This window comes from Eulemur rufifrons, chromosome 29 (assembly GCF_041146395.1).
Source record: "Eulemur rufifrons isolate Redbay chromosome 29, OSU_ERuf_1, whole genome shotgun sequence".
Taxonomy (NCBI): Eukaryota; Metazoa; Chordata; class Mammalia; order Primates; family Lemuridae; genus Eulemur; species Eulemur rufifrons.
The window spans coordinates 23,691,604-23,979,961 of record NC_091011.1 but is presented as its reverse complement, the minus strand read 5'-3'; the positions used below and the strand labels follow the sequence as shown (position 1 = coordinate 23,979,961).

General features: G+C 42.1%; 3 protein-coding genes and 1 non-coding gene across 4 annotated transcripts; 1 reads left to right on the top strand and 3 right to left on the bottom strand.

Annotated features, from left to right (window-relative positions):
• Nucleotides 1–37,559: 37,559 nt before the first annotated feature.
• LOC138377667 (U6 spliceosomal RNA) lies at nucleotides 37,560–37,667 on the bottom strand. The gene has a single exon (XR_011231833.1). It is a non-coding gene; the product is annotated as a U6 spliceosomal RNA (small nuclear RNA).
• Nucleotides 37,668–99,333: 61,666 nt separating this feature from the next.
• On the top strand, nucleotides 99,334–189,564 carry WIPF3 (WAS/WASL interacting protein family member 3). The gene is made up of 9 exons (XM_069461238.1): nucleotides 99,334–99,378; nucleotides 123,977–124,123; nucleotides 163,206–163,338; nucleotides 166,334–166,465; nucleotides 172,211–172,969; nucleotides 174,156–174,305; nucleotides 175,275–175,376; nucleotides 185,429–185,505; nucleotides 187,301–189,564. Exons 2-9 carry the CDS (start codon nucleotides 124,034–124,036, stop codon nucleotides 187,322–187,324), a joined length of 1,467 nt encoding a protein of 488 aa, XP_069317339.1. The 5' UTR covers nucleotides 99,334–99,378; nucleotides 123,977–124,033; the 3' UTR covers nucleotides 187,325–189,564.
• Nucleotides 189,565–195,003: 5,439 nt separating this feature from the next.
• Nucleotides 195,004–257,586, bottom strand: SCRN1 (secernin 1). The gene is made up of 9 exons (XM_069461856.1): nucleotides 257,435–257,586; nucleotides 234,651–234,810; nucleotides 222,750–222,931; nucleotides 214,919–215,121; nucleotides 211,190–211,384; nucleotides 208,834–208,999; nucleotides 198,530–198,710; nucleotides 196,273–196,432; nucleotides 195,004–195,835 (listed from the first exon to the last, which is right to left on the bottom strand). Exons 2-8 carry the CDS (start codon nucleotides 234,807–234,809, stop codon nucleotides 196,274–196,276), a joined length of 1,245 nt encoding a protein of 414 aa, XP_069317957.1. The 5' UTR covers nucleotide 234,810; nucleotides 257,435–257,586; the 3' UTR covers nucleotides 195,004–195,835; nucleotide 196,273.
• A 20,134-nt stretch (nucleotides 257,587–277,720) lies between these two features.
• Nucleotides 277,721–287,669, bottom strand: FKBP14 (FKBP prolyl isomerase 14). Its single transcript, XM_069462229.1, has 5 exons — nucleotides 287,629–287,669; nucleotides 286,967–287,187; nucleotides 283,863–284,014; nucleotides 280,443–280,570; nucleotides 277,721–277,879 (listed from the first exon to the last, which is right to left on the bottom strand). The coding sequence occupies exons 2-5, from the start codon at nucleotides 287,161–287,163 to the stop codon at nucleotides 277,721–277,723; spliced, it is 636 nt and encodes a 211-aa protein (XP_069318330.1). The 5' UTR covers nucleotides 287,164–287,187; nucleotides 287,629–287,669.
• Between the last annotated feature and the right edge of the window lie 689 nt (nucleotides 287,670–288,358).

The window sequence follows — 288,358 nt, the reverse complement described above, 5'->3', positions numbered from 1 at the left end:
TAAACAACAGAAATATCTTTTCTCACAGTTCTATAGGCTAAAATTGCAAGATCAAGGTGCCCTCAGGGCTGATTTCTGGGGAGGCCTCTCTTTCTGGCTTGCATTTGGTTTTCTTCTCACTGTGTCTTCGCATGGCCTTTCCTCTGTGCTGCGTGTGCTCAGAGAGAGATCTCCGATGTCTCTTCCTCTTCTTTTGAGGACACTGGTCCTATCTAATCAAGGCCCCGCTTTTATAACCTCATTTAACCTTTATTATCTCCTCATTGGCCCTATACATATCCACGCTACCTTGCCTAGTAGGTGAGAAATAGTCACACCTGCCACCAAACAGGATGGAATACAGTCACATTGGGAGATAAAGCTTCAACTATGAACTCTGGGATAATATTTTACAATTCAATCCATAACACCAAATCTAGACTTCAAGTGGCCTTGTCAGCTTCCACCCTTTTTTGTGACCCTACCTCTAACTTGAGACAAATCTGGGCTAGCCTGCTGGAGGACAGAGACCATGGAGCCAAGATGTGCTGTCCCTCTGAGACCATCTCAGACCAGCTGGCCACCAACCAACCTGGCTGCTAACTGAAGTTGTATGAGAGAGTCTAAATAATACTAGAACCACCCAGCTGAACTCAGGACAAATTGGTGACCTTCATAATTGTGCACAAAATTAATTGGTGGTATTTTAAGCCACTAGATTTGGAGGGGGAGTTGTTAGGCAGTAAAATCTGATTTGGCAAGTGTTACTTTTCTTTCTGTTTTGTGGATGAGAAATGGAATTGCAAAGAAATTAAGTGATCCATCAAGGTTTTATGGCCAGTGAGTCCTAAAAAGCTGAGTCTCCTGAATTCAAATCCTTTGTTTTCTTCATTATCCTTGGCTTCTACTCCAAGAAAGATGGACTCAGTGTCTGAAAACACAAATACATTGAAATGGGGCAACTTATGATGCAGCTTTCCTGGAAATCAGCTCCTAATGGGCTGGATTTTAGAGTGAATGAGTGTGTGTGAGTGTGCTGGGGTGTGTGTGTGTGTGTGTGTGTGTGTGTTTACCTGTATTTCCTCTGAAGAGTATAGGCCCAGAGTTTACTGGGCTCTTTGACGCCAAGTGCAGGAAGGTCACCACTGAGTCTTGTCAAGCAATACATGTTTGTTTATGCACACCCTTGTGAGCAGTGAATAACTGTATTGACTGTAATGGATTTGGGCCCTGCATGTTTATGCCAGCCTGATGGGGACAGCGTCAAGATTGGGGGGGTGGGGTGCAGGGCGAGGTGGAACATGTGCTTCAATATGCTCCTTAGCTACGGAACTCAGAGAGAGTGTTTCTCACTTTTTCCACGATATGTTGAAGGCTGCTGCAGAAGCTGAGGGCAGGAACAGAGCAGGGCTGCAGGAAGCACTCACTGTTGAAGGTGATGGATATTTGAGAAGAGTGACAGACAGGACAGTGAAGGGGAAGCTTGAGTCCTGGGGCCTCCAGAGGACTTCCCTAGTACTCCAGACCATGGGGCTCTCAGACACATAACCCCAGGCTCCTACTGCAAAATCTTTGGTTTATTTCCAATATTATGCTCTTTAAGACAATGCTATAGAGAATAATTTGAACATAGATTTTGTATCCCATAAATTTCTCCATAAAATAAAATCCAAGAAGTATGCATGCTGCATCAAAGAATATAGACTTCATATTTTTTTATAGATGTTGTCAAATTGCCTCTGTAAGGGTTGTACCCATTGATACTTCATGAGCAGTGTATGAAAGAGCTGTTTCCCCACAACCTTGCCAAGAGAGTCTTATCAAACTTTAGGATTTTAACTACTGAGTGGCAATGGTATATATCTCAAAGTAGTTTGGGTTTGCATTTCTCTTATTATGGGTGAGCTTCAGCATCTCTTGGAATATTTAATATCTATGTCTTTTTATGTGAACTCTCTGTTCATATTCTTTGAATTTTTTTATGGTGTCATTGGTTTAATTGTTCTTTAATCATGAGACATATGTTAGTCTTGTTTCTCCAAATAGATTGCTTTTAATCACATTTATATGATGACATTATTAAATTATTGTATTCTTGAACTTTCTTGTGTTATGAGGGTTTTTTTGGTGTTTTAGGTTTTTTTTTTTTTTTTTGGTTCTTTGGGGTTTTTCTAAGGATTTATTGTGAATCTCCAACCAGATGGTCAGCTCCCTAAGTATAGGGGCAATGAATAGCATTTACTTCTTACTTGTTCTATAGAATAGCGTGACGTTAGGTAATAGTTCACCACCAATAACTATTTGGCTTACTGAATGAGTTAGGACAGAAGAACTGAATTCTATCTGGAGGTGGGAATCTCATCCATAGTGGATTAAACATTGCCTCCCCCCCCAAAAAAGGGGCCTAACCCCCAGAACCTGTGAATATGACTTTATTTGGGAAAAGAGCTTTTGCAGCTGTAATAAAGTTAAGAATCTTATATCGTCCTGGATTATCACAGTGGGCCCCGGATAACTATTGACATATACACAGTCAACAAACTGCCGCTGTGAGAGACACAAAGAGGGAAGAGGAGAAGGCCACATGAAGAGAAAGGCAAAGACTAGAGTTAGGCAGCCTTCGCCCAAGGGATGCCTGGAGCCACCAGAAGCTGGGAGAGGCAAGGAAGGACTCTCCCCGGGAGCCTACAGAGGCAGTGTGGCCCTGCCAACCCATTGAGTCCAGGCTTTTGGCCTCCAGAACTGTGAGAATGAATTTGTGTTAAGTCACCCGGTTTGTGCTCATTTGTTTTGGCAGCCACGGGAAACTACTCCATCATCCTTCGCTCCTGTGGTCCCCTCTCTGTCACATTCAGTGAATACCTGTCACCCTGCCGACTGGCTGTGCGGGGGAAGAGGAGGAGGATGGAGACACACAGCACAGGAGAAGAGTGGGTTGGGGTAGCAGGGGACAATGTCAATGAGAAGAAAAGAGAAAAACAAAGGAAAGGGAGAAAGAAAAAAAGAACCAAAAAGAGGGAGAGGAGGTGAGGAGGGCTGGCACCTGCTCAGACCCTTTGTCCTCATCTGTCCCCACACGGCCTCTCTCCCCGCTCTCCCTCAACCCCTCCCAGTCTCGCACAGTTGCTGCCCTAAGCAAACCCATTTTCGTGCTGTTCAGATTTTCTGTCCCATCCCACGTTTCTGGTTTCCAATCTGCAGGCACCAGAGAGAGGGGAAGAAGCCGGAGCAGAGGCACGTGCTCCCCTAGAAAGCTCCACTCCACCTTCCCTCAGTCACCCTAAAGAGAGGCCCTCCACCCAGGCGGTTCGCCCGTGCAGGGTCTCCAGGCCCAGGCAGGCTCCACACACTTAAGACGCCTCGAGCATCCACTTGGAACGCTTCTGCGGTCACGTCACGCCACACTGTCTGCCACCTGCAACACGAATGAGTTAAGACCCAGACTTGCCAAGTGTGCCCTTGGATGTGATCATTTTTGCTGTTGTATCTTCTGGGTTTGGGGGGAGGGCTTAGGCGTCTCTGTGCTGCCTCTGGTGGTCGCTGGCGGGAATGCTCCCCGGAAGGACCACCAAGGCCGCTGGAGCAATGGCGGTGGGTGGTCTGTTTACATCTGTGAACGTTTATGGGACCCAAGTCCTCTGCCTGTTGACCTCATCATTGTTCGCAAATTCTCCACCTATTTTTTGCAAATCTCCGTGTTTTTCCCTAGGCATTTTGATTATTTTTTACAGAGAGAAGAGTTTTTAGCATTTTTAGAATCTCCCATTTTGTCATCACTCGTTATTTTCAAAAATTATTTTTAAATTAACGTATGATAAGATCCCTTCGGGTGTACAGTTCTGTTGGTTTTGACAAATTCATAGAGTGGTGTAGCAATCACCCCACTCAGGATGCAAAACAATCTCCTCTCTCCAACAAATTCCCCGACGCTGCCCCTCTGTAGTCCAGTCCTCCCCCCTTAAATCCTAGTAACCGCTGGTAGTATTTCTATCCCTGAAGTGGTGTTTCTGCCAGAATGCCGTATAAATGGAATCATACAATCTGTAACTTTTGGGGCCTTGCTTCTTCCGCTTGTCATAATGCATTGGTTGGCATAGCACATCCACGTTGTCAAGAGTGTCAATAGTTTGTTTCTTTTTATTGTTGAGTAGTATTTCATTTAAGGTATTTACCACTATTTGTTTATCCATTTGTCCAATGAATGAATTTGGGTTGTTTCCAGGTTTTTTTCAATAATGAATAATGCTGCTATAATGATTTGAATACAGGTTTTTGTGTAAACCTGACATTTCATTTCTCTAAGGTAAATACATACGACAAGTGTCTGTTTACATGTTTTAAGAAACTGCCAAATTGTTTTCCAGAGTGGCTTTACCATTTTGCATTCCCACCAGTAGTGTATGAGAGTTCTTTGTCAGTACTTGATGTTGTTACTTTTTGTTTTTGTATTAACCATTTTAAAAGATATGTAAAGGTATCTCATTGTAGCTTAAATTTGCATTTCCCTAGGTACCAATAATGTTAGTATCTTTTTGTGTTCTTATTTACTATCCTTATATGTTCCTTGCTATAATGTCCAGATCTTTTGCCCATATTTTTAGAGTTTTTTTTCTTGTTGTTGAGTTTTAAAAGTCTTTATATGTTCTGGATATAACTCTTTTGTCAGATATATGATTTGCAGATATTTAGTCTTTAGCTTGCCTTTCATTTTCTTCACAGAGCAAAAGTTTTTAATTTTTGTTAATTCAAATTTAGCAAATTTTTCCTTTTATGTTCTGGACTTTTATGTCATATCTAAGAACTCTGCAAAACCCAAGATCATGAAGATTTTCTCTTACGCTTTCTTCCAAAATTCCCTTTTTTGTTTTTTGTTGTTTTTGTTGGTTGCTTCTTTTTCAGACAGGGTCTTGCTCTGTTGCCTGGGCTAGAGAGCAGTGTTGTCATCATAGCTCACTGCAACCTCAAACTCCTGAGCTTAAGTGATACTCCTGCCTTGGCCTCCTGAGTAGCTGGGACTACATGTGTGTGCCACCATGCCTGGCTAATTTTGTATTGTTTGTAGAGGCAAGGTCTCACTACGTTGCTCAGGCTGGTCTCCAACTCCTGGTCTCAAGTGATCCTCCCACCTTGGCTTCCCAAAGTGGTAGGATTGAAGGCATGAGCCATCATGCCCAACAACTTCTTCCAAAAGTTTTAACATTTTATATTTTACCTTTATATCTGTGCAGCATTTTAAGTTAATTTTGTATATAGTATAAACTATGCATTGACATTCTTTTTTTCATATGTATATTCATTTGTTCTAGCACAATTTGTTGAAAATCCTATGCTTCCTCCATGAATTGTCTTTGCACCTTTGTTAAAAGATAAACTGGACATATGTGTGGGTTTACTTCCAGACTCTATTCTGTTTGTTGATCTATGTGTCTGTCATTTTACAGATATCACACTGTCTGGATCACCGTGACTTTATAATAAGTCTTAAAACGAGGCAGGGTGAATCTCCCAACTTTGTCTTTCTTTTTCAAAATTATTTTGTCTACTCTATTTTCTTGGATCTTCCATACAAATTTTAGAATCATGTTGTCAATAACTAAAAAGAATTCTGCTGGGATTTTTATTGGGATTTTATTAAAGCTATAGATCAATTTGGGTAGAATTAACATCTTAACAATAGTTAGTCTTCCGGTACATGAATACAATGTTTCTATTTAGTTCTTCTTTGAGTTCCTTCATCAGTATTTTAGCATGCAGTTCTGTAAATATTTTCTTATATTTATACGTGAGTATTTCATCTCTTGGAGCTGTTTGTAAATGGTACGTTTTAATTTTAACTTCCAATTTTTCATGGATAGTATATAGAAATATGATTCGTTTTTTAATATTGACCTCGTAGCCTGTGACTTTGTTAAACTCGCTTTTTAGTTATATTAGTTATGGAAGGGTTTTTTTTAAATACATTCTTTGAGCTTTCTATGTAGAAAACCATATTATCTGCAAATAGTGACAGTTTTATTACTTCTTTGCCAATCTCTCTATCTTTTATTTCTTTTCTTTTTCTTATTGCATCGACTAGGACTTGCTGATGCTCTTAAACAGAAGTGATGAGAATCTTGTTCCAATCTTGAACCCTGTCCCAATCTTAAAGCAAAAGCATCCGGTCTTCACCGTTGTGTATGATTCAGCTGTAAGTTTTAGTAGATGCCTTTTATCATGTTAAGAAAGTTCCCTTCTGTTCCTAGTTTGTTGAGCATTTTTAGCATGAATGCATATTGAATTTGTCAAAGATTTTTCTGCATCTATTGATATGATCATGTGTTTTTTCAATGTAACCCATGTTGACTAATTTTCGAATGTTGAGCAAGCCTTGCATTCTTGGGATAAACCCCATTTGCTCATGCTCGCCTCTTCCTAAGCTCCTTCCAGGCCTGCTCCCAAAGCCCCTTTGGGAAATACTGACCTATTCCAACTCCTTTCTTTTAGGTTCAGTGACCTGAACTGTTAATAATTTGTCCAGGATCAGGCAGTTATTAGCACAGCTGAATTAGAACCGTATCCTGACATTGCACTATAGAAGTTTTGGCTGCTCACAAAAGTCAGACCTGAGGACGGAGCTTGGGATTAGAGAAGATAGTGTCATGATCAGATATGTACCCACACACTGCTGCTATGCAGATGAAGGATGGCAGAGGGCAAGACCACTGGTAACAAAGCAAGTTAGTAAACTTGTAGTCATTTGACAAGAAATGATGATAGCCTGACCCTAGGGGAGTGACATTGGAAATGGATCAAATGTGGTTGGATTCAAGTGACATTTAGGATGTGAACTCGGTAGACCTTGATGTTAATTAAAATGTGTGGGTGAAGGAGGTGGAGGGAGATACCCAAAGAAGAGATATTGAGAGAACACAGATCTTCAAGATCCATGTCTTTGGAGAAAAGTCTACCCAAAGGTTCGAGAAGCAGTGTAGTGCAGTGATTAATAGCAAGAAATCTGGAGCCAGACCAAGACCACTGGTCTCAAATCCTGGCTGTGTGACCTTGAACAGGTTATCAATCCCCTTCAGTTTTGGTTTCCTCATGTGTAAACCAAAGGTCGCTGTTGAATATCCAACAGCGACCTAACACTCAGTACATCAAAACTAAATTTTCTCTTTTCCCTCACCCCAAAATATGTTCCTCCTCCTCAGATCCCAACTTCCTTAAATGCCAACCCCGTCTCCCCAGGAACCCAAACCAAACACTTGGCAAATACCTTTCTCCCTCCACCTCCTTCACCCACACGTTTTAATTAACATCAAGGTCTACCGAGTTCACATCCCAAATATCACTTAAATCCAACCACATTTGATCCATTTCCAGTGTCACTCCCCTGGGGTCAGGCTATCATCATTTCTCGTCAAATGATTACAAGTTTACTAACTTGCTTTGTTGCCAGTGGTCTTGCCCCCTGCCATCCTTCATCTACATAGCAGCAGTGTGTGGGCTTTCCAAGGTACATATCTGACCATGACACTATCCTCTCTAATCCCAAGCTCAGTCCTAGGTGTGACTTCCCCTTTTCCTCCCAAGCTGTGTCTCATTACCATGTTGCATGCTCTGTTCCCACCACATTGAAAAGTGGTGAGTCCTTTAAAGTGTCATACTATTTCTGCCCTCTAAATGTTTCTTCATGCTCCCTGCTTTTCTGAGAATACTCTTGCCCTTTGTATGGCCACCTCATCCTTTTAGGACTGTTTTGATATGAATTCATCCAGGAAGTCTTTTGTAATACACACCTTGTCTTCCTGCCCCAAACATCCCTTCAATGTGCTTCTTCTATAGTTCCCTATACCTCTCCCATCACAGCCTCATGACATTATAGAACTACTGATTTGTCTACACCTCTCCACTAGCCTTCAGCTCCATGAGATCAGGTACTATGTGGTATCTATTCACTACCATATCTCAGATGCCTAGCACATACTGGGCACCTAATCGGTGCCTACCAAGTGAGCTATTGTCATCATCATTATCATCATTATTACAATAGAATAAATTCATGGTTTACGTAGAATGCTGAGTATGATACCTGGTTGAAAATAATAAATAGTAGTTTTTATTATTTAATATTTTTCCTCATTTTCTTCATCAAAATTTAATATTTCTAGGCAGGTAATACAACTCAAAAGGAAACACAGCTACTTCTCTTTGATCTCTTATCATCATAAAATAACAAATTTAACTAAAGGAAAAATATAAAATACTTCGCATCCATGTGTATACATGGACTTCCTAGTGATATTTTCTCACCAAATTCTCTGATGTTCTTCTTGACGAGGAGTAAAAGAAATTATTGGATGTTATTCTTGTACTCTGTTGACTCATTATAGTTAAGGTCAAAGATTACTCTATGTATTTAAAATTTTCTTTCTGTGTGCAATCATTTAACTTCAACCACACCTTAACAACCCTAAGAATAGATACGTTCTAGTTGATGAATACCTTGTAATAGAGATTCTTATCTTTCTTAACTTTCTAATTTATGTTTGAACACAATATTAAATGGAAAGGTCTCATTGTAAGAATGGCTTTCTCTTCTATTAAGTTTGGAAAAGCAAGTTAATTACGATTGAGTTTTAAGATAATACAAGATCACACTAAGTGATTCTTGATTTAAAACCTTGACTTTCCGAAGCAGAAAAAATCAGCTAAATTGTTTAGCAAAATCTTATTTTCTTTAGACTAATTCTAGAAATATCCCTAAGACAAATAATTTCCTTTCTTTGGAGGATAAAAACTTGAAAGAAATATTAATTTTCCTTCTGTTTAGGTAGGTCTCAGGAGGAATTGTAGGTTTTGGATTCACAGTGAACTTCATAGTGCTTTGTTCCCAATTAGCAGCACTAAATGACAAAAATAAGTCATAAAAAGCACTATTTCTATAGAAAACTCATTTATTTTATTTCACAAGAAAAATGGCATATTAAATATTAAGAAAAAAATTTTTATTTATTTGATTACATGAAGATTACACAGATATGTGGTCTTGTTCTTCCATACCTGGCATTCTAGGTGATTAAAGTGTTTTTATTGTGAAATCGTAACTTCTGTATTTCAAGACTCCTAGGAAATATTACTTATTAAATACACATATTTATAAGAATGTCCCAAATTAATAAACTATAAGTTAAGAAAAGTCAGAATGTACAGAACAGATCACTTAGAGACAGAAATTATTTTTTATTACCAAAAAACTTTAACTTACAAAAAGATTCACCAAAAATATTCCTGAATTTGGAATTACCATAGTGTTTGTAGGTGCAGAGAATATATGAGGGAGAAGGCCCCAAAATGAGGATAATGAGGCCCCAAATTGTAGATAAATTTATAAGTAAACAAAAATGGTTCGCCATTATAATGTAAGCTAATGGGAAAATATGATTTGCTTTAACAAACATTGATTTATATAGGAAATGGTATGAAATCTAATAAAAGGAATTACATAATTCTTTACATAGCAGATTACATGTCAGGAAGATTTTTCCCTCCCCAAAAAACAAAACTTAGGACAAAATAGAAACAGATATGAGATGATTTTAGCTAAATTCAAAACATAGAAATGTCACAATGTTAATTAAGCTAGTAGTTTATTTTTACCTTATCTTGCTTCACAAAGGGTGTTGAAGAGCTTATAAAACTCACAAAAACAATAAAATAAATATTTAGGCACCCAGGGCAAAAGAAATCATAGCCTTACAGTAAGCTACTTAATAAATACTTTTTGGTTTCATTCGATAGTTGATTACTGAAAGAAAAAAAAAAGGCTATAACCTCCAGGACAGACATGCGGGGAGGAACCAGGGGTAACTGCTTGGGGAAGGCCAGGTTTTATGATCTCTATAAAAACAATTCTAGAATAAATTTTTTAAATGATGCCAATTAACCCAGGTCACACACAATTCCTCATATAGTTGGTAAAATATAAATTAGCTCTATATCTTTGAGTTAAATAGAAAAACATTTCTCTTTGGTGCTGACCCTTCTATTATTTTAAAAAATGTTGAACATATTTTTAAAGAATATAATTTGATGCACTATCAAATTATTAACCTACTTTAAGCATAAAATTATTATCAAATTCAAGGCACTCAATACCTTGGTTTGGCTGAAGGACAGAGACCATGTCTTGTTGACTGTGTGCCTGTAACATAACAGGCCCTCAATGATATTTGTTGAAAGAATGAATTAATAGATTACTAATACCTGTGATCTCTGAGAATGACATAGAGAAAAACTAACATATTTTTCAGCCAAACAGCATTGGAGGGGACTATTGTCAGATCCAATATGATGTGTTAAGTCCTTTTATGCATTTTACTGGGTATAAAGCATATTATTAATAGAAGTCTTTCTGATGTCAGGATGATCAAGGAAACCTCAATATTATCCTAGGTAATTCAGCTAGAAGCCTAGAGTCTAGAAATTTTTTCACCTATAAAAGACTCTCTAAAGAATACTTTATCCAACCTCAACCTTTACAGTAAGAAAATCCAGGCCTACTTGAGTCATTTGCCTGTTTGACATAGTTAATTAACATCATAGATGAAAATAATATTTTGTTTCCCAGTCCAGGACTCTTTCCACAACACATGCTGCTTTTCATAAAATAATTCAATTATGGAGATAATCAAATAAGAAATGAAAACTTTGTCTTATTTTTTTATTGCTTCTTTTAAGTTGATGTCTTTCCCGGATTCAAGATGTGTTGAAACTATGGATCTGGGCAAACATGGAGAACAGGAGGATGCCAGGAAGCTGCTGGAACTGCTGCAGCAAGATAAATGAAACTGATGAGGTCTTGTTCCACACACATGGTAGCAGGGAGGGGAGTGCACTTGGGAGGATTCAGGTTCAGCCTAGCAAGGTAGCATTTGTCTTCAGGAGGGTCTGGCTCCGTCAGTTTGAGCTGATGTTTAAGGGTATTTGTTGTTTATAGGTACACGGCCAAAGAGATTTGGACAGAATATTACGTTCAAAAGTCTATTTACTAACTAGATAACAAATTCTTGGACAGATTTCTGGAGTGAAATGTTGCTGGAATGTAATCATATTCCAAGTAAATGTTTTGCAGTGACATTCATAAATTATAGCCTACATACTCCCACTCTTCTAAGAATTAGTTAAGTAACATTATCATGTTAGTGCAATCAAATTATTGCTGATCAAAAATATTGCTAGTGAAATAAAAGATCAGTTATAGGCCCTGTAAGCCCTAATTAAGAAAAATGTACTTTACTGAATGATAATAGCTTTCTCCAGGTATCATTTATCACTGATTAATCTAGAATTAAGTTTTCATGGCCTCAGTGAATTAGGATAAGTTATTGCATGAATACACACACATATATATGCATGCTCATACTATACATATAAACATACAATTGATTCTTGTTATTCACAGTAGTTATGTTCTATAAAGTCCCAGAATTAGTAAATACTGAACCATTGCTTCCAGGGTCAATAGAAGGTTAGGTTCCTATGTGCCTCTTGTCTTAACACTTTTATCAACTGATGAATACATAACTGTTTTATGCGTGTTTCTGTTTAAAGACACTTCAATATGTATTGTTGATTTATTAACATTGAATTCATGGCCAATAGCACTAACTATAACATATGCCTGAATGAAGCTGGTCTAACATAAGTATTTTCTCCATAAGGTACATCACAGCGTTCCTGCTCTTAGGAACACTAGATAGAACTTCAGCACTCTGCTTGGGAACTATTTTAAACAACAAAATCACAACAAAAGTACACAAATGGGAGTAATGTGGCACTAAATAGACTAGGTCAAGGACACTTGTTTATAGTGTGAGAGCTGAAACAAGAAGGCAGATTGTTGCTTGGGGACCTGCATGCATGTGAGATGAGAGATGGCTCTGCACGTGTTTGTGGATGACTCCCAAAGTGTCATATGGATTTGGAATAAATTTTAACGAGTAAGCAAATTTGTAAATATGGAATCCCCGAATAATGAGGGTCAGTTGAACACGTACTATATGCATACATGTATGTGCGTACACATTCATGTGAGCATTTCTCTGATAACCAAATATGTTAAGGCCAGTGTTGACAACAGTCGTGACTATTTGTAGCCAGTAGTGTCACTTTTAAAATGTAACAAGAGCAGGTTATCCCTACCTAGCAGGTTGAATCTTTAGGTACCCCTGCATTTTGGGGGTGGGTAGACAGCTATGAAGTGCCCATTCTTCCTACTCCTGCAGATTCTTAGAACGGCACCATTCCTTGAGTCCCTCAAAGACCACCCTAGTTCTTTTTGACATGCTTGAAATGAGAAAACGCTAAGGTTCCTATTTTTGAAAGTAGAAGGAAATCTGAAACTCAAAATCCTTCTCTATCTTTCCAGAGTTGGGAAGAATGCAAGACTACAGCCGTGCCCTTGTCAGCGGCTGGCCTTGGCTTTTCGTATCATTTGGCACGAATCCATGGGAAGAGGGAGGGGTACAAAGACTTTAGATCTACTTGCTGCCTAGCTCTATTTATTTTCTGAGTGATCTTCATCTTAAAATGAGAACAATAATGTTTATCTCACAGTGTTGTCATGAAAAGTAAGAATAATGTTTGTTAAGTTCTTTGTATTTTATTCTCATTCTCATTCTCATTAATAGGAGCAATAACAATCATACCTATACTTATAGATAATATAGATAATATATCAAATTCAGCCCCAAAAGGGATTCAAGGGTAATCTTACAAAATAAACACCTCCCACAGTCACACTAGATTTTGGTCTGTTGATCTGAAAATACAGCATAGCTGTCACGTGTCTCTGTAGAATCTTTCTGATGCGCTTGAGCCTTTGGCAGGACATACAGTACTCGCTTCAGCACCTCGTGTGCTAATCACTCCAGGATGCCAAAGCCATCAGCTGTTCCAGGAGCATGAATTGCTGCCCCGCCCTCGGCAGAGCTCTGGCGGTCAAGGTCCACGTAAACGGCTCTACAGAAGAGCAGATCTTAGCTGAAGGCCAAGGGAAGGAGTGCTCAGTGCTCCTTCCATGCCCCACTCAGTCCTTCACTCTTCGTGGTTTGCTCGACCTCCTGCATCCATATCCCCACCTCCCAGCTACTGATGCCTCATCTGCTGCTGCTAAAGCATAAAGAGTAAAACATTTTGAGGCTGAGGAGCTGTGATAGGAAAAGAAGGTTGTCTGAAAAAAGGCAGAAATCAGAACAGAAATACACATAATAGACATGTGTTAGCATATAATATATATGCTAATGTGCTGACATGTTTATATATTTATATATATATGGGGGGATGAAACAATTATCAGAAAATAAAAGATTAAAATTACTACAAGTCACATTTTCCTACACAAAAATGGGAGGGATCCACAAACAAAATCAGCAGCAGCCTTGCATGACAACGAGCTTCCTACCACCTGAGGTGATCGGGAAAGGCCAGGTGACAACTTGCCGGGTCTGCAGTGGTGAGGGTTGGTTCATTCCCTCTTTGCATCATTCATCTGTCACAGGGCATCAGTGGTGTGGCGGTCACTGAAGAAGCACTGTGGTCTCTGCTTTTGAGGAGCTCATTGTCTAGAGGCATTACTTAGATGATTTCTTAAGAGACTTCTAGTATCTTCCAACTCAGGGATTCTATCATTCTATATCTCTACATTCAGGGCTGACATTTAGCAGAAATGCACTGATAAGACCTATTGGCTGTTAAAATACTAAAATATTTCCATAAGGGTTTGTAAACAGCCAGTGTGAACCCTCTTGTGTGCCCTACCCACCAGGATCCAGCAACTAAAGAGATAACATCTGTCCCAGGAGGGGTCTCTAGGACCTATCTCCATCTTAACAGCCAGAGTCCTTCCAATTAGTTGGATCCTATGTTTTACCAATTGCTACATAGTTTTACTGTCAGTCATCCCCACATCGGTGCCTCTCAAACTTGTTAGACTTTGTGCAAAGTCTCCAGCTCATTTAGCCCATCTACTCCCACCCTGTTTGGGAAAGGAATTCAGTGAAAACAATGGAGTGTTTCATATAAACTAACGGCAGGGGAAAAACTCATGCATATATCCATGTACTCCAACAATACAGGATTAGAGGATTCTTACATGAAACACAACACAGCGTCTCAAAAATCTAGTTATTGGACTATGACAGGCCCCAAATACTACTGATTAAAAATATTCACTACTCTCCACTGTTAACTAAACTTCCTACAACAAACTAAACCTTGAAGTTAAACTTACAGTAATATAATATTTTTTTTTAATTTTTTTATTTTTTTATTATTTTTTTTTTTTAGACTAGTCAAGTGCAGTAGTGAGGAGGGGGGAAAGTAGTAGAACAAGGAGTTCAATCTGCTACTGACTGTGAACAATCAAGTGAGATAACTCACTACCTTCGGACCAGCCTTACAGTAATATAATATTAAAAAGCGAAAAACTTCAATCGAGAATTACAATCTCCTCAAGATAGCAGGATGCTCACAAAAGAATCCTCTCCCAAATTGCTGGAATCCCAAGTATCTACATGTCCACATTCACGATAGAAGCTTTTCACCACTGCAAGCATTGTGTGCTGGTGACTTTTACAGAGGACTGAATGAGAGTACTCAGTAAACTCTAGAGTAGGAGGAAGAAAAAAACACTCTGTTTTTAGCACTGTTTGCTTTTTAGCCTCCTTACTTTAGGGAGGTAACTGCAGAATTCTTCTTAAGAAGAGATTTTCTTCTTAATGGGAAAACATTTTAATGGGTGTTCTTAATCTAGGCAGAAGTGGTTTGGACAGAGCAGGACTAACAGTTCTTTACGTGAAAAAAAGTTACCTTCCTGGGAGAGAGATACACATTTGTTGTGCTGAGGGTCCCGGGGTTCCCCTGGCTGCCTAAGAGGCAGGATTGGAGGCTGAGCAGTGGAGACTCAGCGAGGAGCAGAGACGGGAAAGAGGCTCTGGCTGGCAGGGAGCAGACCCCGGCAGCTTGCAGAAAGGCCTGGGGAGGGAGACAATGGTTGTGATGATCACATACCCATAATGATGCCCTGCCTGCCACTGGCTTTCCTTTCCTGCGCTGAAAAGCCCCACACAAGCCTCCAATCTTCAGTCAAGTCTCTTAGGCCAACAGCCCAGCTTAGCGATCCTTGGGGACGTAGGAAGGGCTGAAGAGTGAGGTCTTCAGCTTGCACAGTGATAGCAAGATCGTCAAAGGTAACCAAGGGGAAGTTGGAGCCGCTGAGCAAAATTAAAGGGGCTGGGAAACAACCAGAAGCTCTTGTGAAGACCGTCTGAGAAGGCTGCGGTGCTTGACTTGGATTGGAAAAGCTGGAAAATGTGGGGAAACTTGGGTTACCCTAAAAACAGTCCAATTTGACTTATAAATACCCAATTGTACTAAACTTAATTTATTTAGGTTACCTGTTGCACATGATTAAAGTCTCACATAAACATGAAAGTCTTTTGAAGATGTCTTCCACAAGTACCAAAACCCAAACCAAAGGACTTGAATTTGTTTTTATTGCTCAGTGGCCATCAGAGGACCTTTGTGGTCCCCAGTACAGCCTGGACCACATTTGGACTATATGTGGATGACAAGTTGCCTTCCTTCTATTCGCCTTCTCATTTTACAGACAGGTCCCCCCACACTTAAGGAGCCACTGGGATAATATATTTCAGGTCCTGACCACCAGGGCCCTCAAAGAACAGAACAGGACAAGTGTTAGACATCAGCCAGAACTACAAAACCACAGCATTTTTGTTCTTTCTGATCACGTGAGTAAATATGCTCCATAGTAATTTTAGAAAATATTAATTTTATAAAGAAAGTTTTAAAAGTGACCTATAATTTCATCTCCCAAAGTCACACTAATATATTTGTGCATTTTCCTCCAGGCATTTTTCTGTGTGTCTAAAAAAAATTAAAAAAAAAACCCAACAGTATGACATATTATATATAATTTTATATTCTGTTTTTCTTTCACTTACCGTATAATGAATGCTTCCATCATTAAAAATATTTTGAAAATATAATTTATAATGACTACATAGCCAGTGGCTATGAAACTTATTAAACATATATGTTATTTCTAAGTTTTTAGTGCTATAAATATGCCCACAAGAGAAATAGACCAATGACATGAATCAGGAGCTCAGAATTTGAAGTGCAAATGTCCTACAAACAAAAAAATACCAAAATGTGGCCGGGCGCGGTGGCTCACGCCTATAATCCTAGCACTCTGGGAGGCCAAGGCGGGTGGATCGCTCAAGGTCAGGAGTTCGAGACCAGCCTGAGCAAGAGCGAGACCCCGTCTCTACTAAAAATAGAAAGAAATTATCTGGCCAACTTAAATATATATAGAAAAAATTAGCCGGGCATGGTGGCGCATGCCTGTAGTCCCAGCTACTCGGGAGGCTGAGGCGGTAGGATCGCTTAAGCCCAGGAGTTTGAGGTTGCTGTGAGCTAGGCTGACGCCACGGCACTCACTCTAGCCCTGGCAACAAAGCGAGACTCTGTCTCAAAAAAAAAAAAAAAAAAAAAAAAAAATACCAAAATGTATTAGTATTGAAGAAGTGCAAATTAAACGATAAAAATCATTATTTTTTGACTAATCATAATTTACAATGATAACAATGGCATTAGGCTTGACTTGAGTTGGCTCTTAATATTTATGGTAAATAGGCTCTTACTACTCGAGAATGACCAACAAAGTTGACAGGATCTGAGATGCAGGGGCCTCCGTGGTCATTTGGTATAATGCCTTCATTTTCACAGAGGAAAATGGGGCCAGAGAAGTTGTGGAGCATCTATTTAATAGCTGTGAACTGTGCCCCCGCGGTCGCTGAAGGAGGCCCTGTTTGCATGCTTGCTGCCATCTCCAGCTTGAATGTTCTTCATGTATGACATCCTTTTACCCAATCACTGAGATTGAACTTTTCCACCCAGAAAAGGCAACTTTTCAAAGAAGGGTATGAAAGTAGCTTTGTAAGATTTTCTGTAAGTCTTTTTCCAACCTTCCTTTGTGTCCCAGTCTTGGGCTTGATATGAAGTCTCTCTTGTTTTCTTAATTAATAAGGTCTCTATTCATCATCTCATGTTTAATTAGTGTGCATAGAGTTGCTGAGAAATAAAATACTCTTGTTAGTTCAACTTTTAAAACTGTTTTCACAGCTTTCTCTCTTTTGAATTGTTTTCCCTTCATTCCCTATTAGATCCCTAAAGAACCAGCTTACAAATTGTGGATTAAGGATTTGCCTTAAACCTTTTGAGGAATAAGATGGGATGCTTTTCTCCTCAGGGACAGGCCCCGGACGGCCGTGTGCTCAGCAGGTGGGCACGCTGAGCTCCTTCTCAGACAGCCATGCTCACACCCCAGGCTTCCTTTGTGATAAAGGCTTGGATCCAAGGCTACAATGGAGAGGGCTGAGGGCTGTTTCAACAAAACAGAACAAACACCTGTGTAACAGCATGAACTAGATGCCAAATCCCTGCCTTGGTCTTTGGCTTTCATCCACAGTTAAATCGGCAGCTATTCCTTATTAAAATTAAAATAAATTCTCCATGGGTGTAAACTCTATTTAATGTACACCTTTCTTTGTACTCTCAAATGGTGTGTGGACAGGAGTGATGGGATTATTCCTTTGAACTTTCTTCCTGCAAATAGAACAGCATCTGGAGATTCCTTAAGCAGCCATGGATTACATTTCATGTATCATCTAATCACTGCACACACTTAACTTACTTTTGTGTGGTGGAATTTGAGAAACCATTACCTGTTAATTTTACAAAAATCATTATTTTCACTTATAAGTTATGAAAACTTTAAAATACCTGATGATCCCTCATGTTGGCAAGGACAGGGGAAAATAAACAGTGTCAAAACTAGATAGAAGTGTAAATAAATATACTCTCATTAAAAGGCAACATGGCAATTGCAGCGTTGTTTATAATGTAGAAAACCGAAACAGCCCAGATGTCCATTCATAGGGGATTTGATAGATGATGGTAAATTAGTATAAAGGAATATCATGTAGTCTTTAGAAAGAATGAGATAGATTATATGCATGCTAAGTAGAAATATGTCCAGAATGTGTTGATATATTACAAAGTTAAAAATTAAAAGGATAATGCAAGTACTTTGTACTCTACACACACGTACTCCATTTAGTGTGGGGGACTGATTAGCTGCTGGCAATGGGAGCTCTGGCTGAGTCAGCTGGTTATACAAGCTGTTACCAGCCCTGCCTTTAGGGAGCTGCGATTCTTACATTCTACATTTCCGTGCTCCTTAAATTCCATGAAATAATGCATGAGTCCAGCTGTAGTTATGTCATTATAGGTCTATTCTTCCACGCTAAGGTATTGTTTACAGTGCCCTTCGTAATGTCAAAGAATTTCCACAATCACTAATTGCCTGTTAATCTTTATCGTCTGTTTCCACTGCCATCTCATTAGAGTACCTTGAATGTTCATAACACTTTTATTGGAACATCCAGCATGATTCTCTTTTTTTATTTCTTTGGGCCAGGTGAAGCACAGTCATCTGTAAATCCTTTGCTAGTCAATAGAGGGTTAAACTTTTCTGCCAGAATTAAAAATAAATAGCTGAAAGATAAGCCCTGGGAGCCTAAATGACATGAGGAGCTTTCATTGACTAAAAGTGGTTGCAGTCAGGAGCATGAATCCTCATTGGAGAGTATACAGTTGGATCTGCTCTGCTGGTCTCGTGGTCTGAGAGTGCAGAACAATACAAAGTGTGGGGGAGACATATCATGGTATATTGTAATGGATTTATGTATATTTAAGATAATATTTGAGAGACAAATAATGTTATTTCAAATCATCCTTAAGGTAGATTAAATGAGATATGTTTCTGTAATCCCATTGTTGGAAAAAAACTATTACATTAGTAATACTATGAATATATGAAAAGAAAACTATTTAGAGAAAAATACCAATCAATCAACAATAGTTATGTCTAGAATATGGGACTATGAGATAATTTTGCTTTTTACATTTGATATTTGACGTACTATTTAAATGTTTTATAGTGAGCACGATTACTTTTGAAAGCACTATAAAAGCAATAATGATTTTGTAAAATATTCTCATAAATAACTTTATATAAATCTTTGTGACCATGGGAAATCTTTATTTCCCATGACAGACTCCTAAGAATATGCTTTTGTGTCCAAAGATATGCAATCTTTAAGGCTCTTGATACATGGAGCTGTGTTGTTTTCCAAGAGGTTGACCAATTTATACTTCTATAAAGCAGTTATTCATTCACCCAGCAAATATTTATGTGCCTGCTACTCTGTCTAAAGCTGGAGTTACCATGGCACGCAATCCAGACGTGATCTCTGCCCTCATAGGTAATATAAGTGTTAATCAAATTGATAAGTCACTTAAAGACTGAGATACATGCTGTGAAGGAAAGTAAAGGGTGCTCCGAGAGCCCACTGGTGGACAAGATGGGGAGAGGGAGTGGAGAGCACCCCAGGAAGAGGCATCAGGCTCTGCAGCAGCCCAGAGTGGGAAGGAGGAGAGTGCACTGCAGACTGGCAGGGCCCTCCTTGGGGTTAGCACGCAACGTGTGCATGGACGGTGGCGTAGGATGAGAGGCAGCCAGGTCCAGATCAAGTCTATTTAAGGTTTGAGGATATGCTAGTTTGGATTATCGCTCAGCAAATGTTCATTCCCCTGGTCTTCCACTATGAGATGCACTATTCTTTCCTGACCCTTTGATGTTGGGTTTGGTCCTGTGACCATTTGCTTTGGCCAGTAGATATTGACAGATGTGACACACCGAAAAGACTTGGAAATGTGCCTGTGAGGTGGAGCGTAGATTCAGGAAGTCTCTGTGAAAAGAACAAACCCCAGGTGGCTGGTTGGTCCCAAAAGAATGAGAGACATGTGGAATGTAGCCGCCCCTGCCAACCTGCTGACATACGGCAGCAGACCACTCAGCCGCCCTGCAGTTCTATAAGCCGGTGCTATCTCAGTCAGTTTTGGAATAGTTTGTTATGTATAATAACTGACTGATACAGAGTCTTAATTTCACATTTAGTAGGAAATTGAAGAAATGTTTTATGCAGAGAAGTCATCAGATCAGATATGTTTTCTAAAAGACCTCTGGCTGCTGGGTCAAGCGTAGATTAGAGGGGTGCAAGAGTGTTATGCTGCATAAGTAAGGAGGCTATTGCTGTGTTCCAGATGAAAGGTCATGGTAATAATCCCAATAATAGTATGGTGTGTGCTACGTGCCAGGCACTGTCCTAAGGCTGTACTTGCACCTCCTCATTTAATCTCACAACAATTCTATGCAATTTATTGATAAGTGAACTAGGGCACAGAGATTACATACCTTGCCCAAGGTCACCCAGCTTGTAAATGGTTGAGCCAAAATTCAAAGCCGGGTCATGTTAGTCCAGAATCCCTGCTATTAACCAGTAAATTCTATTGCCTCCTGATATGGCCGAGAGTGATGGCAATTAAAATGGGGGAAAGTGGGCAGATTTGAGTTAATTTTAGGAGGTTATATCAATAGGATTGATGATAGATTGACTATAGAAGGTGAGAGAGAAGAGAACATAAATAAGGTCTTCAAGGCCATTCAGGAAAGAATGACTTTCTGGCTAATGCAACTGGATGAGTAGTAGTGCCATTAACTGAGCTGGAAAAGGACCACATTGGGGGGAAAATCGTAAATTCAGTTTTGGGTATTTTGAAAGTGAATGTCTTTGACACATCTAAATGGAGATATCAAATATGCTGTTGGATATATAAGTCTGGAGCTCAGAGAAGAGAAAATTTAGAAACTTAGGACTCATTAGCATCATACAGGTGGTCACTGATATCATGAGCATATCATGGAGAGAATTTAAAGTCAGAAGAAAAAAGAACCCAAGAGCATAGGAGGGTACCCTTTACACAGCACCCTCACCAGTGTTATTGTAGCTTTATTATGCATTGTTATCTTGGGTACACCAAGTTCCTCCACGTTACTCTTCTATCATTGTTGTTTTTGTCCTTAGCTAGTCTCAAATTTTAATATTCCAAATTTTAATGTTTAATAAAATATTAAATTTAATATTTAATATTTTTCTGACATATGGAAATTTTACAAAGTCCCTAAAACAAATGAACTTTAGGAATCTTTGAGATTTTATTAAAACTATGAATTAATTTGGTAAGGATGGTCAACTCTATGTAGCATTTTTCATAGAGGTCCCAAATAATTATTATTAGAATTAATCAAAGGCTGTAAAAGATGTATTATTCTTTTGCTAACAAAATATATTTTCATTATATTTTCTAATAAGTTATTTATATACGAGATGCCATTTGTATATAAATATCTTTACTCAAGTATCTTAATAATTACAGGAATTCTAAAAGTATTCTCTTGTTTTTATGCATATTGTAATATCTGTCCTCAAAAGATGAAATATTTTTTCTTCCCTTCCAATATTAGTTTCATAGCTTATTGCATTGGCCAAAGTCTCCAGAAATAGGTTAAATAATAGTGATAGTTGGCATTTTGTCTTAGTTTGGGCTGCTATAACAAATTATAATGGACTTGGTGGCTTAAACAACATTTATTTCTTACAGTTCTATAAGCTGTGAAGTCCAAGATGTACTGGCAGATCTGGTGTCTGGTGCGGGCTGCTCTCTGGTTTGTAGGTGGCTGTCTTCTTGCTGTGCCTTCACAAGGGCCAGAAAACAAAAATATCTGTCTCATATTTGTTCTTATAAGGATAATAATTCCATTCATGAGGGTTCTACCTTCATAAACTAATTTTCTCCCAAAGTCACCATTTCTTAATATCATCACATTTGGGGCGAGGCATTCAACATGTGAATTTTAGAGGTCACAAATATTCAGTGTATAACAGCATTCTTGTCTTAGTTCTAATTTTAGTAAAATCTTCTCAAGTGTTTCTCCCTAAAATATGAGTTTGCATTACACACACACACACACACACACACACACTTATGTCAGAATAATATCTTTTCTGTATCCATGAAGGAAAAAAGTTGTTACAGAACAATCAATCAGATTCATCAGAGTTTTACTTCTGCTGCACTAAATATCAGGAAACAATAGGGTAATTACTAGGCTTTTGAGGTTATGAGTTTTAAAAAATGTCTATCCAGATGAGGTGTCATTGATATGTAAAAGCAATAGATATGCAAGAATTCAGAAAATGTCTCATCTGAAACAGTTACTTGAAAATGATCCTCCGTGAGGAAAGTCACAATTCAAAACTCAAGAATAGGAACTCTTATTATCAAGAGATTAGTGGTGACCAATGAAACCTATGAAATATATAGTTGAATCTAAATAATCATTGTAAAAATTGGTTATAAACAAACATAAAGGCTCAAATCAATTTTTCATAAAGAATATCTATAATTAAAAGATAATTTATTAGCAATACTCTGGGTCCAAAATACCAGATTATATGAACAAATAAAACATGAGGGAGAAGAAGACATGATGAAATACAAGGTTACCAAATGGCTTGTCTTAATTGAGTCAGTGTCTAAAACACCATTTCAGTATGGAACTAGTAAATTCAAAAACTATGAATTAAATAATATTGCTAAAACTACTAGAATTTTAAAATGCTAAGTTAGACCTTCAAAAACCAAAATATAGTTCATATAGTAAAACACTTACTTAAAGAGTAAAGAAGGGGGAAGGAGCGGTGGCTCACACTCATAATCCTAGCACTTTGGGAGGCTGAGGTGGGAAGATCACTTGAGGCTGGGAGGTAGGGCTGTTTTGGTCATTGATTTTCCAATCAAAATGCTTGAGGAATTTTTTTATCCTTGTATTAGAGAAACAGAATGAATAGGATGTATGTGTGTTTATGTATCTGGAAAGAGAGATTGATTTTAAGGCATTGGTTTACATGACCGTGGCAGTTGGCAAGTCCAAAATCACACAGTGGGTGGGCTGGCAGCCGGGAGACCCAGGGAAGAGCTGTAGTTCGAGTCCAAAAGCAGTCTGCTGGCAAAATTCTCTCTTTTTGGGTGGAGGTTGGTCTTTTTTCCTTCAGGCCTTCAACAGACTGGGGAAAGCCTCAACACGGATGGAGGGTCATCTGCTTCACTCCAAGTCCCATTCAAAAAATACCTTCTCAGAAACATCTGTGAAGTTTGCCCAAAGATCCATCCAGGTGCTGTGACCTAGCCAAGTTCACACATAAAATGAACCACCACAATCCTTATAACTCAAAACATCTGTCATTATGTTCCTAGCTTTGGCTTTGTATTCAAAATAAGTGCTTCCTATCCATATATGTAGAAAACTTGTCACATCAGAGAAGTGTTTTTTCAAATATGTTAAATCACTGTTTCTGTCCTGGCTTCCATGCCATTCTTTCTTTTTCTCTTCATTCTCGAAGAGCATCTCACACTTACTCCTTCCATTACTGTTTTGATTTTCCATCTTTTTAATTCTGCTCAATGCTGCCTTATAGAGAAATTTAATTTCTTTATTACAACTTTTTAAAAATGTAATCCTTTCTTATCCCAACCAATTGAGCCTTTTTTTTTTTCAAAATATTTTCTTTTATTTTGTGATTATGCCCATCTTAATTTTGGGGTTACCATGCACATTGTTTCAGAATTATGGAGATAGTAGATAACAGATTTTTAAGAATTGTTATTGGTTTAATTTATTCATTTTATAAAATAAAAATCTGGAACCCTAATGTGTTCCCCAAATTTCGGGGAGACATTTTACTGGCCTATGAAACACAAAATATGATAACCATTCTTTAAAATGTATTAATTTTTCAAATTAACAATTAATGGTGTATAATGTGATGTGTGGAAGAAACCTCAGTGTCCATCAATGGATGAATGGATACAGAAAATGTGATATATATAAACAATGGAACCCTATACAGCCTTAAAAGAAATTCTGTCATTTGTAACAATATGGATGTAACTGGAGGACATTATGCTAAGTGAAATAAGCCAGACACAGAAACACAAAGACTGTATGATCTCACTGATAGTTAGAATCTAAAAAAGCTGATCTCATAGGAACAGAGAGTAGAAAGGTGGTTACCAGAGGCTGGGTGGGGCGAGGGGAGGGGTGGGAAAAGGGGAGATGTTGATGAAAAGGTCCAAAGTTTCAGTTAGACTGGAGGAGTAAGTTTGAATGATCTATTGCATTGCACGGTGCATGGTGACCACAGTTAATAACAATGTATTACATACAGTTGTCCCCCTCATCCTCGGGGGATACTTTCCAAGACCCCCAGTTCAAGAAAGGTGTCAGGTGGATGCTTGAAACACAGATAGTACAGAACCCTACATACGCTATGTTTTTTCCTAAACATACATATCTATGATAAAGTTTAAGAATTAGGCACAGTAAGAGATTAACAGCAATAACTACTAATAAAATAGAACAACTGTAACAATATACTGTAATAAGAGCTATGCGAATGTGGTCTCTCTTTGTCTTTTTTTCAAAACATCTTAGTCATACTGTACTGACCCTTCTGGTGATGATGTGAGATGGTACAATGCTTACGTGATGAAATGAGGTGAGCTGAATGACGCAGGCACTGTGACGTAGCGGGAGGCTACTGCTGACCTGCTGTTACATCAGAAGTAGCATCGTCTGCTTGGGGTGAACCTGGACCATGGGGCCATGAGGATGTCAATGGCTGGATGTCAGGAGCAGACAATGTTGATGACTAACTGGCGGGTCGTGTCCACAGCGAGGATACTCTGGACAAAGGGAAGACTCACGTCCGAGCAGCGCCAGGATGGCGTGAGGTTTCGTCACACTACTCAGAACGGCACACAATTTAAAATGTATGACTTGTTTATTTCTGGAATATTTCATTTAATATTTTTGAACCATGGTTGACCAGAGGTCACTGAAACCTCAGAAAGCAAAACCACGGATAAGGGGAGACTACTGTATTTCTGCTACAAATAGATTTTTAACATTCTTATCACCAGAGAAAACGATAAACTAGTGAAGTGATGGATGTGTTAATTATCTGGATTGAATATTTCTATTAATACGATATATAGAGAGATTGAAACATCACATTGTCCCCAAATGAGCCTTTATCTTTTCATTTCCTATCATTGTCTTCACATTTCGGCCCATTCACTTAGCATGTCTTTCTACACCTCTCTCACAGGAACTCTGTCCAGCAGTTTTCTGGAATTTTCTCCCATTTCTTATAAATTATTTTCAAAGCCAAGCTGTTCCACAGACTTGTTGGAAATTTGTTCACTTTCCTTATATTGCAATGTGTTTTCACAAGCCCCATTTTTTATGTTCATTTATCTCTGAATTGTGAGACATCTACTCAGATCAAATCTTTACCTAAGGTCAGGTGTACAGAGGAACTCTGGCCCTGTGAGTGCCACTTTGGCTGCTGGTCGATGTTCATAGCAGCTGCTCAATTTCTCAGTCCGTGTATATATTTTTCCTGTGCAGCTCTGCTGGGTCTGGGGCTACCTGGCCTTGTCCTGACTCTTGCTGTTCATCTCATAAAGTAATAGCTGTGCACTAGAGAGACAGTTGCCCCACTTTCTCTCTGGTGAATTTGGTAAAGACTTTGCTTGTCTGAGTTGGAGGGCAACGAGCAGGGATGTGACTTAAAGTGTTTTCCTGCTTCATTTTAGACTGTTTGCCGTTTGCTGTTTCAGATTACACTGATTCACAGGCCTCACAGTTAGCACATATGCTAGCCAGCCAGTAACATGCAATGCTGGACGAGCAGGCTTAGATTTTGGTCATTTTCTATGTTTTAATGGATAACGGAGCAAGACTGCATCAGGGATACTTCACTTAATAGAATGGGTTCCAGCTCTCTCCAGGAGAACCAAAGAGATGCCATATCGCCATTATTTCTAATAGCTGAGTAATATTCCATGGTATACATATACCACATTTTGCTAATCCATTCATGAATTGATGGGCATTTGGGTTGTTTCCACATCTTTGCGATTGTGAATTGTGCTGCTATAAACATTCGGGTGCAGGTGTCTTTTTTATAGAATGACTTTTGTTCTTCTGGGTAGATGCCCAATAATGGGATTGCTGGATCGAATGGTAGGCCTACTTGAACCCAAGAATGGAAAAATAAGCACCACATGTACTCACCAGCAAACTGGTTTCCCTGAGTGCACATTTGGGAATAACACCAATTGGGTATCGGACAGAGGTCGGGGCTGGGGGGAAGGGATGGGTGTATACCTACTTGATGAGTGCGATGCGCACTGCCTGGGGAATGGACACGCTTGAAGTTCTGACTGGGGGGATGGGGTGGGGGGGAGGGGAGGGGTGCACACCTACATGATGAGTGTAATGTGCACTGTCTAGGGAATGGACACAATTGAAGCTCAGACTCGGGGGGGATGGGGAGGCATGGGAAATGTATATAGCCTGATCTTTTGTACCCCCATAATGAGCTGAAAAACAAACAAAAAATAAAAAATAAAAAAAAAGACTGCATCAGGGACTTCCAGGCATTTAAGATCAACAGCTCTTTTCCTTTGTTTTGAAAGAATATTATAATCTAATTATTTTCTGTCTGTCCCAGACCCCACCAGAGGTTTAAGAGTGCCTTGGCATCTATGGATTTGGCAGTCACAGATTTAATATTAGTCGTTTCTGCTTTTCTTTGATTATTCCAATGGTACCTAATGCATAGAAGGCTGTCATTGTACTGGGGCACAAATTTTAATTGTGAGGTGCCAGGCTGATGTGGGGGAGCAAGTAGCACAGCCATCGAGCAAAGTGGGTGACTGTCCAGCACTCACATCCCCCTGTGACATTGTTGTCTGCTACTTGCCGATACATATCCAGCATTTCAGCTGAAATGACTTTTTAATTATATGTCTTCGTGGGAAAAAATCAGCCACTAAGTGAGAGAGAAAATTGTAATGATAGTTGAAATGACCTGTGACATGAAGTATGCAAAAAGGAATGTGAGAAGGAAACATGATCCATGAGAAAAGCAGGATCACGCATTAATGTCTCTGTATGTGCACAATTAGGTTTTAGAGAAAATCTTAGGCTAGGCCTGGTAAACACCAAGGGCCCACTGCACTGTGCTGCAAAAATCAGTTAAGTTCTTGCTCAGTTAGTTTAGGTGGAGGTTATGGGAGCTGTAAATATTTAGATTCATTTCCATTATTGAGGAACTAAGGCTGCAGAAAATTAGCCTGTAAAATTAGTAGTTTTTACCACGACTTCTCTTGGTTACCCATTTAGGGAGCTCTTGCTAAATGCTGGGTAAGTATTGAGCATATTATATACATTATATCATTTAATCCTCAAAATAAATCCACCAGCTTTGTATTATTATCTCCAGTTACAGATAAAGAAACAAAGTCTCAAATAAGTATCTCTCTGAGGTCACCCAGCCAGTACGTAGGAGGGTGGGAATTTGAGCTATTCTAACCAGGACACCTCAGGGCCTCCCTCTAACACACTAAATGGGCCTCTTTAAACTATATTTCTACTTACTTATGGAAAAAATATGTAACAGGGATTCTATTTTATCTCTGGGTCCAATAGGACTTGAATAAAATGTGGTGCTTCTTAAGAACAAGGTCAAGGTTGAGGTGGGAGGATCACTTGAAACCAGGAGATTGAGATCAGCCTCAGTAACAGAGAGAGACTCTGTCTCTAAAAAATTAAAAAAAAAAAAAAAAAATTAGCTGTGCATTGTGGCTCATACTCCCAGCTACTCCAGAGCCTGAGGCAGGAGGATCGCTTGAGCCCAGGAGTTTGAGGCTGCAGTGAGCTATGATCACACCACTGCACTCCAGCCTGGGCAACAGAGTAGGACTCCATCTGTAAAAAAAAAAAAAAAAAATAGTAAGGTAAAGTTTGTCCTGTTAAGGCTCAACTTCGCAACAAACCCACAGAATTAACTAGGCAACAATGAATGGCTGGGAATAAGCACTGTTCCTGTGTGCTCAGTATCATACACAGAGCAAAGTCCTTTATGTTACCTACTCCATTAGAGAACTGCACCCAACCGTTGGCTCTCAAGACAGATATTTAAAATTATAGAGCTGAGAGCAAATTTAGAGCATCAGACAGCCGCTTCCTGTTATGAATGAGAAAACTCAGGGACAGAAACATCAAGGAGCATCTCCAAGGCATGGCAGTTAGGCTTAGTTAGATTGCTAGTGAGAGAGCTAAGACTAGAATTCAGGACTCCTGGCTCACAACGAGGGTTTACCCTGCAATACCACATTAATAGCTATGAAAAGTAGTCTTTTGCTTTGTTCTACCTCTGACATTTTCATAAAATCTGCATCTCAAATTCACAACTAAATGCTTAATCCTCTTTGCTTGAGTGAGCAAGCTTCTACCAGGGCTAGTTTCCGATCTTACAAAACGGCAGGTGTAAACTAATATAAATTGCTTGCACTATTTAAAACGAGATTATTTGCAGAAGAAAAAGAAATTTATTATAAAGCTCTGAAAAGAAGCACACGCCTATAGCACACAGGGTGAGTCAGAGGGTGTGGTGAGGGAACAGCAACAGAAAACTGATAATCACTCAACAAGCCAAACAAAGCAAATGCTGCAGAATCTCCATTCTTCTTGCTCAGGGACAAAGGCTAAGAAGGGATCTGGTGCTTTTTCGAGGCTGGTATTTCATCTCCCGCAAGGAAGAGATCAGAAGCAGAAGAAGTAAATGCGCAGTGCTGAGAGCATAGCGTTTGCACTCGGCTGCCTTGCCCTGCCCTCCACCCTCCCGGCCCTCCTCTGAGTTAGGCCTGGGCTGTGTCTGGCCTGTATCACTGCAGAAGCCTCGGAAATGGCCTGCCTGCCAGGTCACTGAATGCAGCCAGGAATCTGTCACATTAATGCTGATTTGACAGGTCAAGCCAGGCAGCAATATTTCTCTGTATCTTACAGGCAAAGTCCAAGCTCCTTAGCTGCACCCAAGATCTGCAGCAATGCGAGCCTCTGCCTGGCCTGCTGGTCTACCATTTTCCTATCCATGACTCCTCATTCTACTCATGGGTCTTCTCGGTCTGCCCAGGTGTGCATAATACATTCCCACTGTTGCTCTATCTGAAATTCCCATCCCTTGCTTCCCCTCTTCTCCATGTTTCTATCCCTTTCCTGAACCTTCAGACCCAGCTTGACACCCTCCATGAAGTTTTCCTTGAGTATCCCAGCAACAATGCCAGCGACGCTGTCCTGGGGCTGCTGCCACTGGTGGAGGTGGGTGAGACTCATAGACAGGCACAAGCTACATGTTTCCTTGTGGATTATCTCATTAAGTCTACACAACAATCCTGTGTGGTAGGTGTTGATACCTTGGAGGCAAGTAATGGAAACCCAGACTCAAAGTGAATTAACACATGAAAAAGTTACTTTTTCACTGAAATAAAAAGTCTAAGGAAAGACATGGCTCCAATGATGCACCAGGAACAAGTCTTTCTTCATCTCTTGGTTCAGCTTCTACAGAGTGGCTCCTTTCTATGGCTCAGGAGGAGGCGTGGAAACTTCAGACTGTCATCTCTCACACCCAGGCAATGCAAGGTAGTGAGACTCTTTCCCAGACTTCTTAGCCAACTTCTCATTCTATCCCCATGGTTATGAATAGGTCGTTTGGCCATCTCTGAGTCAATCACTGTGACCAGGGGAATGGGATTGGTGATTGGTTTTGCCCGGTTTCATGTGTCCTCAAAGCACCCAAGCCAGGGCTGGGTGCAGTGGCTCACACCTGTAATCCCAGCACTTTGGGAGGCCAAGATGGGAGGATCACTTGAGGCCAGGAGTTCGAGACCAGCCTGGGCAACATAGTTACACCCCATCTCTACAAAAACCAGAAAACTTAGCCAGGCACAGTGGCACACATCTGTAGTCCTAGCTGCTCAGGCTGAGGCAGGAGGATCGCTTGAGCCCAGAAGTTGGAGGTTGCAGTGAACTATGATCCACCACTGTACTCTAGTCCAGGCAACACAGTGAGACCCTTTCTTAAAACAAAACAAAACAAAACAAAAAAAACAAAAAGCACCCAGGCCAAAGTAGGTGAATAAATGGTTCTGTAATGGTAGATAGAATTGCTGGAAAGCCAAAAACCACAAGTCATGTAGGAGTCCATGAAACATTTCGACAGTGAAGGAATTTCTGCACACTAAAAATAAAATGGGCCCTGCTTATTTAGACAGCATGGGGAACATCTTTAATAATAAGTTTGAATGAGAGAGCCAACTGGAGGTTGGCCACCAGCAAGGATTTTGCAGATCTGTCTTCAGTTGGACTGGAAGAGGAAACATGAACTCCATTTCCAAGTCAACTCTCAAAGCATTGTCTAAAACCTTCTAAAACAGGATATTTTACTGTGGGAACTAATGCAAAAATGGACTTACAATTTGGTCTCTTTCTTCAAAGGATTCTCTGACTAGCAATCTGAGTGGAATCTTTTTTATTAGTTCCAATCTACTCTGATATGGTGGTATCAGAGTCCTGCTGAGTGAATCTCTTCACGTAGAGCCAGGGTGATTACAAAGCATATTTGCGTGCCTTGGGCTTTGCTGGTGACCCTTGCCATGAGTGGCAGTTCTTCCTTCTTGTGTGTGCTTGAGCTTCCCTCACTCGGCACTTTTGTAGTTCTTGGGTTGGTTTTTGCCCTTCAAAATCAATAGTACATTGACCTGTACAAGAAAGCACACAAGTTACTTCATGGGTTCGTGGCCTAGTATATTCACTCAGCCTCTCTTTGAAATATTGCAGAAATGTAAAATCATTTTTCTATATCATCATTGTAACACTAACAACAGCACTGTGTCAGGCACTGGACTAAGCCCTTTATATTATTTTTCTTATCTTTTCTCTATAGGTGCTCTCTGAGCTATGTACTTAACTTGGCTCCTCCTAGCAGATGGAGGAGCTGAGGTTTGGAGAGATTGTGACAGTTACCCAAGGCCACCAGACCAAGATCCAAACCCAGAGTGTCTGCCTTCTGGCTCCTTAACAAACATTCTAAAAGCTGTGTTACTGACATCTAAGCAGGCTTTCAAGCCAGCGAATGTGCACTAAAACAGTAACATCAATGGAATGGTGAGGGTAATGGGAAGGAAGAGGCACTCTGATTATTCATGCACTGGCACAGTGAGGCATTCTTGCCCCCAATCTCAGGAGAATACGGTACTTCATACTTTCAGACTGAGTTAACTGCAGATACTTAGATGCTTGTACGGGTATCGCATTCTCAAAGTGGCAAGGTCATGGAAGCCTGGCTCCTTTTCAGTCTTTGCCTTCTGCGGCCCATGCAGTGGAGGCCTAACCTCCCCTCCGCTCTCCCACCCCCAGCACAGAGGAGGTGAAGTCTGCAGATGTTGGCATAAAAGGCAGGAATGTTTATTTCTTACTTTCAGTGGCCACTGCCTCTTCTCCCTGTACCCACCTGCAGCCCCCAATTCAGACCACCAAGTGGAGGGGGTGTAAGTAAAGATACCAGAGCTTGTCCCAGCTGGGCCTATGTTTCATGGAGAAACAAGGTAGCATCAGAAAAGACCCTCAGAGTCATCTGGGAGACCCTCTTGCTCGGTGCAGGACCTGCCCCTCACCCGGCATCCTAACAGGTAGTGGTAACCTTGACCTGCATCCTCCCAGGGGCAGACAGTTCACTATCTCGAAGAATTAATCTGAAACATAAAAAATGTTTCATGTCCCATGACTGGCTTCTGCCTCAGAATGATCGGATTAAAAAACAACGAGGACGGGTAACGTTCCTCACTCCAGATTTGTTAGTGACCCCAGGCTGTGCCCTCACTTACCCTACCCTGCCACGCAGGGCGGGCATCGCGGACAGATAAAAGGTAACCGGGTGTGGTTTGTTTATCCCAGGCATTCACAGGCCGGGCAGCTGGTACATTAGCCTGCTCTGGGGACACAGCCCTCAAGGCCTCTTAGTTTACACAGAAAAAGACCGTCTCTCTTTCGGCTTCTCAGCATGTGAAACGGAAATCAATCCTTCCTTTTTCTACTGGACTATTGACACGCTTCCCCTTCCCTCCCCCGTCTCGCTCTTATTCTGCCCTCGCCGCCCACCGCTCTCTCTCCCCTCAGGGACCTTTCCCTGCTGCTCCTCTTTTGCTCTCCGTGTCTCTCTTCCCTCTTTGTACCTGTCTCTGTCCAAGGACGAGATTCCACACTAATTAGCCTGCAGGTCTAGCTGGAACGTGTGCCTTGGTGACAGAGCAACGGCAGTTCCAATGATTCGTTCCAAAGTGACTGGAGTGGAGTCCACAGACTGGATCCCCAGCGCTTGGGAAGCGTTGAAGAGACACGGAATAGTGGTAAATCCCGGGGTGCTCCCAGACGCATGGAAGCATCTGGACGGATGGAGGATTCACCAAATTAGTGCCACCTAGTGGTTTGCTAGAGTAAGGTCCGCAGCTCAGGCCAGCAGCAGCCGCAGCAAGGGGAAGGTGATGCTCTTCTCCCACGGCGCACGGCCCCTGTGCCCTGCGAGATGCTGTGTCATTGTCGTGTTTAACCCTCACATATTATAATCTCTCTGAGTGAGGCGCCCAGGGATCAAGGAGGGTTTGCGGTTGGGATTCTGACGCTCACGTGTCTGACTCTAAAGCTAGTGATCTTTCCACAGCACACACCGGGGAAACTAGAAAGCTACATAGATGCAGTTTCCACAATTTGGACACCAGAATCTAGTAGGGGCAATATTTAATTTTTCATGAATTTGAGTAGACGCTAAGATGTTCAGAAAGGATATCAGAGGAAGATTTCACAAATTTAAGATTGTACAGGCTTTCCATTTCCATAGTTAAAATCAACAGAATTCATAAAATCCACTTCTGTTTATAATGAAAATGGAGTCTCCCTCATTCTTCATTTTTCAAGTGGAAATAAGTGTCAGCATTTCCGGTTTTAGAATTGTGTTAAGCTCTTTTTGTCATCAACAATGAAAAGAAAATACCACCTCCAACCTCATGGATTTTGGGACTTATTAAGTTCAATTAAATGTCAACATTTACCATTAAATAACCAATCAAAAAAAGAGATAGGCTGCTTTTGATGAAATAGCATTAAAATATATTAAATTGAAACAGCAGAAGTCTCTCATGTTAATCCACACAACCCAAACTACAAGCCCTCTCAGAAGCCCCGGAATCAGATGTCGTGGGGGAGTGCAGCAGTCTTTGAACTACACGTGACATTCGTTGGTCCGTAGGGCTGGTCTGTGTACAAGAAAGAGGTTGAGAATCGACACTGTAAACTTTCTAGTTGCCATCGTGACTCTCTGTGAGTGTGGGGAGAAACAGCCTTCTGTGCAGCAGCCTGCGCGGCCCTGGGAGACGCAGAAATGGTTCTTTCTCCCACCCAGCATCACGGCAGCCCTGCTGGGCCCTCCAGTGCATGTTTATAACTGCCCCCTTTCCTAGCAGAGGGCAAGAGAGCTCTTCCTCACTGTGCTGGTGTCAATGGTGTGGAGCCCAGGACCCAGCGCGTGGCTTTACTCGGAAAGGAGATTCGTCTGTTGGTCGTGTGAAAAATGCCTTGCAGAGGGACTTCTCTGGGGCTCTCCTTGTCCGGGACTCCTTACCTGAGTGAAGAGAAGGGCCACTTCTCTCTTACCCAAGCAGAAAACATGTTGGTATGTAATAAAATGGAGGTGACTGGTAACTTCCTTTTTCTAAATCCCAGAGAGATTCAGTCCTGATTTGATAATGATCCCATAATGCCTCATCAACTATGATACTTGAAATGAAGCTCTCCTTTTCTCACTATAAGAGTATGAGAGAGAGAGAGAGAGAGAGAGAGAGAGAAATTGAGAGAGAAAGATTAATAGAAAGAGAAAGAAACAGGGAGACAGAAGCAGAGATGAGGAAAAATCCAAATACAATAATCCAGGGGACTCTTGAGGTCCAAATAATGTCTTGTGCAGAAGGAGTGTAAAGTAAATGTCTTGCACCTCCTCCAATCTTCTAGGCAGCGATTGCTGTGTCCGTGTTGACAATTCACTGAGATGGGCTCATCTACTTGGACACCTGGCGCACCAGCAGCTGATTGGGAAGCCTTTGAGCAGCTCTTGGGTAAAGCCTCCATGTAAGGAAGCAGCAGAGTGAGAAAGAGAAAGAAGGGAAGAGGGACTAGAGAGAGGTGGGGGAGATGGGGAGAATGGAGAGGGAAAGAGCAGGAGAGTGGTAGGTTGGGGAAAGAAAAAAGGAAGGGGAAATCAGAGAAAAAGAAAGGAAGCTGTATAAGAGAAAGTGAGGAAGGGAAAGAGAGTGGAAAGCTAGGGATTGCTGAGAAAGAAGATGAAAGGAAAAGAAGCAAAGAAAACCAAGAAGTCCATGCCATCCATCTCTTGCCAGCCATCTCCCAGAGCAGTCATGAAGAGGAAGAGACCCTCTCCCGGAGTACACTGGCCTGCAGCAGCCACTGGCAGGGCCCTGGTGCCCTGGTTGCATGGTAATGACGTCGTGGTGGCTGGGAGTCTCTGCTCTGGATGGCTGGGCTGCTTTCTGGTTTCATGTCCCTGCCACTGGGGGCCGCTGGGAGCAGTCATGTTGCCTGGCACCAGCTGTCATGGCTTTCGCTTACTCTCTCTGCATCTGACACGCCCTCCTAGGCTACAGGATGGACGGTCTGAGGGAAGGCGGGGAAAATCCCTAGGGAAGGCAGGCGCGAGAGTTGGGTTTCCAGCTAAACTGTCAATGTCGTGAGAGCCTCGGTGGGAGTGTTGGATGTCTAGCCCTTGGGAGGACAGCAAAGGGGGGAAACACAATGGCGAGGCTGACAAAGAGAAGTTTCTGAGCTTTGCCATCTCTGTGTCTCCGTTTTCTTCCAATCAATAAGAACTCTTTTCCCCTTGTCTTTGCTTTGTCAAAATTGAGGACAGACGCTGCTCCATGGTGATTTATGTGGAAACAAGAACTTTTTTCTTCTTTCTTCCCACCCCTCACCCTGCCAATAATTTACAAGAAAGTTTGTCTCATGCCTTTTAAAAATTTGTTAGAAACCCAAAGTTGACTGTGAATCAGAGAAAACAAAAGACATTAAAAAGAACAGAGGTTAAAAAAAAAAGAGACAGAGATTTTGTAAAGGGTCCGAAGACACAGAGCACATTTTAGGTACCAGCTTTAGCCACATAGATGGCTCTGTCTCTTTTGTGCACTAAATCTCAAGCAACTGTCTCATCAGAATCCTAAAATTTTCAATCTGGAAATATCCTCAGAGATCACCTATTCATCTTAAGCTTTTCATTTTCAGGCTATTAAAAATGAGGCCAGTGAATTAAATCCCTTGTCCCAGACTGAGTAGCTTTTCCATGATGTTGGCAATCGTGGGACACTCCTTGAGTTGCAGGGGCCCAGGCGGCTGAATGGGTCAGTGTGGCAGTGACAATGGGGTTGAATTCCTGCAGAGACCACTTTCTGCATTTGATACAGGTGAAAGGAAGAAGGGAGGGGATGGTCTATTCACATGGGCTTTTTTTACTTAATAGCAGAACAGTATGGGAATCAGCCTGCACTTTCTGAGTTCCGCCATATTATTTTACCCAATGCTGTGTCAGGTGCAAAAAGGAAAGAGGTGATAACCTGTAGTTTGTAGGTTCCTCGTGGCAAAGAAGACACTAGCACCACTTTCCCCAACCTTTCATCATTTCACCTTGGGCTAGTTGCCTAACATTTCTGGCCTCAGTTTCCCCATGTGTAAATTGAGGCCTTTGGAATTCCTATGTGATCAGTACTTCTTTGAATTGACATTACTCCAGGACAGAGCACTGTAATTGTTACATAAATATGAAACATTTAATCTTGATGCCAGCTCCTTTTAATAGACAATGTTGTGAGGCCTGCTTTCATTTCCTGTGATCAATGCAAGCCTGTTGAATGAAGGAATTAATGAATTTTAAAATTCCTAAGGCCAAGTCATTCCAGATTGCACTCTATTGTTTGTTTTTGGTGACCTTGAATAGAACTCATATTCTGCTTTTAGTGTTTTCTCACAGAAAAATTTGGTATATGACAAAAATTCTTCCAAAATGGAAAGTGGGTAGAGATCAGTCACCCTTTACTGGCTCCTGTCACTCAGGGAGTAAAAGCCAAAGTCATGACAATGGCCTAGAAGGCCACATGGGATCTGCAATGCCCCCACCCTGACCCCACGTTTTCCCCTCCACTCTTCCTTCCACTCACCCTGCTCAAGTCACTCTGGCTCCTGGCTCTTCCTTGGACACATCAGGCAGGCTTCCACCCCAGGGCCTTTGCACTTGCTGTCCCCTCAACCAGGAGTTCTGCTTTCCATTTGCTCTTCTCCTTCCCCTTCCAATGCCACCATCTCAGTAATGCCTCCCAGGAACATCAGAGTTACAATGGCTCTGCCTTACTCCTGCCCCCAGCACTTTGTCTGTAACTGTAGACCTCATCTCCATCTGATATGCTATATAATTTACTCATTTATTTTGTGAATTGTCTGTCCCTTCCTCCACTGGAATGTAAGTTCCATGAGGGCAGAGAATTTTGTCTATATTTTTTACTGCCATTTCCGTAGCACCCAGGACAGTAGACACTCAACACATTTGTTAAATTAATAAATCTTGTAATTATATACTGCTTTATTTTTCACTGAAATCCTTTGAGAATCAGGTAAAGGAAGAAAGAAAAAAGAAAGGGAAGAAGGAAGGAAGGGAGGGAGGAAAGAAGGAAGGATCATACTTATTAAATAGTTTCTTGGTGCTAGTTTTAAGTACTTTACATGTGTTCATTCATTTCCTCCTTAAGACAGTGTGTGAATTAATGTCTGTGATTTCCTTCTCCTTGGTGCTTTCCTCTGCACACTGGTGGCCTCTGGGCCTTTTCTCTTCTGTAACTGTACTCACTTCTAGGGGATCTTATCCAGTCTTGTGGCCTCAAATGCCATCTACACCCTGATGGTTACCAGATGTATCTCAAACTTAACGTGTCTAAATCAAACCCTTGAACTGTACCCCCACCTCTAAATTGTCTCCCTCTCGGAGAAGGGAACTCAAGGTGCTACTCAAAAGTCACCTTCCCTGATCATCCTCTTTAAAATAGCTCTTTCCCAGTCATTCTCTTTCCTCCTATTTAACTTAAAAAATTTTTATTCTTAGCACTTATCATCCCAATATACGAGGTCTATCTGGAAAGTATCCAGCCACGTGATATGAAAAATAGAGATATTTATTGAAGATGATACAAGATACAAGAAACATTGTACATAGGACAATGACACCTCAGTCCCCTTCAAAGTAGGCACCTTGGGAACTCACACAGTTCTCCCAGCATCTCTTAACCTCACCTGTACACGTTCAACATTCTCAGGTGCTCTGCTTGTTGCAGGCCTTCCAGAATGTGGACCACTTTCAACAGATCCTTGACCATCTTTGAAGCGATTGTGCCACACTTTTATTTGTGCTGCATTCATTGCATTGTCACCAAAAGCCTTCTCAATCATCCGAATAACTTCCACGGAGCAATGTTCAAGCTTAATGCAAAACTTGATGCAGACTCGTTGCTCTACTCATTCATTCATTTTTGTTTGTTTGTTTGTTTTTTATTTTTATTAATTTGTGTGTCATCCTTGCACAGGGGCCATGCTAATCTTCTCTGTATTGTTCCAATTTTAGTACATGTGCTGCCGAAGCGAGCACTGCTCAGTCGTTTCGAATGCGATGGTTACACGGTATGCACGTTCACTCAATGGCATCTAGCGCCCCACTGACTAGTACAGTGACATTGTCATCGTTCACTCATGCACATCCCAGTCCACTCTCCTTGGCTGCCAGGTTACCTCGATGTCGTGCAAACTGTTCTCGTTATAGTAATGATGGCTGGATACTTTCCGGACAGCCCTTGTCCCAGAATATAACTGTTATTTGTCTCCTGTCCCAGAATATAACTGTTGTGAGATCAGAAATTTTTTGTGTTTTTTGGTTTTTTGGTTTTTTTTTGAGACAGAGTCTCACTCTGTTGCCTGGGCTAGAGTGAATGTCGTGGCGTCAGCCTAGCTCACAGCAACCTCAAACTCTTGGGCTTAAGAGATCCTCCTGCCTCAGCCTCCCCAGTAGCTGAGACTACAGGCATGCGCCACCGCGCCACCACGCCTGGCTAATTTTTTCTATATGTATGTTTTAGTTGGCCAGATAATTTTTTTCTAACTTTAGTAGAGACTGGGGTCTCGCTCTTACTCAGGCTGGTCTCGAACTCCTGACCTCGAGGGATCCACCTGCCTCGGCCTCCCAGAGTGCTAGGATTACAGGCATGAGCCACTGCCGCCCAGCCCAGAATTTTGTGTTTTATGCACTGTTGTATCCCAGTGCCAACCGAGTGCTGGAACATAGAAGATGCTCCATAAATATCTGTTAAATGAGTGAACACTCAATTACAGGTGGGAAAACTGAGGCAAGGAGAGGCTAATTATCTTACCTACAGGTGATAAATACTCAAGGCTTTCTCCTCTGTCAGAGCATTTCTAATATGAGATCTCGTTTGTTCTTCTCAGCAAGTCTGAGTCAAGGGGGACAGTCTTAACCCCATACAATAGATTAGGAAACTACGGCCCAGAGTTTTAAGATTATTATCCTGAAAGTAAATCCTAGGCTGTTCCACAAGTCTAAATTCCTCTTGTGTGCTTTTTTCACCTTCTTCAGTCCCTAAACATGTTTTTTAGATCTTGTATGTTTAAAATTACATTCTCAAACCACCCCTTTCGGGTGTCAAAGATGAAGTTGCATGGGTCCCATACATTTGTGCCGTCAGAGGAGCCAGGTCAGTGTGTGTCCTTTGTGCCTTAAATAACTGAAATCCCTTCTCCCTGTCCCGGGATTCTTTAGGCTTCAGGGAATGAACAGATATTACTGGTGGAGAACTCCTTGGTAATGTTAGCACTTGCCTAGTGAAAGCAAAAACTGTTATTCAAAATGACATTCTAAGGCCAGGCGCGGTGGCTCACGCCTGTAATCCCAGCACTCTGGGAGGCCGAGGCGGGTGGATCACTCGAGGTCAGGAGTTCGAGAGCAGCCTGAGCAAGAGCGAGACCCCGTCTCTACTAAAAAGATAAAAAGAAATTATATGGACAGCTAAAAATATATAGAAAAAATTAGCCAGGCATGGTGGTGCATTCCTGTAGTCCCAGCTACTCGGGAGGCTGAAGCAGAAGGTTTGCTTGAGCCTAGGAGTCTGAGGTTGCTGTGATCTAGGCTGACACCAGGGCACTCACTCTAGCCAGGGCAACAAAGTGACACTCTGTCTCAAAAAAAAAAAAAAAAGACATTCTAAGATTCCTTTCAGGTTAGTAAGTTCACGATCTATTTGCTGTTCATTTATTCATTCTATGAAATGTTTATTATGTCTACCAAGTGGGTGAGCAACATCACAGTTTGCCCAGGAATGGGGATCTTCCCTGAAATGTAAGACTTCTAGTGCTAAAAACCCAAAAAGATTCAGACAAACCAGAATGAGTTGATCATTCTAATAGGTTGGGGTTTTTTGTTGGTGGTGGTGGTGGTTTTTTTTTTTTTGGCTTTTTGGGTTTTTTTTAAAGCTAGTGTATCAGGCCAAATAATGGCCTCCAAAATGTCCACATTTTCATCCCTGAAACCTAAACCTCAAACCATTACCTGATATGGCAAAAGAGCCTTTGCAGATGTGGTTAAATGAAGAATCCTGAGATGGGGAGATTATCCTGCATTATCCTGGGCTCAGTGATCACAGGGGCCTTAGGGTCGAAGACAGAGAGGCACTGTGATGAAGGAAGCAGGGAGCAGGGAGGCAGTGTGGCCGTAGAGCACAGGTTGGAGTGATGGGTTTTAAAGATGGAGGACGAGGCCACAGGCCAAGGAATGTGGGCAGCCTCTGGAAGCTGGGAAAGGCAAGGAAACAGATTCTCCCCTGCTGCCTCCAAAAGGAATGCAGTCCTGCCAACACCCTGATTTTAGACTTCTGACCTCTAGAAATCTAAGAAAATTCGTGATGTTAGCTAGCAACATCACATTTCATCTCTCTGCCTCTTTTTCCACCATCATTTCTCTCTTACCACAGCTGGGAAAGGTCCTTTGCTTTTAAGGAAGGATTCATGGGATCAGATTGGGCCCACCAAATAATCCAGGATTATCTCCCTTATTTGAAGGGCAGCTGATTAGCTATTTTAAGTCCATCCTCACACTTAATCCCTTTTGCCAGGTAATGTAACATAGTCACAGGTCTTGGCAATTAGAATGTAGACATCTTTGGGGGGGCCATTTTTACTACTGTGCCCAGCAATCCTAAGCAAGTGCTATTGACCCAAGCAAAATGAAGATTTATGTTCAGATGAAAACACACCTGTGAACATTTATAACATCTTTATGTGTTATTGTCAAAAGCTGGATACAACCCAATTGTAAATTTGTTGGTGAAGAGATTAAAAAAAAAAAAACTAGTACATCTATACAGGGAATACTACTTAGCTAAAAATGAATGAACTAGTGACACAAGCAGCAACATAGATGGCTCTGAATGCATTATGCTGAGTGACAGAAGCCAGACTCCAAAGGCTATGACACGTGTGACTCCATTTATATGACATCCCGAATGAGACAAGACGATATAGACAACACATAGATCAGTGGTTTCCAGGGCTAGGGATTGGGGTGGGGAGGGTGACTGCAAAGGGACTTGAGGGAACATGTAGGGATGATGGAAACGTTCTATGCATTGATTGTGTTATGGGTTCATGACTGTATGGGTTTGTGCAAACTGCATAGTAACTGGGGTAAATTTTACTCTATGTAAATTAAACCTCTATAACACTGAGTTTTAAAAGGTGGGCAGTTGTGGGAGAGGAAGAAGCTATGGTTGAAAGGTGTTGTTAATATTTTGAAAAAGTTTGCTCCTATTTTACTCCAGTGGTGGTGTCTGTTGTTCTGGAGAGAGACACATCCACCAGGTGATGTGTCCTCGATTATGTGGCAGGAGGTAGGTGTGATCAGGGATGCATTATGATTTTCATGGGCCCCTTCCTCCATTAAAAAAAATTAAACATTATATTTTATGGCTTTGTGGATATAACCTTTTTCTTCTGATTTAAAAAAAAAAATCAAAACTTTTTTGTAGGCCCCTAAAAGTGTCATGAACCCGAGGCACCGTGCCTAGCAGAAGAGTTGGCCCTGCGTGTGACCCAAGCCAACTGGAAGGGAAAATCAGGCTAATTGTTTCCTACAGTGAATGACCAGGAGCAGGAATTATGCATTCAGTTTCCAGTGCTGTCATTGATTTTCCAATAGTTTCAAATAAGCTAGCTAACCCCTCTGGGTCTCAGTTCACCAATTCGTGAAGAAGGAATAAAAATTCAACACTTGAAACCTGTTTTTAGGGTCATAAATATTAAACATTCATTCAGCAAATATTTGCTCTGTACCAGGCATGGTTGGTAGATGGGAAAATCCAAGGTAACTCCCACACAGTCCCTAACCTGAATTCCCTTGAAAGAATACTGCATCATTAAAAATGTACAAAATAGGAGATTCTTGAAAAAGCACTTGCTTTTCCTTTGTCTTTTTTCATAATTGATCCTTCAAACATTGATTGTTCTGCATGTATGTATAATATATCACACACACACACACACATACACATATCTCTCCAGGGAGTGGCTTGTAACCACAAGCATTTAATTACAAATATAAATTCTGGAGAAACCATGCATTTCTGGTGGGAGATTTCTATCAACAATTCAGGAGTGATTTCCTACAATGTTACATGTCCATAACGTGTTTATGAATGGTCTCTGGAAGTCAAGGTGTGCCACTTTTAAATTTTCTTTCACTCCACCCTTGGAGAACTGAATTGATGGTGGCGGTGGTAGGAATACAGTATGGCGCGATTAACAGAAAACCCTCCACCAAGCGATGTCTCCCCTGCTGGCCTCCTACCCGTGCCTGATGGATGACTGGGAACCATTCTTTTTTTTTTCCAGCTTATTATGGGGGTACACATGTTTAGGTTACATATATTGCCTTTGCCGCACCCAAGTCAGAGCTTCAAGTGTGTCCATCCCCCAGACGGTGCGCACCGCAGCCATTAGGTGTGTATATACCCATCCTCTTCTCCCCCCTCCCACCTGCCCAACACCCAGTGAACGTTACTAGTACGTTCACATAAGTATTGATCAGTTAATACCAGTTTGATGGTGAGTACATGTGGTGCTTGTTTTTCCATTCTTGTGATACTGGGAACCATTCTTTAGGTTACATGTTGGCTTTTCCCTACAAGAGCTCTTTAAATGTTCAAATACTCTCTCCACCTACATCAGATGGTTTTCCACAGGAGCAATGTCTGAGCATCGGGTAGAGACAGACAGGACTGAAAGAGTACGTGAAAGGAATCCTTGAGAAAACCACTCCTCTCCCCCACTACCGCTTCAATTTTACCCTGATCTGGAGATAAATTCCTTGTTAGTCCGTCAATAAATATTTATTCCGTAGCTCCTGCGCTGAGGGCCTGGGTTGTGAGGGGAAGTGTCTCTGTCAATGTCAATTAAAACTCTGTTGTCTTAATGTCACCAATAACAAACTACCTCAGATGTCACCCATACTGTGCTGCCCTATTCTTAGAAACAAGCTATGTGTGCACTTCTTTCCCCATCACTTTTTGTGATTTTGCTCTGGCAACTGAGGATTCAGAAGAGCTTTGAATAGCACAGCTCATTTTCCCAAATAGGCAAGACCTTAAATAGCACCCATAGTTGACTCTTTCGTTATCTTAATTTTCTATTTAATTGTGTTTCCTTGGATGATGGATCCTTTTTTAAACTAATAACTTTAATATATACATCACATTTTAAAATTATTGCTTTTTTCTGCCCACGAGTTCCTCCCTCCTTGACTCCTAGAGGTGAAAGAGAATGTTGCTGATGCCACTTCTGAAGGTTTTATAGCATGGTGTTCATCACACCGACGGTAGAGTTTAAAACTTTAATGTTTAAAAAAATTTAAAATAAAATTTCTCATCAAAAGAGTTTTATAACCTTAACAACTACAAGAATACACATTTAGCTCGTTCTCCTTAACCGAATAGCTCTTTCTATTTCTCTGTGGGCTTTCAGAGCGTCAGGTCTGTGCCTAGTTTTTACTTCTGTAACCGGAGCCTCCCAGGCCACACCAACCCGGGCAGACAATCAGATGGGTGTGGCTCAGTCTCACAATAGCAGTCCTCATGTCCCTGACTTCCCTGGCAGAATCACGAGACACCCCAGCCCTTCTCCCTAAATCTGTTTGGTCTCCGAGATGGTTCTGGGCAAGGCAGGCCTGTTGATGGGCTGCCAGAGGTCTCTTTTCTAGGGCTGGTGGCACCATTATTTATTCTCCCAGTCTGATAACCGTGCAGGGGAGCAGACAGTGGTACTGGCGGCTGCTCTTGAGGGGCTCCTTGTCTGTTGAATGAGACCCACATCCAGAGAGATGAGTGCAGCCCCGTGTGGCAAGGGCTCTACTGCACACCGGAATGAGGCAATTATGTGAGCTTGGGGGAGGGGGAGACAGTGGCCTGGGGGTTGCTGGAAGATTGAACAGAGGCCATGAGGCCACTCGGTAGACCCTAGTCAAAGGGACAGACAGGGAAAGGTCACTCCAGTCCAGTCGTTCTTAACCCTGGTTGACCATTAAAACCACCTGGGGAGTTTTCTTAAAAAATACCAATGAAGCCCCAATTTCCAGAGTCTCTGATTTAATTGGCCTGGGTTGGGGCCCAGACAAGGAGATTTAAAAATGTTCCTCAGGGAGGGATAGAATGAAGCCTGTGGTGCTGGATTAGAGTTGAATTTGTTTATTTTAATATAAGCATATACATGTATGTATACACACACACACATAGAAAATAGAGAAATATAGATGTGTATGTGTTCGTGAGTCAATGTGCACATATTTCTTAGTTCTGTTCTGTGAGAAGGCCAAGAAGCAGTGGCACCCCAGGCGTCAGGAGTACACCTGACACCCAGGTCTTAGCGTCTAAACATCACACTCCAATGACAGGAGCGAGGCTCCCTGGGGAGAGGACAAATTCTAAGGCCTGAAGCAAGGAACACACAGCATGAATCCAGAGCATCTTTGCAGTACCAGAAAGTAAGTGTATTAAAAGAAGGTGGCCTGGGGAACGAAGGGAGCATGTTCGACAGACATGGGGGCCAGCCTCAAAGAGCCCCCAGGGGCCAAAGCCGGGGCAGTGTGAGCAACAAACCCACAGCATAACATAAATACCCATGTGTTTATACCCACATAGATACATGATTGGATAAGTACATAAAGGGGGGAGAAGGGAAAACTCTTCCATATAGAAAGAATCCCAGTGCATGAACATAGAAGAAATGAAGGAAATAGAAAATCACCTGAGAACAGCAGAGAAATAGTTGTTGTAGACAAGATCCATGGATGAATATTAAAATTCGTGGGCAAAACTTTGAAGAAAAACAGGATGTTTGCATAGCCTCAAAGTATTTCCCTCAAAATATTTTTAGTTATTGTGGTTGTTTTAACACAAGTCACAGTTTATATATATACACATATAACTTCCTCCAAAAAGTGAGGCTTAATTCTCTTCCCCTTGAATATGGGCTGGACTTAGCGAATAGCTAAAATGTATGGAAAGGGAAAAACAGTAACTTTACAGTGGAAAAACCTGGCACACATCACCTTGACCAAGGGATGAAGGTTGATACTACCAGTGACGAGTCCGGTGGCTATCACATGCCCCCGGTATGATGCAGCAAGAAGGGCACATAGCCTCAGGGGTACTCTTCCCCAAAATCCAAAACCCCAACTTAATCATAAGAAAATATTGGGCAAACTCTAGGGACATTCTACACAATATCTGACTAGCACTCTTTAAAAGTGTCAAGATCCTGAAAAACCAGGAAAGACCGAGATCTTTTCATAGATTAGAGAAGGCTGAGGAGATATGACAAGTAAGTGCAATATGATTTCTTATTTGGGATCTTTGAACAAAGGACATTGGTGGGAAAACATGAAATCCAAATGAAGTCTGTAGTTTAGTTACTAAAGTGCCATTGTCTATTTCTTAGTTTGCTGTTTTTGTTGTTTGTTTGTTTTTGAGACAAGTTTTGCTCTGTCCCCCAGGCTGGAGTGCAGTGGCTAGATCATAGCTCACTGCAGCCTCCGACTTCTGGGCTCAAGCGATCCTCCCACCTCAGCCTCCCCAGTATCTGGGACTACAGGTGGGCACTATCATGCCCAGCTAATTTTTGTTTTTTAGAGTTAGGATCTCACTATATCACCCAGGCTGGTCTCGAACTCCTGGCCTTAAGTGATCCTCCTGCCTCCACCTCCCAAAGTGCTGGGATTACAAGTGTGAGCCACCATGCCCAGCCAATTTCTTGGTTTTCATAAATGTACCATGGTTAGGTAAAATGTTAACATTAGGGGAAGCTGGTGAAGAATATACAGGAACTCTATGTATTATCTTTACAACTCTTCTGTAAATCTAAAATCATTTCAAAATTTAAAATATAAATAAGTAAAAAACTTTAAATATTCACCAGCTTATTCTAATGAACCACCAAGGTCAAGAAGCCCTGTTCTAGGTCAAGGCAGAAAAGTGAGCTGAGTCACAAAGTGATAAAATACCAACAGCCATCTAAGGGAAATGAGGAGAAGTTTGCTATGGTAACATCTTTCTGTAGTGAACACAATAAGGGATGGCAGAAAATGAGAGAAGAGAAGCAGTTGGATCAGATTATAAATAAATAATCTTTTATACTATGCAGGATAAGAGCTTGGTCCTACATTGTTGGCCTTGGGAGGTAATTATAATTTTTTAAGCAGGGTGTAATTGGATCTCATATTTGGTACTAGTTTTCAAGTAATTCTACTGTCACTTAAATGCTTTACAGCAATAGCAATCACTTAAAAATATGTTGCAAATTTATTTTTGAAGGATGTGTATTTATGTGTGGATGCCATGAGAAAAATATTTTGAAAAATGTCCGTGTGCTTTTCTTTGTGCATTTCTGCATTATGTCACATTCTTCCTAGTTAGGTATCCCGGGCAGAGACTGGGAAGAGTTAGGATTGTAACAGGAGAAATGCAGCAGAAAAGTAAGAGCTAAAGATAAGCTTCCAACATGCAAAGTAGGATTTTGCAGGAAGTAATTTGCAGGCAAGGCTGAGCCAAGCCATAGACCGTGAAGTCTATCGTAAGGTAACTCCAGACTAGAACGGAAGAAACAAGACAAGCTCAGCCCTCTGGCCCCAGGAGTGACCTTTTAATAGCTAATGTTTTAAAATTTTCCAAAAGCAGATCTTTAATAGAGGTGTAATCTTCCTGCAAGTCTTCAGGACAATGTTCTTGGGGAGAGATATGGGCAGGATTATGCCCTACGTGCTCAGGTTGCCTGGAAAGGATGGACTGAAATCACAAAAACTCAGCTTCCCAAAGGCACAAGACTCCCTTTCCTCTGGCAGCTTGAATCTTGTTTTTTCAAAGGTTGCCAGGAGCTTAGAGTTGACAGGATCACGCAGACCTTTGCACAGCTGGTGTGTGTGCTCGGCGTGTTTGGTGCCTACAGTCTGAGAGATTACTAGCTACAAACAAGGTTGTCATCATATTTGCACCCTTAGAAAATAGATTAGCAGGGGACAGAGACTCTTTCCTGAAAGCTGGGTTCTCTGTCCAGCTGTATTGCCTGGTCCTGTCTACTTGTTGAATATATCCATCAATGGAAAACTAGCTAAATGAATTTTGGAACAAATATACAAGAGAATACCATGGGCTGGGCGCGGTGGCTCATGCCTATAATCCTAGTACTTGGGAGGCCGAGTTGGGAGGATTTCTTGAGCTCAGGAGTTCGAGACCAGCCTGAGCAAGAGTAAGACTCCATCTCTACTAAAAATAGAAAAACTAGCCGGACATGGTAGCATGGGCCTGTAGTGCCAACTATTCCTCGGGAGGCTGAGACAGGAGGATTGCTTGAGCCCAGGAGTTTGAGGTTGCTGTGAGCTACGATGACACCACTGCACTCTACCCAGGGTGACAGAGTGAGACTCTGTCTCAAAAAAAAAAAGAATACTATGCAATCATTACAAATGAAGAAGATGTATAATTTTGACTTTGAAAAATATCAACAAATATCTTGAATGAAAGGAAATTAGTTAAAATTTGGCACACATATCCTCTAGTTCATGAAAATAATATGTAAATTTGTGCATGAGAGTGTGTGTCTACGTATATGCACAGAGAACTATTAATATATGGAAGGCTATTCATTAATATCTTTTATCTCTGAGAGATGGTGTTTTGACTCATTCTTTGTCCTTTGGCTTTTCTGTGTTGCTTTTTTAAAAATTTAAATTTTACATTCTATTTTTATCATCAGAAAAATAAAGAACTATTTGCCTTTTGAAATATTTATAACGCTTCTGAAAGCTCATTGCACTGTGAACATTTCTCATATTACTAATTATAATTTCAAATAACTACTAACATTTTGAAAATCAAATTTAAAAATAATTAAATTAAAAATAAATCTAATATTAAAGATCACATTTTGATATGGCTGTACTATGATTTCTATAAGATTTTTCTAGGGTTGGGCATTTGGATCATTTCAAACTTTTGATAAATTAATGAATATTTTGATATATAAATCCTTAAATTTCTGACTGGTTCATTAGGCCATAGGGAAAAATTTACTAAAGTAAAATAAATTTTAACAAATATGGCCAAATTGTTCTCCCTAATGATTAGAGGGTCTTTATCTAGTTATATCTGTATATTAACTTTTAAAAAAAACTCATTGCCATTTGATAATTTAAAAGAAACAATCTTGTTTTTGATAGATTTTTTTAGTTCCTGGGGAGGCTGGACATTTTAATGTTATTTGCTATTTTCATAAAATATTAAACGTATGAATTCTCTTTTCCTGGCCTTGTTAATTTTAATTTAAATTGAGAGAATGGAATTGTTGTTAACTTATATGAAATATTTCTATAATAAGGACATGAGCTTACTATAATAACTGTGTAAATATTTACTCATTTTGATATCTTTATTTTCATTTTTTGTCATGGTTTTTCAAAATATATACAGAATACATGTTTTATGTGGTCAAATCTATTACAAATTTTTCTTTGTAAGATTTTTTTCCCCTTGATTTTTATGCCCAAAAGTCATTCTCCCATCCCAAACTCAGACAGCTACTTATTCTTCTTTATTTTATAGCTTAATCACTTATATCAATTCTTTAGTTCGTCTGAAATGTGTGTTGATATGTGATATGGGATACGCATCTAAATTATTTTTTTCCAGATGGCTACCTACCTATTAAGGTACTAAATTTTTACACATACTAAGGTCCACTGCCTAATTGTTGGACCAGTTAGAGAGTTCTTTCTTCCAGAATAATCTGAAGCAGTGTATAGTTCACTGCTTGTGAGAAGCAGCATTTAGAATAACTAAAAGCTCTGGCAACTGTTACTCCCCTCATCATTCCCAGTTTTGCACCTGTGTTGCCTTCCCGTTCCATTCCTGGCTGCGGTGAGGAATCTTGCCCTCCTGCAAGTGCATTGCAGGACTCGACGTTGCAGCCCCTGAGTAGAAGTAGAAAGACAGGCTTGATTTGGAGTGCAGTGACCATGCTGCCTCTTAGAACTGTCCCCGTACGATAGAGAGGTAACCGACAGTTGCTCGGTAGTGAAGGCTCCAAATCTCTGGAGCCTCAGGATACTCGGAAACCTTCTTCTTCGATCTGGATCATGGGCCTCTTAGACACTTAGGTTAATAAAACTTCTCCTGGCATGTGACAGATGGTTGACTAATGTGTTTAATCCCTGGGCAGTTGCAACCAATTTCATGAATGGCTTCCATGAATAGTTTTAGAAAAGTGTGCATGTTCAGGAGCAGGGTAGCAAATCAGGTATCTCTCTGCCTAGCAGCCCTCTTAACCCAGATGTCTAGCAATTAATTATTTTCATACTTAAATTATTTGTTTCCTTTGAATCAACTTTATAGAGAGGACCTTATCCTCGCTGACCCAATGATTATGCAATAAATTTGTAATGTACATAAAATATCCTACAGTGCTTTGCTTCACTATTCATAAATTAGGATGCTTTAACCTTGCATTCTCTGCCTAAAAGATAAGTACATTTTAATCCTTGAAGCCATTGTAAATGCATTTAAAGCTAATTATATCAATGGGGGGGGAAGAGAAGAGTTTCCAAATTCTAAATGATAATATGCTTTATTTCCTGTGGCCCTCTCTTACCCTAAATAACTCTTCAACATATACTTTCCAAAAAACTTATCTTTTTGTGAAAAAATGTGTGTCTTGGTTAATGCAGGTCTAATTCTTCATATACCTTCAGTAGCTGTATCCCATTCCAGAATATGTTGCCAAAAATAACCCGTAGCCAGGTGGCAGTATTATCTCAGCAGGGTCTCCTACGCTTTACAGCTACTTTCATTCTGAATGTAGTGCAATTTCTCCTCAGTGAATTAATCTTTTGATGGAATTTCTTCAGCACTATTTGGCAAAATAACCCCACTCAGATCTAACTTACCCTCTGCAAGTGATTAGAGATAAGTATGTTTTAGTGCATTCCTGAATATTCGACTCTGATGTGCTCTTTAGTCACAAATAAACAGCTGAATCAACCTGCCCTTGGGGCTGTTGAGTCCAGATTTTAAACTACCCACGTAATTGTGTGGCACCTGATTCATCTGACTGTGCAGTGACTCAAATCTGCCTTCTTTGGGGCAGAAAATGTAAAAGGCTATTCTGACATCTCAGAGCAGTGGTGTTTTTCCTCCTTCTTACCACCAAATGTTGAGAAACTTACCTGAGTTGGAAAAGCTGCGTCAGCTACTCCCTCTGGCAATAACATTCCATCCTCCATGGCTCCTCATTAGTGATCAATTTGGTCTTTTTTCCTACTCTCACTCAGGATGCATCCTCATGACTCCATCCACCCCATCCAGTGCGCACGTCACCGCCTCTGCTCCTGAGCCTGGCTGTGTGTCACTATTCTAGTCCAGCCCAATCAGGCACTGCTAATGAGGCCAGACAGGATAACAACAGACGTGCTTGAAGGCCACAAGGCATGTCAGAGCTAGATTTGGATTCATTTTTTTTTAAATAGAGATTATGCTTCTTTTCTATTATTTAGGAAAGAAAGAACACTTGAAGTGCTTCTCAAACAAAGAGTGTACTCTAGTGTTGGCATTAAAAGTAAAATCCATAAAAAGCTATAAAGCTAGACTTGTGTAATTTTCATTTTCTTGATCGAAGGGGAGCATTAGAACCTGTTGTTCTGGTTGGGCATAACCAGAATGCCTAGCTGTTTTTCCAGTTAGCACAGACATATTCTCATGAATATCTTAGAGCAGTTCTGCTTGAAGTATGGTCTACAAATTGGTGTTGGTCCAAGATGAGATAAGTACAGACCTTGATACCCAGTGTTGGTAAGGATGTGGAGCAGCTAGAACTCTCACACATTGCAGATGGGAAAGTAAAATGGTACGGCCACTTTGGAAAACAGTATGGCAGATTCTATCAAAGTTAAGAAATTTTATACACTTACCATACAACCCAACAATCCTACTTCAAGGTAGTTACTCAAGAGAAACAATAACATATGTCCATACAAAGACTTTTATGTAGCAGCATTGTTTACGATAGCCAAAAACTGTAATAGAAACAACCCAAATTTCTATCAACTGGTAAGTGAATAAACAAATGGTGGTATATTCATATTTTGGAATGTTATACAGCAAGAAAGAAGAATGTAATAATATATATAACCACATGAACTACTATCAAAGACATCATTTTAGGTGAGGAAGTCAAACACAAAAGACTACATACTGTGTGATTCTACTTATGTGCAATTCTACCAAAGGTAAAACTCCAGTGACAAAAAGCAGATTATTGATTATTTGGGGCTGGGGTCAGGGTGGAGGGGATCTATTGCAAAGGAACAAAAAGGAACTTTTTAGGATAATGACACCATTCTATATCTTATGTTGGTGGAGGTTAAATGACTGCATGCAACCACCAAAATTCATTAAATAGTACACTTAAAGTAAGTGAATTTTGTTGTATATATATTACATCTCAATAAAACTAAGAAAAGAAAAAAAGGAAGGAAGGGTGGGGAAGGAGAAAAGGCCAAGAATAGGAAATCTTTCTGAAAGTAAATGAGATCATTTGAAGGAAGGAAATAAAATGTCACTGAGTCCCCGAAGAAGACAGTTATGAATCATGATCAATAAGCCTAAAGTGGAAGTATTTTTATTTGATGTCATTCACAATGAGTTCCAAGAGTCCTTGTAACACAAGAGCAGTGGTACAAGACTAACACATCTCAGTTGCCACATCATGTCAGACACTGTGAGTCACGGAGCATTGTTAGACCCAGGGTATATCCGAATCTTGGCAAGAATGTGCTACATACACTTTCAGAGCAAGACTTCAGTGTGTGATCCACTTTCTTCAAAAACAAAATGTCATTCTCACTATAACATTTATTTTGTATTTTTCTTTTTAACCAGCACCTCAGAGATTAGCATCAACAGCTTAATGTTTACATCAATGAATCAAGGCTGTTTCCATAGCAACACCTCTAATTCTCTGGAACTGCAATTTTATGTCAATTTAGTATTAATGGAAGACGAAACAAAAGCAAGCAGACAGAACGGAGAAAGCATAGTGCCTGAGAATGACTCACAGAACAAGGAGGAAGAGGAGTGAACCTGTTACTTGCAAGGGTTTCAGTGCTCCATGGGCCATGATGTTATTTAACACCTTATGCTTAGGTTGGTAATAATGGTTTCATGGGACCATATAGTCTTTGAGCTAGAATAGACCTTAAAAGTAATCTGGAACTCCTTATTTTAAAGCCCCAGAAATGGAAAGGGATTTAATGAAGGTCATTTTGCTGGTAAGGGGCAGGGCCACAGCCAGAACACAGAATACAGAATTGAAGCTCTTTTTGCTCACATTATCATGTTGTCTCTTTCATCTGTTAGCTCCGGTAACTGAGGCTCAGCTAAACACTTTTTTCTGAAAATCCATTGTGCTGAATACCAAGACTTTCTCCTCTTGGTCTACCAACAAGGAAGCTGAGACCATCAATTGTGGCTAAGCCGGACCAATGCCTATAACTGAGAAGTAAAATTACAAGCCACACAGCAAGCATGTATCAGTCAGGGTTCAATTGCAGAAAGCAGACACCACCCTAGGGATTTCATGCAGAATGGAATTTAATATAGGGAATTAGGTATTTACCAACTTGACCAAAGGACTGGGCTGTAGGCTATGTTTCCAGGAATGATACCCAGAACACTGCAAAATTGACCCACCAGAGAAGCCACTACAAGTGTTCCACCAGGGAGGTGGGAAATCAAGAGATTGCCACCAGAACTATTGAGTCCAAGAACATGCCAGTGCAGACAAGATCCAGTATTAAGTAGTGGGTATCTAGGAGTCACTGGCGCCACAGCAAATGCCCCTTGCCACCCACAAATCTGGAGACTGGACACTGAACCACTTCTGGACAGTGTGGGGAACTCCATCCTGTGGCTATATCTGACATCAGAAAATAGCCAGCAAAGCAACAGGAGGGTGCTTCAACCTCATTTCCACCTTCTAGTTTCCAATTAAGGCATTCAATTAGCAGGACCTAATTTGCACCTAGAACCTTACCTTCAGGGAAGTGTAAAAGTGTAAGTTTGTTTTTGTTAAAGCTTTCTAATTTCTTCCATACTGGAAGTGACACTAAAATTAGGGGGCAATGAATACCGGGCATCAGTTGACTAAACTCAGGTGAGGGAATTCACATGGATATAATCCAGTGAGTCAGTGGATATGAGTATAAACTCACAACAATTTGAAGCACTGCATTGAGAAGGAGAAGAATACTTTAAGTGGTAAGAGTAGAGTGAAAGCACATCCTGACATCCTACCAGTGGGATAGAACATAAGGGGATGTAGCCCCGTTAGAGAGCTTTTGGCAGAATGGATTTAAAATGTTTTAAACCCATTTAAATATGCTTTAAAAAGCCCATATAGTCTATGACTCAGCCATTCTTTGTATCTTCTTCTAACTCAGAGAAATAACTGCACACGTGCACAAGGAGGCACGTATAAGGATGTTGATTTCAGGTTGCTTGCAATGGCAAAAAAGTTTAGAGGTATCGTAATGCTCATCGCTAGCATAATGGTGGAATAAACTATGGAAAAACCTTACTACGGAATTCAAAAAAGAATAAGTTGATACGTACTGTCACTGAAGGATCTCCATGACATACTGTAGAATGAAAATAGTTTCCGTGTATATGATACGATGCTATTTACAGCTAAAAAGAGAGAACAACTCACAAAACAATTAACAAAGTTCCATGAGTACATAATTCCATATCAGAGTGATTGTGAGGCAACCCCACAATTATTCTGTGAATAATTTACAGAAGAAATGGTTAGCACCAACTCCTAGGTTCTTGAACCCCTCAGACAGAGCTAGGATAAAAAAGAGGTCAAGAGAGGGTTCGTGAGATTTCTTTGGGAGAGATTGCCAGGGGAAGGGAAATGCCTGTTATCCACACTCGGGTGTAACGAGAAGGGCTTCAGTGGAAAACCTGGCATACAGCCCCTATAGTTAAGGAGGGGGACAGAGGAGATGAGGGTCTCACTCATGCCCAGGGAATCTAAAGGGAGGAAATGGCCAACTAAGAGCTTCCTGTGGAGCCAAAGAGTGCTACTGCACTGAGCAAAGCCACTTCTCCGTGGGGAAGGATTTCCCTTGGGCTGGGAGGGCCACTAGGAGAGACAGCCACTGAGGTCCTGCCAGAGTGGGCCCACTGGCACAGGTGAGGGACTCAGTAGCAGGAGTGTACGTTGGTTGGACTCCTGGGAGCCACAGTTGGAGATGGCATCCAGGGGACCAAACACGTTGCATGCAGCAGAGGGGCAGCATCCGCAGAGTTGAGACGGTCCAAACCCAGGTATATATTATTAATAGTTTCCTAGCGCTGCCCTAAGAAAGTACCACAAACTGGGTGGCATAAAACAAGAAATTTGTCTCACAATTCTAGAGGCTGGAGGTCCAAAAACAAGGTGTCAGCAGGACCATGTTTCCTCCAAAGTCCTTAGGGAATCATCATTGAAAAATCTTTCCTTGCCTCTTTCTAACTTCTGATGAACCTAGTGCTCCTTGGCTTGCGGTAGACTAACTCCAATCTCTGCCTTTGTCTTCGCATGGACTTCTTTCTCCTTGTGTCTCCTCTGTGTTTTCAAATTCCTTTCCTTGCAAGGACACCAGTCATTGAATTTAGGGTCCATCCTAATCCAGTATGACCTCTTCTTAATATGATTACATCTGCAAAGATCTTATTTCCAAATAAAGTTACATTCACAAGTACTGGGGTTAGGACTTCAACGTACCTTTTGGGAGAACAGAATTTAATCCACAGTACAAGGAAAGCGACTAAACCCAGGGAGAGCAAGCTTTAAAACCGCCCACCATGAGAGCCCAAGGCCACCCAATAGTTGTGAGCTGTCTAATTCCCTCATCTCTCTGCCTCTCTCCCGCCTTGGCCTTGGGAAGCAAAGCTTGGCAAGGAGGAGGAGGAGCCATGGGCCAGGAGCAGGACAGATGTGTGGTCACTCAATACAAGCTTTAGTGGAAAAAAGAAGTTCTACCTTTAAATGAGCACCAAAGTGTTGATTAATATTTTGGACTGGACATTCTAAAAAACCTCTTGTTTTGGAAACTTTCAAGTATACAAAAATAGAGAGAATAGAATAATGAATTCCCTGTGTACCCACTGCCCAGCTTCAACAGTTATCAATCTCTTTTTATCTACACCTTCACCTATTCCTCCTTCCTGATTATTTTGAAGCATATCCCAGATATTATATAATCCAGAGATATTTCATCCAGAGTTATTTCAACATGTCTCTCCAAAAGATCAAAACTCCTTTTAAAAATAAAACATAACCACAATATTATTATTGTACCCTCAAAATTAAAAATAATTCCTTAATGTCATAAAATAGCTACTGAATGTTCAAATTTCCCTGTTTGACGTATAAAAATTATCATATACTATTTTTGTTCACCTGAGGATCCAAAAAGAACTATCTACACATTGCAATTAGTTGCTCGCTCTCCCTTCCTTCCTTTCTTTCTTTCTGTCTGTCTCTCTGTCTGTCTTACAGAGTCTCACTCTGTCACCCGGGCTAGAGTACCATGGCGTAAGCCTAGCTCACAGCAACCTCAAGCTCTCTGGCTCAAATGATCCTCCTGCCTCAGCCTCCCAAGTAGCTGGGACTACAGGTGTGTGCCGTCACACTCAGCTAATTTTTTTTTTCTATTTTTAGTAGAGATGGGGTCTCCCTCTTGGTCAGGCTGGTCTTGAGCTCCTGACCTCAACAAATCCTCCCACCTTGGCCTCCCAGAGTGCTAGGATTGCAGGCATGAGCCAATTAGTTGCTATTTCTTCTAAGTCACTTTTAATCAGCAGGTTCCTCTTTCCTCTCATTCTTTTTTTTTTTTTTTTTTTCCTCCTCTCCATTTTTTTGTAAAGAAACTGGGTCTTTGTCCTATGGTATTTCCCATGGTCTAGATATTGCTGATTCCACCCCTATGGTGTTATTTAACATGTTCCCTTATCCTCTCCCTTGTATTTTCTGTAAATTGGATGTTAGATCTGGAACAGCGGTTCTCAAAGGTAGCCCATTGAAATCATCTGGGGAAGTCTCAAAAATCCTGAAATCCAGGCAAATGCCGGACTAATTACATCAGAGACTCAGGGGTGAAGCAGAGGCATCCGAATTTTTTAAACCTTCTCAGATGATCCCAGTTTGCAACCAACATTGCAAACCACTGATCCAGAGTTTTGATTATATTTAATTTCAGGTTTTTCCTCTCTGGCACAGGAGGGTTTGCATGTACTTTTAAGTTTCCAAACCGACCCTTTATTTTACACAAAGGGAATGTAGAAACGTCCCTCACCTAAGACTGATCAGAGAGCCTTGAGAACGGCCCTGTTTTCCACCTAGTAGCAAGAGATGATTAACCCCCTGGACAAATTCTAAAGAGACGATGGGAGGAAAAATAAAGTGTGTTTGATCATGTCACAAATTGTCCTTGATAAATGAGCCAGTAACACATAATGGACAGAAAAATATCTAGAAGGGTACACACACTGGGAAGTGACCGTATTTGGTGTGGCAGCAGCAGTGTCTGTGTGTCCACATGTGCGGCCATGAGGAATTTTAGCTTTATCTCCAATGTTTAAATTTCAGATTGAGAATACAATTATGTATTAATTATGTAAGCAAAGTTAAAGGAAGAAAAAATGGTGGTTTGTAACATCAGAATTTCATATTTATCTATTATAAAAGTATTATATAGTCATCGTAGAAAATTTGAAAATTATGGGGAGAAAAAATCACCTATAAATTCCCCGTTCAAAGATAACCATTATTAACATTTGGCATATTTATCCCCAGACTTATTTTTGTGTGGTTTTTTTTTCTTTTTTTTTTTTTTTTTTTTTGAGACAGAGTCTCACTTTGTTGCCCGGGCTAGAGTGAGTGCCGTGGCGTTAGCCTAGCTCACAGCAACCTCAAACTTCTGGGCTCAAGCGATCCTACTGCCTCAGCCTCCCGAGTAGCTGGGACTATAGGCACGCGCCACCATGCCCGGCTAATTTTTTCTATATATATTTTTAGTTGTCCATATAATTTCTTTCTATTTTTAGTAGAGACGGGGTCTCGCTCTTGCTCAGGCTGGCCTCGAACTCCTGACCCTGAGCGATCCACCCACCTCGGCCTCCCAGAGTGCTAGGATTACAGGCGTGAGCCACCGCGCCCGGCCGTGTTTTTAAAAATAATTTTTTATGGACAAAACTTCTTCTCTTGATTTTGTTTTAATCTTTCTCTTGCTGGCCTGGTCATAGCCACTAGATGCTCATATAGTAATATTTGTCCTCTGCTCATGAAACTTCAATAATATCCCACAATAATTATTTTATTACTATCTTATAACATTTATCCTAAGTGCTTTATCAGCTATAATTCTCACAAAAGCTCGATGAAGTGAGTTCTTTTATTGTTCCCATTTTACAGATGAGGGAACAGGTTTGGAGAAGATGATTAACTCACCCAAGGATGTCCAATCCCCTTTTCCTGGCTAGTTGCTGGGATGAGGCTGGCCAAGGGAATGTCTCCCCACTGAGGCTACAAGTATTTCAGAATCCTGAGCCCTGTAAAGTCCTGAGTTGAACAGTGAGCCAAGAGAGACACATTAGGGAAGGACAACAGCTCAAAAGCTGATACTGGAAACCACAAACAGAGCCAGAGAAACTGCCATCCACGGACATGAAAGCAGGGATGAATGCATGGACAGGAAGGAAGTTTCTAGGCTAACACCTGGGACAGCGGTGTCACTCCTGTCTGTATTTAGTATGCCCAGGTGGGCCAGGAATCAGTGGGCCAGTCAGGAGCTGGGACTAATCCATTTCAGTATACTGCTCAGCACAGAGTGCCAAATAAATGCATCCCTCATTTCCCCGAGTCATTGCTGCCAAACAGTTGTTGTAGAACGGTTCTTGGTCTGTCCTTCCGCCCCTCCCTTCCTGCTTTCCCCAGGAATAGCAAGCAGAGCTGGTTGGAAAGGTCAGCACCTTTTCCTGGGTGCTCTGAAGTAAACAAAACCACTTCCTCCCGCCCACTCTGATGAGCTATTTGTGGTGGGGTAATCATGACCTCTTACCCATGGATTTGTGCATCTAAAAGGGATTTACTTTATTTACCTAAGAGTTTGGGAGAAATGCTCCTAATTGCATACTTCATCATTATCCAATGTTTCTGTTTCTCAGTTATATTTGTATTACAGTTACCATTTAAAGAATAAAACCAAATTAAAAGATGTAGCATCATGGCTTTCTGGAAAACAGAAAAAAATATTAAGGATATTTGAAGAGGCAAAGGTGCTACTGATTTATTTTTTATTACAGGCAGCAATCAAATAGCTAAGAGATTTTGGAGGTGTTTTCCTTGGTACTGCCAGACAAAAGATCTGTTTTGCACAAGTGGCAGCAGAGGGCGCTCTTCATACAGATTGGTTTCTAGCCTCACTTTTTTTTCTCAAAGGAAAACACGTTAAAATGCCTGTGTATGTGAGTGGGAATGTAAATTAGTACAGCCACTATGGGAAACAGTATAGAGATTTCTCAAAGAACTAAGAATAGAACTGCCATACAATCTAGCGATCCCACTACTGGGTACCGGAAAGGCAAAATTTGCATGTTCTCACTCACACATGGGAGCTAAAAAAGTTGATCTCATAGAGGTAGAGAGTAGAACGGGAGATACCAGACGATGGTGAGGGTAGGTGGCAGGAGGGATGAAGAGAGGTTGGCTAGTGGGTACAAACATACAGTTATTAATAGACAGAAAGAATAAGTTCTAATGTTTGACAGCAACTCTGATAGGGAGACTATAGCTAACAACAATGTATTGTATATTTCAAAGTAGCTAGAGGAGAAAACTTGAAATGTTCCCAAAACACAGAAATGATAAATGCTCAAGGTGATGGACACCCCAAATACCCTGACTTAATCATGACACATTCTATGCATGCAAAAAAATATTACATGGACCCCATAAATTTGTAAAATATTATGTATCAATCAAAAAATTAAAAATTAAATGCCTCTGTGTGTATATATATACACACATCTACATATATACACACACACGTTTTGGGGTCCTTGTAAAAAAATAGATGGTAGATAGATGATAGATAGATAGATATAGAGAAAGGTGTAGGTATAGATATGTAGATTACTTTTATGGCTCTGCCCTGATCCATTAATACTGAAACTGTGTGTGATTATGTCGACTTGAATAACTACCACTTTTTTCTCCTTAAGCATGTTAACTTCCTGTGTCACCATGGAAACTTTCAATTTTGTGCTCAGAAAGTTGGAGCTTTCAAGTTCTGCCCTTCCACTCACCAGTTTATGTGCTTCCTCTTGGAGTCCTGTCTGCAGGCCCCAGCCACTTCTGAAGCATGTCCAGGAGAGGGAGGTAAAGGCAGCTCCTCCTGGAATGGCTTCCATTATGCTCCCGGCTGTGGCCGGGCTGCAACGGCTCCCACACTCCCTCCGCCTTGCTTTGTCCTTTGCCTCCCCTCCCCTCCCACGCCTCTACTCCTCCAAGCCTGTCTGCACTCTTCCATGCTTCCGTTGTTCTCCTCCACCTCCAGGGGCCACCTGTGATAGCCAACCTCCAGGATGACCCCACAGTCCCCACCTCCTTGTATATACACCCTTGTGCAGAGCCCTCCTGCACTGAGCAGGGCCGACCTGTCACCACCAGGTCTGATGGGAAGGACAGTGTGTGACTTCCCAAGTCAAGGTCACAAAAGACATGTCCCTTCCACTTTGCTCTCTCGTGGATCACTAAGCCAGCTGTCATGTTGTGAGGATGCTCAAGTAGTCCTGTGGAGGGAGGGTCCATAGTGACAGGAACTGAATGAGCCACCGAGGAAGCACATTCTCCAGCCTTCAGATAAATCCTTCAGATGACTGCCACCCTAGCCACCCTCTTCACTACAACCTCATGAGTACCTCTGAGATGGAACCACCCAGCTGCTAAGTTGCTTCTGACTTCCTGACCCACAGAAACTGAGAGATAATAAATATTTATTGCTTTAAGACACTAAGTTTGGGGTCATTGTCTGTGCAGCAATAGAAGCTAACAATCCTTTCGTCATGCCTGACAATACTGTTAACGCTGCCGTCTTTGCGGTTTCACATCCCCGTGGTTAAAGCTCTCCAATGGCTCATCATTAATTTCAGGATAAAAATCCAAATCACTTGCCACATGATCTGGCTCCCACATGCCTCCCAGCCTCCCCTGACCCACTCTGCCTTGCCTCCCCCTACTGCCCCAGCTACTCTGAAACACAGGCCATACCCCTAGATATGGACCCACGGATACAGACGGATAAAATTGCCACATTTTTCACAAGATGCCCTGTGAAATTTGAATTTCATATAAATAATGAATAATATGTGTGGTTATATAATATTTGGGACATACTTATACTAAAAATATTGCATGACACACACTTATTCATAAAAGCTCTTCATTGTTTTATCTGAAATTCAGATTTCACAGGGCATCCTGTACTTTTCCTTGCTAAATCTGGCAGCTCTGCAGATGTGAGCTGCTTGCTCTCAGCTCCCGCTCAGCCCCCACGGGATTGCTGCATCTCCCCCCCACTAACTCCCTGTCCTGCAAGGCTCAGCCCAGACATCAGTGCCCCTAGAAAGCCTACGCTGACGTCCCCCCACCGTACACACCTAGGATGGGGCCCACGTGCCCGCTGCAGGCTCCCACCCGACCTTGTCACACCTCTCTCTACCACACACATTGCAACTGGTCGTTTGCCTGTCTCCAATGAGACTCTGGACTTCTCTAAGTCAGGCACTGTGTTACCCATGTAGCTTCAGTGCCAAAAACATAATATAAGCACGGTTTACAATGACCGAAGATTTTACTCTCAGCTAGTTACTATTCTAAGATGTTTTGCATATATCAACTCTGGATTTTTATATCAAGCCAAAGGAGGTACTATTAATATCCCATTTTTACTGGTGAGGATTCTGAGTCATGAGGGGTTATGCGACTTCCCCAGTGTCATTCAACAATGGCAGGGAGGTTGGGGTTCATACCCAAGAGTCTAACTCCAGAACCCCCCTCTGATGGTGAGCTAAAGACATCACCTCTCTATAGGGTGTGATGAGTGTTTGTTGAATGCATGTAAGAACTAATTATCTAGCTAAGTTCCTCCAAACTGGATAATTGACTTCAAACAGAGACCTCTGTCTCTACCCCTCCTACCTCTCTCTCCAGCCACTCCTACCTAGCACAAAGCACAGTGCTTTCCTCACTGGCAAATACCAGAGAATTATTATGGTTTGTTTTTCCCTCTTCAAATTCTGACCACAGATTCAGGGTAACACTGTGTATCACACTTCTCTAGAAAATAATGGTTACAGCATATGCCTTAGAAATAAAAGCCAAGAGAGCACCATGGTTAACAGCATGAGTTCTAGAGTAAAGCTCCCTGGGTTCAGATCTCAACCCTCTGCTGCTTAGTGGCTGAGTGGCTTTGGATGGGGCTCCGAGGCATGGATTCTTCATGTGAGAAATGGAGATGATAGTTTTTAATTTTAGGGTGTGTTGAGGATTAAATGAGATTAAAGACAAACACACTAGCACAGCACCTGGAGCATAGTGTGTACTCAATAAATGTCAGCTGTTACCATTGCGATTCTCTTCCCACTCTAATTCTCATTCCACTCAGCCCAATGCAGGTGCATGTGGGCCTGGCATCCCCATGAATTTTTGTGACTTCCTCAGCCTCCTTCCCCTCTGCAAAATTTCAGAGTGGGGTTAGAGAGGTGTCCTTTGGAGTGTCAAGGCCCAGCCTTAGAAATCTAAATTAAGAAAGCAAAATCAAGGGAGGAAGACCACCCTGCAGCCCAGAGAGCAACTAGGAAGAAGCAAGAGCAGCCCCACTGTCGCTCACTTCCTGCCCTGCCCTGCAGAGCCGGGTGTCTGGAACCGCCTCAGACTCATCAGACTAGCAGATCAGAAGCTGCTAGGCTTGCAGGGAGCTACCTCGGGAGAAGACATGGTACCTCCCAGGAGACAACGCACACTCACTCTCAGGGTCTGCAGCCACAAAATCCTGCACATCTCAATGGCACCTGCCTGAAGGAACGTTCTTTCCACCATACGTGGCCAGAAATACACGAGAACCTCTGGATCTTCAGGGGTGGTCTCCCAGCCTAACCTGATCATAGGGGCGCCCATGATGAACCTGAAAGCTAACGTTTCTGAGCACGCCAGGTACAGTGCTAAGTGCTCTGCACTCGTCACCTCACGTAATCCCTACAACAGAACTGTAAGGTTTGGTAACATCATCGTCCCTGTTGTACAGATAAGGAAACTAAGTAATTGGCCCAAGTCATTAAACTAGTAAGGGAAGAACTCAATTTTAAATTCTGTGCAGTGATACGGAAGTAGACCCTTCAGCTCCCCTATCCCATGGCCCCAGGCTTCTGCTATGGGCCAAGTTGGGTGCTTTTAGTGGATGCTAATGATACGATATATTTACTGTAGTCGGTCTCAACTCCAGCTTCTCTTAAGATCATCTGGGAAGCTGATTCACCAGGCCCTCCCTAGACAAAATGAATTAAACTTTATGGAAGGTATTAGGTTGGTGCAAAAGTAATTGCAGTTCTGGACCGTGAATTTTAAATCATTATAACTAGGCTCAAACATATCTTTATTAATCAAAATAGGAACCATTACAAGCAACACATTGTTGCCAATGAGAAATAAGTTTATCTATTCCTGTAGCATAAAAATCCATGCTTCGGGATTCAAGGAACTCTTGGAAAGCATTTTCTGCATCCTGCTTGTTATGGAAGCATTTTCTCTGCAAAAAGTTGCCAAAAGGCTTGAAGAAATGGCAGTTGGTTGGCCAGAGGTCAAGTGAATATTGCAGATGAGGCAAAACTTCGTAGCCCAATTCGTTCAAGTTTTGAAGCATTGGTTGTGTGATGTGCGCTCGGGCATTGTCGTGGAGAAGAATTGGGCCCCCTCTGCTGATCAATGCTGGCTGCAGGCATTGCAGTTTTCAGTCCATCTCATCGATTTGCTGAGCATACTTCTCAGATGGAATGGTTTCACCCAGATTCAGAAAGTTGTAGTGGATCAGACAGCAGCAGACCACCAAACAGTGACCATGACCTTTTCTTGGTGCAAGTTTGGCTTTGGGAAGTGCTCTGGAGCTTCTTCTCGGTCCAACCACGGAGGTGGTCATAGGCAGTTGTTATATAAAATCCACTTTTCATTGCATAAAATCCACTTTTCATCGCACCTCACAATCTGATTGAGAACTGGTTCATTGTTGCATACAATAAGAGAACATAACACTTCAAAACCGTGATTTTCAGTCAGCTCAGGAAGCACCCATTTATCGAGCTTTTTCACCTTTCCAATTTGCTTCAAATGCCGAATGACCATGGAACGGTCTTGAGTTCTTCAGCAACTTATCATGTAGTTGTAAGAGGATCAGCTTCCATGATTGCTCTCAACTGATTGTTGTCAACTTCCGATGGCGGGTCACTGCACTCCCCATCTTCAAGGCTCTGTCACCTTTGCAAAACTTCTTGAACCGTCACTGCACTGTACATTCGTTAACAGTTTCTGGGCCAAATGTGTTGTTGATGTTGCGAGTTGTATCCACTGCTTTATGACCCATTTTGAACTCTAAGAACATTGCTCAAATTTGTTTTTGTCTAACATCATTTCCACAGTCTAACATAAATATAAAATAAACAGCAAGTAATAAGTCGTTAGCAAAAAAAATAAAGCGAGAAATGCACATTAAAATAATGTGTAACATAACCCCATTTACTTAAGAATGTGTGCCAAGATCAAACAGCAAATTTCAACAATACTAAAACCGCAATTGCTTTTGCACCAACCTAATAGAACCAAAGCATTGGCTGTTTTGTAAGGTTTCTCTAGATGACAATGGCCTGCCAGAGTGGAGAACCACTCCCCCTGGAGCCATTCTCAGTGGAAATAGTAAACTTTAAGGAGAAATTCCTAAGATCCTCATATCAGAAATCTATTCAGAATAATCTCTGCTCCTCCCTTTCCAAGGGGCAATCTCTAAACAAGCTATGGAGATAAGGATACCTCATGGAAGATTTCAGAACTTTCCTTTATTCACGTATAATACATACATTGAGGGATCAGCTTACTTTAATGTAGAGGTAAGTGCTTCTTTCAGGCCCGTAAGAAAAATCTGTCCCTAAATGCCTACGCAGCACTGGCATGAACCTGAGCGTGAGCACCTCCTTCACGTTTGCACCCTAGACACCACCCTTGACTCACCCTAGTCCCAAACCTGGGAGAAGGTCTTCACATGCTACCATTCTGTAAAGTCTAAGACAAATAGGAAAAGATTAAGTGATTCACACCAATGTATAATAATAATAATAATAATCTGTATTTACATAGATATAACTTTTACCTGTTAGGGTTCTTCGGTTGCAAGCAGCAGAAACCAACTCTAGCTAAAGTGAGCAAATAAATTATTGGAAACATGGAGTGGGTCACAGGAGCCAAAAAAACCAGTGGACTCAGAAAAGACAGGAACCAGGGTGCCTATAAGGTGAGGGATGCAGAACCTTAGAGATGTTGCCTTCTACCCTACTGCAAAAATTCAAATCCATCATAAGAGGTCCTGTTTGGCTCATATACTGCTCCTTGGCACTATGACTGACTGTTCCAACAACACTATATCCAATAGCAAAACTGGGACGCTTTAACAGAAGGAGAGGGAAACAAATGCTGGGCTGGCAAAACCAGTAGTCTAGGACTGTGCCATTGCAAGATGTGTTTGCATATATAAACAATACCCTGTGAGGTGTCTGATGCAGGGCATCTGAATTCCAGGTCCTGAATTATGTCCTGATTGCCACTTTCTTACCATTAGTCGTAAGTGCTTTGTAAATTTAAAAAGCTCCATGCCTACATAGTTTATAATTATAATCCTCTTCTTGAAAAACATGGGCTTGCAAATCAAACCATCCACCTGGAGTTGCCATATTTAGTGAATAAAAATACAGGACACTTTCAGATAAACAGTGATTAATTTTTTTGTTGTTTATCTGAATTTCAAATTTAACCAGGTGACTTGTATTTTATCTGGTACCACTACACCATCCCACTATGAGCGCAAGTGTCAGTAGACTTCCTAAATGGTAGGGTGGCAGGAGCTCTGACTAGCCCTCTCCAGGGCGCTCAGAAGCCCTGTCTGGTGCCGTCTAGGGTTCGGGATGCTGAGAGGCCTGCTTCTGGTGAAGTCACATCTGCCAAGCCAAACTTAAAGTAGGTTTCCTAGCAACATAACCACACAGGATGCCTGCAAATTAGAGGTCTGTGCTCAAATAAATTTAGGAAACTCATCATTCTCTTTAACTCCAATCATTTCCATCCCAGTTTATAGATTATTCTGGTCCAGCATTTTGGTTCTGTCTTGTTTTATTATTTATATAATAATATTCTTATATATAATATACTATATGTAATATATGCGTTAATATAACATTATACTTCTGTGTAATATTATCTGTATAATAAATATATTTCACATTACTGCTTTAGGCAGTAAAACTCTGTTTAGATTTACCACCTTTTAAAATCAATTTCTTTGCTCACTGTTCATTCTTGCATCTCAGACCTTCCTTCTGGAGTCAGTTTTTATCTTCCAAAAAGACATCCTTTTAGTGAAAAGGAAATAAACTTTCTTTTAGAGGAAGTCTGTTGGGGGAAAACTATCAGTTTTTGTTTGTCTTAAAACGTCTTTTTTTATTTCTCACTCTTTCTTGCAAGACAGTTGATCGAGCAAACAATTCTACATCAATAGCTACTCTGTGCTAGCATCCCACCCTACATTCCACTGTTTCCCAGCTTTGGTGTTGTGCTTGAGAAGTCTGCTGTCATGCTCTCAGTCTAGCTGGCATTCTCTGTACTTAATCTATCTTTTGTCTCTGACAAGATAAAAATCTTTTCTTTGTCTTCATAGTTTCCTTAAAATAGGCTTAGACATAAATTTATTTTTATTAATTATGCTTAGGATTCATTGTGATTCCTGAATCTATAGATTTGTATCTTTGATAAATTCCAGACTATTTTTTGCTACTATCTATTCATATATAATCTCTTTATTTCTCTTTATTTTCTCCCTCTGGAATTCCTCTTGGACATAGTAACATCTGCACATCTACCCTTTCTTTTTAAATTTTCTATAGTTCTGTCTGTCTGTGCTCCAATCTGGATAATTTCTTCAGATTTATCTTTTAATTTACAAATTCTATTTTTAGGAATGTCTTATCTGCTATTTAATCTAAACATTGAATTTTAATTTTCTTGTTTCTAGAAATTCTATTTGTTTCTTTTAAAAATATTCCTTCTCTTTTTAAAAAAGTATCTTATTCCCTGCTCATGTTTTTTATTTCCTGTTTTCTTTCTTTAAATAATTTTAATATTTTATTTCATATTTTGTAGGCAACAATTATAATATCTGAAATTCTTGGTGATAAAATTCTGATGTTAATTGTTTCTGCAAATCCATGATAGTTTGTTTCCTCAAGTGTTTTGTAGTTTTGAATTTTGAACTCACATCCAAGGGGTTTTATATGTGCAAATACTGAAAGGCTTGGGTGGAAAATGAGTCCCTCGAGAAAGAATTTGCGTTTGCTTTTTCCAGGCACCCTACAGCATCACAACTGAAAGTGTATCAAGTTAATTTCTTGCCTTGTGGTTTCTCAGATGATAAAAGTAGTCTATCATGAAATACAATGGGAGACTTTTTCCCACATAGATCAATGTAGAAATATTTCCTCATCATCTCTCTTTTCTGTGAATGAATCTTTTTCTAGTTGCCCCTTTCACCGGACAGAGCAGCCATTTGAGGATCCAAGCTTAATGCAAAGGTCTCAGTTCCTACCTCTGTCTCTTACGCAGCTACTAAAATTCAGAGTGCTGGGTTTCTATGATTGGAAAACACAATCAGTTCAGATGTGGCTTCATCACTAGCTTACTGGCCTCCTTTCCTGTCTCCTTTGTTTTCCCTCTGAAGATTTCCCTAATTATGCTCAATTGTGCATATGAAATTTTATATTTTATCCAGAATTTCTGGGTGTTTTGTGAAGAGAAGGATTTTTTTTTTTTTAAGGATGCCTGGTTCACAATGTTACTGGAAAATGGAGTCCCAGACAACATTCTGTAGCTCATTCTTAGAGATTCACATTGCATAGCAGCACGTTGTGAGGTTCTGAAGTCGGTAAACCTCTAAAGTCTTATTTAAGTCAGTATTTCTTGAGCTTTTTTTTTTTTTTACCCAGAATCCCTTTGTTCAAATAATATCTATCTTTAAGAGCTAGTAATTCTTGCCACATTCTTTAGGAAATGCTAGCCCAGTGATTTAAAGAGTGATAATAAGTGACAGAATCTGGCTGCTAATAGAGGTCATTCTTGATAAACTTGGGGAATTGCCAAGGCAAATTTTGCAAACTAATTGTCCTTGCTTTCCTGAGGGATGTGGGGATTTTTTTGTTTTTGTTTTTGGGTTTTACCGTTGTTGTTTGCGGTGGTGGTAGGCGGTCCTATGTGGATTCCAGAAACACTGTGTATTTTACCTCTCTTGGCCAGCACACAGGACTAATGTTATCTCTCTTCCCTCAAGGAAGGAAATGAAGTGCGTTCCATCCCAGCCCTTGTTTTCCTACCCAAAAGTTTCCATGGTTTTATTCTGGGTGCTAAAACTTTCCAAACCCAGTGTCATGCAGTAAATTTGGTAGAACAGTCTTATAAAATCTTTTCTGCCATTTTTGAATAAGGGAAACTTATATTTATTTTTAGACCATAACTCACATCTGCTTTTTCTGACGGCTTTGGAACAATCAGCATTGAAATAGAACTTCACATAGAACTGCTCCTGGTTGAGGAACAGAAGCCAAGCTAGCTCTCCAAAAGTTGAAAAAGTTTAAATAAGCTGCCCAAACAGAATATAATCCTACAAGATATTCAATTGAGTCATGGTGAATTAATATGGACATGTCATAAAATTCTTTCACTTTGGAGCACAGATATTCCATGTGCTCCTGGAACAAGATTTTTCTACATCGTAGAATTGCATAGTTAGGGAAATTATTTCTATGAATATTGTCAGATACTAAGGGAGTAGGGCATTGCTGTGGAACTTATAATGATGCGATGTTAAAATCAAAATTTATATAGGAAACAAATAGGAAAAGCCATATTTCTCTAGGAAATGTTTTTATTACTTGGCTGGTTACAATAAAAAATTTATCTAAAAACCTGGGGATCCACTAAAGGTCTCTTTCAGCCCTAAAGTCTGCCTTTAAGTTTTCTTCACTGTACTGAGGCTACAGATTTACTAGACAAGCTTCTAGAAAAACATAATCTATCGCAAAGAACAGCCAATAAACAGCCAATGAATTAATCAGTTAATGTATATTAAACACCTACTCTGTGCAAGGGATTTAAAGAGGCAATGGTCTCTTCCCTTGAAAAGTTTCCAGTGCAATCTGGGAAATCAAATAGGTACATGGAAAAGCTAGAAACAGGACATCTCCTTTTTCAAAGGTGTCAGCAAGACACCCCTGATAAAGCCTCTCTGAACTTCCAGTTAAAATGCTTATGCAAATGCAGAAAAAGATGAAATCTCATGACACGAGAAAAAACAAAGCTTTCCAGAATATGATTCTCTAATCACTAAAAATAATAGTGAAGCTACATTTAGAAAAGCACTTCTTTGTCTTCTTACACTTCACAGCATGAGACAGCAAATCCAGCCCACCTGAAACAAGATATTCCTCCTCTGCTCAAAGTATCAGAGACACAGGATCAAGAACCCCATGAGAACTAGGCAGCTCTCTCTATTGGGTGCATATTGCCTTTGAGATTGGTGAGAGTACCATTCCTATTTCCCCTACTATACCACCACTGTCTTTAAATGCATTTGACATTGCAATTCCAAAAACAAGACAAAACAAACAAACAAACAGAAACCACCACCAAAAAAAAAAACGGCAGAAAAAATAGGGAAGACTGATGCTGGTTCATGATATCCCGGGAAGTGTAATGTCCAGTAGCCGTGGGATGACCAGGACGAATCAGTTGTTGATGCAGGAGAATTGTATATTTTGTGTACTCCATTAGAGAACCAGGCAATGAAGGTAGGGGGATTTCTCCTCAGAACAGAAAAAAGATATAAAAGATATGTGTATGCTCAATTCTGAGATTTCGGCAGAGAATGTTTGAAGATGGGTAGAAGGAAGAAAATGTGGTCTGTAAATGTAAAGTAAAGGGAAGTGTACTGTGGCAAGGTAGATGAAAGCAAATACCGAGCATCCAAATGATATGAGTCATGGCACAGGGGTTCTTAGGGGAAACTTACATGATCACCCAGAAAAGGCACCAGTTTCCAGCCTCCCCATCCATGCTTTCATTACCCCATGGAGAGAGGCAATGTCGCTTATGGTTTAGAGGAGGGACTCTGCCTTTCTACTCCTCCATCTTCCTATAGTGCAAATATGAGAACAGCCTTGAAGGTAAAGAATAAACTATGGGGACACAGCTGCCGAGCAGGTTGAACGTGCAGGCAGCCCTGCAGGGAGTTAACTGCAAACTCAGGCTCTCGGCACCTGGCAAACCTGTGGAAAGTTAGGTTCAGACTGCTGAAGGAAGGGTCGCCCAGTCCCAGGGGAAACTGAGTCAGCCCAGGCCGGGGCTTCCGACTACCAGCCTGAGCTTTTGGACTCATCCAACAGGTAGCCCTGCTTGCCCCGCTCCAAGAACCCACCCTGTGATCCTGGATCCATGAAATATAAGCCTGCCCATTGTGGGTAGAAACGTGAACTTTTCAGTGGGGTTTTTAGCATTTGTTGACACCACCAAAGGAGACATTAGTTTCATAAGCAGGGAGAACACAGATAAAAGCTCTTTGTGAAGACCAGTAAGACCTTCCAGAATGCTTAGTCGTGGGTTCCAGGTCAATCCAAGAGAAAAAAAAAAATCCCAAGGATCAGTTTGAGGAGGGCCTAGAACCATTTCTCTGGCAGTACCACACATCTGGCTAGATTTGACCAAAGATATTAAAATAGAAGCAACGGACGGTGTTGGCCACTATGTGTACATATGCTAATCAGTAAGTAATCCAGAACTAGTGGCTATTCAAGAGTCAAAGCTAGTCTCTTTAACAGTAAGAGGCATAACTGTCTTATTTGCAGTATCTCCCTAGGGTGACTGGAAGATGTTGTGTCATGCCGTTGGGAGGAAAGTGTGGGTAAAGTGGTTAAAATTGTGTTCTTGTCCTCCCCAGGGAATTCCCGACATTGGTACTGGAGGCTAAATGTTGCTGCTGTGATCAGGGCTTGGGTCATTGTGAAAGGTCATGTCAGGGAACTAGCGTTACGTCCATGGAGGAGGCTGGGAGGGCCTGTCTACCTCACAGAGAAACCAGGCCTGGGGTCACAGAGTGCCAATCTGAGTCTGGTTCAAGGTGACCCTCTGTGTCAAGTTGTCAGTGACATCTTCTGCAGGAAATATTGTTGTATAGGGCCAAGGTAAGCGGTTGTACCATTGCTGGGTATTATAGGAGCTACTCCTATACCGTTGTCTGAGACAGTGGAATATTAGTAAAATCCCTGCCTCCAGTTCAAGTTAGGTGAGACACTGAGACAGGTTTATGCAATAGGCCATTGCCTGAAATCCCACAGCAGGCTGTTCCTTGTTCCCTATCTGTATCTGCAATGGGATGGATGAAAAATGATTCACCCTTTGAGCCCACCCACAGCCAGTCCTACTCTGGGTTGATCCAGCCCATCTCAGCAAAAGCTCTGTGGGGCAGGGGATCATGATTCTGCCACCAAAGGCTACCAGGCTACCTTCACAGAACAAGGAGGGTCACCACAGAGCAGCAGGGACCTGCTACATAGGCCTAATGCCACAACCGTGTCTCCATCACAGAAGAAGAACACGCAGGAAGCATAGAAAAGCCAACACAGAAAACAAGTCAGAGCTGCCTGCCTTGTGGCAATTACCATGAGATGACTCTATAGGGGCAGAAATCATCCAAATTTACATCCATGAAACTGTTCCCAACTCAGGCAACCTAACCCTCCCTGCCACCTATTGGAGTTCAGGTGGGGGTGAAAAAAGAAGGAAAGTGATTAGACACTAGCATCCTAACATGTCCAACGAACTCTTCGCACCTGCCCTGCCCCCTGTACCCAGCTCCTGTGAAGTTTATCCACCAGCTGTGGATTATGCCGAATTCATCTCAAGCTCCCACATGGGGGATCCTGACGGCCTTGGGCATGCTCTCATGATATGGGTTTGCTGTCTCCCTCTCTCAGGTTAAGAGCATACAGCCCACTAAAGCCTTAACTGCTGCCTGTGTTGTGTGCCAGGATTTCTTGCTCATATACCTGGTATTACAGGCTTTGGGAGTATCAGGATTTTTCCATGTGTCAGATGAATTTCTCATTAGTTACCATAATCCTTCATAGTGGTTTCGTGACCCTGCTGGCTTTGAACATGGATTCAGCAGGTTACCATGGATATGAGAACCACTTGAGTCTGGTAGATTTTTCACCCAAACATCTTACTTAGGATGTGATCTCTTCTTATGGACATATGCGTAGATCAAAGTCATGGCTGAGTTGTGTTTGCTACCATATGACATCTCATATATTGGTGCCCTTACTAATTCAGTCCTGAGTGACATAGTGGCCTGATTATACAGCAAGGCATCTAAGAACAATTCATAAGCCTATGCAGAGGTATATTTCTGTCAATCTCAGGACAGAAGGCTCTATTGCTAGGAGCATCACTTGAAATCCCACCCATTTTCCAGAGCAACCAATACAGCACTCTAGAGGACTTGTCCACCTTGGAGATAGGCTGTACTATTGGTGAACAAGCCTTCTTAGCAGGAGCTAAATCTTGCATTTGAGGCTCCCACTCAGTCAGCAACTCCAATAACCCATCAGGTGGGACCTTCCAAACAGCTCACAAATTTGGCTGAGGACTTGAGGAACAGCTTTGACCTTAATTGGATGTACCATTTCCATTTCATAATAGAATTTTCTTGGCATTTTCCTACCTCAAAGGTCTCTGGTTCAGAGAGAATGAAATGGGCTGTCAGATCAGAGTGTCACATTTTTTCTTTAGTGAGACAATCTGTCCCTGTAAGAGCTTGAAAGCAGGGTTGAAATATTCAGCAATGGAGGGAAGTCTCAAAGTGCAAAGATTTAAAGACCAAAAAATACTAACTGAATCTCATTGCCAAAAATTCCAATAATCTATGAGAGCAATGCTATCGTTTGCATATGTCCCCGAAAAAGCATGTGTTGGAAACTTAATCTCTAATGCAACAATGTTACAATGTGTGGCCTAATGGGAGGTGATTAAGCCACAAGGGCTCTGCCCTCATGAATAGATTAATACTGTTATCATAAAAATGGGTTTCATATTGCAGGAATGGATTTGTTATAAAAGTGAAAATTCTGTCCCCTTTTCTCTGTCTCCCTTGACCTCTCTCACCCTCTCACCTTCTATGTGATGATGCAGCATAAGGCCCTCACCAGATGTTGGCCCCCTGATCTTGGATTCCCCAGCCTCCACAACCGTAAGCCAACAAATTTCTCTTCTTTATAAATGACCCAGTCTCAGGTATTCTGTTACAGCAGCACAGAATGAACTAAGACATTTAGTTGTGAATACACATAACTTCTCAGGGTCTAAAGGGGCTAAAGGGCCCAAGAACAGAAATCATGTCCATGCTCCCTAGACAGATTCCTGGGCCTCTTACTGCAGGGAGTGCTATTTAAATCTGCCTGGCTGCCTGGTGAAGTGTCACAGGTGCTTTAATAAAATGTCTACATGTGATGTACTGTACCCAGAAAGGCAAACCAGGTGTCAGGGGTCTTTCTTTGTAGCTTATAGCTGTAAGGTTAGCAAGAGCATCTTTGTGGAATATCTCTTTGGGCTGCTACCCAAGTACCCCTCAGAATAGACATTTGGGAAATGAGGTTGTGGACTTTCTTCTGACTCAGGGCCCAGGTGACTGTGAACAGCAATGTCTGGCCAGCATGCAGTACAGTAAAAGCAGCTTTCTTAGTTTGAGGCATGATTAAGATGTCATAAATTTCATAGAACACTTAGATCCTAATGAGCTGTTCACGTTGTGCTAGGGATTGAGACCCCATTTCTAGGGAGCTCAAAAACCCCTGCAACAGAGCAGTGAAGATGTACTACATGCCCTGGTAAGTAAAAGCAAAGTGCTCTTGGTCTACTTCCTAAAGAAACATGAATAAGAGGTAATAGCAGCCCTAGAGTGGCATACCAAGTGTAGACAGTAGCTGCGATCAGTTCAATAACTATTATATAACCACCTCTTAATTTAGTCCTTGTTATCCACAGTCAGGCATCAAGCCCAGTCCCCACCTTCAGCCTTTTTGACCAGCCAAACTGGACTATCCAACTGGCATATAGTGGGCATTTAATCTTTGCTTACATTTATCCTCTCCTGGTATGTGATTCTCACTCAACTACACAATCCTTTCTAGCACAGGAAATACAGATAATCCCAGGAGTATAAGCAATTGTAGTGGCTACAGCAAAGGTTACAATGTGGGTGCTCAGCTAGCATCAGCGCCCCTTCATGGGCTGATATTCAAGAACCTCCATTCCAATTACGCACTCTGACAAGGAACAAGTATAGTCCAATCAAATAGGCAAACACCCACAGAAATTGTGACCCGGGGCTCTCAACTAAAAGTAATATGAGTCCTGAATCCTGACAGAGGGGTTCATTCACCACAGCTTAAGCCTTGAAATCTTTCTGAGGCAGTTGGGAAACAGGATATACCCCTAGCCCTCTTTGAGTTTGAGTGTGACAAATTATGTGTAGACAGACTCTTTGGAGCTCGAATTCAGCTTCAGAAGACAGCAACAAAAGCTGAGGCACAATACCTCTGTGATGACTGATTTTATGTGTTAATTCAACTGGGCTAGGGATGCCCAGATAGCTGGTAGAACATTTCTGGGTGTGTCTGTGAGGGTGTTTCCAGAAGAAATTAGCATTTGAATCTGTAGACTGAGTAAAGAAGGTAAGAGTTCTCCCTCACCAATATAGGTGGGCATTATCCAATCCATTGAGGGCTTGAATAGAACAAAAAGGCAGAGAAAAGGCAACTTTGCTTTCTGTTTGAGAGGGACATTCATCTTCTGCCTTCAGATGTTAATGGTCCTGGTTCTTGGGCCTTTGGACTCACTGGAGCTTGTACCATTTGCTCCCCTGGTTCTCAGGCCTTCAGCATTTTTTTTTTCGGGGGTGGGTGGTGGGGGTCAGTGTCTCACTCTGTCACCTAAGCTGGACTACAATGGCATGATCATAGCTCACTGCAGCCTCAAACTCCTAGCCTCAGGAGATCCTCCTACCCCAGCCTCCCAAGTGGCTAGGACTACAGGCACACACCACTCAGCTAATTTTTTTAAATTTTTTCATAGAGACGGAGTCTTGCTATGCTGCCCAGGCTGGTCTCAAATTCCTGGCCTCAAGCAACCCTCCTGCCTTCAGGTTTTGACTATAACTATACCATCACCTTTCTTGGGCCTCCAATTTGCAAACAAATTGTGGGACTTCTCAGCCTCCATAATCTTGTGAGCCAATCCCTCATAATAAATCTCTTCCTATACATCTATATATAGCCTATTAATCGATTCTGTTTCCCTGGACAGCACTGGCTAATATAATCTCTTTTTGTCTCTGTTTTTACCATCATGGATTAAAAATAATATGAATAAAATTAAAAATTGATCTGCCATTTTGAGGTGTCTTATTTCTACATTCCATTTTAAAGTGGGGTATTTATTGCCTAAAAATACTATTGTACCTTTAAGTACTCCTAGGTCACAGGATTAAAGATAGGGCCATTATATGGTGACCTCAATAAATATTTTGAATGAATTGATAGATGCTCAACTATTCATAAGATAAACATCTCCTATGCCTTTTTTGGAAAAAAATTATTTGAAGACATAGTCTAATCAAATCAGAGATTAATAAAAATTAGCCTAGTGAGAATGGGAAAACTATAGTTCAAAAGGAATCTTCTCTTATTCAGTTTTCACCCCAACTTCAGGAATCCCATTGAGTTATGTATTTCTAGATGGAACCTGCAGTCTCGGGACAAAGTCTGACCTTGTGTTACTTTGATTAATTAGACATCTCATTCCTTTCTTCCTTTCCTCCTTTCCCAGTGTAAGGATACATGTTTCTCAAACCATAGTCTCCACCCAACAAGTTAGATGGAATGTCTTGACTTGTTTGATGACTATTTCAAACAATAACTGCTATTGTTCTTCCAGAACTTGCTAACAATGGCTAAGTTTTCACTCTATTGGAGCACTATGCCAGAAGAAACACTTAACAAAAAGTCTTTTTTCCCCCTTTATAAAAGCAGAATTACATAGAACAACATAATAGACATTTTATGCCTGAGCAACTTGAATAATAATATTTTGCATCTTCAAAACTTACTTTAAATGATTATAAAGAGTCTTTTAAATTGGGAAAATTTAATAAATGACCCAGGGGCAGATATTACCTTTCAATTGATCTTTCTTCATAGCATCAGGATCTGTTAATATTTCTAGGTTAACTAGAGTTTAAAATACATATAATATGATCTTGACAATATGATCTTGAGTATGTAAAAATGCATGGGGAAAAGACTACAAGGAAATATATCAAAATGTATGGAGCAATTATTTCTAGATATTGGGAATCTGGAAAGAGATTTGAGTTCTCTTTTTTCTACTTTTCTATATTTTCAAATGAGCATTTTTTTATAATCATTAAAAATAGATGCCATTTTTATAAAAATCAGAACATACAATTTATATATGTCCATATTATTAACTAGGTGAAAAAGAAACGTATAAAGAGAAAAATAGCTGGAAGGAAGATATCAGAATTTAATGGTTTCTGAGTGGTTTAATTTCTATTTTCTGGCTTTTCATATTTTCCAAGTTTTCTATAATGAGAAAAGCATATATTAATTTTTAATGTAAAAATCACTCTATTTTCTTAAATAAATGGTAAATGATTAATATAAGGCAGTAAATGCAAAAAAACCCCAACACAACAGTTCCAATAGTAAGCAAGACTATTGGATTATTGGAGGAAGTTCACTGTGGGCCACGTGTTAGAAATAGCCTCATGGGAGATAGAGCTTTTGCCGGGTGTAAAGTATGGGCAGGTGTGACTGGGCAAAGAGGAAAGGTAGGGCAGTCCCAGGACAGGAAAGTGGAGGGAGAACATTGCCACTGGAGCTGAGAGCTCAGTCGGGGTAGTGACGGAGGATAAGCATAAAGCTGGGCTCCACTCAACTGTGGGCGGCTGTGGGTCTCCAGTACCCTGAGTTCATTCTGCAAGCAAAACATTGTCAGTGTATGCCATAAACACCCAAAGCAGCCCAGGAGATGATCTGCAATTACATTCAGATAGTTATTGCCATCAGCCATGGCTCAGTTCCAAAGTCAAGGAGATTTCGGTTGGTGCCATTCCCTTTCACTTTTTGACCTGTATCCCTCCTCTTTCTGCCTTCTCTGTGATACTCTTCCTTTCTGCTTTAAGCCCTCAACTTCTTGACTTCCTGGCTCCACTCAAATCCGCCCCCTTCCCTGTAGTAAGTTCCGTGCTCTGCAAAACCATCCCACATTCTTCATCCCATCCACCCCCATCCAAGAATAGTTGCTCTTCCCATAATGTTGTTGATGGCAGACAGGAAATTACCTCATTATAGTAATGCATAATAAAGGAGAAAATAGTTATAAGTTTAACATTTACTTTCAAGGGATAGTCACATTTTAAAAGAGGTGCTTGTTAACCCATCATGCTTACAACAATGAGGGAGGAAGGGAGGGAAATTTTTTTAGTTACCAGCCTTAGACTCAAACTAATACAGCCACCAGTTTAAGTTCCCACGGCCAACAACTTTGGAAATGTTGATCCTTTTAAATTCTTGTAAAATTCAAAACTGAAAGCTGTAGGAAGCAGGATCCAAGTGATCCTCCGAGTCCAGGCCAATGCCTGGGTGGGCTGATGCCAACCCACGTTTTTCTCCTCTTCTTACACAGCTGGTCTGCCCAGGTGAGCAGTGGTTTGACAAAGAAACGCCTGCAGTCTCAGGGCCCAGCCAGAGCCGGGACTTCCTTTGACCCCTGGAGTCGGGTCACATACTTTCCTGCTTACCCGACTGCCCACCTGTTCAGTGCACACTTGACCTGATCCTGTGCCCAGGGCAGGGAGGAAGGAGGAGGAAGAGGAGATATGTGTGGGACAGCACTCTGGGAGCTGGAGCGGGTGGCAGGGTGACATGTGGAACAGATGCAAGGGCTGGTTATTATTAGTGCCCTTGGTAAACAGGAGAGCTGCTTACACAGGGATGAAATCAGCTGTTTTTGTACTGGAGCAGGTTCCAACAGTGAGTGCCTCCACTCTCCTCCCAGCTTGATCTGACTCTCTGAAACTTGGAAACCACTAACCCTGCTTCTAGTTTCTCCATCCTCAGTCTACTTACTGTAGCCAGATATAGTAATAGTAATAATAATAATAAAATAACTGTTGGAACTAACCATTCCAGGAACAGTTCTAAGACCTCATGTATTGTAAATTCTATTTTCCTTACAACCGACCTCTCTTGGAGGTGCTGTTGTTATCATTGTTTTACAGATGAGGATCCTGAAGCCCAAAGAGTTGAAGTCACTTGCCTAAAATCACCCAGCTCACAAGTGGCAGGGCTGGGATTTGAACCTGTGTACTATTCCTACCTGCTCTGATCCACCAGCCTCAGTAAACTTTGCTTTCACTACATGTATAGGAACCCTGGATCCATAATTCACATAGAACAGAGTCCAAACTCCCCAGTCTGGAAGTAAAGACTTTCACACTCTGACCTCATTCTACATATCCAACCTAGTCTCCGACTTCTTTGACACCTGAAATCACCCCATGGTCAATGGAGCTGTTCGATCTCCTCTGAACTTGCATGTGCACCCACTGTCCATGCACGTTCGGCCCTTTGTCACCTACCCCTTCTCCTTCTGTCTTCCAGCTCATTGGAGCACCTGACTTCCCCATCCTATCTCTTGTGATTGGGACAAAGCGTTAAATAAGAAGGCTTACCTACAAAAGACAATTCCGATGTAATCACTTACTCTATCTTCTCCTTGCTTCTGACTGGGTATGGTCTCCCACATTTAGAAACGATTACCTGGCCCCACCAGGCTGGGGAGGTTTCTGGCCCTTTCTCCAGGAGCTAAAATGGTAACACTCTACATCTATTTTAGTAAAATACATTATAGTTCTTTTAAAATGAATGATGCCTTTAACTTTAAGATACTCTGGACAGATAAATCAATAAAACCTCCAGAGTTTGACTGAACCAGTCCTACCCCCACAAAAACCTTTATTTTTACCTGTCAATGTCTGTCCAATCATTTCGGTTTCTGGTTTCTTCTACTAATGTCTCACTGTATATTAGCAGCCCCTGTGCCACCTGCCTGGGTGACTCCTGGTTCAGTGAGTCTCGGATTTAAATGTACATATGGATCACTTGGAGACTGTAATTTAAGACGTCTGGGTGGGACCCAAGATTCTGCATTTCAAACAAACTGCCAGGTGATGCCAATGCTGCTAGTCCCTGGACCAAACTTTGAGCAAATGCAACATCATGTCTAACTTGGTGCAGCCGACGCCAGCTCCTTTTCCCTTTTCCAGTTGGTGCACACTTATGGGGCTGCCCTCAAGACAGGTCCCCTCCTAGATCATCTGATATACCTATGGAAACCCTCTGATTTGCAAACAGTCTGCACTCACAGTTGCACCTGCTTTCTCCTTCTGCTGGTTCACATCTTCCTCTTACATCCTCTCCCTCCTTCCCTCCCCCTCCCTCTCCCTCTGACCCATAACAGCTTCGGTTGTTCAGCAGAGTTCTTCTCACGGAGCTCCCCGTTAAACAAATGCAGCATGTGGTTCTTGCTACCTAGAGATTCTGTAATTATGATAATAATGTCTACACACAATTTTTAACCAATCTGAAGGCTGCTCACTGTTGTGGGATGTGTGCACCACAAGGAGAGGAAACACGTGGGAAGAGGATCAGAAAAAAGCTCAGAAGAACATTCTGTACTTTATGTTTTATTTACAAGGGGCCTTAATTATTTATTATGAGCATCATTATTCTTCCCTATAATCATAAGAGAAAAGAAAGCATATTATTGAAGTCAAGGGATGTTAACAGAGCCCCAGAAGAAGCCCCTAGGGACTGGCCAACAGCAGGAGTGGGACTGCCACACTGATGAAGACTGAGGAGCTGGGACAGTATTGAACACTCCCCCTGCCTCCAGCTGGACTGCCCACGCCTGGCAGCCAGCAGGCCACCTCAGGGGTCCCCCTTCACCACCGTCCAACACTGCGACTCTGAAGCTTTTTTATTTCATTGAACCTTTTGATAATCTGAATCTGAGAAGAGGTAGGGCTTCTGTGCGCACAATAGCACTAGAAAATACCATCTCCTTAAAGTTTCAGGGTTCACAGTTTTCCCAAAGGCACAGAAAACAGACCCTAGATTAAAAACTACTACATACAAAAGAAGCATGAAAGAGTAATGCACAAGAAATTGTCTAGAAATGAGAGGTAGAATGTCTGGTGCAAACGACATTCAGTATAAAGTTGGGCGGTCTGGATTCACACCCTAGATCTGCCATGACTAGGATGTGAATTGGGCATCTTACTTACCCTCTGTGAAGCAATGATACCCACCTCATGGGCTTGCAGCATGGATTACATGGGGCGAAGTACATGAAGATACCTACCAGGAAGTCGGCATGCAATCAATGTTAGAGGAATGTGTCAATCTGCTTTGAGATACAGCCTGGGCTTCTAAAGGTGATGATTCCTTCTCAGAATAAGAGATAGCTACATTGTCTCAGTCCAAATAAGAGAAGTCTTGTCCTCCTCGCCTCATAGCTGCTGGCCACTGGAGAGCAGGGTCACTGCCTCACTCAACAGGACCCAGGTGGGCCAGGACAGATCAGCACACCTTCTCCAACCCCCCAGAAAAAATGCACTTGTGGTTAGACCATCCTCTGATGCCTACAGCAGCTGAAGAAGCCCGAGGAGCCGGAGAGATTTGCTTACAAGCACTATTTGAAATCCTTGGTGAAAGTGCAACCTAAGGACAATTGTATTTCTACATTAAAAGGCCTCTAAAAATACTTCAAATTGGAAGGTCAAGGCTTCAAAGACCATAATGACTGGCTGTTTATCTCCATTACCCTCTGCTTCTGGTCCTTCTGTGAACACGTTCTAACCTCAAACTGCGGGTGGAAATGCAGGGAGGAGGCTGCCTGTGCATTAGCGTGAGCCTTGGAACTTGCCTAGAGTGCTTCAGAAGCTCTGCCAAGATGAAATAAATAGCATAGAGCCTCCCTTCAAATCTCAACTTGAAAATGACACTGTAAATTCTTGAGTTAAAAGATTCCAGAATGTTTTAAATCATTTGACAGGTTTTACTAGAAAGAGAAGTTGTGATGAGTAAATGAGAAAAATTTATTTGAGGCAGATTGTAGACTTAAGTGTGAAAGCAAAACCAACCAAGCTTCTCTAGAAGAAAATAGAGGAGATATCTTGATGGCTGTTTTGGTCTGTTGGTGCCTCTATAACAAAATACTGCAGACTCATTTATAAGAACTGAAATTTATTTCTCACAGTTTTGGAAGCTGAGTCCAAGATCAAGGCACCAGCAGGTTTGGTGTCTGGTAAGGGCTCAAGTTGGGGCTTTGTTGTGGCATCTTCCTGAGGGGACGAATACTGTGTCCTTACATGGTGGAATGGACAGAAAGGCAAGACGGTGAACTCCCTCCATCAAATCCTTTCATAAAGACACTTGATCCCATCCCCCATGACTGAATCACCCCCTAAAGACTACATCTCTTAATTTTGTTGCATTGGGAATTGCGTTTCAACATGAATTTAGAGGGGACAAAAACATTCAAACCATATCAATGAACTTAGGGGAAGCAAAGATTTCTTAAACAGACCATAAAAAGCGGTAACCATAAAAGAAAAAACTTGACAAAAATTTCTTTTTAGTACTAAGAACTTTCTGTCCATCCAAAGACACCATTAAGAAAGTTAAAGGGAAAACTCTAGGGTGGGAGAAGATATTTGCTACACAAATATCTTATAAAGAACTCCCATCCCTTAGTGATAAAAGACTCCTAAAAATTAATTTTTAAAAGACAAAGACAAACTTTGAAGTCATCAAAAGACATAAACAGTCACTTCACAAAAGAAGATAGCCAAATGGCCAATGTGTGCATAAAGAGAGGTGTTCAATATCATTAGTCACCAGGGAAGTGAAAATAAAATCATGGTGACATACCACTACTCACCCACCAGAATGGCTCAAATGAAAAAGATGGGAAGTACCAGGTGTGGGAGACAAGGTAGAGCAATTGGAACCCCTATATCCTGCTGATGGGAGTGTAAATTCTTTTGAACATCTTCATGGGTGCTCCCCATGAAGATAAAGAGTCCTGAGACAGAAGAAGGCACCTAATAGGTGTTACAGCCTAAATGGTTTTGTCCCTCCAAAGTTCATATGTTGAAATCCTAACCCTAATATAATAGTATTAGGAAGTGGGGTTACTTTAAGAGGCAGGTCATGAGAGTGAGCCCTCATGAATGGGATTAGTACCCTTATAAGAAGAGACCCAAGGGAGATGATTTGTCTCTTGCCTTTGTGAGAACACAGCCACCTGCAAACCAGGAAGAGGGCCCTCCCCAGACATTGAATTGGCCAGCACCTTGATGTTGGACTTCACAGCCCCCAGAATTGTGAGAAATAAATGTTTGTTGTTTAAGCCATCCAGTCTATGGTATTGTGTTATAGTGACTTGAACTGACTAGGACAAAGGGGATTTTTAAAAAGTAAGCTATGTTTGGGGAGTTGGCTATCAAATCTCTCTTACACTTGAGCCCACCCTTGGCTACTGGTTGGTGCCCTTGAAGACTCCAGCTTGCCTTTGCACAGTCCTTCTGTTTTTGTTACAGGTTTCTTTCTTTCCCTTGAGATTAGATCTGGATCTGGACCCATCCATCTGATTCGACCCCCACTCCCCTTCAATTTCCAACAACCTTTTTTACTTCATGGGGGCGAACAAAGAAATAGACAAGGGGGCTAATGGGCTTACTTCCTATTGCTGCAAAATGCATGCTAAGCAGCCCCTTCTCGTGTTGCCATGGGTTTCTTTGTCAAAAGGTACTCAGGATTACTATAGCCTGAAATGTAGTCTTTCACTATAATTATTCTTTCTTAAGCATGAATACTCATGATTATCATCTTATTTAGTAAATTATCCTTGATCCTTTTTCACAGCCATCGTTGGTTATTCTGTTGTGCTCCTGGTATCTGATTCTGCCTCCCCCTCCTGACACCCAGCCTGCTGTGGCCTTTACAACCTACCACTGCTCACAGTTCCAGGCATTCCTCGTTCAGCCAATGGCATCATTTGCCAAGGACAACTTGGGAATATTGGATCACAGCCTTCTTTCACAGCCTGTGAGTATGTTCTACACTTGGAGTTAGAGATGTAGTTTTAGAAAATAAATTTTTAAATAGAGACTGATCTCAATTTTCCTTAGATTTCATGCCATAGTACACTAAAGTTTGTGTGGATTATTTTCCTGAGTGGAGCTTCATATTTGGAGTCCTAAATGCTTCCACTTATTTAATTCAAGCAATTGAAGGAAGGATAGATTTGTATGCAAGACCCTTTCTAGGAAATTTATCAGTAACTTTTTTTAATCTCATAAACCCAGAATTATATTGGTGGGCTCTCCTTTTGTGGCAGACACCACTTACTGTCTATCAGTACTCATTTCCCCCTACCAGCACCTCCCTCCTTCTCTGAATGCAGCACCCTAGTTTTGCTCCAGGGAATACTAGGCAGTGTATCTACTCCTGGGACAGCAATCTCATCCCTGTTGGCCTGTGACTAGTCTAGGGATGGCCATGTGACCCGGTTCTCCCACTAAGATGACACAGACATCTAGTAGGTGGAGCTGCAGGGAAAGAGGCTGCCTTCCTGATTGGAAGGAGCAGGTCTGCTTGGCATGGCCCTTTTCCCTCTTGCCTTTACTTTTCTCTTTTCCTCCTTGTTCTGGCCTGGAACACAAATGTGCTACTAGAGATATAGTAGCCAGCATGTCACCCAAAGGGAATGACCAAGAGAAATGCAGAAACATCAGTACTAATGTTGTCGAGCTGTTCAATCAACATCAGGTAATGGCCTACTCCAGACTTCTTGTTATGCAAGAAAAATAAACCTTTAATAGCTTAAGCCTCTCTGGTTGATCTTTGGTTACTTGCGGCCAAAGGCATTCCTACCAGATGTGCTCCGCTGTCATCGTGAAGTCAAGAGGAAATAATACATACTGAGCAGCCAGGAATTGGGCTGTCTTGTACATGCCAGCTCCTTGGCTCCTCAGACAGCCCTGTGAAGTAGCTCTTAGCATCTCTGTTTACAGATGAGGACAGCGAGTTCAAAAGAACTAAGGAAAAGGTAGACCCAGGGTGAAACCCAGGCCTGTCTGACTCTACTGTCCAAACTCTTGCTAGTCCACCACTCTGTCAGGTAGAGAAGAAGGAAATGTGCCCTATTTTGGCTAAAATTTGAGCCTTCAAGTAGGTTGAAGTATGAGCATTTAGTTTGTTTTTATTATTATTATCATTATCATTATTATTATTTCAGGCAATGATATAGTGAAAAAAAAATGGAAAGAATTACAGCTAGAGAGTTACTAGAGAATGACCCTAACGACTTCAAATGGGGAATCAGAAAAGCTTCTTCGAGGAGGTAATAATTGAACAGAGTCCTGAATGATAAGGATGAGCCAGCCATGCAATCTGGGGGAAGTGCTCCAGACAGTGGAACAGCACATGCAAAGCCCCTGAGATGCACACAAAGCTGATGTGTGGCTGGGAGTTGGGCATAATGAACGGGGGGTAAGAGATGAAATCAGACAGGCAGGAAAGTCAGATGGTGTGGGGTCTTGTGGGCTGTGGAGGAGAGTTTGGAAGGCATTGGAGGTTTTTATGTAGACAGGTGACTTGATCTGATTTACCTTTGCAAAAGACCGCTTTGCAGCTGTGTGGAGAAGGGACTGGACAGAGGTCAAGAGTGGAGACAGGAAGACCAGCTGGGAGGCTGCTACAGTGACCAGGCAAGAAAGGATGGTGGCTCAGCCATGAGGGAAATAGTGGCAGTGGGAAAAGTGGTGGGATGGGGGTAAATTGTGAAGGCAGAACTAACAGGGCTTGATTTGGATTCCTTGTGGGAGTCAAGGAAAAGAGGAGTCAAAGGTCATCCCTGAGCAGCCGGTGGGCTGGTGGCACCACTTGCTAGGGGGCAGGCACTGTGAATGGGGGTGGGGCTTGAGGACCAAGAGCTCCCTTTTGGACATGTTATCTATGTTTGAGGTGCTTGTGAAACACCCCAGTGGAGATGCTGAGTGGGCAATTGTATAACAACAATTAATTGGGCACCTGCTACACACAAGGGTCCTCATAAATGTCACTGTGCTTCACACTCAGCCTTAGGAAATAAATAGGTATTGTTACTGTCATCAACCCCAGAAATCCAGATAAAGAAAAGGAGACTTGCCCAAAGGTTGAGTTACTTGCCCAAAATCCCACTGCCTGTAAGTGGCAACCAGAGCATGAACCCAGGGTTTAAGATTCTAAGACCCATGTTATCAGATTTTTTTTCCTGGCCCCACCCAGCAAGGGTTCCCTGGAGAATGCTTTCAAAACCCTTTCTGAGGCTATTGTGCAAATCTGAGGCAGAAGTGGGCCTGCGTTTTAGGGGTGGTGCTTCCTCAGGCCAGGCCACTAAGCTTCTTTAGGGCTCATTGCCTGGACAACCTCAATCCTTTCTTAAGGGGAAAGGGCAGAGATTTTTCATGGGCTAATGAGATTTTTACCTTCTTTTAAGTTCATTAAACCTGAAAAGCTTTTCATTTTAGAGCAAAGATTGATTCTTTCCCATCACTTCTCTGAGAAATTTTTAAAAACTCCACATAGAAAATCTTCTCAAATGCTCCCATGAAGGAGAGAGAGACCGAGCTGTTCACTTTCTAGGCTGGAGAAAGAGCAGCTGCCAACAGGAGTGCATTAAGTCTCCTGTCTGTGGTAATTTAGCCTGTAACGATTTCTCTAAAAGCTCCTGGAAACCTGTGTGGTGGAAAATGGTGAATCTTGTCATTACTCAAACCGAAAATGAACTGTGATTCCATCTTCCAAGGGCAGCCAAGCAGCAACAGCAGCAAAATAAAGATGGATTTCAGAGCTGGGAGCCTCAGCAAAGGGCTTCGAGGGGAAGATAATAAGACAACCAGGAAGAAAGAGGAAGGTCAGACATTTTGTCTTCTTGCGTCCTTACACAAGATGGTGCCAGCAAGTTCTTGTGAACTTAGGGGGCCGTTAAAGGATACCAGGACACGCTTTATATCCGGATAGTGTGGTGGATGTCCCAGGAGGGCTGGTAAACACCAAATTGGGCAGCATTTGAAGCTCAGTCTCTAAGGAACATTTTCTTTTTCCAATTCCTATGCGGACACAATCCAGATTTCCATCCCTCTGCCTCTGTCTTTCCCCCAGTTTTTCTCCCAGATAATTTCAAAGAGAAAAAATCTGGCTCCTCCAACAGAATGCAATGAGTTAATGCTGTGAGCTTGAACAGTGCTTTGTTTTGCTTTTGCTTCTCTCAATCTTGTCTTTGGAGTTATATGAAACCCAACATTATCCAAGGGCTGTTTTGCTCATCAAGCTTTGAACTTGGTGCAGTTGAGGGACAATTTCAATAATGTGTGAGATTCATTTGTGCTGGAATCCCCAGATGCTGCCCAATGGCCAATCCTGAAGACTTTGGATTTCTCCAAGATTCTTTCCTTTCTCCTGCCCAATTTCCTTGAGAGGAGAGATAAAGGCTCAGAGGGAGGGATACTGTGGGTTTTACCCCGCCCAGAGACTTGCACAGTTCCCTGCACACATCAATATTTAATGAATGAGTGAATTTCTGGGAAGTTATTACAAAATATGGTTATTTTATTTTAAAACATAACAGAGATATAATTATATTCCAATTTCAAAATGTAAATATTAGCATATGCATAAGGAAAACAATCTAGAAAAATATATACCAAATTTTTAACATCTGACACAACATGATTAAAGAAAATGAATGAAAATAAAACACATCATAGCATTTTGTGCTTCAAGTGGAGCCAAAGAAACCTATTTTAAATCTCAGATCCTCCATTGTCCATGGCATGATTTTGAACAAGTTGCTTATCCACCTTGTATCTCATTTTTGTCACTTGAAAAATGGGGATAATTATAATAGTTTGTACTTCATAGTATTGCTATGCTGATTAAATGAGATAATGTATATATAGTGCCTAGCACACAAATAGCTACTTTTACTATGGTTATCATTCTTAGCATTTCACCCCATTCACATTTCTTTGAGCTAAAGAACCACACCATGATCTGCCTTCATCAGCAGATATAATGAAGAGCTGACTGCATTTGCAAAAATCAGTAGCATTATACACATGAAATGTAAGAACTAGAACTTTGGTTTCTCCATACTCTCTTAACCCACAAAAAAGAGGCAAGGGAACTCCTGAGACCAAAGTTATATGGAAGGAGAAAGAAGGCAATTGCCTGCAACCCTTCTGGCATGTGTCACTGGCAGGTCGAAGGATGGCACAAATGCCTTTTGTTGTGGGTCTCAGTCCCTGTCTATTTATTTTCTGGCTTACTTATATCTTTGGGTAGGGAGAGAAAAAAACCTGTCTACATTTTACCTACCAAGTACACTATAGGCATTGACTGTTAAATCATTGCTCACTGACTTCCAGAGCCAAATCAAGAGAGTGCAGTAAACAAGATTTAATTTCATTATTTTTTTAATAGCCTGGAAAGTTCACTGGAGACATATCAGCACTGGGACAACAGGCCCCACAGAGGATAGAGGAGAGCGTGAGAAACTAAAAATTGTAGGATTACAAGTAAATCTGCATAGGGAATAGTAAGATATCATTCTTTTGGTCAGATCCCAGAATTTCCACCATCAGGTTTACTACATGGCTGTGGGAAGTTAGAAGAGCCTTCTCTGGAAAATCTCAATAGACTTACAGAAAAAATATCTTTAAATGCTGACTTTAGGGGATTATCTGGTAAAAGGCTGCCTCTTTCCTGACCCCCTTCAGAGGAGCTACCAATCAACAAGGCCCATCCATGGACATGGAGCTTCCCACTGGGGAAGGGACTTCTTCATCAGAATTTGACAATGAGAGATCACCTGGTATTTGAGGAAAGCCTCTTATATGAAAAATAGAAACACAAGCAAACAATAAAAAGGAACTTGGAGACACAGAAACAATGCTGGAACTAGAAGAAAACTTCCCCTCCAAAAAAAAAAAAACAGAGGTAAGAGAAGATATTGCATGCATGAAACTAGAGCAATCACAGAACAAAACAGAACTCTGGAAAATTATAAAAATTAAAGCCAAAACAAAAAAGAAAATTTTAAGTAAAATCCCATGAAAGTTCCACAAAAAGCAAATAAGAGAAAACAATATTAAAATTAGAGTAGCAGTCTAGGAGGTTTGTATCAGATAAGCTTAGGTTTGGCTACCAATAACAGAAACCCTAAAATAATAGTGTCTTAAATACACAAGGGCTTATTCTCTCTTAAATGGAGGTAAGCGAGCTAAGGTTGGCATGGCAGCTCCAGAGAGACTCCTTCTATCTTTTTGCTCTGCCTTTTTAGCATGTGGCTTATAGCTTCAAATTCATAGCTGCTGAAGCTCTGGCCATCATGTCTGCATTCCAGCATGAGGAAAGAGGAAGCCTAGAAGGACAGAGGGAACTCCACTCAGCTAAGTCAGATCCAAAAGCAGTTTTCCAAGAAATCCTGTACCAACACCTCCACTTATATCTTACTGGCCAGAACTTAGCTATTTGCTCTCATCTAACTGCAAAGGAGTCTGGGAAATGTACTCTTTTATCTGGGTACTTTACCACAGCCAACCATCAAGTGTTTTCCTATTATGGTTGAAGGGAGGGATGTTAAGTATTCAGGTAAGCAATTGGCAGTGTTTAACACAGGTCTTATTTTTGATTAAAAGGAAGTCTACAAAGGGGTAAACAGAGAAAATGGATAGGAAGAAATTACTGAAAATTAATATAGGGAAATTATGTTTCCAGACTGATGGACTGCAAGTACCAAGCATAATGAATGAGAAAGGATCCCACCAAGGCCCATCCTTATAAGATTTCAGATTGCTGGACATAAAGAGAAGATCCAAGGTTAAGTTCACAGAGGATCAGGGCTAAGAATGGCAATGAACTTCCCAACAGCACCACTGAGAGTTAGAAGATGGTGGAACAGTACAGTCAAAATTCTGAGGACATGATTTTCATCCTAGAGTTCTATACCTGAAAAATGAATAATCAAGTGTGTGGAGAATCTCAGCTATTGAAGAATGTGCTTGGAAAGAAACCAAGAAAGATGAGAATGTGGAATCCATGAAGCAGGAGAGCACTATCGTGGATTTTTAAAAAATCAATTTTTTGAAATGAAAGCAAGCATGTTGTTCTTTCACTAAATTATCTGAACTACTTCAGTGGCATCTTTTATTGGAATTAGAAAAATAAAATATCAAATGAAATGAATTAATGATCTGGATTAATTTTATCTTTTCTTATCTATTCAATACCTCTACAACTAATCCAATGGATTCTAGAAATCAAGGTCTCTATGTTCAAGGTTTATCTATCTCAGTATCAGCACCTACAAGAAATGCCATTTTATCTCAAGAAGGCAGACACTGCTCATGTGAGCACACACAGACACAGACACACAGGTTGCATTTCTGTCCGTGTTTCGCTAATTCAATTTGAAGGCTTTCGAACAAAAGATCCACTGGAATGGTTTATTAAGCACCACGTTGCTAAATTCCTGGGTCTTTAGAAACCCCGTTTAACTGTTGATGAATAAAAAAAGCCAAAATGCATTAATGAGATAAATTGAAGAGGGAAAGAATCTGTCAAACTGAATCAGAGAAGGAGACAGCTAACATAATATTCCTCCCAAGGTAAGTATTATTTGAAAACTCATAATGTAAGTTTGTCACTAAGAAATCCAGCAACTCAAAGAAGCATTTCACTAGGCTGACAAAGACAGGACAACATGTACAGCACTGTGTTATTTTACATGCGCCAAAGTACCCAGGTGTTCCCTTTTATTCTTTCTCTCTCTGAAAGAGGAGTTGATTGAAGAGCCCCAGGAAGCTTCCCTCTCCTTTAGACAGTAACTGAAAGACAGTTAATGGGCCTCAAAGTGTGGAGACAGAAGCAAGCAAAACAAGAGGCAAATCAGGCCTTTCTCCTTGGTCCCAGAGCTAAGCTGGGGGTCAGCTCTGATATAGAGGAAGAGCAGGGAAGGTTGAGTCTGCCATAACTGGGCTCCATGCCCGTCTGCTCTTTGCTTGCTTGTGATTTGACCCCAAGTGAAATGTTGTTCTATTTTACAGATGCAGACTTTCCGTTCATTAGTGGGTGCTAGCCCTCAATCTCACTACAAATAAACACTAGATTTTGAAATCAAGGTGCCCTCAAGAGTAACGTCACTTCCGGGTTGAATCATCAAATGAGGAGTGAACCACAACAAAGCTTCAGATTCCTGGGTCCCTGCATTCTTACTACTCGACTATGTAATGACAACGAGATTTGCTCATGATGTAATGTTAAGTGTAAAGAGCAGAACATGTGGGTTAAGTGGGCATTTTGACAACATGGCTTCTCCTTTGGCATGTTTAATTGTGAGGTTTAACAGACATCCTTGCAGTTTAAGATGACACTTTTAAAATAAATTCTCTCCTAATGATGACTTGAGCCCTGCCACTCAATGGGAGAATCAGCAGAACCTGTAGGATCTTATTTGGAATTGACATTCTCTATTGTAATTTTGTTCCTGTTTATTTTAAATTTTCTTTTTGTTTCACTGGAAAGGAAAGATGATGCTCAGTTTTAAACGTTAAAAGTGTACAAGTTGCTTTGTTACAATAAAACTAAATGTGTACACACACACACACACACACACACAAAAAAAAAAAGAGCAGAACATGTATGTATCCATATGTTATATAGATGAGCGTGTGTGTCTTTCAGAGACATGCATTAAAATGTTATCTGTGGTTATCTGTGCTGTAGAATAATTATGGGTGATTTGTAAATTTTCTTCTTCGTAACTTTCAGTATTTTCCAAATTCTCTCTATAGGGAGCCAAGGAATATATATTCTTTTATCATTAAAAGCAAAATGAAACAAATCTTGAATACAACTTTTTTTCTGGTTAAAGCAAAAGCAGGTATGTCCTCTGCCTGCCTGGGGAGAGAGGAAAAAGGAGTAGGAAAGGAGTTTGTTGATGGGGTTGCCACTGTGTGGTCATTTGCCCACACCTAGAAGATCACACTGAGTTCTCATCTCCAAGGCAGTACAGGGTGGTGGCTGGGAGCAGAGGCCAGAGGGTGACACTCATTGTTATTGTGAGAATGAAGTGAGTTGACACAAATGCTTAGAACAGTGCTTGCACATAGGTAGGAAATGCTTAGTAAATATTAGCTATTGTTATTTATTAATATGACTCTGAGATTTTGGGTTCGACCCCCATCCCTCCACTTCCTTTCCTCTCCAATTTTGTTTATTGTCCTAAAGGAACTTCCAAGCATATTTTGACCTGTTCACGTCTTCTACGTTACAAAGCAGATTTGGCTGTGTGGAGGTATACTGGGAATTACACCCTGAAATTCCTATGCATTTTTTCTGGGCTGGATCACATGGCTTTTGGTATAGTAATCTGGCTTCAAGGCTGGCGTTTCATTTTTGAGCAAGCTTTTCCAGGGCCATTCCTCCCCCTGTCTTCACTAAGTGCTTCCTGACTATTTCGCTTGAATAGCCAAGAAGAAGGATTAATACGTTAAGCTGATTAAGGTGTACTTTGATTTACGATCACCTCTTTTCAAGTGTTTTCAAGATGCAGTCCTTTATTCTTACTAAGCTAAAGAAAGCTGCCAGGCAATACCGTTAGACGAGCGTGCTGTTCTTTTTTTCTACATGACACAGTATCTTCCTTCAGCCTTACATTGTCTTCAGTCAAGAAATACCAGCATTGAAAAGGAAGGAAGGAAGGAGGGAAGGAAGGGAGGGAGGGAGGGAAGGAAGGAGAATGAAAACAAATCTCTTTAATGACAGGGAAACATAACTAATCTTATATTTGAACTTGCTACCTCACAGATGTAGAAAGAGGAGGACAAAAGTTTCTCTTTCTGAGAACTGACTGACCAAGGCATGGCTATGTCACCTGGTTGACTGACCTTTTAGACAGAGGAGCTGTCACCATCCCTTCTTGCCAATAAGTGGCAATTTAACACCATGTCACATGCCATCCTTTGTTATCTTACTGTGCAGAACTCCAAGACTTTCAAGAACAGTCAGCTCTTGACCATGCTTGTAAACAGTGTGTCTCGTTCAGAGAGTGAGAGCATAGATAGCCTACAATGGCAGAAAATTTTAAAGTGTGTCTATTTAGTCTTGCGCAACTTTTTTGTTTTCACATTTGAAATGTGTATGGCTGTTCAGAAGTTTGCCCCACCATAAAAACAGAACAAAATAAAGCTACAAAGTAGAAATCTGACTCAGGACTGCTCAGAAACTGTCCGCTTTCTTATTCTATCATTCCGTGCCAAAGGGCCCCAGGACTTCACACCATGAGGTTAGTTGCCTCCATTCTCAACAAGAGAGAAAGAAAGTATCCCTTTTTGCTGACTTGTCACTGCTAAGCTGTGGTCTGCCTGTGCAGAATTTTCCTTGGACAGGTGAAAAAAAGAGGGCTAGATATTAACTTATTAATCAATTCAAGATTTATTAAGTGCAGACATTATGTGACACCTAGTGTGGGAGGTGCTGGTGGTACTGGGATGATGACACCATTTCTGCCCTTACGGATACAGACAGACAGTCTGACACCGGGCTCTGTGTGCTGAAGTGCAACAGGGCAAGAGGATGTTAACTATTCGGAAGAGGTGCCCTGGTCTGCCATCAGGGCTCCGAAAGCTTTCTCAGAATAGGCGAGGGTTGATACTGAAGGATGAGGAGATGTTCTCCAGGAAATAAGGAGGGAAAAGCTATTCTAAGATAAGGCTTGGGGGAAGGCAGATTCAGGAGAGCACAGGGTGAATCCGAGAGGCTCCAAGTCCTCCAGGACAGCTGGAGTACAGTGATGTATCAGGGAGGCAGAGACAGAAGATGAGACGGGGGCCAGTCTTGGAGGTCTTTATAGACAACACTAAATTATTTAGGCTTTATCCCGGGATCAAAAGAGAGTCAGTGAAGGATTTTAAGCAGGCAAGGTTAGATGATTAAAATTTCATCTCTGTGGCCCTTAATAGTAAAACGAAGTGCTTTCAATTTTATGAATTTCATGGAATTCACTTCTGGGTATTCTGATAACGACTCTGGGGCACAGCAGAAACTATTGGTCCCATTTTGCAGAGGAAAGAGCTAAGATTTTGAGGGTCTAACAAGCTACTGCAATAAGGAAAATCACACAGCTAGCTGACAGCAGCTTGAATCCACATCTTTTGTCTCCAAGACCCAGGCTTTTTATACTACTTTGTGTTATTTACTTAGAAGGATCAAAGGTCTTGAAAACTTTAAAACATTGTTCAGCAAATCCCTCCTCAGTTTCTCAAAGAACAGATTTAAGAAGGTATTTCAGAGAATTCCTTGCTCCATTTACAATTCTGCTTTCCTAAATCTCGTAACCTTTTTCTCTACTGGCTCTTTTCCCTTAACCTACAACATGTTGGGTCTGTACTTTCTCTTGACTCCTTCTCCCCTTCCAGATATGACCCTGTCTCTCTGCTTCTTTTCTTGGTCAAGTTTTTGAAAAACTAGTACACACTCAAATGTGGTCTGCACTTCCTCAGCCCCTTTTCACTTATCAACCCACTACCACTAGGCTTCTCCTTGCCATGGCACTGAACTCGCAAATAATAGGGTCACTGATGACCTCCCGTTGCCACATTTTTTGGAATGTGACCCCTATGCAGCATGACACTGCTGGCCACTTCTCTCCCATTGCTTTCTGTGGCCTCAGTCTCTCCTGGCTCTTTCCTCTCTCTCTTGCCCTTCTCTGCCACCTGACTTGTGGATTGGTTCCTCTTTCTCTACCTGTTCAGTAAAGCCCTGTGTCCTCCACAGGCCTCGGCTGTCCTCTCTTCTCATTCCACGATTGAGGAAAGTGGATCTCAACCTTTTTGTGTTTGCAGCAGATTTTGGAGCAGAAGAAATTTTGGAGGCAGACTGATAGGCTTAAATTGCATCCACAGATATATTGAACTGTCTCCTTGGATGCCTTTTGGCACAGTGTTGCTGTTTGAATAGAACTTCCTGCTCTTTTTTATGTACTGTGTGTGTGAAGTCAAGTTTCTCAACTCAGGAGCCTGTACAGCCCCAGCCTGACGTTAAGTGATGGAATGTCATTTGACGCCCCCTAACTTTAACTTATGGCAAGCGGGAGCTTCCTCTCTGTGCAGAGACTTGCACAGAGGCTCAGGTCCACGTTCTACCTGACAGGCATGCCCAGCCTCGGTTACAGTGCACGGGTGAGCAGCCTTCATAGAGGATGGGAACCACCGCCCTGGACTCTTATACTCCTCTAAGTTTTTATCTTTTTTTAAATTATTATGGCACAATATATATAACATAAAATTTAATCTTTAAACCACGTTTAAGTGTACTATTCAGTGGCATTAAGTACATTCATAATGTTGTGTCACCATCACCATTATCTAGCTCCAGAAGATTTTTATCCCCCCAGTAGGAACCCTGTACCCATTAGGGCCTCACTCCCCACTCCTCTGTCTCTAGCCCCTGGCAACCACAACCTGTTTTCTGTCTCCATGGATTTGCCTAGTCTGTATATTTGATATAAATAGAATCATATGATATGTGGCCTTTTGTGTCTGTCTTCCTTCACTTAGCATAATGTTTTCAAGGTTCATCCATGTGCATGTATCAGTATTTCATTTCTTTTTATTGTTGAATAATATTCCATTGTATGGATAGATCATATTTTGTTTATCCAGTCATCTGTTGATGAAAGTTTGGATTATTTCCATCGTTTGGCTATTATGAATAGTGCTACTATGAACATTCATGTACAAGTTTTTGTTTGAACACCTGTATTCAATTCTTTTGGGTACATGCCTAGAAATAGAATTTCTGGGTTATACAGTAATGCCATGTTTAACTCTTTGAAAGTTGCCAAACTGCTTTCCACATCAGCTGCACCATTTTATTTTATTTTATTTATTTTTTTTTTTTGAGACAGAGTCTCACTCTGTTGCGCAGGCTAGAGTGAGTGCCGTGGCATCAGCCTAGCTCACAGCAACCTCAAACTCCTGAGCTCGAGCGATCCTCCTGTCTCAGCCTCCCGAGTAGCTGGGACTACAGGCATGCACCACCATGCCCGGCTAATTTTTTCTATATATATTTTTAGCTATCCATATAATTTCTTTCTATTTTTAGTAGAGATGGGGTCTCGCTCTTGCTCAGGCTGGTCTCGAACTCCTGAGCTCAAACGATCTGCCCACCTCGGCCTCCCAGAGTGCTAGGATTACAGGCGTGAGCCACCGCGCCCGGCCAGCTGCACCATTTTATATTCTCACCAGCAATGTATGAGGGTTCCAACCTGTTCACATCATCACCAACACTTACTGTTTTTTGATTTTTTAAAGTATGGCCCTACTATTGGGTGTGAAGTAGTAAGTATGTCACTGTGGCTCTAAGGCTTGATCTTTGTTTTAAATGCTAACTATTTACATTAAAACTATACTCCTAAGTATTTTCCCAAGACAAATAAAAACATTTATGTACAAAAGGTCTTGTACACAAATATTCAAAGCAGCTTTATTTGCAATATCCAAAAACTGGAAACAACCCAAATGTCCATCAAATGGATAAACAAATACTGGCATATCCATACAATAACATACTAATCAGCGATAAAAAGGGGCAAACTACAAATAATTCACAGATGAATCTCAAATACATTATGGTGAGTGAAAGAAGTCAAAACAAAATAGTTCACCATGGATGATTCTAGTATACAAAGCTCTACAAAAGACAAAATTAATCTACAGTGACAGATCTGTGTTTGCTTGGGGCTGGGGCTAGGGCGGCTGCAAAGGGACATGAGGGAACTTTATAGAGTGATGGAAATAGTCTGTATCTTGATAAAGCTGATGGTACATCAGAGTATACATTTTGGCAGCATTTATTAAACTGTTCACTTAAGAGTACATTTTATTGTATGAAATTATTCCTCAGTAAAGTTGATATCGAAAGTTTAAAAGAAAATCTCACAAATGCTCAAATATATATTAATAGCTCAAGGCTCCAATCCCAATTTGTTCATTTCTTTCACAACTCAACAAATGTGAATTGGGTCCCTATTAAGTGCTGTGAGATAAGGACACAAAGGTGACAGAGATGGTTCCTGAGGTCATGGATACTATAGTCTGGTCTGGGGAACAGACGTTAAATCATGAAACAGATAACGTCATGATGACACCTGTAATATATGCTACAAAAGAAAGCTACATGAGGTTTCGAGAGCTTATAATTGAAGAAGTTGACCTAGTCAAGTCCAGGCAAGTGATGACTGAGTTTATTAATAGTTAAGATCTGAAAAATGAAGAGGAGCTCATTCTTGGGGTGTTATCTAGAAAGAGAGAAGAGCATGCTCAAAGGGTCTGTGACAAGAGGGAACACTGCCTGTTGCACGATCTGAAATCAGACCAACATGGCTGGAGTGCAGAGATCGAGGGGTAGGGCTGAGAAAGATGTGCTGGAGAGTGGCTCAGGTTAAACGTGAGCCTTCAGACGAAGGATCTTGGTTATTATCATCAGAGCAAAGGGAAGTCACTGAACTACAGATAACAGGAGTTGATAAGATCAGCTTTGGATTTCAGTACAATTTCTCTTGCCACATTGCAGAGAATGGTTTGGAAGATAGAAGTAGCATGTTAGCAAGGGACCGACAAAGAGGGCACTGAGTAAGTCCTGGAAAGAGTGATGGGCTCTGTTCTCAAGTGGTGATGGTGCAGATGTGCAAAACTGGATGGATTCAGCAGTGAAGTCAACCTTAGGGAGGGCTGATGTAGGAAAAGAAACAAAGGAAGTTCCTGAGTGGCCCAACTAGATGGCTGGGGGCGTGGACAATACTGAGGGTGGGTCAGGGTTAGAAGGAAGACCATGAGTTTCAGACACGTGGAGTCTGAGGCACCTGGACCACCCAGCTCTTTCAGACTTTCTTTTCCCTGAAATGCCTTTCCTCCCCCAGTTTCTGACAGGAGAAACTCCTGTTATTCCATGGACACCCAGCTCAGGTCTCACTGTCTCCCTCCTTCCCCACATCAGAGAGAGTTCATCATTTTTTCTCTCATGTTAGCTCTCTATCCGGGACAAGCTCCTCTATTCCACTACCCTATTTACAAGTTTGTGTTCTCTACAAAGCTGTTAGCTCCCTGGGGGCAAGGCTGTGAATTCATCTTTGCATCCTGGACACCAGTGCAGTATCACCATATAATAGCTGATCTAGAAATATTTGAGGAACTGAAGTGAATACACATATAAAACATTTTAGGATTTCTATAGTGCCTTGCTCTTGAAAAGCTCAAGAAGTTATAGACAGATATAAATACATGTTTGCAAGTAGAAGGTGTGAAAGGTGAGCCACTGAAGGCATTTGGTGAGCAGTGGAAGGAGAAGAGGAGATTTTTGCCCTTTACCAGGTCACCGTATCAGTTAGGAATGCATTTGGCTCCGAGGTTGGAAAACCCAATCTCAGTGGCTAAAAGAAATGTGGTCTATTTTTCTCACGTAAGAAATAGTCCAGAGGTGGACAGTTGCTGGCTTTGATTCCAGCACCCAGCAATACCATGCTGACTCTCTATTTTCCAGTCTGTAGTCCTGATTATATTGACCTTTTGACCTCAGAGTCATTGGCTTTTGGTTGCAATCTGGTCGTAGCAGCACTAGGCATCTCATTGGCGTTCAAGGCATAAAGAGAGTGGGAAATGGAAGGTCAGAGCCAGCAAAAGACTTTCTGGGAGTCCCTCAGCCAAACCCCTCTTTCAACTCATTGGCCAAAACTGGATCAATGACTTCCTTAGCTGTAAGAAAGGCTGGAAAATCAGGAATGGGATTGCCATGGTAGTCTTGTATCAGTTATGATCCTGGGTTCTGTTAATAGGGAAGAAGGGGAATGGTTGAGCCATTGGGAAGATGACTCACAGTGTCTGCCTCTGAACAAGTATCATCCACCAGGAACAGCTAGTGCCTTCGTGAAGTTAATTCATCCTGGTGGAGCTAGGTGGGAATGAATCTTTCTCTAATGTCCACAGAAACAAGATGCTAATGGCAGAAAGACTGCATATGGATACTCATTGTCACCTATATGTTACGCCTCTTAAAGCTTTCAGCCCCAAATGTCCCCACTTTCCAAACAGACTCCTCACTAACTACCTCTCCATCCCTCCAACCAGGCATTTTTAAAAACAAAGTATTTGATCCAATCCAGCACCTACCTCTCTTAAGACAAATAACAGCCTTTCCATCCAACTAGCTCATGCTTGGGCTACTCAGCAGAAGACCTCATGGGAACTCTCAAGGCCCATGGCAATGTCTTCTCTGCTAGTTTATCTTTTCTTCCCTTCTGAATTAGAACACGAGTGGTTATGTATTTAAGCATTAGGAGTCCAGACAAGAAGAGTGTCTGGGTAATGTTTCAGATTTTTGGTTGTTTTTTTGTTTTTCAGTAGCAATCACTCATGTAAAATGATTTATGAGTTTTAGGTTGGAGCACAGTTGTTTAGGTTTCATGCCCATGATCATTTATAATAGTTCTAATAGAGAAAAGGGCAGGAGGAACACAGGACAAACAGGTGAAAAGCAAATACCTCATTGGCTTCCACTGGCTGCACATAGACCCTTCTTCACTTAAATCAAAAGAGAAAACCATGCTCTTGACAACACAGGAGTGAAAGACATCATGAGTGCACTATTAATCCTTGCTATCAATATAAACATAAGTCTACACAGTCTACACATTGCCCTGCTATTACATGAACGTGAGAGAGACACCAGCTAAGGGCTGCTTGGGGAACCTACGTTGACAGCAGGTGCTACAGAATCTGAACCTGGAGACAGGTTGCAGTCCACGTGTGAGATCTTCCCTGCTGGCATTAGCTGCTCCTTGGCTTGTGTTCCCGGCACTCCATGTAAGCCTCAGCAGAGCGCCGAGTGCAGGTCTCTCCTCCACTCTCATCCAGCAGCTCCTTTAGAGCCCGAGCCCCTGCTTCCCTCACCAGCACGCCCTGAGGGCCTTGCAGCGTGTCTTGCTCAAAATACATACTCAAACATTGAAGACCAAGTGACCCATCCATGAGCACCCCTTAGTTCCCCCATCAGCAGCCATGCTCAGGACATCGGAGACACAGAATCCTCACGGAATGATCACTGAGCCTAGAGCAGTACATCCAGCCTCAGACACAACTTTCTGCATCCTCCAAGGGCCTGAACGTGAAGTGTGATGAGATTTGGTGGCCACATCAAGCTTTTACTGCTCCTCGAGCCTGTTTTCAATCGCAGTCTGCTTTCTCTTCCGTTCTGCTCCACCTGGGACAATCTACCTCCCCACGTCACCCGTCACCCGGATAATTCACGCTCCCCCTTCGGTTCTCCTCGTGGACATCAGCTCAAGGAGCCCTCACTGATGTGGGCCCCAGAGTCTGGATCAGGGCCCCTCTATGTGCGCTGGCTCTGGAGACCTCTGACCCTTCTCTTGGTGCGTTGTAATTGCCCATTGATTGGTTTCCCTTTCTAGACTGTGAACTCCTTGGAGGCAAGAGGCCACCGTGTTCCCTTTTTTTGTCCCCATCGCTGATGACGCTACCTGGCGTTTAGTAAGGCCTCAAAAAAATTCTGGAATAAATTCAAGGAGTGGTGTGTCCCCAGAGTGGCGGTGCTGGGCCATGTGGTCGCCTAGCACAACAGTCCTTATGTGGGCAGTTCCAGCCTTAGGCCCCACTCTGCTCTCCTCGCAGCTTAGACTTGGGACTCTGTACCTGGGAGGCGCCCCCCACGGCTGGGACCCGCCTCCCGGGTCCCAGGAGACCCCGCCCGCCGGGGCCGAGTCCCCGCGCGCGCGGGGCGGCGGCGGCTCCCAGGCAGAAGCCGGCGAGCAGGTGGGGGCGGCGGCCCCGCCTCCGCGTCCCGGCAGCACCAGAGCCGGCGGCCGGGGAGCGGGCCGGGCGCACGGAGCGCAGCGCTGAGGGCATCGCGGCCGCGGCGGCGGCGCCTGGAGCACCGGCGCTGCGGGACCGAGCCCGGAGCCGGGAGGTGGCGACGGCGGCGGGGACGTCGGCCGGAGCTCGAGTCCGGTCCAGTCTGCAGCACGGCCAGTGGCAGGTAGCGGCTCCGCGCGCGTGTCCGGGTCGGTGCCCGAGGGTGGGGGGAACTGGCGGTGTCGCGGCAGCCGCTCGGGCCGGTCCCGGGGCGGAGTGGCGCGGGAGGGAGCAGGGATACTGCGCTCGTGCCTGGGCCGGGGGACACCCCCACCTTCGGGCTGCAGCCCCAGGCCCGGGTCAGCATCGAGGGACTGCGCTGTGTTCGCGCACCCCACCCGCTCCCTGTCGCGCCGCCCGGGCCGGGCCAGAACGGGACCGCGGAGGGAACGAGGTCACTGTGAGGTTGCCTGGCGACTTCCCCGGACCCGACTCTCCCGTCAGCAGCCCCTGCCGCCAAGGCCGCCTCGATCTGGTCCTTCTCAAAGCTCTCTCTTCTTCTCTTCCCGGTTTCACCCCCAGAACAAAAGGCTGGGGTCTCGCTGGGGAAAGGGCTGTCGGGGGAAAGGCTGGGGCGGCGTAAAGAACAACTAGGAAATTACAGAGCTGGAGGTGGCTTTAGGGATACAGAAGAGCCCCTACTGAGGGAGCCAACTCCAGAGATGTAAAGTGACTTGTCCAAGGTCACACAGCTGGTGGCAGAGCGCAGATCTCCAAACTACTCTCCCCGAGCTCACCTCCAAGCCCCTGGGGTCCGTAGTCGGACTGTGCTCCAGCAGGTTACATCTGGCCACAGATGGGCTTTAAAGTCCTTTGCAGGAGTCGGGGAGAAGGTGGCAGAGTCCATTCCAACCCTCTCCCCCCTCCCCGCCCCGCCCACGCACACCCCCAAGGTGGCCGGGGGAGCAAGGTTGGGGGAGGAGGCACCGGGCCGCTCCGGATCTCAGGGGGAGCCAGGCCCGGGTGGGCAGGCAGGCACTGGCTCGCAGGAACAGCGCCTTCTGAGGGTGGCGTGCCAGCCGCGTGGGTGTGTGGGCGGGCGCGGGGGCGGCATGGGGACCCAGTGTGCGACGCTCTTTGGAAAGAAGTTTTGCGAAGCAAGGCCGGGAGAGCTGTTCCAGGAGCACTGGGGCAGACTGGCAGCATCCCTGCCACTCAGGGAGCTTTCTGACCGGCTGGCTGCATTTGGGAGCAAAGTTACTGTGTGTGTGGCAGGAAGTTAGGCTGTCACTTTGCCTCTGTGCCTCCGGTCCTTGGCTCTAAATGAGAGCCTTGTTTGGCATGACCTGTGTGATGCAGAAATCTTGTGCCCCTCCGCCTCCTCCTTTCCAGAATCTTTTGTCACTTCAGAGGGAGGACTGGGAGTGCATTTCTTGTGGTCAGCATTAGTAGTTATCACTGGAACCACAATCTTCCCTTAAATTTGTTTTTAACTTTACGATGGCGAAAGAAGTCAGAGGGGGGGTTGCCTTTGGCCCTTGCTTTGACCAGCACAGGACATGAGGGAGGCTTCTGGGCGCTGAGTGTGCTTCCCACATTGCCCTATGTGGTGGCCACACAGGTGTACACATATAAAAATTTATGAAGTTAAAACCTTGAGACTTGTGCACTTGATTTTTGTTTTACCTCAATAAAAAAGTAAAGAGAAATTTAATGCTAAAATCCACTCCCTGTGGTAGCACACAGATTGCTGCAGTTTTCCAGCTAATGTTTTTCAGAGATACATTTAAAAACCACAAAAACCAAATCAGAGAAACAAGGGGTGAGGAAAGGGACAAGGGAAGCAAAGGAAAGTTAAGAAATAACGGGAAATGAAACATGCACTGTAGACACCTTTACATGCGTCACCTTATTTGATTCACTGTGATTCTTTAAGGAAGGTGTTGTTATTGTGCCTTTTTCACAGATGAGAAAACAAAAAGCCATAGGGGTTAAATGATTTACTCAGGGAAACCAAGGGTAAAAATCTGTACACGGAGTTCAAATTCTATATGTGCAACCGTCAACAGGCAAGTTTTGGCCACCTGAATCAGGGCAGAACTATCAGGGTGACAGGGACTTGTAGGCTGGCTTCCTGCCATGCCACCTTTTTGTTCCTTTTAGGAGTCTCTGTTTTCATGTAATTGTGAGTGTGACATTGTGTCACAGATTGCTGTTAGCCAGCAGCAGAAGGAATGGAGGAAGTGTGTGTGTGTCTGAGAACACACAGTCTCAGGAACAGGAGCAAGCCAGCTGGTCCGGCCTGGCAACACTCTTTATTGTTCAGATACCATATAGTACAGGTTGTGGGTTTGCAGTTACTCCAACACACACACACACACACACAATAAATAATACAACCTGGAAAAGATCCGAGAAACCAAAACATGATTGCCAATAGAGGAGAACATGTAGAACTTTCACCAGGGAGGCACAGTGAATTTTCCTACATTCTAGAACTTATAAATATATGTTTATTAATGCTAAAATTTTTTTTTAAAAAGACCTACAAAAATAACTCAGCAGAAGGAAGGAAATGTGTTTTCTAGCAAATGTGTTATAAATATATATTAACTTTGGTGCAGAAATATTTGAAACTTTAGGGTACAATCACATTACATCGAGAAAGAAATCCTGAGAAATTTATCCTAGTGTGTGAGCTTCTACTAATTTTTATACTTCTGCTTAAACTTCAGAACTTAGAGAAGTAGAAGAAACATGTCTGTTTTACTTGCCAGTTTCAGTTGCAGAGTTGAACGTTTGTCTCATTCTTGGAGTTACAAAGTTTTGGTGTGAGGGACCCAGGGTAAGTGGAGCAGCTGTAGAGGTATCTCTGGGCTCGTCTCAGCCGAGTGCCATCGAGCGTGATTATGCATCACAAAGTTATCTTTAGGCAAGTTGTGCCTTGTCACAGAAGTGTTTCTGCCATCTGGCTGCTGGAATATTTAGAAAGGCATTGTAATGTTTGACTGACTTTGCTGACAGCAGAACAAAACAAACTTCGAGAGGGAACTATTCAGTATGAGTTAGGGTTGGTGAGAAAATGATTAATTATTTCTTACTTAGCCACTGCACAAAACTGAAGAGACGTGTGGCTCCCCAGCTGATGCTGAGCAGGTGCAGCACATGTGTTTTCTCACTGGCTTCAGTGGATAACTCGCTTGAAACTCCCCCTTTGCAATTCCAGTTGGGTCTGTCTTAGACCTGTTCAAGTGGGAACCCGACCGTAATGCAGTAGGGAATTGTGTAGTGAGCTGCGGTGTTCAAGAGCAAGAAGAGAAAGTGAAGCAGAGCAAGTGTGATGTGTGCCAGGCACTGTGAAGGAAGGTTTCCAAGTGCATCCCAGGGGATTGTTCATCCTGTGTGGGCAGTGTATTCCAGCAAGACACTGCATCTGGGATGATGGCATCCAGGAGAGAGTGACAGGCCTGCCTATATACTGTAAGTTAGAGGTTGTGCATCCATGTGAGTGCATGTGTGTGTCACAGCAAGGCACCCAGGCTGCCATCTATCTTCGTTAAGAGCTATTGGCTAGCCAGGCTGGGGGTAGGCTGAGACTTCCTATAAGATAGGAAATCACAACAGCCCTGTGAGGGACCTGATTCTTCTTACTGCCATTATCAAATGGAACACAGAGGACAAGGACTAAACTGCTCTCAGAATGATCATGTGATGCCCTGCTCTGGTCTCCTGTTAGTCCTCTCATAACCTCGAGGTGCCCTCAACCTACCTGACTCTTCCTTATTGCACCTGAGTTCCTGGAGGGCAGGTACTATGTCCACTTCATCTCTGTTCCCAGCATCTGCACCATGCCTAGCACTTGATGGGTATTTTCTAAAGATTGTTGAATGAATGAATGTGTCAGTGAATGAATGAATATCTTGAATAATGTTCCAAGATCAAAAGCCAATTATTTTTGGATTACTTAATCTGTGGTTTTGACTTTCACTGTCTCATTCCTCTCTGTCGATATAGATCATCACCATGATTGCATGGACGAGATTCAAAATAGGTATCTCCTTTAGGGCTCAGCCTATAAAATCAGAAAGCTGCTGCTTCTTTAAGAAATTAAATATTATTTCTTCTTTTGTATAACTTATGTAATTCAGAATACCTGGGTTTGAATCTTGTATTTGTCATTTATTTGCTGTGTGATTGATCTTGGGCAAATTATTTACCCTCTCTGTGCAATGGTTTTCTCACCTGTAAAATGGGAATAGTAATATTATTCATCTCATATTTAGGGTACACAAGATAGGTTTAGTACTTAGGACAGTGCCTCATTCATAGCAATGTTCAATAAATTAGCCATTATTTTCATTATTATGATCTGATGTTTTTAAAATTGTTTGCCTTAAATGTTGCCTGTTCCATAAACTGTTTGAAGAGTTTATAAAAATGGGTAGCAAACAACATAAAATTAATATATAATGAAACTAGGGTAAAGGAAACACACACAGATTAAAAAGTAAGGTAAAATTAGTGATAATTTAAAGAACCAGAATATGTCATAAGGTGTGGGTAGTTTCTAGAGATGAGAGAGTAAAAATTTGTCCGAGCTTCCCAGCAGCCAGAACAAAAAGGAAAACACAAATAGTTAGTTACCTGACCCAGAGCAACCATGAGATAAAAACAGATCAGTTACACAGCTTTTCCTGGTCCTGAAACCTGGGATAACTTTCCCCTGGCAGGTCTTCAAAGCAGTCACTGTTGCCATAGAGATCTAAGTCTTCAACATCGTCCCTGCCATAAAGACAATGGAAGTTTTGTGGCAGAAGACAAAAATAAGTGTTTCCTAGAACTTCACTGACTGCAGTTCCGGAGACATGATCCCAGAGCACAGCCCAGTAAAAGATCTTCTATGCATGGCCAGACACTGTGGTTCAGGGACACGCTATATTCTTAGCTATGCTTACTGTGTGCCTGGGAGAGTAGAATGCTTCTCCCTTCCGGAGATTACAATTCTTGTGAGAGTCAGGTGAACAATCCCACCTTTAAGAACATGGGTTCTGTCTGAACCCATTTAAATGAGCCAGATCAGTTTACCTCATCCAGGAAAAGTTGGAAGGGTGTCACTGTGCACATATACTCATTATAATAAATGATTGTGTAGTCGTGAATTTTCTTAACACTGGTAGTCCATCATTTCCTTTTGACTGCAAATTTTATCACCCATTTAGAAAAAGAAAAATCCAGTGCTAGCAAAAATAAATGATATTTTATTTTTAAACATTCTTTATGATTGAAATAATGACGATCGTGTCTTTTTAGTCTTCCGCCCCCGGTTTTTACATATGTCCAAACATGACTCGCATCAGTTAGGACTACATTCAGCTGCCAAAGCAAACAAAACTAAAACAGCACACAGATCCGAATCTGGCTTAAACAGATATAAGTTTATTTGTCTTATGGTACTAGACTCCCAGGAAAAGCAGTCCCGGGATGGTGCAGGAGCTCAAACAATGCTGTGAGAGACCAGCCTCTGTCCCTCTACCTGCTTCATGGCCTGTAGGGCTTCATCCTAAATCTAGTGGCCTCGTGATCACAATGTGGCTGCTGTGTCTCGGGGCTTACATCTGCAGCCTAGGCAAGAAGAAAAGGAAGGTGCAAATACTCAGAGTGATAAAACCCCTTCTATGAGGGAGGTTTTGCCTTTTTATTCAGAACACGATGCCCTCCCTAGGACTCTTACCTACATCCCATTGGCCAGAACTGTGTAACAGGTTCTCTTTAAATGTATGGGAGTCTGAGAAATCAAATATTTTTAGCTGGGCAAATTGCACCCCCATATCTCCAATTAGGGGTTCTGCTATGAGGAAGAAGAGGGAATGGTTACTGAGTAGGCAGCTAGCAGTTATCAGCCACCTGACTGACTTCCATTATTAGCCATGTCCCTTCCTTAATTAGAAATTCCAGAAGGTGACTCAGTAATTTTAAATGTTTTCTAGATCTTCATGGAATTAGCGTCAGAGAACGAAACACACCCAGCTGCCTTTGTAAAAATTCCTAAACTGCTATTGCCAGCCCTGCGTCTCTGAATTTCAGATCTGAATTTCCGTTTGCCAAAAGCACCTCAAACTCAATATGACTCTAATTAAACTCCCTTCTCCCTGCCCATTCACCACCTCCCCCACGCTCTCCTGCTTCCCCTTATTTAACACTAAATTGTCTTAAACACTAAGAAGCTTTAGGGTTATCCTGGGCTCTTCCTTCTCCCCAGTCCCAGATACCCAATCTCATTTCCTCCCTGGCTCGATCCCATTGCTGCTCCTCTAACTCAAATGAATACCCATCCTCGCTCCTGCGGGTCCCCAAATTGGTCTACCTGTTTGCTCTTTCTTCTCCCTACAATTCATTTTCAACACATGACTTCCAGGGTGCTGTATTTAAAACACACATGTCTAACAACATCTTTCCTCTCTTTAAAAGCCTACAAAAGTCTCCAGAGCCCACTCCCGACAGCCTGGCCCTGTGAGCAACATGCCACATCCTCCATTCACTCACTGGGGACCAAGCTCTGCTCGCACCAGCCCCTCCCCCTTGTCATGGAAGGCCTAGCTCAGAGGTTGTCACCTCTTCTGCTGTTTACTTGTCTATAACACATGGAACAATTAATTACCTTTGCATTTATGTTCCAAGCCACTTTATATTTCTGTTGACATTTTTTGTCTGGACTCTCCTTCACCTGATATTAATAATGCTGCACAAGTTTTTTTTTTTTTAAATAATGCCTTTATTGAGATATAATTCACATCTCATAAAATTCACCTTTTTAAAGTCCACAATTTCAGTGGTTTTTAGAATATTAACAGCCATGCAACCATCACCATTACTTATTTCCAGACATTTTCGTCCTTCCAAAAAGAAACCCATTAGCAGTCACTTCCCATCCCCCTGCCTACACCCCTGACTATCCCTAGTCTCCTTTTTTATTTCTATGGATTTACATATTCTGGACATGTCATATAAATGGAATCTTACAATATGAGACATTTTGTGTCTGACTTCTTTTATGTAGCATGATATTGTCAAGGTTCATCCATAGTGCAGCATGAATCACTACTTCATCCCTTTTTTTAATTTATATAATAGTTCAGCAAACTTCATTCCTTTTTATTGCTGAATAATATTCCATTATGTGGTGATACTGTGTTTTGTTTACGGATGGACCTTTGGATTATTTCCACATTTTATTTATTGTGAATAATGCCGCTGTGAACAGTTATGTGGAAGTTTCTATGTGAATATGTTTGTACTTCTCTTGAGTAGATACCTAGGAGAGGAATTGCTGGATCTTATGGTAATTGTGTTTAACAATTCTGGGAACTGCCAATCTTTTACAAAGTGGCTGCACTGGTTTACATTCCACCAGCAATGTATGAGGATTCTGCTCCAGTTTTTTGTGTCTTTCTTGGGTATTGTTTTCATTCTTTTATTTTCAACTTTTATGCATCATTTTGTTTTAGCAGTGTTTCTCTTAAAGAAGATATAGGTGATTTTTTAAAAAAGAATTTGAGTAGCTCTTTTAGTAAAGGCATTTAATAATCTGTTTACAGTTATTGTGATTACTCATACATTGGAACTTATTTTGTGTTTTTTTATTTACCCTATGCTTTATTATTAACTGCTTTTTCTTTCCTTTTTTGCCTTTTCCTAGAAAAGTGCCTGGCACAGAGTAACCGTCAACAATAAGTGTTAGCTGTTCTTATAAGTTATCATTTGTGGGCAGGAACCATGTATCTGTAGATTTATTTACTCATCAAATACTTACTGATTACCTGCTATTCATATTGACAGTTTTGCTCCATGGCTAGCATAGTGCCTAACAGATAGATGAAGCTCAGTAAATATTTTCTGCGTTGCATAGACGATACAGACACTGATGTGTTTGTCAAGGGCTGGGGAGAATGGTGGTAAGTGCACAGGCGTGGGATCATACTCACTTGGGTTCGAACTGGTTTTGTCACATCCCAGCTATTTGATCTTGGGGTGATTACATCTTTGAGCCTTCATTTCCTCAACTGTGAAATGGGGATGATAGCATCTGTTGTGCACAGTTGTTTAGGGAAGGGGTGAAAGATCATTACATAAGTAACAATCAGAATTGCTGGTGTAGGGAATAAACTCAGTACACGTGAAGTATTGTTTTTGTTAGTGAACTGCTTAACGAAGCACACTGTTGACCATGCGCATCAGTATTAAAACACCAACCATGTCTGCCCAGGGGATAAACTTATAGTGAAAAATGAAACTTGTCCCTTTTCTGTGTATCTGCAATAAATTATTACTGTCCTATTAAAGCAGGGGACATTTTTTCCTCATATTGTAGAACCAAGGAAAAGAACAAAAGGTGTACTTTCTGCTTCCTTTCAATGATAGAAATAGATTTTGTCTCCAGTGTCTCTTACGGCTGTTGTTCGTTCTAGCGCTCTTTTAAATATTTCAATGAAACATTTTTGTCTCAGTCATACCCCTCTCCAGCAATTCAGAGGAAAAATAAAGTAGCTTCAAAAATAGGTAAGACAATTACCTAAAACAAGCAAGCAAACATTTTTTCCGAGTTTAAAATTCACTATCTCCACATTTTAACAGCTTTTGCACGACTCTTTGTTGCTGCTGTGCTGGCTTACACCCACATGTGTGTGTCCTACGGTTTTAGAATTTCGCCTGCAAACTTCTAGCAGGAAGGCTGAAGAGTATAGTGGGTTTATGCCTGGTGTTGTGCCTCCCTGGCATTCGTGGATGCTCAGCGAGTTTTAAGTGATGGTGTTTGACCTGTACTCATTGTGACATTACCCATATAAATTACTTCTGCCTGAGAATGACGGGCCAAAATACGTGTCCATAGGATCAAGGGGTGCAGGATTTTGTGGCTGGGGGAACAAAGCCACCCAGTTGTGACTCCAGACCTGTGCACCTCCTCACCAGCATACTTGTGTGCTGGAGTTTAATGAATGACAAGGATCAGCTACAGCTGGGAGCAACTTAGAAATGATTCATGCCTAATAGAGAATCACGTCTAATAGACATGAATCATGAATAGATTCATGTGTTAAAACCGTTCCTCATTGTGTGTTAGCCGTGTGTTAGTAGAAGAATTCAACCTTAAGGATTATGACTGGTTTGAGGAGAGTTATTTTATTCTGCTCTTGCCTATTTTCCAAGCACACCTGGTCAGTCACCTCTGACACTGTGGATGGCTATTATGGTGATGTCAGTTGTTGCAGAAGTCTGGTGCAGAACCAGCATAGTGAAACCCATCCTCAGCTCTTGGCACTGCTCTTGATGGCTCTAGCAGCTGCTCGTTTGGACCAAATTGTCAAGACAATTTAAACTCTTTTCTTCACTTGTAGTTTCCTTTTAGGTGTAGACAGGTCTCCTAATTGAGATAGTTCAAAGTATTTTTTAAAACACTTCTTCACAGTTGCCCCAAATAAGCAAGGTAGTTCTCTTAAGTTGGCAATCCTGAACTTTTATTTTTTAATTATTTTTTGAATAGGTAGTGATACATATGATACTTACTTTAAAAAAATATAAAAAAGATGTACTGTGTAAAGTCTTTCTTACACTTCATTCTCAGGCCACCTAGCTATCCATTCTTCCAGAGCAGAGACATACTCATTCTATTATTAAAAATACATACATTTTCTGCTGCCTGCTTTTTCCACTTAAGATGACCTGGAGATCATTCCAGATTGGTGCATATAGGGCTACCACATGCTTTTTAACAGCTTTTAAATGCCATTACACATTTATTATAGGGTATGAACTGTAATTAACAATCAGTTCCCAGTTTGTGGACATATACGTTATTTCCAGGCTTTTGCTATTTAAAAAAATTCTGCAGTGAATGTCACTGTACACATTATTTCTCACAAGTTTAAGTATAAGTTCCTAGAATTGGAAAGTGCATTTTGAAATTTTGATATGTTTGCCCATTTGCCCTTCATAGAAAATGATATTTCCGCTGGTAATTATGAGAATTTCTGATTCCCTGCATTCTCTCTGACACACATTTATCAAACTTTTGATCTTTGCCAATCTGATAGGTGAAAAATAGCATCTTATTGTGATTTTGACTTAAATTTTCTCATTGTGAATAAGATTGAGCATCTTTGAATATGTTTAAATGCTATTTGTATTTCCTTATTTGTGAATTGTTTAAGCCTGTTGTGCATTTTTCTATTGGGTTATTGATTTCTATTATGGGTTTGTAGGAACACCTTATATAGGAAATAAAGGAAAACAGCCATTTTACTGTAATTTTTATTTTACTACAATTTTTATTTTACTGCAGTTTTCCTCTAGCCTGTAGTATGACAAAATTTAAATATAATTTTCCTTCAATTTGTAGTATGACTTTTGACTTTGTTTATTGCAGTTTTATGTATGTACATAGATACTGTTTTACAAAAACCTTTTATAGCTTTTAGAAAGACTTTCTGACTTTGAGATTTAAAAAAATTCTCCCATATTTTGTTTTCATATGATTACAGTTTCCTTTTTAGAAATTAACAATATGATACCTTGGGAACTTATTCTTTCTTTTTTTTTTTTTTTGAGACAGAGTCCTGCTCTGTTGCCCAGGCTGAAGTGCAATGGTGTAATCATAGCTCACTGCAGCCTTGCTGGGCTCAAGCGATCCTCCTGCCTCAGCTTCCCTGGTGGCTAGGACTACAGGCACGCACCACCACACCTGGCTGATTTTTTTATTTTTGGTGGAGACAGGGTCTCTTATGTTGCCCAACCTGGTCTCAAACTCCTGAGTTCAAGTGATCCTCTTGCCTAGGCCTCCCAAAATGCTGAGATTACAGGTGTGAGCTCCTGCACCCAGCCTGGAACTTAATGTAAGGCATGAGATCCTTATGTTGATATTGTTGTTATCTAACTTTTTTTCCTCCCAGATTACTACTCAATTTTCTCAATAATTTTTATTGAATAACCATCTTTTCCCCACTGATATGCCAATGTCTTTCTTTTTTTAAAATTATAGCCAGAATTTGCAAATATAATTGGGTCTATTTCTGAGCTCTCAGTTCCATTATGGTTACTGATACTCCATGTACCTATACCAAGTGGTTTCAGTGAATGTGGCTTTATAATTTATTGTCCAGTGATTTGAGTTTTCCCTGGGACCTTTACAATCACCTTGCCTAGTTCTGAAAAGCAAACAAGTTGGTATTTTCATTATGATCACCCTAAAACAAATAGTAGTGGCAATAATAGAAATTCTTGTCTTGTTCCTGACTTTAATTGGAATTTACTTAGTCTTTCCCCATTTACCATAATGTATTTTGAGTTATGTTATAAATATATAGGGACAGTTATGGAGATGATCTTATGGTTTTCTTCTTTGATGCCCCTACTATAGTGAGTTATAGCAACAGATTTTCTAGCATTTAAAACATCCTTGCATTTAAACTCTTATTTTTAGTGCATTGCTGAATTGTTTATTTATGCTTATTATTTTGTTCCTCAATATTCAGAAATGAGATTGGTCAGTAGTTTCCTGTTTTATTTGTTCTGTTCTTCTGAGGTTTGGGTCTGACTGCTACACATTGTAATTAACTGTCCTTACAGGTTGGGTAGAATTCAGCCCTGTGGCCTTCAGGCTTCTTGGGGGTGGATCTTTGACATCTTTCACTATTTCTTCTGTATAGATTTTTTTTCTCTTGTATTGGTCACTTTAATAATTCATATTTTCCTAGAAAGTTGTCTATTTCAATCCAGGTTTCCAGATTTCTTTACCTAGATTTGAGCAAAATCTTTTAATGTGTTCTATATCTATCATTATTTTCCCTTTCTCTGGTCTTATTTTGCATATTTGTACTTTCACTTTCTCTCCCCTTTTTTTGGTTAGGTTAAATGATTACTTATTTTATTGTTTTCTGTTTTTCAGAGAATAAGCTTTTAGATTTACTAGTTCTAATATTTATCTTTTTTCTAATTCCTAAATATCTGGTTTTTTAATTCATAAATAAATGTTAATTCCTTTCCTTCTTCTGATTTGGGTTTACAGTATTGTTATTTTGCTTCTTGGGAGGGTTTTATTCTTTGTTTTATAAATGTAACTATTTACAGTTATGACTTCGGCTCTGAACCTTGTTTTAGCTGTATTCCAATAGGTCTGATATGCAATGTTTTCGTTATCCTTATTTTCTCACTATACATTAATTTTGGTTTTTATATCTTTTTTCCAGGAGTTGTTTAATAAAGTGTAAAAGTTTACAGGTGTTAGCATTTTTTAAGTTTTCTTTATATTTTCTTCATTTAATCAGATTGTAAACAGAGAATATTGTCTATTGTATTTCTACTTTTTAAAATTTATTGAGATTTTCTTTGCACTATTTACAGCTAATATATAGTCCTTTTGTGCCTGGTATAGGAATACTTTAATAGAATGTGACTCCTCAGTTTTCAAAATATATAGTCATATATTTTCCCCATATCGTGCAATTATTATTTATATCTTTTAAAATCTTATTTTGTTTCTTATCCAATAAATCTGACATAGGCAGAGAGAGAAGCAGTGAGTCCTGCTCTGAATATGGTTTTGTCTTCCTTTCCTTGAATATCCTGTAGTTTTGCTTTATTAATTTTATTACTGCTACTTGGTGCATAGATATTCATGGCTGCTAACTCAAACTTTGTCTATTATACCCTTTACCATAATAAATAATCTTTTGTCTTGTTTAATGGTTTTTGTACTGATTTCACTTTTTCTGATTAAAATTAGGGGTGTATCTTTTATACAGCATATAATTGAATTTTTATCCAATCTGAGGCCTTATTCCTTTAATGTGTGAGTTCTGCCTATTTACATGTATTGATATGACAGATATGTTTGTTATTATTTTTGTTACATGTTCTGTTTTCTATTTTTTGTTGCTTAATTTCCTTTTTTACATGTCACTTAATGGTCTGTGATTTTTTGTTTGTTTGCTTTGTGGGAGATGTGCTATATCTTCAGTTTTTTAGTAATTACCTTTATAATGATAGTAATCCTCTAGGTTTTTTTTTTTTTAATTAGAGAGTACCTACTTATTCCCCAACATAAGCGATACTAAATATCCACTACTTCCCAACTCCCCTGCATCCCTTTGCAAACCTCCTTTCCACCATACAGTTTTAGTTGATATCATCACTTTACTTAGTTTTTTTGGTATTTACAGTTATACCTTTTAATATACTTGGCTTATACTCTTATTAGAAATATTATTTATTCATTTTAAAGATATTTTGACATTGAGTATTGCAGCTAAGAAATCAATATGCATATGTCTACCACATTATCTTCTTTTTCACCCGATAATTTTTGCTGATTAGGTCTTTCTATTTTGGCATGGTAAATAATAGTTACATTCCTTTCTGTTACCGTCATTCAATAGGTGTTTTGGTCTTGGTTGTACGGTTAATTCCATACTCACTGACCTTTCTTTGGCCCTACTTTCTCTCCCAACTCTTGATTGGCTGATGTCTTTCCTGTATTGGTAGCCTCAATAAAAATTCAGAAAACATAAATTTTGCATGTTTAAAAACATTTGCCTCTTGACTTTTTACTACAATGACAGTTTGGCTGGGTATAAACTTTTGGGTCATACATTGTTTCTCTGGGCTATTACGGCACAGCTAACGTGTCTCCAAAACTAATGTGACTTATTAATGTATAGAATTGAATCTTCTTTCTGAAAAGCTTTCTTAAATTGTATATTTGAAATTATGTATTTGAATATTTGTCTCTTCCATTTATTTATGTCTTTTATTCAGGAAATCAATTATCTTTTTTATTTGTCTTCCATATCAGTTTCTTACTAATCCTTTTAAATTCCTTGTCCATTTCTGTTTCATTCTGTTCATTTTTCTCAGTCCTCCATGGTACTCAGTGTGTTTTCAACAATACCTTGTTATCTTTGGTCTTCTAGTGTGATCTTCGTTATTTTCTTTTACTTCTGCCACATTGTGTTTCATATCTTACCTTGCTATATCTTCTCAGAGACCTTATCTCTTTCCTTTGAGTCCTTGTTTTAAAAAGTTGTCGCATTAAATTCCTTGAGTTAATAAATATATGTCTTGTCACAGCCTTCATCTGCTTCACATCAGTATTTTTCCTGAGAAGTGGTCTTCATCTATCTTCTGTTCCTTTCCCCACTTTTTTCCTGGTTTCCTTGTATAGATCTTATACTGGTTCCCTTTTTTATCATTTGTCTTAGTTGAATTTTTCTTGGACCAACTATTTTCGGGATTTTTACATGAGGAAAAGACCAGGGCAGGTTCTAGACCAGCAAGAAATCTCTCTGGCTCGGAGAGGTGCTCCTGATGATGGGGGTGGCGGGGTACATTATAAGACTGTTATTGAAATGCGAATTTGTGTGTGCCCATGCAAATAATTTTAGGCCCTCCATTCCCCAGCCAACAGAGATGGGTGGCTTTGAGGCTGCTCATGATTCACTCTTTCCTTTACCCTATCTTATTTCTAGAGTGCACCTACCTAAATGGCTTGCCTTTGCCACCTTCCCTGCTCCCTGGTGGGTCTAGGTCCAGGAGCACTCCTGCTGCCATCCCACACACCCTTTTCCATTATTCTGAACAAGGATGGATTTTCTTTACAGAGGAGCCAGTGCTTCCTATGTTGGAGAACAGTGCTGTGCAGGCTTTGTATGAGGTCTGCAGCCACAGATATACCCTCCACAGTACCTTATGCAGGCCCTGTATTGGATCTTCCTAGGCATTGAGCAATCCCGCCTCATTTATTAAAGTTCAAGATTATAGAAATCTAGTTTTACTAAAGCAAATTAGTTTATATTTCTGGTTTTCTTTTTCCTTATTATTTTGAAATCCTGAATGATTTGCAAAAAAACAAGAGAACAGAGATATTTTTACCCCACCATCTTAAAGTCAGAAGATTTTCTTGAACTTAACTTTATTTTGAAAATTGGGTTTTTTTAATTTAAAAAACTAAATCAAGCCACCTCCTCTCTGCTGTCCTTTAGTAAGACCACTTCCATTTCCAAGAAACTACCATATCCTTACTTAAGAAAATTATGTTTGGAAGAACTTTGTTTTTTGGAAAGGATCGTATGCTGTTTTTAATTTTCTTAATATTTATCTTGAAGCAGTCCTCATTTGCTTCTCACTCTTGTGCCTAGAGACCAGTTCTCCCAACTATCAAACTATTTCTCTTTGATCACTTTCCATATGTCAGGTGAGGCTTTTTTCTAGTGGGTAGCTTTGAGAACCCAGCATTCAGAATATATTTTATTCCCTTGCTGATAATGAGGTCTACCACTGGCCAGGAACTTCTGTACTTCTCTTTTTATTTTAATTTGTAATATTTTTCTTTAATAATCATTAAGATCATTATCTCATTTATAGACTCACATAGAACTTTCATAATGAGCTGCTGACAAGGTGTGTCTCCATCTTTTGCTTGAGCAATTGTCTGATCCCTGCAATGGTGTTTGTCATTCTGGCATCATCTTTGGCCTTTTCAGTACCAGGATACCTAAGACATAGAGCCCATGGTCCAGTGAAGATACACACAAAGACATATGACAAGAAAATTGCCAAAGTACCTGATGCCATAATAAATGTATGACCAAAATACTATAGAAGCAGTTACCTCTTTCAAAGGGAGAAGAAGATCTGTGCAGAGAAGCAGGCAACTGAGCAGAGGTTTAAAGATTAGTGGGAATTTTCCAGGTGGTGAAGGTCATGACAGGCACGCTGAATAGCATGGACAAAGACATAGACATATGAAGAAAAAGAAAGTGAGAGAATGTCAACAGTGTGGAGTAGGGAAAGAATAGGGAAGCCCAAAACGGAGTGGAGGATGAGATGTAGGATTTGACTCCATAGTAAAGGGTCTGGAGAGATACGTGTTAAACCTGGGGGTGATGTCATGGACTCTGACAGGTGACATCTGCCATCAGTTTATGAGACCTGGCTGTCAGTGCACTGTGCTTGGTAGCTGCCATACGAAGGACTCTGCCTGGGGACTGAGATGAGGGAGGCTCTTGGCCACAATTGGTTGAGATTCTAGTATAACTTCAAACTGGGTGAGGGACCCAGAACACCAGAATCTGCCTGGCCTGGAGCAGTAGAAATAGGATGAAAGTACTTAAACCAGTCTAAAGTTTCACAGTAAAACTTGGAAAGAAAGGATTTATCTTTTCTTGTACCCCAATGCCACCTCCAGTCTGCATATTATTTCTTTAGTGATTTTTGGAATAGCAAATCAGGGTATTCACAATGCTAAGTAAAAGTTAACACGTTAGCCTTACGAAGGTAAAAAAAATCCTCTTTATGAAATCTAACATCATAAAATAAATTACTTAAAGAGGTGGCCATTCATTTTGTAAAATGACTCATTATTTTATAATATTAATGGTACATTTCCATTCAATAATGAATTCCATTTTTATGCATAAGGCATACCTCAATTTTCCAAAACTAGAGATGCCATGTTTCAGAAGCATAACGGTTATATAAAATGAAGGTTATATATGAATGTATGATTAACATCATGTATTTTTAATAAACCCAGTTCTTCTTTTAGTTAATTTAAGGGCAGGGAAAAAAAGGCAGGAAACCAATATTTTTTCTTTTAACCTTTGGTAACCACACACACAATGATTTTTATGGCGTTCAACCATAATTTAAATGCCTGAGCCAATGATAAATATTATCAATATCTTCATTTTTCCCTTCACCAAATAATGTTAATATATTATAATGAATTCAATGAATGATCTGGGAACAAATTTGCATTTCAATAAGAGTCTTATGAAAGAAAACCAATTTATGGGCTCATTGTAGGTGTGACATACTAGGTTTCATATTAGATGTGGCTAGAGTATGTCTTCACTTTAGAAGATTCACATAGATGAGTCCACATTAATCCTGGAAGCATTTTAGCAGATAATTAACTATAATATCTGGTGAGAACCGAGGCAATTCAGTTTCAGGGCTGGTGTTTGCAGGTGTCAAAGGTCTTTCATATCACCTGTGTGAGAGGTGAATGGGCTCTCAGCTTGGTTTCCCTTTCCCATTTGTATATCAGATCCAATTCTAAGTCTAGTAGCCGTTTTTATGGACTCAGCCTGCTGAAGTTAAATGGATCTACGTGAAAATGAGTCTTTCTAGTAGAGGACACAACTTCTGACTGTATGAGGGACAGAGAGCTTTCATCATCTTAGATATTCTAGAATAGGGCTCTTCAGACTTTAATGGGCATAATATTCCCTTGTTAGTAAGCTACTCTCAAATATTCAGTAGGTCTGGGTGGAGACTCAGTGCCTTTTCTTACAGGCTTCCACATCTGAGAGCTACTCAGTGTGGTGTCAGACTCCCAGGCCCCACCCTAGACCTACAGAATCAACTGAATCAGAATCTGCATTTTAACAAGACCCCTGGAGATTCATCCTCTATTAAAGTTTGGTAAATACTACTCGAAATCGCTGTTCCCCAAAGCTCCGTTTAAGCATCAGTAGAGAAACTTGAGATGAGTTTAAAGGACATGTAGGGAAACATTTTTATTTTAACAATTACTATGTTTATTTATTCTATTTATTACCTTCCATTTATGGCAGGTGGTATTGGTTTTCCATGTATGGTAATAATTTAAAATTTCTTTTTCAAAATAAACTTACTTAACTAAAAGCATGAGTTGATTTATAACAAATGTTAAATAAATATAAGTTTAGGTGGTACGTGGCTGTCACAGAAGCTATAAAAGACAAATGTATAAAAGTGACTTACGTTAGCATGATGCCTAAGAGTCTGGCCTCTGGAGCTAGACACCCTGGGTTTGAATGCCAACTCGTCCACTAATTCACTGTGCAACCTTGGGCAAGTTTCTTAGCCTCTTTGTGCCTCGGTTTCCTCATCTGAAAAATGGAGATAATATTAATAATAGTATCTATCTCATTGGGGTGTTGTGGTGCTTACATGGTTCTATATGAAAAGCTTTAAGAGCAGTGCCTGACACATAGTGAGAGCTGCGTCAGGGCTAATTCGTTGTACTATTATCCAGAACTCAAATGCTCAGGGACTTTTGCATCCTGTGCGTCTTATTCCCCCTGCCTGCTCCCTGCTTCCCTGCTTATTCAGACCCCACCTCCCAAAAAAGGCTAAATATTTCCAGGAGTTTTACACCATCGAGGAGAGTGAGCAGCAACTTCCCTTGGCCACTAAGAGGTCAGTCCTCACTAGGAGCAGTGGTGGGTGGGGCATGAGATCTTACAGGTGAAAGACCCGGGAGAGAATATGCCCAGAGAATTCACTCATTCAGTGACAAGGCAGTGATAGCAGAAAGTGACCACTAATAAATCATTTTCATCATCAGCTGGAGAGAAGGTTTAAAAAATAAAATGTCTTTATTATTTGACTTACAGCTTTAGAAACTTTACCTCCTATATTTTGAGAACCCTTTTATTTGTGCCTTGTTTGCACATGGGCTTGTGGCTTGTGATTTCCTGGCCTCAGGAGACCTTTAATAGATAAATGGCTGATCCTTAGAGGTGACAGGACCCTAGTGAGACCATAATGTAGGAGATGGATTGCCCCATGGTGTTTATTCAACCTTCATTAGTTCCAAGGTGAGAAATCTCTGCTCTTCCTACCCCCAAACCCCCTGCCCATTTCATAGCCAAAGAAACAAGAGACAGTGTCAAACAAAAAGTTAGACGTGCACAGAGAACCTTATTTTCAGATTCCTATTCAAATACATTTTTAGAACCATCCAAAGATACTTTTGCAAATGGTAGCAGTAATCCTTCTTGCTTATATTAAAAAATAAAAGCACATTTTCTATTGTAAACAGCTGTCATCTGACAGACTACTCTTGGAAAAAAATCCTTGAGAGTTTTAAGGAGAGCAACTAGTGTGTAAAATTGTTTACCATGCATTATTTCTCTCTGAAATCTTAGAAGATTTCACAAAGCTTGATTGGAATATAGACATATATAATTTGTTATATTGATGAGATAGGCAAGCCCACATCACTTCTGAGTGGGTAAAGATCAGGCAGGGAAAGAAAGGGACCAGAGAGGAAGGAGGAAGGCCAACTCCTACATCCAGTGGGGCACCCATACCCCCCAACTCCGGAGTAACTACCAGTAAACAGATTACACTATGGCAGTCTCTGGGTGCTGTGTGACCTGCACCCATGTTGTATTGGCCCAGTGGTTTTTAAAAATGCTTTCTGAATTACTTACCCACATTTCAAAATTGGATTTCACACAAAAATCTGGATATGGGGCTTTTCTCAGGAGAAAGTGGGAGGTTCTGGCCAGTACTAGGCTTGCATTCCTATGGAATATCAATTGGCCCAGCCCCCTTCCATTAGCCCTGTGCCCTCCGTGCTCTGTTCTTCTATGCTCTGCCCCACCTCTGGGTTGGCGAACACAGCCTGCTCCCTGCCGACAAGGGATGCTGGGGAAAGGAGTTCCTGGCTTCTTGCTGGAGGAGGTGAGGCTTGTAATGTGGGAAATCCCTCAGGCATAGGAAAAGCATTCAAAAGATAATGGGTGGCCACAGCCAGACAGATGTGCACCCTACCCAAGGGATAAGACACTTGCAGCATAGTTGAGTGTCATTTAAGCCCCCCTGTGAGTCCATCCTGTTCGTCTTCCCTCCCACACATGCGGAGCCTCCCAGGCTGCTTGCCGTCTCCGACTTCTGGTCCCTGAGTACGTACCACTCCGACTAACTGGAACAGACGCCTGTACCCACCTTTTTGCCTGCTGAAAAATTGCGATAGCTTCTACAAAACGTTTATTTATTGTGCTCTCTCCTGAAGCTTGAATCTGTGATGCCATTCTGTTAGCAATCTCTACCTCTCTTGGGGCATTCATCACACTCCTCCTTTTAATAGAGTTATTCAGGTGGTGATGATGAATATTTCCAATTATGTGTCTGCTGTGTGTCAGGACCTGCACGATGTTCTTTATATACAGTGTGTGTTTTAATCCTGACAACAAACCAAGAATTAAGCATTATAGCTCCTATTTTACAAATAAAGAAAACGAGACCCATTGAGGTTAAGTGACACGACCAAGGTCACACAGCTGGGAAAAAACAAAGGGGAAGTGGAACCCAGGGCTGTCTGACTGCGAGACTAGTACTGTCTCCTGTCTTTGGGGTCTCCGTGGAAGCCCATGTTCCTTCCGTTTGCTTCATCAGAGTCTCATGGTCTTGGAATGTCTAATGTGCATTTCAATGCTGTTTTTCAGATATTTCATCAATTAGGAGAAAGTATAAAAGCCTTTGAGTAGCTGGCTTTTTTTATCCTAAACATTTTAAATATATTTCAAAGCAAAATAACATTTTGAAATGGGTCGAGAGAGCACAAAGCATCAAAGGGTGCCCGGGTACAGCCTGTGACTTCCTGGAGCGCTGTGTTCTTAACTGTAAGGTTTTCACAAATACTTCTTAAGATAATTGCTTAATTATTGTATCTGTCAAGAAAAAAATTGCACAGCCATCAAATCCGGCATATAAAAATATCCCTTAATCCTAGTTTTTGAAAAATCATTCCCTGTGATTTCAGCGAGGCAGAACCTAGGGGCACCTAATCATTCTCAGATTCCTAAAGATATAACTGGATGGAAAACAAGGGCACTTTAGGTGAAGCAGAAGCACGTGGAAAAATTATAGTCACCTTTTCTGGGTCCCTTTCATTTGACCATCTCAAAAATATTTTTAAATCTTTGTAACATGGAAGCAAGCAGAGAAGTACTATGGCCTGAATCATATCATGTTAATAAAACAATGTGATGCAGTAGAAATGAGGTTTTGGATCAGAATAAACCAGGGCCTTAAATTCAGCTCTGATGATCATTCTGAAATTTAGAAGAAACCGTGTAACTCCCCTGAGACAGAGTTTGGTTATCTGTTACATAGAAATGTCAGTGTCTACCATACGGTTGTTGAGAGGATTACATAAAAGTCCCTGATGCAATAAATGGTGAGCACATATGGGGAGGGGGGTGCATCAAAATGCCATACAGCTTATCCCCATTACTGGCAGATTCTATATTTGCACATTCATCTAAGGTACTGGCTAAAATTTATTTGTAGTTCCAAAACCAGTACTCGTTGTGCTTTCAAGGTCATTCCCAGGCATGCAAAAAGTGGCATGTTCCCAGCTGAGGCAGAATGAGACAACGCTCTGCCTTCTTGTTTCAGTCTCTTGCTAAAAACAAGTGTCCTTCTCCCAGTCTACAAAAAAGCTACATTTTTCCAATTTTTGTGCTTGTTGGTGGTGATTTTACTGTTTAAAATGACCACCAAGTGTAGTGCTGAAGAGCTGCCTGGTGCTCCTAAGCCCAAGAGGCTAAGATGTGCATTATGGAGAAGATACGAGTGTTAGATGGGATTCACTCACACATGAGTCATAGTGCTGTTGGCCATGAGTTCTATTGTTCTCTTCAGGCCCTGAACGGATTGGATGATGCCCACCCACATTGGTGAGGATGATCGTTACTCGGTCTACAGATTCGAATGCTAATCTCTTTTAAAAACACTCTCACACATATACCCAGAAATAACGTTCTACCAGGCATTGGCGCATCCTGTAGCCCAGCCAAGTTGACATATAATATTAACCATCACACTCTTGTTCACGATGACTTTACTGAACATAATTACAATGAATGAGAATGGACTGTATTCTATTTAGTTACTGTATTAGATAGTTTAAATATTAGTGGCTATAACAAATTAACTCTGAAATCTCCATGGCTTAACATAGTCGAAGTTTATTTTTCATGTATGTAAGTAAAGTCTAAGCAGGTGTTTGGCAGGTGGTCTTACAAAAGGTGAGTCAGGCACCCACACTCCTTCCATCTTGTGGCTCTGCCAACACATGGGACCTTTGCTTCCAGCCAATGGACAGAGAAAGAAAGTCATGGGTAGAAGGTCTGTATGAGTCAGCCCAGAAGGGGAGCACATCATTTCTGCCTTCATTCCATTGGCCAGAGCTCAGTGTCATGGTCACATCTAACTGCAAGGGAGGCTGGGAAATGTAATCTAGCCGTGTGCAGAGGGGTTACAGGAATAGCCCTGCCACAGTTCTTCTTATGTCACTCCTTACAGTCATTTTTCCTTAGGTAAATGGCAAAACTCTTAGGTAAGCAGCATTTAAGTTTTTTTAGATTATTCTTCCATACCCTTTCCGGTTCTTCACCAAGGGAAGCAGTTCTTGTCTCCTCACATATGACTTAGTTAAAAGATGTGATCCTTACATAATGAGACTTTTCTGTATTCTCCTGTTCTATTAATACTTCAACCAACCCTTTAATCCCTGCTCTAAATTTTTGACTGAAAATATTTTTGCCACTAAATAAAAGATCATATAAAGAATAGACCCAGCAACTTCTATGAGCAAAAGTATTAAAATACAAATAGCCAATAATTTATGTTTATTCCAACTGAATTGTCAGCTCACATTCAAATCGCTTTAGCGTCAGCCTGTAAAATGCTGTGTCTGACCCTGTGTTACCATGTGTATTAGACAGTGTATTAAAATAACATTGATGGTGCTTGGAAGAAGCATCTACTACTGTCTGAAATCTCTGCTCAATTTTACTATGGTTTTATGTTGTAGACTCTGATGGGTGTTATTTTTTTGGTGTCTTTCTGTTTTTGTTTTAATATAAAGGAAAGAGGCAGTGACACAGTAATTATCAGGCCTCTTGTCCCAGGGGAATACTTTATAAGAAAAGTATGGTCTTATACAATGATCAGCTCGGGTACCTCCTTGGAACTCTTAGGAAAACTATCATAGATTCTTTCCCCAAAAAGTTGCACTTACATACATATCAATTTACAATTTTTATACAATTTCAGAGGATTCTTAACCCTGTCAGAAAGAAAAGCTGGTACCATATGATCCATAAATTCCACTCTTACATATATGCCTAAAAGAATTAAAAGCAAGGTCTTGAAGAGATGTTTGTACACCAATGTTCATAGCAGCATTCTCTCAGTACCCAAAAAGGTGAAAGCAACCCAAAAGTCCATCCAAGATGAATGGTTAAACAAAATGTGGTATATACATACAATGGAATAATTCAGAATACATTTCTGATACGTGCTACGACATGAATGAATGTTGAAAATACTATATTAAGTGAAATAAGCCGGACTCAAATGGACAAATATTGTGTGGTTCCACATATGTGAGGTACCTAGAATAGGCAAATGCGTAGAAGCAGAAAGTAGACTAGAGGTCACCAGAGGCTAAGGGGAGGGGACAATGGAGAGTTAGTGTATAATGGGTACGGAGTTTCTGTTTGGGATGATGAAAAAGTTCCGAAAATGGATAGTGGTGATGGTTGTGCAACACTGTGAAAGCATTTAATGCTAGTGAATTGTACACTTAAAAATGATAAATTCTATATTTATATGATACCATAATAAAAAATATCACATTGGAAAGAGACTGGAATTTAGAGGCTGTGAAGCCTGGGTTTCAGTCCCAGGTCTGCCAGTTACTAAGTGTGTGTAACTTTGAGCAGAAGACTTACTCTGACTGTCCTTTCCCTTACATGTAAAAATGGGAATACTATTACTGACCTTAGAGGATTGTAGTGGAAATAAATGTGATTAGCCTGTCACATGGGAGCCACTATATAAAGAGGTGAAAAGAACTAACATTAAGTAAGCAAAATCCAGTGGACTATGCTAAGAATAAAGTATCACATCGCATAATTATATTTTTTGCCTCTGTGGAGATAGAAATATAAACATGAAATAATACAAATGCCATAGGATTTTAAAAATGGAAAAACAGAGTGACAGGCGTTGATCTGGTCCTCTAGTGACAAAAGAGAAAGCAAGAATAAAATCACCCTGCCTGAGGGTGCAATTTGTTTCTGTTTCTGCTTAAGTTGTTTTTAGGTTCTTATATAGGTTTTCCCAATTCTTATAAGCTGTGAGGTTTTTCTTTAATACAGGTCTTACATGCTTGCAGTGTGCCTTGCTATGGGTTCTAAGGTATATGTCCACATACACACGCATGCATGCATGCACACACAGAGAAATATCACATTTATCTGGAGATCAGATATCCTACAATATTAACTATTTGAAACAGAATCATCTTTGCAGAACCATGCCAAAAAGCCCTCTGTGTAACAAATACCAGATAGAAAGTCTATGCAGAGGAGAGGTGACACGTCCCCATCCAATTGGCTGTGTAGAAACTACCACACAGGAACAGCAAGAAAGTGAGAGCTGACAGAGAAGGAAGCAGGAAAACGCCTAATGCCCTTTGTAAGCCTCGCTTGAGGCTGGCATGAGTAATGATGAGCCGGCGACATTTAGAAAAGGTTACCTTTCATTCCATTTGTTTTGCTTAGGAAATTGGGAGTCTATGCAGGATGCGCAGAAAAAGATAAAACTGAAAGTTTAATGCTGAAGAGGTAGAATTCAGGTATCTGGAAAAATCACTGTGGAATGAGGCACTACAATTTATGTATTTATACATTCTATTGCCATTGAGACACAAATAGCTGCATTTGATCATTTGTATCATCTAGTTGTCTCTAGAATCTGGCTGCTTTGTCAGTCTCCAGCGCTTAGTACGAGGCCTGCCTCATGAAGTGGGTACTCTGTGAATGAATGAATGAACAAGTGAGAGAATGAAACTGTCTAGAATATGCATATGTCTGCAAGACAGGTATTATCTGTGTATGAGTAAAGCCATCCAAGTTAAAGCTATCCCTTTTCTCTTTTTTCAGAGCAGAAACCACTCTCTTGGGACCATTCATAAGCAAGAGACACCCACATTGTGACACATGCCAGTGCCACCGCCACCACCACCTCCTCTGCCTCCACCTCTCCCACCTCTGGGGGCTCCTCCCCCTCCCCCACCACCAGCACCCCCGGTAAGACCTGTTTTTTTTTTCTCACTGGTTTACTGTGGAGCATAAACTGTATACATATGCTTGAGCAGAAGGTTTTAAATGTTCAGAAGCAGCCACTGCCTTGCTTCCCTGTGACAGGTGGCATTTTAGGTAGCTGGCTCTGGCAGGATCAGGGTCTGATTCCAAACCAGCCTGGCTCAGGTATTTCTCTCTTCCGTTCCTGGCAGCTTCCACCCCCGCCATCCGTCTACTGCTGTCTACATCATTTCCCCTCTGATTCCTGCTGCCGGGTGCAGCCTCCCAGTCTCCCTAAGTGACTGTTCATCTCACTGGACACCTCACGGGAGGGGCCGTGCCAAAGCGCACAGCTGATGAGTCACTGCGAAGCCGAGTGCCAGTGTGTGATTGGGATGGTGACAATGATCGCTTGGGCCTCAGCCCCGTGGTTCTAGGTTCAGTGAAGTTCGGTGTCATATGAAATGCCACACTGAAATGTAAAATCTCTAAATGAAGTCTCCCTGTCTACCCAAGACTGTCTTGAGGCTATTTCAGTTTGTGTTGCCGGATACTCTCTCTTGGTTTAATAGTTCTTGGGTTTGGGAGGGGCCACCAAGGACAGTTATTTTTTTTTAGAACAGGTATCCTCAACATTGGCACCATTGACATTGGGGTCAGATCATTTTTGTTGTGGGGGGGTTCTGTCCTGTACATTGTCAGGTGTTTAGCAACAGCCCTGGCCTCTGCCCACTAGCTGCCAGTAGCACCCCCCAATTTGGCAATAAAAAATAAATGTTCCCATATATTGCCAAATGCCCCCTTGTCGGGGGGCAAAGTCAACCCTCCCACCCCCAGTTTTTGAAGAATGCTAGTGCCCGATGCTTATAGCAAACCTTTCCTCTAAGGAAAACTCGTTCTCACACTCATTCTCCGTTGTTCCTCACACCACTTCAGCCAGGGAAGTCGAGTGCCAGCTCCGCGGCTTGTTTTCAGTGGAAGATGAACGATATGACGATATGGCATGCAGAGGGAGGGCCGCCTGGGGATGACATGAGCCAGGTCAGCAGAAGCCAGGAATAGAAGCTCCCCTGCCCCCCTCCCCTAGCTGCACCCCTCTCTCACATGTGCAGATGACATAGCTGTGGGGAGTGCTGGCAATGAAGGGGGAGCCTGAGGTCCCTGCTACAGGGCTGTAGGCCAGGTGAGGGTGAGTATGCCTGAGATATCACCCCCTGTGACATTAGCTTTGCTCACTGACCATATCTGAGGTGCCAAGGGCATAGACCTGCCTGAAACCTGACCCTTGCCCTCCAAGAGAGTGGAAAGAAAGCCCATGGCATAAATTACCTAGGAACACTTTCTAACCAATATGTAGAAAGAGTAGGAATAGCTGTTGAAGTTTCACTGCTGAATTTGACCTTGTGGTGATGAACAGTTTATAAGTAAAGGAAACGTGCATGAAACTGTCATAAGGCTCTTATGTGGACTTGCTAGTACTAAAAAAGTACCACTTAGAATAACTTCAAATACCATAATATACCCATAAATTTAGCCAGAATAAAAAAACTTAATAAAACCCCTGTTATTGGGGATTTGGGGAAATAATCCCTCTTAAACACTGCTGGTGACACACAAATATCTGGGACTTCATAAATGTTGAACAGGTCTTTCTGGGGTGTTCTCTGACAGGAAAAAATAAACCTGTATGTATCATAATTCTCCCCCTCATAATCAAGAAGTTTTATTTTTGAACCTGATTTAAGAATTTAACTCTAAAGGAGCCAAAAAGAATATATACAAGAAGGTACACAGCAATGCTGTTTATTCTAGTGAAAAAAATAGATCTTAAATGGTTCATGAGAACTAAATGAAATATATTATGTCACACTGTTAATTAAAAATTCCATTATGCAGTGGAGCTAATTAAAAATTACATCTATACTGATTATGGAAAAGTAGATTGAAATGATGGATTAAAAATAACACATATTTTATACATAATGAAATTAGCTATTTCATATATGTAATAAATAGCTAAGATCAGAAGAGAACTTGATAATACTGATAGTAAAATTTAATATTTCATCAGGGAATTCCTTTTCATTACAGATGTTTAAGTTCATAATAAACAACAATAATTCTACATTTGGTTAATTTTTTAATTGCCTCCCTCATTTCTTTTTTTTTTCTTTTCTTTTTTTTTTTGCTATCAATCTCATGGACGAACAAGCCAATTCAAGAGGGAAATAATCATGTAAAGTTTAATATTTTCTTAAAACATATTTTTCTACAATCTGGGAAAAATACTTACAATACATATTAAAGGCAAGAATTCATGTCATTAGCATGTAAAGTGCTCTTATAGATCAATACCGAGAGGATGAGTAGGGCATAGGATATGACCAGGAGGAAGAAATACAGATGTTTCAACCTCCGTATAGTTGAATAAACACAAATTAAAATAATGAGAAACTATTTTCAACGATCAGTTTGTGATAATACTTTCTCTAAATGTTGGCTGGAGTATTAGGAATGGAGCACTTATAACTCTTAGTTGGAACAAAAATTGATATAATTCCCTAAGATACAATTTGTCAATATAGATCAAACCCTTTAGAAAATGGATATACTTTATGGCCCAGTTTCACTTCAAGCAATTTTTCTTTAAGTAATCAATCATAGATGTGCAGAAATATGTAGCTATAGGATATTAATGAAAGCATTACTTGTAACAGCAACCAAAAAAGAAAGAAATAAAACACAACTTAAATTTTTTAATACCAGGAGATTCTATAAATTGTTATATGATACACAAAATGGTATACTAGGCAGCCATTAAAATCATATCAGAATTAATTTGTAACTTCCAGTATAATGGTTTATTCAGACAAGGATCATCCACGAAAGGTAAAACCACTGAGTGAAAGGTTATTGGGGAAAGGACGTTCTCAGGATCCCAGGTATCACTCACAGATTACTTCTAACTACAAATGGGAAAATGTCCCTGTAGGGGCAGGAGGAAAGCCCCTTGGCCCTCAGAAGTTTTGCTGAAAAATCAACTCACAGAAGGCAGATTAATTGGAAAACAGGCGTACAAATTTATTTAATGTGTGTACATGGGAGACTTTACAATGAAGACTCAAAGATGCAGGGGAAACTGTCCATTTTTATGCTTAGGTTCAACAAAGTATGAACAGCTATGTAGAAATATGATTGGAGGCCAGGCGCGGTGGGTCACGCCTGTAATGCCAGCACTTTGGGAGGCCGAAGTAGGAGGATAGTTTAGGGTCAGGAGTTGGAGACCAGCCTGACCAAGACCCCATCTCTACTAAAAATATAGAAATACTAGCCAGGCGTAGTGGTGTGTGCCTGTGGTCCCAGCCACGTGGGAGGCTAAGACAGGAGGATCGCTTGAGCCCAGGAGGTTGCAGTGAGCTATGATGAGTCCACTGCACTCTAGCCCAGGAGACAGAGCAAGACCTTGTCTTAAAAAAAAGAAAAAAAAAAAAAAAGAAATATGACTGGACAAAAACGGTATGATCTAATGCTATTAGACCAAGTGGGGGAACCCAGCAAGGCCTGTCTATCTAGATTCTTCTTGACCTCTCTGAGCAGTGTTCCTTCCTTCTGGTGTGGGGCAGGGCCCTCTCTGGAATGGGGGTCTTATGACCTACAGTCAAACAAGTAGGTCAGATAATTTCTTTATGGACACAAAAAGGCAGAAGGAAAATTAGAGTATTACTTTTAGATGTTATGGCTGGCTTTGAAGGAAAGAGGTACTGGTTTCTATGGCCCACCTATGGGGAACCTTGGGAGAGAATGGTACTGGGAGATGGGAGGGCAGGAGAAGGTCAGAGAAAAACTTTTGCTTCTAAGGCTGCTTCTGAGACCTTCATTTTGGGGTATAAATCACGTACTGTCACGTGTGATTGAATGACCTTGTATCGCAAGCCTTTTGCTGTGATAGGAGAAATATAGATTACTAGAGCATCACCCTCTAGTAATCTGCCAAAAAGGAATGTACTCATGAGCAAACAATTAGACACATTCAGAACATGAGACGTTCTGCCACAGAGGTTGGCAAACTAGAGCCTATGGGCCAAATCCAGCTCACCACCTGTTTTTTTGCAGCCCTCCAGCTAAAAATGGTTTTTGCCTTTTCATCTGGTTGGAAAAAATCAAAAGAAAAGTGATATTTTGTGACACATGAAAATGAAAGGAAATTCAAATTCCAGTCCCTGCATAGTTTTATTGGAGCACAGTCACGCTCATTCATTTACGTTTTGTCTGTGGCTGCTTTTATGCTACAGCAGCAGAACACCCATTAAGCAAAATGTTATTCCTCCCAAAAAGAATTCCATTCTTCTCACTTGTAGACTAGTATTTAAAAAATTACAGTCTATTACTACTATATTTTGAATTTTGTCAACAAATACTGTGTGGAAATTTGTTTTCTGTTTTGGCACATAAGTATATACATTACATCCCTGGTTTTTGCCTCTTGGCCCACGATGTCTACAATATTTACTGTCTGGCCCTTTGTAGGAAAAGTTTGCCAGCACCTGTTCTGCGGCCGTGGGCTGATTCAGCCTTCCACTCAGCAGCAGCAGCCAGTGACCTTGTACACATGCGTCCTCTGCTTCACCTCTCAGGACCTTCCTGTCCCCTGCTTAGCTGTGGCCCACTCCACCCTACATGGTCTAGGTGGTGCCTACATCTCAGACCTCCTGCTGTGCCCCTCCCCTGGGGTCTCCTGCCTCAGGGCCTTTGCATAGCTGTTCCTCTGCCTAGAAGGCTCTTTCTGCTCTTCTCAGCTCAGTCCCTTCCTCCTACCCCACTCTGGCTCTTGTACATATTCTTAAACCTCTCCTTCAGAGCAGTCACCAGTTTTTAATTCTGTTTTTATGTCACTGGGGTCTATGGTTTTACGTTTTATGGTGTTTTGTATCCCTCGTGCCTGGCTAGAAATAGGTACTCAATTCATTGAATGAATGAATATCTGTGTAAATAGGGTTACAGGATGGAGTGAAACCTTTTTATTACCAGTGTTCAGGTTATAAACATCTATACTGTGAAAGAAAAAATTATTCAGAGATACCTGTTGAAGCATGGTAAGGAAGGCTTTGTTCAGGACCGCCACAGCAGGTATAGGGACCCCTGCAATGGGATTTTGCAGTGCAGGAGAGAGATTGGGCTCAACTCCAACTATAGCACAGGCAAGTCGGGATTTATAGCTCAGGAACAGAGTGGGGATCAGTGGAGAAAAAATTACTGAGAGGACACATCAGGGGTAAGGAGGATTCTGGCTAAACTGACCTAATAGGATTCTTGCAGAAGACAGGCCTGGGTGACCAGACACCACCTGGGGGATGGTGGAGGATGAGAACCTGATCACAAGTCAAGGATGGGGGTTCTTGCTAAACTGACTTAGTCGGGTTCTTTGACAAACCTGATTTTATAAAGAAGCACACACATGGGCCTGGGAAAGGCTCAGAGGCCTAACTAAAGTTTGGTCAAGCAGAGACCACCAGCATGTCAGACTTTATTATCTGCAATCTCTGCAAGGGGGGAGCATTTTGTACGATATGTCTGATCCTCTGTAATGAAACGCAGACTTCACTGCAACTCTGGAACACTTAGAGACTAGGCCAGGGGGAACTTGGGCTAAAAGTTTTTTGGTTTCTTTCTGCCACCTCTCTCCTCCCCGTTCCTACCCTTCCGTCCCCTCCTCATCTTGGATATGCATCTTTTCTTCTTCCAAGAATGTGGAAGTATCACAGGGACAAGGGCCCACGGGGCTGCTGAAGTCTTGGAACAGGCTTTGAGTAAAGCCAGACCATGCTCACCATCTCCTTTTTGCCTCTTTTCTTGTGCCTGCTCTGCTGTTTGTCTCTCCCCTTTAAAATCCAGTAACAATGTCAAAATTGTCCATGTAGTATGTTGGTCATTTATAATTAAATTATTATTGTTGCTTTGCTTTCAGGGTGTAACTTAAAAATATGTCTAAGGGAAATGCAATAGGTTTTTTAAATGCATCAGAATTTTACTGAACTTTTGCTTTCAAATGACCCCTTGGTAGTGTCCATGATGGGCAATAAAGTCCTCGAGGGCCTGTGATTTCCGTCTCCCTGCCGCAATCCCATGCTGCGTGTGGTGGGCTCTCCTTGCATGCCACTGCCCCGCTGAGAAAGTCTTTGGAGTTGGGTTGCCCAGGCAAAGCCTGACGGTAGGGTTCATGGCCACAGCATGTATGTTTATAAAGTAGATCTGTGGATCTTTGTAGCAATATTTTTTAATGTCCCTGTTCAAGCTAAAGTATCTTAAGGAGGAAGCAGTTCTCGTAGGGCAGTCTGTATCTTATTACTTAAATACGAAGGGGAAATTGGCTTGATAATCACTTATTTACCATGAGAAGCGACACTGTAAGTAGGAAGACACCATGGTGCCGTGTATTTCTGCCTGCCCGTTCTGGGAGTGATGTTTCATACGATGTTGAAGGGAAATTACAGTGAGAAGCTTATCGCGGCCCCTTGCTGTTCTCTTCCCTGGTTTCTGTTTGCCAGAGTCTTTGTTTGCATTCGGGAAACTCAGTGGCATAATTTTTCTCCTTGTAGTCTAAGGATTGCGTGATTCATGGGCAAAGTAGACTTTCCAGTGTTAGGAAATATAAGCTGTGACTTATATGGGGAGGTTTTCCCACCGTCTCTAGCATGCTGGGGCTATGTGGTATAGAAAAACATGCCAATCTGTGAAAGAAAATGGGGAAAATGAAGTGTTCTCTGAAATCCCATGAGAGCTTTTTTTGGAGTTTTGTGTTTGCTGTTGTTTAAAAAAAAAAAAAAAAAGCGGGGGCAGGGGCAATATGTGGAAGGGCACTTAGTAGAATTGCATATTACACTATATTCTGCAAAAGGTAATTTGCATGTTTACTGGTGCATTTGGAATAATGAGAGGCTTAAAAATTCTCACACACTGTCACTCACTTAGGTTCTCCTGACACTCTGGTGTTTTGATTAGTGTTGCTAATGAGGGATTGGGGACATTTGCCCAGGATTGACAGCGGCCACTGGGATAGGAGAAGGCTTTTGCGTCAGGCCAGGCTATTAGGATAGTATTAAGCTGACATTTGGTCTCTGCTTAGCAGTTTGCAAAACTACACCTTTGTCTTGAAGTAATTTTAAAAACTTGATTCTCCCTCTGGCCTTTGCCAGTTCGCACTGGGAACAGTAACACTGCCTTGGTGAAAATGAGCCAGTGTTTGCAGCAGATTGCCTTGGTCTGCAAGAGAGAGAGGTGTGGCAGGACCTGCCACTCATACTTCCAAAGGGCCATTCAGGATGGTATTTAAATGCGTTTCTTTTTTCACAGCTGTGAGGTGGGAGGGGCGGCAGGGACAAAATCGAAGGCCTGCAGCTTCGAGCAGAAGGCGGGGATTATGTTCTCACAATGCACAGGTCTTGGCAAGATAAGCCTGCCAGTCCTGGGTAAGGGCCTTTATCAAGTATCACAGGAGCCCCGGAGCATAAGCCGCTCCCAGGCCACGTCTGACCTGAGGGCTATGCAGGAAGGTAACATGGGGTACGATGCCGAATGGTGACCCTCGGGAGCCTCAGGTTCTTCTCTGGAGCAGTGATTCCTAACCAGAGCTTTATTTTACACCCAAATCTTCTGGCTCTTTGCCTTTGAAATCTTTTAAAATTTCAGTGTAAATCTTTTAAAATTTCTAGGATGATTCCTAGAAAACTGCCAGTGAACCGTTCCTCCCTGCACCAGGGTTGTGGAGGGCCACCACGGTTTGGAGCTTCCTGGCATTTTGGGGGCCACGTACTCCTTCCCCCAAACTGCTCTTTCCTTCTTCACCTTTCTTGTTATAAAAGGAAAAAAGAGCTACCAATGTCAGGTTGTTGCTGGCAAATAGAGTCCCAGCCGTGACCAGGTAGAAAAAGCCGCAGCAAGGCGGGGCTGGGTGTGTGTGTGCCGGGACCTGCCAAGCAGATCTCTGCGGTGGGCTCTCGGCTTGGCAGCCAGGAAGTCACGTTGCCTAGAAAGTCTAAAAAAAGGACAGGTAACAAGAAATGAAAAAAGCAGGATACATGTAGGCAGTGTGGTCCCAATTACACGAAACTAAACTGTGTGTGTGCTCACTCGTGTGCTCTCAGATTAAGACTGTAAGGAAGGAGATTACAAGTGTCATCACTGGGTATCGGGTAGGGGAGGGGTGGGGGATTTTTATTTTCTTTTTTGTATGATTCTGCATTTTCTCAAATATCTACTTGGAGCATTTATTACTTTTATAATTAGAAAATGATTTTCTTAAAAAGAAAAAGGAGTGAATTATCACTTAGCCGTTGGCTGAGTTGGATCCTGTCCTAATCATGCATAAATAGTAGCAGTCACCTACTAAATAGCTATTGTGCGCCGGGTTCTGTGCTAATCCCTTAACATGGATTATCTCAACTCGTATTTACAGCAATCCAATGAAGTAAGCACTAGTAGTGCCATTTTACAGACAAGGAAACTGAGGCACACAGAGGTTATTAACATGCCCAGTGTCACCCAGCCAGTAAATGGAGGAGGCTGCATTCCGCCCCAGACTTTCTGACTATAGGGTGTAATTGCTACCTCCAAATGTGTGTACAGGTTCAGTAAGCGGTACTGATGACTGTAGGCATCTAACACTTAGGCGTTGGTCTAGGTGCTTAGCACATACTGGGTTAGTCTCCACGGTAACCCTTTGAGGCAGGTGCTGCTGTTATTCTCACTGTGTGGATGAGCTAACTGAGGCACAGGGGGGAAGTCACCCGCTGGGCAGGGCTGTCTTTTGAACTCTGGCAGGACGGCTCCAGGCCCTGCTCTGAGCTGCTCAACCAGCTGCCCTGTGACACAGCCCTTCTCAGGGATTGCTTCTGTGGGCTCTTTGAGTATTAAAGCCAGGAAGCCAATGGATTCTGCTCCCCAAACCTTGGACAGAGCTTCCACATTTCTTTCCGTATCCCCAGGCTGCCTTGCAACATTGCTGTTTTCTTTTTGCTCTCCTTTTCGTTTTGGCTTTGTGGTTCCATTGTTTTCCCCACTTGTTTGTTGGGTTTTTCACCCTGCTTTTAATTAAAAAAAACAAATTGCAAGTTGCCCTTGGAAGATATCTCATGGTTTAGCCACAGAGAATCAGCATTAAAGAAGCAGACACAGTGCAAAGGAACTCAGTTTTGTCTTGTCTTTTGTTTACAGCGGGCTGCAGATGAGCTCAGAAAGGTGGGGTCTCTGCTGCTAGCACTGCTGGGCATACAGTGGGGACAGTGTGTGCCTCTTGAGCCCAGTGACAGGAGACTGGGTCCTTAACTTTGACCAGGCCATCATGCAAGTTTCCTGATCTTTGGTTGCACAACATCACTGGGTCTCTGCTTCTGAAGAGTTTAGAACCTGAGTCCAGAGAAACCAGAGCTTGTCCTTGCTCAGTCATGGAAATGGTGAGTGTAGAATCGGGTTCTTATTCCCAGAACAAAATTTTGTACCATGTGTTGTCTCTTCATATTTCCTGCATGGGGGATCCTTGAAGTCTCATCTTTAACGAACCCTCTGAATTAGTCACCTTTCGTCTTCCTAGGCTTTCTTCTTTGTGCATCAGGCTCTGGAGGTACCTGGCTGATGTTTTGAGCACTCTCCTGAACAGCCCAGAGTCAGGTGAGGGATGAGGGAGGATCTTGGGCCCAGTGGTCACACGCAGACTCAGAGACGGAGGGTGTGTGCCTGTGTCAGTGTGAGGCACTCAGTACCTGGTGTTTCTTCTGAGCTAGTGAGTTTAATGCAGATATTGTAATTCAGCAGGCAAACCCACCATGAGCTAACCAGCCACTGCTTTACTTCTCCCATGTGCCTAAGCCTTGAGAGCCAGAACAACATTTCTGTGTTGTGTTGTATAAGAACATCATCAACACATTCACATTTTAGTAAGCATATTTTATAAAGCAAATGCAGTTCTATCAGAAGTAACAAATTTAGGGACAGCAAAATTTAACACTTGGGTATTACTTTAAAAGCCATAAAGCATCCTTTGACACAACCTTTTCCATTCCAACTTGTTATTGTTTTCTAAGAGAACAGACCCTGTACCTTTGCTTTACATAAAGACCTTTACAAACTCACACAGAGCAACGCAGTGCACCCATTTTGTGCATGGTAAGCAATAGATTTCCATTTTAATAAGGTCTGTTCACAATAGAGGAGTTTGAATATGTTTTCAAGCTGGTAAAAACAGGATTCCACCTGTACCACATACAGTATTTAAAACACAAAGTTGTGAAAATCTGTTTGAGTCCAATCAGCAGTCATTGTGCTAAGCTGTCAGCTTCAGTAGGGATCATGTAATAATGCAGCCTGGTGTGTTAAAAACAAAACCAAAAACATACAGGTTTTAGAGTCATACAGCTTGGAAACTGAATCGCAACTGTGCCATCTCCTAGCTGTATGATGTCCAGCAAATTACTTATTAATAATGATTGAGAGCCTCAGTTTCCTCATCTGCTAACGGAAATAATAATTGCCACTTCCTAGGGTCCATTGCCTCTAGCATGGAAACTTCATAAAGGGAGGGATTTTTGTCTGTTTTGCTCACAATGTATCTTTAATGCCCTGAGCAGTGCCAGGTAGTAGTAGCCATAGAGTTATTGTGAGGGTCCAATAAGGTGACAACAGCAGCTGTTGTTTACCAAGAGCCTGCTTAGTAAATAGTAGCCACTGTCAGTTTGGGAACTGGAAAACAACTGGGCAAATAACCAGATCTTGGACTGACAAGTTTAGGTCAAAGGTCCTTGTGGTAAGTGCAGGGCAGGAGGTCAGACACCAGTCAAGAGCAGGGTTGGGAGTTATCCAATGTGGGGAGTTAGGCCAGCAGTCTGAAAATAGTCCAAAAATAGGTGGTGTAGGGGCCAAGGGAAAGCTGTTCCTTTGCCCTCTCAAGGTTTGTTAAAAATAACTGGCAAGAGGCAAATTAAAAGGAGAAAAGGCATATAAATTTTATCAACGTGTACATGGGAATCTTTAGAATGAAGACCAAAGATACAGGGAGAAATTGTCCACTTTTATGTTTAGGTTCAACAAAGTATGGACAGCTATGTAGCAATGTGATTGGATGAAAAGGCTATGATCTAATGCTGATAGACTGAGTGGGGAAACCCAGCAAGCCTGTCTGTCTAGATTCTTCTTGGCCTCTCTGAGCCGTGTTCCTTCCTTCTGGGGCAGGACCCTCTCTGGAGGTCTAGGACATACAGTCAAACAAGATAAGTCAGATAATCTCTTTACGGCCAGTTGTGATACAGAAAGGTGGAGGGAAAGTTAGAGTAATATCTGTAGGTTTTATGGCTGCCTTTGGGGAAAAGGGGTTCTGGTTTCTGTGACCCACACTTGGGAAGAATGGTTCTAGTTTCTACACCTAGCCTCAGGGGAGAATGGGACTGGGAGACAGGAGGGCCCGTTGGAGAAAAACTTTTGCTTCTGAAGCCTTCATTTTGGAGTATTGTTTTCTGAGTCCCAATAGTGGGCAGATGTAACCACTTCTAGATTTTCTGGGGTTCGAAGTCCACCATGTGAGTACCTGCTCCTGTAGCATGATTCCGAGGAGCTGAATGGTTTTCCTTCTTCTCTTTCGTGCCGCATACTGGCTTGGGTGGACCGGGGTCCACAGGTGTAACAGGAGGTATCTGGAACCAGCCACTGATTAGAGCCAGGTGGCCTCAGCTGCGGGCCCATCACTGCTGGGGTGAGTGATGAGTATGTGAACATCTGGGGGTGTCCTTTAACATCCCCTCCTGTGAACTGGCAGCCCAGTTCAAATACTTTAAACATTTGGAGGAGGCTTTGTTTTCTCAGCTGCCATTTGGTTTGTCATTTCACAAGCAGCTTCGGCAGTAACAGACCAAGAGGCTGCTGAGGGGAAGGACGCACAGGACGCAAGGTTTCGTGGTGATGCCTGTGCAAAAATTCTGGGGTGCTGGGCCCTGAGCCCCTCGAAAACAGAGAAAGAAGATCTTTGGGCTTTGTGCAGCAGCTCAGGGATGCCGCAATTCAGATGCCGTGGGTTGATCTTTCTCTGCCTGAGCCAAACATTCATTTAAAACTCTACTGACCAGGGAAATTTGAACACTGATGGAATATTGGTTTATAGAAAGGCATTACAGATGATTTTATAATTAATTTTAATTTTATTTAATAATATGCTGCTTATGTTTTTAAGAGCTCTTTTCTTTTATAGCTATACACTGAAATATCTGTGGATGATGTCACACAGAATTGGATCCATGTTTTTGTTTGTTTGTTTGTTTGTTTGTTTTTTTGAGACAGAGTTTTGCTTTGTTGCCCAGGCTAGAGGGAGTGCCGTGGCATCAGCCTGGCTCACAGCAACCTCAAACTCCTGGGCTTAACCGATCCTACTGCCTCAGCCTCCCGAGTAGCTGGGACTATAGGCATGCGCCACCATGCCCGGCTAATTTTTGCTATATATATTTTTGGTTGGCCAGATAATTTCTTTCTATTTTTAGTAGAGACGGGGTCTCCATCATGCTCAGGCTGGTCTCGAACTCCTGACCTCGGGCAATCCACCTGCCTCGGCCTCCCAGAGTGCTAGAATTACAGGCGTGAGCCACCGTGCCCGGCCTTGGATCCATGTTTTTAGTAGGCGGGTATTTGAAGGGGGAAAGTGGATTGGGATAGAGACATAGTAAGGCGGACTGTGAGCTGATCATTGCTGAATACGGGTGATGATACCTGGGGGCTCATTATACTACTCAACCATTTGTAAATATTAACAATTTTCCATAATAAAAAAATTATAATGGACATCAACAACTTCATGTTGAGTACAAAATGTAGATGATTTGGCAGAACCAGGGAGGGAGTTATGTAGCACGCTTTCCCTAATTTAGATCCGTGTTTGAGAGCAAATATTGTATGCTTTTTAATTTTAAAAAATAAGACCTATGTAGGCATAGGTTGTCTGCTTAAAATTCTGTATGTCACTGTGATTTGTCCCCCTGATTTCCCCCCACAACCCCCTGAAATCTGGCTCCTGTTTTTCCAGGGATTAATGTTAAAGGAATTTTTAGCTCGCTCTCTTTACAGCTGAAGTTTCATCTCTAAATCAGTGAGTTGATATATGGAATGTGGTTTTTTCTCCTGAGAATGGGAGTTGATACCGGCTACTTTGAACAGGAGTGTCAGAGAAGCTGTGACACATAATCTCCCTTGCTACTTTTTATGTAAATAAACCTGAGACCAAGTGGGAACACCAGATAACAAACTGTATTTTGTGAAACTATTGCATTTACTGTTCTCTGCCTCGGTACAAGGGCATCTCTCACTAGTTGGTGTTTTCTCCGCAGACAAAGCACAGAGGACATTTGGGTAATTATTAAAGGAAAAGTCTCCCAGTCGGCAACTCTCTTAACGCCAAGGTCACCAGATATGGAGGAATTTCGTCTCTGAGTAAATGCCTCTTGTGACTGTTTTGTTGAAGAATTCCAGAGGGTGTGAGGGGGAAGGAGCTTTAAAGTCAACTCTGAGACAAAACGTCCTCTGGGCACGGAGACAGCTTACAAAATGTGTGTTGTGGCTTTGAAAAATATTTTATATGTGTATATATATATATATATATATGTTAAAGAAGAACATCATCTGAACTATTAAGAACAATCATTAAAGGGAAAAGACGTCCCTGGTTGTGCTGGACCTTAGCATAGGTCAATGTGTGTTCTAGAACAGAGACGTGTGAGGTGATGGTGTTCTAGATCTAGGAAGTTAAATCCAAGGCTGTGGTTAATAATTATTTAAGAGCTAAGAATCATCAGAGAAATATTTTGTATTTTCTTCTGGGTCGTTTGTTTTGGGGTTTGCCTTTTGTCAGGGGGAAGGGTGTGTCTTTAGGGTTAAAAGAATAATTACTTGGAAAGTTAAAATTTCTCAGGAGATTCATTCCTGTGCCTTCCAGGTCATCAGAAACCATGTCTGTTTACTAGTGTTTGCTCAGACAGTTATACTTGAAAGGAGAGTGTTTTTTCCATGAATGTGAAAGTGTTCATTTATGGGAAGAGGCAACGTTTTTTCTCCCAATAACTTTACCTAGTTTGTGTTCTAAAAAAAATCAAGTTGTATTCATATGTAATTCATAAAAGATGGAAAAACTAAATGCAACGGTTGATGTAAAATTAAAGATACTGACTTTGGAGTATGAAAGGGAACAAGAGAGACAGTTTAGGAGCCAAACTCCAGGGACTGTTCCCGGGTGGAGGGGCACAGCAAGGCTGGTTCCTTGTGGGTACAGAGGGAAAGTGCTCTCCCCCATCAGCGATTCTCAAGAGGTTATCACAGGTACCTGGGGCCTTCTTGAGACCTCACAAGCCACTCTGGAGATTTGGACCCACATGGGGTAACATGCCATCCTTCCTAACCCCCCTGAGAACCACTGGAATGAAGAAAATGGCAACCCACCAATAAGTGGGATGACTCCAGGGGACCAGAAAGCACCGTGCCCCACTTGGCACACGCTTACCTCCCCGTGCAGTGGAGGGACACCTGATCTAGAAAGGCTACAGGCTTTTGTGTCAGATGGGCCTGGCTCAGAGTTTAGTAGTCACTGAAACCTGGGCCAATTCTTTTGTACCTTAATTTCTTCATCTGTGAAATGGAAATAATAATACCTATGGGCTTATAAAGGAATTCATTTGAAAAGATGCTTTAAAAGCCTCAGCACAGTTCCTGGCACATACTAAGCGTTCAGTTATATTAGTGGCAGCCCCCTCGCCCCTGGTCCCCCGCATTCTGGGTGGGAGCTCAGCCTCACTAGGCTCCACACTGCTCTCTCTGGGAATACAGTGAACCCTCCGTGTCACAGTACGCTCCTGCCAGACCCAAGCTTGCTGTCGGTTCCCACTCATCTCACCTGAGGGGCGTGTTATCACTTGGCCTTCTGTTTCTGCAGCGGGAAAGGCCGGGAGTAGGGGTGGGGGGACAGAGAGCGACCCTCCCTTTTCCCTGGGATCCCCAGAGCAAGCTGTGGAGGTCATTTCCTGGTGTCTGAGCTGTTCTCTTTGGCAGACAGGTTTTCCCCTTTTCCCTTCCAGCAGCTTCTCAGATGCACACATCAGCCCCTCTTGATCTTCTTGGGGCTGTCGCTTTAGCCCAACCTCCTCTTTCTTTATAGACCAAATATTTTCAATCGTATCAATTCCTGACCCTCATCTGGGAAAACCTTGGCTTCTCCTCCTCACCAGGGCCAATTAAGACCACCTCCCCACCAGTGACTTACGTCCAAATGAAGAGTATACTTCGTGTCCCAGGCACATGAAATTTCCTCTAGTGACAGTGCCAGACTTGGCCTGTTTGGCTTGGATGAGAGCAGTAGTCAAGTGATGGCCCTGGAAGGAGCGATGGACTTTATGGAGTTCAGCGTCACTCCTTCCTGCTGTCCTTTGGCACTGCTGGTGAGGGCCGTTGGCAAGTCCAGCCACGTGCCACGTGCCACGTGTCGGTGCAGGCTGGGCTGGCTCTGGAAAGGAGCCCCAGAAGCCGAGCTTCTTTCACATCTGCCCCATGATTGCCCTCTGTGTAACCTTGGACTTCTCTGCCCTTCTCCTCTCAGGCCCCACAGTGGGGACAGTCCTGTAGGGAGGGGGCAGGGGTGCTGTTGATTTTCTTTTTTTGCTTCCTTTTGCTTTTGTTTCATTTCATTTTCGTTGTTGCTAGGTGATGCCTGAGGAGAGAAGCTATTCTAAAGCTTGTTCTTCAAGGCTGGGTTCTCAAGTGCAACACGGGGGGAGGCTGGTGGAGTGGGGAAGAGGGGACCTGACCATCAGCCTGCTGGGCGGATGTGAGGAACCAAGTGAGATTTCAGAGGAGAACTCTTTAAAACTCACACGAGATCGCACACACCCTTGCTCTTAGACGAAATGAACTGAAATGTGGCAGCTATATTAGACCACAATATTCTGGAATGTGTTGCTTTAAGGCCCAGAGAGCAGGAGGACCAAGACCAGCAAGGTCCCTAATTCACTGCTTTGACCCCCAGAGCACTAACCCTCAGGCCCCCCACCCCACTATAACTTCTTGTGTGTTGCCCCCTTCCTGAGGAATCAGTGCATTTCACCAAACCTCTTCTTCTCTTTGCTGCCAAATATAGTTACCCATTACCCCAAACTCGGGATTTTTGACACAGACCCAGTGGTGATGGTTAAGTTTCAGGTTGGGAGGACAAGTTTGGGGAAAAAGAGGGGGTGTGTGTCCAAAGTCACTTATTGGCAAGGAGACTTTTCCATGGCAATTATATTATAATAGTACCTTCATATTATTTCTCTCAATAGTGATCCTCTAACATTTTGCTGTAAACAGTTTGACAACTTAAAAGACATCTTCCCGTAGAATGTCATTGTATCTTTCAACACCCTCTGTGAGATAGATAATTTCTAATTTTGGGTTCCCCTAAAAGTAGACTCTGAGACAGGGTTTGAGTGCAAGGAGTTTGTTTGGGGGGTGTTTCCTGGACGCCCTGACGAGGGAGTGAGGAAGTAAGGTAAAAGAGGGAGGAAAACCAGTAAAGGGGGTGTGAGCAACAAGAGATCCACCCTGCGGGGCCCCAGAGACCGTGGAGCCTGCCTCGGGTTGTCCTGCCAGTTCTTGGTATTCTTGGTATTCTCTGGCACTCTCAGCAGTCGGTCCTGCCAGGGTGTGCAGCCCGTCTGGGGGCACCAGCAGGCAGCTAGCATGTGGTGGGGGGGTCTGAAGTCAGCCTCTGCAGAAGGCTGAGCACGGTGTGCATGGGGCACCCACAGCATCTGCTATGGTCATGTTTATCACTGAGGCAAATTCACAGAGGAAGAAATGGGCACAGCGAGGTTCAGGACTTGTAGAGTCACACAGCTGCAGTCTTTGGACTCCTTCCCTGCGTTCTGTCCCTTCGGCCACATTCTTTCCCACTGCAGTTACGACAGACATGGCTGGGGCCTCGCTAAAGCCTCAGGCAGCCAGTGTTAGGAGATCTGGAACAGGACTGGCTGCAGTGGCCTTCTCTGACAGTGTTTCTCACACAGGGACCTGGTGTGACCCTTCTTTGAGCAACATCGTAGCTCAGTGGTGAAGACTTCTGAGTCAGACTTCCTGTGTTTCTATCCTAGAAGTTTTGTTTGTGGCCTTCATTGAGCAAATTACTTAAGTTTTCTGTGCCTTAGTTACATTCACTATTAAAATACTATCTTTCATTATGGTTGATGTGAAGACTAAATGAATTAATTCACGTAAACTGCTTAGTAGAGAGTAAGGCCCACAAAAGTGTTCATTGGCAGCGGTGTGATCGTGCACATGGATGTCCTTGTTTCCTTTTGCTGACATTTCCCTGGCTTTACGGTTCATGTGAACTTGTCAAACAAAAGCTCACATTTCACTGCAGTGTTCATGCTTGATAGGAATCTCGCCAAGTTTAAACACCATGACACTTGAGATGATTTGTTTATCGCCCGTCTTCACTGCATGTTGGTAAATTCCCTGAGAAAAGAGACCGCGCTCGCCCCGCCCTTTCCGGCATGAGCAGCGTGAATCAGCGAGGTGCCTGGTGCCTGGGGCCTGGCCTTGGGAGCTGCTCAGGAAGTACGTGTTCAGTGAATGAGCACAACCCTCCTCCACCGTGGGTTCACTGCTGACACCAAGGCTCATGTTGCACAGCCAAGCCACCTGCTGCTGGTGGCATCAGCATAAAAAGAATTCAAAAGGTTGCACCCCCCAGAATTTTCTCTGTATTTATAGAACACTATTCGGAGACTCTCAAAAGAATTTTCAGCTGTGGCTCAATTCTTTAATCCCAAGTGAGATGGAATTGGAAGCTAGAACACAGAGGGTGGCATTCCGATGCGCACTATTAACATCCACCGCTAATCATCGGTAGTAATGCTTTCTTATAGATAACACTATGTGGTAACAGAACAGGTGGGCTAAATTTAATATCTGCTTGACCTTGACATACTCTTAAAATGGGTGAGGGCCAAATTGAGAGGTCGTGTTTCGCAGGTGAAGAACCCAGGCCCACTGAGGTGTGCAGATGACCCTGCAGCAGAACTGACCCGAGCTGGGTCGCTCACAGTTGCCAAGTTTTTTGGTAAATGTCACAGGCCCCCACTGGAGGGAGGTTGGCGATGGCGATGCAGCCTTGCCGCTAGGTCGCTCGCAGACTCCACTTGTTATGGAGCTGGATTGTGTCCCTCTGGCCACATTCCTATGTTGAAGCCCAACCCCAGTACTCTGAATGTGACTGTATCTGGAGAAAGGGTCTTAAGGGAGGTAATTAAGGTAAAATGAGGTCCTGTGAGTGAGCCCTAAGCCAGTATGACTGGTATCCTCAAAAGAGCTGGAAAACAGGATACAGATGCACACACAGGGAAGACTGTGTGAAGATAGGGAGAAGACGGCCATCTACAAGCCAACAGGAGAGGCCTCAGAAAAAAACCAACCCTGCTGACGCCTTGATCTTGGACTTCTACCCTCTAGGTCTTTGAGATAATAAATTTCTGCTGTTTAAGCCGCTCAGTCTGTGGAACTTTGTTAGAGTAGCCCTAGCACACTAATACCCAGTGCCTTCATCAGCAGGTGGGTGCAGACACCACCTGTGGCCCCATCAGCTCCCTGAAGTCCCAGCTTCTGTCCTCTCAGATGCTCCCGCCACACCTGAGGAAAGGCTCATGAGGGTAAATGTATTTTTCTAGAGGCAGAATTCAGCATTCCCCAGACAAAATCTGCGTCTTGTATCTTCACTCCTGTGCTTTTACAAGAATGTGTGTGCACATCCTTTCCCCCATGTTATTGTGCTGTTTTGTTTTGGTCTCACTTGTTTTGTCTGCTGTTTAGGAAAATGCAGAATCTCTGATTAGAAGGAGCCTTCGGACTCTAAGACCTAACTTAGGGCTTTGCTTCTAATGATGTAAATTGCTGAGTGTGCTACCGGAGTAATGCATTTCTGAGTCAATGGACGGACAACTGCTCTTTCTAGAAGCTTATATAGAGAGTTGTGTCAATTCCTTGCAACCTTGGCTCGTTCCAGCATTCATTATAGGACGGTCTTTCAGCAGTCACAAAGCAGATTGTCCAGCTCACATGCCACACAGCAGCTGTCGACCCCCTTCTTGGGACCTCTGTTGTTCTAATTGATTCTTGCTGGAGCGGCTCAGTGACGCCTGGAGTGGATGGGAAGGCCCAGGGTAAGCCTCAGAAGGTCTCAGTGTAGACCTGGAGTTACAGAAGTACACGTACCAGAGAAACCATAGGAAGTGAACGTTAATTCACTTTCTACGAATCATCTAACTCCTGGCCGTTCTTTATCTCCTTCATTTTTTCTCTCTCTACTGTGTCTTTTTTACTTTGTCTCTGTTGCCAGAGTTAGCAAATAAAAATACAGGACACCCAGTTAAACTTGGATTTCAATTAAACCAAAAATAATTGCTTTCATTAAGTGTGTAGCAAACATTACATTTATACTACAATAATTATTTGTTGTTCATCTGAAATTCACATTTGACTGTGCATCCTGTATTTCGTCTGGTGGCCCTGTCTCTGCCCTCAATACGCTGTTTGTGGGTTTCTCATGTATGTATGTAGATAGGGCTGCAGCTGCAGATTTGGATGCAGACATGCACATAGATATAGATATATAGATACAGATATCACCCTCACGGGCTTTGCTAATTTATCTTTTTCCTTTGTAAACCTACCCCACCCTACACATCTCCCACCTTCATTCATAAATACAGAGGTGGTTATACAGCTTTCTCCTTCCTCCTTTGTTCATTCTTCCACATTCCTTCCCCTTTGTAAATCTCCCTAATCTGTCTTTAAAAACTATAGCTTTTCCCCCTAAATATTGGTCATATTTTCTTCTTACTTTAAAATTCTGAGAAACAAAACACTTGATAGTTCTTTCTGTAAAAACTTCTCATTTCCCTTTTGTTATCATTCTTATGTATTTGTTTATATTTATCTTGCCTTGTCTGATCAGTGGCTCCTGATAGAAAATGAGACTATACCTCAGACAGAAAGTTAATGGGGTAGGATGTATGTCATGTAAATCTTTGTAGGCAACATAAGAAGTTTGAGGAATAAATGTGTTTTCATTTTTGTCATATTTCATTAGTAAGTCTCAAAATCCACCTGTCAATAGGCACAAATTACTCTAATGTCTGTTTTTTTGCAAATCACTATGCTAGGTTTTAGGAGACTCAAGTCAGTGGAGCCTGTTGGCCTCTACCCTGAGATAAGACATATGAAAAAACAATACAAAGTAATATATATTGTAACAAAAGATAAAGAGTCTGTAGGCTGAGTGGGAACTGCATGATGACAGACCTTAGTCATTAAGGGACCAGGTTAAAATGGCGGCCCTCCTCACCAGCGTGGAGGACAGAGTGGGCACTGCTGGGCCGCTCACTCTGGGCACTCACACCCCTCCCTAGTCTTGCACCCTAAGCACCCACTCTCCTCACCTTGTCCCAGCCCCATGACATAGTGCAGTTAAACTTTGCTTCCCCATAACCTAGCATTTCAGAAGCTGAACACAGTCGTTTCTCTTACAAAGAATCACGGCAACATTTTTTCCAACTATTTTAGGAAGATATAAATAGATGAATTTATTTTTCTTGAGTTTTATTTCATTATGCCCCATCTCATTCCACAAAAAGTTGAGACAGCGGTTTTCAAAAATTCTGCCTCCACAAAGTTTTCCTAAACCCTTTGTGCAGTACTTGGCTTCTACAGACTTTATTTTTCTGGTTTGTAAGGTGTCTAATTCATTTTTTGATGAAACAAACCAAAAGCTCTGTGCAGGCGTCCCCCAATTCAAGAGGAAGACACACTTTCCAGAGCTCCACTTCCTGGGGACTCGCTGTGGTTGGCTGTTGGAGTCTCCAGGGGTCCCGCCATCCTCCCACCCTTTTACCCAGTGACTTCGTTCAGTGACTTTGATGACTGGGGAGTTTTAATAGTATGATTTTCTTTAAAACATTACATGTAAACACTGAAATGTATCTGGGTGTGTATAAGATTTAATTTCTTAGTAGACTTTATTTTTTGGAGCAGTTTTAGGTTCACGCCAGAAAGTACAGAGAGTTCCCATACACCTCCCACCCCGCGCACGCACAGCCTCCCCCACTGTGAACATCGCATCTTCGTCAAGACTTCCGTTCTGTGTTCTGTTAAAGATTCATCATCTTTAAAACCAGTCCTTTGATGGCTGCTGCCCACATGAACCTATTGTTACTCAAAATGAACAGAATTAAGTACCAAAGGAATTTTAATGTGATTTCTTAAAAAGGTTTATTAATTTTTTATGGGAGGTGTCTTACATTCATATTACATCGTCATATTTTCTGCCAGTACAGGTATTTTTTGGTTCCTAAAATGAAATTAAATATCCTAGAGATCAGAATAGTGGCTGACACATCAAAAGGCAGTCGATGTTTGTTGACTCTATTGACATTCTGTTCCTTAGAGAGTCTTGTGACTTCCAGATGCTTCGTGGTCTTTAAATGGCTTCCCCGCCCCCACCAGCAGGGCTGTGTGCTCTTCCATAGGGTGTGGGGTTCACTTCACTAGATGCCAAGGAGGCAGAGACCCACCAGCACAAAGGAGGGACAGCGTGTGGGGCGATATCTCAGCTTGCAGAAGGGTGGTAGCATCAGGCCCCCCCACTCTGATTACACGCAGCCTCAATCAGCAGGCCTAATTTTAGGAGGTGCAAGACAAAAATACAGTTGAGAGAAGCGAACTAAAAATAAACACCCCCTCCTTTACAATTCACTTCCTCACATAGTTGGTCTGTTCCATTTAAGCAAAATTCTCTCCCTGTCATAATTGTCATAAAGACATCCTGATGGTTGTTGAGAACAATGAAAGCCTACATTTTATTTTGATTCATTGCAGCTGTCATGACCTTCAGTTTAATTCTGCTCTCCTCTAGAATTGCCGGCATTCAGTTAAACAGATGCTACTGTATTTTTCAGGGAGTGTTTGAAGTGGCCCCATTTTATTAAAAATATACAAGGAGTGTCATTAATGAGAGTATGTTGTATGAGTCACACTGCGGGTGTACTGGTGGGCCCCTTCTGTGATTCTCATGGCCAAAATACTTCTTTTAATTTTCAATTCACACTGCATTTTTCACATTGAAGAACCAGTTTGACTTTAGCAAATTTTTTGGAGTGTTTATTATGGTTAAGACATTGTTCTGAGAACTGGAAGGGATGATTGAGACATAATTCTGCCTAAGGGAACTTACTTGGGAAGACAGACAAAAGTCAAGATGTGAGAGACATGATTTGCAGCTGGCACCAGAATTCCTCTTAGAGAGGAACCTGCGTTTGGGGAAATATCTTGATAAATTCTGGTGGAGGGGGGTGGTTGTTGGAACTTGAGGACAGGAACAAGACAACAATAAGAGTGGCTAAACTGCACCTCTTGAGGCAAGGGGAAGAATTTGCTCCATGCATAAGAGTTTGGGCAGAGGGAGAAGACAGTTAAGCTGGAGGCTGGAAGAGAGTGGCTGGAATACTGCTTTGAGGTAGGTGACTAAGGGGTTGCTGGACCAGAGCAGATGCTGTGTTGGGAAGGTCAAAAACTATTTGAGGGTCAGGGATGCCCAGTGCTCCATGTGAGGTTGTTGATGATGCTTTCTGTTCTCCAACCGTATTTGAATTAAGTCTACTATGCTCATGGCTGCTTTATGTGATTGTTTTGGGGTTTTTTGTTTTGTTTTGTTTTAGTGTGGGAAACATCACAGAAGGCTTTGAGCTGTATTTCTGAGACCATGGGGAATAGAGTACAGACAGGATGTCTGAAAGTAGGAACCTGGAAGCAAACATGCCCGTGAGACATAAGCTCCCCTGAAATGGGAGAAATCTTTGGGAGGCTTTGAGTTTCCTGAAGACATCCAGCAGAGCATCTGAGCCCATCTCCTCCATATCTCAGGGGCTCAGGAAGCCCCAGATGATACCTGCTTATCTGGGTTAAGCTGTCAAAGTGGATAGCCATTATGCAATGAGTGGAAATGCAGGGAAGGGAATAATTAATTTTGACTCTTGGATTAATTTAGGGATCTCTGAGAGAGCCTTCGTAGCTAGACCTTGAAAGATGAGTGTGATTTCAATAGGCAAAGCTGGGGGAGACCATGTCAGGCAGAGGAAATACCTGAGAACTGGCCTTGAGGCACCAAGTGTGTGAGCAGGACAGGGAGCAGGAAACTAGGTGTGCACAGCTGGTGTATGTAGTGTGTGGGTGGGTGGAAATGCGGGCTGTGGTCAGATTCTGGAAGGCCTGATACTCTATGCATAGTGAATTTTGTCCTAATTCTGTGGATGTGGATTTAGATCTAGAGAAGAGAATTGGAAAAAACAACATGAAAGTTTAAGAGGAAAGGTTTTGAAAGCAAGTGCCCCATTAGTAGACCATTTAAATCCCTGACTCTCAGACTTCCCCCTTCCACCTATTATGGTTTGGATGTTTGTTCCCCAAGCCTCATGTTGAAATTTGATTCCCAGTGTTGGAGGTCGGGCCTAATGGGAGGTATTTGGGTCATGGGGGTGGATCCCTTATGAATGACTTGGCATCTGAGGCCTTCATCAGAAGCAGATGCTGGTGCCATGCTTCTCGTCCAGCCCGCAGAACTGTGAGCCAAATAAACTTCTTTTCTTTATACATTGCCCAGCCTCAGGTGTTCCTTTATGTCAACACTGAACGCATTAAGACAACACCTCAAGGATGACCCACTCCCATTGCTGAGATTGGAGCCATGGTTTAAGTGGTGCAGGTGAGAAGTGAAGAGAGTGTGAATACAAGAAATGGTGGTGGAACTAGAAAGAAGGGTAGTAGGAATCATTTGAAGGTAGAGTTGATAGGAGGTAAAATTGACAAATGATTGATTATTGATCCCAAGAGCAGTTGGTTTCAAGTCTAGTTGACTCAAAGAATATTGCTGAGATCCCTATCACAGGAGGAATTGCAGGTGTGCAGGTGTGTGTATGTGTTTGGGGGAGAGTGTGCTGGAGATAATGAGTTTGGTTTTGGATGTGTTGAGTTGAAGGTGCTAGTGGGATGTTTACATGGAGATGTTCAGGAGCCAGTTGGAAAGTGGGCCTGGGGCTTCACGCTCAGCTCATTCTGAAACAGACTATCTATGTGGCATAAATGCCAGCAAGGCTCAAAGGTAGATTGAGTAGATTCCAGGTGTTTCTGCTCCACTGGCACAGTCCTGAGCTTTACCCAGAAAGTAATATGTGGAAGCGTCTGGCCTCCCCCTGCTTTGTCCCTGCCCATGAGGTCCCCCTGCTTTGTCCCTGCCCATGAGGATGTGCAACAAATACTTGTGTGGGTGAGAGCAATAGCCTCAGCTCGGCAGTGCTAGAAGGAATAGGAGAAGAGTTCATACACTTCTTGCAAAGTATGGCACAGAAGTACCTAATTTACTATATTTACTTATATTTAACCATATACATATAGATGTAACAAATACTTTCCTAGGCAAAAAAAATAACTTTACGAAAGAAGTTTTAAAAAAATGCCTAGGGGAAAAGGGCGGGGCCATACTGCTTAGTCTTAATCCTTCCTGCTTTATTTCCTTTCTTCCCTCTTTGTTTTGACCTGGTAGTGTAATAGTTTATACTACCTTTCTGTTTGCCATTTGTTTTAGATATCACTTGTTTATTGTTAGTTGATTATAGATAATGGCCCCCTAAAGAGCAGCAACCCCAGGCTGTCATTGTAGAGAACTTTAGACCAGAATGTCGTGCTTAATAGATCAAGAAAGTCAAACAAATGCAGGTTGAATTCCCAGCGTGCAGGGTCACTGGGCTTATGGGGTGAAAGAGGAAGGAACTGGCATTTACCCCTCGGTTATTGAGAGTTGACGTCATAATGTATATGGAAGGACTTGTAAGCTGTGACTGTTGCGATTAGAGGACTGTGCTGTTGTTGTAGTTGTTACTTGGGAGAAATCAGGCAGGTGAGAGAAAGATTCACCAGAGTTTTCAAGAAAGTACTTCATGGAGAAGGTATATTTGAGCCATTGTGTATTCTTAACCAGAGGAGGGACTGATGGCATTTGGGGAGGATTTATCTGGAAGTGTTTTGCAGTAATTCAGCCATGCAGTTGTGGGAAGGGCCTGGCCTGGTTGCTGAAATGGGAGAGGGAGGTCGTTCTGGGACTCTTTGGTGTCCATGGGTCCCCTGGGGTATAATTCGAGGTGGTTTAATTCTTCCTCCAACATGTTCATTTAGCTTCTGTGCCAGCAGTATTTCCTGGTCCCCTAACCGTGTTCCCTGGTGGCCTCAGACACATGCAGACTAGACTGTTAGACAACTAAACTTGTGTTCAGGAGGTGGCTGGGGGAGATATCCCTCCTTTTTCTTAGGGCAAATGTCAGACATGATTGTTTCCGGATGTTTAAACTTTCTCCTATTGTACAAAGTACTCTAGGGCAGTGGTCCCCAGCCATTTTGACACCAGGAACTAGTTTCATGGAAGACAATTTTTCCACAGACACAGGGCAGGGCGGGGGCAGGGGACAGGGGATGGCAGCAGAGCTCAGGTGGTGATATGAGTGATGGGGAGTAACTGTAAATACAGATGAAGCTTTGCTTGCCTGCAGCTCACTGCTCACCTCCTGCTGTGCATCTTACCCCCACCCCCATTTCCTAAGTTTCATGGAAGACAGTTTTTCTGGGGAGGGTCGGGTAGAGCGCTGAGCTCTGCAGCCTCATCCCTAACACCAGTCCGTAGCCCAGGGTTTGGGGACCGCAGCTCTAGGGCCATGAAGTGATGATGGGTCCAAAAGAGCTGGGACAGCAGACAAGTCTGGTTACCTGGGCTGGGAAGGGCCTGGTCATTTGTTGGCCTAAGGATATATGCTCATCTCTGTTCTGCAAATGAACCGAGTGGCCCACTGGGCATATCAAATTTGTACGTGTCCGTGGTTGAAAAATGAACTAGCACAGAAAGTCAGTAATGAAAGAGGAGCAACATCGTATCTGTGGGTGTAGTTTGCATATGTTAATGGTGTTTGCTCTTTTGGCAGGGGAGTAGGAGAGATGATAAGTTTGTTGGCGTGTGTCAAGTTTGAGTTGCAATCTCTAAATAATACGGCAAAACTGTTATTTCTTTATTTATCACATTGAGACATCATCTATCGATTTACCACTATGAGCGATGAGGATTCAGCTCCCTTGTATCACTGCTCACCCCCTCCTTCCCACCTTCCTCCTTATTTTTGAGCCTTGTGGCACTATTTTTACTACCTTTTGTGGTTACATTTGTAACTTTTCATAATACACTCAAATCTCTGTTATTTTTGGTCAGTGTTTGACACTGTGCTTTGACCCTTTATTTTGTGACATGAAGTCATTGGTGTCCCTACCCTTTGCTCCGCCTCTTTTCTGTGGAGGGCAACAGCTCTATGACTTGCAATCCATGCGCAGATTCGTGTCCCCACCACCACCATCAGGGTACAGTACGATTCCATCGCCCCAGACACTCCGTTGTGCTACCCCTTTGTAGTCATGCTCTCCCTCCTTCCCTAATCCACCCAGTGGCAGCCACTGATCTTCCTTTTTATTTTATTATCAGTATTTTATTGCTGGGTGGTAGTCCTCAATTTATCAATCCGTTCACCTGTTAAAGGACATGTGGGTTGTTGTCAGTTTGGGGCAGTTATGAATAAAGCATATGATAAAAACATTTATGCATAGGTTTTCATGTGAACATAAATCTTTATTTCTCTAGGGTAGATACTTAGGAGTGAGATCACTGGGTCGTATGTTAAGTGTATGGCTAACTTTAAAAGGAACTGTCAAACCATTTGCCAGAGTGGCTGTTCTGTTTCACAATCCCATGAACAATGTGTGAAAGTTCCAGTTGCTCTGCAATCTTGCTAGTACTAGCTATAGGTGTGTAATGGTGTCCCATCATGGTTTTATTAATAATTTGCATTTCCCTAATGGATAAAGATATTGAACATCTTTTCATGTTCATGTTTGCCTTCTATATGTCTTTTTTGGTGAAGCATGTGTGTAAGTATTTTTGCTCTTTCTTTAAACTGGGGTTTTTGGTTTTTTACTATTTGAGTTTTGAGAGTTTTTTATATTTTCTAGATACAAGTCCTTTGTTGCATCTGCAATTTGAAAATATTTTCTCCTAGTCTGTAGCTTGTCATTTCATCCTCTTAACAGTATCTTTCCCAAAACAAGAGTTTTAAATTTTTTATGAAGTCCAGTTTAGTAATTTTTTCTTTTATGGGTTATGCTTTTGGTGTCTTATCTAAGAACTCTTTGCCTAGCCCCAGGTCACAAAGATTTCTCCTACTCCTATATTTTCTTTTTCAAAATACTGTAGTTTTACATTTAGGCCTATTAGCCATTTTGAGCTAATTTATGTATAAGGCATGAGGCTTAGGTTGAGTTTCGTTTTTTGCATATGGATGTCCAGTTGTTCCAACACCATTGGATGAAAAGACTGTTATTGCTCTATTAAATTGCCTTTGCACCCCTGGCAGAACTCAATTGGCCATATTTGTGTGAATCTATTTCTGAACTCCCTATTCTGTGTCTGTCGCTTTGCCAGTACCACACAATCCTGATTACTGTAGTTTATAGGAAGTCTTAAGATCAGGTGGAATGAATCCTACAACTTTACTCTTCTTTTGCAAAATTGTTTTGGCTATTCTAGGTCCTTTGCCATTCCATATAAATTTTAGAATCAGCATGTCTATATCTGTTGGAAAATCTTACTGGGATTTTGATTGGAATTGCATAGAATTTGCAGATCAACTGGGGGAGAACTGACATCTTTTCTATGTTGAGTCCTCCAGTTCATAAACACAGCCTGTCTTTTCATTTATTTAGATCTTCTGTCTTTCATCAGCATTTTGTGGTTTTCTGAATCCATATTCTGTATGTGTTTTGATAGATTTATATGTATTTCTTTTGCACTTGGAGCTATTTTAAGGTATTTTTTAATTTCAATTTCCAGTTGTTTATTGCTAATATATAACCTTGCTAAACTCACTTATTAGTTTAGGAGTTTTCTACATAGAAACTCACATTGTCTGCAAACATTTACTTTTTTTTTTTTTTTTTTTTTTTTTTTTGAGGCAGAGTCCTGCTCTGTTGCATGGGCTAGAGTGCGGTGGCATCAGCCTAGCTCACAGAAAACTCAAACTCCTAGGCTCAAGCCATCGTCCTACCTCAGTCTCCCAAGTAGCTGGGACTACAGGCACGCACCACCACACCCAGATAATTTTTCTATTTTTAGTAGAAACGATGTCTCACTCTTGCTCAGGCTGGTCTCAAACTCCTGACCTCAAGTGATCCTCCTGCCTCGGCCTCCCAGAGTGCTAAGATCACAGGCATGAGCCACTGTGCCCAGCCTACAATTTTTATTTTTTTCCTTTACAATCTGTATGTCAATTATTTCTTTGTATTACTTTATTATTCTTGCTAGCATTTCCATTAAGATGTTCAGTAAGAGTGGTGAGAGGGAACATCCTTGCTTTGTTTCTGATCTTAGGGGGAAAACATTTCACCATTAAGTATGATGTTAGCCATAGTGGTAGCTATAGTTTTTTGTTGCTGCCCTTTATCAGGTTGCTAAAGTTCCCTCCATTCCTAGTTTGCTCATGGTTTTTATCATGAAGTGGCTGTTGAATTTTTTCAGATGCTTTTTCTGCATCAATTGATACGATCATGTGATTTTTCTTCCTTAGACAATTAATATGGTGGATTTTATTCATTGATTTTCCTATATGAAGCCATAATTTCTTATATTGAATAAGCCCCACTTGGTTGTAGTTAATTATTCTTTTTATATATTGCTGGAGGCTGTCAACTTCTTCATAGTCAAGGATGATAACATTTACCTTCTGTTGTGTAACTATAGTTAAGTGTTTCCTGCTTTGTCTCTACAAATGGCTCTAAAAGTTGAAAACCTCTGAAAAACAGTATTTTTGAGATACTGACATATACTAACAGTATTATGACACATAAATACTGTTCATATGGAACCAAATAGGATTGTACGATTGCATTTCTCTCTCTTTGTGACCAGCATAGTCTTAACATTACAATATGTTAAGATATGGGAATTCCATTCTTAATCTATTAAGTTGTCCAAAATTAATGTCTTTCTTGGAAGATTTTCTCTTTTTCCTGAAGTTTCAGATTCTCTTTGTTTTTATTAGAGGGGAGAGGAGTCTTTCTTCCCTTGATGTTGGTATCATCCAGCTTCTTAAAAGTTCTCTTGCTCAGAATTTATTCCATTCTGTTCTAACTTGAACTGGCTGTTTTCTAGACCTGCTGCACAGCTGTCATCCCGGGATTTCTTTTTATTGGATCTCTGGCTTCATTCCAGGGAATGCAAGCTTTAAAACAGGAAAAGGTGAGAGTCTGTTGGAAACTATTAGAGGGAGCTGATATTAATAGCTAACATTTATTGAGAAATTACCAGGTGCCAAGCCCGGTATTAAGCTCATTATATGGATTACTTCATTTAATCCTCATCACAACTCATGCGGCAGTTATGATTATTCTCTTCCCGGTTTTACAGATGAGGAAATTGAGGCCTGAAGAAGTCAGGTAACTTGCCTAAGTTATGCCACTAATGAATGGTGGATTCAGGATCCCAGCCAAGACAGCGGGACTCTGGAGCTCTCATTTTTAACTACAGAGAAAGGCTGTCTCCCTTGGATAGGCTGATGGGCCCCTCGGGGTGACTTACTCTACCAAGAACACTTGGCCACTGGCAGTCTAGACCCAGATGCTTCCTTACTCTTCTGAAAACTCAGAACAGAATAGTAAATTGAAGAACTGACCCTTGAACTCAGCTGTTTCCACTGTACCCTACTGCCTTCTCAACAACTGGCCAGTGAATATGCTTTTGGTAGCCCGACTAGCACCAAAAGAAGGGGCACAGGGAGGAGCAAAAGGTGTCAGGAGCGTGGACTATGGAGACTCCAGGGGGATGGAGGCTCACTGCAAACCAAAGAAGGGCTCTTTCAGTGCAGATAGGGAAGAAAAGGCCTCCACTCTTCATCGACATTTCCTGGAACTGGGGTGAGACCCAGGGTGATGACAGAGTTCTAGAGCACCTATGCTGGGCAGCTCAGGTCTGGTGACCTAGGGACCCCACCTAGAGAGGTGTGGACGCAGGTTCTGCAGCGGATGAGAATACCATCAGATCCCACAGTGAGGTCCTTTCAGTGCCGTCCTCAGGCTCAGCTGTGAGTCATTGTTTCTCTAGGGTCCAATCCAAGCCCGGACCCAGAGGCTTCTGTTGGACTCGCCATACAAAGGACCTAGAAAAGTAACTGTGAGAAAAGAAAAGTCTAGATTGATGTACATTATCATCTATAACAAACACAATACTGTGGAAACATCTGGACCTTTCTAGAAATTTTGAGATTTCTCCCCTCTTGGTTATTTTTGTTACCTTTGTCTTCTCTCATATGTGAGCGATGTTCATAATCCTCATTATCTTAGGGTCAGCAAAGGGAGGCCATACGCTGGGAGCCCTGCATGTTGCCCGGCAGCCAGCAGGGAGGCATGAGAGGAGAATGAGGACCACACGAGGTTCTGTGTTACCTGACAAGGGAGTTTCAGGTACAGGTTATTTACAGTTGAGGGTATCAGCCACACAGCATAGGGTTACTCTGCGCAGTTTCCATTTTAGGTGCCCTCAGCCCTCCCCCCAGCAAAGCAGCTGCTGGCTCACATTTAATGCGCTAATCAGGCTGTTCTCAGAGTCTGTCATTCAGCCTTGGCCATCCTTTCTGGCCCTGGCAAAGGCCTAGCACTTAGCTCCTTTGGCCCCAGCTTTCTTAGAAGCTCCACCCATTCTCTCTTTCTACCCACCCTTCCTTTTCCTCCTCTGGGGCCCCTTCCCTGCCCCCTCCTTCCTGCTCTGGCTCTCACACTCCTAGTGAAGCAACATCTCTCCTGGTCTTGGGCCAGAGAGCAATTGGACCACTCCACCCGCCCAGCTGCAGGCTGCAGGCTGCGTTGTGTTTCCTGAGTGTGTCAACCTTCACTGTTTTCCTGGGTGTAAGAAGCTGCATGGCATAGTGGGTAAGAGAGCCAAGCTTGCCGGGCCTCACTTCTCGGCTCTGCACTTGCTAGCAGCAGCCAGTCTGCTTCACCTCTGTGCCTCCTTTGTTAGCTGGACATATGCTCATAACTAGTACCTACATCATGGGATTGTTCAAGGATCCCCGAAATGAATTAATACACACAAAGTACTTGGGACAGTGCCCAGAACATAAAAATGCCTTCCAATTCTTCTTATTATTGTCATTGTCACACTTTGCATATTGCAGCCCCCTTAATTCCCTTACTCAGACTCCAAAATCACCTCTGTGTGCACACTGCAGTCGAGAGAAGCAGCCAGGTCTCTGTGAAGGATTGGCTATTTCAAATGAGAGGGAGGAAGGAGCCACAGGTATCTCTGAGTTTCAAGGGAGGGTGGGGAAGAGCCTTTAACAGAAACAGGAGTGACAGGGTGATGAGTTGGAACTGATGGCAGTAATGTTACTTCATTAGTTTACATGCTGGGAGGGGAGCATGTTTCTTTATGATAATACTTCTTGTCTCAAAGAAATAGAAGATATGAAACCTCACCAGTTTTTGAGACACTGTTCAAACTATGTATTTTTTATTATCTATTTCTAGTGCCTTGTCCTTGACGCCTAGCTCCAAATTCCTTTGCTGAGTTCACGAGATTGTTCTTTCTAGGTCCAGCATAGGTTTGAGAATCAAATTTCTCGTAATTTAAAATTTACTCTTAAAAGCCTGGGAATACTGGCATCATTGAAAAAGAGACAGTGATGCTAAATTGAATTCCCATTTCTAGGGATCTAGAGCAGCCAAGGGATAAAAAGTGTGAAGACAGTTTGGAAGAATCAGAGCCAAAGCATGACCTCAAAAGGCAGCAACTTCTCTTCCCACACCTGTGTGTTCTGTGGGAGCAGGTAGATGCCAGGGGAGGCAGAGTCAAATATCCAGGGGTTAAGGTTGATATTTCAACAAAATATTGACAGATTGCTCACACGGTTTTATTTTAAGCTGGAGTAATGGGGGAGTGGCTAGGTTTTGCACTAAAAAATAAGGGGTAAGAGCAATATATAGAAGCTGTACTACTGGGCAAGATATGAGTAGTGCCATTGAGAATTACAGACGATGTGTTTGGGGTCAGAAAAGCGGATCATACAGGGAAAAGTTTAGTTGAAGAAGTTTAAAGAAAAGATTTTGTAAAGCAAACTGTATTTGATGTAGAGCTTAATAGGAGGTAAAGGGTTTGGCAGAGACACAGGGCTGGGGTGGGGGGCAGCCCCGAAGAGAAGGTAGTCTGAGCACGGACTTGGGAGTAGGAAGGAGGAAACCTGGGCAAAATCCCAAGCAGGTGAAATGAGGCTATAACTAGCCAAGGAAGGATACCTTGGGGCAGTGTGGCTGGATTCCTTGATTTGGTAGAGAATGGAAAGCCACTGAGGTATTTTGAGAAGGAGAGTCAGACAATTAGTGCTTTCAATACGATCTGAAGGTGGTCTCAAAGAGAGATGAGGATCCAGTTTCAGAGACCAGCTAGGAGGCTTAGATCTGGAAAATAAATAACGGGAAAAAACATATATACCCGTTTATATATAAATACCCACACATATACATACAGTCATGTTTCACCTAACAAAGGAGACACTTTCTGAGAAATGCATCATTAGGTGATTTTGTCATTGCGCGAACATCATAGATTGTACCTACACAAACCTAGGCTATGTGGCATAGCCTATTGCTCCTAGGCTACACACTGCATAGCATGTTACTACACTGAATACTGTAGGCAACTGCAACACAATGGTAAGTATTTGTGTATCTAAATATATCTAAACATGAAAAAGGTACAATGAAATCCAGTGTTATAATCTTACGGAACCAGTGGCATACCTGCAGTCTGTTGACTGAAAGTCCTTATGCAAATATGACTGTGCACATGCATACGTACATACACTCCCTGAGAACAAGATCCTGGCAGTCCTACTCATGCCGAATCCCCGACTCCAAACACAATGCCTGGCACAGAGTCAGCGCTCAAATCTTATATATTACTGGGTTACACTGGTATCCGGGGGGCTTGCTCTACTGATTGCTATTTACCATCTTTTCAAGCCCCTTTTCTCCAGCAGTTTCCATGCACTACTTAGTACTCATTTTATCAGTGAAATAATCATGCATTTAAAGACATGTTTTTGTCCGGTATCTGATCTACCATCTGTATGTTTAATGTCCCTTTGAATTTATGGCTCCAGGGTAGTAGAATCTCTAATCCCTGCTTCTGAAACCTGTCTCCATCAGCCCCGTTCACACACATCTCTAGATCCCTCTTTCTCCATATTGCTTCATTTCTACTCTTTTCATCCCTAACATTTATTCTCCTGTTTTTCCAATTGTTTCCCACCGAACTTAGAATTCACACTAGAGTCAAAAGTCTCACTGTTGCTGAAAATAGGTACCAAAATATATTATCAGTTGTGCCGTTTGTAGATATGGAGGGATTGCTGCCACAGTAGAAATGCTTTATAACACCGGATAGGAAAATGCTGGAATTTATAGGTAAACCCAGGCTAGCATATGGACATGTGGTCAAACCCAGCAGGTGATGTTAATGAGGACTCTGAATTTTTCATTCCGAGTGAGATAGAAAGTCAGTGCAGGTTTCGAGTGGAATAACATGATCAGGGTGGCAGATGCTCCACCAAGGGTAACCGTGTTGCTCCAGGAACACAGACAGGGCTCTTCATCTGGCCCTCCAGGATCTGGAGGCTTCTTAAGAGATAACCAAGAGACAGATATAAAAAGAGAAAAGAGATTAGCTCAAGCTGAGGTCTGGAGGTGAGCGATGAGCTCCAGTGTGGAATGCTCAAGGAGTGGAAAATCTGGGCTGGTCACTAACGGTCTTGCACAGCGTGGGGGGATTTGAATTGGATCCTAAGAACAGTGGGGATCCAGCGAGGAGTTTATGATGGGAGTGACATAATAAATGACACGTCCTTATGAAGATTACTCTGGCTGCTGTGTGGAGGAGTGCAGGACAGAAGGCAGGAAGACCGCAAGAGGGAATGCAGAGGTGATTAATGCCTGCATGAAGACAGTATGGCGAGGATGGAGAAGAGGAGCCTGATTCCAGAGAAACTACTCAGGAAGAGCCAACAGGGCTTTGTGATGGACTGGCTGTTGGGAATGAGGGAGAGGGAACAGTCTGGGATGGTCTTTGGGTCCTTGAGCAAGGAATTGGCTACAGAAAATAGTAACCAAAGTCATGCTAGCAGACGAGTTAACCTCGATGGGTGGGCTTTTTTTATGAGTATCAAGAACAGGACAAGACTCACCTATGGCCCCAATGAAAAGGCCCCTAATTCTGCCTTACCTGCAGAGCAGTGATGTGGCACAGGGTGAGCCAGCTCTGTGCTCCAGGTAACAGTCACAGGTCTGTATACAGTTTTGTTTAAGACATCAGGCTTTAGAAAAGGAGGTTAGCGGGTGCATCCTTTTTGCTTTGTGGATTTGAGTTGCATATTTAGATTTCTAAAAATGAGGTATGAGACTGTTAAATCTCAATATGCTTCATTATTGAACAGCTTGACTTATGCACATTTGGGGGTGCAGGGAACATTGTGTCAGGCTTGATAGGGGAGGGTTAGTTTTTTAAAAAAAAATATTTCGTGTCTCTCTTTTGGATCCCAGGCTCTCTGTGTTCGCCAACATAAAGATGGTAGAAGCAGAAGGGAGACATTGTCATTCTGGCTGTCCTTGGGATTCAAACTTGGTAATGAACTGCCAGTACCCTGGCTGCTGGTACCTGTCTGCCCCCACGTTTGAGAAGACAGGGGTAGGCTGAGGGCTGGGGTGACAAGCGGGGCTGTGTGCCCGGAAACCTGTGCACTAACTTTGGGTTTAACAGTCACATTAGAGAAGCTACCTTTAGGAGACTACAAGGATGAAATTGTATTAAAATGACACGTTTGGATTATCTTTGAGAAAAACAACATGCTAAATTTGATCAACTGGCTAGATTTTTGTTAGCATTTTTTACAGAAACCAGTATCAGAAAGGTGCAGGAATGGCATATAATGACAGGGTGACAAATAGCAGGAGACATGCATTTCAAAAGTTTTGGTCTGGGCTGAACTGTCATCTCCTTTCCCCAAACTACACTGTAAGGGTTAGACTCATTTGTTGGAATGACAAATGGATATGCAAAAGATTTTATAATTTATCAAAGTAAGAGAAAAGACACTTCACTTCACCGATTTTTAATCCTACCCTTGGCTCTGTTAGTACTGTCATTCAATTCTTGTATTTGTAACTTTATTGGCACATTACAGTTTGTCAGCCTTTACAGCCAAGGAGATGATCTAATTTGCATCTTTTTAGGATGCTAGGTTATTTCTTCAGAAGCTTGCTGTAGGAGAACTGAGTCCACAAAAGCTTTGTGTGGAACCCAACAAATTGTCACACTCAGTAACAGTGTTAACAAGATAGAACAAGAGCAAACTCTGAAGTAATGTTTTGTTGGTTTTTTGTTTTGCTGTGTGTGTGTGTGTGTGCGTGTGTGTGTGTTTTATTCTTTGGTGCCTACTTCTGCCATGGGAAAAGCGTCCAGAAGTGCTTTCTCTGCCTTGATGACATATTTAGTGGAGTTGCCAACGATCAGGATTTGCATAGAATAAAACGTTCAGTGAATATTTGGAAATCTTCTCTTTCCTCTTTCTGCATCCTGTAACCACAGTAACAAGAACTCTTGGGGTAGTAGGAGATTAAGAAAGCAAATTATGGTTGAGTTGTAAATCAATACTGCAGATGGAGTGGAAATGACTGTCTTTGTGTAACGTGATCTTCAGAGTACAAATGAGTATGTCCTTCTGTACAAAGCCCATTGAGTTTAAATATACTGCATATGGTCGCTTTAGCCACGAAGTTATTCTTTTCTACCTCTCAGGAGAGGAGAGGATTGCAGGGTACGTACTGACATCAGGTGAGGGAGAGCCCTCTAGTGGAAGAGAGTCAGGGCAGACCCCGGAGCGGGAAAGACAGCCAAGACGTCAAAGCCACGCCAGATTTAGCCCAGAGAGTTGACCTGAATGTGAGCATGATGTGACTTACATCCTCCTGCCGACTTAGAAGATGTTTATTAACAAATCTGTGGTGTAGAATTGTCAAGGACTTAATGAGGCACATGCTAAGTAGGTACTAAAATTAAAATAATTATTTCAAGGACGTGCAACATTCTTCATAGCTCCCCCTCGAAAAGCTTGGGATGGGCCAGGTTGGGGAGCAGGGGATACATTTTGGTAATAAACAGTAGAAATTGGATGAGATGACCCTCCCCTAGGGGTGCTGGGGGGAAGTAAGGGATAGCGTCTTCTCATCATTCCAGTTGCTTCTTTAAACAAAAGAATATACCATCCTAACCCTTGCTTTCCCCAAGACTATTTGGGCTGTCAATATCATTATAAGTCACTGGGTTGTTTCTCCTATACCTAGAAGGAAAATTACAAGGCACTTTCTCTCCCAAATCCCTGACCATAATGCATACCTGAGAAAATGCCCTGCTGTACATATGCACTTAGATATGCATTTCATATATATGATATACAACGCCTGTATATACGAGGCCTGTCTGGAAAGTATCCAGCCATTGTTAATATGATATATATTATTAATGTTATATTAATATAATATATAATATAAATTATATTGTATTATTAATGTATAATAAATTATATATTACATACATTATATTAATGATATATTGTTATAACTATATTATATAATTATATATTATTAATATGATATAATAATATTATTAATTATATGTTATATATTAACAGTGGCTGGATATTGTTAATATATCCAGGCCTTGTATATCTCTGCAGTGAATTAGGGTTAGGCCCCCCCTTGCTCACAGCTTTCTTGCTGACCATCATCCATAAGTCCCTCTCAGGGGTTCACAAAGCATCATTGCTGGCAACAGGAATCAGACGTTGAAGCTTGTGCCCTTCAAAGCCTGCAGAAGATTCATAACCCAAGCAGGAGAGTCAGCAGTGAAAATGTAGACTCAGCACATTTTAGCCAAAACCACAATTGCCTTTGTTTCCGGTCTGTGACACTAGAGTCCACGAGTTTCTAGTCAGCAAACCTGATCTGTCCTTTTCTGAGCAGAAACTGGCTATAGCAAGGATCTGTAAACCCTTGTTCATACTTCAGGGACCATCTGAAGTCTCGTGTCTTCCTTAAAGCCTGCTCAGCCTGATGAACATGGCCACTGCTGAACATTCGGGGTCTTCCTCTCTGTGAGTCTGGCTTGGGTGCAGAGTCATACGCCGCATTGTACAGGGGCTTAACTCCTTGCAGTGTGTACCCGTCTCCCTGTACATTGTATGCCTGGACAGCAAGGGCAGTGTCTTATACGTCCTGGGTCTAGTTCATTCATTCATTCACTCAGTCATTCATCCAGTAAATACTTAGCCTACTTCGGGCCAGGTCCCGTTCTACTCTTGAGGATATATTGGTGGACAAAACAAACAGAGCCTTTTTTCCTGATATGGAGTCCTTGGGGGTAATGAACATTAAACTCGTAACCACAAATGGAAAATTTCCACAATGGGAATACAAACACAGACTTACATGCCATGATAAATGTGACAGAGGAAAAAGGAATATGATACCCTCAGAAAGAACAATGGGTGGCTTTATTTATATTTTGGACCAGAAAAGGCCTCCAAAGTGCTGATGTTTAAGCTGAAACCCAGAGACACGTGGCATTCCCTGCACACACAGCAGGAGCTAAGAGGTATTTCTCTCTTTGAGAAGTGATCAGCCATCTCTAAGGTCACATATTGGTATAACCTCCTAACCTCAGAGAATCCTCCTGGCAGTGTCTTCCAGTGCAGTCCTTCCCTCCCCTTACTTGCCACCAGCCTGCCAACGTTCCTCCTGGTGCTCCCCAGCTCTAACAACCCAAGGCAACCCCTGCTGTGCCATCTCGAGCTGCAGTGGAATTGAAGCAGTAGATCTCAGGCTACATGCAGAATTAGGATATAAGTTGTTCTCGAGGATATATTTACAAAGCATTTCAGCAGTCTTGAGCACACTGATCCTGAGGATATCATACGCCCCTGACGGCTATGGCATTGCAAAGTGAAAAGCAATGGCCTTTGGGATTCAGCCTTCTGGGTCTGAACCCCAGCCCTGTGACCTCAAATAGACAAGGGCCTCGTCTCATTCCCATCTGTGAAAGGAGGGCAAGCTCGCCTTAAACTCACGAGGTTCTGCGAGGATTAATGTAACGCACCAGGCACAGAGTGGGCAGTCACTAAACATTCATCATCGTCTCCTGCCCTCCCTTTCTCCCCAATTTTCTGACCCCTAGTTTCTCCCGAGTTCCCTAGCTCTCCCTTCTGCCCCATGATCACATGAAGGCCATCATTTCTCCCTCAAAACCAGCTCAGAGGTTCTGAATCTGCTTCAATTAAGAGACGTTGGCCACCGAGACCCAACAGCATGGAGGACGTGCGTACCTAGGGACTGAGCAAGACTTCAGTACCATCCAGGGCAAGACAGGGCACAGGAGCAACGCCTGTCATTGAGCTGGGGGGTCAGCCGAGGATTTGGTCCAGAAGGCGACCTGAGGCATCCGGCAGGGCGATCACTCAGAACCTGGGAGCGGGGGCCAGGTACACACAGACAGAGCCCAGGTATGGGGGGCCTTACCTAGGAGGGAGGAAGAGGGGGCTATGAGTTAGGGCTCCCTAAGACCTTCAGGAGTTTGAGCACAAGGTAAGCACTTGGGCCTGGATCATCTAAAAGAAAGAGTCCATTCTGGGTCCGCAGGGAGAGAGGTGTGAGCATGGCCTGAGATCGTCTCCACCAAGATCTGTAGGAACTGCATCCATGAGATTAGCCTTGGAATGGGACAGGGAGGCAGAGAACTGCAGGAGGAGAAACAGCAGACAGGACTGGACGTTTTGCTTATCTGCAAATCCCCCTTGTTCCCTTACAGGTAAGCGCAGACACTTCCAGCTCGAGAAGGGCAGATCCGAAAGGTCGGAGCGCGCTGTTGGCTGATATCCAGCAAGGAACTCGCCTGCGAAAAGTGACGCAGATCAATGACCGCAGTGCCCCGCAGATCGAGGGTAAGTGAGCATCATGGCCCGACCTCCTGTGAGGCACAGCCTCCTGTGACTGGGGCCACAGTGGCTTCCCAGGACACACATCCGGCCATCTCAGACCTGTTCAACGGACAGGCCAAGTGGATGAGAGAATCACAGATCTCTTTCCAGATCTGCAGGTGGTTTGGAGCACATCCTCCATCACTCTTTAGATGCAAAGAAAAAAAGAACACCATGGTGGGGTAACTTTTCTTAATGTGCTAAAGTACACATAACATAAAATTCACCATTTTAAAGTATCCTATTCAACAGCATTTGTTAATAGTACATTCACAATGCTGTTGCAATGATCACCTCTATCCAGTTCCAGAACATTTCCATCACCCCAAAGAAACTCCATACCCATGAGTAGTCATTCCCCTCCCTCCCAGCCCTCAGCTCCTGGCAACCCTAGTCTATTTTTTGCTTCCATGGATTTGCCTAATCTGGATATTTCATAGAAAGAGAATCGTGCCATATGTGCCCTTTTGTGACCTGGTTCTCTCATGTAGTCTAATGTTCTCAAGCTTCATCCATGCTGTCTCAGTACTTCACTTTTTATCATTGAATAATATTTCATTGTGTGGACACAGCACATTTTATGTATCCTATGTAGGGAAACACTTAAAGATCACTTACCCTGTGTCAACTTAGTTCTCAACTCAGTAACAAAAAATGAAGGTCTCAATGTTTTAAAAAATATATATAAAGTTTTTGTTTCACTTTTCACAAGGAGAAAGATTTATTAAGAATTCTGTCTCAGAGGATTATATGACTGAAGCTTTCTGTCTCCTAGAGTATGATATGGTACAAGGAGTCCAGCGCCCAGGTCAGGTGACCCGTGCTGAGTTCTGGCTCTGCTACCCGACAAATCAAGGAACCTCTTTGAGGCTGTTTGCTTATCTGCAAAATGGGGGAGACAATAATACCTGCTCTTTTTTTCTTTTTTTGGTCAAGATTGTTGAAAGTCGAAATAGTATATGCAGAATGATTTAGCATAGGTTGAGCATCCCCAATCTGAAAATCCCAAATTCAAAACCTTTTGAGTGCTGACACGGGTGTCACGAGTGGGTAATAAGATGACATTGTAACTCTGCAGAAAAAGTGCCTACAAGCGACATGGTGAAAATGTGTGATGGGTTTCTGGAAGGGCCAGAGCAATGTGCATTCATAATGGAACAAGGAATCATATCAGTTTATAAAATCAAAGAGAGACTTCAAGACAAAAACCATTGTTAATGAGGCAGATGACTCTGGAAGAAATATTTTAAAAGCCATCCAGCAGAACACTTCCTCATCCCTGGAGGACCCACTTCCTGGTCCCTCAATTGATTCTGATGTTTCCTCTCACCTACAAAAATAAAATGCAGTGTACAGTAACCTTTTGGTCAAAACACAGCATTGCAGGTGGAGACTGAAAGCCTGATGTTTGTTGTGGCTGTTGTTTAACAGCTGATACAGGTATTGTAGTGCGGCTACTGTGTTGCTTAGTTACCTTGAGCACATAATTTTTTCACTGTATTAACGATATGTCATATTTTTTGTCATTAAGTACTTATGTGTCAGTAAGTGTAAGAAAATTACCTCTTATCTGTAGTATATAAATTCAGAGTCAGGAATGATGGTGATTCCAAACAACCACAGATGGTCCACATGGGTGGCTGAGATGGTGACACCTTTGCTTTCTAATGTCTCAATATACACAAACTTTGTTTTATGAATAAAATTATTAAAAATGTGGTATAAAATTAACATTCAGGCTATATGTAAAGGTACATATGAAACATATATAAATTTCATGTTTAGACTCGGATCCCATTCTCCAAGATATCTCATTATGTAAATGCAAATGTTTCAAAATTTTTACAAAATCTGAAATTCAAAACATTTCTGGTTCAAAGCTCAGACAAGGAATACTCACCCTGTAATGTAAGGTATTATGATGTCGTCATATATTTTGCAATGATATGCACAATGGTAATTCTTAAAGATAGTCCTAAAAATATAATTGTTTCTCCTATCTATAATTATATATGTTAATGCACAAGGATAGACAAATTTTCAAGACATATTTCAACACTGCTTACAATAAAAATTAATTTCTGGTTAGACCCACTATCTAATTTATCTAATTAACAGATAAATCTATTTTATTGCAATACTCCTATTCCAACACTTCCTAATCATTCCAATGAGTAATGTATGACATTAATGCTCAGAATAATCTGGCCACTTTCATCCACCAGTGGGCACTGTGCCCTAATTGATCGGTGCATATTAGCTTTAGGTTGTAAATATTAATATTTTCTGCGAGTAATTCTTGCCTAAGCAGAATATCTTCTCATTTTCTGTAGTTGGTAATCATAGGGAAGGCTGGAGTTAGTGACATGTCTCCTCAGGGCTCATCAGCTTTCTGTTCCATGGAAGAAAAGGCAGGGAAGCGTGAGGGGCTCACGTCCAGGAGCTGCAGAGACAGGAGGGAAAATTCTGAAGCAGAAATCACTGCTGTCCTTCCTGCTTGCCATTCTGGCCAACGCTCTGCGGACAAGTTAAAATGACTGAATGAATTAAATCCATGAGTTTTCTTTGTCTAGTTCTCCCACAGCCACGTTGCAAATAGGACCAGCTCTACCCCTACCATGTTTGGTTTCTAATTCAAAAGGTGCTACCAGTTCCCCCATTGGCATCTACGAAGTGACAGTATTCAGGTCCTTTTGTTTTGGTCGCTCTTTGAAGGGTGGTTGACTGCAGTCAGTCAGTTCTTTGGTAGGACTGGGGCAAGTAGTAGACAGGCCGAGGCACATGAGTCTGCAGGGTATCAAGGCAGAGGGTGCTTAGGGAGGATGCTCAGTGGAACAGTGACAGTAGAGGTGGGAGAATGGGAAGGTGACAAGTGCAGTGTTAGACCACGGCCCAGAATGAGAACTGGCTGCTCAGCTCTGCTCACAAGTCCTTATCTACTTGCCTCTTCTCTCTGAAGGTTCTAAGGGAACCAACAAAGAAGGAGGAGGTTCTACGAACTCCCGAGCTGTGAGCACACCCCCAGCCCTGGGAGATCTGTTTGCCGGTGGCTTTCCCGTGTTGCGACCAGCAGGCCAGAGGGATGCAGCAGGTAAGGAAGAATGCAGACTGCCTGTCTTGTGGTCTTTATCTCCTGAACTTGTGAAACCAACTGGGCAATCCAGACATGCCAGTAAGTAACATGTTTTTAGTGAGCAGTTATAGAAAAGGAGATCATGTATTTGGGCCCTTAAGCACTAGAAGTTTCCAAAGCACAACATTGCTCAGAGAATCTTTTAAATCATCATCCTGTTTAAATTATCCCATTGTAACAGTTGAGGAATGACTGTCAATAGTGTGCAGTACTTAGTGATGGTGTGTTAGTGGCCCAAACTGCAACATATAGACAGAAGGTACAAATTGTAATAGAAGATCATAGTGACATCACTGTGGACTCACTAGCAACGTGTGAGTTGTAATGGTTTAGTCATTAGATCAGGTATCGCAGGTGTATCAGGTGTAACAAAACACCCTAAAACCTAAAAGCTTTAAACAACCATTTATTTAACCTACAATTCTGTGGGTTAGCAATTTAGGGTGGTTTCAGCCGAGCTTCCTCTAGCATCGGCAAACAACTGCAGGTTAAAAGGTGGCTTTGCTGATCTTGTATTTCACCTGTCTCTGGGGCCTCCATGGCAATAACTGGCCTGACTCACCTCTGATCCATGTGGTGTCTCAATATCCAGCAAGCTGGCCTGGACTTGTTTCCATGGCAGTGGCAGGGTTCCAAGAGAAAACACAGAAGTGTGTAAAGTCTCTTGAGGCTTAGTCTTGGAAGATTACTAGGAAGTAACTTGGGAGTCTAGGAAGTATTACCTCCTACCACATCCTCTTGGCCGACGCAAGTCACAAGGCCAGACCAGAGACAAGGATGGGTAAATAGACTTCATCTATTGATGAGAAGAACTGCAGAGTCACATTGCAAAGGTTATGGAATCAGGCATGAGTGGGTAATTGAAGCCATTTTTGTAATCAGTCTCCTGCGGTCATTTGTGTTGTAGTGGGCATCAGATGTTTTGAAAGTATTGCATTAAAATTGGGCAAATATTAATATATATTTACTGTGAGCAAAAAGAGTGTTCCTATTATAGTGCTCTTTAGCCAGCAACTGATTAAACTCCAGGAATATCATTAATTTAAGGACTATGGAGATCTCCTACCAGATCTTCCACAATGTGGCTTTTCTAATCTTTTCTGTGGCCGCCGTGACTGTTTAACATCATGGAATGCACTTGCTGCCTGCACCCACTGGTAAGTCCGGCAAAGATAAGGCCTCCAGGGTGCTCTGAGATGCGACTTGAACCTTCTCAGGGGCCATTTCCATTTTCTCATTTTCACTGAGAGTTTGGCAGAAAAGATAGTGCAAAGGTCTTCCTCAATAATGACAGTGGATGCTCTTCAGTGCCCTCTTATTTTTCAAAATTCCTGAGTGCTATCAAACGACTATCCTTTGGGATATAAAGCTTCTACCAGTTTCTGTTCATAGAAATAACGATGGGAAAAGTAACTAACACCAGTCAGGTGTCCATAGGGACTAGCCAGAGGAGGCCAGCAGTCCTCCTGCCTGCCTGCTTGTCTCTAATAGAACACACATGTCAGATGCTTGAGCCACTGTGTTGGAAAGATAAGAATTTATCTCTTTAGAAATTGAGGTCCATAATGAAGTGACTAATGATGCCTGTTACAGGATGGAAACTCAAGGAGAAAGCCAATAAATAGGTAGACGCACGGATTGGGTACACGCCAGGGTAAGACAGATTATAGCTCTCCTCTCTCAGCACTCTCCTCACAGCCCCCTTCTCGTTCATAGAAGAGGTCTTAGGACTATATGATTCCTCTCTGATCGTACTGCCTACCATTCTTGCTGGCTCATGCCCTCCACTCCAGCCACACTGCCCTCTTTGCTGCTCTTGCACACACATGCATGTTGCTGCCACAGGACCCTTGCACTAACTGTTCCCTTGGCCTAAAAGACTCTTCCCCAGGTGTCCATGGGGCTTACTCTCTCCCTTCTTTCAGGTCTCTGCTCAAGTGACACCTGACCAATGTACAGTGAGGTCTTCACTCACCATCCCACATAAAAGATCAGTCCTACCCCTTCATTCCATATCTCTGTGACCTTGATTTATCTTTCTTATATTACTTATCACCATTTGACACATTTTATATTTACTGGCTTATTTGTTTATGGTCTGTCTTATCCCTCTAAGTGTAAGCTCCATGAAGGCAAGGGTATGTTTTGTTCACTGACTTAAAAATGCCTGGCACATAGTAGGTGCTCAGTAAATATCTGTTGACTGGAATGTGTTGAATGGGTAGTGTGGTTGCTGACTTATCCATTAGGCACCACAAGCACAGTGTCTAGGGCTCACAATACTTTCAGAGACTCACAACAATATTTAAATTTCTTTTAAAATCAGAAGAAAAAACACAGTCTTTTAGGGTCAGAGATAATATTTGCCTTTATACCAATTCGGCCATAAATATAAATATTTATTATGGCAGAAGGGGCCCACAAAAGCAAAAGTGACTGAGGTCCTTGGAATCTTCATGCAGCCATGGCTTAGAGCTCTGAGGGAGTGGCAATTAGAATAAGATACAATTAGAAAACATTATCACTGGGTCGTATAGAATGTGTAATTAGACTCCCATGTAAGCAGGGATCTTCTGGAAAATATATACAGGTTTAAGGAAGAAGAAATATTTCTTTTGATAAACCCCCAGACTCTAATAGTGGAATCCTTTCATACTGGCAAAGCATCCTTGATGCCCTCAAGCTGGCCCTTCCCCACCCACTTCTTGGTCTCCTTTGTGTTTTCTTTGGATTTCTAGGACTGGCATTTAAGTTATGAAGGACAGCCTCCCCCCTTCCTTCCCTTGGCTCTCTCTTGTTATTGTTGTTGTTGTTGTTGCTGCTGAGACAGAGCCTCTGTCTGTCGCCCCACGTAGAATGCAGTAGTGTCATCGGAGCTCACAGCAACCTCAAACTCCTGAGCTCAAGCGATCCTCCCGCCTCGGCCTCCCAGAGTCCTAGGATTACAGGCATGAGCCACCGCGCCCGGCCCCTGCGGCTCTCTCGGAGCACTCTGCTGGCCCTGGCCTGCCCGCTTCTCTGGCCCGCACGTGTGCCCTCAGTTCCTCTCTCCGTGGGTCTCACCTTCGTCCTCGAGTGGGCATGACCATAAGCCGAGTAAGGATTTGGGCCGCCTTGCTTCTCACATTAGGATACAAATAGGTTTGCCCATATTTCTCATTTGACTTGCTGCCCAGTAAGCAGAGGATCCTGTACTTTGAACTGACTCACTTGGAGGGATTTTGAGTCTCAGATGCATGGTGTCCTCAGTCACTTAAAAAGCTTGGATGTGTTATTCAAGGGTAGTCTCTATTCTGTTTTTCATACTTACCCCTTTAACCTTCCTTCAACAACTGGGCGTATAGGTTGGCCTCGCCTGTTTAGAGGGCTGCCCAGGTCCTCCCTCGTCACCTCTGTGCACTATGGAAACAGGTTTGAGAACTTTTAGGCAGGAATCTGAGCTGACACGTGCCTTTGATATCACATGAAATGTCTAACGTTGGAGTTGCAGGCAGATGATCCTTTCCCTGGAAAGGCAAGGTAGGTCCTCCTGCTCCTGGTCGTGGTCAGCCAGTTGTTCTGCACGTCAGCCTTTGACCTCCAGGGGAAGCCAGTCAGCAAAGACATTATCTCTTCTGGAATCACCCCAAAGAGAATCCTCAACAGAGGAATAATGATGTCACTGCCTCACCTTAAGAATAGCCACTCGATAGCATTGTGGTCCAGGTGACTGTCACATCATAGCCAGAGGGTCTCCCCTTTGGAAAAACAGATAACTGAGATCCTGCCCACTTTGTCAGCCCCCACAGTCACTCCTGCCATGCCTTGCTTTGACTGGCCTGGCTTTTGACATCAAGTGCTTTCGGGTGACTTAGCACCTGCTTGGGTTAGCACATGGAGCCGCAGGCTCTGAAAAGCTCAGAACCCCCGCAGATGCTGGGGTTGATGATCTGAAATGAGCACTGCTGCATTTCCTATTCTGCAGCACCCAGGAAGTTGTAGGTGTGAGAAGCCCCCATTTTTCAAGTGTTTTCAACATGTTGTCATGGGGATTATAAAACATAGGGGTGCTAAAATAGGGAACAATGTACTCTCCAGAATTTCTCTTAGGAAGAGCACTATATTGGAGGAAGTATTTTAATATGCCTCCTGAGTACACAGTGATACTCCAAGGACATATTTAATTAATGACTACAGAACTTCTGTGTAGTAAAGAGGAAGAGGAACTTTTTTCTTCTTAGAGAGAGGCAGAGAGAAAAAAGGGTGAGAACCAGCAATATGGTGCAAAGTTGTGCAAAGAGGGCAAAGCCCTTTCCAGGGACCCCCTCCGCCCCAGTCTTCTGTGAAGTCCACCAAACACATATGCTTACCATGAGCAATTTGTTGCTGTTGTTGAATTCAAAGAGGCATTGAATTAAGTTGGGGCAGATACAGTGAAGGATCTAGAGAGTGAGAAGGCCAGGAGACCAGGAAATAGCCAGCCCCTTGGGAATTAGCATAAGTTTTTTCCAAGTTTATATGTATTTTTATTTTTTTAATTTCAGCATATTATGGGGGTACAAATGTCTAGGTTACATATATTGCCCTTGCCCCCCCCCCAAATCAGAGCTTCAAGCGTGTCCATCCCCCAGACGGTGCGTACCGCACCCATTAAGTGTGTATATACCCATCCCCTCCTCCCCCCTCCCATCTGCCCGACACCCAATGAATGTTACTACTATATGTGCACTTAAGTGTTGATCAGTTAATACCAATTTGATGGTGAGTACATGTGGTGCTTGTTTTTCCATTCTTGGGATACTTCACTTAGTAGAATGGGCTCCAGCTCTATCCAGGATAATACAAGAGGTGCTAGATCACCATCATTTTTTGTGGCTGAGTAGAACTCCATGGTATACATATACCACATTTTATTAATCCACTCATGTATTGATGGGCACTTGGGTGGTTTCCACATCTTTGCAATTGTGAATTGTGCTGCTATAAACATTCTAGTGCAGATGTCTTTTTTATAAAATATCTTTTTTTTCTTTGGGTAGATGCCCAGTAATGGGATTGCTGGATCAAATGGTAGTTCTACTTGTAGCTCTTTGAGGTATCTCCATATTATGGGAAAGGGGGTTTTGAACTTCCAGAAGCCATGGAACTGGGAGGTTCAAGGTCATTGGACCTGGATCGTCAAGGGCAAGTGCCTCCCTCCTGACTTACCTTATATATTCAGGGAATCATGAATTTTCTGTTCTCAATACAAAAACAAAGTCCTTGTTCACAAAATTCTGGGAGTGAGGAAAACCTCCCCAGCCAGGACTTGTGGTTGGTACACCTGAGGATCCAGACTAGAGCATGAGGGCTGATGGACCTAGCAGGTAACAGTGAGTGTGAGGGTGGCCTTGAGATGAGGAAGGGCGAAGGAGGTCGCGGCGGTCCTGTGCCCTGGGCTGGGAGACCTGGAGAACCCTGAGCAGATGAGAGCAGAGGTGGCATGGCTAGGAAGGCTGGTGGCCTCACCTGGGCTTGTCTTAGAGGGGACAGCTTCTTGGGGCTGGTCCAGCTGGCCTTCCTGTGTGACAGCGTGACACCTGAGGCCTCCCAGTGGACGTGCAGAAAAAGCAGTTTGCCATGCAGCTCACTGAGGGCATGCATGAGTGTCCTGAGTGCCGGCCACACGCTTGGGGGTTCTCCTTCCTTTCTTGCCCTGTAACCCAGAATTTGTTTCACTTCCAGGTACCAAGACAGGGCAGGGCCCTGGCTCCCGAGCGCCTTCTCCCAGACTTCCCACCAAAACCATCGGCGGTCCGCTTAACCCCCCTGCATCTCCCAGGCTAGGCAATGCCTCCGAGATGCATGGCGCTGCCAGGACCATCCCTCCTCGTCCCAACGTGCCCGCCCCACCTCCTCCCACCCTGCCCCCACCTCCCCCACCCTTACCTCCACCCCTGCCCCCGTCCTCCCCCGTCAAAGCTCCGCTGGTGTCCCCGCCTGGCCCACCGATCAAAGGGAACCCCCCGGTGGTTGCACCCCCTGTCCCCTGCGCGCCTCCGCCGCCTCCACCGCCGCCTCCCCCAACCCCACCTCCGCTGCCGCCTGCCTCTGTTCTCGGCGACAAGGCGGCAAAGCCTCAGCTAGCCCCCTTGCACCTCGCGCCCATCCCGCCCCCGCTCCCTCTCCTCCCACCCTGTGGGTACCCCGGGCTCAACGCAGAGCCCGCCAGCCCCGCCCAAGACCTGCCGGAGCCACCTGCCCCGCCGCCCCCTCCGCCCCCGCCACCCCTCTACGCCTCTTGCTCCCCGAGGGCTGCGGTGCCCGCGCCGCCTTTGCCGGGCGCTAACAACAGCAGTGAAGCCCCACCCCCGCTGCCGCCCAAGTCTCCCAGCTTCCAGGCCCAGCCGCAGAAGGCCAGCGGCGCGCAGACCTTGCCCGCGCCGCCCGCCCCTCCGGGGTCCCAGGCGTTCCTGCAGAAGAAGAGGCATGGCCGGGGCCCAGGTAAGCGGCGCTCAGGGACGAGCGAGGGGCCTGCTCCTGTGAGCCACTTGGGAGCACAAGAGATGTCCCAAACCCTAGGAATGTATTTTAGACCAGAGCTATTCGGTGCCCCTAGTGGAGCACATTAAAACCTTGTGCTCTTGTAGGACTTTTATTGTTGGAGGTATTCATTTTAGACATGGAAACCAAGGGTGAGGGAGGCTGGGAGACTTGCCCCAAGTCAAAATTATGCAGACGGTAAGCAAGGGATGCTGGCCTTGATCCCCTGCCTTCACTAGCTGTGTGACCCCAGGCAACCACTCAGCCTCTCTGTGCTCCCTTCTCTTCGTCTGTAAAATGGAGATAGAGGGCAATAGTTCCTACCTCCTGGGGCTGTTGTAGGATTGAGTCCTTTCGAATAAGGCGCTGGGAACAAGGCCTGGCAGCAGTGGGCTCTAGAGGGGTTATTATTCTTACTGTCATCCTCCGACTCCCCATCTACTCCCCAGGGTGGAGGGAGGGTGTGGGTGTGGTTTGTTTCCAGAACCAGGTCTCCTGTTTCATCTCACCTGAGTTACTCCGGTCTGGCTCCCAGCCTGACTCCCCACCAGCCCTCAGTAGCCTGGGTTTGCGTTTTCATGGCTTCTCCATAGACTCAAGAAAACTGAGGTCCTGTATTTTTATATCAAATATTAAAAATAATTCCTGCACATCTCCAGCATAGACAATTTGGAATTGAGCGTTCATGCCCATGACTGATTTCCTGGGTTCCTGGAGCGGTGAGGCTTCATTCACCTCGCCTGCCCTTGTGAATGGAAAGCACACCCCCACCTCCACACACACCCCCACCTCCACGCACATCCCCCACCTCCACGCAGACCCCTATGTCCACTGATATTTATTGAGTACTTACTACATGCTGCTCGACTTCAATCAACTCATTTGACCTCTCAATAACCCTAGGAGGTGTGTGTACTATTACTACTCCCATTTTACAGATGAGGGAACTGAGGCACAAAAAGGCTATGTTATGTGTCCCAGTGAGAGAACTGCAATTCAGTGCCAAGCAGGTTGGCTCCACACTTTGCCCTTTTACCCACTATATCATAATACATCCCAAGATTCAAATCCTTACCCTCTCGCATAAGGTTATAGCATCAACCATCCCCATTCCTGTATCTGAATGCACCATCATCTTCTCTGTAAGGGACCAGCGGGGGAAAGCTGAATCCACCCCCCGCACCCCCCGCGAGATCGCCCACCACAGAGCTTTCGAGCAAGAGCCAGCAGGCCCCAGCCTGGACCCCGACGCAGCAGCCCGGCGGTCAGCTACGAAACGGAAGCCTGCACATCATCGGTGAGTGCGGCCAGTGCGCATGTGCTTTCCGTGGGCTCTGCAGAGAGTCCGCCAGCCGCGGCGCTGTCATGCCGGGGTGCGTGCTTCTCACTCCAGTGCCGAACAGCCACAGCCTCTGTTACACAGGGTTTCTCTCAAGGCTTCTTGGGTAGTTCCAGGGCCCACTTTCTAGCCTTCTGATTCAGATTAGAGAAAAAGAAGAAAACCAGCATTTAAGCTCTGTGTGTGTGTCTGTCTTTCTGTCTTCATGGAGAAATCAGTGCATAAGCCTGAAAGACTAGAGTGACTTGGATGAGGGTAAGGAATAGGTGGAAGGCTCACCAGGCAGGGGACCATTAGAGCAAAAATATGGAGGTAGGAAGGAAGGTCACCTGGGGTCAGATGTGAGGCCACAGAATCTTTGGATCCCTTTCGTGTGCTGGGCTAGTGTCAGACACAAGGCCCAGAGCACAAAGCAGGGACTCAGCCTATGAAAGGGCCACAAGACCCCTCCCCTCCTGCCAGCAGGAGCTCAGGGCAGAAGCCATTTGGTGTGGGGACCCTGGGGCCCACACGGGACATGGGCGGTGCTCCTCCCGCCAGCCAAGCTGAGGACCATGCCCACCTCTTTAGGTGCTTCAGGCTGCTGGGACTTTGCTGGTCACTTGTTAGTGCCAGGGTCCCTACCTCTGACTCTGTACCCTGGAGAGGCCTGTGCCACTTCTGCCCCTGTGGCAGGTTCATTATGGTGTTGGTTGGGATGCACTGGGCTGGGTGATGGGGAGTGACTGTGGATTCCCCTTTCCTGCTTCCCCTGGTCCCAGCCAACCAGTAAAATGAGAGGAGGATGGACGTTTTCAGGGATGTCTGCTGTGAAACTCCATGCTCTGAGCAGGCAAACAGAACTCAGTGTATTCAGTCAGAGTAACCTGTGTGCTCCAGGGTCACGATAGCAACCTGAGTAAACCTTACCATTTCCTTTGTGTACAGATGACTTTGAGTCCAAATTCACGTTCCATTCTGTGGAAGACTTCCCCCCTCCGGATGAGTATAAACCATGCCAGAAGATTTACCCCAGCAAGATCCCCAGAAGTAAGTACCACCTTGATAAGACTCCAGATTGGATGCTCGGTGTGCATGGACTGGTCACAGACTGTCTAAAGGATGATGCCATTGTTTGGTTGTGCTACTACAGGGATGTAGTGCTGTGCATACTTCTGGAAGTTTCAGAGCATTTATTTGCCCTGATACCTAAGGGTTCATTTAGAGGTTTTTCACAGAACACAAAGGTTAACTGTTTGGCATCAGATTGGGATGCCTACATTTACCATTCATGCTTCTCCTCTCTGGGGCTTTTGACAAGGGAACTAAACACCCCCAAACAACAGCAGAAGGAGATACAGGAGATTTGTACTAATAGCTGGGGAAGAACCCGAAACTCCCCAATCGAGAATATTTACAAACCACGAAATGGAGAATGTCCCTAAATCAATGGTTCTCAACCTTGGCTACACATTAGAACAACCTAGGCAGCTTTTAAAAAGCCTGAAGGCCAGGCTAGGGTGGGAGGCAGAGGTAAGTGTTTCTGAAAGCTGCCAGGTGATTCCAGTGGACAGCCATGGCTGGGAATCACAGCCCAGGGAGGGCTGCCACCTCCTGATCTCATGGGTTGATCAGGCTCCAGGAGAGGCCTTACCTGGCTCACCTGTTCAGCCTTCAGAGTGGGAGAGGTGGCAGGCCTGTCCCCTAGTTAACACGAGCTGGTTCCCGTCCGCTGCTGGGCCAGTCCACTTGGGCAGGAGCCAGTAAAAAGGGGACAGAGTCAACAATATGGGGTGAGGGTCAGATGTGTTCCCACTCCACGGCCTAACTATGGCCCCCCATCCCAGACATCTGTGGACCTGAGTAGAAAGTCATCAATGTCCAGAGTTAGCCCAAGACCAGGAATCGGGAACCATGCTCTTTGACCTTCTCCTTTCAGAGGGACCTTGGTGAAGTCCCTTCTGCAGGACTCAGCTTCCTACAGAGCAGAGGGAACGAAGCCTGCTCTCTGCTCAGGTAGGGTCCTCCCGGGTCAGCCCGGGCCAGTCTTCCTCTGCTGGCCTGCGGGGCTGCACATTTAGAGAGATGTGACCTCGTGTGCTCTGTTAATAATATGTGACTGCCACTGCTCTGGATTGAGAAGGGGACAGAGGGGAGCAGTACACAGGAGGACGGAGGGAGATCCGGCCACTCAGGGTTTAAATAGCCTGTGAAGACACAGTACTGGAAGACAACAGGCGCTGTGTCCATCTCTCACTCCCACTCAGTTCAACAAACGTGCAAGAACTGCCTGTCACGCAGCGGGTGCCCTGTGAGCACCAGAGGCTGCAAAGTGTGAAAAACAGGGTCCCTTATACCAAGCACCCGCCGCGCACGCTCCTGAGACGGATGTGAAGGCAATGAGCTGTGACGCGATGGGAGTGTCTTAATCAACGAGCGCTGAGAGTGCTGAGGGCACTGCGGTGGGCGTGGGGTGGGGGACGGGGGCCCACCGTGCTGTTGGTGGGAAGGCATGCGGGCTGAGGACAGGAAGAACCCAGGACACAGCACGATAGTCCCATGTGGTGCCTCAGAGCACAAGGTGCCTAGCTGGGTAAGAGTCTGCCAGAGGCTTTAGGTTGTGGGGAATGTTAATATAAAATACCCGTTTTCTCATCTGGTGAAGTATTCACAGGAATCAGACTGAGGGGTTCAGCAAGAGCAGATTTTCTATTATTACACCCCAGACTTAGGCTCACTTACTCCCCAGGCAAGATGACACATGCATGGGGAAACGGAGGCTGGCCTCCCCTGCAGTCACAGAGCCTGTCTCACAGGACTTCCCACGTGGCAGGGAGAGCAGAGGGCCCTCCATCACGGGCAGCCGGGTGTCAGCACCGGCCCAGCAGGACCCAGGCTGCACGGGGCCAGTTCCTGCAGAGTAGGGAACACCTCCCTGGGGAGGTGCCTACACACAAAAACACGGGGACAAGGACATGAGTGTGCCTCCTAACGTGAAGGACGCTCTATCCCTTCTGAGGCATTGGAGCTTGAACCTGAACGCAGGGGAAGAACTGTCAGTGAAAACGTGAAGCTCCAGTTCCATAATGGAGGCTGTTGTGGACGCCCTTTTGTGTGCCCGGCACTGTTCTAGGTGCTGTACAATTACCTTGCCATTTGTCCTTAATGCCGAGAGTTTACAGACAGGGAAAAGCAGATTCTTAGAAATCTCTTTCCGCTATTCAGCACATTCTCAGTAATGTGCCATGGGGTCCTTTAACCGTCAGATTCAGTGGATTCTAATCTACAGTTAGCTGCGTTTTGAGCCCCTGGTGCCAGTCATCCCTGAAAACAGAAGAAAAGCCAGACCCCACCACCCCACCACCCCACATAGCTTGCCAAAATTAATCTCCTGATGTTTAGGAAGGAGTAGTAAAAAAATAATAATCATAACCTATTAAATGAACTGACATCCTACAGACTAGAAAGGGCGATTGCAATTTCAAAATTAAGATGCTCTTTTTAGGTTGATGTGGCATCAGTGGACATGAAATACTTCAGCAGCCTCCTAGAAAAATTCAGTGAGCATGTTCCTGCCATCCCTGTGAGCCCTAGTGCAGAACCTTGTTCCTTATACGAGTGTGGGACCGATATGGCTTCTGCCTGTCTGGTTGCATCTCTCCGTAGCAGTTTTCCTCTTTGCTCACTATCAACCTGGTTCCCCAAGGTTAGAGTTCTCTGTCTGGAGACAGTGTCGGTTCCGGCAGATGTGTGTTCTCATGCCCTGTGGCAGTGCTCTCTCCTTCTGAGACACACACACACACACACACACACACACAGAGCACACAAATACCCTGCTGCCTAGCTCTTCCACTAGCCATCATCACTGTCTCCACTCTGCAGGTACGAGCTATTTGCTTTCATTGGGAGGATGATTTTGTCTAGTTTTCAAAAATGCATTTTAAATGCATTACATTCCTCAGTAAAGTAAACACAGAATTACCATATGACCCATCAACTCCACTCCTGAAACACTAGTTGAAAACTAGTGTTCAAACAGAAACTGTCACACAGGTGTTCATAGGTGGAAACCCTGGGGAGTGGATAAACAAAACGTGAGTGAGCCCTACGATGGACGTGACTGCACAATAGAAAGGAATGCAGTGCTGAAACGTGCAACAACACGGATGAAGCTTGACAACGTTAAGTGGAAGAAGCCAGACACAAAAGGCCACATATTGTACGATTCCATTTATATGAAGTGTCTAAAACAGGCAAATCCATAGAGACAGAAAGTAGAGTAGTGGTTTCTGGGGATGCGGGGGAGGAGGGAATAGTGAGTGACTGCTGATGGGTACGAGATTTCCTTTCGGGGTGATGGATGTTTTGGATCTAGAGAGAAATGATGTTTACATAACATTCTGGATGTAGTAAATGTCACTAATAGTAAATTTTATGTCACGTGTATTTACCACAATAAAAAGAAGCTGAAAAGAAACCCTATCAGAAGGAATCTTTGGGAAAAATGCATAGGTCACACATATTTATAAACATAATGATGGTACAAAGAGTGAAGTCAGCATCTTATTAACAGGCACACTTTGAGGCCCTTGCCCACTGGCGAGATTTAGATAAACAATTCCTCACATGCCCTCGAGAATTCACATCAGAGGATGCCTGTAATCCTAGCACTCTGGGAGGCAGAGGTGGGAGGATCGCTTGGGCTCAGGAGTTCTAGACCAGTCTGAGCAAGAGCAAGACCCTGTCTCTACTAAAAATAGAAAAAATTAGCCGGGCATGGTGGCATGTGCCTGTAGTCCCAGTTGCTCGGGAGGTTGAGGCAGGAGAATTGCTTGAGCCCAGGAGTTTGAGGTTGCTGTGAGCTAGGCTGATGCCATGGCATTCACTATAGCCCTGGCAACAAAGAGAGACTCTGTCTCAAAAAAGAAGGAAAGAAATTCATATCATGAGTGGAGGAAGTGGAGGAGACAGATACCCAAGCAAGTGATTTCATTCTGGTGTTCCCAGCCAAACCATCTCAATCACAACCAGTTCAGCAGGAAAGTGGCCAAATTCAAACATGATTGTGTTTACATCCCAAGTCCTAAAGAACTCCCCACTGCCCTCTTCTCCCAGCCCCTGGCAACACCCTTCTGCTTTCTGTCTCTATGAATCTGACTACTCTAGGCACCTCATATAAGTGGAATTATACAGTATTTGTCTTCTTGAGACTGGCTTATTTTACTTAGCTTATGTCCTCAAGGTTCATCCATGTTGTAGCATGTGTCAGAATTTCTTTCCTTTTTAAGGCTGAATAATATTCCATTCTATGGATATACCACATTTTGTTATCCATTAATGCATTGATGGACACTTGGGCTGCTTTCACCTCTTAACTATTGTGTGTGATGGAGCTATGAACGTGGATGTACAAATAGCCATTCAAGTCCTTGTTTCCAATACTCGGAAATAGACTTGCTGGATCATATGGTAATTTTATTTTAATTTTTTTGAGGAAACTCCATACTGTTTTCTATAGCTGCTGCACCTTTTACATTCCTACTAAGAGTGTGCACGGGTTTCAATAAATATCGTACTTTTATTTTATAGTAGCCATTCTTGCACATGTGTGGTGGTATCGAATGGTGATCCAAGTCCTACTTTAAAATAGTTACTCTGCACTTACAGTAAAACCAGCTGCCATTATTTCCATTAGTAGTGAAACTTCTCCACCAGACACTGCAATAACTTTAACAGTATTGGGTAGTTCGTGTCATAAAAATCAAAGGATTATATGTCCCAAGACTGAGAGAACCTGTAGACAGAACACACTGCCAGGAGGAAAGGATTTATTTCCGCCTTTGCAGAGGGCAGTTGGGGGGTAAGAACCTCTGCCCCTCCGAGCCTGATAAGAGCGCTGACCACACCCTTCGCAAGCTGTCTCCCAGCATCCCACTGTTTCACCACGACTGCTGTCTTCCCAGGACACTCCTTAGTTTCTCTGAACCTGTGACGGTGCTGTCATGTATAATCTACCTCCCGCCACCTGCTCTGGTGCCTGTGCCATTTCTCTGCTCCTCTTTTAGCCAGTGCTGTCTCTGCTTCCTCTCATCCTGTTCTCTCCAGAGCTTGGCCCTCCCAGGCCTTCTCCCCTCCGAGCCATGGTAAGAGCTCTCACCAAGGCCACCAATGCACCTCCACGCTGCCAAGTCCAGTGGGCAGAGGCGTTAGCCACAGCACACACCCCCTCCTTCTGAAGCACTGCTTCACTTAGCATTTCCAGCAACCCTCCTCTCCCTTCTCCTTCCCCTGCATGGACTGCTCCTCAGGTTTTTTTTTTTTTGTTACACCAAAAACTTCAGAGTTGTCTTTGACTTCTCCCTTCTCCCAAATCTGACTTATCGGTAGGCTCTAGGGTGTCTTTCTTTGAAATACATCCAGAATCTGATCTCTCTCACCTCCTCTGCCACTCCCACCCTGGCCTAAGCCACTGTGGATTTCCCACTCAAATTGCCACTAGAACCTGCTAACAGGCTCCCCTGCTTCACACTGCAGCCCAAGTGGCTTTTCCACAACCCAGGCCCAGCCATGCTACCCTCTGCTCGGAACCCTTCTTGCTCCAAGTCAATTGGAAATTTCCATCACAACTCAAGACCTACATGAACTATGCCCATCTTCTTCCACTGCTCTCCTCTCACCTCATTTGGCTCCAGCAACACCTGCAAGTTCTAGAACATTCCAAGCACACTCCTCCTCTGGGCTCTTTGCATTTGTGGTTTCTTCTGTATGAGACACTTTCCCCAGATATCCATGTGACTCACCCCCCACTTCCTCTGGATCTTTGATCAGATGGTACCTGTCTTAGCTCAGGCTGACATAACAAAGTACCTGCCATAGCCTGAGTGGCTTAAACAATAGAAATTTAGTTTCTCATGGTTCTGGAGGCTGGGAAATCCAAGATCAAGGTGCCAGCCAGTTCTGTTTCAGCCAGTTGTGTTTCTGGGAGGGCTCATTTCCTGGCTTGCAGAGGGCTACCTTCTCACTGTGTGCTCACAGGGTGAAGAGAGAGAAAACAAGCTCTCTGGTGTCACGGTTTATAAGGGCACTCACTAATCTCATCATGAGGGCCTCACCCTGATGACCTCATCTAAACTGAATTATCCCCTAAAAGCCATATTTCCAAATACCCTCACAGTGAGCACTAAGCCTCCAACATCCGAATTTGGGGGGGGATGCAATTCAGTCTGGAGCAGCACCTTACCAGAGAGGTCTTCCCTGACCACCCTTCATAAAATAGAAGTTTTCTCTGCCCTGTCACCTTTTATTCTCTTCACACTGTTTTCTAATTGTCTTCAAAGCATTTATCACCTCTTAACTTTATGTGTGTGGCCCTTGTCTGTCTCCCCAGTACAGTGGAAGGCCCTAAATGTCAGGGACTGCTTCTGTTTTCATTCACTGGCTAATCTCCAGCTCCTGGAATGGAGCAAGGCACGCGGACACTCCATAAATGCTTGTTGAATTAATAAATAAAAATCTTCCCTCATACATGCATTGCTAAGCCATTTATACAGTGAAAAATTTGGAAATAACACAAACTCCAACAATGGTGTTAAATAAATGAAGGCAGAGCCACCCGATGGAATACTATGCTGACCATTAAAACAGTGCTGTCAAATATTTAGTGACATGGGGAAATGTTTACATTAACTTGTTAAGTAAAAGCAATATCAAAAAAGTATACAAAAAAGTACATAAAATAAAATCTAAATTTTTTTAAAAAATTAATTTGTATGTCTATGTAGAAAAGGAAAATTTGATAAAATAGAAGAGACTAGAAATATGTATACCAAAATATTAAAAGCGGTTATCACTCAGTGGTTGAATGCTGGGTGATTTTCATGTTCTCCTTTGCTAATTTGTCCAAGTTTTTATAATAAATGGGTATTGCTTTTAATAATCATTGAAACTAATTTTTGGGTCACAAGTTACTGGGAGAGGAATGATTAGCCCAGCCCTGGTCTGAGCACCTGTAGGGAGGGCAGTGAGGCCCTGGGATTTGCAGGGTGACTGTCTCAGGGATTGGGTGGGCTCAGTTCTCTACAGAGGGTGTACGGGTGAGGAAGGAATGGGGGGTGGCTCATACGCCAGCCCCAACTACCACAGCGACAGTGGGGAATGAGGGAAAAGGCTAGACGTGCAATTTCTAAGGTGTAGGTCTGGCAGGTACCAGAATTATCATTTCCAGTGAAACCTGTCCTATCCTTCACTTAGACATCATAGGAAGTCTCCAGTGTAAGAACAGGAAGGGCCTTTTGAGGTCGTCCAGCCCAGCTCCTTCATACACAGCTGAAGAAACCAAAGCAGAAGTAAAGCGACCGGGCCCTGTTCACGGCTGTGGCGAAGCAGCGGCCAGAGCCAGGCTCTCTGCTCCCGGCCCAGTGCTCCCGCCACGTGGCCTCTTCACTCTCACGCCAGGATGGGCCGCAGCTTGGACAGGCTGTTTCGAGCCAGAGCCGACGTTAGGTCGGCCTCTCGTAGGAGCCCACCTTTTCCCAAAGCCCCCTTCCTGGCTCATGGGAAGCACACCCCAGGGCTGGTAGGCGTCCTCCCCAGGCCCTCACAGGGACCCTGCTTCCGAGGCCAGCCAGGCTCGTAAATCCCTTCGGGACATTCTCCAAGCCCTGCAGCGTCCATCCTCTGGTTGCTTGGCTACAAAATGGATTTTTGTTTTCTGACATGAAAATCTCTCTGTGCCTGGAAAACAGATGCAGGGCTTGCTTGATTTACAAATGACAAAAAATAAGGTTGGAAGCCAGCTTGGCCCCTTGGCTTCTGCTCGTTCAGCTCAAGCACTTTTCTTCTTTAAGCCCCTCCGTGTAGAGAATCTTTCATAGCAGGCTGCTCTGTCCCAAGCGGCTCTTTCAACCAACCGCTTTTGTACCCACAACTATTTTAACGGGAGACAGCAACAACGTTCACTCAGTCTGCTCTGGAAGAGCGGTGGGTGCTTGAGATTGGGGAGAGAGGTAAACACTATTTCTTACTGGGAGTTACGGTGCCATGAATTTGGAAGCCACTGTTTTCGTGACTCTGGGACGCCCTTCTGTGGGAAAGCAGCCTGTGTGTGAAGGGCTGCTTCAGCAGAGTGGCTCTACTTTTTAAGTTCTAAGAGATTCTAGTGGCATCTCATAAGGGAAAATCCCTCTAAGGAGATACTTGGATTTATAGTACTCTGAATAACCCTGACTAAGTCCTGGCCACTCACTTCAAGTAGCAGTGAATTTTTTATATATATATAATAATACACAGAGTTTGCCTTTCAGTTTTATGAAGAAATTTGATTCTCCTTTAACCTCTCTGCTGTTGTTCCCATCATATTTATGAAAACTGGCGGGAACTGTGTACCTATGCTGAAGTATGTTTTATTGCCCGGTGGTTCCCAAACAGGGACGATTTTGCCCCCCAGGGGACATTTGGCAATGTCTGGCGTCATTTTTTGATTGTTACAAGTGCCCATGGACATGCTACCAGCAGCTAGAGGGTAGAGAGCAGGGATGCTGTTAAACATTCTGCAACACACAGGACAGCCCCCAAATGAAGAATTATTCAGCCCAAAATGTTAATAAAGCCAAGGTTGCAAAACCCTGGCCTAGAAGGTTTTTCTGTAGAAGACAGGAGATTCTTAAATCTAAGAACAGTCATTTCCAAAGCTGTCTTCTCATATAAAATTAGATCAGGGCTGTATATCAATGTCTTTTTACTTTTCACTCAGTTAATAAACTGGCTAAAAATCTGGCACTGCCTATGTCTTTTGGTCCAAAATATCTTTATTCTAGAACAAGTGCACTCATTAATTTTAAAAATGTTTTAATGAAAATGACAGTGCCCATTTGTTTAATGTTTTAAAAGTTTCAGAGACCTTTCTACATGATAGTTTAAAAACATGTACCTTATCTTAAAAGATGTTTATGATGATTTATATATGTTCATTGAAGAAAATTTGAAAAGTACATTTTTAAAGAGTTTTTTTTTAAATGGTAATTCTATCACCCAGGAGTAAACATTTTAGTATATACTTAGGGGTTTTGGGATGAATTTTAAAAATAGTTGCGGCCATTCTATTTATACGATTTCATCTCCCCAAAAGCAGTCTTTGTAAACATTCAGACAGCTGCTTAGTATGCCACCATATGATACTGAGCCCTGTATTAACTAAAAACTTTTGTTGAACACAGGTTACCTGTTTTGCATTGTTTTAAATTTTCTGTGATGAACACTTATGCTTTTTATATTGCTTTTTAACTAGCACAGCAACTTGGATTGTTCTGGGGACTTTGGGACATGGTTACTTAATGCCTTGTTCAGGACAGAAACAGAAAAGGCTCGAGCCAAACGCAGCAGAGGAGATCCCAGGAGACACCATTCGGCTGGAACAGTGGGAATATAGATTTAAAACTTGGGTAGACCAACCAAACCATGTATCTGTATATATGCAGATATATGTAAGTAGATGCCAAAAAGAAAAAAAAATCTGGAGGCAGAAACACTAAACTTTTAGTCATGGTGACTCAGGATAGAAAATTGAGATTAGGGGAGGGACAGGCAGAGGAACTTTCGGGGGTTTTTTTCATTATCTTCTTCTATATTCTTTGAATTCTTAACTGAGAATATATTCATATGCATTATAAGTTGTGTAATATTTAAACATAATATCTTTTAGAGAATGATTTGGATCTTCATGAAACACAAGTCCTGTTTATATCGGCAGTTACTTTTACTTTTTTAACTTCCTTTTTCACCAACCCTGAGCAGACCTGGAGATGGTGGTATGTTTTGAGTAAATAAACTCTTAACACGCATGCAGATGATAGGCCTTAATAAGTTGTTCTCCTCACAGTGAATTAGACACGACTCCTCAGCACCCACAGCCTGTGACATAGAAGACAGGGGTGGAAACACGCAGTCTAGGGCCAGGAGCCTGGAGGTTTCAGGTGGGTGGGCTCACGTTACCTTTCGTTGCTTTGCTGTTGCTTTAAGTGCTGGTTTAGTGACAGTTTCCCTGTGAAGCGTGCACAGCCGGTCCCTGGGCTAACAGACGGTGAAACGGCTCTTGTTTCTTTCAGGCCGTACACCTGGTCCCTGGCTCCAGGCCGAGGCAGCCACGCAGAGCTCTGATGACATCAAAGGCAGAAATTCTCAGGTAACACGTCCCTCTGGTCTCAGAATGTAAAACCAGGAATTCTCCTCAGGGAGCACAGAATTGCTGAGGGCGTGCTCTCTCCTGAACAGCTTAACCTTTTTCCTCAGACTGCTTTTCCTCGGGGAAAGCCTTTCGGTGTGCCTTTGTTTCAAGCCAGAGTGAAACACTCATAATTTCAAAATCATGAAGGATGAATAGGGGGCTTCCCTGGAATCAGCACCCCATACAGAAGCAAATTTAGCAACTCAGCAGCCCTTTGGAATCTTTCTGCAGCAATCATCCCCATCACCCCCGTCTGCCCTGCTTATGAAGGCTTGCGAGAAAAACTCCTAACGTTTATAAAACATAATTCACTGTTCTCTCTCATCTGTAGAATACATGATTTCTTTCAGCACCCTTGGAGTTTTTTCCCCCATCTATATTATTATAAGTGATTTTGACCAAATTTAGTCACAGTTCAAGTCCTGGTGGCTACAGGAAATTGACACAGAGCTAGAAGCAAAGCCAGACAGGTGCCATGTGATAAGACATTCTTTGAAGAAACACCCTCCATCTCACCCAGGGCAACTTGGACAGAAGCGTTTCTTGATCCAGGCGGAGATGACGTCTCCCACTGCGTACGATAGGATCTCATCTTTAAAAGTCCATTGTTTTCTTTGAAATCATATTCAGCACTGGCCACCTCCTGTTTCAGAGCTCTATGTGACAGACGACGGTGTAAAATCAATTGGAGGAAAAAATTGTTGATAGGCATTCACTTTAGAAGATTATAACTGATTTTTACTTTCTTCTTTGTGTGTTTCTGCAATTTCCGCATTTTCTACAATGAACATATTACTCCTGTGATCAGAAAAATATGGTAGTAAGCATAATCATAGTCCCCTATATTTACCTGGCTCTTTACATTTTGGGGCTAGCTTGCCTATGTTATCTCATTTGATCCTTTTAATAGCCCTGTGATGGAAGTTGGAGAGATACCTTTAAAGCCATTTTTACAGAAAAGAAAACCACTCCAGAAGGTTGAAGAAAACTTGCCCAATGTCACAATGCCCAGACCGTCTGACCTCTTGTCCAGAGTTCCTTACACTGTACTTTACTGCTTTTCCTGGCATGTCAGAGTCTCCAGGGACGAGAGTCATCCTCACCATCAATGTGGCAACGCTGTGTCCCCAGCCTCATGGCAGGCGTACACCTAAATCACCTGAGACTGGTGGTTTTGATCTCTGTCCGTAACAGTGTAGTCAGGGAAGGACTGTGAAGTCCCCTTTGGGCATTCCACATTAAGGATCTTCTTTATGTCTCGCACCTTAATTCATTTTCACTGCACTGAAACACAGAGCAATTGCCCAGAGAAATCACTGAGTTCTAGACATTGCAACTAATACCCTACGGTGTGCTTTCTTCTTTTGTGTATATAGTGACCAGTGCGTGTGTGGGAGCCCCAGACTGGAAGGCTTGGGTTCCTTTCTCTCTTTTTCATTGCCTTGACTCCGGATCTTCAGCAAATTCTTCGAAGCGCATCGCTGTCAAGTGAATTGCTGATACTTGGCCCTATAAATGTTTATCAGACAGCATTAGGTCCTCACATACCACCAACTACATGTCCCATTTCATCCCTTTTCCACCACGCCCCCTGGAGTAAAAATCAGCTCCTCGCATACGCATCTCCCCTGCCTTGGCAGCCTTGCACGAAGGAGGAGAAGCTGCAGTGCTCAGCCCTGGGTGGCAGGCGGGGGTCTTTTGTGTGCAAGAGTCTTCTAACCCCACCCAGTAATGTTCTGTCCTGTTCCCACAGTTATCTCTGAAGACTCTCCGGTGAGAAGACAGATGAAGCCAAGGTCCTGGGTTCCAGACTGCAGGACGGGCACTCCCAGGAAAACATGTCAGACCGCCCTCCCCACCATGCTCCAGCTGTAATTCAGTAGACATGCAGGCTCTGAATGGAGCATTCATTTATTGTAAATACGTGGTTTGCACGGGCTTCAAAGCAGCATTTCAGTCTACTTTCATTTGAGTAATATTTTTAAAAACACCCACCATTTTTCCATTTTTTACATCTTGGCACTCGTCTGTCAGTACAGATAGAAGCCTGTCCCTCCCCCCACAGGCCCATTCCATGACTGTGAATATGCTTGCGGGCTGGCCCTTTCTAGATTCTGACCCGTTTTTAGAGAGTCCTTAGTTTGCAGGTAGTCCCAAAGTCTGAAGTATCCACGACTTCTTATTGGCATGATTTTGTATTCTCATAGCACCAACTGCAAGATCAAACCAAATAATGCCTTACAAATGACGCAGCTCAGAGGAAGTAGTGTGTCCCCCACACCCAGACAATGCCACGCAGCCTCCGGTGAACGAGATGCCACGTCTCGCTTCCGTTTTGCAGTACAGGGATGTTTTTTCGCTGCCTAATGTAAATATATCACAGAGTAAAGGCAAGAGTGGGCTTGGCCCTCCCAGTGCCGGCCACAGGGCCCCTTTTGTCACTGAACAATCCTACAAGTAGCCAATGCTCCTACTGTTTACACTGTCCCTTGTGCCCAGGTCTCCGTCACTTTCCTCCTGTCCCTTCCAAGTTACCAGCCCCATCCTGGTAGCCAGGGTAAGGTCAGCTTTATGAGATTTCGTTATTTGTTTCCCTACAAGTCAAAAACATACAGAACTCATTATTATAGTCAACTACTAATTCTATCTCAGAGGTCTCCCCTGCTGCCCCCACTTCGAGTGCGGGATTTCCATGGAAAATATGACATGAAACAGTATAGAATGAAATGGCTCATGAAATGCCTGCCTCAAAAATCTGTTGCCACATGCCCACCTTCAGGAACCTTGGAATCACCCATCAGGCAAAACCTAGTGCCCCCTGAGCTAAAGGAGAACCTCACCAGCCTACAGCCGCACCCTGTTCATTCCCTTGGGGCGGCTGGTCTGTGTGGGGGAGATGTGTGCAGGCCCAGCCGCCGGAGTGGGGAAGGGTCAGGCTGATTGGGACTGCCCCTCACACTCTTTTCTGAGCCAACAAGGGAGTGGAGTGTGTTCTTGTTGTTTGCGGCCTGACCCCAAATGCTCCCTGTCTTTGGTGGGGGAGGCTGTGACAGAGGAAGGAGGGAAAACAGGAAACACACTGATCCCTGGGCTGTGCTCAAAACAGCTGTCGATGAAAGGATATTGGAAGGGAGAGGAGGGGGACCAGTGAAAAACGTGTGTTTTGGAACAACGCACTGATGCACTCACACCAGAAGGATCTCACGTCCAGACCAAGCCATCCAGAAAGGTGGACCGTCGGGAGGGTTTGGGCAAAGGTGACTGCATGCACCTAGGTGTTGTCTGGAGTGAGTATGAAGATGGAGCCCTGTTGATACGTCAGGGCTGCCCTTTCTCGTTCCAGATAGAAGCCAGTGAACCAGGGTCAAGTTCCCTCCTCTGGGGAATGAGTCAAATCAAATTGCAACAGCTAAATCCATGGAAAATAAGCTTTCGCAGGTCATCAGCTCTGGGCATAACTGATTTGTTGATTCTAGAAGGTTTCTAAAAGGTCAGGATTTCTTTATTATAACAGCATCCACTCCACCGCCCTCCCTGTGGTGTAGAATAATTATAAACGTTTTAATTATCGTGATTAAGAAGGCCCCAGACAAAGGCAATTCCAGCTTCAGAGTAGACCGCCTGCCCTGATGAGGTGTTTATACATTCATGTTCTGTACGGCTGGGACAGAAATTCAAAATAAAACTATTTAAGGACAGAGAGAAGGAACGAGCAGAAACCAAAAGCGGCGATTAGGGAGAAATCTCAGGAATCTGGCACCACCTCTCTCCTCGAGACCTATCACTGAATTCACGACCGTTGAGCTCGTGCTGGCGCGCTGAGTTCCCGCGGCCGTGGGAAGGTTTCCTGACCGTAGACTCACACGTGGGGCATCTGAGTCGCAGAGTCCCCCGCCACCCTCACACATTCTCACTGACACTGTCGTCCGCGACTGCCCCAGCGTTTCACATGTATTTTATATTTATTGATGTCTCCCTCTGCAGATTCATTTCTTTGTACCTAATAAACTTTAATAAGTGCAAAATGCTTCCAGTCGTGTCCTTGTTAAAACCCATCAACGGTCACTGGTACCAATCTAAGCCAAGCGTGTTTAAGGATTAGGAGGGCTTCTAAGAATGGCAGAGCGAAGTGGTTGTCTACACAGCTTGCTGTAACATACCGTGTTAGACACAGGGCCTTTCTTGAGCTGACTAACCGAATGGGTGTTTGTAAAAACTAGGCAAGGGAAAAAACCTTTCTCAGATGCATTTTTTAAAGTAGATATCGCTATTGTTTTATTAGTACAAGATGGGTAGCGTATTGCTTATAAATTCTGGTAACTTGTAATAAAATGGAACAACTTTTAGCCCCCGTCAACCCAGCAAACCCCTCAAAATAGCCTCCTGTGTGGGGCAGAATCATCTCAATCACTGTAGTGTTTTAAGGTGGACTCTGGAATGGGATACAGGGGAGGGGAGGTTCGTCTGCGAGGCACGCTGGTTCAGAACTAGAGCTTGGAAGGCAAACAAGGATCTGAATCTCTGTTTTGCCTTTTACAAATTGGAGAGAGTAAATTACTTAAATGGTCTGTGCCTCGGTTTCCTCATCTGTCGAATAGGTCGAATGGGGACATAAATATGTACCTGAGCATATACTGATGAAGATTCGGTGACATAACCCTCAACCCTTGGATCACAACAGAGCCAGGTGACGGGGTGCCCCGCACCCTGGGGAGCAGCCAGTTTACTGATTCCACGCTCCCACAAGCAAGCTCTGCTGGCCGCGTCCCAGGCATTCCATCTAGATGCTTGCTGAGCTGCTCAGACCATACTTCACTGGCTCTGCTGCTGGATAACAAAGACATAGCAGCAATTAAAATTCATAGATGTTACCAAAATAAATCTCATCCAGAAACTAATTTCAAAGCTGGTTACTACACACTTTGCATCAGAATTAGTTAAGGGGCTGACCTGTTTTATCTGTTCTCTTACTGGTGGAGATACAGATAAGCTCTTCAATGACCAAAAGGGACAATCTCAGTGAGGAAGAATGGCAAGAGCCCAAGATAATCTACGAAGTGGATGATGAACTGCAAAGTCACATTCACCGTGGCGGGTGGTGAAGTAGCCATGATTCCAGGTGCCCCCTGTGGAGTTTAGTATGGGAGGGGTGGTCCCCAGACAGGTGAGGGGAGCAACTTAATGGGAAGGGCTGTGGACACCTGAAGCAAGTTCCAAATTCTCAGATGCTGCCCCAGGAGGCTTCGGCATCCTGCAGGAACCTGCCTGTTACGGACTGAATTGTGTGCCCCCAAAATTCTCATGTGAAAGTCCTAACCCCCAGTCCCTCAGAAGGTGACCTTACTTGGAAATAGGGACACTGCAGATATAATTAAAGATGAGGTCATACTGAAGTAGGGCAGGCCTTTAATCCAACATCACTAGAGTCCTTATAAAATGGGAACATTTGGACATGGTGAAAGTGAAGACTGAGATGCCAGCGACCCGACCAAGCTGGGCTGGAGACACGGACAGGTTCTCCTCTGCCCTCAGAAGGAACCAACCCTGCTGACACCTTATTCTTGGACTTCTGGGCTCCAGAACTGTGAGGCAAGATATGTCTCCTGGTTACACCACCCGGTGTAGGATACTTTGCTATGGCAGCCCAAGCAAACTAACCCACGCTCCATCCGCTTGGAGCTTCCCAGGAGTGTACGATGTCTGTGTAAAGAGAGCTGGGAATAGAATCTAAAGAATTAGCAACGCCTCATCATATGAATGGGGCAGTCCTCTACTCTGACCTTGACATGGGTCACTCATTGCAGGTGACTCAGTCTCCATATTCATGAACAAGACATTCAGTTGCATTTTGCCTGCCACAGTGGAGGCAGAATCATGGAGGCCATCTGGCACTTCTGGGCCACAAGAGTGGGGAGGGTTGGCTTTTTTCTTAAGTGGCATCCTCTCCTGTTGTGGAGCTGCTAAAGCTTTAGGATAAAGGTGGTTGGCATGGAGGGCACCAGCTGTGCTGACACTCTAGCCTTTGGATTCTATATACTAGTTTTTATCTCTTTTTTAAAAAATTATAGTAAAATACACACAATGTAGAATCTACCATCTTAACCATTTTTAGTGTTCAGTTCAGTAGTGTTAAGTACGTCTACACTGTTCTGCAACCATCACCACCATGCATCTCCGTAACTCTTCATCTTGCAAGATGGAAACTGTACCCACTAAACAGTAACTCCTGTTCTCCTCTCCCCTCCCCCAGCACCTGGCAACCACAATTCTACTTTCTGTCTCTATGAGCTTGATGACTCTAGATACCTCATAAGTGGAATCACAAAGTATTTGTCCTTCTGTGACTGCCTTATTTCACTTAGCATAATGTCCTCAAGGTTCATCCATGTTGTAGCATATGTCAGAATTTCCTTCCTTTTTAAGGCTGATGGATATACCACATTTTGTTTATCCTTTCGTCTGTCTATAGATACTTGAGTTGCTTCCACATTTTAGCTATTGTGAACAATGCTGCAATGAACAAATATCTCTTCTGGGTTCTGCTTTCCATTCTTTGGGGTATATACCCACACACGGAAGTGCCAGATCATATGGTAATTCCATTTTTAATTTTTTGAGCAACATCCATATTGTTTTCCACAGTGGCTGCACCATTTTACATTCCCACCAACAGCACATAAGGGTTCCAGTCTCTCCACATCCTCACCAACATTTGCTATTTTCCATTTGTTTTTGGTTTTTTATAGTAGCCATCCTGATGGTGTGAAGTGGTATCTCACTGTGGTCTTGTGTTTAGTTTTAAAGAGTGAATTTACCAACAGAACAGTACATAATGCAGGTAACTACTAAACTGCTTGACTTTTAAAGATTCCAGTCAGAAAAACATGTCCCCTTTCATACATTTTCTATGTTGTGACTGATGCCCACATTTATTCACAAGACATGAGATAGAAGAGGCCACTGGACATTCATTTCAGTATTTTATTGTTGTATGCTTGATGCATTTAGAGACAATTCCAACGGCAAGCACTGGATAGGGACGTTATCTGGTTTGTAGATATTTGTACAAAAGACTGTTAAGAGTACATGGTCAGTTCCCACTGCAGGAAACAGAAAGATTTTTTTAATTATTCCCTGCCAACAGCATTTCCCATCTAACACATTTAAATTCTCAGGACATGATTGCAAACACGTACATGTTGGTTCCCATGAGAAATCTGCAGGTGACATTTCAGGATGTTTGGAGTTAATCAGATAAAGCACATTTAGACAGAAACCACAGGAGAGGAGCTGGGACTTAGGACCGTGTGGAATGAAATGCCACAGCATCGAGGAAGCATACGGTAGCCTGAGGCAGCACATGTGAGTGACCTGCTGCTTTTCCCCCTTCCAGGAGCATGGCCAGCAAGGTGGGCTCCCTCTCTCTCTCTCCCTCCCACCCACCTTCCTCTGTGTGCTTCCTTCCTAAAGCTAAGAGCTCAGCTGAAGACCTTCCCAACAAATGATGGATGGCTCTTCAGTCAAGAATGCAGTTAGTGGTTTCCTGACAGACACCCTGGTCCCACCAGGCTTCCCTGCTGGGCCAGCCAGAGTTGTACAACACCTGTACCAATGTGGGATGACCTCAATTAGAAAGCGAAGTAATTTGCCTGGTTGATAGTTATTTTTATACCTAATGATTCACCCAATAATAAAGGAACTCCACTGCTAAGATCTAATAGGCATATCCCTGCTCTGTTAGCTTGTAAGAAAGCCTCCTTCTAATAACAACACTGGGTCTCGTGTTATTGGGTGCTAAAGAATCTCCATAATTTCGATTATATCTTTATTCTACCTAAAGCTTCAAAGCACCTCCAAGAATGAAACAGTACTAATTCTGCTTTGCTAAGTTACTTTCACTGGAGCCTCTGCCCTGGAGTGTTAGGGCTGTCCTTGCCTATGGCAAATCCCACCTTCTAGACCACACCAGCCAGCTTATGTTTGGTTATGGGGTATGGGGGTGGGGGAGATATTCCGTGCTGTATGGCCATGTCTTCCTTCTGCACAAAGCATGCTCAGCCCCCTCAAGTCTGAACAGATACACAAATGGTGTTCTAGGATGCTATTTACACATTGTGACCTTTAAACATTATTTCCATATAACATCTTGAATGTTCATTTTCCCCCTGTTGCCTTCAGAAAAGCAATCCCTAGTCAGGAAATTATCCATGTAATAAGCATTTTTTCCAAAGCAAAATGTCAGGAGTTCATTGTTTGTTTTTTTTTAATTCCCCCTACAACAGCCAAAAATCTTGTAACATATTTCCAACTGTTTATAATAAAAGTCACTAAAAGTTGAGTATAGCCACATTAGCAGAATTCTTTGCTCTCTTTTTGTCTTTCCCTACCCATCCCACTGCCCTTATTGGAGTTCTGACTCCAAGCAGATCACCTCCACGCCCAGTGGAGTCTGCTAGGCCATGCCACGGAGGGCTGCCACGCCCCCTAGTGGTAAGACTAGACATCACAACTGTGTACAGTATCAGCCAAGGCAATGCTCAATTGATCCTTCTCAGAGATGCCTGACCAAGGTCAATGTCCCCCAACAGAAGTAGCCATGTGTTTCCCACTGCACGAATGGGTAATGACACAAAGCTGGCAGGGTTATCCATAGCCTTTGTGTGGCCCGAAGGAATGAGAGCAGGCCTCTGTGTAATTTATTCTCACCAGACTTCTTGGGATCAAACCCTGAATCACCTTGGTTGTCTCAGACACGTCAGGTCTAATGAAATGTTTCCATAATAGGTCAAGGTGAAACCGTGCAGTGAAGTTTCAGAGTGGCTTTCTACATCCTCTTGCTCTAAACAGCCACTCAGCAGGTGGACTTGGGAGGGGGTAGCTACCTGCATCATCCTTGAACCTCACCCTTTCAGGATGGCCACGCCACCTACGAGGAGACCCTAAATTCATCAACAGCAAAAGCCCCAGCCGAACCTGCACAAAGCTCTTAGCAACTACAAACCACCATTATTGGTTGCCCTTAACCTTGTCAGCTGAAATATTCTTCCCATATCTCACCATTTGCGGTTAATGATTTTACATACAGAATTTATAAAACTGCTGAGCAAAAAGCTCTCGGTACTCCCATACCCACATTCTTAGAGGGTCGGTAGAAGAAAACACTTGTTCTGATAAAACCTCTGATCCCAGTGTTCACACCTGTGTACTGAGGGGCTGGGTCCCCTCCAGCTCTCATGGCCTGCGACACTGCTGCTGAGGAGGAGTTACTACCTCTAAGTCACTTCTGAGACTACAGACACACACGATATTTCTGTCTGCAGATTCCTACCAAGAATGACGAAACAGGGTTCGGCCCAACGGTGCTCTCCTGCTAGCTGCTGTGTTAACATACACTTCTGCTAACCATCTCTGCCCATTTCCCACCCCCCACCCCCGCCCCGTCCCCACCTGTCCACTTCAGCTACCAGTCTGAACGAACGAAGCTACTGGGCCATGTGAGCTATGAGGATACGGGGGAAGACCGGGGAAGGCAGTGCACAGGTTTGTGGCTGCACGGCCGGGCAGGAAGCGTGGGGGTGGACAGCTACCCTGCAGAGAAATGCTTCTGCCTCCATCTGTTGCCTCCTTGCCCTCTTTCTTCCCAATGCCGAGCCCATCTGGTCTTCTTCACATGCTTTTCTATGCCCTGGTGGAAAGTCAATCCTTTAAGTGAACATGACATTGGAAACAAATCAGTTTAATTAAAGTCTCTCTGTTGAGCCAATGTAGTGACTGCTCAGATCCCAGCTATTTTAACTGCAATCTAAACAGTCAAGAGTCCCTGCTTTTCTTTCTCTCATTAGCTGAGAGATTCACAGCCTCGTGGGGTGGAACGATGCCACAGGGCCGTTTAATTAATCGCAGACTAGATGCCGGTAACAGACCCGGAATCACTTCTACACAAGGCCATGTGCCTGGCAGCTACGTAGACAGATGATGATCCACGTGGTGATTTGGGGAAGTCACCAGTGTGGCTCTGTGAATCTCTAAAGTGGGTGGGTTCCGGCTTTCACAGCTGACCGGCTCTCCTGCACGTGGCACGGCTCTGTGGGGCTACCACAGTGCAGGGAAGACAGCTTCTTCGGGATCACAGGACTCGGGAAGGGTCTGGGATTGGAGAGGAGCCACCTTTACTCCTTCCTGTTGGTTCTGTTCCCCAGAAGACACCTCTGGAGACACTGCACGACAGACATGCGCTGGAGTTAAGGGAGGCCAGGCAGGTTCTCCCTCAGCTCCACATACAGGAGCCCTGTGTGTGCAGACAAATGCCTTTTGTTAACCTGAAAGAAACCACTACGGAGAGAGAGGCTAAGACTTCAAAAGAGTTTGCTTTTCCCGCCAACTCGGCATTGTGGAGCCTGATGAACTCTAGTCCTCCCGTAAAAGGCTAATGTGTCCATTGTCACTGAAACACAATAATAGCAGCTTAAATCCACAATTAGTCACACAACTGAACGACAGGCAAGTGGGATACAGGTTACACTGCAGAAGAAGGGGACCTACATTGCAGAAGAAGGGGACGCTTTGAGATTCAAGGCAGAACACAAGGTAGCAGTTCGATCTGGCTTCAGAAAAGGAGGCCACATCTCAGCTTTCTCATTTTACTCAAACAGGAGAGTGGTTTGTTTTGCTGGTAATTTAGTAAGGTGGGAAGTTTTAAATAAGAAGGGGAAAGGGAAGGCTTACTTCACTTAAAGAACTTAATCTCCGTGTCAACACAGTCATAGAAAAGATCCCCCACTTCGGCGAGGTCCGGGGGGTCAGAGCTGGTCAGGATTTCTTCCATGGCTTCCAGGCCTTGCTTCTCCAGCTCCAGCATGGTCTTCCTCAGCTTGTGACCTTGCTCCTGGGGAAGGACATGGCCGCTTTACTGTCAGCACAACAGTGGGGTCATCGCAGTGGACGCTGAAAGCCTCCAGGGAGACAGGCTAGCTTCCCGCTCGAGGTCCCATCCTCCCCCTCCAATCTGTGGGACCTCCCCTCCAATCTGTGTCCCACACGACTGCTGCAGGGATCGTTCTAGAATGCCAGTGTGGTTACCCCACAGCCCTGCCTAGAACACCCGCACAGCTCCTCACTGCCCTCAGGATAAAACCCAGATCCCCGAGTGACAATCGGAAAAGGCCCTTCCGGCATCCGAGGCTCTTGCTGGCCTGGCCCCTTGCCCTCCGGGGGGCCCTTCTCTCCCTCAGCACTTGGTCTACTTGCACCCGCCCATCTTCAGCCTCCTCAAAAGCCCTTTCCTCTGACCCCCTCGTGCAATGCCTTCACTCCTGCCTCGGGCGTTCTCTGCCTTGTGACGGTCTGCCCACGCGGCCGTGTCCCCCGTTAGACCTTGACCTCCTGGGGAGCAAGAACCGGGCTTATCTCTGACCTCTAAAGATGGGGACATAGTAGGCACTCTCAAAGAGTGTTTGTGGGATGAATAAATAACGGACGGGTGAGCAAACACATGCCGTGTCTATCCCCTATTCACTCTTTTTCTGAGATGGCGAGATCTCTTCTTCCACACGGGACTCACTCATTTCTGGTGGATGACAGTGAAAAGCTTTCATTTGCCCAGTTAGTCCCAGAACTGAAAGGCTGCTCTCTCCACCCACCCACCTTTGCCTCATGCTGCCTTGACGCAAGCCAGGAACCCACCAATCTCAGAAGCCTCAACTCTTCGAACACACAGCCCTTTCTACCTCTTCCTCCTAACTGCCAAATATCCAGAAACCATACACCACAGACTGACAGTTAGGCTACTTGGGGCTATGGTCATCCACCTAGGAAATAAGCACTGTCAGGAATGAACTTGGCAGCTCTGGGGAAAACTCAGTTGAGTGCACAGGCTGCCTTCATGGTTCCAGGGGAAGTCTGGCAGGAGGACAGATGTAAAATAACTGTGTGCCTTTTGGGTGCCAAGTGGTCGTTTCTGTGGAATGGAAGAGCAAGTTCTATGAAAAGTGGGACTGCTGTTCTCTGAGATACTTTCTGAATTTGTTTGGATTATTGCTGGTGGCACCCTTTTCATATCCTTTTTATATAATCCATCATGCTAAATATAAGAAAATAAGCTCACTCAGTCCACATAAAATGTAAGTACCAACATACCTAAAAGGTGTCTCTTTTCTTCAGGACAAATTGGACCTATTAAAGTGACATAAATGCTGGGGGAAGCAGATGAGTGTCTAACAACCCCATTCCTTCTTTCCCTCTTCAGCAAAATGTAGGTTTGGATTTCACAGGAAAGTCCATCATTAACAGCTACTGTGGGCGTACTGGTTGCTAGAGAATGTGTACTGCGTGTTTTTCTTGTTTGAATCGATATCTTGTAACTTTATTAACCAATGGTTTGGGGGGAGAGAGAGTTGCACTATGAAGAATTACTTTTTTTTGAACTAGGAACTTGAGAATCTTTGTTAAAACTATGTTTGTACTATTGTAAAACATAACATAAAATCTACCATTTTAAGCATTTTTAAATGTAGTTTTAGTGGCATTGAGTACATTCACAATGTTGTGCAATCAGCACCACCATCCACGGCCAAAACTTTTTTGAAGAATTACTTTTTTGAAACAACATATGACTGCATCTTTAAATAAATGTTGCCATCAAATATAACTTTTTACCCCCAAGAGCATACAAAGCATTTTAGACAGCAGTTGAATAGTTATCCCTACTAGAACTGCATCTTTCTATGATTATAAGTAAACAGTAAATGAAAGTGAGATACTCTTGGCCTGCTAGGTTCCAGAACAGGATCTGGAGAGGCTTAGGTTTATTTGGTTTCAAGTGTGTGGGCAGGAAAATTAACACCAGCCTTCTAGGAAGGGCCTCAGGAGCCTGGCTTCCTCCGGGAGGAGAATGGACGTGCTGGAGAGCAGGAGAGAGGCGGGCGTGTCACCTGCCGCCCTGCCTCCTCCCTAGTTGACCTCACCTGCCCTAACCCAAGCTCACCTGGCCACTTTCGAGGACAGCGCGGGCCCATTCGTGGGCCTTGTACAGCTCATGCCGGCGGTCTGGTTTCTCCTGGAACCGAGGCTCCTTTTTGGCAGGGTCATCGTCCCCAAAACAGGGAGACTGTGCTTTGGGGACAAGTTTTACATCATCGACAAAGATGAAAGGCTTGAATATGGACCTGGAGAGAAAGGAAAGGCACTTCAGCCAGACAGAGCTTGGGGCCCAGGGACACCCAAAGATTGTCCTTTTATGCAGCAAACATTTCCTGAGCCAACTCACGGAGGGTGGTGGCTGGGGAGCGGGCGCCTGCCAAGACACACAACTGTGTGCTTGCGTAGCTATTTTAGTAAAGCTCACAGCCATTTACAAGCCACAAATTCCTCTATTTACAGCAAGGAGACATCGAAACAGATTTTCTTTGTTCTGAGAAGACCCTTTTAGTAGTAAAAAGTAAGGCAAGGAAGCACTGTTCTGAGAAAGGGTGTAATGGGCCACTGAGCTGAAAGGTTTGCCCCTCCCTCTCCCATGGCTTGCTGGGAAGCGGCCCTCTGGAAAACAAGAACCTATTGGTTTTTGGTTTGGGCTTTTTTTTTTTTTTTTTTAAGGTTCTACCTTATAAAAAAAGTCTTCGGACTATGTCTGACAGACTGAAGGAGGGGACAGATTAAGACAGATGACAGGGCTGGGCATGGTGGCTCATGCCTGTAATCCTAGCACTCTGGGGGGCCGAGGCGGGAGGATCATTTCAGCTCAGGAGTTTGAGACCAGCCTGAGCAAGAGCAGACTCTGTCTCAACAAAAAAAATGAAAAAATTAGCCAGATGTGGTGACACACACCTGTAGTCCCAGCTACTCAGGAGGCTGAGGCAGGAAGATCGCCCGAGCCCAGGAGTTGGAGGCTGCAGTGAGCTATGATGACGCCATTGCACGCTACCCAGGGTGACAGAGTGAGACTCTTTCCCAAAAAAATTAAAAAAAAAAAAAAAAAAAAACGACAGATGACAGAAAAGACCCCAGAGGGGACACACTACACAGAAGTCTGGCTGTGTGAGAAAACTAGCACGGGGCACAGTAGGAGCCTAAGGCCTTCTACTTTTTTTATTTTTATTTATTTATTTATTTATTTGAGACACAGTGTCGCTTTGTTACCCTGGCTAGAGTGAGTGCCGTGGCGTCAGCCTAGCTCTCAGCAACCTCAAACTCCTGGGCTTAAGCGATCCTCCTGCCTCAGCCTCCCGAGTAGCTGGGACTACAGGTATGTGCCACCAAGCCTGGCTAATTTTTTTCTATATATATTTTTAGTTGGCCAGATAATTTCTTTCTATTTTTAGTAGAGACGGGGTCTCGCTCTTGCTCAGGCTGGTCTCAAACTCCTGGCCTCGAGCAATCCACCCGCCTCGGCCTCCCAGAGTGCTAGGATTACAGGTGTGAGCCACCGCGCCCGGCCTCCTCCTACTCTTTTTAATTTAGCTCTTTCAGCAGGACAGATGTATATTAGGGAAAATGGCTGCATGTGTGTGTGTGTGTGTACTTGTGCATATATGGGCACACATCACATCCTCCACCCCTGCCACACACACCCCAAAAAAGCCACGCATGTGAAGAGGTGCAGCCTGGGGTCCCAGGGTGACAGGGTGAGGGGCGACCATGCCAACTGCAACACTGGGGAGAAAGCCTTATTCCCCCCTCTCCACACCCAGGGATGATGCTGGATCAGAGAGGCACTCCTGGCATCCATGGGCACCTCTAGGCCCCAAGGATGGCCTGTTTCCAGCCACACCATGGGGCAGCATGTGCAATAACACAGAGAATGAGCCCACACACACACACACCCCAATGTGTACAGATCAGATTTGTCAGAGCTGGCCATTTTCTCTCCTCTCAACAGGTGTACCTTGGCCCACCCCGAGGTGCCTCCAGTAGGCTAGAAGAGCTGGGATGTTGACTCCCTCAGCCCCGAGGTATCTGGGGCTTCAGGCAGCCAGAGCAGCTTGCCAGCACACCACACAGGTGTTTTCATGTGTGCCATGGTCTGAAAAGGCCTGGGAACCGAGAAGCCTGCCTACCCAAACTGTGTCCTTGGACTAGAAGCATCAGCATCACCTGCAGAACCTCATGCCCCACCTGTCCTGCTGAATCAGAGTTTGCATTTTTAGCAAGATCCCAGGTGATTCCTAACATAGCCTAGTCTGAAGAGCACTACTAGAGACGACAGTAATGAGAAGTAACCTCTTGGGTTAGTTCCCCAAGGTTACCATGGAAAAATAGGGCTCAAGTGAGAGGGAAAAAGACACGATCACAATATGAAAAATTAGAACTCGGACTACTTTAATTTGAATATTAAAAGCAGTGATATCTTTATGCCCCAAGCTGACGAAGTGAGGGGCACTAGTTGAGGACAAGTGTCAGGCATTCTGCTGTTCTCTGCACGAGATGCAAATATATATTGGAGACTGGTCCCACCTAAGCCCCATCTCCTGGGAAGCACAAGGCATGCCAGGTGGGACCCACCTGCACAAGGCCAAGCCCTAGCTAGCAAGGACCTTCCCTCCCCAGCCATCATCAAAGGAAGCCCCCCAAAAGACACAGGGGAGCTACCCTTGTACAGGAGGAACACACACTTCCACTTCCCACAGCTTAAAAATAGATCATTCCTTTTCCCCTCTACTGAATGTTGAATGAATGAATGTTGAATGTGAAAAAGAAATTAATGCAAAATTTAAAACTGTCTGAACCAATTTACATGAAGTTGAATTCTCTAATTAGTGAAACAGCTGATTCTGCAAAAGGGCTGCAGACTGAGGGCTCACGGAAAGAGGGCCATGCAGGGGTGGGGAGGGAGAGAGCATTCTAGACATCCAGAACCAGCTGCCTCCCAGCAGCAAGCGTCCTATCCTTCAGAGGCAGACAGCACCGAGCACCGGCTTTCCCGAACAGTCAGTGCACATCATACCACGGTCAGCAGCCTCCTTGGCTGGTGCAGGGACCCTTCGGTGACAAACAGGCCTAGCTCCTGCCTAGCAGCCCACAGCCCGCTCAGTTCACACCTTCTCAGCTCCAGGGCTCTGCACCGGGCAGAACTGGGCAGAGCCTCGGCTCCCACCTGGGCTGTAGGCTTCACAGCGGGACAGGTGCAGGCTCAACACCTGGCAGCCAAGGGAACTGTGGTTTCCAGCGGAACCTGCCAAGCTGGGGCTGAAGAGTTCTCCCCCATCTTCCACCCCACCCCAGGCCACACGCAATGCTACTTCTACATCCTCCCACCACACCCCTTTCTCAACTACTCAAAAGCCCAAGTGGGAGTGACATCTTCATCACAAAATCTGCCATTTCATCCCTAAAACCTCAGTGTGTTTCCTACTATGTGTCTTAGGACTCTTCTGACACAGGACCCAATTGGAGAGAACCACGCCGAGGGGGTTGGGAGGGGACAGCCTGGCAGCACCCAGGGGGCTGTGCTGCCTCCTGACAGTGGGGGAGGGAGCTGGGTTGGACTCGGCACGGCTGTCTTTCCCTCTGCTCTCGCCTGCACTAGCGTGATCTCTGTGGTCCCTTCCAGCTTCTAAAACTAAAACTATTTCTATTTCTATTTCTGTGTCATGAGACTAGTGAACTTCTGGCTCGAACTTCAGTAAGCTCACAGTAACCAAGATCCTGGTCCCCGACATCCAATATTCAGGACGAGCATAGTAACAGATGAGGACACTCTCTGTGATGTAAGTCCAAACCCACTCCACACTCACTGGAATGTGGAGGTGAGTTTAATCAGTGACGGTGTCTGGTGGCTTTTGTAAGATAAGAGGTACCATATGTTTATCTCTCCCATCTATCAGTTTTATTTTTTAAAAAAAAAGAATAAATAATAAATATGAGAAAGTTCCCAAAATATTCTAAAGCAGTCAAAGCTCTCCAAGGATTTTTTTCAATGTTTATAAAGAAGTCAGCATACTAAACTGATTTAAAAAAAAAAAAAAGGAGGCCGGGCGCGGTGGCTCACGCCTGTAATCCTAGCACTCTGGGAGGCCGAGGCGGGTGGATCCCTCGAGGTCAGGAGTTCGAGACCAGCCTGAGCAAGAGCGAGACCCCCGTCTCTACTAAAAATAGAAAGAAATTATCTGGCCAACTAAAAATATAAAAAAAATTAACGGGGCATAGTGGCGCATGCCTGTAGTCCCAGCTACTCGGGAGGCTGAGGCAGTAGGATCGCTTAAGCCCAGGAGTTTGAGGTTGCTGTGAGCTAGGCTGACGCCATGGCACTCACTCTAGCCAGGGCAACAAAGTGACACTCTGTCTCAAAAAAAAAAAAAAAAAGGGAAGCACAGATTTGTCAAGGGGGTTAAAGGGAGATTTTCTGAAACTGAATAAATTATACAAATAATAAAATTATCTAAAATAATTATATAATAAATATTAATAAAAATTATTACTGATCATAATTATAATAATATTAATATTTATTTAAACCAAGATGTGGGAATTATCTATGATTCAGGTTTGACCATTTGTGTCTATGTATCCAGAAAGGGGGAATGTAGATAGCTCAGGAGTTCCCAACTGTTCTGATTTCTTGCCAATCCTTTTTCAAAATCACATTTAAAATTCCAAATAGATAAGGAGTTACTCTGACATTTGCCCACAGGTGACCCACAGATGGTAGCTTCTTAAATTTAGTCACTTGAATGAGTATATGCCAATTAACGGATACACCCAAGCGAATCCAACCCACCCGGGGCGCCCCAGAGTGTCTGGGGATGGCTCTGATGCGGGACATGGCTGAGAAGGCTCCAGAAGGCTGACTCCACTTCTATTCTCAGAACTGACTTTCAGACTGACCTTCAGAAAAGTCACCAGGTTAGGAATATGCCCTGGTCACTCAGCAGCCTCCATGGTGTAGTACTGCAAGAATACAAGATGACAGGCCCAAAAAAGAAAAGTGCTTCCGAAGGCAAGGGGCAGCCGGCAGCTGGTAAATGAGGAGGTTAAAGCTGGCTGAGCTACTTTAAAGGGAGCCTCATGAGAGACAGTTAAGCCAATGAGACCACGGGCAACACTAAAGGAGGAAGCCCCGTCCCTCTGGCCTTCAGCTCTCGCAGGACAAATCTCAGGGCCGAGGCACACAGTCCCCTGACACAAAGCACAGCACGGGCTTCCACGGTCTGCCTCCGGCATCTGCAGAATTTTAGCCTTGAGTGACAATCTGGGCGCAGCCAAGAAACACGCTCCAATGGAGGCCCTGTTGCTTTATCTGTCCTTTTTTCTTTCCAAAACTTTGTGATGGATGCACCCAGCCAGTGCAAAAAATCTGTTTCCAATCATTTGTTTTCTCATTTTGGAAGAACAGCAACATATCGTGAAAAGCTCTAACATTTTATAGCATAGCATAATTTTCAAAGTGTTTGCATTCAATTCTCACGGTACTCTTATTCATTCATTCCGTACACATGTGCTGAGGCCTGACTGAGTACCAGCCACTGTTCTAGGTACCAGGGATATAGCAGTGGACAAGGCAGGGCAAAAACTTCTGTCTCACTTTACATATGAGATGACTGAGGCTCACAAAGAAGCTAAGTGCTTTGTCCAAAGTCACATTCCTAATGAGTAGCAGATCTAGAACTAAATTCGGATCTTCTCAATGCAAGGTCAGTTTTCCCCACTGCTGCTCACCCTTACAACCTTCTGTTGTTTTTTTCACATGTATCGTGCTACTGCAGAAAAATAAAATACTTTTTGTGTATAAGGATTTGGAATTTTAGTGCCAGTGGCCAGCCAACAGTCCTGTCCTCAAACATGGCTTTGTTCTTACTGGAGATGCAGGAACTCCCCAGGTGACTGAACCAGCTGATCCTGTGCCCTGGAGTTCCTGGCAAGTCTACTGAGGGGAGTTAGGCACGAAAGGAGCAGCACAAAGGCAGCTGCTCTGAGCAATCTGCTAAACCTCGAGCCAGTCTGAAAAGAACCCATAATAACCAGCTTCTCTTCAAAAAGGCAGGTGCCCCTCAGAGTGGTTCATCCATGCGTCATTCCAGCTTCACTGTGAGTCACTGTAATCAGATTGTCAAAGTCATACCTGGAGGAGAACAGAACCAATCTGTGAAGGGAGTTTCAAGTTTAAAGGCAAAGAGAGCCAGTACTTTTGGAGCATGGGACAACCATAGGGACAGCAGCTGGATCCAGACGCTGTGGGAGGTCTTGAAAAGTCAAAAGTGTCGGGCAGAGAGACGCGAGGGAGGGTGTTGAAAGAAGTCAGAGTGAAACTGGAGGGGGGAATGCCATGTTGCCGAGGGCCCTCGGCTCTGTGTGTATCTGTGCAGGCTGTCCCCTACGTGGCCCCAAAGGCTGCATAAGTTGGAGCCACTTATGCATAAGTGTCCAAGGCTCATAATGTCTTCTCCAGGAACTAAAAGGTGCCACCTGTTGGTAACACTTGAATTATTCAGATGATACAGTCTTGGCCAATCCAATTTAGCCTCTCAAGGTTAGTACACGGGAGGAGACAAGAAAGAGGTAGAAACAAGGAAAACTCACAGAGAGAGAGAGAGAGAGAGAGAACATGTCCCTTGAATCTCTCCTGTACTCTGCTACTAGTTAAAGTAGATCAAAAACCATATTTTCCTAGAATTTCCTCTATCTTCTCTCTCTCTTTTGGTTTGCCCATCCTATTTCTTGAGTATTTGTGTATTTTCCTAGATGTGGGGGCCTCTCAGTGGTGTGCTGGTCTAACAACTGTGCCTCTGAAAAAATATGCCCAGATTTACAGTGTTTGCCAATTTCTGTGGTGCAAACACCCTACTGTGGCCCACTTCAAGCTGCCGACATCACCGAACATGGAGCTGGGAGGAAATGCATACAAGCAGCTCTCCCTGGCTCTGGCACACTGTGAGCCTGAATCCACCTGTCTCATGGTGCCCAGGTAGCTCTCCAGTCTTTCCTCTCCAATTCTTCACATTGATGAAGCTTTAACAAGTACTGGCTTCCTAGGAAACGGTTTCCAATGGGCAGAATCAGTACACCAAAGCCAATTAGTGTCACAATATGAATGATTGGGGTACCAGCTAACTCGATGGAATATTAATATGATAGAATTTGCCTTCTCAGTAAAAGCAATTGAAGGACTTTTGCATCCTCCTCAATCATTCAAACCCTGACTTTTGCATTTCCTTCCAACTCCCAAACTTACATAGTACCTGGCACATAGTAGGAGGGAGGGAGGAAAGAAGGAAGAGAATATAAGATGTGAGGCTGGGCACAGTGGCTCACACCTACAATCCTACCACTCTGGGAGGCTGAGGCGGGAGGATCACTCGAGGTCAGGAGTTCGAGACCAGCCTGAGCAGGAGTGAGACCCCGTCTCTACAAAAAATAGTGAAATTAACTGGGCATGGTGGTGTGCACCTGTAGTCTCAGCTACTAAGGAGGCTGAGGCAGGAGAATCCCTTTAGCCCAGGAGTTTCAGGTTGCAGTGAGCTATGACTAAGCCACTACACTCTAGCCTGGGTGGCAGAGTGAGACCCTGTCTCAAAAAAAAAAAAAAAAGAAAGAAAGAAAATGAAAAGGAAAAGAAAAGAGAAAAGAAAAGAAAAGAAAAGAAAGACATGAGAGCCAGTTATTTTAAGGAAAAGATCTATAATACAGTGAGCAAAGGACAGAGAAGTGCCCAGGCAGACAGAACAATAGTACATCATGTCCTTTGGTTCTAACATTAACTGGGAGAGATAAATACTACAGTTCTGCTCTGTGATCATAATCTTCTGCAAGTCCACTGCTATGAAACAATCTTCTGAAACCGTCTCTCTAATATTTTTAGCATTAGCAAAAGCCAGCTAAAATCTCCCAAATTTTACTACCTAAAAACCTAAGAGAAGGTAATTATGCTTCCTGCTGACAAAATACAATATGTTGAACATGCCTAATTACACAAAAACTTTGAAATGTTGAATAGAAAAAAAAAATAACCTATGACAGTTCTACACAGTAGGAAATGCAGTTCATTTAACCATGGAGTATAAAAATGAATGTCTTCCGGAAGAGTCTTCATCTTCTGCAAGGTCTTTTCAATTAATTTAACCATGAATAATTTTCTTTTAAAATTACTTGAAATTTTCCATTTTAAATATCAGAAGGCTATTTCCCAGCCCATTTCTGTAATTGGATTAGGCTGTGTACTGCAGCCTAGGAAATAGAACCCCTTTATATCAGAGTCTTGGCCTCACAAAGCCCTGTCTCCTAAGCACAGTTAGAGCCAGTATTTGAGACATCAGGGACAACAGGAGTTGGTTCAGTTCAACCCACTCCTTGAAAGGCTCCTGTTTCCTAAAGAACAATGTCCACGTACCTTAGCAGAGCATTTCAGACCCTTCAAAATAGAACTCTGATTGCCCACACGTCCCCCTGCAGGCCAGCAGGGTCCTCCTGGGGCAGCTGAGCCATCAGCATCAAGGGAGCAAGCTGTGTCACCATCCACAAGGAGGGGGCCCGACACCTGGGAGAGGAAGGAGCCCCAAATCTGGTGGACTAAATAGTGAGTGGAAGGTGGGGCCATGGAACCAAGGCTTCAGGACTGGGAGATAAAATCAAGAGGAAGCAGCTGGAATGAAACGGGGGGAGCATCCTGAGGTTTCCGGGGACACTATGAGTGGTAAGGCTCACTGCTAATGCCGGCAGAGGTACCACAGGAGGGTGGCTGGGCTTGTGTAGTGGAGGGCTGGGGGCAGGGAGAGGTGGAAACCTAATCCCCAGCATCACCTATGAGAGGACGCACAGATGCTGCCCTGGGTCATGCTGTGTCATGCCTCTCTGCCTTTGTACGTGTGACTCTCTCTACCCTGAGTGTTATCCCTGCTTTTGCACCTAGTAAACTCCCACTCTGCCTACAAAGCCCAGTGCACAAGAGCTCTTTCCTCTGTGACGTTTTCCCCTCCATCATTGCATGTGTGCCACCTTTTTCCTTATACACACCTCATCCCTGGTACCCAACAAGCACAATGTTTGGTACCCAGTAGGGGCTTAATAAGTGTTTGTTGCATGCATGAGTGGATGAAAAACTAAGAATAGCTTACACGGAGTTTGACAGTCAGGTCTTGTTAGAAGGATCTATTGATATTTTTGCAGTAGTTTAAAAAATAAGGCCAAAAGATCATAAGAGGTACATGGCTTTTCCCCCAAGTCATCTAAGAACCACTCCTAGCTAGACACAATCATTGTCTTATATTCCTGAAACAGTAAGAGGAGAATAAATATTTTCGGCTGAAAAAAGGATGAAATTTAACAGCAGCAGAATCCCTGGCAGCAGATTCAAAGGTTGCATAGCTGACATTCAAACAACACCTGAAAAACATCAGAGAACCCACTGGAATGAGTAGTCTTCTAGAGCTTTCCAGGCTGGGGATCCAACTTACCTGACAGATTCCTAGGTCCACCTCAAAGATTCTGGTACAAGAGCGTTAGGTAAAGGCATCTGTATTTTTCAAACCCCCCCCCCAAGCAATTCTAACAGTGACTAGATTTAGAAGCCACTGGAAGGTTGGATCTAAGCTACTGATGCTGTGATTTGCAGTGTGCATGACTGAACGTTACTGGGGAGAGGGGCAGCTGTCTGCCTGCTAGATCAGAGACAGTCTTCATAAATAACAGTTAAACCTACTTGGATTATCTCACTTAATCCTCCCAAAACCATATAAAGGCAGGGCCTAGCATTATCCCCACTGCACAAATACTGAAACCGAAGCTTAGAGAGGTTAAGTATTAATAACTTATCCTGCTCCCGAGTGACAGAGGCAGTTCATTCCAGACACTGTGTTCTTCACCACTGTGCAATACTGCCTCTGGGCTGAAGTTCATAGGCAGAAAGCAAATCCCTAAAACACAATGTCTTAAAGAAGTGGCCAGTACACCAAAGTTGCTTCCATCTGTATTGCCTCTGGACCGTTTCATCCTTTAACTCCTAGGAACCGGTTATTTGATAAACCTCAGGTGAATCCCGTATTTGTCTGTCTGGCTGCATTTTGCTCATCTCTGTATCCCTCATCTACAGCAAAATGCTTGGCCCATGACATTTACTCAATAAATATTTGATGAATGTGAAGCAACAATTTGATCCCATGATGGTAATACACTATGTGACTAAAGCCAAGGACTTCGCTTAATCAAAGCTGTTGTGCTACATTGCCCACACTGAGGCTGATGGAAATATGCGACTTTGCTCTCCAAGCAGAGGACATGGTCCAGAACTTAACACATGCTTGTTGGATGAGCTTTCAAGGGAAGCACAGGCTTCCTGCCAGCATGGCTGTGTCTCAGACAAACCTGGAAGGATCTGGGGTCCCAGTGAAGTAGTGAATGCAGGGCGAGCTTCTATTCTGAGGCAGGACGGACACTATACTGGCTGTGGTGAGGAAAGATTCAGAGTCTATACAGACTCCACTGGCTTTGTCCCGTAAGATGTTCATCATAGTCTGCACAGTGATGCTTTCTGTAAAAAAAAAAAAAAAATGGAAGAAAGATAGATGGAAAAAGGAAATATTACCGTGGCAGGCTACTAACCAAAATCCATTCATTCTTTGCTCTTTATAGGAACAAAACTGTTAAAATTATAGTTGGGAATGTAACTACCCAACTACAGAATATATCTCCCTGCTTCCCTTGTGACTAGCCGTGGCCATGTGATACATTTTGACCAATGGGAGGTGAGCAGACATGATGTGTACAACTTTTAAAAGGGAATTCTTGCCCCTTACTTTTCTTTTCTCCCTTCCTGCTGGCTGGGAGATGCCAACAAGCGGACGAGAAATAGAAGTCCTGTGCTGAGACAGAGTAACCAGGCCTGGACTGTGCATAAATACTGGACTATAACATGGCAGAGAAATAATCTTCCATTTTCTTTAAGCCACATTAATTTGGGGTCTCTTTGTTCTAGCTATACCTCAATCAATGCATTAACTCAATAGAAAGCCATGAGAAAGTCTGTGTAGTTGATCCACAGTCCACCAAGCTCTCTCCCCATCAGGGTCAATAGTATATTTGGAGAATGGCCCCTCTGCAATGGGAAAAATACACACAGAGAGGCATTTAGAATGCTCAGAGCCATTAAGACTATTGGTTCTGACCACAGGTAAATGGACAAACAAACCCTTGATTACATGGGGTCCCATTGCTACATTTTCCCCTCTGGTTATAATGCGTTAAAACAGTGTTTCAGTCTGTGTTCACAAAGATGAAATCACAGCATCACATAGGGAGAAGGTTTGCTAGCACAACTCATATCCTCTTTGTAAATCTCTATTTATAACCTGTCATACCTAAAAATATTAAGAATAAATCCTTGATTTCTTCAACTATCCAGTGTTCAAATTTCCTCACTGTCTCATAAATGAGTTTATTGATTTAAATCAGAATCCAGTAGGTTGGTAATGTCTCCTAAATCTCTTTTAATCTCTGCCTCTTGTTTTTGCCCTTGTATCCTATTTGTCAGAGAAATTCAGTCATTTTTCCTGTAGAGTTTCCCACAATCTGGGCTTTGCAGATGGCATCCCTATGGTGTTACTTAATATGTTCCTCCATCCTCTGTGTTTCCTGGAAATTAGTAGCTAGATCCAAAGGTTGCAACAGATTTACGGTTGATGTTTTGGCACGAATATTAAATAACTTTCATCATGCTAGTTTTTTTAAATTAAAAACTTTTAGAGTTTTTTTTTAAGTTCTCATTTTAAAAATAAGCACCTTGTTACCTTTCTACTTAAAATAGATTACTTAAGTACTACAGCAAAAGTCCTAAAGTGTTCTAGATTAAGAGTTAGGAAACTTTTTCTTAAAGAACCAGAGAATAAATCATGGCCCACACAGTCTCCATCAAAACTTCCCTGTTGCAACTGCTCAACTCTGCCATTATAGCATAAAAGCAGCCCTAGACGATACATTAAAAAATGAGTGTGGCAGTATTCCAATAAAATTTATTTATAAAAACAGGCAGCTGCCAACATTTCATAGTTTGCTGACCCCTAGTCTAAAGGATCAAAAGTTTGACTTACAAAATATATATATCACTAGCAAATATAAAATGTGAACATTGTGGGTTTTTTGGAAGGGTTTCTACATAGGCACAAAAGTAACAAGCTATCCCATCACCACCTTTACCTAAATATGGATTCGGATTAGGTCAGTAACTGGGTGGCAAGCAGAGGGCTTGCGAAGAGAATTCAATTCAACAATTCAACTCAACAAATGTTCGTGAACAAACGACTATACAGGCATCACAAGGGGATCCTAAGATGAGTAAAAGACAACACCTCTGCCTTCCAAGGCCCAGCAGGCTAGTGGGGCAGGTAAGAGGAAAATATAGGGAGAAGATAAGTCAAATATATAAATACTGAGGTTTAAGGAAGGCTGCAATAAGTATCACAAATGACAACCCAATGACATCCCGAGTTTAAAGGGGAATAACATCGATGAGAGCAGGAGAGCTCCATGGATGGGAAGCACCATGTAAAAATGAGTTGTCTTCTTGCCTGCACATCAACGAGTTTTAGCACAAGCTGGTCTCTACATACAAAGTCTATTAGGCCGCCTCCTCCTTTGTTCACCCTCCTAAATTCAGATCAGTTCTCTGAAATATTTGCAAGACAAAGGGTTTGAGAAGGAGAATCATAGGGATTGACTAACTCACCTTCTTGTTTTTCTAAGCTGTCTTTGCCTGCACAGCAGTCTTGATGATCATCAGCTGGAGAAAAAACTTCAGAAAAATTGAATTCGTTCTCTCCTGTCCACCAGCCTTGACTCTGAGCGTAATTCCTGAGTTCAGGGTGCTCTGCGTCCATCTTAGTGGTGAGTGAAAGCTGATTGCAAATGCACTTCACTCCCTCTGCAGAGAGTGCACAGCCCCGTTATTGAAAATAGACTTACAAAGACTTAATAAAGAAATGGAAATTTACCCTTCCCCTAAAACCCTGATTTTAACTACAGGGAGGAATCAATTTAATTTTTGAAGAGAGAAACAGACAATCCTTGGTTTTCCCTCTAAGAGCGGTCCTAAAAGGTTTAATCAGTCTTGACCGTGGCATTATCACATTTTAAATGAGCAAGGATCACTTTACTGATCTTAAATTTGCAATCAAAAGGAAATATGTAAGGCTTTTCATTCTGGCTAACTAAACCCCAAGCATCCATTACTTACAAAAAAAGCGAAAGGTTCTTTGAAAGAGGTATTGCACTAATAAGACTTAGAAATCTGTAAGAGATTCCTCTGGAGAGATGCTGTTTCTCTACAGCAATGCTCTACAGCTGTGGTCCCAGACCCCAGGCTGCAAACCAGTACTGGTCTGCCTGTTAGGAACCAGGCCACATGGCAGGAGGTGGGCAGCAGGGGTCGGGTGAATGAGTGACACTTAATCTGTGTTTACAGCTGCTCCCCATCACTCGCATCACCACCTAAGCTCCACCTCTTGTCACATCAGCAGCAGCGTTAGACTCTCCTAGGAGCATGAACCCTACTGTAAACTGAGCATTCAAGGGATCCGGGTTGTGTGCTCCTTATGAGAATCTCGGGCCTGAGGATCTGAGGTGGAGCTGAGGTGGTGATACTAGTGCTGGGGAGTGGCTGCAAATACAGATTATCACCAGCAGAGAGGTTTGACTGCACAATAAATGTAATGCACTTGAATCATCCCTAAACAATCCCACCCCCACCCTCCGGTCCGTGGAAAAAGTGTCTTCCATGAAACTGGTCCCTGGTGCCAAAAAGGCTGGGAACTGCTGCTCTACAGCATCTACTAAGATTCCTCCTCCCCAATCTGATTCTTTTTCACCTGGAAAAACACTATATACCACCACCCCCTGCCCAATTATAAGTGGTTTTTAAAAATACAAATCGAATACTTCTTCATTCAACTTTTTTTTCAGGCCTCAACATTTAGAAAAACATAGTGACAATGATAATGAACCATTTTAAAATAATGGAATGTATTCATGCATATACGTATGTCCAGGGGTGTGTGTGTGTGTGTGTGTGTGTGTGAAAAATCTATGGGAATTTTTTTCTTATAAAAATAGAAGTGTAACTAAACAAATCTAGAATCAGAAATGCCTGCATTCTGAGTACATTCCACCTTGATGAATGAGGGTGTGGGTCTGAAATGTATCAGCTGGTAGGCTGGCTAGCTATATCTTCTCCAAAGCCTGAGCTGCAAACACACAGGACAGCCTGGCCTTCAAGCTTTAAGTGCTGTCCAGAGTGCAAACACTAAGAAGTTATCAGTGCTAGCTCAAAAGGGCCATTCACAGGTGCTGCTTCCAAGGGGCATGATGATCTTCCAAATTCTTGGAAAATGAAGTGAAAGAGAGAGCGAGCCTAACTATAAGCAACAATAAAGCCATCAGTGCCTGAAAACCAGTTCCTAGAGGCAGGATCAGTGCTGGACTGAGTTCTTTCCATATGTTTTGCTTCCCTGATTTACACTTCCAAAATAAGCATTCCTGGCTGATGGGCACTGGTCCTTTGCCATTCATCATTTACTTTCCACCATGAAAGTAAAATTCTAAACAATTACAAAATATAAAACAGTTTGGGCCTAAACACGTGATTTTGACATCATTCATATCCTAAGCAATTAAAAAAAATACTCTTATTTGGAAATAGAATCTTGGGGAAAAAACTACTCTTGTGAACAACTCCACAGATGTTATTTTCCAAGAGGGCTGATTTATAGTAGACATCTGCTCTCAAGAATGTTAGCATTTGGGGACACAGTGCATTAAATCCTCCTGCAGTCAACCACATCGCTGCTGGGATCAGAGGACATGAAATCGATGGGTCCAAGAAATGGCTGGGGATTTTTGACATTTAAATATTTAGTGAAAGATAACATTCATTTTGTGGAGATGGATTTTTTTAAGCCATATTTTGAAGGGAAGCTCAGCTTTTGAAATGCAGTTACAGAGCAAAAAGTTGTAGGTTCTACTTAAAAGTAATAGGTCTGCTTTTAAGCATGGAGCACTGGCCCTTTTGATGGAACCATTCAACAGTAAGACTTCATCTTAGGAGGGTTTTTTCTAAAGGAGTTTTAAGTTCCTGCATCGCAGGAGGGTTGGAGACCTGGTGGGCCACACCACAAACACTGTTAGAGTTGGGCAAGCCCTGGTGGCATATGCCGGGCACACAAGGGTGGAGTAACTAATTGCTGATGGGCACTGCTAGCCCATTCTGCACCCTGTGACCATGAGAAGCAGCCACCCCAAGCCCAGGCAGACACAGCCTTCCCATAGCTTGGCCAGGAAGCCACAGTCTAGATTTCACTGCCTCAGTGGGGCAATTTTGTACACAGTACAACATTCCCATCATCCAGAGAGGTCCTGATCACTGGACTAACTTTGTACACAGAAATAGGCTTGATTCCCAACTACTGCAGATCTTCTGCTTCTAACTCAAGTAAAATGTAGTTCCATTTACCCCTAGGGCAGGGATGGCAAACAGGTTTCATTCCTAACATCATTTCTGATTAATTGCAAGAGACTCCCTGGTAGATTCAGTTAAGAAAAATACATAGGCCAAGTGTAAGTTCAACAAGAGAAGAGTGCTGTGATCTACTAGCCATGTCTGCGATGAGCACAGGAGGGGAGAGTGACAGCACACACATCATGTGTTTATCATCCAGTCCTAAGGAATATAATAGGAGCGCCACTGGCTGATTCTCTCTTAGAACTACTTAGTCCTCTTGGAAGCCCTTTAACCCATTCTGGGATTCCCATCCTGATGATGTTAGACACCACTCCTACCCCTGGCATTTCCTTCCAGTGCTGTCTTAGAAGCATGCTGCTGCAGGACCACAGAGCAGCAGTTTTATGGGAACTAAATCCTTCTGCATGGATCACCTAGTCCTCTGATCTTCAAGGAACATTGTCTCACAGAGAAATGGCCTTGTGGGCCCAGACTGGCATTCCATGGTCCTCACATAGATCCAAGCTCCTATTCTAGGGGGCCATTCCAAGCACACAGATCTACAGGGCTGGGGGTGATGACAGGGCGGAGCCCCCTGGTGAAGGGATTTGTTGCCCTCTTATGAAGGAAGAATCACCACTCCCTTGACCAGTTAATAGAGTAGTGGTTTTAGTCATGGAAGTGCTGCTGGTAGTCAAAACTGGATACTGCCCAGAAAGCAAAAGAGAAAATCTGAACTGTTAGGAATGTGCTTCCCAAGTGTTGCCAACCCTTCACTCCAGGTTCAGGAGACTCCAGGCTCTTCCCTGGACGCAGATGCCCAGAAACGAGAGGCATGCGTAAGCACAAAGATCCGGCACAGAGAAGGTCCACAGCAGCAGCACCTCTCGGTCTGACACGGCACGTCCAGGCAACACCCATCTTAGCCTTTCTGAAAACTCTTCACCATCCACACCCACTCACCTGTGACTTTCTCGGCAGCCCAGTACTTCCCTACGGTCTCGAGCACCCAGGCTTCGTCGCGATCCACAATCAGATACGCACTTTGGAAGCTGTGGCAGGAGCTGGCATCTTCATAGTAATTCCCACCTTGTCCATGTTCTTCCAACAAGGAGACGATGACATCTAAGGCTTCTTTAGCTGTTTCCCCTCTTTCTAAACCCAGCCTGAAGTAAGGGAACCAGAAGTATACGTATTATTTCATGCTACGTGTTTACTCCCACAGCAATCAAAGAGTGGTAAGGCTGAGTTATGAAACATCCCAGCAGGTGTAAACATGTTAAATATGCAGACCAATATGCGGACCGGGTATCAGCGCCGTCACTCATGATGCTTCTCCCACACGGACAGTTAAAAATCATGGGGCTGTTTTCTGTCTCTGGACATTCCCCTTCCACACAGAACAGTCAGGAACCCAATGGCTTCTTCTTCTCCCTCTTGAGAGGAAGTTCAGCCACCTCTCTCTCCCTTTTCTGACTGTGTCTCCCATGGCGCTGGCAAGCTCAGCTCTAGCCTTAGCAGGACCACCTCTCTGTGACTTGTGCTCCCTCCTGACTCCAGCCCGGGCAAAAGGAAGTCTCTGCCCCGTCCAACCTTGATCTCTATTAATCAACACCAGATATTTTGCTTAGTAATAAAAGCGTTCCATTGCCAGCCATTGTCCTCTGTCCATATAATTTGCTCAGAGATCTCATTAGGAATGGGCAGCTGGCTGGGACGTGATCAATCCTTTCTCTACACATTTCTCCTCCTACCTACCAGCCCACATCCATTGGTGTGGTTTTCAGCTTCAGTTATAAAAAGAATACATATTCTTTCTAAAGTGAGACATTGCATCTCTCCCTGGCCCTTCCAATTAATAGACTCTTTAAAGAGAGTACAGATCTGGCCCTCTGTGTGACCTTGGGCAGGTTACATAATATATTTGGCTTCAGTTTTATGTTATCTAGAGAATGAGTACCCACATCATTAGGTTTGTTATAAGGATGGGTTTATGAGATAATGACCATGAAAATACACAGCCCTAGTGCTGGGACCAGATAAGCACTGGTCAGTAAATTTCAAGAAGTAGAACACTGTGGCAGAGAAACATAAGATTCAGAGATAAATGGACCTAGCATCTAGATCTGGTGCCGCTCCTCACTGGCTGTATGATCATAAGTAATGTGACCTTTCCAAACTGATTTTCTCATCTGTAAAGTGAAAGCAATATGACCTCCCTCTCCCTTTCACTGTAAAGTGAAAGCAATATGACCTCCCTTTCAAGTTGCTAAGAAAGAGGATGGAGGCCGGGCGCGGTGGCTCACGCCTGTAATCCTAGCACTCTGGGAGGCCGAGGCGGGTGGATTGCTCAAGGTCAGGAGTTCGAGACCAGCCTGAGCGAGACCCCGTCTCTACTAAAAATAGAAAGACATTATATGGACACCTAAAAATCTATATAGAAAAAATTAGCCGGGCATAGTGGCGCATGCCTGTAGTCCCAGCTACTCGGGAGGCTGAGGCAGTAGGATCGCTTGAGCCCAGGAGTTTGAGGTTGCTGTGAGCTAAGCTGACGCCACGGCACTCACTCTAGCCTGGGCAACAAAGTGAGACTCTGTCTCAACAAAAAAAAAAAAAAAAAAAAAAAAAAAAAAGAAAGAGGATGGAGCATGATGTGTACTCAGTAAATTTCCACTTATTCATCTGTTCACTCAAATTATAATTCCAGTGGCAGGAACACAAGAGTCTCAGAACAGGGGCAATGGAGCTAGTAAGACGGTGGTATAAGCCAGTTCTTGGGGAATTTTCAACTTGAGAAGTAATAACTGTTAAAATCTACCCAGTTTGATGCTAAAAGGATTTCACTGGGCTGCCAGGGAGAAGAAAAGATAATACAACAATATGCTGTGGACTGATTCTTGTAACAGGCTTATTTTCATAGTCAGATAATTATATACCAATTCATTTGATGTTTCTCATTTTAAGCTTATTTAGGAAGACTTGGTTACAAGGCAGTGATTTACAAAGCTGAACCCTAAGACCTTAGGAGAGCAATGAAAAAATAAACCATTAGAAGACTGAATTAAGTAGACTTTTCCATTGGTCAATGTCACCCTCTCCAAAGAGGAGTAGCAGAAGCAAGCACTCATCTTGAGGATCTGGAACAAACAAGTACGCTGGGAGTGCCTCTCACAGCCCAGACTTGTGCCCTCTGCAGGGCCTCCCTGCTCCTTTCCACAGGCCCCTGGTGGCCCCCCTGGTCACAATGCCTTACACGCATTCCAGGCAGAACCCTGTTCCCAGGGCCTTTGTAGGGCTCCAACTTATCCACGTAAACATGTGCTAGGAGCACGTGAACACCTAGCCAGGTGCAATAGTCCCCATGTTTGGAGTTTGTGATTCCTCTTTTTGGATCTCTAACATGCTCTCCTGATGTTCTGCCTGACTGCATTCCACAGTGAGGCCCCAGTGCTTGCACTTGCCCCTCACACTGAATGCAGTGGCCTACGTGCACAGCGGCTGCAGCAGGACCTGCAGACTCATCACAGACACGGTTCTGCCTTCACCTTCCCACCATTCATGCCAGGACCATGGGTCAGAGGTACTCCTTTCTCCCACCTGACCATTCCCACCTGGTCTCCCAGCCACAGTCTGAGGACAGGACCACCTGCTCCACAGCACAAGGGCCCTGAATACCACTGGGGTTACACACTTGCCACCTATGACTGAGATGCAGATGAATCCCACGTCACTGGGGATGGAGGAGATGCCAGAGAGACCAGACCTGTGGTGATCCAGGGCCACAAGTCACACGACAGCTATTTTCAAGCATTCCCAACGTCTCACTTCCAATATGAGGCAGATCCATGTGATTCTGGATGAGGACAGCACTTTCTGGCCCCCCTGCCTAATTTCACTTTGGCTGCTACACTTCAGCATGGGCAGGACAAGGACAAGGAAAGGAAAGAAATTAAATAGGCCAAGTTAGAGTCTCGCTCTGACATCTACCTTCAGTGCAATTCAAATCCTTCCAAAGTGTGCACTTTGTGCACGTTGTTCTGGGTCTGGGAATTAGACACTTCCGGATTCAGTTCCTAGTTTTAGAGGAAAATCTTTATTTGGAGCCGTGACCTTCTCATAGGCACGTCAAGCACACTCTGCCCAGTCCTGGAAGGCTAACACATCTCACTGAGGAGGACGAGTCACCTCTGCACTTCCCTTGCTTAAAGCCCTTTGTTCAGGGACTCTGCTTATCTTCCCCATACCTGTGCCTCCACAGATTAGGGGGACCACTGTTCCTCTGTACCCCCAATAAGGCAAAACTAAGTTAAAACTAGATTTACCATGGATATATAATCATTGTTTAGGGAAAAGTAATAAAAAATAGTCAATACCCCTGCCCTTAGAGGGAAGAGCCTGGTGTTCTTATTGGACTCAGCTGCAGATAATCTTCCCTCCTCCCACAGTCAACGAGTCTGCAAGGCCCCCTGGGTTCCTGATCTTTTGGACATCAGAACATTCCCAGCCAGAGGCTAGAAGCAGGAAGGTGATGCTATGGACTGAATGGTTGTGTCCCCCAAAATTCGTATGTTGAAGCTAATACCCCATGCAATGGTATTTAGAGTTGGGGTGAGGCCCTCATGCTGGGATTAGTGCCCTCCTAACAAGAGACATGTGAGCTTGTCTTCTCTCTCTCTGTTCTCTGCCACGGGAGGATACAAAAAGATCATGACCACCTGCAGACCAGCAAGCAGGCCCTCCCTTGACCATGGGTCTGCCAGTGCCTTGAGCTTGGATTTCCTAGTCTCCAGGACAGTGAGAAATAAGTGCTTGCTGTTTGAGCCCCCAGTCCAGTGTATTTGTTGTCGTGGCCCACATGGAGCAAGACAGGTGAGAACTGGCTGTGAATGTAAAGTGCAGCCTCGATTGGGGGGAAGAGCACGTGAAACCTTCTGCCCAATCTCCATCTCTTGGTGTCCAAGCTCACTGCGAGCAGAAGGGAGAAAGTGTGCTCTCATTCAGAGAGGAGCAGGCAGCAGGCCCTGCCCGTCACCTTCCTACGCTCCAGTTTCCTCACCTGCTAAATGGAGGTAGAGAGACCTACTTCACTGAGTTGAATGAAATGAAATAACATTTGCAAAGCTTGTCTTGCAATAGCTTTCAGGGAATAACTAATTACACAGGTTCTCCCCTCCTACAGACACTGGGCCTCCTTTCAAATCACCTGAGAGGCACATTCACCAACCATCTAAAGACAAGCTACAGATCTTTCCAAATTTTCACACTGGCCTCTTTTTAAGGACTTTTGTGTTTTTTAACATACTGAAGGGCAAATGGAGGGTGTCCAGAATTACAAGATATTCTGAAGTATTGGGGTTGATTAGGTTTCAGGGTCAATGTTAAACATAAATGGGAGCAGCAAAAGCCAGTCTGCAGAAAAAGAAAAGAATAAAGCAGTTGTGCAAAGGGGAGAAGAGGCACAAAACACTGAGAGAATGCAGTGATCTGCCGGAGCCGGCTGGTGCCAGCTCCGAGAGTAGATGGTTAAAATACAAGAATTTTGAGCCACTTGTTAAACCATTGGTAGCTTGAAATTCATCACGGTGAGAATATCTATGCTACAGAAACTGGAAAAGGCCACAAACCAGGGCTGCCCCTCCCCACCGTCAAGATGGGTATTAAGCATTTAGTGGCACACCACTGACTAAGGGGTTCCAAAAGCCTCCCACTTCTCACCCACGTTGAGGCCCAGGTGCACCATCATAGCCAACTGACCTTATAAGAGACACCCTGACATCCAGGAAATAAATTTCCTTTTTTATGTTAGCCCCTGTCAGCTACCTGTTACTTGGAACCAACTCCATGAAGCATGCAAAAATGTGTGTATGTGTTTATGTGCCTTTTTCTTGGGAGAAAGGAGACTAATGGTCAGTCTCACAGAGATCAGTAGATCAAAAATAACAAAGCTTAGCTTTTAGCATAAACATCACTGAAAATGAATTATAAGCACGGTATTGCCTAGTGCTTGCATTCCCACAAGCCTCCAAGAAACATATACAAATTTTACCTTTATCTTAAAGTCAGTGCCTATTAAATTGTCTCTTTGAACTGAGGTTGGATTTCATGTGCTGGTGGAAAGCACAAAGGACCAAAATACGTCTATACAGGGGCAACTAGCAGAGCCTTCGGACAAACAACCACAGTGTAGCAGGCACTTGAAACGGAGGCAAAATGTGACTAGCCTGCTCTCACAGGAGCTGCCCAGGGGAGAGATGGCAGCGGGCACAGAGTACAAGCAAGGACAGGGGAAGTAGTGGCGCCTGAGACAGCAACCAACTGACAGCAGGTCTCCTCTGGAGCAGTGGTTCTCCGCCCTCACTGTGCATCAGCACCGCCTGGAGGGCTTGTTAAACACGGGTTGCTGGCCCCGCCCTCCAGAGTTCCTGATTCAGTAGATGTGGGTGGGTACCCAAAATTTATATTTCTAACATGTTCCCAAGTGATGCTTGCTCGCTGTCCGCACTTTGAGAACCGCTGCTCTAGAAGCTTGCCACTCAAACTGTGTGGTTTGTGGATCCGCAACATCAACATCATCTGAAGCTTCTTAGAAATTAATACAGGAAGCCTCCTGGTTATGACCCCTCGGGTTCTGACTATGCTTGGCTGAACTGATCACAGCCTATTTAAAGCTGAGACCAGACCCTGAACTCAAAGATCCACTCAAGGTGCAGATACCTGTGGCCCCAACCTCACCACGGAGAATTTACCAGTGACAGGATCCTCTTCACATCCTTTTTATTGCAATAGCTGGACATGGCCAGCCAGGGAGGGAGTTAAAAATAAATGGCTACGGTTAGACTCTCACCCTGTCATCTACTCCTGACATGTATTATTGTCCCAGACCTTGCTACCTATCACAGAACCGATTATGTGCCAAATATATCTTCTCTGTCTACCTCCCTTGGCCTTATAGATCCAGGTCAAATACACCTGCTCCTCAAAGCATTCCCAAATGTGCCCAGTCTGTGATAATCTCTGAACATTCAGCAGTGCTTGCTAAAGGCCATCCCCTGGAATTCTGTGCCACTGACATGACATCAAATCTCAGATTGCCTTGAGTGACCTCTCTCCTACTCTCTTAAATTGTTCTTAAAATATGCATTCCTCAATTTTCTGTCCTTTCCCTGAAACCAGACTAAAATGTCTTTGAAGCTTTGAGCTTCTTCATGTGCCCACAGAGTCCAGTACAAAGTAGATGTTCAGTAAACCCCTGTTGCTTTATTGGCTGATAATCTTAAAAAGATACATCAGAGGCTTTGAAGGAAGAAAAAAACATTCTCTTCTGTCATCCCTTAGAAATCAACTGTAAAAATGGTGATTTTTGCCAGTTCTGTGAGGTCCGTACTGCAAATATAATAACTCAAAGCACAAGGTCATAAAGGAGGAATAAATGGGGCATATTTTTTATTGTTAACTCTTTATTTTCAGGATTTCTACTAAGTACAGAGGTAAAAAAAAAAAAAAAATACTAGGAGAGCTGTGAAAACATAAGCTCAAAACTTATTTTTTCTGTTTTTGCTATCTCTAGGTAGATAATATCAAAACTTGTTACACATTTTATTCTGCTAATCAAGAAAAAACAACTTGTAAATATGAGGCTTTTTCTGCCTTTTCCCCAGCCCAGGGAAGCTGCTCCTTCTGAGTTTATGAGAACCAGGAATAATAAGAAAGGGTAAGGAGGCATAAAGGCACTGTGCTACCAAAAAGGGGTCCCGATCAGACCTCTCCCTCAGCTGGCAGAAGGGTGGGTTGCAGAAGACTCCGTCTAAATGGGCAATTTCCCCTAGAAAACCAATGTCAAACTCCTATTCCTTTTTCTAGAACATTAGCTTTGGGAGGTTCTTTGAAGGTCGTGAAATCTAGACCTCATATTGAAAAAATGAGGGTGACCCAGAGAGGTAATATACTTGGTGTATCCACATTGAAATCCAAGACCTCTTCAAACTAGGTTGTGATTCTATTCCACTTCATTATTTCAGAAAAAAGAAAGCCATTTCAGAATGTTGTTTTGTTCTATCCCACCCTCTACTTTGGTCATTCATCCAAAATTCAGTTATTGATCACCGTTATGTGCCAGGCACACAGTTTCTGGTGCTTGTGACACAGGAGTGAGCAAAGGTCCTTCTGCAACCAGCTTACACAGCCAATCCCTCCCGTTACACAGTGGCTGGGAGAGGAGAGACAGGAAGAAAGGACAACTCAGACGTAGAGGAGAAAGGAGAGAAGTGATCTCAGTTATTTTTTTTCTTATATTCTATTTCTTTAATATTTTTTCTTGGTGTTTAATTTATTCACAAAGTTGTGCAACCATCAGCACAATCTAAGTTTAGAACATTTTCAACACCCCAAAAAGAAACCCCACACCCGTGAGGAATCACTCCCCATTCCCCCACCCTCACCCCAACCCCAGGCAGCTACTAACTACTTTCTGCCCCCATGGATTTGCCTGTTCTGTGTATTTCACATGAACAGAATCATGCAATAGGTGACCTTCTGTGTCTGGCTTCTCTCACTCGGTATGATGTTTTCAAGATCACCATGTTGTAGTGTGTATCTGTACTTGATGCCTTTTTATTGATGAATAATACTCCATTAGGATCTATTCCTTTTTGCTATTATCTCAAAGTTTATATCAAAAGGCACACATCATCTTTGGGAGAATTATGTTATAAAATATGAGGTCTGGGGAAAATAAACCCTGTCTCCATTTCCAACATTTTCTGGGCAGTTGTTTCAAAGAATCACCGTGCAGTACCTGACCAGATCCATCCCCAGCAGGGCTTCCGTCTCGGCAGCTGGCTCCCTGGTGCTGACGGCCTCATTGGCTATGCACACGCCATGTTCATTGGCTCCCATTTCTGCCCCCCACAGCCAGGCGGGTCTGCTTATCACTATGGCATGCGTCCTCGGGACCTGGTCGATGGAAATGTAAGTGCACTAAAAAACAAAGACAAGAAAAAAGCGCCATCACCTGTCAGGTACCACTTAGTGCCCACCTTGGTACTTCCACCGAACCATAGCATGAGTCACAAACAGAGCCAAGAAGTAAAAGGCCTTGGGAACACCCCGATTCAAAAGACACCCCAAGTCTCAATGTAGCTTAAGCTCTCCATGGTGAGTTCAGTGTCTCTGGTTCAAACCAGTCTATTCCTAGCGCTTACGAGATGTGCTGATCATCTTGAACCAGGTATTCAGCCAACTGTTGCCCTAAACATCTTGTGCCGGCTCGTTTCGATAGGCACAGATGGCTGCCCTCGTTTCAAGCAAACACAGCTACTTAGGAGCCCTATCTTCAAAAGAAACGTTACCTAGAAGTCTAGCATAGAAAGCATATCAGAGGGAAGATGCTTTGAGTGAAGAAGGCAGGTCTCTGAGCCCTAAGATGATCCCCAGGGCTTCCTGGGACAAGTTTGACAACCTACATGATTGCTCTAGTGGTGGGAGAGAGAGCATGACAATAACATTTACATTTAACTGTTGCGTTACAATGTATGCTCTCTATATTAACGCATTGTGCTTTCCTGTGTCCCATTTGACTCTCACACCAGGCCAGTGAGGCAGACACGGAAGGACACAGCCCCACAGAGGTGCACTCCTGCCTGCTGTCAGAGCCGCGGCACACACCACTCAGTCGACGCCTTACCTTCTCCCGGATGCTGCGTCTTCACCTGGAAAACGAGGGAGCTAATTTGGATGAAACTATTTCTTCCAAAGTATTTTTAAACCTCAGAACCCTTCCTTCACACAAACTCTTAGACAGAAGCATAAACACAGTAAAACTGGTCAAAGCGTGTTGCAATAGAAGGAGGAAGAGGCAGGGGCCCAGGGTGGGGGACCCCTCAGAGCCTTGCCCACCTCTTTTTGCTTGTACCCTCCCCACACTGTGGCCCACGGCGGGGACTGGGCTGGAGCAGTTGGAAAACCACACATCTAGGTTATCCAGAGGGGCCTCCTGCCCCTGACATTCTATGAGCCTATGACACACCCTTTGTGTGGCGGAGCAGTATGGGGTTCAATGCTCTAAGTGAGGCAGAGCTCTTGAGCTCTCAAGGGAGGATTTTATCAGCTGCAGCAGTCATTTACATTTTAAATGGGGCAGCTGAAAGCTACTGCAGTCTTAGTTTTTTTTTATTATTATTATTCAAGACCCAGCTATATCAACTGAATGCAGCCTGGAGAGTTACTCTGCATTGATTTCCCATAATCTCTAAAGCTCAGGTAAGAGCTGACAGCATGCGGCACATACTCATTGGTCAGGTGACTTCTGTATCTGCATCCTTCATGTTAGGTGTTGCTCTGCACAGGGATGATGTCATTTCACTTGATAAATATTTGTAAACTGAAAGCCAATTAAGTCTGAAAGTTGTCAAGAGACCCTTTAGTTTTTCATAGCAAATTAATAATAAAATGCACTCTTGAGATGTTTTTCCCGATGCAGTTCCCAACGACTATTTATTTTAAAAAATGATTCTTGTAGAGCAAAAAGCTGGCTAAAGCTGTAATCAAACTATGCTTCTCTGTGCTCTTCTAACTGGAATTTAAGTTTATATCTTAAGATTGCATTTTTCCATATAAAAAAGTAGTCCAGGCATTGACGCTTTCCAAAACCCCTGTCCCCACTGAGCACCAGTGACAAATTTTATCTTAAAAAGAATGAGTAAATAGGGAGGGAATCTCAGCTTCTTAAGCATAGATTATTTATTATAAAGTTTGTAAAAAAAAAAAAAAAAAAAAAGCAGGAAAAAATAAAAATAGGAAATGCTGGGGTTTTGTCCTCAAATTCATTTTTGTACACTCATTGCCATTTTGCCAATTATTTATAGAGCACCAACTATACTCAAGGCATTCTGTGCTCACTGCTGCTGGCAGAAAATCAGTGAGGACACCCAGTTCCTGTCCTTTCTGTTGGGGAGGAAGAAGAAGACACACACACAACTTACTGTGCCCACCAAGCCAGCTTCAGTGAGTGTCACTGACGCCTGCCTACTTCATACTTACAGCATCTTGCCCCCTCCTCCCACCTTGCCCCTCTGATCAACCCTAGCCTGCTCTGCTTTTTGTTTTTCCTATTCCATTCCATTTCTCCCCTTCTAACCGACTGCTTCATTACATGTACGGTTTACGTACGCCATCTCCCCCAGCTAGAATGCATGCTCCATGAGGGAGGTATCTTTGTTGTTTAGTTCACTGACATATCCCAGATCCGGTGCACACTAGGCATCAATAAACCTTTTTTATGGATGGATGGATGAACGAGTGGATGGATAAATTACAAGGGTCTAAGGGAGTATAATAAAGGTCCAAGGAAAAGAGGAAACACATCCAAGTGGCTAGAGGCTTTATCAAGCAGGTGGCACTTGAGTTGATCTTGAAAACTGGGCCAGACATCAAGGTATTCCAGACAGAGCTAAGAGCCAGAGAAAAGACAGAAATGGTGACGTCAAAGGTGTGCTCATGGTCCAGAGAGGTCCTCACTGTACCGCTTGGGGGAGTGACTGTGATGACACTCAGACACCAAACTGCAAGGCTCAATAAGGACTGCCTGACAGTGTTGACAATGGAATCAAAAGACCAGATGGTCTTTGTGGGAGTTCAAAACATATGCAGCCAACTTGACACTTTTCAGGCCAAACTCAGAACGATGAGGAAGGAAGGGGATCCCCGCGCAGCCAGATGGGCCACATCGGCCCCTCCCAAGCATGAGACTGAAAGCTGATGCAGCCAGACTCCCCTCTATGCCCCCTGTGGCATCCTTGTCACGGACCACAGAGCATCGGGACTAACAAGGGCCCTTCTGTGACTGCCACTCACGCTGCTCCATTGTGTTTTAAAGCTGGCTAATCACATGCGGTGGGGGGGAGGGAATAAACGCACTTGTCTCACATAGACTGGTTATTTAAAATCCCACTTTGGGAGCAAATCTCACAAAACAAGGAACATTTACACAAGAGGTAATTAGCTAAACTTTGTAAAGTCAGCCATCTAGAACATGAACTCCACAATCATTTTTTTTTTTTTAAATAAAATCCACCAACCTTTGCAATTGCCACATTACTAATGTTCATTAGTAGATCCAGGAGGTTTCATCAGGGAAAAATATCCAAACACCACCTGAACTCTTGTTTCAGTGTGGCAAAACCAATTTAGTTCCCCAAGTCAAAATTCCTAGCCAAAATTTCTATTAGGAAAACAAAAGAAAAAAGGAAGTGTTCACCACTTAAAAGATGGATTTTCACAGAGATGATTCTTGATTGCAGTCATGATCTTGGGTCATGAAGCTGTTATAGTGAGCAGTGGAAACAGATGAACAATTGGTCTTGCTGCCCCATGGCTGCTCCCACCCAGCCTTTTATAATACAAATCTGTCAGCTAGTGCGACTTCTGGGTGCCAAAGCCACCTAACAATGTAAAAACACCCAGAGAGGAGAGCAGTGGTGAGGCATAGTTTTAAATATCAGCGCTGCCCAATGCTGATCATGGGGATTTAAAGGAACCGCCTGTCCTGAGCTTGCTGCTCTCTCAGGTAGCCACCCCACCCCCACCCCTGGCTGGAAGACAGAAAAGACCAGCCTGGAATATATCCCGGAGACAAAGACAAAAGCAACTCTTCTGCAGAGCAAGCCCTTCCTTATTTTGTGTGATCGTGTCAAAAATGAAAAGCAAGATCAGCTTCATGCTGTCGCCTGCCCCATCCACATTCCAGCACACACTGTTTCTGGATCTCGCCCAGTGAAAGGGGGAATAGAGACGCTCACACAATGGACGTTTCAATTAATGAAATGCAACCATTGTGCCTGTCCTACTGTACTCAGATGGTGAACACAACCCTGGCACCACCAGTGAAAACCATTGTGAGATGAGTTGATGAGTCAGCCAAACTTGTCAGGGTGGGGGAAAATGGCAGGGAAAATGGGAGCCTTTAGGGGAAATGCTTTTAGTTTTAGAAAATTTGCAACTCTAAAGCAGCACTGCTAATTATCACCGAGAGTTTTTATTTGTTTTTAAATTGTATATATACAATATATGTAAATATATATATACTTAAATATATACATATTTTTAGATGGGGTCTTGCTATGTTGCCCAGGCTGGCCTCGAAACCCTGGGTGCAAGTGATCCTCCCACCTCAGCCTCCCAAGTAACTGGGACTACAGGTGCACACCACCACAACCAGCTTGTTTGTTTTTAATTTTTTTTTTTACCCCACTGTCCTGCTACTATTTGACTGGTTTTAGAAAATGTGTCCTTAAGGTTCATATGAGTCTAAATAAAGACAAAAGAAGGTGTTGAGATCAGAGGGCTACAAACTCAACCGTATTTTAGAAGCACTGCTTTTTGTTTCCCTGAAGCTTTAAGATCTTTGAGGGTGGGCAATGCACAGGCCTGAGGTCAGAAATGCGTTTTGGAAAGTGGACATTATGGAAGGAAGGAAGCCCCCTGCTGAGCCTCTCTCTCATGGAAGTGAGGGAGATACTCCTGACTCCATACCAGTCGAGGACTCCTGCTCCTGGGGCGGAAGAAAAGAAAATAGACAAGCAGACAGAAAGAAGAGCATACAATCTGCCCACAGCCATGGAGCTTGGCTCAGCTCTCTCTGATGGTAGAATCACTTGTGCTTTCCTATTGTACGAAATAACCTTCGGAATTAAAATTCAGACCCCAGCCCCATACACGTACACACCCCACACACCACAAATACAGCCTCCATCTGGACAATTTTACTAACAATGCTACCAGCCATCATTAATTGGTAATTTTTATTCTTCTTGTAAATATTTTCATTGGTTAAAAAGAGGGAAATGAACTACCAGGAGCCTGCCCCAGATCATGAAAGTTACATAAACTCGTTGAGGGTACTGAATCCATACAGCGCTTCATGTTACAGAAAACAGACATAAATTAAACCTAGCTTTCAAGAAAACAAAAAAGGAAACAACAAAGACTTTAAACTTTAAAGCAGGGAAACAATGGAGATGAGATTTATTACTGAAAAATAACAGACTTTCAAAAAATATTATGTGTCAAATCTAACTTTATCAAGAATTCTGTCTCCATAAATTGTGGTATAATTAGCCTCTTGGGCACCAAGTATAAATATTGTAAATGTTAGCCGAAATCCACTGTTTCTCTGGAACAATATTCTAATGTTGGATTAATTTTTTCCTAAATAGAAAGTTCAACCATATACAAACAGGCCTATACTGTCCATGGGCATGTGTGTACACGTACACACAGACAGACAGACAGACACAAACACATGGAGAACATCATAACCCAGGAAGTTATCCATCTGCTTCCTCAACCCCCTACTGAGAGGGAGGAGCAGGAATTGAGGTAAAGTTGAGATGCGCTCTATGATGGACGGTGCTACAGCATCCTCAGAGAGGACAGAGGGGCTTTCAAAAATGTATATATACATATCCATCCTCCTCCACACTCAAAAGAGAAGTTGTTGAAAGGTCAGAATCCACATGGGAAAGACTAAAGAATATAGTTATGATGTTCCAATCTGCCAACTGCACAGCTGAACAAAAACATCCAGTGTCATTTTGGAAACTGGGGAACTCTGAGCTGGATGATCTTACTTATTCTTCCAGGCTTGGGTGAAGCGAACTTCACACATGGCAGACGATGGGGACAGGACTGCCCAAACAGAGGAGGAGGGGTGGGTGGGTGGACCAAGGTGGGTGGGCGGATGAGCAGCCAGGGTGACTTTTAGCACATGGTTATATTCTCAGGAGATGAGTTCCTGGGGCCTCAGCACTCAAGTATGATGTTTCTAGGGAAACCTCAGGACATGTGTGTTTTAAATGCCATGGAATCGCTGAGGAATAGTTGGGTTTTTATGGAAAGTTCTCACTCTTCATAGTTGAACAAAAAAGTCTGTATTTTAACAAGCACTAGTATGAAAGGTACATGATAGTAATTGTGGCTCACAGGCCCAAGTATGGAAAAGAACCCATCATTCTGTACCTGAGACAAGAACAGGGGGTAGAGATAGGTGTAACTGCAAGGGAATTAAAGGGATAAGAGTCAGTTTCAAAAGCAGATTCAGAAGCACACGCTAAAGATAAGAGTTTGAGAACGAGACCCAGGGTCAAAGAATCTTTCAACACTAGTGAAAAGAAAAGAAAAGAAAAGAGAGGAGAAAAGAGAAGAGGAGAGGAGAGGAGAGGAGAGGAGGGGAGAGGAGGGGAGGGGAGGGGAGGGAAGGAAAAAGTTCCTCTCTTTACAATGTTCTCCTTAGAGTTGACAAGGTGCTCACGTGCATTAGCTCACACAAATCTCACAAAAGCCCTGTAATGCATGCAGGGTGGGTATTATGATCTCTATCGGAAAATGAGGAAACTGAGTCTCAGAGGGGCTCAACGTCCCAAGGATCTGTGAAGGGGAAGGCAGAACAAGACCTACTCCCAGGGAGAACTCATCCCCCTAGTTTCAGGTGATGATTTATTGTGGAAGGACAGGCATAAAGAGCCACATGTTCATACAGGAGTGGCAAGCTAGAGGGAGGAGGGGATATTGGTGCTGAGGCCTCGGAGGATGTATAGGAGTCTATCAAGTAGATGAGAGGAGGGAAGAGGACAGAGATTCTTGACAAAAGATAGAAAGAGCAAATGCACAGAAAAATGCAAGTGTTGTTTGTTAAAGAAATGGCAAGCAGCTCTGTGTAGCTGGGGCCCAGGGAGCAAGCTGAGAGAGAACAACTAAGAATGAGGGTAGAAAAGTCAGCAGGAAACTGTACAGCTCTTACGGAGGTCAGTTATGACAAAAGCTTTACCCTATGGCCCAGTGATGCTGCATCTGGAAGCACATCCCATGGCTACACACATGTACATGTACAAAATGACATGTGCACAGGCTCTTCCCAGCTGCACTTTCTGGACTAGCAAAATACTGGAAATAGTCCAAGTGTCCACCAATAGAGGACTAATTAAGTAAATTGTGGCACATCTCCACAATGGATTACTATGCAGCTGTAAAAATAATAAATAAATAAGGATAATCACTGTGAACAGATATAGAAAAATCTTTAGAAAATGCTGTTAAATGAGAAAAGCAAATTACAGACCTTTTGTTTGAAATTTGAAATTATATATTTAAAAAATCAAGTTTAAAAATAGTCTATATAATGTGCTACATTCATGGAAAAAAAGAAAATAAGGCCAGATATTCATTTCTTTGTATTTGCATAAAACTCTGGAAAGGTATGCAAGAAATTAAGAAAAGGGTTATATAGGAGGGGTATCAGAGTAGAAATGGACAAGTGAGGAGAAAGACTTCTTACTGTGAACATTTTTAATATCATTTAATCTTTGAACTACATAAACATATTACCTATTCAAAATGTAAAATTACATTAAAAAGTATAATGAGTTGAAAATTTATGTCTATATAAAAACCTGCACACAAGTGTTTATAGCAGCTTTATTCACAATTGCCAAACTTTGGAATCAACCAAGATGTCCTTCAGAAGGTGAATGGACGAATACACTGATACATGCAGACAATGGAATATTGTTCAGTTATAAAAAGTAATGTATTACCATGCCTGGAAACGAAATGAAGGAACCTTAAGTGCTTATTTACTAAGTAAAGTAAGTCAGTCTGAAAAGGCTACATACTGTATGATTCCAACTTTATGACATTTTAGAAAAGGCCAAACTATGGAGAGAGTAAAAAGATCAGTGGTTTCCAGGGGTGGGGGGAGGGGGAGGTGAATAGGCAAAGCACAGAGGATTTTTCAGGCATTAAAAATATTCTCTGTGATACTATAATGATGGATACATGTCACTATGCATCTGTCAAAACCCCTAGAATATGCAACACAGAGTGTAAACTATGGACTTTAGTTAATAATACTGTACCCATATTGGCTCATCAATTATAACAAACGTACACACTTTGCAAGAGGTTAGTAATAGGGGAAACTGGGAGACAGGCGATGGGGCATATGGGAACACTCTGTACCTTCTGTTCATTTTTCCATAAACATAAAACTGCTCTAAAAAATAGTCTATTAATTTAAAATAGAAAAGAAAAGAAAGAAAGAGAAGAAAGGGAAAGCAAACAGGGTGCCAGTCGGGAAGAGTCCTGAATGGCATGCAAATCAGCCTGAACTCTCATCCTGTGAACAAAACCAAACATTTTTCAACAAGGCAATGACAGAGCAGAGTTCTGGAAAGAAAATTCTGGTAACCCTGCAGGGAGAAGAATCCTAGAGAAAAAGACAGGGGACCAATAGGAATATTATAGGAGAAGGGAGATAGGGCCGGTCTGAATGAGACAGGGGCAGTGGGGAAGAGATGGGGACACAGGGGAGGAAGCAGCAGGACTCGGGAACAACTGTCCCTGTGCATCCGGGATGGGCGGGAAATGAGGGTCACATTTCCCCCTGGTTTCTAGCATAAACTATGTGGCAGACAATGATGCTGTTAGAGCAACAGGGACAAATGAGCTGGGGAAAACAAATTTGGGCTTTGACCTGTGAGGTTATGTCACCCACAGAACATGCACGCGGAAATGCACAGAGGTAGCTCCAAACACAGGTCTGGAACTCAGAAAAGAGGTCAGAGCTGCCTTAGAGACTAATTATGGCATATATCAAACTGCACTTATTTATGCAAGGGGAATAAGATTTACCCTACAGTGTATTTGAGTAATAACATACCACGGGTCAACTAGTAAAAGGAATCTCATCTATTTCCTAAAATAACTGTAACCCTCAGAGTAAAATACTGAGTTATTTAGCCTAACCTCCAAAACAGAAAACAAACTTTTCTAAAATATTTATTTCAGACATGTTCATAAATGGCTTTGTGTGATGTAGTTACTGTGGCTACCTAACCAAATACTCCAGCCTTTTTATGGTCATGGCTTTGGACAGCAAATGGCAGGGACAGTGTGTCTCTACTACATTGTTTGGGGCTTGGAATCATCTGAAAGGTCACTCAATCACGTCTGGCAGTTGATACTGGCTGTCAGCTGGGGGACCCGAGTTCTCTGTGTGGGCCCTCTGTGGTCTCTGTACGTGGCTAGTTTGGGTTCCTCCCGGCATGATGAATACCTGGGTTCCTAGGGCTGGAGTCCCGGGAGAGGGAGGGACAGGTGGAAGCTGCATCCTTTCACGGCCCAGCCTTGGAAGTCACATGGCACCACTTCTGCCATGCTCCACTGGTCAGGGCAATCATAAGCCGTCACCAAGGTTCATGGCAGGGTGAAGCGCACAGATCTCCCCCTCGCCCTTCCGGGGCAGGAGTGCCTTCTCCACATTCTAAGAAGTGCATGTGGGACGGGAACCCCCACCTGTGGGAATTCCAATCTGCCCACGTGAAAATCAAAGTTTTATTTCAGTTTGTGTGTCTCTTGGGGGAAAAAAGATAGAGATAATCAGGGAAGACAAACAGGGAAGGTCAGTAACAACACAAACCAGCAAACTTCATCCACAGAGTCCACTCTGTTCCAGGAAAAGAGAGAAACATTCAGACCCAAATGGCATGGATATTCACTAATACATGAATACCCATTTAAAACCTAACATGCCCACCAGAGAACCTAGCATTCCCCTTCACCTGTACAGAAGGCAAGTCCCACTAAAGTTGAGGGGTCTGAGCTAAGTTAGTGGCTCAAAGAGAGAGGCAAGTGGTTCTGGTGAAAGATCTGTGGGAAACAGTCTGTCACCACCCCATCCACAGACAGTCCGGATCCGGTCACGCTCTACCCTGCCTGCTCACCTCAGTGCTTTTGTTAAATTCATCTGAAATAAGCAGCTCCTCATAGAGTTCTGCTGCTCTTTGGTGCTGATTAGCGCTTTTAACGGACTGAAACAGAGCCAGTGATTTAAGATTCACATAAGAAAATAAAATACACATTAACGAATAACCATTTAAAACTGAGCATGATCATCAGAAAATTGGTTTATTTTGCAAACCACAGAATACCAAGGAGTAGGGGTTATGTTAGCAGAAAGAGCTTGTTCATTTAGCAGCCCCAATTTTTCTCCAAATTCTTCATCCTTTCATCCTTTAACAAACTACCATTTAAATACACACACACACAATTTAAATAAATATACCATAACCAAGGTTATTCCATGAATGCAAAGATAGTTCAATTACCATATAAATAGGAAGAAAACTTAGGTGATTATCTCTATAATCACTGAAAAGACCCTCAATAAAATGTAATACCTATTCCTTAGTTGTTTTTTAAATATTCAAAATAGAAACTCATTTATACTTTTTTTCTTTGTTTGTTTAGAGACAGGATCTCACTATGTTGCTCACACTGGCCTCCAGCTCCTGGGCTCAAGAGATCCTCCTGCCTCAGCCTCCCAAGTAGCTGGGACTACAGGTACATACCACTGCACCAGTTTACATATACTTTTTAACATATAAAACCATATAAATCTCAGTCCCAAAGCAAGCATCTTACTCCATAGGGAAGCACTAGAAGCAGCCCCATTCAGGTCAGGCACAAAGGCAGAGATACCCACTATCTCCACTACTATTTAACATGGAATCCAAGATATAAGCCAAAGAAATCAGACAAGAAAATATTTATAGATGTAAGAACAATAAAACAATCTCTATTTGCAGGTGACATAACAATGTTCCTAGAAAACCCAAGGGGATCAATGATAAAAGCTGACATAACCAAGAAAAGAATTTAGTAAAATAACAGAATGCAAAATTAACACAAAATAGCCATCATGAAAGTTTAACAACACATGCTGGGAATACAGAGAAACAGGCATTGTCATATGGTGTTGATAGGAATGCAAAATGGTATACCACCTATGGAAGGAAATTTAACAATATCTAACAAAATTAGATATTTGTTCACCTTGTGACCCAGCAATTCCATTTCTAGGCATCTATCCCAAAGAAATGCTGACAAAAAAATAGCATTTTTTAAGTACTCAGAATAGGAATTTATTGATAATTTTTAACATGATAAAAATATATAAACCAAGACCAGATATTGTGATAGATGTATAAGGCTATTATTCATTTCAGCAATATTGTAATGGTAAAAGACTGGAAAACAACCCCAAAGTCCCACAGGAATATGAGACTGATTAAACTGTGGTACATCCATAAAATGAAGCACTATACAGATCTATATGAGGAATGAAGACTATTTGTGTGTACTGTATGATGTGATCTCCAAGATATGTTTTTAGTTGAAAAATGCAAAGTAAAGTGTGCATGGCATGCCGCTATTAATCTAAGAAAGGAGGAAAGGAACCAGGAAGAATATGCACGTGTGTGTAATTTATTTTATATATACATAATTTTTTAAATGGAAGGATAAATCAAAATATCTTCCAAAACATAATTACCTATAGGGAAACAGGAAATGGAGTAAGAAAGACAAGGATAGAAGCTAGACTTCTATGAACATATCTTGGTTTTTTTTAAATTTGACTTTAGAACCATGTAAACATTTTACTTAATCATAAAACAAAAGCCACAGCAGTGTACATGGAATTCTCCAGGTGACTTTGTTTTTAAGGCTATGAGCAAATCTGAATGGAAACGGGAATCAGCAGAACCAACGTGACAATTCTCACTAGTAGGCTTCCAAGAAAGAAGTTACAGTGTGCTGGTGGCAAAGCCAGAAACAGAGAGTCAGTGTGAATTGCACAGCTTACCTCAACCTTGCTCTCTGGTTCGTGATCAGCAGCAGAGAAATACACAACCTCCTGCACTTCATCTCTGGGCCGAGCTGAATTTTTCCCAAATACCACCAGACCATCCTTAGCACGCGGCGGGAAGGCCACAAAACAGTAACTTGGAGGAGCTCCAGCCATCCTGAAAAGAGAAGGCCAGAGAGAGAATGGAAGCAGGCCTAACATGAAACACCCCAACAGTGAGTTCTTCCAACATATTTCACCAGCTAAAATCGTTTTACTATTGAACTGTGCGCAGCTAGCTCATTAAGAGATCCCAGCTGGCAAATGAAGATGGGGTGCCCAGAGTAGAACCACAGAGCCACTGAGCCCAGATATTGTTTAGTACTCCGTGGGATTAAATGAGCTCAAATTTGCAACAAACCACAGTGGCAGCCAAAAGTGCAGTGATGTGAGAGAAAGGAGAGGAGGTTATTGTTCCAGGCAGAAGACATACACAAGCACGCACACACATGCACACATACACACACACTCTGCAATCTGTCACAGCAATAAATGAATGAATAAATACACCTTGTTACAGCAATGACACAAGAGCCTTGGATCTAGAGATGCACGGCTGCCACATAATAGATTTTGGGGTGTGATGAGGAAACGGGTCTAGAGATATATTGAAAGATGCCCCCTCCCCTTTTTTTAATAGTTTTACTCCACCTCGATGACATAACACTCAAGCACCTTTTGGTTTCCCCCCCGCCTCTCCAGCAGCTCCTGGGCTGGCTTGAACTCAACTACCTGGCCAGTGTGCATCCCCACTGCTTGATCCTTCTTTCCTCGTTTAATGCCCTTTGCCTCTGGGAGAATCCATCCATGCCCAGAGCTTCCCTTGTCAGTTATGTACCAATGACCTACACATTTAATTCCAGCTCAATTCTCACCTTGAGCTTCAGACCCATAGACACTACTGCCTGCCTGGTATCCAAAGCTGATTCCATCTTCTTCTTCCCTTTCCAAGGTTCCCTATCTCAGGGGCCAGGTCCATCGCATTGGAGCAACTGGAACTCAAGAACTGTCCTTACCACCTGCTTCTCCATTACCTAACCTGTCACCAAGCCCTTAGATTCAATCTTCTAAATCTCTAATGAAAAGTACCTACTTCCTTCCATTTCTACTGCCACCACCCTGCACCAAGTCACCGTCATCTCTCGCCTGGACCACTGCGGTAGCCTCCTAAGGGGTTTCTCCAAAACCTGTTATTACCCCTCCCAAACATTCTGCACATTGCAGCAAAGTGATCTTTCTAGAAGGAAGATTTGATCATGTCATCTGGGCTTAAAATACTTCAGAGGTTTCCCACGGCTCTTAGAATAAAGACCAATCCCGTCAAGCTTGTGCCCCCTGCCCAGCCTCACCGCACACCACTCTCCCCTCCACTCTCACGACTCCAGCACACAGGCCTTTTTGTAGTTCCTCAGTACCCCCGGCCCTCTGCACATGCTCTGCCCATTTTCCTGAGCTTTCCTTTCCCTGTTCCCTACACCAAAACTATTTGCCTAGTTAACTCCAACTCTTCACATACCAGCTCAAATATCACTCTAATTTGTGTCACTGTACTACACACTCTCATCGAATCGTGTCCTGTTTCCTTTATAGTAACAATCAGAATCAGAAATATTTGTGCATTTTGTTACCAACAATCAATAATTAATGTCTCCCCACAAAGTCTAAGCAATATGAAAGCCGGAACCATGTCTCTTCTGCACACCATGGTAACACCAGCTCTACACAGTGTCTTATGCAGGGTAGATTTTCAATAAACAATAAACAAGTGCTCTTTTCTTGTTTCTTAATAGTCCACCAAACTGAAGCTGACTCTCTACAACTCTCCTTTCTACCACCGTGCTCTGCACGCGGCTTGAATGCCCTTCCCTTAGTCATTGTGCATATCCTTCAGCACCGAATCAAAACCCCTTTCTTTCAGGAAGATTTCTATAAAAGACTGTCACTTATCCAGCATCCACAAGCACTAACCCACCCATGTTGTTCTAAAATAATGTCCATTAGTTGATTTAAGTATATTTCTTCCCCTGTTTCAAAGAAAGCTCCCTGAGGGCAGGACCCATGCCATCCAACTATAATCGCCCCTTTCCCCAAGCCCTGGCATTGGAGGCACTCAGCAAATGTTATCTATTGTATCAACTATTGTATTTGTGTCATCAGTTATCCAGCTTCAATGTGTTTTATGAGTCCAAAATATAAATGAGAAGTAAGGCAATGTTCTCAGAAAAACACTAGACTGGGATTCAAAATTCAGTTCTCCCACCTACTAGCTGTGGGACCTTGGGCATGTCACTTTACCTCTCTGAGCCTAGCTTTCCTCTTCTGCCAGTGTTTTCCCCAGCCCACAGGTTCATCATAAGTAACCAATAAAATGATGCTTGAGAACAGATTTTTGCAAACTGTGGAGGCTGCATAAGTGTAAGATATTTTATTTGGGTTTTAACTGTTAAAACAGAGCAACATCTAAAAATTTCTGTTAAGCAAGCCAATCAAAACCAACTTGCCTCATTCCTAACTAGGGAAGTTACCGAATCACAGAGTCAGCAATATTCTATGTTTAGAAGCATCTTTGCGAGGGACCATAATGCTTTGTCTACACTCAGGCTACTGCAGGTTTGTCTGCAGATCATACCCTGGGCCGCGGGAGTTCTTCCCCAGCATTGCTCGTGGCAGGCCCTCCCCAGGGGGCAGAGAAATAGGAGAGCACCCGCAACTCTGAAAATTATTCCCTCCTAGGTCAGTAAAACATCACCCCTCCCATCAGTGAGAAAGAAAAGCCAGGAAGATAAAAGGCCTCCAGTTCTTTGGCCCTTTAACCTTTTCCATTTTCACAAAAATGGTTTTATCTTCAGACTTGAGGGGCAGAGAGAGATAAACAAAGAATCTGTATGTCCAAGAAAGACCTAGAATTAAGTATAAAATAAAATGCCTTCATGGAGGGTTCCTAGAATTGGAGCGTGGGAGGAATTACTGGTGGAGTCAAAGAAAGTACAAGACCCAGAAGAGGACAAGCTGGGAAAGGATGACTTCCCTGTGCGTGAGCCTCCAATACCTCCCTGCCTTCCCCATTGCCAGGCCATTTTAAAAGACCCAGTGTCTCATCTAGAATCAGAACCTTGCTTATTGGATCCTTAAGAATGGTAGGAACCCACCAGTCTTGCATTTATGAGATTTATCTGTAGAAAATAAATAAAAGCCACAGAGTTTTTGCCAAGCCCCTATTCTTCAGCCAGGGGCATCTGCTTGGTCAGCAAGTCATCAGCGTCAACTTGACCATGACGAGGATATAGGCAACAGAAGCCCAGGGTATGCGGGCCCAGGGAGGCTGGCTTTTCCATTGAATTTTGTGAATGACTGAGAATGCCAGAAGGGAGCAGAGTTTTAACGTTTACATAAATTTAAAAAAAAAAAGGTAGATGAACTAGCAAACTGTGCATCGAAAACAGTAGCAAATTATCCATTTATTTTTCCTGAATCACCATTCTATGCACTGACTGGCCTCAGAGATGACTTAGGTGGATTCTTTTCAACTCTCTGGATCAGTGCTTTATGAGACAATTCCAAAAGCATTTTCTACGATGGATAAAAATGTTCTGTCTCCACTGTCCAATGTGGTGACCACCAGCCTCATGTGGCTATTGACATATAGTTAGTATGATTAAGAAATTATATTTCCAGTTTTATTCAAACTCCCATTAATTTACATTTAAATAGCCACATGTAACTAGTAGGAATTCTATTGGACAGGGCATCAATACAGTTTTCCAAAGAAACCCAGAAATGAAGATTTTCACATCAAGGCTTCCAGTGATCCCGAAAGTACTTATTTGTGAAATCCTCCACTAATACTAATGACAAAATGTGCTATCATCCATATAAACTGCATCAGCAAAGAAGAGGCAGGACACCTCCAGAGAACTGTAGCAAACAAACATTAGGAAGCAGCTACTGAACCCACCAGGCTGACTTAGATTAAGTGAGCCCTTTTTACCAGAAGCAAAAGGTGATCCCAGCTCTGCATGCCAATTCCATTTCTCTCGATGTGCATCTCATAACCCAAACTCTGAATATACATGAAAGTGGGTCTCCTTGTTATCTGGAAATCCATTGTGGACTTGTCTGGTCAATTCCTTTCTCTCTCTTCTAAATGAATTTTTGATACCTTCACTTTTCCTCAAAGCTCCACCCACCTCCTCTTAGCAGATCTCACTTCCTACTCCACGAAAGAAAGACAGGTGTGGGGAGGGAGACTGTTCCAGAGAGGACACGCAGGCCCTATGGCTGGGCAAGGGGTGAGAAGACAGTGAGTTAGAGCCAGTGCGACTGAGGCCAGAGAGAGTGGTTGGAGGGCCAGGTCCACGTTGGGCCTTGAAGATCATGTCAAAGACTTTAGTGTCCATCCCATAATCAACACGAAAGCCCTGAAGGCTTTGAAGCTGGGTTTTAGGTAGGAAATGGGGACAGTTCTTATAGAGAACTTGAAAGAAGCTGGCTGTGATAGAGAGGAGACCACACAGTAGATGGAAATGAACGGATGACAAGGCGGTTCCATCTCTGTGAATCTACCCTAAGGAAATGATCAGGAATACGGGTGGGACGTGTGCACAGAAGTGTTCGTCACAGTGGTATTCATACAGCTGAAAAACTCACTGAAACTTACTCATCCAGAATCAGAGAAATGGCTAAAAATGTCTGCCACATCTATATGGTGGCATACTATAAACCCATTAAATATGGATTTGTGGAGAGTTTTTAATTGCATGGAGAAACAGTTGGGGGGGGTGTGTCAAAATAAAGTACCTCAACTATGTAAAAATATACATAGAAAAAGACTTTGCCCAAATATTTGCCCAGGAAATGTGCCCAAAATATTAACAGTGGTAGCCTGGCAATGAAATTTCTTGCTTTTTCATCTTTCCCTTTAATTGCCAACCTTCCTATAAGTATTTTTACTTATGTAATCCCAAAAAGGAGTTTAAAAATAAACCCAGGGTAGGAATTTTATTTGAAAGAAAAATTTGGGGCCAGGTCTCACGCCTGTAATTCTAGCACTCTGAGAGGCCAGGGAGGGAGAATTGTTTGAGCTAAGGAGTTCAAGACCAGCCTAAGTAAGAGCAGGACCCGGTCTCTACTAAAAATAGAAAAACTAGCCAGTCGTTGCAGCACACACCTTTAGTCCCAGCTACTCTGGAGGCTGAGGCAGGAGGATCACTTGAGCCCAAGAGTTTGAGGTTGCAGTGAGCTATGATGATGCCACTGCACTCTACCCAGGGTGACACAGTGAGACTCTGTCAAAAAAAAAAAAGAAAAGAAAAGAAAGAAAAATTTTGGTTCTACCTCTGTATCCTGACACATCTGAAATTTCAAAAGTGGCAAAGTCTTATTTGAGTTAGAGCTAAGATGAAATGTTTTTTATTCCGCATTATTATACCTCCTCTATATTATTACCTCCTCTATATACTGTTTATAACATACATTTTGAAATCTTTGTTTACAGAATTTTTATGAAGTGTTGTTTATGTATGACATAAGAAATTGACTTTAAGATTTTTCTCCTTTTCCTTTATAACCTTATACAGCATTGTATATTCTCCTACACACACCGAAAAAAAACCTAACATTTAACTAACTCCCAATAACACATGCTAATATGAAAATTTATAGCATGAAAAAATTTAACTGCTTGTATTTGGCTTTGAAAAGCAGAATATAATCATTTGGATAATGGATTTTCTATCATAAACACATTCTACTTAAACCAGCATTAAAATCAGTGAATAGAGCTCACCAAGAAATAAAGCCATGATTGATAGCTTTTTAAAAAACTTGCTTGTTTTGAGGCATAATTCTAGAGCTGTTTTCTGAGCTGAGGGACCCAGAGGTGGAGGAGGGGGCTGCAGTGTTTTGCTGTAGGCCTGAAACTGAATGCAGGTACATCCAAAGCAGTATTTTCCAACCTGTATGTTGTGGCTCTTTGATGGGTTATGAAATCAATTTAGTGGATAGGAATTTTTTTTTAGAAAATCATGTTTAGAAAGAATATATGCACCTCACATAGTAAGGGTAAGTATTGATACAAGAAACTCTAATTTTAGGTTTGAGTGTATATAAAATATACACACACATAAATGTGTGTATGTGCTGGGTTAAGACACAATATTTCTCTCACTGTGGGTCTCAATGAAAAAGTTTTAAGAGCAATAGGCTTAAAGGGCAGGTCTGCTGAATGATGCTTCTTTGTGGCAAATACCAGTTAGGATTCTTGCCAAGTTAGCAATCAACTAACAGTTCTAATTAATGAAACACTCCAATTTAACTCCCATAGATGGCTAAGCTGACAGGCATTTCCTAAGAAGTCCGTGTTAAGAATATTTTAAAGTACATTTATCTGTAGTCGGTACTGTATATTTATGTTCTCTAAGCTTTCCAACTGAAATTATTTTTAATGTTGCATGCTATTGGAGGAGAGAGGATTTAAAAGACTGGAGGATGGGATAGGCAAGTTGTAAATATTAAAACATGTAGCTGGTATCATTTTTGTGGTGGAGAAAAGAAGTCCAGTTATTCATTAGCTGGCAGGGTATGGAAAAATATCCAGTACTTTCTCTACCAGTCCCCCCCTTTAGTCAGTTCTGAGTATCAACTACCAGTTTTCCTTTGGAGCAGCCCTGTCCAATAGAACTTTCTAGGATGAGGAAAATAGTCGCTTTCTGTGCTGTTCAGTACAATGGCCACCAGCCAGATGGGGCTACTGAGTACTTGAAGTGTGGCTAGTGCAACTAAGGAAACAAATTTTTAATTAATTTAAAATTAAACAGCCAACATATGCAAAGCGAAATAAGCCAGTCACAAAAAACAGAAACACTGTATGATTTCACTTATATAAGGTATCTAGGGCAGTCAAATTCAAAGAAATAGAAAGTAGAATGCTGGTTGCCAGGGACTGGGAGGCAAGGGAAATAAGGAGTTATTTAACGAGTACAGAATTTAGTTTTGCAAGATAAGAAAGTTCTGGAGATCAGCTGCACAGCAACGTGAATGTATTTAACACTACTGAACTGCACAATTAAAAATGGCTAAAGAGCTAGGCGCAGTGACTCGTGCTTATAATCCCAGCTACTGGAGAGCCTAAGTGGGAGGATCGCTTAAGGCCAGGAGTTTGAGACCAGCCTGGGCAACACAGTGAGACCCCTTCTCTAAAAATTAAAAATAAAAAAATTAGCGGGGCATGGTGGTGCACAACTGTAGTCCCAGCTACTCAGGAGGCTGAGGCAGGATGATCACTCGAGCCCAGGAGTACGAGGCTGCAGTGAGCTATGATTGTGCCACCACTGTTCTCCAATCTGTGTGACAGAGCAAGATCTCATCTCCAAAAAACAAAAACAAAAACAAAAAAATTGGCTAAGATGGCAAATTTTATGTTATATGTGTTACACCGCAATTAAAAATAAAAATTAAAAAAATTCAATAGCCACATGTGGCCAGACGCTACCATACTAGACCGCGCAGCTTTAGATATTGTGTCTATGGTAAAGTAACCCTAAGCTCAGTTTCTAACCACCATCGTCCTCCTTACAAACTTTTTTCAGGATTCATGACTTCCTCCTGGGAACACATTAGTGCTTCCCTGGAGCTCACTGCAAAGGAGCTGCGCCAACCAGCATTCACCCTCTCGCTGGGGGCAGGAGGCTTGAGTTCACGCTTGTGGGACCGGAGGACTGTACTCCTGTAACTAGGAGACCACTTACAGAATGTCTAGACAAGGAGGGAGGAAGCTGTGTGGGAGAAAAGATCTTTGTCCTCAAGTTCAGTGAGCAGTTACTGAAGGCGTGAATGCTCTGAGCCCAGGCAAGGGTTTTCTTTGCATGACTGCCAGACTGCCCTGCCCCTTTATCTTAATGATGCTACAGTGTCCCTCATCAGTCCCCTTTCCCAGTAATCAGAAAGCCTTGAATTGCCGGCAAGGAAGAAAATGACTGTCTATGAAAGCTACAGGCTTATTAACTGTCTTGCAAATAACTATGACAGACTGCCTTCGCTTACACAAAGAATGAAACCCACATGTCCAGCCAGGCTTCTCTACTCTGCACGCTCCCGGCTTTACTGAGCAAACCAAGTTAAGTTTAAATTCAACGTCTGTCAATTACCACCCTCCAGAAAAGCAAAGAAGAAATTATTATATGCTTTATTAATAAATTTGTCTTTAAAATTATTGCCATTCCTACTGAACTGAAAATAGGCCAAATGATATTCATTTATAAATTGATTTTTCTCAGGTATATCTGCTATTGAAATAAATGAAGTGTTTGGGAAAGGCATTCTCTAACTAAAAATTTGGATGTAAATGCCAGCAGATGAAAGTCATAGATATAAAAATTATCTCAGACTCAAGCTCTGCCTGAAAGATTCTACCAAGTGTTTCACTGAAAGTTCAAGACAGTAGAGCATAAAGCTTTAAGATTCCAGAGCCAGTGAATTACAGCTCCTGTTCATAATATTTCTGCTTTGAATGGGGAACTATCTAATGGATGAATGACCATATAGAGTATTGCATAAATAAACAAGCTTTAGAGCCTACCTGAGTTCAAATCTTAGCCCTGTCACTCTGCTAAGCCTTTATATAACAGAGATAATGACAGGTAGTTATTTCATTCTTCCCCAGGTTGCAGAAAGATTCAAATGAGATGATACTGAAAGTACTTACAAAGAGCTCAGAATACCATCTGAGACACAGGAAGAACTCAACTGTCATGAGAACAAGAAAAGTATACTTGATGAAAGCTATCCCTTTATCAAAGTCTACCTGTTCAGACTTCCAAAATTTGCCTTTCTCCTTGAAGTGTCTAAATGCTCTTTCATCTTTTCAAGATTAGCTTCGTTGGCCCCTCATGGCTTTTAAGAGATGTTTAACATTCCCTTTCTCTAATGCCAAGGGCAGTACCTACCGCTAGCAGTTAACTCTGTGGTCTGCAGTGCCAGTCTTCAGCTGACACACTTCCCAGCAGCGTGGTGTGGCACAGGGTGGCAGGCTGCAGATTTGTATGGTTTGGCCTGGAGTGTTGCCCTAGATAGTGTTTTTTAGAAATCTGAATTAGCAGTCAATGTTTCAGTCTCTAGAGATTTCCCATAGACATTCAGATATCTGGCTTCTGCTGAAAACTCAAAGAGCTGGCAATAGTGAGTCCACATTCCTGCATGACAGCAAGACTGGAGTTGAGTGGTGGCTCCTCTTCACGGGGCCCAGGCTCCCCACAAACTCCCCCACTCCGTGACATGGAGGCCAGGGTGCAGTGTACTCATTCACGATGCCTGCCTAGCCCTGCACCCGCATGTGTATAGGTGCAGGAGAAAGACACGCAGACCCTAGTTCCCATCCTGACTCTACCCACTAACTCTGAGCCAGTTTCCTCCTTTGGAAATGGGACTAACCTCCCATACAAAACATAGCACTCGGGTTTACATGAGACGTGTGGAAAGCACCCAGCACTGTGGCTGTTCACAGCGGCTCTGTGGTCACTTGCTTCCTACTACTCAACGGCGATGCATTTGCCGGGTCTGCACCAGTCTCTACTGTGCTCCTTCATCCTCTTACAAAGTTTGCACCTGGCATAGCAGACACACTCATGTCCCAAAATGTAACTAAAATGTAGTTAAAGGGACAAATCTCTAGATCTAACCATCATCTAACAGGGAATACAAATGACACCATAGGAATATGACCAGCAAAATCCAGATTATGGGAAACTTTATAGGACAAAGATGGTTTCTTCAAAAACAGCAACAACAAAAACTGCAAGAAAAAAAAAAGATTAAGAGACAAATTTACCTAAGAGATATATCAACCAATTGCAATGAACAGAACTCGTTTAGATCCTGATTTAAATACACTATACAAAAATTTTATAAGACAATTGGAGTAATATGAACACTCATTGGATATTTGATGATATTAAGGAATGATTGTTAATGTCTTAGATATGATCATGGTACTATGGTTATGTCTATAAAAAGAGCTCATATCTTTTAGAGATTCACACTGAAATATCTCCATGCAAAATGATCTAATGAAAGTAAAGCAAGGTGGAGAAAAAGGGTGAAAGCTTGGATGAAACAAGACTGGCTATGAAATAAAAATTGTTAGGCTGAGGCAGGAGGACCACTTGAGGCCAGAAGTTTGAGACCAGCCCAGGCAATAGCAAGACCCCATCTTTACAGAAAATTTTTTTAAAAATTAATTTGGTGTGGTGGTGCACACCTGTAGTACCAGCTACTTAGCAGGCTGAGGCAGGAGGATCCCTTGAGCCCAGGAGTTCAAGGCTGCAGTGAGCTATGATCACACCACTGCACTCCAGCCTAGGATGACAGACCAAGACCCTGTCTCAGGAAAAAAAAAAGAAAGAAAGAAAGAAAAAGAAATAAATATGTTAAAGCTGGGTGACAGGTATATGAAGTTTACACTACTGTTCTCTTTACTTTTGTAGATGCTTGAAATTTTCTGTAATAAATAACTTTTAAAAAGTAAAGCCCATGATAAGATGTTTAGCACTGGGCTGATCTAATATAAAGAACGTTTTCTTAGAGTTTCTACTTGTGAGTAACTTATCTGGGGGCTCAGATATCTTCCTGAGGAATGTCGTGGTAGGAAGGATAGGGAGGGATCTTAGATTGGCTTGGTATGTTCATCCACCAGGGAAAGAGGACAGCCCCAGTTCCCTCTAACTTTGCTTTATTTCTTTTCCTCAAGTTTCAAACCATCTGTCTCTGCTCGTTGGACTTGGAGCCCCAAGAGGGCAAGGACTCATGCAAATCCTTATTTCCCTGGCATCCAGCATGGAGACTGGCACATAATAAGATCTCAATAAATGTTTGTTGAGCAACTGAAGGGGGACGCATCTATATTTCATCTTCAATGAGAGAAAAACATCAACAAAATCAGTGCTCCCATGCTGTGGTTCAGTCCATGGTATTCAAATCTGGCCAAGCATCAAAATGCTCTGGGGAGCTTGCTCAAAGGGCAGATTCCTAGACAGCCCCTTCTCAGAGGTTCTGATTCTGTAGGGTCAAGCTGAGATCACAGGAAGAATATTTTTAACAAACGCCCAGGTGATTTTGACACAGCCAGTGTAGACTGGTGTGTAATACCCACTCAGTGTTTCTAAATCACTAAGGACATGATGAGAACCAGTCTTTGAATACTTTTTTTTCTTAATGACTGAAATTACCACAAACTTATTTGTTATTCCATTCCAAAAAATATTGCAATTTAGGTGATTAGATTACAGATAGGAAAATGAAAAGAGCATCTATTTAAAAACTGAAAAACCAAAATCCCAGGAAATTAATGACTATTCAACTTGACCGTAACTCCTGATAATGTAACGGACGACTGCTGGTACATTCCCTCCCACATAGCAGATACAGCCATTTGGATGATCATAACAACCAAAAAACAAAGCAAAGCATGTTTATGATATATAATTGGCTGTCTATGCATACCATGAAAAGCTGGGGTACATAAATACACAGGGAAAAACTGATGAAATGAAAAGAGATCACACAAATGTATATATGGCATCATCCAAATTATGTACATTATCAAGATAGATGCAAAAAAGATCATAAGGAAATGCAACAAAAATTTTAAGTGTAATAGTATCTCCGGATCATAGAATTCCAGGCAATTTCCTAACCTTTATATATTCAGGCACTTCCAAATTTTCCACATGAAAATGTAGAATTTGTAATGGAAATATTTAAAAAAAAAAAAAAAGGAAGAGTTGCAATAAAAATAATCTGTTATCCAATTCATTGCAGCTAATAAATATGGCCCTGTCATAGGGCAGAGACTTGGGCTTGGGGGAGAACCCCACAACTCAACCATGGCAAATGAACTAACTTTACCTTTTGGCCACATCTGATTCTGCCTCATTTGCAAGGTATGACCATAATAAGAACTATGAATTAAAGCAAAATGTCTGTCTTAATCCATGTGACAGAGTAGTAACTAAGGAAATGTTGTTTTCTGTAGTTCAATGGAATATTGTGTTTCAAAATCTACCTTTATTCATGGGTAACTGATCATTTTACAAAAGTATTCTTCAAGTCACTCCAGAATTTCTCTATAATGCAAAATATTCTTATCTGATATTTCCCAATTTTTTTAATGTCAAAAAATTTTCATGGACACTCCCACATAACAGTCATAGTTCTTTGGGAAAAATATGTTATGAACTTAGTAACACTGTCAATGAATTTGTATGTATTCAGTGACAACATAATTCTTATATACTTGAAAAATAATGGCTCAGATACACATCTCATTATTTTGTATACATTCAATGTTGGAACACACCTGAATTCAAAGACCACCTACAAAAACTCCACCACACTTAGCTATTCTATGCCCATCTCTCTGGCGCATCTGAAATATGATTCCACTTTTTTACAATGCAGGTTGCTTACACATTTACAATGTAAGAGCTCTTTTAGAGATCTGAAAGTGAAAAAATAGGAGAGATTAATTGAATGGCATCCATTTCTGGATACAACAATTTTTTTTTCCAAATGCAGGAAGGAGCAGATAAACAACTTAAGTAGGATTCATTTTTCACTTGAACTAGCCAAATTAGAAAAGTATAGTCAGATCAGGTTCACTGTAAGGAAGACGTTTTCCTATACATGGCTGGTTGGAAGACAGTTTTCCATCTTTCATAGTAATGTAAAGAAAGAAAGAAAATGACTTGAATCACATTAATGACCATAGGTTAGACATGTATAGTCAGGATAATCACCCTAGGAATTTACATTATGTCTTATTAAGAAAGTCAGATAGACCCATATTCTGGATGCTGTTCCTCTGCTTGTGAAGTTCCTCATCTGTAAAATGGGGTCATGATATCATCATGTAAAGTTGTGGGGATTAAATGAGATAATATAAGCAAAGTGTCTGGAATAGAGACACACTCAAGAAATGTTTGTTCCCCTAACTTGTTCTTAAAGAACAGCATTCTGGGATTGTAATGATAATGGAGAGAAAGGAAGGAGAATGTGTTTGAAATAAGCAGCCATGTGGTCAGGTGCCAAAGCATCTTCTGTGGGAAATATCTGGGAGGTAATGAGCAAACCACATCTAAGGTCTTTTCATTTCCTTCTGTTATTTTTTGACACTGCTGCCATTGTGTCACCAATTTGGCCAGGTTATTTTGAATGATGACCTTCCTATTCCCACCATCTGTCCTCCTTTCCCATCTAAACAGTACAATGCATATTCTGATCTTTCCCATTAATGTGATTTGATATTTATTTAAGTTTATTAAGTATGAAATGTCCAGTTTCCTTAAATACTAAGTTTGACGGTTGATATCTCTGACATTTCACTTTGACACTTCCTGTTTTATTTTTATTGTGAAGGTACATCCTCAGTCTTTCAAAGGCACATTTTGGCTTGTAATTATGTTTCAATTTTTTTATTTTAGAGCAATTTTTGTGAAACTAAGGGTAAGTCAAAAATTCGTGTTATTTTTGAATATGAGTTCCATCGTGGAACTGATGCAGCACAGACAGCTTGAAAATACCAACGAAGTGTTTGGGAAGGATGTGGCTAATGAACGCATAGTATGTCAGTGGTTTGAAAAGTTCCATTATGGTGATTTTAGTCTTGAAAATGAGCCACTTGGGCAACCTGAGACCAAAGAGGATAACGATGACCTGAAAGTTATAGGGGAAGCAAATCCATCTCAACCTACGTGCGAATTAGCAGCAAGGCTTGACGGTACTATTCCAATAATATTGGACCATTTGAAACAAATTGCCAAGGTAAAGAAGCTGGATAGATGAGTTCTGCATAAATTAAATAAGCATCAGCAGAGCAATCATCCCAGAGCTTGCTTATCTTTGCTGTCACAACATAAAGGCAAACCATTTCTACACTTCATTGTTATGTGTGATGAAAAACGGATTCTTTTTGACAATTGTAAGCTGAAGCACAATGGCTGGATAAAGATGAAGTGCCTAAACACAGTCCAAAACTGAATATTCATCATAAATAAAAAGCTAATGGTGTCTGTTCAGTGGTCCAGCGCTGGTATTATCCACTACAGCTTCATGAAACCTGGTCAATCCATTACATCAGATGTCTACTGGAGCCAATAGGACAAAATGATGAGGATCCTTGCAATTAAGCAGCCGAGACTGGTCAATAGAGACAGACCAATCCCCTTGCAAGACAATGCTCAAGCACATGTCGCACAAACAAAGCTGCTCAAACAATAGAAGCTGGACTTGAAAACTCTCCGTCATCCACCATATTCACCAGACTTTGCACCAACTACCACTTCTTCCAGGCTTTGGACCACTTCTTGCAAGGGAAAATACTCAACTCTCAACAAGCTGTGGAAAACGCCTTTTGCAATTTCATCACCACTTGCTCTCTGGGCTTCTTCGCCGCTGGCATACACAAGCTACCATTAGGATGGCAAAACTGTGTCAATCGTTTAGGCACATACTTTGATTAATTGTACTGCTTCCTGTTTTAGATATAATAAACTACACTTTTTTTTTTTTTTTTTTTTGAGACAGAGTCTCACTCTGTTGCCCAGGCTAGAGTGAGTGCCGTGGCGTCAGCCTAGCTCACAGCAACCTCAAACTCCTGAGCTCAAGCGATCCTCCTGCCTCAGCCTCCCGAGTAGCTGAGACTACAGGCATGCGCCACCATGCCCGGCTAATTTTTTCTATATATATTTTTAGCTGTCCATATAATTTCTTTCTATTTTTAGTAGAGATGGGGGTCTCGCTCTTGCTCAGGCTGGTCTCGAACTCCTGAGCTCAAACGATCCGCCCACCTCGGCCTCCCAGAGTGCTAGGATTACAGGCGTGAGCCACCGCGCCCGGCCTAAACTACACTTTTGATTCAAAATCGGACATTTCATATTATACCTGTTAACTCTGTATACTGAGATTTAAAAAAAAAATCTTCCCAATCATCCTTAAAATGGCAGTTGACCATTTAACTCTACATTGCTGTAAAAAATTAGCCAAACAATCATTTCTTACAGAAGAAATAAAGTAATAAGATTTAAATCTTCTGGTGTGAAAACAGAGGGTTATTTTATGTCTAATAAAATGGAATTAAAAATTACTTTGTAAATGTCTGTTAATGCTAGAGCTATTTGTTGTGTTTTACTATTAGCAAATTTATTCCATTTTATTATCCAAAAGGAACCTCTATACATACATATGAATATATTATTTTTATATGTATACGTGTGTACTATATATTTATGTAAATGTAAATATATACAATGTCTAGGTAGATAGGAAGAAAGACACATAGACACATAGGTTTTTTAAAGATCTGGAAGTACTAGTATCTAACCGAGAGCTGGGAGTGAGAGTAGAGATGAGGGTATAGGGATAGAAACTTTCAATTTCACTTTATCTATTATATATGTACTTGTAGTTTTAAAATTTTTTACAGCAAGCTCATATTGTTTTATTGGCCTTTTAATTATTTTTTAAAATCTGATCATTTTAGTATTTAAGAATACTTTAAGACATTTCATTAATTCTTTCAGGTCACTAGGGCACTGCTAAGTGCAATAAAAAATACACTAAAGCTTTACGCTTTTAAGAGAGAAGAGAAAAAGACATTCAGGAGAGTTTTTGATCGATACATAATTTTCATTAGGATTTTTAAAAAGTAGATGAGTTACCAACATGCACTTTGAGCCCCTAACTATCTACAAGCACTATGTTCAACCCAAAGAAAAATGGAGCCAAGATATTCTCAAGGTCTTCATCATCTGGAAGAAGAGGCATTTAGGTACGCAACCAAGAGAGGAAGGTAATAATCCAACTTAAAGCAATGATCAGAAATGCTTATGGGATCTTTCGAAGATTCCTAGCTCACCTTAGGGGAGTAGATTAAGCACTGGGAGATTTAGGTTAAATATATAATCATTAAGAATGGAAGAAGAGGCTGAGTATGGTGGCTCATGCCTGTAATGCTAGCACTCTGGGAGGCTGAGGCGGGAGGATCTCTTGAGCCCAAGAGTTCGAGACCTGTCTAAACAGAAGTGAGACCCCATCTCTACAAAAAAAAAAAAAAAAAAGAAAAATTAGCCAGGCATGATGGACCATGCCTATAGTCCCAGCTACTTGGGAGGCTGAGGCAGGAGGATCGCTTGAGCCCAGGAGTTTGAGGTTGCAGTGAGACGCCACTACGCTGTAGCTGGGGCCAAAGAGCGAGATTCTATCTCAAAAGAACAGAAGAAGAGACCATGAACCATCCCAAGCTCCTTCTCCCAGTTTCAGGCGAGGCTCAAGCTGGGAGGCCCCCAGCTCCCTATCTTTGCAGTCATTCTGACTGCGCGAACTGACACTCCATCCGGTTCACCTCAGCCCTGTCTAAGACTGGGTGGGGGGCCCTGACAACACTGGGAGATTCTGAGGAAGGGGGCACAGGTAGATGTTACATAGGTCACTTCTTATGTTCCTGGACATCAGGAACCTCACCTGTCACAAAGAGAATGGGAACATGTGGTCTTAGCCATCCTTACCAACAAGAGCTGCATAACCATGCCTAAGAGCTGCTGAGAAGAATGTTCCATTGGAAATTCAGACTGGGTGTAGGTGTGGGAGCGAGGGTAGAAGAGATGCACAGAACGGCAGAAAAGGACACACCTATCACCAAGTTCAGGCTAGGCTCCAAATCCTACAAGGCTGTGGCCACCTCAGATATAAAGCAAGTAATACTGTGTCTCACCCCGGTGACTCTTTTCTACATTTCTTGGCTCTTCCATTGGTTTCCCAAATCAAACTTTTTTTAACATTGGAAAAGTGTTTCCAGAGTTCCTCTGGGTCTTTGATTGGAATGACACCAAATTTACAGATTCATTTGACAGGGGTAACTAATCACAATCATAAAATCTAAAATTTTATGTTAGGACATTAAGCATTCACTGTGTGCTTTATAATGTGCTAAGCAATATATAAAAATATAAATGTGTGTATATAATCATTTAATCCTCACTATAACCCCATCGTCCATTTTAAAGATAAGAAAACTGAGGTTAAGAAGGGTGAAGTAACTTGCCTGGGACCATGTAACAAGTAAGTAGTGGAGTACAAATTCAGACTCAAAAATGCTCCTAACCACCGGGCTGCCCTGACTCCATCTTCCCAATCAAAAGCAGGAAGCATTTCACCCTTGGTGTGAGCTTTTCTTTAAGTCCATTGTTAGAGATCTATAGTTTTCTTTATGGGGGTTCAGCCCATTTTCTGACAAGTTTACTAGAGAGAGATGCACAAATCCTCAAAGAAGAAAAATTTATGGGGACATAGGAGAAGATTCAAAGGGCAGGGATATGTTCCTGTTCTTTGCTAAAAAAGATACAACATTATATGGAGGAGTCTCTCCTCCCTAAATGAATCTGTGGAGTCAATATAGCAGCAGTCAATAGACAAACAGGGCTTTTGGAGAATATCTGACAAAAATGATCTTTAAGTTCATCTGCAAAGGATATGTGGGATTAGCCAAGTTTCAGAAATAAGAAGTAGCCCTGCATAGCATTAAACTATATTATAGTTTCAGTATTAAGATGGTTTGATACCAAAGCAAAAATGGATTCACAGAGAGTCCTGAAACATAGCTATATAATATAAGAAATTAATATATGATGAAGGCCAAATTTGAAATTGAGGTGAAAGATAGATAATAAATGGGGAAAGGAAGAAAGAAATCTGTCCAGATCCCTAACTTACTCCTGAAGCAAAATAAACTATTATGATTCAAAAATTTTAATTTTTACAAATGGAACCATAAAAATATAAAACATACAGATAAATTTTTTAAAATAACATTAGATAGAGAGAAGCTTATCTAAGCAAGCAAAAAATAAACTCAATGACTCACCAAAAAATATAGATTTAGTTATAAAATAACTTAAAACATCTTGTGGGGCAAAGATTTTTAAGTGAAAAACTGAGAAATACATTTGCAACATACATGAAAAAGAGATAATTTCCTTAACAAATCAGGAGCTCCTATAGATCAATAAGAAAACGATGACCACCCCAAAGGAAAAATATGAAAAGTATATAAATACTGGTTCAAAGAAAAATAAATACAAATAGCCAAAATATTTACTAAAAAATATTCCTCCCACTCACAATTAAAAAACTACAAATTAAAGTTAAGTTACCAAATATATAAGGTTAACAAGGATTTAAAAGTTTGATAATATCCAGTCTTGACAATTATGTGGGGAAAGTAACCGTGGGTAATTTGGCCAAATCTAACAAATTAAATATGATGTGTATTACTTAGTTACTTTTTAAGGACAAAATTACCCTTTAGAAATGTCTACCAATTCTCATCATAATGCAAATTATTTTATTCAATTATTTATACTTTCTTTTAAATTCCCTACTATCTAGTCCATTGGAATAAGGAGAAATGTGGGCCAATTGTTAAGCCTTGTGCTTGAACCTTTATTCCTGTAAACTCTTAATTGTTACCATCAACCTCTGAGTTGCACAATGTGGGACATGAGAGAAGAAAGGAAGTGAGAAGGTACCAAATAGAATCATTGACAAATATGCAATTTTTGTCCAGCTGCAGGGAAAATCCTAAGGCAGAGACATAGGGAACTAAATGTAATGGTCCTTTAAATCAAAATGTCCATACCTTTCACCTGTGTTGCTTTCACATATGAAGATGTATACAATGCATCCTTGAATGTAGCCACTCCTTCAGATGTTCAGCCAGCAAGAATTTCATTAAAGTCAATACAAAAATGAAATTGTCAGCTTCTATGAAATCAGTAAGAGCATTTATATTGGTAGAACCAGAGGAAGACTTGTCTTTTATGCTTGTTACTTACAAGTATACAAGTAAAAATTATCTCAGTGTAGTTTTAATAAATTAATGTAAATTCTAATAACTCCTTGTGTTTTTTAATATGTCATACCTCATCCCACAGGAATCACCTAGTGAAGCTGGTGGACAGCTCTTGTTCATCCCATTTGAAAAAGGAGACTAATAGTGATGTCCTCAAGGCCACTCTCCTAATCAGAGGCAGAACCAGAGCTGGGGCCCTCTCTCTGTAGAGGGATGCATTTATCTCATTTTGATATGTGAGCATAAACATGTCAGAATGGGGAAGTTACTTTCCAATACACTATGCAGTTACATCAGCCTTGCCCTTTCTCCATCCTAGATAAAGTCCCACCACCATAACCCCCACTAACCCTGATTCCGCTGACTCTAAATCCTGGATCACCACATGGTCTGCTTATTCTGCTTCAAAAAGTCTCATAACCCAGGAGTGCGAGCCCATTACATACTCCCCCTCTCCATCTAGTGTCCCTGATCTCTCCATGTAGTCCCTCTCTGTCCATCCCACTTCCCCCTTCCAGTTTCTATTCAAGCATCTCCTTACATGCCTGTTTCTTCAATCATCACAAGCCTCAGACACCCTCCACTTCCTATTAATGACCCAGGCCGACACCGTCCAAAAGACATACAATGCAAGACAGATGCAAACCACATATGCAATTTTATATTTTCAACTAGCCACATTTAAAATACAGAAACTGTAAAACTATTTTTAATAATAGTTTATTTAACCAAATAGTATATCTAACATATTACTTCAATATAAAATCAACATAAAGATTATTGAGATATTCTTTTTTATATCACATTTTTTTAATTGGATGTGTATTTTACCCTCACAATACATCTTGATTTGAACCAGCCACATTTCAAGTGCCCAACAGCCACATGTGGCTAGTGGCTACCAAATCAGATCATACATACCTAGACTCTCACTCCAATGAAAATGAAAATAGTGACTTAAAAAAAAAAAACAACTTATGCTTACCTGTATTTTTATTGTTCTTCAACAAACATAAGTTGCATGTGTTTATGTATTTTTAAAACTTGTTAGCTTAAATACCTTTGACATACGTTCACATCCATCCTCTAATGCCAGTTTATTTTTTAAAATGGCATATTGCATCAGCATCTGTCTTCACCTTAACATTATCTATCCATACCGAGCTGCTCTCTGCTCCACTGCCTCCAATCATTCTCCCTGTTCCCTGCCTCCTGCCACCTTCTCCCTCTGCGCATCACTGACTGTGAAGGTGCAGAATGTCTGGGAGAAACATTTTCCATATCCTCACCACCTCTGCACAAACTAACCCATGCACCATTTCTAGCTCTGCTGTGGTAGATCTGGGGTCACTAAATCATGACTCAGAAAATCATGACTCAGAAAATTCAAATTATTGAAAAAGCCTCTGTCTTCAGTGCTGCTTCAAAGTTTTTTAAAATAGGCTTGTTATTTATTTTTACTTAAAATTAGAAACATTCAAAAAAAATGAGAAACATGGCCCACTTTGGTTTCTTTTTAAAAGAAACTGGACTAATAGCTCTCCACAAACATAAGCAACTAAATTTTTAATCAGAGTGTACTTCTCACCTCAAAGATTTTGACTAACATTATGTTTTTGGCTCTTAAATACAGAAGCAGTCTTGTCACTAGAAAACATGAACATGAGGTGGACACAGCTTAAGAGGTTAAAAGGGCTTGAATTAGGAAACTAAGGTATAGTCATGACTTTAAACGTCTATAGATTTTTAAATTCGTGTTACAGTTTGGTTTCCTGTTGCTCAAAGTGTTTGTCATCCTAATGACAGGTTTGCCCTTTTCCCCCAGGCTTTGAAAGGTGGCATGTAGAACCCTGAGCTGGGGAGTTATGGGACCTGGATATGAGTCCCCACTGCCAGTTGCCAACCAGTTACACGACCTTGGCGGTGCATTCGCGCTGCTGTGCTCAGCCTTCCCGCTGTAAAAAGGGAGTCCACAGCACGCTCCGCAGGCAGCCTCTAGCTCTGCCGCTCCTGGCCTTAGCGCTCAACTTCCTCTACTCCATTATTCCCCAAGCACTTGCCTCCTTATGCATCTCCTCCTTCCTAAAAGACAAGATGGCTGGCAGCACGACAGTGAAAAGGGAAAGAAAGGCTGTTTAAAAAAAAAAAAAAAAATGCGAAAATGAGTCACCTTTCAAGAATTTGCCATTCCCTGGTGCCGGGGTGCTTGCTCATGCTGCTGAATCAGTTCTGCCAATGAAACTTGCTCTAAGAACCCGGTATTTGTTGTGTGCACTGTTCTTGGATGATGTTTACACTATACATCTGTCTCTTTTAAGGGCCACTTGTAGGTACAAAGCAACTAGAAGTTGTGCATCAAACAGACATCAGCAGCCACGAGCCAAGAGAAAATGAGATCAAAATTGCAAGAGTTTTAATTAGGTTTTGAATAAGCTTTTGATAGATTAGGAAAAATAATTATAGCTCCCCAAACTTCTCACTTAACATCCCCCAGGACCCTGCTGCACCCTAAAATCTAGCCAGCTCCAAGAATCACTCCCTGCCTGATTGCCAGAAGAGCCTTCCCTGTCGCTAATGTCCAAGTCAGGGGGCAGCCAATGTTAAGCTGCGGTCTGTGCTGCTTCCGCCTGGCCTGATTTTTCATGCTGCCATTTTGAATTAACATAGGTTTCCTCTGCAACTGATGCTTGGAACGCTGCACACGCACACACACGCACACGCACACACACACACGCACACGCACCCCTCACCGGGATGCTGGACACAAGCATAATTCAAGGCACTTGCAAGCTAGAATTGAACAAAAAATCCAGAAAAGCCATATTATTTAACGGAGCCCTACAAGGTCAGCTTTGAGTCATGACAAATGACAGTTTCCTTAGATGCTTTAAAGGACATTTGCATCCCTAAGTCCTAGTTCTCGACAATTCTCTAAAGTTTAAGCGTCCCTCCTGCTTTGCAGATCACACTTGTCTCTGCCCTCAGGAGTGATGTCGCCAAATAACTGGCGCTCCAACAGACAAGGCAAACTGAGGCAGGCAATCAGAAACACACGATAACTGACAAGTAAGTTCCCCGGCGCCATCGCCTTAACCTGCCCTAACCGCGCCCCGGCCCTGAAGAATGCCCCGGGGGCAGCTCGGGGGAGTTGTATCAGGTCCCACGCGCGCGGACCGCGTAGACGAGAGCAACGCGTCGCGCGCGCGTGGGCCCTTGGCTGGAGGCAGCCCCCGGGGCACGATGCGGACCGGGTGGGCGCGCGGGGCAGAACCGAGCCGAGGACAGCGGACCTGCCAGGCTGCCACGTCCGCCGCGAGCCCGCCCGCGCGGCAGGTGCGTTACCTCCGGGAGGTGCCAGGCTCGCCAGCCCCGGACCCCGGGAGCGGCCCGAGGAGTGGCGGCGTGGGGGGCGCACAGGGTCCAGCGGGCAGCAACTTGGCCGTCAGGAAAAGCAATCACAGGAAAAGCAGTCAGGGGGTGGGGGGTTATAAGAGTTAAAAGCAAGTGGCGGAAAGGCTGGGATAGGGGTGTGGAGAGCGGGGGCAGGTTCCAACCAGGCTGCAGTGCCTGAGCCCCGGGGTGGGGCATCCCTCTCCTGCACCCCCGCAGCCCTGGAGCCCGAGTCACTCCGGCCCCAGGCCGGCTCTGCTCTGATCCACTACATCCCCCAGCCCGCCGAGCCAGCGCCCGCGGGGATTCGGCCCGGCCGGCGCTAGCCGGGGGTTCGGAGGGACAGCGGGAGGAAACGAACGAAGCACGGGGACGGCTATGGCGGATGGGGTGAAGCCCGCCGGGGGAAGCAGCGCTGCAAACCCTGCCCTCCCAGGCGCGGCCCGCCGCGGCTCACCTGCGGGGCAGCGGGCTCCGGGCTCCGCTCTGCGGAACTGAGGCTGCGGCCGCCGAGGGTGCAGGTGCTGCGGGCCCGGATTACTGCGGCGACATCGGGGGCAGCAGCTGCAGTGGCGGAGGCGGCCGCGGGGCGCTTCCCTCTCCCCAGACTCCCGGCTGTCGGGCCCGCCGCCCCCTGCAACAGCTGGCCCGGCTCACGTGACCGCGGGGCCCACCCCCAGCCTCTGCCCACCCGCGGCCCCCGGGGACCGCCGCACCCGCCGCGTCTGGCTGCCTGGGCCGCAGCGCTGCGCTGCCTGGTGGGGGAGGGCGCCTGGGAGCAGGAGCCGCCGGGAGGGCGGATCTCGCCGCAGAAAGCGGCTCCCTCTTTGCTCGTTTTTTTTTATTTCTTGGTTGCAGCTCTCTCAAAAGGGAGAACAGGGATTTAAGGAACCAAGTCTAGCTTCTCTGGGCACCTCTTTCGGACCCCGTCGTTTGGTTGCTACGTCCGGAGCCTCCGCGCCTAAGCAAGATTTCCCGGCGGAGAAATGGGTCCTGTGTTTTGTTGACTCATGTCCAAGTCGAATCCCTGGTATTAAAGATGCGGTCCGGTACCGTGTTGATACGCCAGATCTTATACCGGGTACTTGGACATTGTGGCCCCGAGAGTTTAAGTAACTTGTCCAAGGTCACACAGCAGGTAGCAAAGCCAAGATTCTATACCGGAATTAAAATATCTACGTACAGGGGCGTGTGTGTTGATGCCAGCATCAAGGTCATTGGTCAGGACACGACAGACTCTACCTTTTACAAAGAAATAAGAAATCAGTAACTATTAATATCTCTTCATCTCAAGGGATGTTAAGAGAGAGTTCACAGGAAAATAAATGCAATGTCACCAAGGCACATGAAAAGATATTCAAGCTCGCTTAACTGCAAATCAAATATAGGAGGTAGCATTTTCTACCTGTCAGATAAGCAAAAATCAAAAACCTCCATGGAGGACAATGGGGCAATATCTCTCAAAATAACAAATTTATATATATGGTCCTTGACTCAATGATTCCACCTCTAGAATTTGTCCTACAAATATACTGACACCGATGTGAAATGATACGAGGACAAGGTCATCCATTGCTACATTATTTGTGCTAGCAAAGATTGGAAGCAAATGTCTATGGCTAGAGGACTGTTCAAATAAATTATAGGACATCAATACCATGGAATGCTATCTAGCTTATTAAAAAATTAGGATGATCTCTATGTACTGATATGAAAAGATTTCCAACCTATACTAAGTAAAGGATTTAAAAAAAGCGAGGTGCAGAATGTTGTGTGTGTTATCATTTGTGGGAAGAAAAATATATGTGTTTGTACTTATATTTGTAAATGCATGGAATATCTTTGGAAGGATACGTAAGAAACTGTAATTGTAGATGCCACCGGGGAACAGAACTGGGTAACTGGATGCTGGGGAGAGAAGGAGACTTTTTTCCATGTTTTTTTTTTAATGTTTTGCCTGTGCTTATGGTTTGCTACATAAGTGAATGAATAGTGGAAGAGAGGCTGAGGGAATTAGGGCAGATACTGTAGAATAGAGCATTTGTTCATAGACTCTTGGGGAATGAAGATACCTTATTGTTCATTGAGTCCAGCCACAGAAACTATAGCCAAATGAGTTTAAATAATCAATGGTAAAAATTTCTAAAGCGCGTGTTACTGGGCTCTACACCAGATCTATTGAATTGAGAGCTTCTGGGTCTAGAGCCAGAGAACCTGCCTTTTGTGAAGCTCTAAAAGGGATGGGGAACCTGAGGCCTCAAGGCCACATGTGACCTTCCAGATCCCCAACTGCGGCCCCTCAGCTGAATCCAAACTTCAAAGAACAAATCCCTTTATTGAAAGGATTTGTTCTGTAAAATTTGGATTTAGTCAAAAGGCCACACCCAAGATCCAGAAGGCCACACCCAAGATCCAGAAGGCCACATGTGGCCCCAAGGCTGCAGGTTCCCCATTTCTTTAAGGGCCTACCACTGCTAGGAAAGCAAATGCAAGTCTATGCCTTCCTATAGCTGGTATGTGTCGCTTCTCATGTGTAGGACAGCACTTGCACCCTTTGGTGGCAGCCATGACCTCAGTACACAGATATGGGAGACTGCCAATCTATATGCCTGGCCGGAAATCTCTGAATCTTATTGGTGTGTCCCTACATAGCGATAGGGCTTATGAGGCCAGGAGCCCAGGAGCACACAGAGATTAAGCTTTTCCCAGGGACTGCATAGAGAAGCTTATTATATGGCATTATGAACATTTATTAAGCAGCAAGAATGCATTTTGTCCTCACTTTGTATATGAGAGACAGACCCTGCTACTATTTAAGTCCCACAAATAGAGATAAGGGAACAGAACAGTCCAACAAATATGGAGAACAAGAACAAATATCAATAAAGGCTTTAATCATTGGCCTCTATTAATCATATGAGATTTGGCTGCAAGTAAATTACAAGATTTCTGTGAACTAGCTTGTAAGGAAAAAGTTGTCTTAAATAAACTGCACTTGTTATACAGTCATTTATATTCCATCTAGCCATGTTCAGAGACTTTAGAGCTAATAAATAAAAGTATACCAGATTTCCTTTTCTTCCACAGAAGTAGGTAAAAACTTCTTTTTCCAGGACAAAAAAAAGCGGGGACAAGGGTAGGATGGTAGTTTCAGCTTTTATACATTGTCATGTAGAGATAACTCATGAAATCTGCCTCTAGCTTCTCCAGGGAAAAAGAACTATGGAAACATTTCTGGCTTCATTTACGAACAGGAATATGAAAATAAGTTTACTGATGAAACCACAAAATATTCAATACTGGCAGGTCTGAAAAGTGTCAAAACTGTATTTCTTTGTATATCTTTGCACAGCCCCCTCTCCTGTTGTGGATTTCTATTGAGTACTTTCATAGATTTTTAGTTTATTCTTAACTGAGTAATTAATTGGCCTGGACTGGAAAAATGAAACAAGATGAACTAATACTAACGGAAAGTGGCTTTTGCCAGTGGAGGGCCATTTTGGGTTGGGTCCCCATCATAGGCTGGGTTTTCTAGAAACAGACAGTGAAATGGTGTTTTGAATAAAAGGGCTTCATAGGAATCAACACATGTGAAAGGAAGGGAATGGACACAGCATTGAGCAGAGGCAGTTGAACTGCAATTCAGGCACAACATCATCAGCCAACTTGGTGGAGAGCTCTGGAACCAGTATTGCCCATCAGAATGTTCTCCATAGAAACAAAATGGCCAGGTCCTTATACCCCCTCCTTGCTCAGTGAATAGAAGTGGGCTGCCCTGGGAAGAGCATAACCTCTACATAGGTTACTCTCTGCACCTGACGCAGAAGGAACTGATAGCTAGAGGCTGTCTGCCAAACACATCTAGAGGATACATTCAATCATTAATATCAGTGTTTTTAGTTTGGGACAAATATAAATAAAGTTGGTGCCAATATTCATCTATAAGTTCTTATGTGAATATAATTTTTCATTTCTCTTGGATAAATACCTAAGGGTGGAGTTGGTGTGTATACCACAAGTATATATTTAAATTTATATGAAGCTGCCAAACTTTATTCTGAAGTTACCATTTTACATTCTGTCCGCAATAAATGAGAGTTTCAGTTGTTCTACATCCTTGCTAACACATGCTATTGTCAGTCTTTTTAATTTGATCCATTCTAATGAATGTGTAGTGGCATCTCATGGTGGTTTTTAGAGACAGGGTCCTGCTCTGTAGCCCAGGCTGGAGTGCAGCGATGTGATCATAGCTCACTGTAACTTCAAATTCCTGAGCTTGAGAGATCCTCCTGTCTCAGCTTCCCGGGTAACTGGGACTATAGGCACATGCCACCACATCTGGATAATTTTTTGGTTCTTTTGCAGAGAAAGGGTCTCTATATGTTGCCAAGGCTAGTCTCAAACTCCTGGCCTCAAGTGATCCTCCAGTCTCAGCCTCCCAAAGTGCCAAGGTTATAGGCATGAGCCATGGGGCCCAGCCTTGTGGTGGTTTTAATTTGTATTTCTTTGCTGATTAATGACGGTGAACATCTTTTCCTATACTTCTTAGCCACTCGCATATCTTCCTTTGGAAAGTGTTCAAATGTTTTGCTCATTTTGTAGTTAAAATTTGTTATTTTTACTTGTATTCTTATTATTAGATTGCAATAATTCTTTATATCTAGACACAAGTTCTTTATCGTATTTATGTATCACAAATGCATTCTTTTAGTGTGTTTTGCGTTTTCATTTTATTAGTGGTGTCTTTTGAAGAGAAGATTTAATTTTGATAATGTCCAATTTATCAACTTTTTTTCTTGTATGGCTAAAGCTTTTTATGTCCTAAGAAATCTTTGCCTACCCCAAGGTTGCAAAGATTTTCTCTTATGTTTACATCCAGAGATTTATAGTTGTAGCTTTTATGTTTGGAACTATGATCCATTCCAATTTAATTTTTATGTAAGGGGAGGTGAGGTTCAAGGTTTATTTTTTATATGAATTTTCCGTTGTTCCAACACCATTTGTTATCCCCACTGAGTTACCTTGCTATATTGTCAAAAATCAATTGACCATATAAATGTAGGTCTATTCCCCAACTCTCTCTTCTGTTCTATTGGTCTATATATTTAATTTTATGCCAATACTATACTCTCTTGATTGCTATAGCTTTATAGTAAATCTTGAAACTAGGCAGCTTAAGTCTTCCAATTTTGTTCCTCTTTTTCAAAGCTGTTTTGGCTATTCCAGCTACTTTGCATTTCCTTATAAATTTTAGAATCAGCTTGCCAATTTCTATAAAAAATCCTGCTTGGGATTACATTGAATCTATAGGCCAATCTGAGGGAAATTTACATCTTAATAATATTGAGTCTTCCAAGCTATGAACATTATATATTTCTCTATTTAGGTTGTCTCTAAATTTTCTCAGCAAGTTTTTATAGTTTTCAGCATATAGGTTTTGAGCATATTTTGTTTAATAAGTATTTCATGTTCTTGGATGCTATCATAACTGATAATTTTTAATTTTATTTTTCAATTACTCATTGCTAGTATATAAAAATACAACTGATTTTTATATATTGGCCTTGTATCCTATAACTTTGCTAAATGTACTTATTACTTCTATTAATTTTTTCATCATTGATTAGAATTTTCTGTTAATAATGTTGGCTACAAATACATTTTTAGTGCTTCCTTTCCAATCTATATGCCTTTTAGTTCTTTTTCATATCTTAATGAATTAGCTAGGACCTTCTTAACAATGCTAAAGAGGAGTGGTGAGAACAAATAAGTTTGATCATCCACCACTAAGTATATTATTTGGAGAGTTTTTTTATAGATACCATTTATAAATGTGAGGAAGTTCCCTTCTTTTCCTAGTTTGCTGAGAGCTTTGTTTGGGTTTTTTTTTAATGATGAATGGGTGATGAATTTTGTTAACTACTTTTTCTGCATTTATTGAAATGATCAAATGCTTTTTATTCTTTATTCTTTCAATATGGTAAAATACATTAATTGATTTTGTTATGATGCATTATCTTTTTTATACATTTCTAGGTTCAACATGCTAATATCTTGTAAAGGATTTTTATGACTATTGTTATGAGAGATGTTGGTATGTAGATTGATATGTAATATTCTTTTCTGGTTTAGGTATGTGAGTGATACCTCATAATATGAGTTGGTAAGTGTGTCTTTCTATTTTCTGAGTATTTGTAGGACTGGAAATTTTTTTTCCTTAAATATTTGATAGAATTCACCAATGACTTCATCCATCTGAGATGCAGTTTTGTTTGTGGAAAAATTTTAAATTGTGAATGAAATTTCTTTAACTGACATATGGTTATTTAGGGTTTTTATTTATCCTTAAGTCAATTTTGATAAATTATGCTTTTCAAGGAAATTGTCCATTTCATATAAGTGGGTGAATTCATTGGATAAGCAATTTACACTATTCCTTTATTATCCCTTTATTAACCATACCAACGTCTCCTCTTCTGGATTTCTCTGGGTAATTTGTGCCTTTTTCTTTTAGAGATTAGTCTGGTAGAGATTTATCAATTCCTTTGATCTTTTCGAAGAACGAACTTTCAGTTTTATTGATTTTCTCTATTGTTTACCCTTTCTTCTACTTACCTTGGGTTTAATTTGCTCTTCTTTTTCTAGCTTAAGAGAAGAACTTAAATCATTGAATTTAGATTCCTTTTCTTTTCAATGTAGGTTTCTATATAAAGGGATATACCTTTATATAAGTATATAAAGGTCTATGGTTTCCTCTACACACTGCTTGAGCATCATCCCCCAAATTTGATATGTTATGTATTAGTTTCTTTTGGTTGCTGTAACAAATTACCACAAACTCGATGGCCTAAAACAGTAGAAGCTTATTTTCTCACAGTTCTGGAGGCCGGAAGTCTGAAATTAGTATTACTCGGATGGACTGAAGGTTGGCAGGCTCTTGCACCATCCAAAGGCTCTAGGAGAGAATCTGTTTCGTGCCTGTCAGCTTCTCTTGGCTGCCAGCATTCCTTGGCTTGTAGCCACATCACTCCAATCTTCTAGGCCAGCATCTTCCAATCTCTCTGTCTTTACATAGTTTTCTCCTCTCTGTGATCAAATCTCCCTGTTCCTCCCCCATAAGGATACATGTGATTTCATTTAGGGCCCACCTTGACAATCCTCCCACCAAAAGATTCTTAACTTAATCAAATCCATAAAGTCCTTTTTATTGCCATATAAGGTAACATTCACAGGTTTCAGGGATGAGGACATAAATATCTTTTAGAGAGCCATTTTCATTCATTTCATTTTATTTCATTTTCATATTTTCTTAAAGTTCTCACATTTCTTTTCCTCATGGGTATTTATTTTTCTTTTATGGCCCAGCTATGGACCATTGTGGTGAATGCTTCATGGGTACTTGAAAAATGTGTATTTTGCTGTTATTGAGTATGATGTTTTAGATCAAGTTGGTTGATAGTGTTGTTCCAGTCGTCTATGTTCTTAATTGATTTCTTTCCTATTTGTTCTATCAACTACTGAGAAAGGATTATTAAAATCTTGAACTATATTTGTGGATCCTTCTATTTGTTTCAGCTTTATCAGTTTTTGCTTCTTGTAGTTTGAAACTCTGTTATGAAGTACATACACATCTAGGATTGTTATGAATTATTTTTAAATGTCTCTTTTTTATCTTTGGTAATATTTATTGTTCTGAAGTCTACTTAGTCTAACACTAATATAGTCATCTCACTGATTAGTGGTTGCATGGTACATTCTTTCGTCCTTCTAGTTTTAACCTGTATCTGTCTTTATATTATAGTGGGTTTTTGTAGACAAAATAAAATTGGATCTTGCTTTTCATTCAATTTGACATTCTTTACTTTTCAATTGAAGTGTCTAGATCAATGATCCTCAAATGGGGGCAGTTTTGCTCCCAGGGAACATTTGGCAATGTCTGGAGACATTTTTTTGGTTGTCACAATGGCAGAGGTGGGAGAGATCTCTATGGACATCTAGTTCATGGAGGCCAGGGATGCTGTTAAACTTCCTGCAATGCAAAGGATAGCCCCCTTCAACCAATAATTATTTGGTCCCCACATGTCAATAGCACTGAGGTTAAAAAACCCCGTTTTAGACTGTTTACATTTAATGTAATTATCAATATGGTGGGTTTTGAATACAACATCTTGCTACTTCTATTTTCCCCATCTGGTCTTTGTTTCTTTTTCTTTTTTTCTCACTTTACTTCCTTCTTTTTAAAAGTAGGTATATTTTTAATACTCCATTTTATATCTACTATTAGTTTATTGGCTGTACCTCTTGTTTTATTTTTTATTGATTATTCTAAGATTTACAGTATGCATCTTAAACTTATCACTGTCTACTTTCAAATAATATAATTCCAGATATAATGCAAACACTTTCAACAGCATACTTTTATTTTCCCCCTCCCATCTTTACTGCTATTGCTGTCATTTGTTGTAGGTGCAGGTTTAATAATAATGAACTCTTTCAGTTTTAGTCTGAAAAAATCATTACTTTCATTTTTGAATTTTTTTAATTGATATTTAATAGTTGTACATATTTATGGGGTACAGAGTGATAGTTGATGCATATATACAATGTGCAGCATTATACAATGTATAATGATCAAATCAGGGTAATTAGCACATCTGTCATTTCAAATATTTTCTATTTTTTCATGTTGGGAATATTAAAAATCCTCTCTTCTAGCTATTTGAAAATATATGATAAATTATTGTTAACTATGGTTATCCTCCAATGCTATAGAACACTAGAACTTATTCCTTCTATCTGGCTGTAATTTTGTGTCCTTTAACCAACGCTTTCCTGCCCTTCCCCTACACTTATCAGCCTCTAATAACCACTATTCTACTCTATACTTTTATGAGATCAAATTTTTTAACTTCTGCATGTAAGTGAGAACATGAAATATTTCTCTTTCTGTGCCTGGCTTATTTCACTGAACATAATGTCCTCCAGGCTCATTTCTGTTGTTTCAAATAACAGGAATTCATTCTTTTTTGTGGCTGTATAGTATTCCTTTGTGTGTCTCTGCCACATTTTCTTTATCCATTCATCTGTTGATGAACACGTAAGTTGATTCAATATCTTGACTCTTGTGAATAGTGCTGCAGTGAATATTGGGGGTTTAGATATCTCTTCAATAAACTAATTTTATTTCCTTTGGATATAGATCCAGGGTGGGAGTGCTGGATCACAGGGCAGTTCTCTTTTTTTTTAGTTTTTTGAAGAACCTCCATACTGTCACCCATAATGACTGTACTAATTTACATTCCTACAAACCGTGTACAAGAGTTACCTTTTCTCTGCATTTTTGCCAGCATTTATTTTATGTCTTTTTGATAATAGCCATTCTAACTGAGGCAAGATGCTATCTCATGGTTTTGATTTGCATTTCCCTTAATATTAGTGACATTGAGCATTTTTGCATATACTTGGCCATTTGTATATCTTCTTTTGAGAAATGTTTATTCAGATCATTTGCTCATTTCAAAATTAGGTTTTTTGTTTTTTGGTTTTTTGGCTTTTTTTTTTTTTTTTTTTTTTGCTGTTGAGATGTTTCAGTTCCTTGTATATTCTGAGTACTGATCCCTTGTCAGATGAATACTTTGCAAATATTTTCTCCTATTCTGCAGGTTCTCTTCATTCTGTTGGTTCATTTTTTTTTTTGTTTTTTAAGAGATGAGGTCTCGCTTTGTCACCCAGGCTGGAATGCAGTGGTGTGATCATAGCTTAGGTGATCCTCCTGCCTCAGCTTACAGAGTAGCTAGGACTACAGGCGTATGTCACAAAATCTGGCTCACTTTCATTTTTGAAAGACAATTTTGCTGAGTATGTAATTTTTGGTTGAGAATTTTTTTTTCTTTCAGCATTTTAAAGGTACCATTCCATTTTCATAAGATATTGCCATAAGGCTTACATAATTTCTCAAGAAAAGTTTGTGTTTGATTATCTTTCTTCCCCTATATATATTTTATTTCCTCATGGCTGCTTTTAGAGATTTTTCTCTTTATTTTAGGTTTTAAGGAATATGATTATGGTGTATCTTGGTATGTGTTTTCTGAGCTTATGCCACTTAGGGTTCATTGAGATTCTTGGATCTGTAGGTTTATAATTTTCATCAAAATTTTGGCCATTATTTCTTCAAATATTTTATCCATTGCACCCTCCCACTCCCAAATTCAGGAACTCTGATTACACATATGTTAGGCCACTTGGTACAGTACCATAGGTCACTGTGGTTTTTTTCTTCTCAATTTCTTTTTCCCTGTGCTTTATTTTGAATAATTTCTCTTGTTATTGTTCAAATTTCGTTATGTTTTCTTCTGCAGTCTCTAATCTGCTATTATCAGTGAAATTTTTATAGCAGCATTATATTTTTTATCTCTTTAAGCTCTGTTTGGTTCTTTTTATAATACCCATTCCTTTCATATGTATTTTCCTTTAAATTCCTGATCATATTCATAATATTTAATAGCTGTGTTAACATCTTTGTATGTTAATTACATAATTTTTGTAAATTTTTAGTTTGTTATTATGGATTGATTTATTTCCTTTTCTTTGCCTATATTGTAATTTGGGTGCCAGACTTTGTGAATTTTATGTTGTTGAATGATGAATTTTTTTTTCTTTTGGTATTCCTTTAAAGAGTGTTGGATTTTGTTCTAGCAGTTAATTAATTACTTAAAAATTATCTTGATCCATTTGCGGCTTATTTATAAACTGTTTAGGGCAGCTCTAGGGTAGCTTTAACTCTGTGGCTAAATTTAGCCCTATTACTAAGGTGTGACCCACAGGGAGTCTCTAATGAATGTTCCTTATAATCAATAAGGTGATTCTGGCTGGTAGAAACTTGAACAATTCCCAGTTTTATATGAGCCCTGGGAAATTTTTGGTTTATATCTCCCCAATAATTATTCTTTCCTCAGAAATTTTTCTTTGCATAGCCTGTGGAGTTTCACCATATGCATGCACAGGTATTTAGTCAATGACTCAAGGGGACCCTTATGCAAATGTTTGAAGTTTTTTCTCTGTTGAGTTTTCTCCTCTCCAGTACTCTGCCTCATAAATTCTAGCTTCCTTGACCTCTGTGAACTTTTATCTCTGTTTCTTCAACTTGATAAGACAACAGGGCTCTGTTTTGTTTCCCTTTTTTGCCTCCAAGTAGAAAGCTGGGGCAATTGTCTCCTTTCAACTGTCTCCTTTCTCTTGAGAATCAGAATCCTGCTCAGCCTGTTGTCTGTGTGACAACAGTTGTTTCATGCATTTAGCCCAGTTTTCTAGTCATTCACAATAGGATAGAAAGTCCCATAGCAGTTTTTCCTTCATGGGCAGATGTGAAAGTCTAGGAACACTAATCTTAATGGCCCTAAGGAACCAAATGTCCTGATATGGACTCAACTAGACCCATTATATTAAGAACTACAAATCCACAGTCTATTTATAGAACTTCTTCAACATACTAATTTAATAAGAAACATTTATCTGACACCTATACCAGTAATTGCACTATTACTGCAAGGAAGAAAAAGGCACATAATGGCCCCTCCTCTCAAGGAGTCAGAGGCAAGGAAGGAAATTAAATATAGAGGTAATCTAATTACATATTTATTATATGTTATTGTCAGGGTAACATAAGGGCTATGCATAGATAAATACATTGATCTGGCATATTGGAAAATGTAAACAACTTTAAAAGTTGGTCGTAAATGAGGGTTACCCAAACATAGACCATTAAAGAAATTATTGATGACAATTTTACCTTTGCTTCTAACCAGTGTTATTGATTGTCTAAAGAACCCTATGCATTGATTTTGAGGAGCTTGAAGCACTCATGTGTAATTGAGAAATATCTTTAGTACATTTGATATACAGGTATTTTCCACTTAGTGCTTCTTTTAGTGTATAACAGTAAGAGGAGGAATATAATATAATAGTTAGATCTATCACTGAGCAAACCTCATGGGGGTGAAATACAGACAATGTATGTGACTGAGACACTTAGATATGGGTAAGAAAGCCTGTCTAATTGCCTTGTGTATAATCTTATGAGAAGCAAAGAAAAGAGCTGACAGAAAAGCCATAGAATGACAAGAAAGAAAAAGCACTAATCAAGATTAGTCAGCCACCTGCCTTAATCCTATGACAGTTGTGTTTAGGGGGTTAGTCTTCTGAATTTGGTTACCATAGTAATAGACATTTAGAATGCCCTTAAATCAGTTTACAGAATTACTGCTCAGACTGAATATAGGCAACACAAAGAGATTATAAATTGTTAAGATCTATTTTAAAATTTTTAGAAATTAAATGATCCTTTAGATATATAACTTAGACGACCATAAATTATATTTTGGCAAAAGGAAGTTGTAAAATCCTATTTGTTATCATTGGGTGATGGATTTATAAATTTAATTATTCAAATATGTCATTTCAATTAATGACTCCTGATTAATTTTAAATAAGAGTTCATGGATGTTTTAGACCTAGTTTTACTGTTGTTATTGTTGTTTGTTCTTTGGGTTGTTTTTGAGACAGGGTCTTACTCTGTTGCCCAGGCGAGTGTAGTGGCTTCATCATAGCTCACAGCAACCTCAAACTTCTGGGTCCAAGCACTCCTAGGTCCAAGCCTGTAGCTGGGACTACAGGCGCACACCACCATGGTCAGCTTATTTTTCTATTTTTAGTGGAGATGAGGTCTCATTCTCACTCAGGCTGGTCTCGTACTCCTGGCCACAAGGGATCCTCCCACCTCGGCCTCCCGAAGTGTTAGGATTACAGGTATGAGCCACTGTACCCATCCTTTAGACCTAGCTCTAAAACCAAATTATTATATATGCTTCACACTCATTGCTGCACATCTAGGAGTCATCTGTGGGTTGAGCCATTTATACAGATAAATTAAAGAGGAATTGCTGAGACTTGGTCTTGTGACCATTCAAGCGCAGACTAGTGGATTTATGATCAGAGTTGGGAGTTTCAATCTAATCCTTGCTGATTTTTTTCCCCCTAATCTTCATATGTGGAAAAGGTCCACTTTATGTCATTTACAGTTTGAAAACTGGGCTTGTTTTTAATATTTTAGTGACATCTGAAACCACTTTTTAATAAATGAAGGCTTATCCAGAATTGTAAAAGTCGAACCTCTTACATCTGCAATTTTAACATGACTTAAGATAATATATAGCCAATAAAAATAAAGTAACAAAAGTTACTATTAGTTATTTTCCAATTCTTCAGAGAACTAAACAACATCTGTCTAAATTGCTATAGGAATTTTGATTTCATTTAAAGGAAGACTTATTTCAAGCTATGAGTAATTAAACAATGATTCTGTGTATGAAATTTCTCTGACTCTAGAGAAAGAATATTTTGTTTTAGGTACTCTCCTGTTTTCCATGAACCACAAAAAAACTGATATTATTTTATTTCATGTCAGATGAATTATTTGACTTTCAGAGAATTGGGAATAATCTAGACATATGGAAATATTTTAGTTTTTAAATTCCTGGTTACTCTTTACTTTCCTTTTCATTGACTTTCTACCCCTAATCATAAACCTAGCCCTGGGTTTTTGCTATTCTTCTTAGTAATATATCCCCTGTACCATTGGTTCTAGCTCTTACATGTGCAAAGGGTTTGACTTTTTGCATATATAAGCTAGAATCTGTGTCTGGTTCGCCTTTGAATTTCAAAGAGTACCTATCATATTAACATAAAAATCAAAAGTGGAAATTATTGTACCATCAAATGAATTTAGCAGATAATCTATTTAGCTCTACCCTGAATACAAATAAAGGATTGAGCTTTAAGAATTATTAGAAAATGTACAGAACAGGCAAATCCATAGAGAAAGTAGACTGGTAGTTGCTTAGGGCTGAGCAAATTAGTGAAAGTGGGAAGTAACTCTTAATGGGTACCAAGGTTTCTTTTTGAGGTGATAAAAATGTTCTAAAATCTGTGAATGTACTAAAATTTATTGAACTGTAAAAAAGATCATTGTACTACATATTAACTTTATAAAAAATAAAATTACTTTACTCCACAAAAAAAGAAATATTAGAAAATCATTGAACATTGGCCCCAGCTGAGAGGAAGCAGGTAAGAGGTAAAGAGTTAATAGTTTTGAAGATATCATTGCCATAGTAATAAAGTGTTAGAAAAAAAAATCCAAGGAGTAGTGTTGATTTATTTCTCAGTGTTAATGTAAGAATCAATTAACTTTCACAGGCTGCTTAATTTTCTTTAAAGGTTATGATACAAAACAGAAAATTTTAATTATTATTATATATAGCAAGAAAAGTACATGGCATTTTGTGAAACATTATATACCTTATAAAATTTAGCCAAAATAATCCAAGGAAAAACTTAAGTAAATATTCTCAAGGACCCACTGATAGGAAAATAGCAAGAAAAATCAATTATGCTCTGGGGAAATCTGGCAATTCCAAATGGGAATTTCATTACAGATCTTTTTTAAGTTCTTCCCTATTTTCCTGCAAGTAAAATGCTGTGTCTTATTTAAGGGCAAATCTCCTTGTATTTGTACTACTACTCCTCTTGGATACTCTATATAAGTTTAATTACTCATTTCATTAAATTTAACTACTAAAGAACTACTTTAAAATATGGAATGAATGTCTTAAACAGAATGTATTTTGCACAAAAATAGCTGTACAAATTCCAGGAGATATGATCAAAAAGGAAGAGAACCCCCAATATGTGGCTGAATGTTATAATGTCCTATCTCCTAACCAAAGATAAAAATTAGATTCAGTTATATTAACATAAAATACACTCCAACAAATGAATAAGAAAACACTATAAGAAATTGAAACTAAACCCCAAAGGGTCTCCCTATCCTTATTTCATTCTTTATAATAATGAAAACTGCCCCTCACCACTTTAATTTACTTTGTGTGTGGAATTGTTTTTACTGCAGCTATTTATTAGAGAGGAAATTATCCAAATCCTACTGCAGTGTGGAATTTTAAATTAATGAAATGACTTGTAAATTCCCAGAAATCCCCAAGTGGGATATAATTTAGCTGTTACTAGAGACCCAGGGGACACCATTCACTTTACTCTGGGTTTTTAGAGTAAAACCTCAGCAAATATCTCATGTCATTTGTTTTTAGACCATCATAAAACAAAATTGATGTTAGTCTAGCTCACAGACACTTAGATTGGCTTTATAGATTATGGGCTGACTCATACTGAAGTCATCCATGTTATACCGGAGGCTTTACTAGCAGTACAGGAACACAAAGAACTGGTAAACAAAAGAATCTATTAATGCAGTGTGCTCCATGTTACAGATCTCCCAGACTCTTCCTACTGCCTTTATCCATTTCCTTAACAATAATCTAAATTCATCAAGATGAATCATTTGATCCCTTTGGTAAATTTCAAGTTCAGGGGGAAAAAAGATTATTGTTGGTTTTAAATAAAGATCTACTAAGAAATCTTACTTAAATTATCAGTGAAACACAGAAATATGGGCAATTACAGAATGGCAGACTCCAAATGAACAAAAGGAAATTTAACTGCATCGTAAAGACAAGTTTTCAGAGAGGAAGGAATCGTGTAGTAAAGAGAGCGTTTCAATTACTATCTTTGGTAGAAAACTATGGGCCGGGCACAGTGTAATCCTAGCACTGTGGGAGGCCAAGGCAGAAGGATCGCTTGAGCTCAGGAGTTCAAGACCAGCCTGAGCAAGAGCAAGACCCCATCACTACTAAAAATAGAAAACTTAGGCGTGGTGTGTGCCTGTAGTCCCAGCTACTCAGGAGTCTTAGGCAGGAGGATCGCTTGAGCCCAGGAGTTTGAGGTTGCAGTGAGCTATGATGACACCACTGCACTCTACCCAGGGTTACAGAGTGAGCCTCTGTCTCAAAAAAAAAAGCCTATATATGTGTGGTATAAACAGTATATAGTATATGCAACACACATTATACACGCGCGCGCGCGCACACACACACACACACACACACACACAGACATATATTGAGAATAGTTTTTTCTCCTAAATATGACATTTTTCCACAAGGGTGGGTTGCAGATAATTCTGAAAAAATAACATAAGAGTAATTTTGGGAAAATCCAGTACTCTTTTCCCTCTTCTGGTGGGGAAGATACTCACAAAAACATACTGACCATCTAATTTTTGCTGTACCAATTCAGATCGTAAGAATTTCTAACCCAGGGGAAGATGGTATCTCCACACAACTTATACTTTTGGCTGTTTATTCATATTTAGGCACAATTAGTTGCCCCAATGCACAATGCTTTCTGGAATGCAAGAAAGGATATTCATAGAAGAAAAAAATATAGGAGACTGTATGTTCAAAGCAGAGAATCGGTGAAGCTCTCTCTCAAGGTTTTTGGACTACTTGCATCAGGATCACCTAGAAAGTGGACTAGTGACAGATTCATGGGCCCAATCCAAGAATTAGTGATAATCCCTAGGGAAAGTGTTCAGGAATTTGCACTTTTAACACACCCTGTGTGATTCTGCTTTACACTAAAATGTAAATCACGGCTGCATCATTGCAACCTTTAGGAACCAAGGTGTGCCTCTTACTGAATTTGAGGACTAAGTTCTGAAACCAATGTTTGCTAAGGTTCTTTCGGCAGTCAGCCTGAAGCAAGGAGCTGGAGATAGCAGAGGCAAAGGTGAGAGAGACCAAAACAGTATTTCAAAGAAAGGAAAGAATTTCCCTTCAAATAAAGACTCCAAACCCGTATGTAAGAACTTGTGGATTTCATTGTACTAAAGGGAATACACAAACCCTATTGAAAAGAATGCTGTGGATATTAAGAGGTGGAAGTACTATGATAATAATGCTTTCAAATGGGCGTATGAATTTATAATCATGTTTGACATTTTAGATTCTAATTCAAACTAAAGTGGGTAAGAAACAAAAGCAAAGCAAAACAAAAACTCTAATGTCCAAGTGCTCTGCATCTCTGGAAAAGAAGCTCTTTGTTATTTTTTTTCCACGGTTACTATTATAATGCTAAATTGCTTTAATAAAAAGGTGGGAGAAGTATTTTTTCTCATAACATGCCATCAGATTCCTTTTTCCCCTCTTGCAGTTTCCAAACAATACTGAGAAATCACGCATATACTCAATTCAGTGGGGAAAGATAGCATGGTGATATCCAAATAGCATCAGAGAAAGCAATATTCTACACCATGAATAAAATGGAAAGTACAAATTCATTTCCACAGGAAAGATCCACATGGCTAATTACTTCATCTGAATCAGAAATCATTCTTTCTTGTTATTTTTATGGCAACTCAGCATTTGATTTAATCACACAAGGTATTTTATAGCACTAATCTACTGAGTAGACATAAATCATCATAATGACCACCTGTTATACACAAATCCCAAACCAAAACAACAGTGATAATAACCACCCTTCTCTCTCCTCCTCCTTCAAAAACCCCCCTAGAAAACAAAACACTCTCTCCAGTGCTAAAAATTCACTATTAATTATAGCCCTTAATGTTTAAGGTTAAATGCTTATTTCAAAACAATTTAAACCAAAGCACAGCTTTTTTTTCCTTTTTCTTTTCCTGCTAAGTCCATTTTGCAAGACAAAGCACAGCTTTTTAAAAAACTTCTTACAAATATATCTAAATAGGGTAGATAATCAGAGGCACACTCAAAGTGTCAACATACCTCTTCCCTCCCATACCTGTCCATCTTCTTTTTCCACCTACTTTTGACATAAAACTTGGAATAACAGTTAAGAAAATCAAACTTCTGAGGAAATTGGTACTTGAAGAATTTTCCACAAACCAATTATTTCCCAAATAAACTTTATTTTGAAAAGAATACAACACAGTCATATAAATTTAAATATGATACACTGAACAGTATTAATGAGTCAAATTATATAGTCGTGCACCTCATAATGACATTTTGGTCAACAACAAACTGCACATATGATGGTGGTCACATAAGATGATAACAAAGCTGGAAATATTCTTATTGCCTAGTGACATCTTGATGATCCAGACCTTGTGTAGACCTAGGCTAATATGTGTTTGTGTCTTAGTTTTTAACAGAAAAAAGGTTTAAAGATAAAAAAATAAAAGTTTTAAAAATAAAAAAAAGTTTACAGAATAAGGATATAAAGAAAATATTTTTGTACAGTTGTTCAATGTGGGTTTTAAGCTAAGTGTTATTACAAAAGAGTCACAAGTTTTTTAAAATTAAAAAATTTATAGTAAGTTAATTTGTTACTGGATAAAAAATTAATTTAGCCTAAGTATACAGTATTTATAAAGTTTACAGTAGTGTACAGTAATCTCCTAGGCCTTCATTTTCACTTACCACTCACTAACTCTCCCAGAGCAACTTCCAACCCCACGAGCTCCATTCATGGCAAGTGGTCTATATAGGTGTACCATTTTTTATTGTTTATACCATATTTTTTACTGTACCTTTGCTATGTTTAGCTATACAAATACTATAGTGTTATAGTTGCCTACAGTGTTCAGTATAGTAACATGCTGTATAGGTTTGTAGCCTGAGCAATAGGCCATAACATACAGCCTAGGTGTACAGTAGGCTCTACTATCTAGTTTTGTTAAGTACATGCTATATGTTCTTATGACCATGAAATCACCTAATGACGCATTTCTCAGAACGCATCCCCATTGTGAAGTGAGGCACGACTGTACATGTGAAGTCACAGTTCATGTGTGATAATTCCCATTAATGGAAGGGTGCAAAGGCACAGCTAAACCAAAAAAGCAGGTAATTTAGAAACAACCATAGTCTGTGTGTATGTTTTCATTTCACACTTGCGTCCAAATATTTAGGTGAGAATTGATACAAATTCACACAAGATTAAAACAAGAATGCTGCCTGAATAATCAAAATTCTTTTTACTTTTCTTGCTCTAATGTAGATATAGATAGCATCAGTAATGTTTATACAAAGTAGCACCATAGGACAGACTACTTTCCTTCCCCTCCTCGCAGGAGACTTTCTGTAATGTGGCTTATAACTCCTCTGGGTTCAGGAAAACATCAGAGACAATAGTTTTCAAGATGTTGCCGATTTCTCTGGATACAGGTGTTATAGTATATTCTTCCCATGAACTATATGTTTTGGTGAGAAAAATGTCAATATATAATTGGTGAAAATAGTCTACATATAATGTAATAATTCTTCATAAGTCTTCAGAAAAACCATGTACGTAAGTAGGAATGTAAGAACTAAGACACACACCCAGAACCTCTCACTATTTCGGGGGTGTTGAGGCAATTCAGAGCAAACCCCAAGATTATTCTATGAAACCAGGGCCTTTCCTAGGTCATGGGGAGAACTTAATGTGCCAAAAATAGTCAGTAATCCATCTTCAGAGAATAATGACTCAAAGACAAACAATAGAAGAGCAAATTGAAGAGAGAATTAGGCCCAGCGAATTCAAAGAGAAATTTCACCTCTCCATTAGCAGAGGGCAGTAGGAGGAACAGAACTTGGGGACTGAAAACTGGTTCTACAGGATAGCTGTTGACCTTGGGCATAGCAATCAATCTCTTTGAATGATAATTTCCTCATCTATAAAATAGATCCAGTAAGATCCACCAGATTTTTTCATAGACTTCAGAGCAATGAGAATCAAAGGCAATAATACACTTGATATCATTTTGTAAACTATAAAGGACTATTGTTAGTAAGTGAAGATTTGTGTTTAAAAGTATTAAGGATAAAAGCCAATTTCAGATAAAATTATAAAATCATCAATTTTTTGATCCAGGATAGGTGCCTATTCAATAGTAGCTACTGTAGGTTTGCCTCCTTTTTTGATGAGGCAAAAAAGGAAAAATTTTGATTGGTTTACTAATTTCTCTTATAATACAATGTTATTGTACTTTAATACATTAGTTACAGACTTTATCCATTAAGAGCTAGGAAGAGTAATCTGCTAGCCTTAAAAAGTAAATGTTGAATATAAATACTACTCTCTACCTTGGCTACAGTATTTTGATACATTTTATGACACAGAAACAAACACATAAATGATTTGTCCTATTTGTCATAATAGGCCATTAGTTACTAGGAGCTGAACTTTATGCAGCTTAAGTCGTAGGCAGAATGTTTCAATGCACACATATTTATATAACTTACTAACTTTGTTACCAACTTCAGCATTGCACATCTCCTTAGTGAAGCACTAGCTGTTACCAAGTGAAGTCCAACAATAATTTTCCTTTTGTCCTCAAGCAGAGACTCAGAAACAGTAAAAGACAAACTATATCATTATAACACGAAAATAGTCAGCTTTGGCCTATTGCAAAAGGCTTTTCAAATATGTCAGTCTCTAACTTAGAGAAAAGAGAGGGAGGCAGAAATACAGGCTGCTGATTTGTGCTATAACTTAGTCTCATGTTATGGTATGTTCCCAGCTGCAATATTTTTAAATGACAACTAAGAAAGTAAAACAAATCTTCATATATAAAAGTGGAAAATAGTCCAGAAGTCTTCTATTCAAATTAATTTTTTCTTCCCCATAACTTACCAGAAAGAAATGGGTACTTAGAAACCCTAAGGGGTTCTTTAAATAAGAGTCAGAAAAATATATAAAAATAAAAAACAAAAGCAAGAACAGAACACTGTTAAAAAATAAAACTTTCTTTAAAGATGATAACCCTCTCGTTTAAGAAGGATGCTATATAAAATGGGTAGACATATCTCTATAACTCATCATGTTTATATGTAAATTCTCTGGCAGATATAAATCCATCTTTATCTTCATCTTCTTTATCAAAAATATCCTCCACCAAAACATCATGATGACTTTCATTTACCACCGCACCATGCTTCTCAAATTCCTTCTTTAAATACACTTTAACCTATAAAATAACAGATCTCATTAATAACCCTGATTCATAAGATGCTCACATTGAGCCAATTAATATCACAGACATAGACTGATAGCACATTTAACTATATATAAAAAACTACTAAACAACTACTTTATGATATATTTCTTTTCTTTCCTTTTTTTTGATACAGGCATACAATATGAATTAATCAAAACAGGGTAATTGCGGTATCCATCACCTCAGGCATTTAACATTTCTTTGTGTTAGGAACATTCAATTTCAGTCTTTTAGTTATTTTAAAGTATACTTTAACATATTGTTGATTATTTTATGATATATTTCTTTCTTTTGTTTTCTTTTATTTTCATTTATTTATTTATTTATTTATTTTGAGACAGAGTCTTGCTTTGTTGCCTGGGCTAGAGTGCCGTGGCGTCAGCCTAGCTCACAGCAACCTCAAACTCCTGGGCTCAAGCAATCCTCCTGCCTCAGTCTCCCGAGTAGCTGGGACTACAGGCATGTGCTACCATGCCTGGCTAATTTTTTTTTCTATATATAGTTTTAGCTGTCCAAATCATTTCTTTCTATTTTTAGTAGAGATGGGGTCTCACTCTTGCTCAGGCTGGTCTTGAACTCCTGACCTTTAGCGATCCTCCCACCTCGGCCTCCCAGAGTGCTAGGATTACAGGCGTGAGCCACCACGCCCGGCTTATGATATATTTCTAATAAAAGAATTATAAGAAATTTTTTCTCTTAAAAAAACTGTTGCTATATTGTTATAGTAGAGACATAAAATATTGCTCAGAGTTAAATATAAAGCTCATATCACATACACAATCCTTATATCAAATATAAGCCTTATATTATTTGAAAAATACCCAATGAAAGCATACTATGTGTTCTTACTCTGAGTCTCAATAAAGCAAAGTATTTGAAAGACTGCTGTCTTTCAATCCACTGAGTTATCCAGATCTATTTTTCTATTGAGTCAGAATTCCAAACACCTCTCTTAAAACCAGATTAAATGGTGACATTTTTGACTTGAATAAATGTCTGCCAGCAGTAGGTGCTGTGGGTCTGTCTATAATCCTGCCACACTCAGTGAGCCTAATCAAAACCTTCCAATCTCAGAAATCAAAGCAAAGTCCAGCCTGATAAGTGGCGAGGTTACAATTTTCCCTGTTCATTCAGATGTTTAAAAATATAAACGAAATACTGTTCCCAATTTCCTACTAGATTCACCATAATACAATTCAACCTGTATTTTCATTTTTAATATCTCTACTCTCCCTTCTGTTTAGATCAGCAGTTTAAAATCTTCCTGCTCCCACCTCCAACATGCAAACAGATAGTGTATGTTTATTTTTAAGTTAAAGTGATTTAATGCAGTTGTGAAAAAAAAAAAAGGATGAAACTCTATGGATTAATGTGGAATATATCTCCAGGATATATTGTGTGAATAAAGGAAGATGTCAAATAGTAGTAGTTTGCTGCCTTTTTGTGTAAGAAAGGGGAAAATAAGAATATGTATTTATATTTGTTTATATTTGCATAGAGAAACACTGGAAGGATATATAAGAAATTAATAAAGCTGGATAAGGGGGTCACAGGGTAGAAGAGGATGTGGGTAGGAGAAAGATTTAAATCAATATCTTTTTATACTGGGTGGATTTTTGAACCATTGAATGTGTTGTATATGCCACATTTTTTAATGAGTGGGAATTAACATTTATCTTGGATGGCAGAAAAAGGCATATGACTGGTAACACTATGAGGTATTGTAAATTTAGTGGCTGTGGATCATGACCCTGTGGTTCATAACGACTTAGTCCTGGCCATTAAAAAAGTGAAATTGATCAAAGCATAAAATAAAAAATGACTTGCTATCTGACCAGCTAGGCCAGAATGGAGAGTGCAGGTAGATCAAAAACACGGGGATAAATAACCTACCTCCACTTCTTTCTCCACAGCATCCAGACTAAGGCAGGTATGTGTAGCAGTGCCTGCAAAAGCCTAAATTATAGGGAGAAACTTCTCCTTCCTTTCTCCTTACCCAAAGGCCCAGACTTTGATGGGGCTGGGAAAGGTCCCCTGCCACGGAAAACCCTGGGTGGAGTGTCCTTACTCCAAGTGCTAACCTGAACAAAACTGAACATGTAAATCACTTGCTGTTAATTGCTAGGAAATCACTACGACATGCATTTAACAGCCAGTCTACAGTTTTAAACAGAAACTGTCCACGTGAGATATTTCTCAGGACATCTAGTTTCTTACACAGTAACTGCAAATGGGAATTGTCTTGGCCAAAAGGGATCTTCCAAAGACCCAAGGGTAAGGATAAGATACAGTGAGCCCTAAGCATTGGGGTGAAAAAAAAAAAGCAAAAGACTGAATTGGTGCTCTTTAAGTCTCAGTATATTTCTCTCCAAAACAAAGATTTCCTATGAAAAAGTCAACTTTCAAAGCATCAGCATTTTAAGAAAACTTATAAATAAATAACATTTTACCTAAGTAAAAATAAAATTTTTAAATATATTTCTAAAAAAATTGAGAGGAAGGAAGGTGGGGGGGGGGGGAGGGAGAGGGTCACCTCATCTTTAGAGAGTTTCCAGTCATCATTAAGATCCATTTCTTGGAATGATTCATGAGATCTTGGTCCATTTCGAATCTCTAGGAGATCAATGTTGAATATCAGTGTACTCTCTGGAGGAATTTTACCTGACATGAGGAGAGAAAGGGGAAAGTTTTATTTAAAAGATCAAAAGTTTTAATAATAGGAAACTAGTGGTAATTGACAAAATATTTTTTAGCTGAATTAAAAAACCTTCCTAAGATTGTCACATATGATGGAAATCATTTATACTATAAGTAAGAGTAGAATAGAGTAAAAGAAGGAATAATGCAAACTAGTAGAGCAAAAGCTTTCTGTTATCGGCTTAACAATTAAAAAAAATTACACAAATACATATACAGAGATGTACCTAATAGCCTGGGTATTACAGTTCAAATATAACTAAGATATTATATATTATATACCAAGAATGATTTAAAAGCCTTTAGATAATTCAGAGTTAATTATATTACAAGTAATTTACTAAGTTTTGGGTCAGGAAGTCCTGACCTAAAAAGTACATATTAACCTATTAATAGTACATACATCTCTGCCACTGGGAGGCAGTATATAATTGAATGAGCTCTGGTGTCAAACTGGCTGGGATTCAAGTTTATATCTGCCCATCTCTAAGCCTCAGTTTCTTCATCTGTAAAATTTAGATGATAATATTTCCCACCTCAAGAATCTGTTCGGAGGATGAAAGGAGAAAATCCATGCAAAGTACTTAGCATTACACTTGACAAATAGCAAGCTCTCAATACATGTTACTGAGATATAATTATTTTACAGGCTTTAAAAATAATGCAGGAAGGTTAAAAATTTTCAAAAAGTTAGAAAGCACCTTTGCTAGTATAGAACATTATACATATGTTAAAGACATTTCATAGGAGGGGAGCAATTAAAATGAATTTCTGAGAAGGGAGATAAAAACTCTCTAAAAGTAAAAAAAACAGCTTTGTTAAAGTCCCAGGGACCTAAGACAACAACAACAAAACAAACCAAAACCATCTGGGAAGTAGGATGGTTTTTCTAAACTTGTTTCCTTATAACTATATTTAACATACAGGTCTGGGTAAATATGCTGAATATTTCTTAGTCACCCCCTCTTCTCACATATTTTCATGAAAGAGCGTTTGTAAGTTCCAAAGAGAAAAACACTTACGTTGTGTGCTGAAGCTTACCATTCCAGATCTAGACAGAGAAGGGGCATGCACTAGGTCACTGATAAAACTGGTATCTTCCCAAAGGAGGCATGCAAGCATGTACTAAAAGACTACAAAATTGGTGTTAAATACATATTAGAAGAATTAGTTTCATGGCATTCAGTTTGAAGGAAATGACTCAAATTTAGATCTCTAATTATTATGAAGTAAAACTGAGATAAATATAGTATGGAGAAAGAGTAATGGACTAATACTACCTATAGTGGTCCCCCTTATCTGCAGGGGATACATTCCAAGCCCCCCAGTGGATGCCTGAAACTATGGATGGTACCAAACCCTATATATATTATGTTTTTTCTATATATACATACCTATGATTATGTTTAATTTATAAATTAGGCACAATAAGAGATTAACAACAATAATAAAATAGAACAATTATAACAATATACTGTAAAAAAGTTATGTGAATGTTGTCCCTCCCTCCTTCCTTCTCTCTTTCTCTTTCTCAAAATATTAAATAGCTTAATATTTTCAGACTGCTGTTTACCACAGGTAACTTAAACCACAAAAAGTGAGACTGCAGATAAGGGGGAACTACTGTATATAAATGTTAAAGGTAAGACAATAAAGATACAGGAACGTAGAAGAATGCTTTTTAAGTATAAGAGAAACATTTTCTAGAGACTTGATTTTCTTCTCTAAGAGGAAAATAATTAAAATAAGAATTGAATTTGGTTAGTAAATCCTATCCCATGAACAAAATTTATGGAGCTATTCCATTTTAGAATATGTAATGCTTCACATATGGCACCTGTTTTCCTCCTCAGGAAACTGGGGCTGGGAATCCTGCCCACCATGTTGTCAAGACCTAAAGATGCTGTGAAGTCTGTATTTATACTATATCAGAGTGGTTTTCTGTCTGGTTCTGATTTAAAAATTTATTTTCTTCATTACTTAAGTATTAATAATACATGCTCATTGTAGAGAATTTGGAAGATAGACCAGAAATAAATATGATTCCCGGTATCACAGTCCCTTGTTAACATTCTTATTTATTTCCTTGTGATTGACTTTCTATGTGTACATACTTTTTTCCTATACTTACTATCATACTATATACACTATAGCTTTATTTTCTACTTTTATATATTAATACAACATTATATCACACACATTTTGGATATAATTTTTAAAATCTTTGAAAATGCCATTTTAAATAACTGGGCCATACTTTATTTAGCTAAAACCTTTATCATTATACACTTAGGTCAGTTCTTCTTTTTTGCTATTAGAAACAACGCAGTGATGGACATCCCTGTTCACAACATCCCTGTTCCCTTTCTCCGGATATCTAATTATTCCCTTAGGTTAGATTCCAATAAAGGCATTATAGGAAAAATGCATATACACATCTTCAGGCCTCTTGATACATATCACCAAATAAATAGGCCTTTGGAAAGTTGCAGGGTTTCCCACTTAAACACCAACTGTATGTGCCTACCCTGAAACAAACTAGCACAAAAGCTCTCTGGACCAGCTAGCCAGCTTGCTTCTGCTTTGTGACATAGGGAGAATTAAATTCATTTCATGCCACTCCATTAGTTTTTAAAATAAATTGTTAAAAGCTTTATAAATAAATTTTAAAATGAGAAGGAAAAGAACTCCCAATAAGCATTAGCTATGGGAGACTTCATTGTCACGAGTCATATACAGCCCACATCTAAAACACATTCCAGGCCTTAATAACCCATATTTCAAATGTTCATTTATGTTGAGTGATCTTTATTTTGGCATTGTTAAAACAAATTGTTGAATTTCAATTTGGGAGGATGAAAAAGTTCTGGAGATGCATAGTGGTGACAGTCATACAATAATGTGAAAGTATTTAACACCACTGAACTATACATTTAAAAATGAGTCAAATGGTAAATATTATATAATATGTATTTTACCACAATTTTAAAAATCTACCATGTTGGTGAACAGTATTATTAGAGTTCAAGCTTCCAAAATCTGTTTCATTGGTAGCTTAGTTGCCCATCTAGATATTGTGGTTTTAACTCGTCATTGCAATTGATAATCAAGACACAATTATATTTCCTAAAGGAACACAGGCCCTCTATTTACTTCCAGTAGAAAAAAAAAATTATCTAGTAGTTACTCTAACTTCTGTCTCTTAATTCAGAGAAGAAGTCTAGTGCTATAGTAAGAAATACAGAAGTGCTATTACCTTTTCCTTCTTTTCCATACCCCAGGGCAGGAGGAATGATGAGCTTTCTCTTCTCTCCTACACACATTCCTTTCAAACCCTGGTCCCAACCTTTCAGAGCCTCCAGGATCCCCAGGGTAAACCAAATGGGCTGACCGTTGTTATGTTTGTGACTATGATAGAAAACACATTGGAACCCTTTAGTAACTTTATTTTTTTAATTGCTTTAGTGTATTTTTCCCACTTATAAACAGTTAAATTTATTAGCTCTGAAATTAATGAAGACAGCAATTCTTTATTTGCACACACACACCTCCAAGTCAACTTTATAGTACTCCAATTCACTGCCCATCTTTCTGGATGTAAATTTCACACAGTTGACTCAGCCTGAGAAGGGCAGAGGGAATAACAATCAAACAATTAACAACTGTTTGAGCATTTGCTGTATACCAGGTATTACACTAAATTTTTTGCCCCTTTTAATTCTAACAACAATCCTATGATGTAAGTACCACTGTTACATCATTGTGTAGATGAGCAAACAGGTTAAGCGCCAGTCTTTGACCTAACTCCAAAGTTCAAGGTCTTAACCACAAAGTTACGCTGTCCAGGAAGGCCACTAGGTTGCAGAACAAAGAGAAAATAATGGAAAATGGCTGAATTTGGGAAGGAGGATAAGAGGCTAAGAATTTACTGCCAACACATGTGAGTCCACGAACACACCAATGTGGAGAGTCAGGAGCACAGCATGTTATATTTTGCCTACAAACTGTCCTGATCTACAACCTGCTGATGTCGCTGATGGGTGGAAAAGGCTGTGTTTCATCCCTGAATCCCCACTCAGACCCTAACCCAGTTCCCTCCCCAGGGGTCTACTGTGGGGCTATGTAGGGAAGTCTGGAAGAGTGGCCCCTCAAGGACTGGGGAGGAAGATGTCCTGGTTATGAGCTAAAGAGAGGCTAGCCTAAGAAGACCAACGTGCCAAGCTACTGGAAAGCTTCAGCTCTCTTTTGGTGCAATAAGGAAAGTGTTCTATTCAAGGACATCTTACAGGTGAGAATAAGAAGTCACTCTACTAGGCTTCATGGGTACCAAGGATTACTAAATCCAGGTAAATGCCATTTTTTTCCTGTTTTCTTTAATTTACCCGCATGATTGAAGTAACAAAATGCCAACTGTAGAAAAGTTGGGAAGGCTAGAAAAGAAAAAAGAAGGAAGAAACAATCTATTACCCAGCACTAACTACAGTTTTGGCACATTTCTTGTTACAGCTATTTACCACATAGGCTATGGTTCTAGAAACGGCAAACATGCTTTATGGACTGATCATCTGATGGTATTTCTTCACAATATTCAAGAGGAGTTATTGCTTCTTACCATTTACGTAAAGGCTGCATGACTACAGTCTCCTCACCAGTACAGAACTAAGTAATGAACTGCTAAATAATATCCCATGGATAGCATCAAAAACCGCATAGATTTTTGGTTTTGAGGCTTGAAAGAAATCAGACTGGGCCTAAAAGAGACCAGACTAAAAATAAGAATGTAATTAAAAATTTAAAACGCAAATCACAATATTGTTTAACGTGCACTGTGGCACCTGCCTTGTTGACAAGAAGAAAGGGCTGTTGAGAATTCTATGGCAAGCTATCTTTCTGGAACTTCTTACCAGGGCTAACAGAGTTCAGAGAAGAGTGCCATTCACTTCCCCCAACCTCCATGACAGATCAGGTCTGAATGCCCAGTAAAGGCAGTTTATCAGAAAATGAGGTCTAAGATGGGCCATGAAGCTTCATTGCTTTTAGTTCATGTCCTTCCCTCTACCTCCTCCCCGCTTTCTACCCCCGGAAACCTTTACCCATCTTTCAAGACCCATCTCACTTATGGTCTCTGAGAAGTCTTTCTCTTTTCCACCTCTCACAGCATAACCAATTCCAGGCTCTGTTATGCTTTGCTAACACTTTGAATATTCTGTACTCATATCAGCGGTCCCCAACCTTTTTGGCACTAGGGACTGGTTTCATGGAAGACAATTTTTCCGAGGACTGGGGATGGGGGGGCGGGTGTCGTGGGTGGGGGTGTGTGTGATGCAGAGCTCAGGTGGTGATGTGCAGCCTGTTTCTTAACAGGCCACCGACTTCTAATGGGAGTTGGGGACCACAGCTCTGTATCATTGAGTTATTTCCTCGTCTTCCTCCCCTCTGTAGATGGTGTACTGGTAGAAGACAAGAACCTGCTCCTGGTCATCTATGCATTTCCAGGGCCCGACTTGTGGCCATTCAACAAGAGTTTGATAGATAAATGAATAGATGAGGATGATTCAAAGCCAAAATTTTTAAATCTCCTTTGTACCCAGAGCAGAGCCTGACATAAAGGAAATGCTCACCAAATATTTTTGAAATGGAATGAATGAAAACCAATGCCTAACTGGAAATCATTACATTTGTAAACCTTTTCCATGTCACAATTTCTTTGTTTACAGAACAGAAACTAATAGTGCAACCATCTGAAAATCCTTCATGTAAAATAACCACACCCACCCCATCAATGAAGTCTTACATTCCAGAAAGAAGCAAATGACTACAGAAATCATGGTCCTGTGTCTTGACCAAAATGTCAACTGTCAGAACAAAAGTTAAATAGGTCGATGAAATAGCATTAGTATATCCTTCAACAGGCAAATAAGTGATTGTATATTTTGCTCTTCAAGTTGCTGTGAAAAGTTTTAAGTTAATATCACCGACACCAAATTAAAAATGGAATCAAATCATTTTTTCCCTAAGGAATGGAGTTTGAGATATAAGAATTCTTTTGAGCTTTTTCTACTTATTGCATAATTATATGTCTAGATATTTCTGCAATATTTCAAAAGTTCTAGTTCTAATTTTTATAATACAAAAGTAACCGCTTTATCCAGACCACGTTTCCAATAATACCTCAAAGGCCTGTCTCGTTATATAGAATTGGCTTTAAACAATTTCCTTTCCCCAAAGAAGGAAATAAGATATTTCAGTTTTGTAAAAGACAGATAAAACCAGGTTGACGCTACCTTTCCTGCTGGAAAGCTAGTAGAGGGGGGTGGGTTCTTCATTATTATACTTTACAAGCAGGGCTTAATTACTTACGTGGAGTGAAATAAAGAGCCATCCTTTTCTAAATAGCCTTCATAGTGGACCAACATCAAATCCCCTCCCTTGGTTTTGCGATGGCAGATGAATGGCTTCTGGAGAACTTCAATTTTCACTTCTGGTTCAGGGATCAGAGCCCCAATCAAAGAAGTGACTAGCAGCATCAAGATCGCGTTCCACAAGAAAAGCCTCATGTTGCTGAAGCAGGAAAGAAGTCCCTACAAAAACAGAGAAGGGGCCCTTGACTTCATAGAGTTAAGAATGTAGCTGAAGGCTAGGGACAACGGCTTCTGGCAAGTTCAGGACTCTCCCTTCCTTCCCAGAAGACGTGGCACATTTACTACTAACAACTTTCCCACACTCTGCGAACTCACCTTTAAAGAGTTAAACCCAAACCCGGCCTTGACTGGCTCTTATAACGCAGCCGTCTGGAAAGAGCGGCCTCCTATTGGCTTGTGGTGCTGTCCCTCAGGCACCTCTCCAGCCAATGACGCTGCAACAATGTACTTTACAGTTTGGTCCTGGCCGGCAGCCGCCAGGCGGCGAGCCACCCGGAGTGGTCCTAGAGCCCGGCGGATTAAGGAACTCAACAAGCCGTGACTTTGGGAGAGGGGTAACCCGGCTATGGAGCCAACCAGAAACTCCGCAGGCGGACTTACCTATGTAAAGAACTCCAGCTGAGTAAGGTGGGAGTAGTCCCGTGGCCAAGAGAAACCGTAGGAGTTTCAGGAAAGACTTGTTTACGCTCGCCGTTGGAGAGCGCCCCCCCACCAAAGATGCCATAATCCTGCGCTTCCGCTATTATTTGATAATTTACAGTATTAACTATAAAGGCTTAGTGCTTTAGGGTTCACAAAGTGCGTTCCTGGTGGAAGAACCGCACTACACCAGTAAGGCATGTTTTTTTCCCACTTAAAATGTAAGTAAATTTAGGCTAGGAAAGGTTAAGTGTCCTGCTTAAGGTCATTTGACCCCAAAACAGTTGAGCTCCGCCTTCAAGTCAGGTCTGATTCATCCCACAGCACCACGTAACGTGGTGGCTGCTAATAATTAGCTATCTTGGTGCAGAAGGTAAATAATGGATAAGCACGTGCAGAGCACCGCTTTAAAGAAGAAATGGGTAATTAAGCTTACGAATTACACAGCTTCATCTTAGTTTACATTTTCTAGTAATTCTTCGTCTAATTTCAAAAGCAATACGTGCTCATTGATTTGTAAGAAACTGGAAGCGGTAGGATTTCCAGATAAAATACAGGAGCCGAATGAAATTCGAATTTCAGATAAATAACACATAATTGTTCTGTATTTTTATTTACTAAATCTGGTAACCTTACACTAAAGAAAAAGAAAGATCGCCTCTAACGCCACCATCCTAACATTTTGGTGCAT

Coding starts and splice junctions, on each gene's coding strand:
- WIPF3 (XM_069461238.1), top strand. CDS start 124,034: ATGCCAGTGCCACCGCCACCACCACCTCCTCTGCCTCCACCTCTCCCA. Junction 175,377..185,428: donor CCCCAGCAAGATCCCCAGAA/GTAAGTACCACC, acceptor TGTTTCTTTCAG/GCCGTACACCTGGTCCCTGG. Junction 185,506..187,300: donor TCAAAGGCAGAAATTCTCAG/GTAACACGTCCC, acceptor CTGTTCCCACAG/TTATCTCTGAAGACTCTCCG.
- SCRN1 (XM_069461856.1), bottom strand. CDS start 234,809: ATGGCTGGAGCTCCTCCAAGTTACTGTTTTGTGGCCTTCCCGCCGCGT. Junction 211,385..214,918: donor GGCTGCCGAGAAAGTCACAG/GTGAGTGGGTGT, acceptor CACTCTCTGCAG/AGGGAGTGAAGTGCATTTGC. Junction 209,000..211,189: donor CAGCTTAGAAAAACAAGAAG/GTGAGTTAGTCA, acceptor TTTTTTTTACAG/AAAGCATCACTGTGCAGACT.
- FKBP14 (XM_069462229.1), bottom strand. CDS start 287,163: ATGAGGCTTTTCTTGTGGAACGCGATCTTGATGCTGCTAGTCACTTCT. Junction 284,015..286,966: donor GGCTCTTTATTTCACTCCAC/GTAAGTAATTAA, acceptor TTTCTATCATAG/TCACAAACATAACAACGGTC. Junction 277,880..280,442: donor GGAAACTCTCTAAAGATGAG/GTGACCCTCTCC, acceptor GTTATTTTATAG/GTTAAAGTGTATTTAAAGAA.